Genomic DNA, 288,358 nt, shown 5'->3' with positions numbered 1-288,358 from the left:
GGCATCCATTCTCGGCAAGGAAGGGAAAAGGGGAAGCAGAAGTAATGTGAATCAGCACATGCTGTGTCCCAGGAACTATGTTTGGTGCTTTATACACATAATAGAATCTTCATCACAGCCCCCAAGGTAGACACAATGCTACCTCCATTGTACAGACACACAAAGGGAGGCTTAGAAAGTATAAATGCATTGTCCAAGGATGCTTTTCAGTAATTATCATAGAGTGGATTTATACCTATTTTGGTTTGGCTTTGAAATGACTAGTGTTCAGCCAACGTGTAGCTTTGTTATAGATTCTCTACAAGGACTTAATAATCCTCAGTACCTGTTACAGTACCTGTGCACGAGGGTTTGTCCCTAACCCCTATCCCAAGCCCCACCTCCTCTGTCATCCTCTCTGGGCTTACTACTTGGCCTTACCATGGATCTAACAGCAATGCCTACCCCGCCAAGTTTCTTTCTCCTATTTGTCCACTGGTATTGCCTCCTTGTCTGAATTCCTATGGTAAATGGAAGATGATGCAAGTTAATGATTTAGAGGCCTGCCTTGGAGTCGGTATGCAGTGAGATCAAGTATCAGCTCTGTTAATTGTTAACTCTGCTCTTTGGGAAATGCACTTAACCATTCTGTGCCTTTGTTTCTTCATCAGTAAATTGGGAATAATGATATTGAATTCCTTTATTGCTGACCCCTAGAACCCCCACCCTCTGCACATCTTCAGCTGGGTCAAGCATGAGCTCCTCCAGGGAGCTTTACATGGCCCATTACATTGAGTTACAGAATCCGGCTCTGTGGTCCAATAACACCCTGTATGCTGGCTCGGACCGTTACATGCACCATGCTGTTTTATACGTGCCTGTTGCACTTGATGAACGTCATTCATTGTGTCAAATAAGACCATCCGTTGTTCACTTTCAGATTCCCCAAGAATCCAGGATGGATCCTAGCATATGGTGAATCTTCAACCAAAGTTTGTTGATAAAATGAAGTAGTGAGTGAAGTGATCATAAAGTTGAACTTCGAGAGATGAGTGGGGGGGTGGTAAGCAGACAGGGAGGCCAGGGTAGATGGAAGGACAGTCTAACAGAAGGAGCCATGTGGGCCAAGGCTTGGAGGCAGGAAGCATTTGAGGATCTGCACGGGAGCTGAGAGTAACTGAGAACAACAGGGATACAGGCTACAAGTGAGGGTACAGAACGGTATGAAGTCCGGGGCCCTCCTGCTTCTGGGATCAACACTTCAGAAGCCTTAAATCTCAGGATCCATTGAGGCTTGAAGTGGGGGGGGGTGGGGTGGAATATTGGTTCAGCTTGAGGATGTTTTGTTGTTTTGGTTTGCTCCAGTTGAATCACCAGATAATGCATTGATTTGGTCACACTTTAATACCATCCAGGAGGCATATTTGTAGAAAAAACAAACCAAAAAAAAACAAAAAACAAAAAACAAAAAAAACCACAACTTTTGATTCAAGTCACAGTTCAAGAAAAAAGCAAAACAAAACAAAACATGTTTCTTTAATTAAAAGAAACACTTGAACCATTTGGTATTTCTGAAATTGTCATTCACCACTGAGGACAGGCTCCGACTGTCTTTTCCTGCCCACATTTCCGGGGCCCCCAGAATGTTCCGGAAGGTGATGAATTATGAAGTATCAGGAAGGGGATGCCGGCTTTTCCCCCCACCTTGCCTTACTGAATCCTTCATAAGGAAGGAAGAAGCATTTATTTGAATGATGGAGTAGGAGTTTCTCTTCCACTAGGTCAGAACTTTTCAAACTCCAGTTGTGGTTGATTAAAGGTTGAAATCAATAAAGGTTGAGATTTGCACCACATAAATATGGAGAATGTTGTAAATATAGTTACTGGAAGATTTAGTTCCGTTTGGGTGTGTGAGCACACATGTGACAGATCATGATATAAAACATATCTTTATGTATTTATTTATCAATTTATTGTATTATAATTCTAGTTAGTAACATACAGAGTAATATTAGTTTCAGGTGGACAATTTAGTGATTCAGTAATTCCACAGATCAGCCAGTGCTCATGATAACAAGTGACCTCCTTAATCCCTAGTACCGATTTCCCCATCTCCCCCACCCACCTCCCCTCTTATAACCATCAGTTTGTTCTCTATAGCGAAGAGTCTGTTTCTTTTAGCTCTCTCTCTTTTTTTTGCTTTTGTTTTTGTTTTCCTTTGCTCCTTTGTTTTGTTTCTAAAATTCCACATGAGTGAAATAATATGGTATTTGTTTTTCTCTGACTTATTCTGCTGAGCATTATACTTGGCTAGTTCTCTCCATGTTGTTGCAAATGACAAGATTTCATTCTTTTTTTTTAATGGCTGGGTAATATTCCATTTTATTTGTATACAGCTTCTTCTTTATCCATTCCTCTGTCAGTGAACACTTGGGCTGCTTCCATAATTTGTCTATTGTAGGTAGTGCTGCTATAAACTTAGGGGTGCATAAGATGTGAGGGTGATCAGGCAGTGACATTGGTCACTCCATTGATCACTAGTATCAATTTGACTGATCTGACTGACTAGGCTGGTGTCCCCTCTTCCTTCATCACTCCTTGTGCTTCCCTCTGGAAGCTACACACTTGCTCAGTCGAGGAAGATGACTTTCCCCATTAGAGGAGGATTGTTCTTCAGGCAAGGGTATAGGAGTAGCTGTGTTCTCCTGCTAGAACTTCCAGACAACTCTCAGGGTGCACTTGTAGGAGCACTTAGGTAGTCCAGCTTTCAAGACTCCACACATATGCAAATAAGGAGCTGCAGGTTGCAGTCTGCCTTTCTTTAAGGAGAGGGGGAGGTGTATATATCTCTTTCAATTAGTGTTTTTATATTCTTTGGTTAAAAAGCCAGTAGTAGAATTACTGCATCATATGGAAATTCTATTTTTAATTTTTTGAGGAACCTCCCTACTGTTCTCCACGGTGGTTGCACCAGTTTGCATTCCCACCAACTAAAACATAGCTCTTATTGTGAGTCTCAGTCAAAACTTTTTAAACTTCTGCATTAGTTGGTGTCCTTTGACCTTGATGGCCCATTACAGGGTCTGTGTGGTCTGTTTGTCTTCACCTTCTCAGGCCACTTGTCCTGCTTAAGAAGCACGATGTTTCCTTTGTTTGCTTCATCTCTAATGTAGTCCGGACACCTGGATCCAGGCCTTTTCTGGAGACAGGTTCAGAGGTCCAGGGTTTCCCTGGTGCTCTGTTAGGTTGGAGCCAGGCTGAGTTTCTCTGTTCTGCAGATTGAAGAGTGAGTGCTTAGTTGGCAGAACAGTTGCAAGGAATTGAGCAGTTAGTATACTCACAAAAGCACCTGGCCAGCCATGACGACCAGTGGGGGCTGAGATACAGCCCTCACTCTGTGTGCCAATTCATGTACCCAAGAAGCCGCTCTCACCAGAAGGGGTGCCTTTTTCTGTTACCGCTAAAGGTTCCCCTGCAGGCCTACTGCTTTGCAGACTCCCAAGATAGGGTGGTGGTCTAGACTTGGAAAATGTTCAATACCTTTTCTTGGCAGCAGATCCAAGTTGTAGTTCTCCAAACCAGTTTCATCCATGATGAAGTTGATGTTTTATTTCCTAAATGACACTGGTATCTATTGTCAATGGTCTCCAAACTCAGAAGATGAAGGCTTGTAATTTTTGCCTCTGAGAAACCACAACATTGATGTGCACAGCTAATGAAAGGTTGGTTCTCCAGTTCCTCGCCTCTTCTGGAAGTCTGTTATTAAATCAATGTGTGTCCGACAGCCCGAATTGTAATCCGTGGCATTGGGGTTTGGCTCAGTCCCACACATTGCTGAGGGGTTTTCCAGTTTGAACTGGCTTTTTCCAACTGTTGCCGGCTGATGCATTAACTCAGAGCTGGAACATCTGCGTTAGTGAGAGACTTTGTTCTATTTCTTTTCCCTTTTTTTCTTTAAAACTATTTCCTTTTTCCATTCCTTTCCTTCTTCCTCAGCTCTCTCAGATCTGTCCCTTTCTTGCGGTAGAGTATCAGCTTTGGTTAATTCCTGCCGTTGTTCCAGGGCTGGCTGGGTGGCTCAAGTGAAGCATCTGCCTTTGGCTCAGGTCATGATCTCAGGGTCCTGGGACTGAGCCAGGAGGGAATCTGCTTGACTCTCTTCCTTGGCCCCTCCCCCGGCTCATGCTTTCTCCCTCTCTCTCGAATAAATAAATAAAATCTTAAAAAAAAAAAAAATCCCTGCTATTGTTCCACACAGGTCACACCCTTCCTTGCAATACGCACATGGAAACAACAAAAATTGTGAAGAACGTTTAAGTGACCCTGGTCTTTTGATTCTAGGCCATACCTTTTTCTATTTGGCATATTTTTCTTAGGACATTTGTTATGATTACAGAAAGGGGACATGCTTACGGATGCATTCAATTTTATTTTCTACTATTACACATTGGTTTACCTTCCTGAGTCTCAGTTCTTTAATCCTTAAGTTGGGGAATAAATTGAAGAGACTCTCTGGAGATTGACTTATTTTTTTCTCTTCCAAATGAAGCAGCCCAAACCACTTAGCTTGTGCTTAGGCCAGGCAAGGTTGCAGTGTCACCTTCATACTGATCTTTAGAGCATGTTAGGCATTTAGGGGGGTGTCAGATGGCCCTACCCAGAGCTAGCGAATCCAAAATTGTATTTCTACTTAATTCTATTCCTTGTGGACTGCTTCCAGCTGATGCTTGTGGTATGCAGAACCCTGGAGAGTGGTGCATCACTTTGATATTCTGTAAGAAAGGACTGATGCCTCCCCCAGTATGTTCTCCAAAGACTCCAAATTAGAAAAAGCTACTCAGAGGGCAAAAGGGAACATGACCCACTCAAAAGTAGGCAAAGGCAGTGGGGCCACAAAGTTCATTTTCTTGTTATCTTTCTAGGGCTACTACTGCAACCAAATTCTATAAACTTGGTGGCTTAAGACAGCAAACATTTATTCTCTCATAGTTCTGGAGCTAGACATTGGAAATCAAGGTACCAGCAGGGCCATGCTTTCTCTCAGTGCTCTAGAGAAAAAATCCTCCCCTGCTTCTTTCTAGCTTCTGGTAGTTGCCGGCAATCCTTGGTGCTCCTTGGTTTGTCGAGACATCAACTCTAACCTCTGCCTCTGCCCGTCACATGACATTCCCTCCGTAACTGAACTTCAATTTCTCTTTTCTTGTAAGGATGCAGCCACTGGATTAGAGCCCACCTTAGTCCAGCATGGCTTCATTTTAACTTGATTACATCTGCAAAGACCCTATTTCTAAGAAAGGTTGCATTCACAGGCACAAGGGATGAGGACTCCAGCATATCTTTTTGGAGGACCCAATTCAACCCACATCAAGAGGGTGGTTGCACTGAGACTAGTGGGCTGGCCCTGACAACTGGGTCAGGAGATGAGAAGGTACCGAGTGTTTGCACATCTGTAGGGGCATGGATGCTGGAACCAGTTCTTCCTGAATCTGACTTACACTTGAGAACAGCTTTTTCTCTGGGACTGAGCTGAACAAACTGGTTAGTGAAGAAATTGGGCCTGAGGTTCAAGCCCACTGGGGTTTGGGGTCCTTGTCACAGAGTATAGTCCTGGGAAGTGGCCCAGCTCACCCTCAAAGAACCATTGTCCTTGGTGTTAAGCACTGTGTCTTCTCTGGGAGCCAGGGACTCTGACCCAGCAGCTCTGCATTTTGGACTTGACTTGGCCCCAAACCAACACTTTCCTCTCTTTCTGCTCTTTGCCATCCTAGATATCATGCTCAGATAGACACTGAATTGCTGACTCTGGGTTCTACTCCAACTTTGTCTGTTAGATACTATGAACACCTAAAATATTAACAGCTCACTTATTAAGAAAACTTACTACACACCAAGCATTGTTCAAAATGCTTTCTGTATATTAACTCACTTAATCCTCCTAAACCCTTCTGAGATTGGGGCTGGGGACATCTCCACCTTCCTTTTAGAGATGAAAGGATGTTGGCCCAGACTTCCACACACCCCTTCTGCTGTGCAGATAATAAAGGGAGGTACAGCCATCTGAGCCTGGGTTTCTACCATCCCTGCTCAGGGTTTGCAAAGTGCCTCCCACAGGCCAGGGGGCCTGAAGTGTGGCAGGAGAAGCACTGTGTTTCCACAAACATTTAGCTTATTATTTAAACTGACTATGCCCAATTAGCAGAGGGCACAGTGGTCTACAACACCCAAGATTTTTCCCTTAGCCAAACTGTGTCCAACTCAGTTCTTTCTGATGAAGTTCTAGAACCTAGGTGAGGTTTGGTGGGCTGAGGTCCGGAGCCGATGACCAAGAAAGAATTCTTGAGACATCTTTGGTGCAAAATGGTTCTTTCACTCCCAGACCTTCCTCCAGGAAGCTCTTGCTAGGTCACATGTACAACTTTAATTTTTTTTTTCTTCTTATAATATCATGATCCCCAAAGAGGAGTTACCAAGGTAACCAGGAAAGATGCATACACAGTCTTTATGAAGACTTCATCTCTCTTTAATCTGATTATGTGTTCTTGGCTTACTCCATTCTTGTGACAAGAACACACAATTTTCTTATGTAGTTTCCAGCTCCTTGTTCTGCATTTTGCTCACAATGACTTACTGACCTTCAAACTTCTTCCAGAAATTACTAACAACTCAAGAGTTTATGAGCCATGAAACTCCCTAATCTTCGGTGAAATAGATAACCCTTTTGAGCCAAACTTGCCCTCTATGTGAAGGCCCTGGGGAGTCCTTCAGAGGAGAGGATCCAGATATTTTGACTCCCTTCTGTGCCACCGTACACTCTGAGAAGTGACCTGAGGACATTCTCTACAACTCAAGTAGCAAAGAGGGACTCTGAGGTCAGAAACCAACAAAACAAAACAAAACAAAACAACAAACCCAAAGCATAATAATCACTTCCTATCTTCCTAATGATTATAAGAGACAATATTTGAGGGCGCCTGGTTGGCTCAGTGGGTTAAAGCCTCTGCCTTCAGTTCAGGTCATGATCCCAGGGTCCTGGGATCAAGCCCCACATCTGGCTCTCTGCTCAGCAGCGAACCTGCCTGCCTTTCTGCCTACTTGCGATCTCTGTCTGTCAAATAAATAAATAAAATCTTAAAAAAAAAAAAAAGAGAGAGACAATATTTTAATATCCCTGTGTTCCTCTGCCCTCTATCATGTCACCCTTTCCTTGATGACCTCAATAAACCAACTCAAGTCCCCATTCTACAGGACTGAGAGAAGTCCAACATGCTCCCAAGACATCTGAAGATTCTCACAGTCCTCCAAAGGACTTCCTAGTAAAGCCATTCTTGTCTTTAATGACTTGATTTTTAAAAACAATGTCAAGTGATTCCTGTAAAGAACAAAAGGCACCCCTTAGAGTGTGTATCTAACATCATTCTCCCTATACTTCCGGGGCCAGCTCCAGCCATGGGACATTTCCAGCCTCGTTCTCCTTAGGTCTCAGCCTAGCAACATCATGTGGGCATCGGTCCCTCCCTTCAGCCCTGTGCTCCTATCTCTTCCACCCTAAGGTCTCCTGGGGTGTGGGTTGGGGGATTGGGGTGGGTTGAAAACTCCCTTTATTTTCCAGGGAGTTTTATCTCTGCTTGGTGTCAACCTCCTCCTTGTAGATCACAGCTGAGTCTTATCTTTCCTAATCAAAAAGGGCATTTGAATGTTTTCCTAAGTTAGTGAGCTATTCATCCCATATCCTTACTTTTAGCAAAGCAGAAACTTTGAAAAAACTTAAAAAACAAAAAACAAAAAACAAAAAAAAACCCTCTCCCATCCCCTATAGAAGGAGAGAAAGGCCAGGAAAGAATTTGTTCTCTGCTGTTGCGAGCAACCCCCAGTGGCTGTGGGCTTTTAGCTTTTTTCTTTCTTGCTGTTTTAGGGGAAGCACACAGCAGATGAGTGCAGTGAATCAATAAATGTTGGTCCTCCCCAAATGCTGGTCCTCCTTTTGCTCTTTCCTCTCCCTGCAAACGAGGGGAAGGCAGAATCAGGTCCCCCGGTACTAAGGCTCTGTCCAGTCATGACATTTACTATACTTAGTGCACCTCTAAGTGTAAAGCCCAGTCCAGTTGTCCTGCCAGGAAATTTCAGGGGAAACTTGGACATTTTTTACAACTGTCTGTGGTATCTGGCATCATACAGACACTCACTGCAAAATTCTCTCCCACAACTTTTAGTGTCAGCATTTCTGTGGACTGATGGTGGGGAAATTTATGCTTCTTCCTGGCTACCCTGCCTTCTCAATCCCTAGCGTGTCTTCTCTCTGTTTTTTGAGACCATCCTTTCATTGCAAGGGCCTGGGTCATCTATCACCATCTTCCAGATTCAGCAGGTTTTCAGGAGACGGGGAGTCCAGTACACAACAGGGGAGAGAGAGGATGTGGAAATCCAACCCTAATTCACCTTAATATGTATGGCTGGTCACAGAGAGGGAAGGCTGGTTGGCTGTGCTCTTCCGAAGAATAAACCTCCAGGCTTTTTTGCTGCAGTAAAGCAACTGACTCTTGGCTGTGATTCACAGAGAAATCAATGTGGGGTTTAACAGCTTCTTAAACCTATTTAAAGAGAACCCTTTAGCTGTGCACCCTCAGTGTCCCTATATTCAGAGGTACACAGTTCCACCAGGTTCTGCTTCTCTGAGGACACAGGTGGCATAAACCAGCCATACAACCAGCTTTCCCACTGCAGGCTTCGGATCTGCCCTTTTTGTTCACTGTCATATCAATCCCCTGTGTGCATCATGACTTCTCAGATTTCGCGGCTATTATGTCCTGGTTTTGTTTTTGTTTTTTTGTCTTTGAGGGTGTGTCCTTAGAATTATCCCTTTACTCTCTTTGGACCGTGTTTGGGTCCAGAGGAAGAGATGAGTGAGTGCATGCCCCCGTCTTTAACTTGATTTTGTTTTTAAAGAAAAACAGTATATAATTGCTCTCCCCACCTAACTGCAGAAATTCCTTAGCACACATTAGAGAAGCAGCGTGGAATTGTAAAAGTAGCAAGGGTTGATCATGGGAGTAACACTTTCACCTGCTAAACACTATCTTTACCCATCTGAGCCACACTTAACAGACAAATGGGGCCCAGAGTACCTTCTTCAAAGTCCTATGAAATCAAGCATGTCCATTACCTGGCTGGCAGGGAGTATATACTGAGTTTAGTTCTTTGTTCCTGTTGAACCCACACATGGATGTGGCTTATAATTAAACATGGAGAAGTCGGATAAAACACTTGAAGGAAGGTGGTGGGCAGCACGCATTGCCTCTCCCTTTGTGGCTGCAGCCTCTTCTTTCTGTGGACATCAGCCAAGAGGAGATCAGTCTGCCAGAAAGATCCTGGAGCCTGCAGGTCCCCACCTTTGTTACCAGTGGAGCCCTGGTTTCTTGGCATTTCCTGTTTCCTTTTGTCTCACAGCTCATTTGTTTTCATTCCTGTTCTTGGCCCGGATTTCAGGCTAATAAGAGACATAGCGTATACATAAATCCACTGTTGTCATAAAGCCTTCTAGCTTTGCTTCTGTGATTTAACGGCGACTGTGGGGAGGGAAGAATAAATCACAGTTGGGTGGCTAAGTGGTATGCATTACTCGTTTATGACTTCACGTTTAAGTTTGAGAGTGTGACATTCCTTGCGCTCTGCTTAACGAACTTTCCTGGGAAGACTTGCATATTAGGCCTGGCTGACTTTCTTGTCTCATTTTCATGCTCTGTTGCTCTGCAACACTCCATTTCACCCCAGATTCCTCTGCATTAGAAATACACACACACACACACGTTCATGCACACTTACATGCACATATGCATACACATCCACCCACCCCTCCACCCTCCCAAACTTATACCAACACATGACACACACACATAGACACACATACTCACAAACATACAAACACACACTCACACACATACACACACATACGTACATACATACACACACTCACACGCATACACACATGTATAACCTCCACCAGCATCTCTCTAAGTTTGGTCCCTAGACGGCTAGCATCAGAAATACCAGGTTTGCATATTAAAAATGGAGACTTCTGGAACTTACTCTGTAAGAAGTAGTGGCACGTTTCATGCTACAGACCTCTTGGGCCTTGGATTCCCTTCTCACAGCAATGCAGGCAATTAAATACATAGAATCACAAGGGAAAATAATTATGTAGTTTAGTATCTCTAGAACTGTATATCAATTTTCTGATGTAGTAAGATACATTTATTTATTAACACATTCAATAAGATTTAGCATCCGGTTCAGTAACTTCCGTTGTTTCCGCATCAACATGATTTTGAGGTATCTACCGACTTTAAATAATTTGTGGTTTCTGTTGGTGGCATCACAGATACTCTACTTCCTTAGTTTGTTGCCGACTTTCAAAATGCTCAACTTCAATTAAAGGTTGGTGGAAATAAAGATGTAAAGTGTTTCCTGCCCAAGATCAGGGACTTCCTGTATTTGAATTATGTATACTAAGTTAAAAAAACAAACAACGCCCCCCCCAAAAACCCTCCTCTAAACCCATTAGAGTCTCAGAGAGAAGGTCTAGAAATCTGCATTTCCTCAAGTTTCCAGAACAGGAGACCCCAAGCATTGTGTTCTAAACGGCTCTTTCTGTTTGCAAGGCTCCCCCAGCATTGTCTTGGTTTTCCTGATCATTTTCTTTATCTTACCCCTAGCCTCAGGCTGATCTAGTTTCTCTTTTATGTGGGCTCCTTAGAACTTCTGGAATGCACTCTTTGTTCTGCTCCCAGCTCCACCCCATCATGGAAGAGCAGGGTGGAACATGTGTTACAAAATGTTAATTAATATGGGGGGGCATAAAGAGCACAGGAAGTCCTAGATAATATCTTTCACTTTCCTATTGACTGAGAATCTGTAAAATGAAGGGCATTTTGGAGTGGCTTTTGTAGATCGGTTTGCCTTGGCCCTGCGCTCTGTTTCGGGAGTTTGGGGTTTTTGTTCTAGGATTTCCAAGCCAGTTCAGGCCAGTTTCATCATCCGCAGAGTCTGATCCTTAGGGCCTTTCCTGCTTATCTTCTTTCCTCCTAAATCAACACCCTGAGCCCTTTAACCCTGTCACCCATCCAGTCCTATCTTCAAAGTCCACTCTTCAAGGTTGGTAACCTCCTGTGTTCATTTCTGCAGCTGTAAGAAGCTTAGCAGGAGTTTCAGTTTTGGGGATAGAAGCAGGGAAGAGAAGCACTGGGCTTCACAGTGCGCTGTCTGCCGGAGGATGATATTGAGAAAAAAAGCCACAAAGATCTAAGAAGAAGACTGGGTCCTGTAGACACATCTTCTGTACCTTATTATAGTCTATATCTTATTAGGCAAAGAGAGTCTATCTCCTCCTTAGTTTGTTACTTTATCCAAGTCAGTAGCTCTAAAAAAGATAGAGGCAAAACCCCCATTCTACCACGTAGCACTGGTTCTGCAGGTGCTTATCTGAGGTCTGTTGTTAAACTGAATTCTCCCACAGCAGGGCCCACTATATAAAAACTAGTGCTATTGAGCAAGGTAACCTGTTTAAGTCAAAATTCTCTAAATTATACTACTACTTACATTACAGGGTTGTGTTATATAATAAAGCATCTCAATCAGTAGTATCACATATATACTAAGCGTTTAATGAAGGAGCTTTATTACTATTTGTCTTTTATTTTCAATACCCAGCAGAGTGCTGGCATGTTAATAATAAGTGCTCAGTAAACCTGTAAGCTCTCAAAATGCAAGAAAGAGATTAAAGAGCTGAGAATCAGGAAACCTAGGTCCACATCCTACCTCCGCCACTAATTTGCTCTTGACCTTGGGCAAGTCTCTCCTTTCTGATCAATGACCTAATCCATCAACTGGAAGGATTGGATCTTCTAATTTCAAAAGTAGGGGTTCCAATTTTTCAGAATCAACTGGAGATCTTGCTGCTGCTGCTGCTACTACTACTACTACTACTGCTACTACTGCTACTACTACTACTACTACTACTATTACTACTACTACTACTATAAAGCAACAGTATTGTAGACCTCCATCTTGGAATTTCATTAGGAAATCGATATTTTAAGTTCTGAGTGTGATTTTGATCATTGATCAGGCTGAGAGCTACTAGCCATAAAAAAGACCCTTGGGCTACAAGGGTCTTTTTTATCTTGGTCTCTCAAAGGTTATATTTTAGGATGCTATAAGGAATTAAGCAAATAGCCTTAACAGGAAAATAGAACACGGAATCTTTCCAAAACAGATTTTTTTTTTTTTTTAAATTATGAGAACATTTTTATTCCTATGGGCCCTACCCTCTCATTTATTCAATACATAACTCAGCCATTATGAGCCAGGAGCTCTGGAAGGACTTGGAATCCCAGAGGGAATAGCGCACAGTCCTTTCTTTGGAGGAGCTCAGAAGCTAGGAGAGAAGGAGAGACCAGAACACCAGTGACATCAATACAACCATGTTCCTGTCAGGGTACTGAGGGAGATGAGATGCAGGAGCCCCAGGAGGAGCTCAGGACTCAGTCTGAGGTGTTTAGAGGTGACCTTCTGAAGGAAGTCCTAGTGAGCCAGCTTCTCTCTCCCTTTTCCAGACACAGAGGGAAGCCTTCCTGGATGCATCAAGGCTTCTTCACAGCAAACACACCAAGTTGAAGCACAACCTGCAGATTGCTGAAATATCCAAAACTTTGCTCCACAAAATGGCAAAACATAATTAAAACGTCCATGCTATTAAATTAGAGGGGAAGAAAGATGGTTGCTTTGTTCTTCTCCCTGCCCCCCCCCCTCCCTTCCTTCCCCTCTTTCCTTCTACCTTTTTTTTTTTTAATTTTCTAAATAGCAGCTGAATTGAATTCTTAAGCATCCAACAAGCGCTCGTTACATACTCAAGCCAAACTGCGTTTTGGCTTCCAGGGAAGAGGGAGTTTGCTCTGGGGTTGCTAGTTCTATAACTGGGCAGCTTGAGATGGAGTTGGGGGAGGGGGGTCTTTTTCCTAACTGCGTCATTAAAATTTCCCTAGCATGGACAGAAAAGTTATTAATTTGCCAATGAAAAATACATGAATGTCATTAAAAATTGTACACCCTCTCATAACTCTCCTTCATGGTGCCGCAATCAGCTCCAGACTCCAGTTCTGAGATGGCATTTTCAAAGAACCCCATGCTGAAGTCTCAAATTATCTAATTACCATGTTTATTGCCCGATTCTGTTTTCTAATCCCTGATGACTTTGTCAGATATATTTATGTGCCGATCCTTTCCTTCTTTGGCCATGGGTACAGAACTGGGCTTGCTGTAGCCTGAATGGGAAAGGCTTTTAGTTATGGACAATAGAGGAAAGCCTGGGCAGGAATGGCTCTTGAAAGGAACACCCCTCCAGAGCCAGACGGAGGGAAACCGTGGCTGGCTTCCAAGTGATCATTACCGGCATCAGACTCACCATATTGTAATTGTAATGGATATAAATTAAGCTACACAAATAATCTGGCTTCTCTCCCATTTAGAAGACCCAAGCCAGGAGGCCCCTTGCATTCTGCTTGGATCCAGAGAGGAGTGGTTTCTCTTAATTCTTCCCTAATTGGAACTTAGCCACAAAAAAGTTTGTCATCCCCAAGAAGGAGAAAACAAATTAAATGGTAATTATAGTTAGGTGTCCCATGGCTCTATCCAAGGAAGAGAATAGTTATGACTCTGTCGCTTGGTTTATGGATGCCAAACTTCTGTTTGATACAGCTCAATGGGCAGAGTGGTTTTGGTTTTAAGGAGGTTGGGCATGAGTAAGAAAAAAAAAATCCCATTTTAGTTTATTTTGAATGTTCACTAGGTCCCCCAATTCTTGGGGCAACAAATAAACAAACAAAGCTCTGATGGACTAAAATGAACATAACTTGACTTAACAATTCCTTAATCTATTCCCTTTTGCTTGTTCTCATTAAGTAAAGAAAAAAGGAACCACATACATACACACAGCTAAACAGAATAAAATAGAAAACCAGACCTTGAAAACGCTTTCTCTTTTAATGATCAAATATAATACCTGGAAAGGCTTTGTGTTTACACACTGGTTATGGCTGTATAGTTTTACTAGTATCTGCTTTTGAATTAAGATAGTCCTAGCAATTTTTTTTTTCTATAAACTGTTACAATATTTTCAGGTCTCCCCTCTTCCCTCTGTTAGGTTAAAACATTTTCTTCCTTTAATGGCTGTGTAGTTTTCATATATCATTTAAAATTAAGATGTTTTATACCACTTTCTCCCTAAATTCCTACAATATGTGGATATTTTCCCCCTCTAGGTTAAAGTGTATCTTTTCTATATATCCTGAATTTTTTCAAGGACCCCAGTTGTAAACCCAAATAGACGCTGTACTTAGCACTTAACCATCCTTGGCAAGGAGGCCTTTTGCTCATAACATGAGAATAGAGATTTGCTCCCAGGAATACACTGCAATACCATGATAAAATAACCATATAATAGCTAAAAGCACAGACAAAAACTGAGCTGAGGACTTCTTCAAGGTGTCTACTTACTACAGTAAGCCAATATATAAATAATGATGATATCATAAACCACAGAAGCAAAATTGAAGCTTTTGTATTTGGAAAACGACTAGAGGAAACAGCATTTCCTGAGCACGGACATAGACTAAGAACTGTGTTCCATGTTTCCTCTAGTTTCCTCTCTTGTTGGCAAGAATCCTGAAAGGTAGGATTAGCTATTTATTCATTTATTGGTTCATGCCTTATTTATACACACAGAAACACACAGAGTTACCCACTTGTTCACTGGCTGCCCGCTGTGGGCCAGACACTCTGTTAGCTTCTGCTGCACCAGCTGAGTCAACCCTGTCTTTGAGGTGCCTCTGGTTTAATAGGGTGGGCGGAGATGAGGGGGGCAGGTAGCAAGAAGGTAAATTCTGAAATGTTGGGTGCCATTACAGAGATATGAATAAAATGTTGGTGAAGCTAAGAGCAAAACCTAGAGTCACTGACAGATCAAGAGCTTTCTCTTGCCTTCTTTCCCTAGATAGAAACTACAGAGAACAAGGGCCTTTGGCTAAGAATTTAATTGAATCCTTGCTAGGGCAGCAATTGCAATGATTTTCTTCTAGTAATGAAGGAAGCAGCTCTTGCCATGGGGTCTGTTCTTTTTCCCTGCAAGCTCCAAGAGACCTGATTTGGAAAGGGGGGGGGTCATTAAATAAAAAGGACTAAACTCTACTCTGCAGGATAATGTGATTTACAGATGCTATGGGTAGAGATGAACTTTTCAAATTATGCAGCACTTCCAAATTAGTTTCTTTGTTCTTATGGTGTAGAGAGTCTTTCTCCAGACTTGTCCTGGGAGGCTATACCTTGGGAGTGTTTTGTCTAATGAGTGTGTCTCCAAACCCAGCAGTGGGAGGTTGGGAAGGAATGGGAACTGGAGAGCCTGAGAATTGTTGGACCATGATAGGGAAATCGCTTCCCCTGTTCTGTGAACTGTCACTGGCAGTCAATGACAGTGGTATCTTCGGACCCCACTTCTGACACCAAATGTGTGCCACTTTTCCATGCCAGTTCTCCTATTCTCCACACCAACAGGGGATCCGGCAAGTTGATGCAATTCTGATACCACCTACCCAGAGTTAGCACAGAGTCCACAGGCCTGCCCTACTTCAGAGGTCAGCCGTAGATGGAATGACCAGGCTACCCACACTCCTGGCCAGCTCTCTACAGATTTGGAGGTTCCCGTGACTCCCTTCCTCGGGTTCTATAATTTACTAATATATCTCACAGAAGTCCAAAAAACACCTGTTTACATTTACCAGTTTAATACAAAGGATAGAACTCAGAAACAAACAGATGGAAGAGACGTACAAGGTAAGGTATATGGGGGCTACCTTCTGAGCACATCAATGTGTTTCCCAACCCAGAAGCTCTCCGAATTTCATTATTCAAGAGTTTTTCATAACTCAATCTCTAGGCCCTTTCCCTCCCTCAACACTAGGGTGGGGTGGAGGGACAGAGGGGCTGAAAGTTCTTACCTACTGATCACAGGTTAGGTTTTCCCATCCTGAAGCTAGGACCCCTACCCTGTGACACCTCATTAGCATATACTCAAGTGTAGTCAAAAGGGGCTTGCTATGAATAATGAAAGCCACTCCCATCACTCAGGGAACCCGAAGGATTTTGGAAGCTCTGTGCCAGGAACTGGGGACAAAGACCAAATGAATGTCTTATTATATCTTTGTGGTACAACTGTTAGTAGGGCAGAGGGATTTTAACCTAGGTATCTAACTCCTGAGTCCTGCTTGTTGTTTTTATTTTATTGTTATTGTTTGTTATTTTATAATTATTTCCCCTACCTATCTTTGGCATTCCTACACCTATCATACTTTAAGAAGATTTGAAACTCAGATGGCAGTGTCAAAACATAGGTGAAATGACAGCTCCAAGGACCGGCCCACTACTGGCAGCTTGTGATTCACAGTCTAAGACTCCAGGCTAGGGATGTGAACAGGTAGACACTTGGCCATGGCTGCCATGCATAGTGTTTTGGATCATTCATTGTACATGGACATTCAACCAAGGGCAAGTGGAGACCAGTAAAGATTGAAATCTGCATTGCTTGTCCAACAGTGTACTTGATGTGGGTCTGCCTTGGCTTGGAGAAAAGATGGTCTTTCTCTAATTCCCTCAGAATTGCCATTTGGGTTAGTTGTTTCCTGCATACAAATAACCAGTGGTATGAAGACTGTATAATAACATACAAAAGTATTTTCACCAACTAGGTGAAAACTGCAGTCTGTGAATTCACTGAATGATGTGAATATAACTATCTAACGATTACAACTCTGAGCAGGCATATGTTCAGGAAAAGTGATATCTGAGGTGAGATACTGGCTTTTTTCTCTTTTATTTCCTTGTTTGTCAAATTTTTAATATTTTGTTTTGTTTGTTTGTTTTGTTTTTTAGAGAAATAGAGAGGGAGGCAAAGAGAATCGTAGGCAGGCTTCATGCCCAGCGCAGAGCCCAACGTAGGCCTAGATCTCACAACCTTGAGGTCATGACCTGAGTGGAAATCGAGAGTTGGATGCTTAACCCACTAAGCATCCAGCCCAGGTGCCCTTGGTAATATTACATTTATAATGAAAATGAATATTTAAAAATAAAATAATACAACAGTTTTTATATATCTGGCTTTCCTGAAGACAAGTTTAAGTGTGTGTGTAGGTACTATAGATCTATATTGGGCTGGAGGAAGCAGAGGCAGGATTATTGAACGATCCCAAATGGGGGTATCGAGAAGTATGCAAGCCGGCAATGACAGGGTCTAAGGGAAGACTCGTTCCTGTGCACAAAGGCTTGATAGATATCCTTTTTCTACCATCGCTGACCGATTTCCCTTCTCCATTGTCTACTTACTTCACCAACTAAAAATTTAGTTGGTGAAACAAGTAACTCTATTAATAAAAAGAAAAAAAAAGTCTCCTTTTGAAGGTTAAGCCTTGTACGTGCTCTAATGTGAATAAATCTAATTAGATCCACATCTCATGAGAGCCCAGTATATGGTGTTCTTGTTATCAGAACTTAGACAGAGGAGCCTGAAAGGGAGTTTTCCATGTTTTCCTGTTATCATCTTCTCCTGGTAATCAATGTTTTGGTAGAGGACCCACTTTAGAGAGATTTGGAGTTTCAAAACTGAGCTTCAGAAGAATAACTTTAATAATAAATGATAATAGGGATGATGCTGTGGACACCAATAATAATTAACACTTCCTGAGCAGGCACATGTGCCAGGCCCATGCTTAAGTGCCTTCTGGGTCTCTTCCCATTTAATCCTCATGATATTCCTGCAGACCAAGTGCCATTCCCCCCCCCCCCACATTTAATACCCTTGCAAGAGGTATGTAACTTGTGCAAAAGTCACCCAGCTTTGAAGCCCCGTGGTGGGTAATTCCATCCCAATCCACTTGATTCTAAGACCTGAGCCTTTAACCATGACATGGCAGTTTTTCTCTGGAACAGGAGGCAAGCTTTTTATGTAAAGAACTAGATAATAAATATTTTAGCTTTATGGCCAAGAGGCAACATGGAAGCTACTCCATAGGTACTCGGATGAAAAAAGAGAAAACACGTTTTTTACAAATTTTTAAATGGTGAAACTCAAAACTTGATGGATATTGAAATTTGAATTTCATGTGCTTTTCCTATGTCAAGAAATATTATTATTCTCTTGATTTATTTTCAAACCATTCAAGAATGCAGAAAGCATTCTTAGCTTGGAGGCCATACCAAAAAAAAAAAAAAAAAAAAAAAAGAAAGAAAAAGGAAAAAACAAAAAAACAAAAACCTGAGTAGGGGAGCACATTGGTTTGATGAATGCTGTTGTAGCTGGGATGTCCTTGGGTTGGCAGCTGTGCATGGCAGCGGATAGGATGTTTAACCAATGATTAAGGGGAATTGGTAATCTGAGACTTTGCATGAGAAAACAAAAATGGTGCAGAATGCCAAGAAGGAAAACTTGATCCAGGTTGCCAGTCAGCTGGAGTTTCTCTGGCACAGCCACAAAGAATGCCTACCTTTTCTGAGGGTGCTGAGGTTCCCAGTTTGAATTTAGCATTGTGAGAAATTCTTCAGGGAGAGTGAGCAGAATCGTTGAAATTGGATCTCGTCTAGAAAATCTAGCATATGTTTGTTTAGCTGTAGGTTAAGTTTAGATGTTATAATTGGTTTGGCATTCTGCCCACTTTCCCTCTCTCTTACTGTAACCCACTTGTCAAGCAGAGGGAGGGGAAGGGAAGGGGAAAGGGCAAAGGAGGACAAAGAAGAGTTGGAGAAATGCTGTACATATGGCCTGGGCATGGTTCATTCTGTATTCAGGAACTCCAAGATTTTACCATCTTCCTGAGAGAGTGTACGGACTATGTAGTATTCTGGAGGTCAGCCAGCTCTCGTACAGGCTGAGGGATGGACTGAAACGGCACTGAGAGAGGGTTCAGCACACCATCTCATCCCCATCTGGTCTAGCAGCCTTCAACAGGTAATTCACTATCTGGATCTCTGTGTCACCCTCTACAAAGCAAAGGATAAGTTCAGAATTTGGTGATCTTTATGAACTGGGGCCCTTGATTGTATCACAGTTAGGACTCTCAGCTGTTTACCTAGAAAAACCATGATGAACCGAGAGTGCAAATAATGTACATGGTCACATTTGGTCTGCCAACATCAGGCACACCCTTAAACTCACCTTCAAAGAAATGAGCCTTGAAGTCCCTTGAGCACCCTGCATCCAGTTTGAGGAGATAACAGAAGCTCACACAATGAAGATTCAATATCAAGTACATTAAATTAGAGCACTGTAGTCAAGACCCAAACGGTAACAGCTGAACTTAGAAGAAGAGGCAAGACAGCATAATAGCCTGAAGCCACTAAGGAATTTATGCACATGACCAATTAACTGATGGATTCTTAAGATCTTAGCACCAGTGTTGACATGAAGGACATAGTCCTTACTAGCTGTGTGAACTTCAAGAAGTTACCTAGTATCCCCAAGCCTTGGTTTCACCATTTTAAAAATGATGATTTCTGCTGGACAAGGTTGAAAGGCTCAGGTTGATTCATTCACTCATTTATTCAATGAGCATTTCTCAACTTCCTTTTATGATTATACCCGAAGGATGAGAATCGATAATACATGGTCATGTTCTTCCAGAAGCTCACAGAAGAAAAGGAGGTGGGAGAACAGTAAGCACATATAAAATCAGCATGCCAAGGGGTGAGAACTGGGCACTGCGGGAGCAAACAGTAGAAGTGTCCTGCCCAGATAGGCAATGAGGGTCCCAGAAGAAGTAACATAAGTCTAGGAAGAACTGAATATGGACGGATGAATAGGGATTAGCCAAGGTAGAAAGCCAGTGAGTTCTAGGCAGAGGAAGCAGCATGAACAAAGGGCTAGCAGGAAGAAGAATTGGGTATATTTTGCAAACCACGTGTCTTCTGTGCTCTTGGAAAGTGTAGTGAGAGGAGTATTGGCAACTTAAGTGATTTCTGATACATGGTTTAAAAGTTTTGCCATTTTTATTTAGTCGAGTCTTAGCCATGTGATCAAGGTTATCACTCGTGGTAAGACATGTTGATCGCATGTACCTTTGAAATGGTATGATGGGGGTGGCACCTGGATGGCTCAATCCACTGAGTGTCAGACTCTTGATTTCAGCTCAGGTCATGACCTCAGGGTCATAAGATCGAGCTCTATGTCAGCTCCGTTCTCAGTGCAGTCAGCTTGTCTCTCTCCCCCTCCCTGCTTATGCTCACTCTCCATCTCTCTCAAATTAATAAATAGTATTTTAAAAATGAAATGATGATGGGAACAGCATTTTAGCTCTGTAGTCTTCCCCTCTAAAACCCATGACCCTGATCTCACTGTGAAAAAGATCTAAGACAAGTGCAAAGTGAAGGAGTATGGAATCTCTGAGGGGGAGTCCCCACAACTCTCAAGATCTTCGGAAAGAAAGGAAGTCTGAAGGAATCATTACAGATCCAAGGAGTCTAAGGAGACCTGGCGACTAAATGTAATATGGTTTTCTGCATGGGCCTCTGGAACAGAAAAAAGACATTAGGGAAAAATCAGTGAAATCCAAATGAAGTATGGATTTCAGTTGATAATGATGACTAACCGTAGTTCTTTAGTTGTGACAAATGTCCCACAGTAATATAGGGTGTTATGATAGAGCAGACCGTGTGAGGGATTTATGGGAACTTTCCACACCATCTTTACAACAGATATTAAACCAAAAAAAAAAAAAAAAATCCTAAAATAAATACTTAAAAATACACAATATTCTTTTTCTTTGACTACTCGTTAAGAAATGTAAAAAGCAAAGAACTTTCCAAGTCATATGCTATCCCTGAGCAAACTTTACAACCTTGCCATTATCTGGCAGGAATCTCTAAATCGCCTCCCAATATAATCTGTGCTGAGCAAAAGTGGGTATTTCTGAGGTTAGCTCCCATTAAGCTTTATTTGAACCATGGGAATTCCCAGAGTAAGATAGGAAGGGGCCCTTGGATTTCAGATTCTCTGGAGCTCTTTTCATCCGACACTTAATTTGATGTGACAGTGCTGCAATCTTTCCTCTGATATCTTGAAATCTGGAAGAAGGCCAATAAAGATTTGTGCTTTTCAGTTATCTTTATATAATTGAAGGGAATGTTGTCTCACAAACTGAAGGAGAGAAATATCTTCAATGGGTAGAAGAATGCAATATGGTAGGAATCAAGGACCTTGACGCGAGAGGGAATAGGCCAGGTTCTGGGCAGAACCCACGCAAGCCAGAGCACTTGAGGACTTTGGGGGAAGATCATCTTTTCTTTCTAGCTCTGATATTTTAGGATTCACTTTCCAGACAGTTGAAAATATTTTTATGGGCATGGCATCTCTTTTCACAAGACTGAATATTACAAACCCAAGAGGAATTTCTAAACACTGATTCAACACAGCTTCTATCTTGAAAGGCAATTTACTTCCCAAACTAATGAGTTTGGATGGTTCAGCCTAATGGGGCACATTTTTCAAAGAATTAAGCAATCTACTCACCTCTTCTTTTGGTTTTGCTTATATCAGCTGGGTTAATTTTAGGAAAAGTTTATTTCTCTATTTCTCTCTCTCTCTCTCTCTCTCTCTTCCCCCCCCCTTTCCGGAGTTTCCCTTTCAAAGTGTATGTTTCTTGGAACCTCCCCGCTGCCTGGATGAAGACCAGAGATAACCCTGTCTCCTCTGCTAATCCCTTCCCTTCGGGATATAGCTACAGGGTTAGTGGAGAGATTAATCTCTAGACCCGGTTTGTTCAGGAAACCAGGAATTTGACCCTTACTCCCATGAATTTCCAGCAAGACCCTTGGAAGTAACTTTTCTTCTGTGGTATCAATTTCCTTATCTATGTTGTCAAGGAGGGACCATATCCTCCCCATCATGCCTCCTAGTTATAGAGGCCTGCTTCACTCTGGAGGATCCTAAGAGAGGACAAGCTTCATCTATTCATTCAACCTATCAATCATTTCCTTACTCGCTTGTTAATTTCTTTATTTACACACTCAAATATGTAGAGGGAACTAACCGGGTTAGTTCCCAGATGCCATCAAGAGCTTATTTATGTAGGAAAAAAAAAAAAAGAAAAAAACATCTTTTGGTGTAATAAGAGTATATATCAAGTGCTAAGGGGTTTAAAGTAGGAATAACTAACGTGGTCTGGTCAGCAGGGACCACTAAGCCTGGTCCCGCTGCAGAGACTTTGTATTTGCTCTTCCCTTGCCCTCAAACACTCTTCCACCAGACATACTTGTGGCCTGCTCCACAGCCTAACTCCATTTTCTGCTCACAATTATCCCTCACTGAAGGTTTCCTCTACTACTTCCTCTCTCCCTGCTGTGCTTCATTTGTCTTCGATCACATTATATTATATATATATAGTTTATCATCTGTGCATTCACTGGGTATAAACTCCAGGAGGGCAGGTGTTTCTGTCCTGTTGACCAAAGTCTCTATCTCCAGTGTCTAGGTCTGTGTTTTGTTAATATTTGTTTAAATACTAAATGAATTCATGAATGCTGAGTGAGGAGTCGGCGGCCACTCCATGAACAATTGAAAGCCCTGAGCAGGAGTCATCCAGGAAAAGGCACAGTGAGAACAGGAATGCTAGCTAGAACCGACACGTGAGCAGAAGCCTGAAGGGAGAGGGGAGCTTGGATTGTTCCCCAAACAGCAAATGCACTGGCGTCGCTGAAGCTGTTGGTGGGAGGGCGATGGGAGTTGTTAAAAGATAAACCGAAGCACATGGAAACTTAAAAGAGTCAGCTTGAGCATACCTTGATTTGAGTAGGGCAGTGCCCAACCCATGGCGGTTGGGACCCCCCCCACCAACAGGAGCTTGGGGTTAGGTTTTTATAGGGATATGGAAACAAAAGCAAGGAGATTATTTGATTGGCTGTAGCTGAAGCTGTTGACTTATTTGGGAAAGCCTGGTTGGTCATCTCTGAGGATTGTTTTCAAGTTTCATTTTCTGAGTTTGAATGCATTGAGCTTGGCTTAGGTTGTGGTTTGTTTATGGGCCTCTAAGGCATTAGAGCCACCCCAGCCTCACGGCCCTCTTGTTTCATTACTTAAGCAGAGGGTCAGGCATGAGGCGGGAGATGTCGCAGCCTGGATCACACGTGACTGTGCATACCCAGCAAGGAAGGGGGTTTCTGGGGAATGGGGATGAGGACCCTCTGAAAGAACCCAGTCAGGGGAAAAGTAAAACTTCCTCATCTTCGCAAACCTTTTTAAGGCTTTTTCTTCAAATCCCTAACCACGACAACTCCCTTCTGTTGGCATCATCTACACTATGGTCTTCCAAACATATTTGACTATGACTCGCAGTCAGAAGTAGATTAAACTTGAAGTCTCAGTTCATAGATAAAATGATACGGGATGATAGATAGACAGAGGACAGATACTTAGTCCTTACTACATGCAATACACTTTCTATTCTGTTATCATTATTCCATTCCACTTCATTCCCTTCTATTCTAATTCATTTTTAAAAGTGTTGGTTGTAGTCATGAAACTGATTCTATACCCACTGTTTTCAAACACACTTGTTGCTGGATCATGATGTAAATATATCTTTTACTGAAGATTGTGTTTTAAAAAGTCTGAGCTCTGCTGCTTTATAAGCCAAGGCCCAGGCCCAGACATTTCTGCATCAGAGAGCACACCCCAGGCAAATGGCCTTTGACTCTAAGATCACTCAGATCCCCCGCAGGGGGAATTCTGTGATGAAAAGCCAGGAGGCTAGCTAATGGCCTTTGCCTTCAGCAACTAGGGCTCCAGGAATGGGCTGCCTTCTGATAGTGTTGTTCTGAGCCAAAGGCAGGTGCTTTTCAAAGCACAGTTGTATTAAATGAATTCTTAAAATGACCTGATTCCAGGCAGGAAGCCCCAGGGGATGCGTGTGATTTTTTTTGGTTGAGTGTGAAGATCGTCATTGTTGATAACCGTTGTCTTAGCAGAAAGCATTTAGCAGACTTCCATTTGTCTGGCATCGTTGCAGTCTACCTGGTTTATGGGTTGTTGATTATAAATTGCAGGAGGGAAGACAGATTTTTAACATAAATCCTGTCCTAAAGCAACCTTCCAGGTCACCCTTAGTAGGGGTGAAGGCAGTGTATTGATGGGGAAGTGCATAGCATTGAAAGTTTGAGGACCTGGACATAAGTAGAAAACCGTCTCCTTATAGGTCCACAGGCAAGTCATCAAACCTCTTTAGACCCAATTTCCTTACAAATAAAACCGGTGTAACAATACTCTCCTTTGACTTCACAGTGGCATGTTAGGGTTAAAAACAAGAGTGTATTAGAAGTGCTTTACAATGTCTCAAACTCTTACCACAAGGATGACAGTATTGACTATAAATGGTGATAACTAATACACGCCTTCCAAGCAATAATAAAATTACCATCTTAGAAGAAAGGGAACAGAGGCCCCTAGACGAATGAAATAGAGCAATAAATGATGAAACCAGAGCTGCTACCCAAGTCATTCTGGTTTTCAAGTCCTTGCTGTGAATCATTATGCTGTAAAGTAGGCATTTCAGAGAACACAGGAGCTCCAAGGCTCTGTGCTCCTTGACCAAGAGGCTGGTGCAGAGAACATGCTTAGTCTCTTTCAGTTGAAAATAAATATCCTCTTTTGTCCTCCTCTCCCTGCCCTCCTTCCCAAAGAATTTTAGGATTGTCAAATTATTGTTGTGATTTTTTTTTTTTTTTTTGGTAGAAAATTACTCTGTCACCCCGCACAGCTCACTGTCGCATTTGGAGTAGTGAAAACACAAGCTGGGTTGGATTCAGGAATAAAATTTGTTCAGGTTGAAAAATATGTAATTAACCAAATGCCTGTTTTGTTCATTTTCAGATATGGGCACCAATGAGGCACAAATGCCATCAGGACATCCTACAGAAAAGGCTCATATTGTAATTGCTCCAGGGCTGCTAAAATGAACTTGAAGGCTGAGATCAGTGTCCAGCTTGGCTGAGTCACGTCTGACTCCATTTGGGACAAGCACATTTGGAGTTTCTTGCCTTTTCTGTGATATGGCCCAAGGTGTAACTTCTGAATGCAGAGTTGGACCTGTATTTATTATGCATGGCCTGGAAAGTCACCATTTGAGTTTTCCAGGGATGTCCATAAAGAAGTACCACAGACTGAAGGGCAGAAATTTTTTTTTTTCTCATGACTTTAGACCAAAGCCAAGGTGTCTGCTGGATTTTTTCTTTCTTTTCCTAATGCCTTTCTTGACTTGCAGGTGGCCATTTTCTCTCTGTGTCTTCATATAGTTTTACCTCTTTGTGTGTGTCTGTGTCCAAATTGCCTCTTCTTATGAGGACATGGGCCCACACCAGTGACCTCATTTAACCCTCATCATTTCTTCAAAGACCCTATCTCCAAAAACGGTCAGATTCTGAGGTATTAGGGGTTAGGACTCTGACATACGAATTTAGAGGGAACACAGTTCCACTCATGAAGTAGGGGGAAAAAAACAAAAATGATGACACTTGGGTCTGCACGTGACATTTGTGAACCGTAATAAAATCTTGAGTCCTAGAAGTGAAAGGGAAGCAAACAAAATTATTTAATTTTGTGTATTTTACTTTGAGTTAAGAAATTTATTTTAATTCCTTTTTCAGGCCTTTGTTGTTAAACTAAAACTGTCTCTTCCACATTTGAGAATAGCAGGTTATTTCCCAAGGAAAGTGGTCATAACCACTAAACAGACATAAACATGCACTTCCTCACAGGAGCCATGGAGACGGAAGAGAAATATTTCTCCAGCAGAAAGAAAACTACTATGCTGAGTGAAGTAAGTCAATCAGAGAAAGACAATTATCATATGGTTTTACTCATATGTAGAATATAAGAAATAGCGCAGAGGATCATAGGGGAAGGGAGGAAAACTGAAGGGGAAGAAGTCAGAGGGAGACCAATCATGAGAGAATCTTAACTCTGCGAAACAAACTGAGGGTTGCTGGAGGCGAGAGGGGAGGGGGAAGGGGTCACTGGGTGGTTGGCATGAAGGAGAGCACGGGATGTGATGAGCCCTGGGTGTGATATGCAACTGATGAATTATTGAACTCTACATCTGAAACTAATGATGTACTCTATGTTGGCTAATTGAATTTAAATTAAAAAAAAAAAAGGGAGAAAAACTATCAGACATTAGATTGATTCTGGGTTCTTCTAGAACTTTCCAGGTGGAAAGTTGAAGGTAGGACTTTGTGGTGGTTTTAGAGGGAACCTGTGCTTGTGGGTGGGGCTTCTACCGAAACTGGTGAGAAACCCACAACCCTTTAGTCCCTCTTGCTTGTGAACCTCTGTGGGCTTGTCATCTGAGCATTCTTATGCTGGTTTTTGCTGTCTCGGATGGCCTGGATACGTGGCCCCCAGATAGTTTCCACTTCTCTTTTTTCACCATCTTTCTTTATTCAGTTGTATTAAGATATTCACATATGGTAAAACGCAACCCTGATTTTAGGTGTATGGCTCAAAAAGTTTTGAATGATGTATATATTACAGAGCTTGGACCACAGTTGAGATACAAATTACTTCTGTTCCATCCCCCAAAGACCTCTCCTACTCCTTTGTCTTCGTTCTTAAATCCTTAATCTAGATTTCACAGATGAAATCATTAGGGTCCATTGGTAAGGGTGTAACTTGGAATTAAATTTTTTAATAGACATGAGCTTCTTGTTTAGTAAGCTTTGGTAGTTTGTGTCTTTCAAGGAATGTGTCCATTTATCATCAAATTTATTGGCATAGTTATTTAAGATACTCTTTCCTATCCTTTTCATGTTGATGGGTGCTGTGATGATATTCCCTCTCTCACTTCTGCTTTTGGTCATTTATGTCTTCTCTGTCCTTTACTTAATCCATCTGGCTAGTGGCTTATCAGCTTTTCTGATAAAGTCTGCATTGAGCAAATAAGAGGATACATGTGTGAGCAGATGTGACAGTTTTTAGCAGTTTGCCTTGTAATCCCAGGATGCTCTTCAAATAAACTGTTACTGAAGTGTGAAAGAACTAGTAAGAAATCTGATTTCAAAGATGAACCACCAGCCATGACAATGATAATGTTTATAAATATTATAAAAATAAATAAGACTTTGTGTTGTATAGATTCAGTCCTCATGGTTAGTGGCTCAACAGATTATATCATAACTACTTTAATTTGATGCTGTAAATATAAAAATGAGACAACAAGTGCCCCAAACTTAATATTAAGCACAAAAACTACCCAAATGCTATATAAGCCTTCACTCATGATTATCCTTTTGACAGGAGGCACACAGCAGCGACCATGTCTTGGGTGGGGTACAAAACAGTGGTATTGCTAACCCACCAGGCAACATCCTATTCAGGCATCATGGTAAAAAGTAGCAAGTGAGTTGAAAACCAGATGCTGGTCCTCAGTCTGTCTTGCAAACTTGTGCGGTCACATGTGTTTTGAAAATCAGAATTTTCATAAGGCGAGAATGAGTGTGAATTCTCCTTTGTAACACCTCCAGCAGGATCTGGGGCAGCATCTCGTAATCACACACTCTGGGAAACCAATGACCATAAATAACCTCAAGGAATTTGCTGCCAAATGGGTTCCTCCAAAATGCTATTTTTCAAAGACTTTTTGGATTTTGAGACTGTAGATAAAAAAGAACTATAACATCCATGGTCAAATTTGTCCATGAAAAATACCCCAAATCACCCATAAAATATGGTATATCGGTTTTGTGTAGAGTTTCCCTTTTTTTTTTTTTTTCATGCTAAGTTTAATACAGCCAATTGTCCCTCCAGGGTAGAACAGATTGCTGTTGCTTAGTTGAGCACCAGATGAAGTAATTGGCTTGCATTTAGGGGCCCACATTGAATGAAAATTATGCTTTCTCTCTTTATGTTTTTGGCCAAGCGTGCATAGTTGAATTTGGGCAGATTAAATCGATGTACGTTTGATACAACTCTACCATGGAATACTTGCTTGAACAGTTTTACATGAGCCGACAGGAATAGACAGGAATAAAAATAAACACCAGTGCCAAACTGTAGCCTTCCGAATCAGTGGCACATTTATAAGAAGTTAAAATATATGCACAGAGATGGCAGAAGATGATGTATTCTGAGGTCTGCACAGAACAATTTAATGTGGCAACACAAGTTAATGAATTGGTGGTAGCCAACGTGTTCACTCGTCTCGGTGCGAGGCTTTGTACTGCAGTTTTTAAAAGAAGAAATGAAGTCTGTATCAAGTCCTAGTGCTCCACATGATACAGTTTGGTTGTCTCCATAGTTTATTCTGGATGTAACAATAATGCAGCAATAATAGTAAAAATAACATTCATCATAATTAGTGTTTTCTGAGACCCTACTCTATATGTCCAACACTGTTCTGTGTACTTAAGATATTAACTCATTTCACTTCTTTCAGTAAGTACGTATTGAGCAATTGCTTTGTATTATGCATAGCTGTAGACCAGTGATACTGAACTGGGAGAGATTTGGCTTTCCAGGGGCAACATTTGGCAGTATTTGGAGACATTCTGCTTGCTGTACCTGGGGAAGGGCAGGTGCTGGGCCGAGACCAGGGATGTTGTCGAACACTCTGCTATACACAGGACAGCCCTCTGTGGTAAAGGATTATCCTGCCCAAAATGTCAGTAGTTCTGAGCAACTCTGTTCTGGGTGACAGAGATACAATTGTGGACAACATAGACAAAATCCCTGCCTTCGTGAAACTTATTTTAGTGAGAAGCAAAGCATTTAAAAAGTAAGTATTTGTCAATTATGTTAGAAGGCAACAAAGGTTGTATACTATGAAGGGGGGGGGGAAACTGGGGAAGAAGGAAAAGCAGGGCATGTGTGTGCTGCCTGGAGGGTTGGTGGTTGGAAATGTAAACAGAATGTTCAAGGAAGGCCTAGCTTAAGAGGGGACTTTGGACGAAGCCTTGAAGGGGTGGGAGGGCATGCATGTGGATGCCAAGAGGAAGAGTTGATTCCAGGCAGAGGGAGAAGCCACAGGAAAGGACCTAGCCAAGAGCATGAATGGCTTTTTCAAGGAATAGCAAGAAGACCTTTATGACCTCACAAGAGTGTGAGAGGGGACACCAAGTTAGAAAGAGATGGGGGAGGGACTGTGTGTAGGGTCTGTAGACCAGTGTAAAGGTTTGAGTTTATTCTGTGTGAGAGGGAAAGAGCCTCTGCAGGGTTTGGGGCTGAGGAGTATTATGGGCTGATTTATGTGTTTAAAGGATTCTGCTAGTCATTGTTTTGAGAATTGACAATTGAGGGCCAAGGCTGGAAACAAGGAGACCATTAAGTAGTCATGGCAATAATCCAGTGAAAAACTATAGTGACTTGAACAGGGTTCCAGCAGGTAAAGGTGAGAGCTTGTTGGATTCTGAGCAGGTTTCAAGACTGAAGTGACAGAATTTTGTTAGTGCATATGGGGTGGATGGGAAGATTCCAGAAAATTTATTTGTTGTTGTTGTTGTTGTTGTTGGCTTGTTTTTAGACTAAGCCCCCTGAAAAAATGGAATTACCATTTATAGAAATGGAGAAGGCTGGGATAGGAGTAGTTTGGAGGTGAAAATCAGAATCAGGTATGTTTGGATGTGTTTGATTTGAGGTATCCAATTCAAACATCCAAGTGGTGCTGTCTCAACACTTAAAACCACTCAGTCAATTATCATATGGTTTCACTTATTTGTGGAGCATAACAAATAGCATGGAGGACATGGGGAGATACAGAGGAGAAGGGAGTTGGGGGAAATTGGAAGGGGTGGTGAACCATGAGAGACTATGGACTCTGAAAAACAATCTGAGGGTTTTAAAGGGGCGGGGGGTGGGAGGTCAGGGTACCAGGTGGTGGGTATTAGAGAGGGCACGGATTGCATGGAGCACTGGGTGTGGTGCAAAAATAATGAATACTATTATGCTGAAAATAAAAAATAAATTAAAAAAAAAACACTCAGTAAAATGGGACTCCTATTAGCCCCATTTTGCAGGTGAGGAACCATGAAAAAAGAGGTGATTTATTACCCCGCTTAGTTTTGACAACAGAAAGTGACATCTTGCTAAAAGAACTCATCAGCTTCTTTCCTGGGGATGGCATCTCCTGATATGTTTCTATGGATGACCTTGACCAACCCCGGGAGAGAGACATTCTCTGCACAGAAGTGATGTGCACAGAAGAGATGGATCATCTCACATGGTTGGTACCTGAATATCAAGTTGCTATCTCTGCCAACTTTTTCTTTGATCATTGTGTTAAAGCCAGCCATAATGTAAAACCTAAAGAAAGGAAGAAGACTCTTCTCTTGCGGCCAGCTTAGGAAATGATGAGTTATTGAGCATCTCCATTAAGAAAGACCACTGACCCTGGGGATCCCACAAGCAGATGTGCAAAACACAGTCTCCGTCACTCACTAGACATCGTATCCTGGAACCAAAACTTAACTTTTCTAAGTGTGAGAGAAACGTGAGAGCATTATTTCTATATGTCCATGGGTCCCAGTGGCTTTTTCACCCCAAGGGTTGGGCTTGTACTCCATCAGCCCAGTGAAGAGGTCTACTCTCCACGGCTTTAGTGACTGTGAAGTCTGTACAGTTTTGTTACACTTTCATTTATTGTCTATTCTCCACTTAAGAAAGTAAGTTTCCTGAGGGCAAGGGTTTATCTGTTCTGTTTATTGTTAAGGACAGTGCCTGGCATAGAGCAGATGCTCACTGAATATCTTCTGAAAGAAAAAAATGAATAATCCTTACAATAATTATCCTCAGAAGGTTGGCTGTCTCTCTCTCTCTCTCTAATATATATTTGGTATACTAGCAGTAGTAGAGTTTAATAGTTAAATCTTCTTGAGTTCAATGCCAGGCTCTGCTGTTTGACCTCTCTCCATCAGAGGTCCATCTGTAAGCAGGAGATGATGATAATAATACACCTACATCATAGAGTTTCTGTGAGGATGAAATGAATTAATACAAATACAGTGTTTAAGATAGTGTAGCAAGTGCCATTATAAATATTAGATAATATTAATCTATTTTGTTCTTTAAGTTGTAACATGTATATACCTTACTTCCATCTTCCACCTCCCCCCCAGTCTCTTTGTATTTTCCAAGTGTATCCAAACTTCAGCAAGGTATTTGTTTACACATATATTTAGCTAATTTGTGTGTGTGTGTGTGTGTGTGTGTGTTTGAAATTACCCATTATGTAAATGGCTTTGGTTTAGTAAGCCGAATATGTTAGGATATGGTTAATGGAAAATTGTTTTGTGCAACTTGGAAAACAGAAGAATCATAAAAGAATCCTCCAGAGAGACGGTCTGATAAAGGTGTAGCCAATACATTTGCAAGTTTTTATTTTTAAGTAATAACCAGCCACTAATGCAGTGATGGCTCAGAGAAGAACATTGATTTATCTACTGCGAGGTGGGTTGTGTTTCCCTGCTACATTGCCAGCTGTCGTTTTTGATATTAAGCTGCGTTACTTCAATCCAATATCTGTCAATCCAGCTTTCAAAGAAGAAGCTTCGAACAGTGTGGAGGCTTTGTTATTTCAGTGGTTGGGTAATGGAAGTATTTTCATGCTTTGTCTGGTAGAAGCCATTTACTCTTTAGCTGAGCTGGAATCTAGCTTGTTATGATGCCCTGTGTAGTCAGATTCCTTAGCAAAATGGCAAGGCTCTTAAATTCTTTCTGAGAAAGCTCTTGGAGTGGCCATTTTTTCAGGTGCCCTCTGATACCTCAGATAGAGCTCTACTTTGACCTATGCAGATCTCCCCTCTTATCTGGAAGTCCTGTCCCCTGTGTTGAGGGGGAAGAGCATTATCCAGTGTAAATAGATTATCGTGGAACAAATCCCCAAAGAAACTTTTTAAAAAAGCATCTAAAAGGTAAAATGAAAAACAAAACCGTCCTATTTGCTCCCAACATCTTTTTTTCCCAAAAAACAAAAACAAAAACAAAAAGAACTTAACTGGATATATAGATACCAAAGGCAATGGTTAGTTAAGCCTCAGTGGAAAATTCTTCCACTCATTCATTCACTTATTCGTTTCATATTCATGATTTAAATCATATTCAAATCATATTCATGATATTATGGGCCTGCTATATGTTGAGTATTTTTGCTACATGGCAGAAGTGTGAGGTGAGTACAATTATTAGCTGGATGAAAAATACTTTGTCCTTATTTTCCTTATGAAAGCTGAAATTTCAAGGAAAATTTCCCTAAAGAGGTCCGATGTCTCTATTAAACAAACCTATATCAAACACTTGCTGTGTGTAAAGAATGGTGCTAGGCTCCAGAGTATATGAACGGGATCCTCCAATCTTAATGAGGAGACACATAATATACAGCTCCAAAGCTCTCCTCCAAGGGGTTCCTAATCTGGAATAGACAGAATTCTAAGATGCCCCTTTCCCCTGATGTCCAGTCCTAATCCCCAAAAATGTGAAAATGATGAGACATCACACTCATGATTATGTTACATTTCATGGCAAAAGGGATTTTTCAGGTGGAGTTAACCTTACTAATGAATTGACATTTTTTTTTTTTTTTTTTAAAACAACAATAATAGGAATCTTTAATATACTTGAAGATCAAGAAAGTACAAGATAAGAAGATGTGTAGATGGATTGAATAGTATAATAAAAAATGGCCCATAAGTTGTCTTTTTTCTTTTTTTGTCATCCACATAATAGTTAACCAAGATTGATAATTCATTAGGCCAACTACAAAGAAAATCTCATCTCCAGGTAGAAATATATGAACCCCATTCCTTGATTATAATTCAGTACAGCGAGAGATTTTCTTAAATGTATAATTTTGATTTTTTTTCCCTGTTTTTTTTTTTGATATATGTTTTTTTATTTTTTTTTTTTTTTTTTTTTTTTTTTTTTTTTTTTTTTTAATTTTTTATTTTTTATAAACATATATTTTTATATATATATATACATATATTTTTATCCCCAGGGGTACAGGTCTGTGAATCACCAGGTTTACACACTTCACAGCACTCACCAAATCACATACCCTCCCCAATGTCCATAATCCCACCCCCTTCTCCCAAACCCCCTCCCCCCGGCAACCCTCAGTTTGTTTTGTGAGATTAAGAGTCACTTATGGTTTGTCTCCCTCCCAATCCCATCTTGTTTCATTTATTCTTCTACCCACTTAAGCCTCCATGTTGCATCACCACTTCCTCATATCAGGGAGATCATATGATAGTTGTCTTTCTCTGCTTGACTTATTTCGCTAAGCATGATACGCTCTAGTTCCATCCATGTTGTTGCAAATGGCAAGATTTCATTTCTTTTGATGGCTGCATAGTATTCCATTGTGTAAATAGACTCAAAATGGATGAAGGACCTCAATGTACGAAAGGAATCCATCAAAATCCTTGAGGAGAACACGGGCAGCAACCTCTTCGACCTCTGCCGCAGCAACATCTTCCTAGGAACAACACCAAAGGCAAGGGAAGCAAGGGAAAAAATGAACTACTGGGATTTCATCAAGATCAAAAGCTTTTGCACAGCAAAGGAAACAGTTAACAAAATCAAAAGACAACTGACAGAATGGGAGAAGATATTTGCAAACGACATATCAGATAAAGGACTAGTGTCCAGAATCTATAAAGAACTTAGCAAACTCAACACCCAAAGAACAAATAATCCAATCAAGAAATGGGCAGAAGACATGAACAGACATTTCTGCAAAGAAGACATCCAGATGGCCAACAGACACATGAAAAAGTGCTCCATATCACTCGGCATCAGGGAAATACAAATCAAAACCACAATGAGATATCACCTCACACCAGTCAGAATGGCTAAAATCAACAAGTCAGGAAATGACAGATGCTGGCGAGGATGCGGAGAAAGGGGAACCCTCCTACACTGTTGGTGGGAATGCAAGCTGGTGCAGCCACTCTGGAAAACAGCATGGAGGTTCCTCAAAATGTTGAAAATAGAACTGCCCTATGACCCAGCAATTGCACTATTGGGTATTTACCCTAAAGATACAAATGTAGTGATCCAAAGGGACACATGCACCCGAATGTTTATAGCAGCAATGTCCACAATAGCCAAACTATGGAAAGAACCTAGATGTCCATCAACAGATGAATGGATCAAGAAGATGTGGTATATAATGAATTGACATTTAACTCAAAATAATTGTCCCGGTGGACCTAATCTAATCACTTTAAAAGCAGAGTTGTCTTTCACTGGAAGGAAGCAGAGAAAGGCAGAAGGAGAGAGTATAATATAAGGAAGGTTGTTGAGATGGAGAGGGACAGGGGGCTAGGTCCTAAGAGGAGCCTCAAGATGCTGAGAGTGGTACCTTACTGATAGTCAGCAAGAAAATGGGGACCTCTGTCCTACTACTTAAGGAACTGAATTAGGACAAAAGATAAATGAGCTCTGAACCCATTCTTCCCAAGAGCTACCACAGTAGTTGGAACCCAGTCTAGGTGATGGCTTTGACTTCAGCTTTGTGAGATCTGGCACAGAGAACCCAGGTGAATCTGTCTGGACTTTTGACCTTCAGTACTATAACATTATAAATGGGTGTTGTTTTAAGTAGCTAAGTTTGTAGTCTTTATTACACAGCAATAAAAAAAAGAATATGTCATTCTTGGTCATTTTGCATTTTTATAGCTAGTTTGTGGTTATGACGTGTGGTTAACGCTTGAGTGGGTGTTGAGTAACCTATGTAGTTCTTTATGATTGTTAATAAAATTGCCTCCTTATATTTGTACAAACCCTTTTACGAAGTGCTTCCACATATAGTTTTCTCATTTGATTTTCACAGTTTGTGAAGAATCATCATCTCTTGTGTTAAAGAGGAAGAAAGTGAGCATGGGGCATGCGACTTGCGGAATAACTATCCTAAGTAGGCTTTGAATCCAGGCTCTGGCACTCCCATTTTACTTACACTTACTCATCAGAAAACCCTAGGTCACCCCACATAGGTCATTTATCTATTTTGCTTTTCTCTTGTTTCAAGGTCACTGTCATTGCTGTCATCATTCTCTTCCTCCTGCTGCTGCTTATTTACTAAATGCTCATTAACTCAAGTAAAAAATTAAATCACGTTTTTAAAAGCCAGATCATTTATTGAGTATCTTTTATGTGCCATGGCACTTGCTGTCCAACAGAGCAAACAAAATGACAAGTGTCCTCTTGTTTACATACACAGTTATGGAGTCTGGGAAATAGAGCCACCAAGAGGACATGCTTCTAAAGCCTGTAAAATATATAAAAACTAGAAATAGTCTTCATTTTCTGGAGTTAACTCACAAGATAAGACAGCCCAGCAATCTTTTCTGTCCCTCTAAGTTTTTGTCTGGCTCTGTTGAACTATAATTGACATATGGAATTGTATTAGTTAGTTAAAGGTGTACAAAATAATGATTTGCTATATGTCTCTCTTGGGAAATGATTGGCACAATAAGTTTAGTTAACATTCATAACATCTACACAATGTAATAATTGCAACATAGTCCAAATTTTTCCTTGTGATGAGAAATTATAAGTTTTAATGATGAAAAATTGTAACATTTTTAAGGGGGTGAGGGGCACAGGGAGAAAGAGAGAGAAAGAGAGAATCTTAAGCAGGCTCCGTGCCCAGCATGGAGCCTGAGACCGGGCTCAAAATCACAACCCTGGGATCATGACCTGAGCTGAAATTAAGAGCTGGATACCTAACCAACTAAGCCACCCAGGTGCCCCCAAATTGTAACTTTCTTCATGATGAGAATTATAACATAGCTAATTTTTTTTCCTGTGATGAGAACTCTTAAGATCTACTCTCTTGGGGCGCCTGGGTGGCTCAGTGGGTTAAGCCTCTGCCTTCGGCTCAGGTCATGATCTCGGGGTCTTGAGATCGAGCCCCGCATTGGGCTCTCTGCTCAGCGGGGAGCCTGCTTCCCCCTCTCATTCTGCCTACCTCTCTGCCTACTTGTGATCTCTCTCTCTATCAAATAAATAAATAAATAAAATAAAATAAAATAAAATAAAATAAAAAGATCTACTCTCTTAAGAACTTTCAAATATTCAATGCAGTGCTGTCATCTGTAGTCACCATACTCTATAATGGACTCCCAAGCTTATTTATCTTATTACTGGAAGTTTGTACCTTTTCATCGCCTTTAGCCATTTTCCCCATCCCCATTCCATCCCCCACCTTACCTCTGGCAATCGCCAATCTGTTCTCTGTTTCTATGAGTTCCAGTTTGTTTGTTTTCCATTCTACAGATAAGCCATCCTACCATATTTGTCATGGTCTGTCAGATTTATTTCACGAAGCTTAATGCTCTGAAGGTCCACCTCTGTTGTTACGAATGGCAGGATTTCCTTTTCCGTGGCTAAATAATACACACCACAGTCGGTCTATCACCTTTTCTTCATCCTTTCACCCAGCAACGGTTACTTAGGTTGTTTCCATGTCTTGGCTATTGTGAATGATGCTGCGGTGAACATGGAGGGGAGATATCTCTTTAAGAGAGTGATTTCGGTTTGGATTTGGTTGGTTTTTTTTTTTTTTTTTTTTTTTTTGGTAAACAAAAAAATTCTGTATGATCTTGTCCTTTTCTTTGCAAGAATGGTTTTTGGAGATGTATTCCTATTTCCAGGTTTTTCTTTCAGAAAAATGGTTAAGGCAATTTAATTTGTGCAGGAGAGACTGGAACCTGGATGACCATGAGATGAGAGACCAAGACTAGAATCCTACCAGTTTCATAAACCAGTAGCCCTCCCCAGCCCTCTTGCCACCCTAGCAACTTCTTGAGGGTGGTGGGACAGTGAGCAGGACTTGGGAAGACCAGGGAAGCCTGCACTCTCACTCCCCATCACTATACTTTGTTTCTTTGAATCAATCCAATGACCTGGGCAGCCTGTCCAATTGAGACTAAAGGTCAGACCACTCTCAGCATAGGGCAGAACATCTACTACCCCAAGTGGTATAGTCCCTTGTTCTGTTCTTCCCTCTTTCTTTTAATTTCTTTTTCTTCTTGAAGGATGTTTTTTGGTGGGAGGAAATTAAAGTCCAAGAGTAAATTAAATTTGAAATGGGGCTTTAGCAGCTATCCAGTTGTACCTGTTATCATCTAATCAAACAATTTGGAGTTATATGGTAGGGTGTAACCCATCTCATGGCATCTGCTGTGTTCTGCCCTATAACAGCTGTTGCTATGGGAATGGAATCATGTGGGAGTAGATATCCCCCCACCAAAGAACATTCTGTGCCTAGCCCATGCTCAAAGGATCTCTGTTGGCAGTCCCAGGGAAGGCTAAAGAGGACATTTTGCAACCTGGGTCAGCTCCGAAAGACTTGGTTAGGAGGGGCTTGGGGGCTTCAATCTGTTGAGATTTGTCTTGAAGCCAGTTTTTCATGGCAATCCCCACTGTTTCACTTGGAGTATAGCAATATCTGGGGTAGGTGAGGCCAACTGCTCTGCATGACCCTCATTCAGCCATTGCTTTGTAGATCATTGATGACAAGCCAGGATCTCACTGTAAGTCGGAGGACCCTCTTGGTGTGCAGCTTCTACAACCACTCTGTTGAGCCAGATGGAAGAGACACAGGGGGCAGTAACCTTCATCCTTGCTGGTTGATGAGAAAAGCAAGGCACAGTCCACCAGAGACTCCCAGCTATAGAAGGGATCAACTACAAACAAGGAGAGAGAACCAAAGTACTCTCAGTGTTAGGTGTGCATGTGATAAAGAAAAAAAGAAGAAAAAAGAAAACAACTCCAAATCAAGAAAAAAAATCCATTGTGCCAATTTCTCTTCTATCAAGAACAGATTAAAAAAAAAATCAAAGTCCCATCTGTTCTGTGTCAACATTAGATATTGTACATTGTGTTTCATCAAAAGTAGGTTTGCCACGGTGGTGGGGGTTATATTTTTGGAACGTGCTTAGAAACCTGGAGTAACTAAACAGAACTTGGCCCTCCAGGCCCTCTCCTGCTGTCTGTGTTTGTGTTCTTCTAGCAGTTGATGTTTTTAATTGATTTATCTGACCAGGAGGACCCTGGAAAAAGACAAGCAGGTGAAGGCAGCTGCCTGGGCTTCTGGAACAAACACAGGTAAAGGCCCAGGGCTCTCAGCACCACGGGGAGGTTTGCCTATGCAAATGTGCACTCTGAATTCACAGCAGCAGCCTCACCAGCCCCACAGCCTTGAGGGTTCACGTTTGAGGACCACCAGCTTGATCTGGCCGTGAGTGATGCCGGCATAGACATTCTGTCCTGGAGCCTTTCTTCAGCTTCTCCTCCCTGAGGTCCCCTTCTGCAGGTCTGCTGATCAGCACAGGCAGGTTTGCCCCTCATTGCCTGGCTTCCAGGCCAGAGGAGAGAAAAATGCATGAGGTCATCTAGAATCACTCTGCTCTTGTGGCTTTCCCTCCGTGCCCCAACCAGTTTGCCCAATGTGGAGTCCATGCCGCTCGGGTGATGCTGAGGTTGACAAACCCACTGTGCTTTGATGGAAAGCAAACCGTCCCTCTCAAACTAGATGTTGTGACAAAGTCCTTCAGGAGACCTCTGTTCAAAGGAGAGGCTTTAATGACATCTTCAATTGCATTATTAAAGAATGACAGACATCCAAAAGAGGTAGTGGTGGTTGAGAGGGCACAGCCTGGGTGAAGGGCTGTCCATCACTGAGACCCTGGGTATACAACACTGGTCTCCGAGGAGGAAACAGGGGGCCAGTTTGCATCAGTAGCCCAAGGACAGAAAAAAGCCAGGAAAATAGGAAGCTTAGAAGATGTACCACGATGGACCAGGGTGGTTCATCTGAAGCCCAATGAAGGAGATCAAAAAGCTCTCCAAGAGAGGCAGCCTAGATAGCTGCCCCAGACTCATGCAAATACTCCAGGTGGAGAGGGATAAGGCACAGCTGGGTTCAGCAAAGTAGGTGGCTAAGCTGGACCCAGGCACCCTGGTTAAGCTATAGGGCCACATGGCCAAGCTTGTCTAACCTGAGGATTCTTTGTGTACTCTGGCCAATGACCTAGACTGACAAGGTCATCTTAGCAGCAGTGGACACGTCTCAAGTGTCCAATTATGCAGAACAAGTCTGATAGTACAGTGTGGCTGTGAGAAGAAATGATGGTTGACAGATGAGATATGCGTTCTCTCCCCTCTTGTTATTTAGAAACAGAATCAAAACCCTGCCCTTCCTCCCCCTTTAGATAGAATGAATATGATGATGGACTCCTACACCCATCAACTTTTGACCTTTCTGCTCATGGGCCAAGTGGGTATTCTGGTAATTACTTGGAAAAAGATGAAAGAACTGGAGCCATATTTGGAAGTCACGTTGTTGAAGCAGGCATATTTTATAGTTTTACCTCACACACTCTGAGCTTGGTAGTGAAATTTATAGCTGAATTTTAAGAACTATTTTGGGTATAAAACTCCATCTTTAGCATTTTTGAATTGTAATCTCATGTGTTCTATCTTCAAAACATCGGGGAAAGTGTTCTGAGATAATTTTGACCCCCTAGGGAGTAGGTGTGGAATGTCTGACTGCATCCTTCATAGACATCCTTGTGAGGATGACTCCAAAACTCTAGATGATACGGGTAGAACGTACTGACCAAAGGCTGCTGCAGACCCTCCCCAGAGAGCACAGTTCTCAGGGAAGAGCCAACACCCACTTACTGAGAAGAAATCTCTAAGGGGATTAAAGGGGCACCAATTAAGTTTACATTAGTGAAGGCAATTGAGCTTGAGGTTATATTAAATCAGGCCACCACTGCTAATGCGACTGGCATGGAATGGCCCTAGGTGCCTCATCATGGTTGGGGGGAGAGGGGACGGCACCAGGAGGAGAGGAGGGAGGAGATGGCACTGGAGAGCGAGAGAGTCCTCACATCAACTGGTGACCCCTGGACTCTGGGTGCATTCATGTTGGAACAAAGACTGCAGGCTCGAAGTGGTTAGGAAAGTGTTTTCTCTGGACTGTAACTGGTTCTTTAGGAAAAGAACAAAGTCTTTTTATTACCGTCATTATTATTTCCAATCTCTAACACTTAATATTAAGTGTTTATTGAATGAAAGAATGAATGGATATTGATTATGCAGTCAGGAAGTCTGGGTTTTAATCCAATCTCCACCACATTGATTTCTAGTCACCCTCTGTCATTGCCATGACAGTGAGTCTCATACTTTTTTATCTTCCTAAATTTTAATGATCTAATTTACATGTCAGTTTTCTCAAACCAAGGTGAGACCTCTTTAAGGAGAAGGGTGTATCTGTGCCTCACCAGCTCACTGTTTCACATGGGCTCTGGAGCCAGACTGCTTGGGTTCAGATCCTGACTCCTCCACTTACTACTGTGTGAGCTCAAGCAAATTGCTTAATGTCTCTGTGACTTGGAATAAAACTGGATAACAATATCAACAACCTCACAGAGTTATGTGAAAATTAAATGACAAATATTCTTAAAATGCTTGGGACAGCGGTGCCTGGGTGGCTCAGTAGTTAAGTGTCTGCCTTAGGCTCAGGTTATGATCCTGCAGTCTTGAGATTTAGCCTATTGTGGGGCTTCTCACTCAGCAGGGAGTCTGCTTTTCCCTCTGTCCCTCCCCCCACTCATGCACACACACACACTCTCTCTCTCTCTCTCTCTGTTGCTCTCAAATAAATAAAATCTTAAAAAATACTTGGGATAGTGATATATGCTCAGGAAATAGGAACAACTGCTATTTTCCTTATTTTCATTGTTGGTTTTATACACACACACACACACAACACCACTCCATCTCACTGAACCTGTCGTCTTCTCTGAAATATAGGAGCTGTAATATAATAATAACAATAATAATCTGAAGCTTCTCAAGAGGGACAGATGAGACCATGGCTAAGAGCCAAAACACCTTTTTGAAAACCATTAAGTATCTTGAAATTCTCTGACACCATCATTTCTATTATTAACTGTGATACAGCTAGAAGAAATGATTTGTTCACAATTCAGAGCTGGAACAATCGGGGTGCTTCCCTGAGTTGCCAAAATATTGCTTAGCTCTGATGTACGTTGCCGAAGCCTCTGGGATTACTGTGCCTTTTTCAGTATTTACGTTAAGATATAGCCACAGGTCTTTCAGCAAAGCACTATGTTTTAATCAAAGCTTCCCTGGTTTTACTGTCCTCATCCTCAGTGCCCTAGCTCAAAGGACTGGTAACTCTCAGAGCGGCGCTTGATTTCCAAGATGCTGCATATCAACAGTCAACCCTTTGAGTTGGATGCCCTCTGCATAGGTTTTGCCAGGTGCTGTGAGAAGCATCCAGAGACGGAGAGAAAAGCCTATACTAGGAGTTAGAACACATAAGCTGGAGGTATAGTATTTACCACTAATGAATTGTGCCCAGACAAGTTCCCTTGACTATTTGTGATTCTGTTTCCATATCTACAAAATAAAACACATCAGATTATTCCCCAGATCTTTACAGGGTCAATGCCCTTGGAGTCCTGTGCTCTACGGGTAATTCTGTCATTGTCTGTCACTATGACGCTGCTCAAGTTATCGTCTTTCTTCAATCCGCAACAGCTTCACTTATCTAGGCCTTTTTCTTGAAACATGCAATTTTTGTGCTTCTTATATGTCAGTCACTGTACCAGGCACTGAAAACTCACACACACACACACACACACACACACACACACACGGGTGTATACATGCACTAAGTTCCAATGCTTATTGTGTGCAAAGAACTATGGCTTAGCACTTTACTGTAGCCTTTAAAATAATTCTATGAGGAAGGTATTCTTGTCCTCATTCTGCAGACAGGTGCAGTGAATCTAAGAGTTACCAACTTACCCAATAGCACACTGCTAGTAAGTGGCACAAGCTAAGGTTTAAACCCCATGAATCTGACTCTACCTAGCCATGACATCACATGGTCCCCTATAAAAGATAGGAACACATCAGATCTACCCCAAACTAACCTCATTTATTTTTTGCTAAGGTTATGCAAATAGTGGACATGGGGGGGGGGATGTTAATTCATATGGTGACTAGGTTTCACCTGAGGTAGAATACATGAGTTGCCTGGATTTGAAGCAGGTTGAAGAGTGCCCCTGTTCAGTGGGAATACTGCCTCTCAATCCAACAGAAGCCTGAAAGGTTTTGTCCCTTTCTTCAACAAGGTTTTAAGTAATGGCATGGATGAGGGTATGAATGGGGCAAATTCATTCTGATGTGAATTTGGAAGGACTGTCAAATCAACCAAATGACAGAATCATAATGAAAAATGATGTGCCTGTTAAGTACTGATATACATTATCACATTTTTAAACACAGCTCTCAGTAGAGCTGCCCTTATCTCCATTTTATTAATGAGCAGACCTAAGTCTAGCGAAGTGACCATCCAAAGATGATACAGCCTGTAAGTGGATTTTTTTCCCCCAAACTAAATTTTCTCATTTGGAATAATTATGTATTTATGGAAAGTGTGCAAATAGAGCACCCAACATCCAGATATATACCTTATTGTCAATATATATTTTTTTAAGATTTTATTTATTTATTTGACAGAGAGAGAGAGGGAGAGAAATCACAAGTTGGCAGAGAGACAGGCAGAGAGAGAGAAGAGGAAGCAGGCTCCCTGCTGAGCAGAGAGCCTGATGTGGGGCTGGATCCTCCTGGGATCATGACCTGAGCTGAACGCAGAGGCTTTAACCTGCTGAGCCACCCAGGCGCCCCGTCAATATCTTATATTATGGTGGTACATTTATTGAATTAAGAATATCAGTTTATTATTATTAAATTAAAATCCAGCCTTTACTGTGATTTCACCATTTTTTTCTTCCATTAATGTTCTTACATTAGGTTCCCAGAGCTACCATTAAAATACTATGAACTAGGTGGTTTAAAGCAATAGGAATTTATTCTCTCACTATTCTGGAAGACCGAAGTCCAAAAGCAAAGGGTTCAGAGAGTGATGCTCTCTCTAAACACTCTAGAGAAGAAAGCTGCTTTGCCTCTTCTAGCATTTGGTGACTGTCGGCAATCTGCAGAGCTCCTTGGTGCTGTGGTCTGAATGTCTGTATCCCTTCTAAATTTGTGTGTTGAAATCCTAAAGCACAATGTGATGGTTTTAGGAGGTAGGGCCTTTGGAAATCAATGTCCTTATAGAAGATACCCACGAGAGCACTCTCATTCCTTCCATCATGTAAGACTTTGGCAAGCAGTCTGAGACCCAGAAGGGGGCCCTCACCTGCTCACCTGCCCTCACCAGGGGGCACCTGATCTTGGGCTTCCAGCCTCCAGCACTGTGAGAAATGAATTTCTGTTGCCTGTAAGCCACCCAGTCTGTGGTGTTTCATCAGAGCAACCCGAATGGACTCAAACACTTGGTCTGTAGACACATCACTTCAACCTCTGCCTCTGTTTTTATGTGACCCTCTCCCTTCTGGTCTGTGTCTCTGTGTATAGCCTCTCCCTCCTTTTATAAGAACACAAGTCATACTGGTTTTGTGGCCATTCTAATAAAATATGACTGCATCTTGGGGCTCCTGGGTGGTACAATTGGTTAAGCATCCAACTCTTGCTTTTGGCTCAAGTCATGATCTGTGTTGTGAGATCAAGCCCTGCATTGGGCTCTATGCTGGGCATGGAGTCTTCTTGAGATTCTTACTCTCCCTCTACCCCTGTGTGTCCCCCCCCCCCCCAGGCACTCCCCTGCTGGCTCTATCTCTCAAATAAAAAAACAATCTTTAAAAAATATGACTACATCATAACTTGATTACCTCTGCAAAGAACCTATCCCCAAATAAGGTCAAATTCTCAGGTACTGGGTAAACATAGATTCTGGAGGGCATGAATGTGCACTATTCAATCCAGTACTCTTCCCTTCCTGTTGAAGCATCTGTTGAGGGTACCACATTGCATTTAGCTATTCTGTCCCCTTATTATCCTCTGGTCTACTGCAGTTTCTTAGTTTTTCCTTGTTTTTCATGACCATGAAAATCTTCTTTAAAAGTACTGGCCAGGCTCTCCTGGAGAATGTCTGGGTTTGTCTGATGTTTTCCTCATAATTAGTATACTGGGTTTTGGAAAGAATACTGTGGAAGTGACATGCCCTTGTGAGATGGCCTTTAAACTCAGACTCCAGAGCTCAAGTTTTAGTTATAAAACCTGTAGCTATAAAGATAAAACATTCCCGAGACTCTGCTGTTGGCTTACTCATTTCCCTCTCTTTTGGGGGGCTTGCATAACACTGAACATGTAAGTGGGGAGCTCAGTAAGTTCCCAATAAATTGACTGATGCAGGATCTGCTGACCCCCCATCCCATCTCAATTAACTTTCTCCAAACATGGAACCTCAGCCTTCCCGCTCACATATACATGACAAACTTATCCACATTGCTAATGTTAATCTGTGTTTTTTGAGATCCACCAATATATCAAGTTCTGCTACAAACACAGAGTTGAACATGACCCCTGTCCGGTAGGCTTAATAATCCAAATGGCAGGAAAGCAGAGGTCACCTGCAGGAGTTGTGCTGTGTACAAAGATTCCTTAGCTTGTCATGGCCCAGACGAATTGATAGGAGGGAAAACAAGAACTTGTTCTTTTGCAAAAGGTAGATTATGTGGATTCAAATCCTCTCTTGAATATTAATGATAACCAAACAAAGAAAGCTCTCTTATTAAGCATACTTCAGTCTTCAGTTTAGAAGTGAAGGGAGAGTTTGTATTTATTAGTGGATTAAAATTCTGGAATTCTTGCCTTGTTATGTGCTTGTTTGCTTGCTTATTTATTTATATATTTTCTCATATATTTATTTACTCACCCTGGAATTGGGCAACTTCATGCACTATGCGGTAGCTAGAAAGAGCACATCATTTAGAATTAGCTGAACTTCTTATAAATCTCAGGTTTCTAAAATTACTAGTTATACTGAAAGCAGCTAAGACTCAGTTTCTCTAGCTATAATATTATAATGACATATTCCACTGTGGTGCTGTTTTTGCCTATTCAGCATTTGCTCACCCTCCCTGGTGATAGCCCCTCATCTGTCCCCAAGGCACTACTCATCCACCCTTACTGGATGCAGTCTTGCTCCAGGCATCCTGGATTCCTTAAGCCAAGGAGTGGACACATGCTTCAAGCCAGCTTCCTTGTACCCCATCTTGGGAATCTGAGTCTCAAAGGGAGTATTATAAGGGAAGGAGTAGAGTGAATTCATTTGGAAAGGGCATTTAGAGAAGGCTCTCCATGGCTTTCTGCTACCCAGATCCCTTAGGATGACTTCTTTATTTTATTTTATTTTTTTATTTTATGCTTTTCTCATGCCCATTTCTTCACTCTTTCTTGCATTCTGTGAATCATCTATCCACTTGTGGAAGCCAGAGCTGGTCTCTTTTGCCCACAGCCAAGAACTCTGATGGACATTCCTTTAGCTTCTTCACAGCCCTGCCTAATTCCAGGAGCTGGAGGTAATTCCTTCCTCCTTTCAACTCCCACATTAATTTGTTTATCCATTCCTGAGAGCTTACATAGCTTCTTTCCTTGAATTCCCATTATTTTTGTATCAATCTTGTCTAGCCATGAAAGAGTCTAGCTACTGGATATTTATGGGGTGAATTGTGTTCTCCCCAAATTCATACGTTGAAGTCCTAATTCCCAATACCTCAGAAAGTGTGGATATTTAGAGATGAGGTCTCTAAAGAGATGGTTAAGGTAAAATTAGGTCATTCAGATGGGCCTTAATCCAACATGACTGATGTCATTATAAGAAGAGAAGTTTATAAGACACACACACACAGAGGGAAGACTGTGAGGACACAGGGAGAAGATGGTCATCTACAAACAAAGGAGAGAGGACTTAGAAGAAACCAACCCTGCCAACACCTTGATCTCAGACTTATAGCGTCTAGAACTGTGAGGAAATATATATCTGTTCTTTTTTTTTTTTTTAAAGATTTCATTTATTTTTTTTGACAGACAAAGATTACAAGTAGGCAGAGAGGCAGGAAGAGAGAGGGGGGGAAGCAGGCTCCCAGCTGAGCAGAGAGTCCGATGTGGGGCTTGATTCCAGGACCCTGAGATCATGACCTGAGCCAAAGGCAGACGCTTTAACCCACTGAGCCACCCAGGCGCCCTTATACATATGTTCTTTAAGCCAACCAGTCTTTGGTGTTTTGTTATGGCAGCCCTAGGACACCAATGTAGCACTCAAGGATAGAGACCCTAGGATGACCCTATCTAGCTTCAAACTTTTAGGTAACCAGGAACAGGTTACTTAACTGTTCAGTGGCCATAGTTTTGCTGGTGATGTGGTGGGGGGCAAAGGAGACCATGGAGGAGGACAGCAGGGGTGCTTTGAGACTAGGTCAAATCTCAGGAAGAAAAGAAAGAAAAGGACTAGCTATGCAGCTTCAACTTCCTTCCAAATTTTTAGTCACCTCAAGTCATTCTTGTCTGTCTGGAAGTGGTAAAGGGGTTGGTCATGTTTAGCTAGTGGAGTTCCATCTGCAGAAAGGAGATATGAGCAATGGGAAAGGGGTTCCCTTCTTGGCCAAGTAATGATCAAGAATAAGAGAAAAGACTTTAAGAACAAAAGAGAAATTCTATTTGTGTGCTTGGACAAGTCACCTCAGCTCTCTAAACCTGTCTCCTAATCTCCAGAATAGGGATAATGATACCTGTGTCTTCTAGCATTGTTGGGAGCAGCACATGGGAGAAATGCATCCAGTCAGCAGAAACTTCTCTGTCAATCAAAATTCCTTGAACGTGGTCACTCTGGTTCTATTATCCACCCTGTTATTCCCACCTTAAACTTTGGGGTGGATATATGGTAGGCATTCTGCTTCTGCTTCTATTTTTGGATGACTAAGTGGCAGCTGTTATTAAGATGAAGAGGAGACAGATGGATTACTACTCTGAGCCCGGGTTGCTGTCTGTCGGTTTTATGTGCGAGCAGCATTCTAGTGCAGAGGATATCAGAGGATGATTTCAGGGTCAGGATTGAGCATACACCCAAAATAATGACAAAAAAAATAATCTACTTTTCAAAATCTGGGCTTCCTGCGTAGATGTTCAACTCTGGAGTGGGTGAGAATTTGTAAACTCATTACAACAAATTGGTTTGTGAACGGTGGAGTGTGTCTATGGGATTAGAGTTGGGGAGGCAGTAATGAAATCACCTCCCTACCTGGTCTCCCCCCAGACCCCCAGCACATGCACACATGGCAGCCCATCTGTCATATCACAATGAACATGAAGACAGAGCTTTATGTGTATAGCTCCTACTCATTGTCTCCCTGCTTCTTATGGGGCAAAAGTCAAATCCTTATGCCTACACATAAAACCTTTGTGTCAGGCTCCCTGTCCATTTGTTTAGCTCACCACCTCCCCATGCCTCCTGCCGCCAGAACTAGGGCACTATATGCTCAGCCTCCACCCCACTGGCATGGATCGTATTATTCCTAGATTTCTCTTTTCCTATGTTTCTGCCTGGCAGACGCTCGTTCAGCTCCAGGATTGCCTGCTTAGGTGCAGAGGGGCCATGACAGACCCCGTGAGCTCCCTCTGCCAAAGCCCCATTGCACCAGAGCACAATCTGTACCTTCTTTCCTGTCCTCCCACACTGAGCCTTGAGCTCCTCTGGAGCAGGCTCTGTGGTCTTCATCTTGATGTCCGAGAGTTTCAGCAAATCCGATGAAAGAGTGAATGACCATTTCTCAGCTTCCGTTAACTGAAGGCTTGCTGTGTACCAGGCACCCTGCTGACAATTTCCACCTCCTGATACGAGGAAAGGAGAAATGAGAGAGGCTAAGTAACTCTTCTAAAACCTTCCAGCAGCAGGACTCAGCCGCTGAGTTGGCCATATATCTACGGAGCATTCATCTAAGGAGTACCCACTGTTTAATAAACATCTACCATCGTTGGGATTAGTCACAGTAATGTTTGGTGGCTCTAGCACAAAATTTTTTCAAAAAGTCTTTTTGAATAGCAAGACCCGTGGAGAAGGGGTGATGTCTTTTATTCAGAAACGTCAGAAGCCCCAGTCAAAAGCAGCAAAGAGGGAAGGAGAGATAGACTCTCCAGATAGGCACTCCTGATAAGAAGGTTTCTCTGCATTCATTCCCGTAGATGGGAGAGGAGTAGGCCTGACATTCCCAGAAAGGCTCCGAGTCCTAAAAAAGGAAACACTTGGACTCCGGAAGTCTGAAATGTGTCCATGAGGTGAGCTTCTGGGTGTTTCTGATGTGAATTGCCCACTCGTCCATGTCACAGAACCCAAATTTTATAAGTCAGTGGGAAATTTTGCTTTAAACACCCTTCCCACCTATAAATACATTTTTGACCATAGCAACCAATGCATGCTGGCAGCATTACCCTGAATTCACTCCTACCCTACTCTTCACACAGAGCACAGCCCTTGTCTGCAGACCCTTCCCCAACCCCTAACTAACTGCTTCCATCTCCGAGGGGTGTCTGTTTACAACTGATGTGGTTTCACTGTTGATGAAGCATCTTTGGCCTGCATCTTTGCATCCTTGGCATTTAGGGCATTGTTTGGTAGCACCTTCTTTTTTTAGTGATAATAACTAACGATGTGTCTTACAGTCCAGGGAGTCTTAGATTTGCCAAGTTCCATGTGTGCTCAGCCCAGTGCATATCCAGGTCCCATAGGGGAAGTGAAGGAAGCATCTGGAATTTGCATATCTCTGGAAGTCAAATTCCTGCATTGAACATGGCTGTGGGGAGCTGATATAACAAGCTGGCAAGGAGCAAAGAGCTGTACCACCACCTGGTCATTTCACTGACAGATGAGATGTCCCTCTCAGACCCATCCATGGACGGTTCTGTGTAGAGTTAGGAATGGCTCTGAGGTGCCAGGAGAAAAGATCACCAACAGCAAAAGGCTGATCTTGAGGCACCAAGGAAAGGTTATGTTACATCTTGTATTCTCAGTTTAAAATCCAGAGGAAGGGTTTTTTGTTTTGTTTTGTTTTTTTGTTTTTTGTTTTTTGGGTTTTTTTTTTTGCTGTTTTTGAAAATATCCTTAAAATTAGCATTTGGCAAATTTTCATTAACTTATGGGGATTGCCCCATACTTCAGAAACTGCTGACCAGGAGTTGAATTGTGGTGGGTGCACTGGTTTCTTCTTTCAAGGAATTTGTCAAATCTTTTGGGGGAAAACACACAGGACAGTTCCCTACTCTCTGAAACTTCTCATTCCTAGTAGACCCTGAAGAACTGAGTATTTTTGCCTCTAAGAGCAGAGTAAGGTGTGTGCGTGCGTGCGTGCCTGCGTGTGTGTGTGTGTGTGTGTATGTGACTTAAATGGGACTATGTATCAATGTGTAAATGCTTACATTATATAAGTTCATTTCATCCTCAAAGGGCCTTAAGGGCCAGTTCCTTCAAGGATTTATCATTGGTGCCGAGCAGATTTACGGTTTATCCATCCAGTCCTTTAATATATAAACAAGTGAGCATGCTAGACGCGGAGTCTCCTTTTCACATCTGTGAAATCTGGAAGGTGCCACGTGCCCTTTGCGGGCTAAGGTTACTGCCAGGAGTAAATGTATAAATCCTTTGAAGAAGATTAAGAATGTCAGATGCAAGGTGTTTTAATAATTAACAAAGCTTTAAACACACATAAAAAGGCTACATGACAACAGCAAATACCAAACTACGCAGTACCACCAGTTAATAATGCTGGGCAAATTCCAACATGAGATACAATTATCTCCCCCTCTAATTTGTCCATTTTGCTGTCAGTAGAATAATCTCCCTTTTAAGGCAAAAGCCTGTAATGGACGCCACTTTGCCTGTTTGAGTCAGTTCTAACAATGACAAAAACCACACCCGGACTTTAAAGAGAATCTACTTTGTACCTGGCACTTTTGCCTTGGTGCAGAGCACAGTGACACCTCTTGGTCGAATGTCAACCAAGTTACTTAAACTCCACAAGTCTCCGTTTTCTCACCTCTTATTCTGCAGGCCTGCTGCACACTAGAGCCTGTGCGTGGAACCGGGCGGAGAAGACACCTGATCTGAGGAACACCATCTCATCAGCATGAGAGATCGGTATATTTATTCCCCAGGTTTCCCAGCAGATGCCAACAGAGTGTCTTCTTCTAACAGAATATTTTATTATGACAATTTTCCAACAGATGGGAGTAAAATAAAGGGAGGCTTTTACTGCTTTATGCACAAGCTCCAAAGAGACAAGGAGCAACCTCAACTACCTAACTCGAGGGTTGTTACGAGCTTTGAGTGCATAAATATATAAAAAGCACAGAGAACAGTGTGAGGAGAAAAACATAAGAAGAATCCATAAGTGGCACTAATTATAAATTATCTGCATCCTCTGGAGTAATCACCTTTATTCCTCATCACAACTGAAGAAGGAAATACTATTTCAAACACTGTTTTACAAATAAAATTAGCGAAGGGTAGAGAGATCAGACAATATCTTAAATTTCAACAAGGTAGCAAGGGGCTGACTTTGGCCACTAACTGCTGAATGGACTTATTCTGTGTGTGCCAAGGGGAATCCTGCCCCCGCCGTTGGCCTGAGCTGTGCCCCCTCCCCACCCATGGTTTCCTCATCTCTACACAGTGCATGGAAGAGAGTGTCACCAGGGTCATGGTGGTCATGCACGGCCCCCTGGAGCTTCCACTTAATTTGTCCTCCATCACAGTGACCTCATCGAAGTGTTAAGGCTTATTATTGAACTGCCTTATTAACCTGTATTAAGGTTACCACTCTGCTCAAAACCTTGCAATGGGCCCCCATTTCATAGAATTAAATTCCAGGTTTGATCATAGCTTTCAAGTCCTTACAGGGTCTTGTCAATGGAATCCTTCTCTGTTTTCCTTTCCTTACTGTTTTTGTCTTCTTAGTGTTAATTAGGCTACTTAATGTATTTGTTTGTCTCCTCCCCATGAGCATGTAAGCTCCTTGAGTCTGGAGACCTCATTTTTTTTACTACACTTGATCTTAGCCAAAAGGCCGAGAAGCAACAGAGACCTCATTTCTTTTTGCTTTCTGCCCTATTGCTCATGCTTGGAAAAGTATGCCTGCCTATAGTAGTCTGCTAGAATTCCATAACAAAATATCACAGACTGGGTGGTTTCAACAATAAACATGTATTTTATCATAGTTTCAGAGGCTAGAAATCCAAGATCAATGTGCTGTCAGGTTAGGGTTGATGTCTGGTAGAAACCCTCTTCCTGATTTGCAGACAGTCACTTTCTGGGTACGTCCTCACATGGCATTTCTTCGTGTGTACAGACAGGGGGAGAGATTGGGTGATGTCTGGCCTCTCCTTCTCTTCTTAGAAGGACACCAAACCCTTTGGATTAAGATCTGTACTTATGACCTTACTTAACCTTTATTATATCATCGTAGGCCCTATTTCCAAGTTCAGTGCCACTGAAGGTTAGCTTTGGTATCTGAATGGGGGAAAAACAATTCAGTCCATAACCCTGCCACATAGTGTGTTTTTAATATTTGAGGAGCTGGATTGCTTTCTTTATATCCTCTTCCATGTTATACCTTCTGCATTGTTTTTAAATGCTTTTCTATCATTCAGAAGTCTCTACAGATTGATACAAGGATTTTTCTACTCTATAATGTGATAGAATTATTGAAATACTCAGGGGACTTCATTCCAGGTGTCCTTGAATCAACCATCCTAGACTTCCGGGGCACTGGAAGAGCAAGATCATCTTTCTAAATTATATACTGAGGTATTAATGCCCAACTTACCACCAGAGATGTGTGGTGTCACCAGAAATGTTGAGCATGAGGGAGATGAGAAGACCACGCAATTTATCTACATCATACTTAGTAGAAGGGGCAATTAGGAGGTTTTATATTGAGCAAGAGAATGTGCATTTGGGAATAGGTGTGTATTTATGGATAAAAGTGGGAGAATACATAGGTTGAGAATATAAGGAAGCCAAAAATATCTAATATTAGACATTTCATGTGGTTTGATCTGATGTATATGGGTGGACATATGTGTCAGTGGCATAAGCATGGGTATATGGATTTCTGTGTAGATGAGTGTGTTATGTGTTGGGGAGTATGGGTTGTATGGATGGAATGTATACTTACATGTATGCAGGGAATAGGACACACATGTGGATGCAGGTTAGAGGTGTATGTGGTAGGGAAATCAAGGAAGGTTTCTTGGCAGAGTCGATGTTGGAAGTTTCAAGGGAAAGGACAATTAGAGTTAGGCAGGTGGACTGGCAAAAAGGGTGGAGAGAATGCTCCCACCAAGAGAACTAGGATTCCACCAGTGACGAGGGATAGATGTATACATTATCATTACTAGATTATAAGAAGATGGGGATATGGGACAGTCAGAGGAGTGGCCTCAGAAGAGAAATATAGCAGAGGATGGGGGGGGGAGGTTCCTGTGAGCCACAGCAAGGAACTTGGGCTTTGTCCACAATGTGAGAAGACCAGGGATCATTCACATATTTTGCATGGAATCTACTTAGCAGGTTGGGTTGTTGCAAATGGGAGCAGGAAGAGGTTGTGAAATTATATTAGGTTTCAAGAGAATGTTGGCCCTGGACTAAGAGTAGCCTTCCTCTTTCCTTGCTAGTGTTGATAGAGGCCTTGATCCAAAGCAGACAGGGGTCCAAGTGGAGAGAAACAGGAACCAGCAGACTTCTGTTGAATCTGAAGATCCGGGGGGGGGGTTCTTTTGAGCTGTGGAGGCACAGACTCCCCCATCTGAGCGATCTGCAGAATCTCCACAGTGAGGTCTGTGGGTTTTGCACTCATGGTTCCTCTTCCCCACCCATCTGCTGTGTGAAGTGCATGCTCCATCCTTACAGAGGGAGTGGAAGGAAAGCTTTCTGTCCAGTTTCTGATAATTGTCATTACTTTGTTTCCTTGTTCATAACAGAAAAATGAACTTGAACAGAGCCCTAGAAGCTGCACATCAAAGCGGCAGAATAAGATGGGAAAGGAGAAAGAAGTGGGTGGGTGCAGGAAGAGAAGGCTGGAAGGAAGAAGCCAGGAGGGTGAGGGAAATAAATCGAGGGTCAGAGATGGAGGGTGAGTGGAGGGAAAGAAGGGCTGCATGCCAGAAATTATGTGCATGTGTGCAGCCAGAGGACAGTGGACACCTGGGAGGAAGGCAAGAGGGAGGATCTACCCGAGGGGACTCATGTGGCTTGGGTTTTTTCCTTCCATTCTGTCCTGAGCTAGGGCCCTAGGGCACCACCTCTCCTCATACGAACGCAGGCTGATTTCACAGCCCCTGGGTCTGTAATGTGGTCGCTCTGGTGTTGTTTTCATGGGTTTTCCATCTGCTCCAACCATCACAAATCCGATTTCATATTCGGCATAAGTCAGTTTCAAGAAATATCTTGTCATCATCCAAATCAAAACGCCACATTCAAAATGCTCGATGCCAACTACAAATTGTCAGAAGGGGTTGAAGAAAGAGGAACAGAGTTTTGCTCTAGACAGGAGGGGTGAAAAGCACATATTCCAATGTGACATAGTGGCTCTGCAGTGTCTAAATCATTCACATGAAGCTGAAATTTTTTTTAAAAAGCTTGGCCAATCTGTTCTGCTACTAACAGTTTTCTCCCAGCACCCACCCGCCTCTCTTCTGGAAGCTTCTAACAGCAAGGGCCACTTCTGAGTACCAGAAAGTTCATTTATTTTGAGTATCTGAAAAAGTGAACGCCATTTGGCCACAATTACTTGGGCTGTTCCACAAGCTCTACTAGGGTCTAGGGAGAGAGGATGCTATCTCTACAACCTTGGACCTCTCAGTCATCAAGTCTTCATGAAGGAACCCCGCAGCTCTCTGCAGAGGCAGCCTTATCACTGATAAAAGAAGGCCTAGAAGTGGGGACTGGTGGTCAGCACACAGTCTCTTCACACACATCCATCTTCCCTCCTGAGCTACCTTAAATGCCCTTAGTTTCATTTATGGAATTATTTAAAACCTTAGAGACATGAGTGTCTCGATAGAAGTGTATATCAGCAAGTTACCAAATAGTTTGTCTTGTATCTTATGGTGCACCACAGGAATAGGAACTGGCAAATTTTGAAAAAAAAAAAAAAATTCAGAAGGTTTAAAAAGAAATACCTGAAAGTCCTGTGGGTGGTTGGCTCCATTCCTTTATGATAGCCACTCCCAATGTCTTTGATTTCCTTCATTCTCGAGCACTTAGTGAATTCATTCAAGCTCTCGAATGTTCAAAGGTGTATACCCAGAAAGTCCAGACTGTGGTTGGTGCTTGGTAGGCACTCCATAAATGTCTGTGGAAAGCAAAAATGTATGAAACAAATATTCTTTGTTTGTATTACCAACTCTCCACGTCATCCCCTAAGGTTAAGAATATCACTCTGCTTTGATTTACTATTATATATCTTAACCTTCCTTGTTCTGATAAAACAACCCTTTATTATGTGAGTTCCTTAAATGTAGCAATTCTGTCTTATTTATTTATTCATTATCTTTCTACCTATCTACCTGTTTATTTACTTATTTATTTTGGTCTGAGCACTTAACACAGTGTCAGCTTCTGGTAGATGTTTAATAGTGTTGGGTAAATTTTAAGTGAGTAAATCAATAATATTTGAGTAATTTGGTGGTAACAGGATGCTGGATCTGAGTGATAAGGGATTAAATCAGTCAAAGACACTGGAAGACCTCCAAAATTCATATTCATCCTAAGCATAACCAAAAAGCTGGGACTAGGGTGAAGCGTGACCCCCAAGCAAACCTTGGCAGGACCAGTGAGTGCTACTAGGGATCTCTTTACCTTACTGACCCCAGCTCTGAAGCTACCAGGCTCTAGGCATAGACAGTTGGAGGTTTCACACTGGGAATTAAGACAGATAGATTTCTTAGGTGATTTGACACTGAGGGGCACAAAATTTGTCTCCTGTCCAGAAATCCTTCCCCACCCAGCACGTACAGGAGGAAAAAGTCCACAGAGCCTCTCTCATGTGGGAGAAACAGACTCACATTTTGGTGCTTTTAGCGCTCCAATAATAACCATTGGCTATATTGATTAGGTTCTCAGCAGCCAGTAGGTGGACATTTTCAATGAAGGGAGGGACCAAATCTCTAGAACTCAGAGTTTTTTCCATTGACTCATTAATTAACCCATTCAAAAGCTCATTGCATGTCATCTGAGCCAGACACTGTACTAAGTGCTTGGAATACAGTTGTAAACAAAACAGATGTGCTCCCTGTTCTCTAGGATTAAAGGCAGGAAACTTAGAGTAGAAATTTGTAAATTCTCATAAGTATAAATCACTTGGAGAGCTTGTTAAAATAAAGATACCAAAGTCTCACGCCCTCCTCCCCCATTTTTTTTTTCCCTCATCACTTAAATCTGGGCATCTCCATTTCTTTCTTTCTTTTTTTTAATATGTACTTATTTATTTTGGAGAGAGAGAGAGTGGGCATGTGCACTCAAGGGGGAGGGGCAAAGGGAGAGAGAGAATCTCAAGCAGACTCTCTGCTGAGTGTCAGAGCCTGATGTAGAGCTCGATCTCACAACCCTGAGATCATGTCCTGAGCTGAAATCTAGAGTTGGAGGCTCAACCGACTGAGCTACTCAGGTGCCTCTGGGCATCTGAATTTCTAACAAGCATCCCAGCTGATTGTGATTGGGTGGCCCTGGATCACATCCTTAAAAACACTGACTCAGAAGGGAGGACTTATTGTGAAATGGAAGTGGGGGAAGGGAAAAATGAAGGAGGATGTAGCCCCAAGGTGGACCTAGAAATGAAATTTAGTCTGAGCATTTCTGCAGTGATGTATTCCAACCCCACCACTGTATAGATGTGAGGTCTTAAGATGGCATGTTATCTTCCCAAAGTCACAAAGATGCTGGAGTGAGGCGCACACCTCTGGCCTTCTGGCTCTTTCCATTATAATTATCTCCTCCTTTTCACTTATTTCTTAAGTTGTGTCCACAACAACCACTAAGGGAGGTGGTTGGAAGGAGTGGTGTGATGTGTGCATAGATCACACAAACTTCTATGGCACTTAAGAAGGACAGAAGACTGGACATAAGTGGTTTCACTTTTTTAAAAGCTGCTTTGGGAATAGTAATAAAACAGTGTTACGGTCTCAAAATTTCAGTCAACAAAGCTCACTATCTCACTTGATTCTTACAATCTCTACCTATGAAGTAGCACTTTATGATGAACAGCATGATTGCTGAAGGTCATATGGTGGGAAAGTCTTAGAGATGTGCCTCAAGACCTGGTCTTTTTGCTCCAAGCCAGTGCTTATCTCAGAAGTACAGAAGGCTTCAGGATCTTAAAGAAGAGAGGTCATTGCCAGTCCACTTCCAGGCATCAGCCTGCCAGGCTACTGGCAGGTCATCACAGGGTCAAGCTGGGGAAACAGGGTTAAAGGGGGTGTCCACTGCACATTAAGGGATACAGAGAGAAATGAAAACCCTTGTGAAGAATCCTTCTCAAGGTGTGGGATTTCATCTGGATCAAGCTTCCATTTGACTTTCCACTGAGCACTGAATAATGACATGTCAGGATTTGAAAAAGGCAGAGACTCTCCTCCCAACATGTGCTCTTGAGTGCCGAGTCTAGAGCGTGAGAACACAGCCACGCTTATTCATTCCAGAGTTGTCAATGTTGCCTTTCAAGCTATAACCGCCAAATGGAGTCAGTTCGACAGTACTGTTTGGCTCTTGAATTTTTAAGTATTTACTGTCAGGTCATTTACAGAAAAGTTTTCCCAACTCCTGAGCTAGAGAGTTCCAGGTGGCATATCAGTTTGTCATTTTATTCTTAGATAATTTTCACTCAATAAAAAGTGTTTAATACCATTATCTTTCAGTGCTGCTCAGTGATGATCATTCTCATCAAGAATGCAGTGAGAGGGAGGCATGAATTTATCTTTCCAGGTCACAATAAATTGGAATGTTGCGAGCATTTGGTCTAGGACTGTTTATCTCTGCAGGAAGGGCAGAAGGATGACAAGACCTTTCTGTAGGCAACCAGGTCCTCAGTGTCTTCCTTACCAGCTCTCACTCTCGGTTTCACTGTTGTACCTTAATTTAAACCCTTGTTCTCTCTCGCTTAGACCAAAGTAGCTTCCCAATTCCTTTTTCTCATCAGCTTTGCTCTCTACATTTCATTTCCATGCAGATGCCAGAATGGTCTACCTAAAACAAAAATTTGATTGTAGCAGTCTTTTTCTTGGACCCATTCAACAGCTGCTAATTGGCCTGAGAATCTGGGTACAGTGTTTTAGTGGGGCACACAGGCTTTCCACACTTTGCCCCTGTTTCCCTCTGCAACCTCATCTCCTCCTTCTGTAGACGTACCGTGCATGCTAACCAGTTGTGCCACTGGAACACCTTTGTCTCCTGCCTCTGTTTCTCTACCCACCCCCGCAACCTTTCCTTCCTCTTTATTTATGTAGCACTGGATTATTCTCAGCCCTAGTGTAGTTACTTCTGCTATAGAAATGGGAGAGAATTTTTTTTCCCCTGTCTTATCTGACATGGTAACTCTTAGAGTTAATTTTATGTTTCTATGTCAAATGAGCAATAATTATAGTAGTAAAAATAATAATGGCATTTATTGAATCTCTCTGATGTGACAATACACCTTGAAGAATACCTAGCAAATATAGGTTGTCAATGTCTCAAAATAAAATCATCTTGACAGATATTCTTCTCAGTCTATAAATGAGAAATGTGAGGTTCAGAGAAGTTGTATAATGTGCCCAAAGTCACAGAATTGGTAAATGACAGAAGCGGAAGTAGAACTTAAAAATTTATCTGACTTTGGAACTCAAATTTTTGCCACAAATCCTGAATCTGTCCACCAATGAATACCTTCTCCTTGCATCGATGGGCTGGTGAATTCAACAATGATTGTCGCCTTTGCAGAGTGGGCTGTGGTTGTGGAAAAGAGGGGCGAAAGCCCTGATTTGTGGTGTTTTCCAATTTCAGTGGAGTACGTACCGCCGTGGCAAATTTCAAGCTACAGATGTGACATCACAGAATGCAAAGCTGGGAAGAGATACGCACCATTGTATAGAGTCTCCATCACAGATGCAGTGGATGCAAATAAACTCAAGAACACAGATGGTAATAAAGTATAGCAAAATAATTAGAAAATGATGTTTTGAATATTTATTCAACTGTTGTTTTTTATTGTAATTTATTAGATTTTTAAGCTGATGTAATTTAAAAGAGCTGTATTTAACCATGGGCTCACGAAATTCCTAAAGATTTAACAATCAGCTTTCCTGATCTGGTATGAGCCATCTCTAGCTTCTATGGGAGGTAAAATTGCAGACATATAAAATGACTTCTGCTATTACAATTACAAAATGAAATGTGAACATCCTATGACAAGTCTGGAGATTAGGAACAAAGGAAGACTAAATTGCATTTTCAATCGTTTCTTCCCATATAAAATGAGTTTAGGGTCAGTTGAACAGTGAGATTCTCTGGCATTTTTAAGAGGATTTAAAAAAGTCTTTAAATCCTTTTCAAAATTTTTTTTTAAAATATAACTGACATACAGTACTGTTATAACTTTAAGGTGTACAGCATAATGATGTGGGTTACATATATTGCAAAATGATGACCATAGTGAGTTAATAGCCATCATCTCATATAGAAAGATAAAAGGAAAAAGAGGAAAAAATGCTTTTTTTCTCTGGGATGAGAACTCTTAGGAGCTGCTGTCTCAACAACTTTCAAATCTACCCTAGAGCAGTGTTAACCATAGCTATCATGTTGTACTTACATCCCTGGTACTTCTTTAACTTGTAATTGGAAGTTTGAACCTTTGGACCATTCGTCAAGTTCGCCCTCTCCCTCTAAATCTTAGCATAACTTAAACGAGTCACTAGACTTTCCCTTACCTCCATTCCTTTTCTTGGGAACTCAGGAATAGTGATTCTGACCTAGACCTGGGAGGAAAAGGAGTTATTAATATATATTAATATTACTCGGCCATAAAAATAAATATTAAGATCAGTTCAACAAGTCTCACCATTTACAACGACATGGATGGTGCTACAGAGCATTATGCTAAGTGAAATAAGTCAGAGAAACATAAATACTACATGATTTCACTCGTATGTGGAATTTAGGAAACAAAACAAATGAGCAAAGGGTAAAAAAAAAAGTGAGAGAGAGAGAGAAGAGAACCAAAAACCAGACCTTAACTCTAGAGAACAAACTGATGGCGACCAGAGGGGAGTTGGGTGTGGGGGGGGGGGGGGCAGATGACGGGGATTAACAAGGGCACTCGTTGGGATGAGCACTGGGTGTTGTATGGAAGTGTTGAGTCACTACATTGTGCACCTGAAACTAATGTTACACTGTATGTTAACTGGAATTTAAATAAAAACTTAAAAAATGCAAACAAATATGAGCTACCTTTTTTTTTTTTTTATTAAATCTGTAAACATTGAAACAATGACAGCAATGCTATGCAAGAAAGTTTTATATCAGAGGAGAAAGCAAATAGTGAAAACTTTTGTGAAACTGGTTTGTTCATTTGCATTAAGAATCTAAAACACAGGGATGCCTGGGTGGCTCAGTTGGTTGGACAACTGCCTTCGGCTCAGGTCATGATCCCGGAGTCCCAGGATCGAGTCCCACATCAGGCTCCCAGCTCCACGGGGAGTCTGCTTCTCTCTCTGACCTTCTCCTTGCTCATGCTCTCTCTCACTGCCTCTCTCTCAAATAAATAAATAAAATCTTAAAAAAAAAATAATAAAAAAAAAGAATCTAAAACACACACAGATATTGATCCCAGAGTTAATGTTAACAAGCAATGAAAATAACCAACATGTACAGTAATAGGGGTATAAATAGACTATTTCATATATTTATATGTTTTACATTTTTTTTTGTATCAAATTGAACATCATGCTGATTTTAGAATACTTTAACAGAACTTTAAAAATATAGGTGGGGCACCTGAGTGTCTTGGTCAGTTGAGGTTCTTGATTTTGGCTCAGGTCATGGTCTCAGGGTCATGAGATTTAGCCCCCCGTCAGACTCCGTGCTCAACACTGAGTCTGCTTGACATTCTTTTCTCTCACTCCCCCTCTGCTCCTCCATGCCTCTTCTTGTGCACTGTCGCTTTCTCTCTCTCAAATAAATACATAAATAAAATCTTAAAAAAATATGTATATACAGGCAAATGCTTTCCACGTAATGGAAATGAGGGTTCAAAATTGTATGTGCTATGTAATCTGAATTATACTGTTAAGTCTAAAAAGACTTGAAAGAAATAAACCCAAATATTAATAGGACTTATCTCTGGATGATAGAATTATAAATGATTTTTCTTTTTCTTCTTTCACCTTTTCTATTTCTCCCCAAGAATTCTATTATCAACATGTATTACTTTTATAATAAAAACATAAGTAGTGCAGCTCCTGTCCCTGGCCCTCTAGAATCCCTAAGGCAATGAGTATACTGGAAACAGAACAAATATCCCACCAATCCGTACATTAACGAAGGAAACAGTAAAATAAATCATGTCGCTCTTCAAGTGAGCCCAGGTGTAGGGCTGCCTCAGAGACAGGGATTGAACGAAGGGATGGGGAGAGTGGGTTGAATATTTTCGGGCTTGGGATGTTGCCTGCTAGAGGAATGAAACTTAGGTAATTATTAGTTCAGAGAAGGGAGGAAGAGAGGATTCCCAGGGGTAGGTGAGGAGGAAGTGAAGGCCAATGGGCGATGGAGGTAGGAGTTAAGAATCCTTTGTATGAAAAAAAAAAAAAAAAAAAAAAAAAAATCCTTCGGATGATGCAAAAGATATGTTGTTTCTGATTCTCTGGGGACTTAAGTCTCTCACCTGTATTTTTCCACACACCTTCTCCATTCTCCTCTCTGCCGATGAGTACCTCTCTCTGTGCGTTATGGTTTCTGTTTCCTTAGAGCTACAGCATACTCTTGGCCATAATTTGCTCTAGTCCTACATGGTTTATTTTTCAGCTCAGATTCTCCAGAACAGATTCATTTCTCTGTGTTTCAGATCCCTGGGAGAGAAATCTGACTGATCTAGCTCAGTTTAGGGGTCTAATCATACAGTCCCTGTGGCTATGGGTGAGCGTAAAGTGGGACAAATGTGACTGCCCAGGACAAACTCTTCAACAAAAAAAATGTGGGTTGGGGGTCATGAGGAACTTCCCCAAACATTTCTGGGTTGAGGCAAAAGATGCTTGGGGATATTGGTTCAAAATGAACGGTGTTGGGGGAATCCTGGGACTTAAGTGTCAACTACCCACCAAGGATAGCAGAGCAGGGCTAACAAACCCACCAAAGTCAGCAGAGATCTCTCTGTAGGTTGCAATTTTATACTTCCAAATACATACAGATGACATTCAACGGCAGGTGACCTACCTTTGTCTCACCGAAGTTGCTGGTAGTTTATGGTCTTCCAAGCATGACTCTCTCCCTAGCTCCTCATCCTTATACATCTCTTCCCCACCACACGCTATCCTTTTTCTTACTCCAGTGACATTATTTTACTGAAATAATACTGAATCATCCCAAATTCACTTTTTCCCAAATATTAAATTTGAAGTTTTAAACCTATAGAAAAGTCAAAAAATAGTACAACGAACACCCATATTTATTTCATCTGGAGTCACAAATTAACATATTGCCACATCTGATTTATCTTGCTCCTCTATTTTTGAACCATGTAAGAAGAAACATATGTAAATCATTCTCAAACCCCAAAGCCTTCAGCATTTACAGCCCAAGAACAAGGACTCATTCTGCACAATTAGAATACAATGGTCACACTCAGTTAATTCAACACCACTAAAATTCTATTACTTAAGATACAGACTGTTCCAAATCATATATCCTGAACTGTGTCCATAACCACTTATAGGTATCTCTGCCACCATCACCCCTTTCAGGATTCAGACAGGAGTTACCCAGAGCATTGGGTTGGCTTGTCTATTCAGTCTCCTGTAATCTATAACAGCGCTCTGGGTTTGTCACCCTTCTGATCTGATCCAGGTTAAACATCTTTTTTTTTTTTTTTAAATATTTTATTTATTTATTTGACAGAGAGAGATCACAAGTAAGCAGAGAGGCAGGCAGAGAGAGAGAGGAGGAAGCAGGCTCCTTGCCAAACAGAGAACCTGATGCAGGACTCGATCCCCGGACCCTGAGATCATGACCTGAACCGAGGCAGAGGCTTAACCCACTGAGCCACCCAGGTGCCCCCAGGTTAAACACCTTTTGGCGAGGTTGGGCTTATGTCAGTGTGTCATACCAAGAGGCAGATCATGTCCATTCTCACCATTATTATTGATACTGCTTCATCACTGTGCTTAATTTACTTTTTAATTAATCTCTATTTAATTAATTAGTAATAAATTTAATTTAATACATTTAATTGCTAATAAATTTCCTTCTGCAGAACTGGTAACTGATAGGGAGGTTGTACCCGGGTGTAGTGAAGCTCTTGTTGAAAACTGAAATGCTAGCTAACCTCCGTGAAGCACATTGCTCCTTCTGACTCCTGTGAATGTTCCCTCATTTGGTCTGAAGAGGCAGCATAGTACACTAATCAACTCAAAGTGGAAGCCCTAATATCATACTGTCTGGGTTCAAATCCCAGAACCACCTCTTACTAGCTCAGTGACTTTGAACATGTTCATCGATATCTATAAACTTCAGTGCCTACTCTACAAAATGAGGATAATGATTGGCCATCTTTAATTTTTGAGAGAGGGAGAGAGAGAATGAGAGCACAAGCAAGGAGAGGGAGAGGGACAAGCAGACTCTCCATTGAGTGCTCGGGGCTTGATCTCACAACCTTGAGATCGTGACCTATAGTGAAATCAAGAGTCAGATGATTAACCAACTGAGCTACCCAGGTGCCTCTGATTGGCCACTTTTTTGAGCTATTATAAGAATTAAATAAAACAATAAATACAAAGTGCTTAATACTGTGCCTGAGATAGAGTTAGTGTTCAATACATGTTGTCATTTTATCATATACTGTTCTTTTTTTAATTTATATAGTGTTCTCTTTATTTTCTTAAAGATTTTATTTATTTGTTTGTTTGTTTGTTTGTTTGAGAGAGATCACAAGTAGGCAGAGAGGCAGGCAGAGAGAGAGCAGGGAAACAGGCTCCCTGCTGAGCAGAGAGCCTGATGCGGGGACTCGATCCCAGGACCCTCAGATCATGACCTGAGCCAGAGGCAGAGGCTTAACCCACTGAGCCTCTCAGGCGCCCCTGTAAAAGATTTTAAAATCTTCATAATTCACACCCCTCCAGAAGCCTAGATCTGTGGGTATCCATGGTTTTATGAACAATCCATATTATTCTTTGTTGTCCTTAAATCAATACTTCCCAAACTTTTAATGCCAATAAGGATCACTCCTGGAGTTGAGAGGCAGATTCTGATCCAGTAGTCATAGAACTAAGCTTGAGATTCTTACAAGCTCTCAGGTGAATGCCAATACCGTTAGTCCATGGGCCATATTTTATGTAGCAAGACCCTAAATGACTCCTGGGAGGAAATGCCCTCCAAATGTGAAACCTCATACTTTAGGATATAGTCCTGTTCTATTATTTTGAATCATCACAGGAAACTGCCATCCGTTTTCTTTTCTTTGGGGGATATTTCTAGCTAATGTATATATTAGTTATGTATAGTTAAACCAAACTATACTGATTAAACCGCTATGACTAGGATTGTTTTTTACTTTATATTTCTGTAGATATGCTGTATCCAATACAAGGCTGTGAAGGATGAAATGGTAGAAGATACTTTAGAGTCTGACTTAGAGTCAGACTGATCAGAGATTAAGGGTGGACTCTTCCATCTTCTAGCTGGTTATTAATGTCAAGTTCTATAACTTCTTTGAACTTCAATCTCTTCATCTTAAAATGGCTATAGTAATGCTAATCCTAGGGTTCTTGGTGTGAAACTATATCTATATCTGTCTATGAAGGGAGAATATAGAAAGAAAGAGAGATCTGTTTAATATTTCTTGGCATATGGTAGGTGCTTGCTAAAAGTAGCTTGGATGACTTCCATTACTAGTGTTTGTGAACCTATTGAAGTGTATTTCTATGTTCATCAGGTAATTTTTAAGGATCAGAAAGTCAGACCCATGCAGTCAAACTGTTTTAAAGCTGGAAGCAAGCTCTCAGCATTTCTTGAAGACCTATCCTGCTTAGAAGATGAATGCATTATTCCTCTCCCTCTCTCTCTCTCGAGTATTTGGCAAAAGAAGGCCATGGGTCCCAGGAAGCTCACAGGCACTCATTTGCTTGCATGCACTCTTCAAATTAGATTAACCACCTTCATTCCTTGTGGTCAAGATTCCAATTTGCTTCAAGCTCAGTAAGCACAGATTTGTGCTTAAAATTCATTTCTGCACACACTCCAAATGAGGAAAAGTCTCTAAAGTCTCTGAAAAGCGAAGTTGTTTTTGCTTTTATTTCCCCATGGGCTACTGAGAGCCTTTGGTGAGCAATTCAGGTCTGGATAATAGGACAGGTGAGACATCTTGTTGTAGGGGGATGATGCCATTCTGAGGTGCACATGTCATATTTTGGTTAAAATGGGATTTCTCTCCAGGGTATTTTTTCTTTCCTTAGGGAAGACCTATGTTAGCCACGTTTTGCTGAGAGAACAGAGTTCTAAATTGTGTAACAGAATAAAATGGATTCTTTGAGTGTTTGGGGCTAATAGCAAGGTTTTGTGTAGAGAGATTATCCTCTGTTCTAGGAGGACTGAAGAATATGAAGCCTTTCATTGTGCACTGAAACACATCACGAGAACCTTGGACATAGGTTCCCAAAGGTTCAGATAGAACAACCACTGAATTACTACCAAATTCAACAGCTTGACCTTCCAGATGAGGATTCTCCAGCAAAGTCAACAATTGATTTTATAGATGACTGTCAAATCAGCAAAACCTAGTTTACGATCCACAGCAGCACAGGGAGGGCAGAGCTGAGTCTAGGAACTGGAATCCTAATTCCTAGTAAGGCACTTTGGGACAGAATTCTGCCTTTCCAAAAAAAAAAAAAAAAAAAAAAAAAAAAAAAAAAAAAAAAAAAAAACCCTAACATTGCATTTGTTGTTTGCTGCAAGGATGAGCAGTTTGTAAATCCGCATGTCACCATTGCTTCCGATGACACACCAGGATCACAATAAACAAGCAACAGTTTCCGACTTCGCCCTAAACAACACAATTTATGAGACTCGGCTCCTTCCTAATCTTCCCTTTCTGGCCCACAGATCTCTTGGATTGTCTTTTGTGAACCCACAGATGACTTTTGACTCTTCTCCTGAGGAAACATTTCCAATGCTCCTGATATTTTGCCTGTGGCTCTCTGACCCTTTGTGTCTGGGACCAGCTGCATTTTAGATCACAGATGTAAAAGAGCCTCCCCTCTACTCTCCCTCCAGCCTTACACAGCGTGGCCACTACCTTGGGTGGAGGAGAAGGAAATTCTCCTCTCTCATTGGTATTCAACTCTGACTTAGGGCAAAACAGTTGTCTTGGCCTCAGCCTCTTACAGCCCTTAGTTTTCAGAGCATTTTTGTTTGATGCGCTTCCTTCACTGAACACAATCCTCCCCTCTAGTTCATCTCACATCCTAGCAGAAACTGCACCAGAATAATCCTCTGTGAGGTAACAATTATTTTACTCATCTTTTCAGGATAAGACATTGAAGCCTAAAGAGAGTAAGGGTCCCACAACCATTACATGGAAGAATTGGTGTTTGATTCCATGTGCACTTGCCTTCTTTATCCATGGTCTCCCCGTTAATCCACACTGTTTCACTAACCGACCCGGGCATGCAAGTTGGAGTGGAGAGGATATTTGCTGACGAGCAGGTCTTCACTTTCTATGAAATCACAGCCCACACTCTTCAAGGGAAAGAAAGGCAGGAAATCATACATTCAATGTGCACAACCCCTTCTGTAGCCATCCGGAATTTTGAACTAAGTCTTTGTGAATATTTCTATTATCCACTTGGTTATGGAATGTCTACAATGACCAGACTTCTGGGGAATTTTCCACTTTTCTATAGAAATAAGAGACTGAGAAAGTTCTCTCCCACCTGCCCAGGGAAAGAATAACCTAGATTCTTCATGGACAAAAAGGAGACTATCACACATACCCACTGACCCATTCCCCTCTCTAAGAAGAAATGATGGGGTCAGTTATGATGGTGACAGTGGTGACAGTGATGACAGTGATGATGACAATGAAGAGGAAGAGAATGATGATGATGGCAATGATGATGGGGAGCACATCCCTTGGACCAAGCATTACACCAGGCACTTGCCGTAGTAGATTTCTAGAGCTTCTAATGGCCTTATGAAGAAAATAGAATTGCCCTTCTTTTAAATACAAGGGAACTGGAGTCTCAGAGGAATTCACATTACAAGACAAGTAGGAGGCAGGCCTGGGACTCTTACAGAGGAGGGGTCATTCTCTTTTTCCTTCCGCACTCCTCCCAGACCTATCTGGAACACTAATGCTCGATTACTCTGGACTCACGTCTGCCTTGTGACAATGGAAACTCATGTCATCTTTCACATGTGGATTCTGGCCACTGCAGAAATGCTGGCTGCTTTACAAACTTACTTATTAATGACTCAACCAGGCATAAGAATTCTGAATCATGCCCATCACCCCAGTCATCTCTTTTTTGCCCCTTCCTCCAGGGTACATAAGAATTGTGACTGCAGCAATTCTCCCATAATTACTCAATAACCTTAACATAAGAGGAAAATGTCAGTCAAACGTGTTCTCTTCGCATTACACGCCTGTCCGAGTTATCTCAACTTCGCCTATCCACCCTCCATTCTCCAGGGCATTGGGGGACAGTCCTCTAGGGGAGAGGGCTGCCCGGCTGATTGACATGGGGTTTGTGTGCAGAAAGCAACGGAGGCTTTTGAGTGGAATTATTGAAGTCGGCTTGCTTCGCTGATGAAGAATCTGAATGAAAATTGCCTTTAAAGGATTCTAAAAAGGAAGGGATAACAATAGATCAAAGCCAGCCCCCAAAAGAGAGAACACTTTATTTATAGCTTCCACATTAATTCAAAACAATCTGATGAGCAGAGATTTGCCCATGCACGCACTTTCCACAAAAACAAATGCCTCTCAGGTTGCTTTTATTCTAATATAATATCAGTGCCCAAGGCGAAAAACATTCTGTACTTCAGTCAGCAGAGCCTGTCCAAATTTACAATTAAATAGAACTGACACAGCTGATCATACTGAAGCTTGTTCCCTTTTCAGCTGGGGCCTTTCTTTTGGAAGCTTAGATATTATGTTGGCAATGTCCCAAACTGATGGAGCTTACTGTACCATTTTCCTCGCAGGCACCGGAACAGTGTGTGCACTTAGAGCAGTGGGTCTCCACTCCTCAGGGGACACTGGGAAATGTCTGGAGACATTTTTGATTGTCATTACTGTGGGAGGGGTTGCTGCTGGCATCTAATGGGTAGAAGTCAGAGATGCTGCTAACCACCCTACAAAGTATAGGTTCGCGCCCCACAAAGGAATTATCTGGCCCAAAATGTCAATAATATTGAGACCGAGAAATCCTGAGTGAGGAGATGGCTGGTTGGGAGGCCCTCCAGGGTTAGGGGGATTGGAGAGGCTCTCCTCCCTGAAGCTGTAGAGTATGCTTTCATGAGAGGAGCTTCTGCTCAGAATTATGTGGGAAGATGATACAGTAAGCCCAAGACGGAAATCAAAGTGGTGCACAGAACCCAAAGAACAGGAAGCAGATATCTGATTGAAGATTAAAGAACCAAATTTGTAGAACCATGGAGATGTGTGAAGAAAGGGAGGTTGGGTAAGTCTGAGCAACGTTTGGCAGTAGGTCCTCTTCTCTCTCTCTCAATGTCACTGTCTAGTGCAATGTGGAATGTAGGAGACGTATCTTTTGGGAGGCCTAGTAAGGAGGCAGTCGTTTTTACGATATTTTCATTATTTATTTTTCTAATGTATCCTAATGTTTTGAGTAGGGGTCTCAAACAGGCGACGCACAGGTGACGCAAGCACACAAGTTAATCGCGCATTCTGCCAAGACGGTATTTAAGAAACGAAGGAAGGGAGGAAAGTGGAAAAGAAGGGAAGAAGGGAAGGGAAAGGAGAGGAAGGGAGGGAGGAGTGTAGAAAGGAAGGAAGGAAGGAAGGAAGGAAGGGAGGGAGGAGGAGATTGTCTGAATGCCTGTAGGCAGGACACATGCATTTAGTTCCACAAACCCCACCCCTCCTTATTGTTATACCTGGCCTCAGTCACACATTTATTTATTTATTTAGATTTTATTTATTTATTTGACAGACAGAGATCCCAAGTAGACAGAGAGGCAGGCAGAGAGAGAGAGAGGAGGAGGCAGGCTCCCCACTGAGCAGAGAGCCTGATGCAGGGCTCAATCCCAGGACCTTGGGATCATGACCTGAGCCAAAGGCAGAGGCTTAACCCATTGAGCCACCCAGGCGCCAGTCACACATTTACATTCCTTGCCTGGCCGCATAAGAATTTGACTTCAACACGCCTTTGGTCTAAGATTTCATCATTATCTCCCAGATGTGTAGCACTGGAAGATTCTGAAACCATGCTACAAATTGGTCTGTCCACAGCTGCCCTGGATTCCATCAACTACACAAAGAGAAAGACTGGCATTCAGATGGCTTTTCATGAGAGTTTGGGAAGCCATCCCACTGCTTTATGGCCACACTTTATTTAATTAAGGGATCATCAAAGGAATATTAGAGGTGGGAATAACAAGCCTCGTGTAGCCCAGTAGGAGCTTCCGATCCTAATTACCTGGGGAGCATCTGGAGAACACCCATAACCCAGCCCACCTCCAGATATTCTGATTTAATTGGTGAGGAGACAGCCTCTGTATTTTTTAAAGATTTTTTAATTTATTTGACAGAGAGAGATCACATTAAGTAGGCAGAGAGACAGGCAGAGGGAGAGGGAGAAGCAGGCTCCCCGCTGAGCAGAGAGCCCTATGTGGGGCTCAATCCCAGGAACCTGAGATCATGACCTGAGCCAAAGGCAGAGGCTTAACCCCCTGAGCTACGCAGGTGCCCCCGGGCATCTGTATTTTTAAAAAAGTTCCCAGATGATCCCAGTTGCGGTGAGGTTGAGAAACATCCATCTTGTCTGTCTTCCTCATTCTCAGAAAAGGAAAATGAAAGTCAGAGAGGCATAAAGTTTGCTTTAAAACGTATTTGCAAAATATGCATGTTTCTACCCCTTTCACATTCTCTCTCCCATCAAGACTAACTATGCAGGGGAAAAGGTAAGCGGGAAACCCAAAAACTGCACTGGGAGGGTTTTAAGCCATCGTTGGCAGAAGGACCAGCTGGCAGTTTCTAGCGGAAGCAGGCTCTCTTGAGTTCACAGCTGAATAGATGGCCTGTGGGTCCTCCGGTTCCCAGAGACATCCTCCAGCTGTAGTGGCTGGTTGCAATGCTACCTTCACTTGAGGAAGAACTTCATCTACTTGTTTTATTTAACTCCAGTATTTTCCAGGCTTTGAACGTCAGACATATCTGCACTGTCCAGGGCACGGATCAGGACGCACTTTGGAAAGATGTGGAGATGTCTATTCTTATGGAGAAAATAAAACTCAATCCATCATCAGAGTGTTGTTAGTAGGGAAGGAAATACAGCCAAATCCCCTTTGAACAATGTGATGGCCCAGTGATATGTGATGGCAGAGACAGTGAGTGACGTTCATAGTGGGGGTGGAAACAGCAGCCCAGGGCGGTGCTGGGCCCACTTGTGAGAGGTAGTAGAGGAATCACGCCTTCTGGGTCCACATCCCACCTCCACCAACTACGCATGAGGCAGACTTGGGCAAATGCTCACTCCTGCAAATAAAGATCATAAAAACCCAACCCCACAAAGTCACTCTTCTTCTTCTTCTTCTTTTTTTTTTTTTAATTTTATTTATTTACTTGACAGAGACAGAAAGATCACAAGTAGTCAGAGAGGCAGGTAGAGAGAGAGGAAGAAGCAGGCTCCCCGCTGAGCAGAGAGCCCGATGCAGGGCTGGAACCCAGGACCCTGAGATCATGACCTGAGCCGAAGGCAGAGGCTCTAACCCACTGAGCCACCCAGGCACCCCACAAAGTCACTCTTCTTCCAAACATTTCACAATACTCCTAAGAAAGTGGAAGAGCGTGGCTGGCCCATAGGAGTAACGTCCTATTGTTGTGTGTCCCCAAACTACCAGGTGCTCGGTACGTCTTCTCTCATTTCTTTTCCTAGTGACCTACCTGTGAGGTTGACAAAAATCGAGAATCAGAGAGATTAAGGAACTTCCCCCAGAACCACATAAGTAGAAAGAGCAGGGCTTGGGGCACCTGGGTGGCTCAGTCAGTTAAGCGTCTGCCTTCAGCTTAGGTCATGATCTCAGGGTCCTGGGATCAAGCCCCACATCGGGCTCCTTGCTCAGAGGGAGCCTGCTTCTCCCTCTCCCATTGCCCTGCTTGTGTTTCCTCTCTTACTGTCTCTCTCTGTGTCAAATAAATAAATAAATAAAATATTTAAAAAAAGAGAGAGAGCAGAGCTAGAATTTAAAGCCAGTGTTCTTTTAACTGTAGATGAACACGCTTACCTGTATGCCTTGTATTGTTTAATGGTTTTGCTTGCATTTAGAAAGTGGGTTTCAGTATTATTGCGCGGTCTGGACTTGATAAAACCCAATCCAGAAATAGATTGATTCTGCTCCCACACTGTCCTCAGACACATCCTCTGGATCTTCATTTCCATCCTTGGCAACGTTTCAGGGAGATCACATGGCTTTTCTAACCTCTTCCTAGTTACTTGTAGTTATGCTTGATATTAAAAAAAAATCACAATTTAATCTAGCTCAGTTCAGTACTTTTTCCTACCCCATGGCTTCCCAGCCCCCGTCGTGCTGTCAGCGCTCCTCCCGACTCCCCTCAGGTCAGACTCCGCAAAGTGGGAGGGGGTGTGCTCTTTTCATCCTACCTGCTCATTTGCTTCTCTTTTTGTCATTTGCTCTTTCTCCCCTCCTCCCACACACCCCTCGCTGCTTCTGCTCTCCCCAGGATGTGCTCAAGGAGAAAAATGAGAAATTAAAATCTAAAAGTGGTTTCCATGATCCGTGTTATCCTATCTGACATCTGCGCCCTCTTGTCTGGCAGACGCCCAGATGCGGGCATCGCTTCTCTTGGGAGTGATGGTGGGTTCTTTGGCAGCACGGCTAGGTCGGAGGAATCACTAGGAAGACTCAACAGAGTCAGCATATAGTAGTACTCTTAGTGATGATTTATGATAGTGGAAGTATACAGAACAAGATCAGCAAAGGGAAAAGACACATGGAGCTAAGACAGGCAAACTGGGGGTGAGTTTCCAAAGGTCCTTGCCGGTGAGGTCACACAGGACATGCTTAATTCTCCAGCACGGAGTTGTGACAACGAGCTCACTGGACACCATGTGCCCAGAGTTTGTACTGGGGGCTGATCCGTAGGTCCCTCTCCCTGGTACCAAAGTTCCAGACTCCCAGAAGGAAAGCAGGTGTTTGGCATCAACTGTGCTGTTTACACAATCAGTGTAGGCCTGAGAGCCAGACTGTCATCCCTCCTGGGAATGGGGGGGATTCTCTATGTTCCCCGACACCAGCCAATGCCAGACAGGGCCAACTTGACAAGCCGCGCTTTCGTCAGAAGATGTTTGGGTCTGCCGTGCCCATTTCTCATCTCTTCCCAGGTGCTTTCACGCTGTGGCCCCTCGCTCACCACTTCTCAGGATATGCTACAGCTCTACCTCTCAAGCAGCTGCCAGCCGCAGGAGACCAGCCTCTTCCTGCTAGGAAGGAGCTGCCCAGGCAGCCTGTCTCTTACCCATGGACACACATGACACCTTTGCCTATGAACTCAGAAGTTCTAGGCCTTTCTTGCTGCAGCATCGAGCTCTGTGGGAGCTCCCACAACACCTCCCAATAAGGTGAGCCAGGCACCTTATTCTGTCCCGCCCAACTCTTGGGAGGAGTCCTCCCAAGAATTTCCCCATTACTCTGGTCCCTCGTTGATCTTGAGGACTACCAAGTTCCCTCTCTTGGCTTGAGAGGAGAGACCCCTCCTCCCCTACACTGGCAACAGTGTTCTGCACTGAAATCTCTTCTGGAGGAATCTTTAGACTGCTCTTATCCAGAGAGTAGAGCTGGGGAAAGTCTAAAAGGCTCAGGAAGGTATCTGGCCCCTTCTCAGCTTCTCTGTTGATGTGCCCAGCACCAATTTCTAGCATTTGTGGTCTTTGCTCTTATTGTTCCAGGCTTTGGGTTTCTGTCAACATTCTGAGAAATGGAAGTCCCAGTTATTATCATGTCCCTTGGCTCCTATTTCTGTATTCTCCATTCCATTCCCACTTGCACGGCTCTGGTTCAGGCTTGATCACCTCCCGGCTTACCTGGACACATCTAGACGTTCCATTTCTCCCACATACATTCAGTCTTCCATGCCGTTTCCAGAGTTATCTTTCTTTTCTTTTCTTTTTTTTTTTTTTTAATATTTTATTTATTTATTTGACAGAGATCACAAGTAGGCAGAGAGTCAGGCAGAGAGAGAGGAGAAAGCAGGCTCCCTGAGGAGCAGAGAGCCCAATGTGGGCCTTGATCCCAGGACCCTGGGATCATGACCTGAGCCGAAGGCAGAGGCTTTAACCCACTGAGCCACCCAGGTGCCCCCAGAGTGATCTTTCTCATATGATTTGATCTCATCCTTTGCCTGCGTATTCTTTGCTGGCTGTCCGGAGCCCACTGCCTGTCCACACCGCTCAGCATGGTACCCATAATCCCTCCTGTGCCATTCTAGGTCCTCACGTGCCATTCTAGGTCCACTTCCAGCCATTCCAAAACGCCTTGATTCCTGGGTGTGGAGCCCTCTGCACCTTTGCTCAAGCTCTGCCCTTCGCATGTCTGCATGGGGAGCTTCTGCTCACTCCTCAGTGGCCCCAGAGAGAATGCTGTGTCCCCTTCACTGTGCTTTCTGAGCAATTTGGTCTCCTCAGCTCCACCATTTACTAGCTGTTTGACCTCGGACAGAAATACTTAACCACTCTGTGCCTCAGCTTTCTCACTGGTACAATGAGAAAGATGATACCACCTACCTCGCTGGAGAGTTTGGAGGACTACATTTAAATAAATTAATACCATAAAGCATTGTGAACTATGCTGGCATTGGTCATACTCTACAACACTTGTCATACAAATAAATACCTCAACTTCGCATGTTTCCGAAGACCCGCATCCCCCTCTTCAAGCTTTGTGAGGGGAAGGAGTCTTCCTTGTCTGTTTTTGCCCGGCCAGGGTAAGCATACCTAGAAGGTGTTCATATTATGGTTGGGTTGGAACATTATGGATTTAAGGATATGATGTCTGAGATTTTCCTTAAAAATAATAGAGGAGACAGGGAAGTGAATGGAGGAAGAACTAGAATAAGATCGGATAATGGTTGAAAGTGGTTGATAAATTCATTGGGCTCTTTTATTTTTACACATGATAAAAATTTTCCATGTTACAAAGTTAATTAGCAAACAGGAGGACAACAGTCTGTCAAAGGAATCAGCGAATTAAAGATAATATTCTCCATTCCCTGAATTCCTCTATTTCTGTATTTCCTTTTTAAAACCTCGCGTCAAGCTCTGGTTTTGGAAGGAAGAAGGAAGGTGGGAGGACAGAGCAGTCAGGAATCTTTGGTTTCCTGTGTGAGGAATGCTCTTTTCCTCCTTCCTTCTTGGAACCAAAAATGGCACTGCCGCATATGTTTGGAAATTTTCTTTCTTTATGCAACAGGTTGCTGTCTTACTTGAAATGAGAGAGCTGTCATTCCTGAGTCACTTATGGAACTTGTGGTGGGAATTTGTGGGTTTTTCCTTTGTTCATATTTGCTCAGAGTTACCAGCTGTCTGGGAGACCCTAGTCTGACAACTGATAAAGTCATTTCAAAAGCCATCTATTTCCTGATATGCATTTTTTTCTTTTATTTTCCTTTTCTTGCTGTCTGCTGAAGATGTGTCCTCTGGAAGGGGCAGTTCGTTCAGGCTGCAATCTGTCCCCAGTGTTGGCAGTGGGCTGACAGGTCTGGCTGCAGGAGATCCTGGGGTACTTACTACCGTCCATCAAACACGGGAAAGGACCACTTCACATGTCCAAATGGGGCAGGATGTTGTCAAATTCCTCTGCGGCTGTGTAAGTAAGGGCTTTCTTTGCTCACTTGGAGGATAATTATGAACTACCGCACACCCATAGAGGGAGTGTTTAGCATGGAGAGAGGTGAATTCCTGCAGCCCTTACAAGTCCAGAACTGCTCTAAATGCTCCGCATTCTTTCTCTCATTTCTTCCTCACGGCTGTCAGGTAGGCAGAGCTCATCCCCAAACTGCAGCTGAGGACTGCAACCCAGAGAAACGCACTAACTTTCCTTTCTTCCAAATCAGGAATCTGGGCTTAGAACCCGGCCGGGTCTGATGTCTATGCTTGAGTCCTTTCTGTGGTGACACTCACTGCTTTCCACAGATCTCTAACAGCCAAGGGGAGCCCAAGGGCTCTCTCCAGCACCGCGCGACAAGGGAGGAAGGTAGAGCATATGGGGCTGTGTGTCTCCCAGCTTGATTCAACCACACCAGCTTTATTTTAATGACTTCTTTTTACATAGCAATAATTGCTAATATTTGGTGTGTAGCTGTAAGTGCCAGGCACTGCAATTAGCTGTTTATGTGCATAGTGTCATTTAGAGCTTGTGACAGCCCTAGCAAAGGGATCAATTACAGTCCCTTATTTATTCACAAGGAAACTGAGGCACACGGAAGACGAGAAACTTGCCAAAGGCCACACAGCTCGTCTGGCCAGGAATTACCACTGTGCAGTCTAAATTGAGAGCTCAGAGCACCTGATCCCTAATTTAATTTAGAGAAAGAGTCATTTCCAGTATCCCCGGCTGCCTGCCTCAGCAGACTTTCTCTTCTCTCACTCACCCATCCTTCCTCCCATTCCTTCTGTACCAAGCAGGCTCTGGGAGGAAGAAATTGAGCTGAATAAAACAAAGCTCTTACCTGAGGAGGATCTCAGGGTTTGGAAGAGAGAATCACAGATGGAAAGCAGAATGCAAAAGGAGGGCCAGACTACCCAGGCCCAGAAGAGAAAGAACACTTCACGTTCTGGCAGATAAGGTGTTAAAGACGTCCTGAGACCACCCCTGCGGGCAGGTCTGAGATCTGCCCACTGAGCTTCTAATTCTCATTTGATTAGCAGCTCCCTGAGTTCTCAGGAGGACTATGACAGAGGACACGGCAGGAGATGTGGACCACGCCTACTCACCCATTCCACTGCTCATTCCCTGTTTTGGATTTTCGCTGGGTTTGTGCAGAAGCGGCTGCATTTTCTCCCGATCTTTTTAATGACGTGGTCCTCAGAATGCTGGTGGGTACTTGTGTCTCCCATTCATCTGCATAAATGCCACTACCTGTCACCCCATGTTATTCAGTTTAGGGCAGTTGTGCGGCTAACGGAGGCTTGTGTCCTTGTGTAAATGACTTGTTTTGTTTTGTTTCAAATTAGAGCTTCCAGATATTTCTTCTCTCTGCTTCTCCCTCTCGCATCTTCTCTGTCTTCAATGCCCACGTATGCACCTAGATATCTTTCCCAACAAGAGAAAACTTCTTAGCAATAATGAAGGTAGCCAGGATCACTGAGCTCTCCCAATCCCAATCTGTAACTTGCTTAGGAAGCACTCCCCGCCTCTTGCACCGTGACCACATCAGCTGCTTACTTAAGCACCAGAGGGTAGCTGTCACCCCCCCCCCCACCAAACACACACCCCGCTCTCCAGGCAGATGGAGTCCTCCAGGAGGAGAAGCCCCCAGGGGATTCCCAAGCTCTGGGCAGGCTTCTGAGAGCAGCCCCTCTGCACCACAACCCAGGACTCTGTTTTGCAGCCTTGGATTTGCTTTGCCATATTAGCCACCTGCCCTCAGCACTATCCGTGCCTTCCGGTCTCGTCCTCTGCAAGTGTCACGACTTCTCACTTGGCACTGCAAGTAAGGGGGGTCTGGAGGACTTTTGCTGACCTGAGCTTGAGGTCACGGAGGAATTTGCTGATCCCGGAGCCACCGGCCTGGGGCTCTATATCCACCTCGCTGTCAGGACTGGCCTCGCTCCTATGTCTTTGCCCCCAGACCCAACCCCTGGCTCAGCTCTTGTCAACCCCTCCTCAGCCCTGTGGGTGTCCCTGGACACCTTGCACACCAGAAGGATAGCCACTCTGCTCTCCATGACACCTCCTTTCTTGGAGAAGAAACAAATTAGTTTTGTCTTCCCAAATCTAAGTCTTCCTGAGAGAGACATGGCAAAGTCAGAATGAACCCTCACTCTCTCTCCCTCTGTTAATAGAAGACCAGACCTATGGGAGAGCTGGGTTCTGTCTCAATCTTCCTTCACCCGGCTGCTGGCCCTGCTCCCAGTCACTAGGTGGGCCAATGCCTTCTCTGAAATGGGCAGTGCATCTAAGGAAGGTGGGGCAGGGCATCTTTTAGATGGTGTTAAACTTTTGTTGGTCCTGGAGGACTCCCATGGAAGCCTGTTGTACTGAAAATAGCTCTGGCTTGTTTACTTCCCAACAGTCTCCTCTTTTCAGCCAGACAGCAAGTATCTGGTTACCAAAGGCAGTCACTGGTGGCAGCCAGCTCGTCTTCCAGAGTAGAACAAGGGGAACAGAACTTATCTTGCAGCATCAAAGACTCAGGCTTTGTTTATTGAGATAATAAGCTGCTCTGGGCAGGGACTGAGTCATCTGTTTACCAGACTTTCTCCTCTGAATCCAGAATAGTGCCTGCGCTTAGGGTATGCCCAGGAAATGTCTTTTGAATGGGCTAATGTATAAACATCTGGTGCTTCCAGTGTTGTTAGTTTTAACAAACACTATCTAGTGGCATCCCGCGATGATGAGCTAAAAGAACCTGACAGTGTCCTTAGGTAGCTACCTTGCTCCCCATCATATTTATAAGGAGTCTGCAAAGAGGAAAGTAACTTGCTCAAGGGAACAAAGCTTGCAAATGGCAGAGGCAGGATCTGAACTCAGGTCTGTTCATTTCCACACCTGGGAGAATTTGGTGCATCACCGACGTCCTGCAAATAGCTGTGGAAGCACAGAAGTCACGCTTACTCTGCCTGGTAGACTGAGAACACGCTTCAAGGAGAATATACTATGTGGTCTGTGAGCTGAGTATTGAGATGGTTCTACCATGTGGGGAAGGACAGGGGAGCATTCAATTCAGTGCTGCCCTTGTGTGTGGTGGCTGTGTGCAAGGAACAGGTTCCAAGTCAGGCAGGTAAGAGGCTGGGGAGTGATGCACTCAGGGATGTTAGCTAAAGTCAGAGTATAGATGAGGCAGGATTCTGTCCAACTTGGACAGCTTCCAGAGAATTCCATAATAAGTTGGCTACATGACTATAACATGCATTTACCTTTGCAGAATTTGGCAGTGGAGAAAATCTTCTGGGGAACAGTTTCACCAGAAGGCAGAACTCTCTCCTTTGTCACTTGGCCAGCCGATGTGTGACCTCTAGCAGTGTACATTCCAGAAGATAGTATTAGTTAAATTCCCTTAAGAAATTTATTCAAGCAATCAGAGCCTTGAGGTCTTTAGTCTTCCTGCTTATAAAAGTTCTGTCTTTGAAGTCCTCATGGTTTCTGGCAGTTGAGTGGTCTGTGTAAGCTAATGTCCCTTTCCTCAACTCTGCAGTAGAGGACACCACAAAAGAACCCTTAGGGATGTGCGGTCACAAACTTGAGATGTCTAGCACCAGATTCGCATTTATGCATGCTGATCAATAGCGAGACAATGGCATGTTGCAGGGACTGTCCCCTGTGCCTACTGCCTTGTCATCCAAATAGATCTGTGTGGCTCTTTGGGATTCTCGGCCTCCGCTGCCCATCTTCAAACCAGCTGGCCAGAGTAGGAGGCGGATCTCTTGCTATGAAATAGAGCTTTACTTTGCCAGAACATGTATCCCTAATGTATTAAAGGTAGCTTAGAAATCCTCTAAGCCTGGGGGTGCGTGGGGGCACCTGAGGGGCTCAGTTAGTTAAGCATCCGACTCTTGATTTTGGCTCAGGTCATGAGCTCAGGGGCTTGAGATGGAGACCCACATCGGGCTCCACTTCAGTGAGGAGTCTGCTTGTCCTTCTCCCTCTGCTCTTCCTCCCCCGCACCGCCGCTTGTGTGCATGTGTTCTCTCTCTCTCTTAAATAGATAGATAGACAAAATCTTTTTAAGAATCCTCTAAGCCCAACTCCCACTTCACAGGAGAAGCTAACCGAGGCTCCAGAGGTAAAGTGACTTGCTCAGGGTCACACAGTAGCCCTGCCTTGTCTTATGCGGTCACCACTCACTTCACGCGCCCATGAAGCACTTGACCTGGGGCCCGTCTGCCGGCAGCGTGCTGCCGATGTAAATCCACAGACTCGGTATGAACTCGGTATGAACATAAATATCTCATTGATATCTTTTATATTGACTACATGTGGAAATGAAAATAATTTGGATACATTAGGTTAAAACCAATGTATCATCAAAACCAGTATCACCTGTTTCTGTTTTGCTATGTTTGTGTGGCTACTATAAAATACAAAATAACATATGTGGCTTGCATCGTGTTTCCACTGGACAGCTTTCCTCTAAAGCTTGGAGGGGAGCACAGGCCTCCTGACTTTGATTCTAACCCGCAGCAGGGCGGGGCTTACTGGCAGGATCAGGGAGAAGCCAGAGGCAAAGACACTGGTCAGAAGGAGGTGGCAGCTGGCTTGCCCCTGTAGGGGCTGGGGATGCTCACTGCTAGTCATGAGAACGAGCTATCACCATGCTGGCTGTCCCTCACATGCCTCCCTCCCCGCTCCCTTTCTAGTGTTCCCTGTCTGGAAGCCTGCTCTGTCTTTCTGTGCCACTCCAGGTGTCTGAGATATGAGGCAGCCCAGGCTCCTTCATTTATCTGTGTCTGCTGCTTTCCAACCTGGTTCGATCTGTGGCTTTTCCTTCATGCCCTCTCAGCAGCCCTGCAACTGCCTTAAACAACCATTCGCTCTTCTTCCCCACAGAGCTCTTAGGAATTACCTCAAAACAGGGCTGTACATGGAAAAAAAAAAAAAAAGAAAGAAAGAAAGAAAAGAAAAAAAAAGTAGCATGAGCACTTACTAAAGGAAAGAGAGCCTGCTTTTCACTCCCTTCCCTGCACTGTCTTAACCCTGGTTGGCCAAACCTGGGTTCTGCAAAAATGCAGAGGATCTTGTGGAATGAAAGTTCCGGCTGGTCACAGAAAACAGTTTTGAGTATTGGATGTTGCTTATTAAGCAGTCTGTCCCATTGTGGGCTCCAGGTCCTTTCTGTAGCTCTTCTAGGGTTAGCTTCTACAAATACTTCATTCATTCATTCTTTCGTTCATTCAGCAAGGGTTGAGCATCACAGTCTGTGCTGGGCTCTGGAGAGAACAGTGGAGATAACAGTGCTCACAGCAGACACAGTCTTAGAGCAAATAGAGGAAAACGATGAAAACTGATGGGAGTGGACTGGTGCCCATCCATCTGCACAGACACCGTGGCCTCAGCCGGTAGCTCACCACCTGAGCAGGATGGAGCTGCTGGTAGAAACGCAACCCCGCAGAACCTGAGTCCTGTGCCACTTTGGACACTGAATAACTATTTCTGAGTTCCATTCCCAATTTTGAGACGTGTTGCTTAGACGCAACTCCCTCTGTCCCTTCCTTTCTAATATCCCAGACAAAAACCCAGTCGGTCCTCCTGGACTAAGGTCACTTCCTCTGGATTCATCACTGTAAAGGCACATACTTCTCCACATTGCCATATTTCACAGAACGTTCCCACCCGCTCTTCTGTGGGATGCTGCTCACTCAGTCACTCTGTGACCCTCTGTAAGAGAGGCAGCCCCTCTCCTTCAGCTCTGCGCAGCATCTGAGGATTAGCTTGAATCTAACCCCATGGAAGGCTGAGTCTTCCTCCTTCCCAGATGCCGCTCACAGATCATTGTGCTTTTTTCCTTTAAACCTCTTTTTAAATTGCAAGGTGTGTTGTATAGTTTAAAAGATGCAGAAAATATATGTACAATTTAAATAATTACTATATAGTGAACACATAGGACATACCACACAGGCCAAGAATGACATGGTTCCCAGAACCCAAGAAGACCTCTGTCCCTCTGCTCGGTCATGGACCCCCATCTTCCTCTATGGACAGAGCCCAGTATTCTGACATTTGATGTGATCCTATCCCTTGCTTTTTTTTGTTGTTGTTGTTTTAAATCATTTTACTGCTTTAATATATATTCTAAAAGAATATAGATAAGAATAATTGGGTCTTTTTTGAGCTCTACCTAAGTGAAATCATATTGTATGTATCGTTTGTCGTCTGGCTCACTACCCTGTTTGTGAGGGTCATTCACGTTATTACCTGTTTCTGGAGTTTATTCATTGTATTTTACTTGATTTATTTACTTTTCTTTATTTCTTTATTTTTATTTTTCATTCATTGTTGCTCATTTTTATTACTATTTAGAATGACAATTACTTTTCTACGGTCTTGAAAATCCGCCCTCCCCCTTGGACCCCAGTGATCTTGGGTTGCTTGTCCCTTAGTCTTCAAACACACGGCAGGCACTATCCTCATCCTGAATGACTCTGCACACACTTTTATTTTATTTATTTATTTAAGATTTTTATTTATTCATTTGAGAGAGAGTGCACAGCAACTTGGGGGAAGGGAGGAGGGAGAGGGAGAAGCAGACACCCCACTGAACAGGAAGCCCGATCTGGGGCTGGATCCCAGGACCCTGAGATTGTGATCTGAGCCAAAGGCAAATGCTTAACCAACTGAGTCATCTGAGGGCCCCTACAAATTCTTTTGTTATGAAAATTTTCAAGCATATACAAATTCGGGAGACCAGTTTAATAAAATCCCTTACACCCAGTACCCAACTCTACCAGATATCCATTTACAACCAAACCTATGATACCTGTATCCTCATGCAGCCCTCTCCCCAATTATTTTCAGAAAAACCCCAATTATATTATTTTATTCATAATATTTTTCAATATTTTCCTTTAAGGTAAAAGATTCTTTTTAAAAATAAAATTCTGGGGTGCCTGGGTGGCTCAGTGGGTTAAGCCTCTGCCTTCAGCTTGGGTCATGATCTTGGGGTTCTGGGATCGAGCCCCACATTGGGCTCTCTGTGCAGCGGGGAGCCTGCTCCTCTCTTTCTCTCTGCCTGCCTCTCTGCCTCCTTGTGATCTCTCCTCTGTCAAATAGAAAAATAAAATCTTTTAAAAAAACAAATAAAAAATAAAATCCTGTATCGTTATTATATATAGACTAAAACCAAAGGAATTTTCTTTATGTTAAAAAAAACAATCTGATGTTCAATTTTTATTATCTTTTTTTAAAAAAATATTTTATCGATTTATTTAACAGAGAGAGACAGAGAGATCACAAGTAGGCAGAGAGGCAGGCAGAGGGGAGGGGGAAGCAGGCTCCCCGCTGAGCAGAGAGCCCAATGTGGGGCTCGATCCCCAGGACCCTGAGATCATGACCTGAGCTGAAGGCAGAGGCTTACCCATTGAGCCACCCAGGTGCCCCCAAAATTTTTATTATCTTTAAAAAGTTTTTAAGGGGCTCCTGGGTGGCTCAGTTTTTGCCTTACTTTTTCTTCTTTTTTAAATTTAAATTCAATTAATTAACATATAATGCATTATTAGTTTCAGAGGCAGAGTTCAGTGATTCATCAGTCTTAAATAACGCCCGGAGCTCATTACAGAAGTGCCTTCCTTGCTGCCCATCGCCCAAGTATCCCACTCCCCCACCCTCTCAGTTTGTTTCCTATGATTAAGGGTCTCCTAAGGTTTGTCTCCCTCTCTGATTTCGTCTTGTTTTAGTTTTCCCCTCTCTTCCCCTATGTCCTCTGATTTGCAAAATAACTCAAGCAGAGAAAGACAATTATCATATGATCTCACTCATATGTGGAATTTAAGAAACAATTTTTTTTTAAAAAAAAAAAAAAGTGAAAGAGCGGTGCCTGGGTGGCTCAGTCAGTTAAGCATCTGCCTTCAGCTCAGGTCATGATCCCAGGGTTGACATCAGGCTCCCTGCTCAGCCCAGAGCCTGCTTCTCCCTCTCCCTCTGCCTGCCACTCTCCCTGCTTGTTCTCTCTCTCTCTCTCTGTCAAATAAATAAATAAAATCTTAAAAAAAAAAACTATTATATGTGCATCCCCTCCTTTTTCCTAAGAGAAATGGTGATATGCCATACAGGCTTTTCTCCATTTGCTTTCTTTACTTCATAATATATCACTTCAATAATATACACATGGGATTACACAGCGTGCAACCTTATGGGATTGTTTTTTCTCACTTACACATGTCTCTGGAGATAGATCCAGATTCTTGTTTATATCAAGAGTGGGTTCGTTCTTATTGCAGAATAGGATTCCACAATATGGATGTACCACAGCTTATTCAGCCATTCAGCTGTTCATGGACATCTGGGTCATTTCTAGGTTTGGGCTATTACAAATAAAGCTGCTATATGTGTGTGTGCAGGTTTCTGCATGAACAGCAGTCATCATTCTCTGGGATAAATGCCCCAAAATGTAATTGTTGGATTGTATGGGAGTTGTGTGTTTGGTTTCTAAAGAAAGTTTCTGACTGTTTCCCAGAGGAATTGTACCATTTTACATTTTCACCAGGAGTATATTAATGATTCAGTTTGACTGCATCCTGCCCAGAAATTGGTGTGGTCACACATTTTATTTTAGACATTCTCATAGGTGTGTGGTAACCTTTCCTCATGGTTTTAATTTGCATTTCCTTGATGGCTGATGATGTTTGAATATCTTTTGCATGCTTTTTTTTTTTTTTTGTCAATTCTATGTATTTGGTGAACTATCTTTTTATGTCTTTTATTTTATTTATTTATATTTATTTTATTATTTTTTGACTACTGATTTGGGGAGCGCTGTATAGATTTGAGATACTACTCCTTTGTCAGATGTGTGGCTTGCAAAAAATTCTGCCACTGTGTAGCTTGTCTTTCTATCTTCTTGAAGGGTCCTTCACAGAGAAAAAAATTTCAAAGTTTGATCAAATTTTATTTACCAATTTTCTTTTTATTTACCAGTTTTCCTTTTTTAAAAAAAGATTTTATTTATTTATTTGACAGACAGAGATCACAAGTAGGCAGAGACGCAGGCAGAGAGAGGTGGAAGCAGGGTCCCCGCGGAGCAGAGAGCCTGATGTGGGGCTCGATCCCAGAACCCTGAGATCATGACCTGAGCCGAAGGCGGAGGCTTTAGCACACTGAGCCACCCAGGAACCCCATTCAATTTTCCTTTTCTTTATCTGGCTCTTGATCCTGAAGATTTCCTCTATTTCCTTTTCTGTCAGTTTTGTAGTTTCTAGCCAGCCTGCCTTCTTCCCTCCCACCTTTCAGAGCATTCACGTGTTTATTTTGCATCTACTGTAGGGGGCGCTCAATTGCGCACTTCCTTTGACCCGACAGTTCATGATGAGAATCCCGGCATCATTTGAACAGGTTCTTTGCCTAGAGATAAAATGCCATTTCGCTCTTTCTCTCTCATTGCTTTCAAGATCTTTTCTGTGTCTTTAGCTTTCGGCCTATATACTGTACTGTCTCTTGTGGATTTGGGATGGGCCAGGCTATTTAGGAAAGAGTTCGTTCAGCTCCTTAAATCTGTAGGCTTCTGTCTTTGGGGGAAGTTCGGGAAGTTTTTCAGACACACCTTTTCTGTGTGTGATGCTGATGACAGAAATGTGAGGTCTTTTATGATGGTCCCACAGGTCCCTGAGGTTCTGTTCCTTTTTTTGTTTTGTTTTCTCTCTGTTCAGATTCAGTGATTTCTATTTTTCTATCTTCAAATCCACTGGGTCTTTGCCTCCCTGCCCTGCACTTCCCTGTTGAACCCATCCAATGAGGTTTTTAAATTCTAGCTATTGTGTTTTTTCAGTTTTAAAATTCCCATTTGGTTCTTATTTCTAGCTTCTGCTTATTTGTGGAGACTTTCTGTTTTGTTGTTGAGACTCTGTTTCCCCATCTGTCTCAAGTTTGTGGTTCTCATTGCAGCCTCTCTATGAGGACTGTTTTAAAATCTTTTGTCAGGTTATTCCAGTATTTCTGTTATCTTGGTATTAGCATCTGTTAATCATCTTTTTTATTCCATTGGAGATTTTCCTAGTTCTTGGGATGATGTGGGATTTGCAATTGAAACCTGGACATTTTTTATATTATGCTGTGAGACTCTGGACCTTATTCCAACCATCTGGTTCATGTACTCCCTCGGATACCATTCTGGCAAAGGAAAGGCAGGGGTACTGTCCTGTGACTGCCACTGGGGGTAGAAGTCCAAATTCTGTACTTGGCCCAAGGCAGAATGCAATGCTTAATTTTATCTGTGGACAGGGATAGACTATTGGGTGTCCAGATTAAGCATTATTTCTGGGTGTGACTATGAGTGTGTTGCTGGATGATATTAGCCTTTGAATCAGTGGACTCAGTAAAGTAGATGACCCTCCCCAATGTGGGTGGTCATCAGGTCATTATTCAATCTGTTGAGGGCCTGAATAGCAACAGGCAGAGGCAGGAGGCATTGGTCTTTTTTCTGTGCCTCACTGTATGAGCTGGGGCACATCATCTCTTATCATTTTATTCTCTTGTGCCCTCAGATTGAGATTTGCAGCATTGGCTCTCCTGGTTCTTAGGCCTTCAGACTCAGACTGAATTACACTTCTGGCTTTCCTGGCTCTCCAGTCTACAGATGGTAGACTGCGGGACTTTTCATAATGGCATAGCCAGTTTCTCATAATAAATTGATATAGATAGAGAGATAAATAGATAGATAGATCGATAGATACAGATACAAATACAGATACAGATTTAGAAACACTAGTATCTCCCATCGGTTCTGTTTCTCTGGAGAACCCTGACTAACACATGGGCTTCTTGTGACTTTGGGTGGGTTGTAAGCTAGGTCTACCTTTTGGTTTTAGTCAGAAACAATATGTTATGGACACATATAATTAGACATTTTGATATCTAACGGTTTCCACTGGAAAAAAATAATTACTGGTGAGCCAAAGGTCTTGGTTCCTATCATATGTTGAGATTAGAAGGGACATCTGCAATTAGACATCTCACAGAACAACCACACATTCTTTCCAATTCTTCCCATTCTCCAAGAGAACTGTCCATCTTGGTTAAATTAGTGGATTTGGTCAACACTAAAGAAAAAAACTTTAGGGGGCGCCTGGGTGGCTCAGTGGGTTAAAGCCTCTGCCCTCGGCTCAGGTTATGATCCCGGGGTCCTGGGATCATGCCCTGTAATGGGCTCTCTGCTCGGCAGGGAGCCTGCTTCCTCCTCTCTCTGCCTGCTTCTCTGCCTACTTGTGATCTCCGTCTGTCAGATAAATAAATAAATAAAAGACCTTAGGCATGTGTTAATAGGTAAGGAATCACTGGCCATGCTGTCTGATTTTCATTTCCAAATACCCTTGCCCACTTGAAGGCAGAGACAAATTCTTCTGGCCCAAACTGGGCAGAGCCAAGTGAGCCCATGGGAATATTTACTTTGGCAACCTAGAGAGAATAGAGGTAAAGTAACTTTTCTAGGATTCAAGAAATGATGATTCCATCCATCATTCTTCTCTCACTTCTTTCCTTACTACTACATACACAATATATCGAAATTTGAGATTTTTTTTATAGAAATGGTAGTATCCTCTGGCTAGTCCACACATACCTGTGTTACTACATATAGCTTTTAATAGTACTGTTTACAAGGGTGCCTGGGTGGCTCAGTTGGTTAAGCATCCGCATTTGGTTCGGGTCATGATCCCAAAGTCTTGGGGTTGAGCCCTGCATCAGGCTCCTTGCTCAGGGGGGGTGTTTGTTTCTTCCTTTCCCTCCTTCCCTCCCCTCCCCTTGGGCTCTTTCTTTCTCTCTCTCTCCAATAAATAAAGAAAATCTTTTTAAAAAAGTAATACTCTTTAGGGGTGTAGTCAAAGTTATTCCTAATAACTACTGGTTTGTTGTTTCTTTAAAAATAAAATTGATTTAGAAAGAAACTAGACAAGTAAGCTCAGGGCTATGTTTCAAAGACTTAGGAAAAAAGCCAAAAAGGGTGTCAGCTGGCATCTTCTCCTCCACTTTCAGCACTAAACTCATCGCCTCACCTTTAAGGTTGAATAAAGCCTTCTTCTGCCTACTCAGGTGACAGCCAGGTGGGAATCAACCCTTCCTTCCTATGTGGGTCTTCCTGGGATAGGGGCTTATTTTAACAGTTAGGATACGGAGAAAATATTGTTGTTGTTCTCGTTGTCTCCCTTCTTGCTCTTGTTTTGTGACTTCTTTTATCAGAAATTTAGAGTAGAGAGAGAGAGAGCTTAAAAAACATGCTCACTCACAATAAGTTACTAAACCTCATCCTAAGGAGAATAGGTTTACTTAAACCCAGGAGATATGCTCAGAGCCACTGGGGTGCCTTGTTTGGGGGCAAGTCCATTTTAGCCCAGCTGCTTTCCTGCTGTAGCAGGATCTATGTCCTCTAGAGGTGGTGTCTTGTCTAATTTAGTTGTCTAATTTAGGTGCCTTGTCTAGTTCTAGAAGCTCAGAGCAAGGGCATGAGTGCTAAGAACAATGGTATCCTTCTTTCAATGAAGAAGGAAAAGGAAAGAAGAATGCTAAGACAGCTAGTCACCAGAGAGGGCCACTGTGGGGGGAGAACCAGATGTTCTTTTAATTAGTACTAATTTTTCAGATGGTATATGATGTAAATATCACCTATCAATAGTTCTCAAGTTGGGTGAAGGGGGGTGTGGTACACATATGCAATGAAGAAGTATTGAGTCGTAGTGAAAAGTGCACTTGAGCCAAGAAGAGGAGCTGCCCACGTGACTGAAGTGGGTGGCAACAACATCCAGAGACACCATGATCAGAACTGGATACTTTTCAGACCTGCTTCATTCAGCAAAATGAATGTTCATTCAAGAACACAACGATAGACAGCCCTTATGTTGATCTAACTTATAGTAACATTGTGAATCTTCTGACATAAGGGCTGTTGATTGTTAATGAAGGTTTATCAACCTCTTCATACACATGCAAAACACTTGTGCCAATACAAGTGAGTTAATTATACGCACTGACAAAGTAGGTCTTCTAGAGGCCACATTTTATATTAACATTGAATTTTAATAGTCACTGGAGTCTCTGGTTAAATTCCAGCTGTTCCTATTCCTTAAAGTTTCACATTAGCTGATGTTTGGCAAAATATAAAATTGCTATTGGAGTTGAAAGAAAAATTTGATTTTTTTTCTATTTGTTTCTGAAAGCATGTTAGACATGTTACCTGTATTACGCGAATTGGTGTCAGGCAAAAAGGTGGATTTAGAGATCATGAAAATCTCTTCACTTTAAATTCTGTTTTTGTTTCAAATAAGGCCAATGTTCTCTTCCAAATGGAGCTATCCCCCACAGACTTAACAGAACATGTCAGGAACAGTTCTCTCCACAAAAGCAACATCCTATCTTAATTCTCCTATTATGAAGAATAAAGGAGGGGGTCAAATCTTGAACAAACTTAATGTCCAGACTCTACGCAGACATGAATATTATTCTGGGTTTCATCATCTGTTTCTTCAAATCATGACACTGCCATAATCAATTCCAGAGTTGAAATAGAAGAACAAAATTCTACTCATAATTACACATGATCTTTTCTTCTAACTTTTTGTAAGAACTTGAAGAATTGGGATACTAAAAAATCTCTATTAATTTTAAGAATTACTCTTTATTTTTTTGAGAAAACATTCTGGAGCTGCTCTGTGGAAGAAATATTTCTATGCAGTCAGAAAGATACGGATTCAAATCTCAGCTCTGCTACTTCCTGGCCAATACAGGGGCTACACTTTAAAGTTTTTCTGGGCTTCAGTTTCTTCATAGTCTTTATTTGCAAACAAGGCTAAAAATCTTTTTTTTAGGAACCTATGCATCTACTTCATGCTGCCCCCATGTGTCTAAGAAAAGAGTGGTGTGCTCACATTAAAATAATCCAGAGAGGTGAAAAATTAGTAGGCTTTGTTAGTTTCCTTCTTGCTTGTTTTCCTGCAGGTGATTCTTATTATGCAACCAGGTTAGAGAAACACAGAAATGGATTATAAACTCTGTAAGGGCAGCAAAGGAGTTTTGCTTGTGCCATTTGTGATTGCATTGTTTGTGTTGAGAAGAGTATCCAGCTGATAGTAGTGCTCAAGTGATATTTTTTTGAGCAGATAAATTAATAAGTGAATGTATAATTGACTTTATTAAAGAAGCAATATAATCAACCCTCAAGTCAGATCCTGCTGTACTAATTATAGTTACCATCAAGTGAGTCTTAACAATATTCCTGGAGTGGATCTTAAGAACTCCTAATGGAATCCCATTGAGTTTAAAATAAAATCTGAGCATTTTTACCATAGCATCTAAGGTACTGGACAGTCTGGCCCCTTCCTACCTTTCCACCCTCATTTCCTGAACATCCTCCTTCTTTAGTCACATGGCTCTATTTACTCCTTGAACCCATCAAGCTAGTTCTCACCTCAGGACCTTTGCTCTTATTGTTCCTTGCATATGGGTTACTCTTTCCCAGACCTTCATGTGCCTGATGCTTTCTCCTTATGAGTATCATCCCACACACATATCACCTCCTCAGACTCAATTTCCATGGTTACCTTGTCTATTGTACCTCCACCCTGCTGTCACTCTCTGTCCTATTACCTTATTTTAGTGTCCTCAGAGTAGTTCTTACTATCAAGGACTTCCTTTTTATTTATATGTTAATACATGCTGATTTGATATTTTATGGTTCCTCAAACCCCACTAAAACTGAAGCACCATTAGGACAAAAATCTAATCCTTTAATTTTTATTTTTTCATGCAAAATGTTCAGCACCAGAATGATGGCCAACACCAACAAAAACTTACTCAATATTTGATGAATGCATAAAATAATTTGTAAAAGCTTAATCTGTTATTTGTTTACCTGTTTACCTCTGGAAAGCCATATATGTCCAGTAATAACATGTTGGTTAAGTGGCTGCCTTTGGCTCAGGTCATGATCCTGGAATCCCAAGATGGAGTCCCTCATCAGACTCTCTGCTCAGCAGGGAGTCTGCTTCTCCCTCTAAGCCTCCACCCTCTCATGCTCTATCTCCCACTTATTCTCTCTATCTCTCTCTCAAATAAATAAATAAAATCTTTAGGAAAAAAATGCATAACTTGCCTTGACATTGGCTGTCATATACCAAGTGTTCCAATAATGTTGGGTTCCCTTGACTCTGCTGTATGTCTTCCACCTTAAAGGGGAGCTCTTTGAATCACCCTGTATAAAGTCATCTAAAAAACAAGAGTAGCTTATGGGTTTTTCTTTTTCTTGTGTAAATACCTAGGGATGGAATTTCTCCAAGAAGTTTTTTGAAACGATGGTATCATTTCATGCCTCCATCCTCTCCACATTCTCACCAGCATTTAGTATTGCCAGTCTTTTTAATTTTAGCATTCACATCGTATAAAATGATACATCATTGATATTTGATTTGTCTTTCCCTTGCAACTAATGTATTTGTTGTATGTATGTAACTACTGTGTATTTGTTGACCATTCACATATCTTCTATTTTCAAGTTTTTTCTAATCTTCGGTCAACTTTTGACTAGTGTGTCTTCTTATTGTTGATATGCAGAACTCTTTATTTATTCAGGATACAATTCCTTTGACAAATGAATTGTCAGTGCATTTCAGTGCCTCTAACACATTGACAATAATTTCTCAATTTGTAAACTGTCTGTTTTGATGAGCTTTTATTTTCACAACAAATACCTTTCACAAGGTATAATTTATCAAGTTTTATTTGATGTTGAGTGCTTCTTAGGTTGTATCTAAGAAATCTTTGCCTGCTCCAAGGTCATGAAGATATTCTATATTTCTTTTTTCCCCTAGAAGCCTTATGGTTTTAACTGCTACATTTAATTTTATAATTGATACACTGATTTTTGCATGTGATTTAGGGCCCAAGTGTTTTTTCCATATGTGAATTCCAGATTTTTATAAAAACATCTAGTATAGCCTTATTCATAATAAGGAAAAAGGAAATAACCCAACTATCCATCAATAAGAGAAATGGAAGAACATATTGCAATTATTCTACCAATGGCATACTAATCAGCAATACAGAAAATAACCACAGATATATGCAACAGCATGGATGAATCTCAAAAATGTTACGTTGAGTGAAAGAAGCTAGACATAAAGTGCTACATACTGTTGATTCTATTTTTATGAAATTCAAGAATAGGCAAAGTTAATTTGTGGAATGAAAATCAGCACAGTGGTTGCCTACAGAGAGAGTGGGGCTTAACTGGGAGTGGACACGAGGGGACTCCGTACAGATAAAAATGTCCTATGTCTTGATTGGGCGCTAACACAGGTATAATACTTACCAGAACTTAATTAAACACTAAGGTCTGTGTATTTCACTGTGTGTAAATTTTATCTTTAAAACGTCAAATAGCTGACGGCAACAAAGAAATTATAAGCATGGACAGGCCATTACAAGAAAGGGCAATTATCTCTAAATACTTCAATAACCCAAGTTCATCCCAGAGCCATCTATGTTCATGATAAAATTAAGAAAAGGTTAATTTTTTCTTCAGAAGCTTCTTTTAATAATTCAAAGAATTCGCTTAGAAAGTTTTAAAATGTAAAACCTTTGATATTTAAGAACTTTTGATATTTAAAGAGAAACACTTTACATAGGACAATTTAGCAGCTGACATTGTGTGATACGCTTACATAAATATATAAATTCACAGAACAAATACATGTATGTATATGTATCCCCTTTAGAGTCCTAGAACAAAGCCACAGAAGAGTATGTAATTATACTATAAAGGATTGATGTGCTTCTTGGGTTTCATAGTCTTTTTTTCAAATTGAATTGAAATACTCAATTCTAAAACCGAGCTAGAATTGCGTATTAACAACAGAATACTTGCAACCATAAATTTATAACTACTTCGGGATTTTCCAGAACAATCCCTTTGAGCCTCTCAGACTCTGACAGAAAGAGTGTATGTACAATCCACCAGCACCATTTCTACCTCAGACCAGTCAGCAGAATCCTAAGCAGCTTTATTTCATGCTCCCTGTTTCTTTTTGTGCCTTGCTGTTGAGGCTCAGACCTACTTATGTATTTATTAACCATGGCTGTCTTTGCATTTCTATCAGCATTCACTGGGGCCACCAGGAGGAGGAACACTGCATAGGGGTTCAGAGCTTCCACAGAACCTGTCACACAGCCTTCTACTGGGTCATGAATAAGGTTCAGAGGGCTAGCACACTTCATATTGTTTTATGGGGAATGAGTTATCAGGCTACAAACAGAATTTGGGAATCCTGCTTGGTTGGTGGGGAATATTTAAGTACCACTTCCCCGTTTCTGTGTGAGAAGTTTCCATTGGTGGTAGCTCTCTTGAGCTTTCTCATCCCATCACTACTTCCTCAGGAAGAGTGTCTTTTCTGACTGGTGATAACGGAGAACAAATTGAACATGTTTCAGGTCCTTCTCATCATACCTTAGCCATGCCACAGGCACAATTGAGCTGGTATGGTCCTTGGGGTAGCCTGTAGTTTGGGGGGAAGATTTAACTCAGGAAAGTATTAGCAAATCAATTTTCCCAAACACTTAAGTCATCATTTTTATATGACTTTTGTGCTTATATTTCAATGGTATCTATACTCATGTGGGAAGGAGAAGGTAGATATTTTTGGAGCTGAGTACTCCTGCCTAGGAGTTGAGAACTACCACTTTCGATCTTAATCTCTCCTGTTTTGTAAAAATGTGCATCTTCATGAATTTCAGCACATGATTGTTCAATGTCTAGGAAAAGGGGGAAATTTCATATTACTGGTGACCCGAGCTTTTAGTATTGAAATTGTACCTATATTCTGAAAGACTTCCAATTTGCATGCAATTTAAGGGTTCTCTCAATTAGTTTCTTATTGAAACCCTGGGATCATAACCTGAGCCAAAGGCAGACGCTTAACAGACTGAGCCACCCAGGCACACAATATTTCATATTTCTTGCTATTATAAACAGTGCTTCTATGAACATTCTTATACCTATCTCTTTGTTTAAGTGTGTGTATATACACACACATATATACTATATATACACTATTATATACTATTCATGTATAACATATATATACTATATATATATACACTATATATAGCATATACACACATATATACACACATATAACACACACACACACCCTTATCTGTGAAGATAGATAGATGGATAGATATCCCTAAGATATTTATCAAATTAGTTTTTGCTGCATGAAATTACTTCAAAAGTTAGTGACAACACAACAACCATTTATTTAGCTCACAATTCTATGGGTTGGCACTTTAGTTTGAGCTCAGACCCTCTTGGTTTGAGCTGGGTCTTGCATGTTTTTATGATCACCTTGCAAGGTATTCTCAAGTAACCGAGCTGCTATACCTGGTCTTTCTCTCTCCTCCAGCAGTCTACTTCAGGCTTACACCTAAGATGTCAGGGTTCTAGGAGCAGCAAGAATAGAAACTGTGAGGTCTGTTGAGGCCCAGGCTCAGAACTGGCACAACTTCACTTACTTGCTTGGACAAAACAAATCACAAGACCATGCTAGAATCATAGAGTGGGAGAATAAACTCTATCTCTTGATGGGAGGATATGCAAAACATTGCACTGATTTTTGTAATCTGTCACACCTAAGAGTGATATTTCTGAGGGCGCCTGGCTGGCTCAGTTGGTAGAGCATGCAACTCTTGATCTTGAGGTTGTGACTTCAAGTCCCACATTGGGGATAGTTTACTTTAAAAAAGAGTGTAATTTCTGGGTTGTAGAATACACATATATGCAACCTTACTAGACCCTGCAGAAACTTTTTCTAAAAAAGTCTATATACTTTTAGGGGGGTGGGGGAAGCAGGCAACGTTGGGTATGATTGAGAGCTTGGACTCTGGAGCCCTATAGTCTTGCTTGAATCACAGCAGTGCTGCCTGCAACTGTGACTCTTGCCAGATTTTTTAAAAATCTCTCTTAGTGTTCTCATCTGTAAATGTTCTTGGTTGCAAGACTCCAGACAACTGAGGCATGCAAAGACTTTATTGGAAAGCAACTGCTTGGCTGTCATAATCAACTGGGGGTCTGCACAACCAGGCTTAGCATATGGGTGGGAACCAAGGCAAAAATTGGGGGAGATTGGCAATAAAGAACTCAGCCAGGCCAGTTTTCTTTAGAAAGAAGAGAAAAGTCCCAGGAACCAGTCAATACTATGGGGTTTCAGGGTGAACCATGAGTTTGGTGCACCCTTGTAGCCCCTTCAGAAACAATCTATAATGAGGTCACTTCCCCCACTTCTGCCTCACCCAACTTATAGCCATCCCACACCTGACACCAAATTCTCTGTTTTCTATGGAGACACACATAAATGCAAAGTTAGTTTAGCAGAGATCATGCCAGTCTGTCTCTCATGTTTTAATTGATATTTTACCCTCTTTCTCTACCTTTCCTCTGAAAACTTGGCTGTTCTGCTTCTCTCTCCATTAGGTAAAAAGTCAGAGCAGAAAAAAATCCCTAGAAACAAATATAAAGCACAAGCAAACTTATGGCAGAAAAGGAAAGCTATAAACCAGTAGACAGATAGCTTGCTAGTGGCAGAGTTAAAGTAGAAATAGAAAAAAAAAATAGGTAAAAAAAAGAGTGAAAAGACCAACTGACTAACTTTTTTTATTCACAGTTTAGGATTGGGCCATCCTGGAATTTTGTGTGTGTGTGTGTATACATATAACTATATATGTATATATGTATACACATTTTATGTATATGTATACTTTTACATATTATATCATATACACACATACACGTATGGATACGCACATACAGATTATATATATTACATATGTATAACACACACATATATGTAAAATGTTTATTGACTATGTTCCCTAGTTTCTGTAAGAGAAGATATTAAGAAATTGATAGAAATCATACATGAAGTTAGCTGGAGATCAGTTTGCAAAATCAATGCCTCCAACAATAAACAAGCATTTATTAAGGATCAGTTACATGCCAGGTGCTAGGGACCCAAAGAATCACAAAGGCTCACTGAGCTGAGTATGTGATGGAGTATTCAAGGGTTCATGGTCTGGGTGGACTTGATGGGGAAGAGTGAAACTAACAAATACAATATATTGGTCACGACAAATGGGCTAAAAGGAGTAATCAAAACTGACTATTGAGGTTTGGCAAGCTGTAAAAGTCAAATGATAATACCTAACAGATCACATCAATTTTAAAAGGCATTCAATATCAAAAGATATTCCATGTATTACATTACATATCAGGGACTCATTTTCATGTGAATATCCACACCACACAAGAAGTCTGGAATGAAGGAAATCTTCTATGTTTAAGCGTTAAGCAAAATTCACCCCAGAATGGTCCCCATTACTTTAGGTATCTAGTTTCACTCTGCCTATACCCATCTTGCTAAGACTAGGAAGGATCAACGTCTGCCCTGGACAGGAGCCAGTGTCATCCCTCTGTCCCTCTGAGGGAGCCAGCACCGGTACAGTCAGTAGCTGTAATTGTTTCCTACAATTCCCTGTTCCAAGAACTGCTCACTTTCTCCTCTGATGATTCTTCATCCACTGTTGGGCGTTTGAGAGGAACTAAATGACATTACTTGTGCTTCTCACAAACAGATGCCCTTTCAAAGGACCATAAAATAGCAGGTACAGCATCGTTGGAGCAATTCCTTCAGATAGCTGTTTGGAGTTTGGATTAGTTTTGAGTTTGGGTTAGTAATGCAACCGGCAACTCCACTTGTGAAGCTGCTTTCCATAAAGAGACAGTAACTGGGAAGATGTTCTCTCCTAGAGATAAATTCAGAGCTATCAGTAAGATATTTGTTACTGACACATTAGGTGTGGGGAGAGGGAGGAGAAAGCCTTGGTATGCCTCTAGGATCTTGCAGGGGCTGCTGTGGACACCCCAATGCTGAGACCTCTGTTACGAACATGGCCAAAGTCACAGCCGTGACACTTTGCTAGAAATGCAGGCATGAAATCAGAAGCCTAATTCTCCAAAAGGGTTCTATTGTTACTGAAGCAGACTATTAACACTATCTCCTTCAGTGGCCAAAGAGTTAAAACTTCTTCCCCTCACAACTTAGCTGATGACCAAGAACACTAGAACTTTAAGGGGTATAAAGGGCAAGCAGTCAATTAAAATCACATTGACTCTTTGCAGAATGATGAAAAGGAGCAAGCGGTGTTTAAAGTAAGAGAAACCTCATTTCCAATATAGATGAACCACACTTGAGTCCTGCGACCTTGAGAAACTGACCTGGGCTCAGTCTTTGTTCACTTATATATAAAATGAAGCTAACGACTTCTTCTTGCTTATTGTGAGCATTAAATAAGATGTCATTCACGGGTAAAGTGCCCCATATTTGGCAACTGCTCAAATTACATTTGTATACTTATTTATGTGTGAATATCTACATCAAAGATGGAGTCTGAAAATGACTCCCTTTCCACCCAATCGCTGACTTTTCTTCCTGTGTCTTATTATTCCTACACTATTCTCAGGGTTTGACTATTCCTTCTTTGCACCTGTCTTTTGCTCAATCATATGTACCGCATCATAAATGAAGGAGCATCAACTTTTCTCTCCCAAAGCTACACGATATGCACGTTGTCAAAGAATAAAACAAAATCAGAGGTTTTTGTTTGTTTTTAAGGAGCTCAATGAATATACTTGCCCGATATAGGTTGGTATCAATGAAGAAGCTCCCCAAACCATTGTATAAAGAGCAGAGGTGATACTGGCATTTGTGATGTGCTACAAAAGCCAGAATGGGTTTGAGGGAGGTTCATGGCACATATGCTAATTCAAACTAAAAACTTAAGCACAATATGGTTCATAAGTCTGTCCATGTTCCTTCGAATGTGTTCCCTAATTCATAGGTCAGGAAATGTCTTCATTTGGGTCCAGGAAGGATCTGGTTTCCTGGTCATAACTCAAAATTCAAAATTACTTAGCAGCATTAGGTAGTTAGAACCAGCCATGGTGAACACAGCATCTAGTTTCTATCTATTCTATACAAAGTCTGCTATACATGGAACATATTAAGACTGAGACTACAGTGATCATGGTTGGTACCCAGGAAGCAAAATTTAAGAAGGCACTTACTCTAAGAGTTGTGCTGTGTGGTTTGGCACCCAGGGGCAAGTGTCTCCTTGTGTACTCTGTCCTAGGCTTCCCCCTTGCCTCACCAGGTCTTGGCCCTGCTTTGAATCCAACTGCCAGGACTTTAGACTTTACCAAGTACAGAGAGGAGGCATTTCAGGAAATGAGATATAGAATATTTTTAAGCTGAAAGGAACCTCAGATACCCCCTCTATATTATTTTTCTCATTGGAAAAATACAACTGAGGCCCAACATAGACACATGAATTATTCAAGTCACAAAGATGGCGGAAGTTTCCTCAGGCCAGCTGGGAGCTCTTGCCCTCCTCCGCTTAGAGTCTTATCGTGGTCACGGGATACTTCAATGTCAGGGTTTTCATGGGTGCATTCCTTTTTTCTGATTTTATCAATTATGGGAATGAAGCCAATGTGCAGAACTTTACCCCTCCTGGGCTGGGACACACTTGGGGAAGGTTGGGGTATGCAGGGAAGCGAGTGGGAAAGAAAGAGAGAGTTAGGTTTTCATATATTCCTGCACTGGGGGGCAGACACCATGCAGAGGGGCTTGAGTACAGCTCATTTCATCTTCACAATATCTTTATCTGGGGGAAATTTGATCTCCATTGAAAGTTGAGGAAACTGAACTTCAAAAACAGAGCTAGCTGGGGCACCTGGGTTGCTCAGTTGGTTAAGTGGCTGCCTTCCCCTCAGGGTCCTGAGATTGAGCCCTGAACCTGGTTTCTGCTCAGCAAGGAGTCTGCTTCTCCTTGTGACTCTGCCTTCCCCTCTCCCCCACCACATGCGCTCTCTCTCGCTCTCTCTCTCTCAAATGAATAAATAAAAATAAAAACAGAGGTAATAAAAGGCAGAGCTGGGATTTCAAGCCAAGTTTCTCGGGTTCTGTATCAGTTAGAGATCTTTTGGGGGCAAGTGTCAGAAAAATCCAACCAAATGATCAAAAATGTTGTTTTCGCATATTCCCTTTAAGGCTGGAAGGACCCCTGGCTTGAGGCTCGGCTACATTGGTCATGCAGTCTCAGTTCCCCTCCATCTCTCGGTTCTACTATCCTTCCTGTTACCATTGTCGTCTGGCTCAGGTTGAACGATAAGATGGCCAGAGAGCATTTGCAGGCCACCATCCTCTCAGGTTCAAGTCCAGAAGAAGGAAGGAAAAATCTTCTTAATAGTCCCAGCAAACATCACATTTCATTCTGTTGGTTCTGAATGTGTCACATGCCCATGAGAGGCCACTTACAGTGATCAAGGAAATGAACGTTCTGATTGGTGGAGCCTGAGTCACATGGCTGCTGTGTGGGTGTGTTAGCCCATCCAAGGCTCCAAATGTGAAGACAGAGGGGTTAGTTCTCCTTTCTGTTAATACAAGATCAGCGAAGGACAGGGAGGCAAAACCTGCAGCTGGCACTGCAAGCTCCTGAACCTGATGCCATTAATAAGATCCAGAGAGAGCCCGTAAAAGCAGACCACCAGGGAAATATACTCAAGGCTTAGGAATTGTAGCAAAACCTCCCTAATATTGCAGGATTGTGCACAACTGGGGCAGAGAAGAGGCAATGTAATATAACCTCCTGAGTGTGGCACGGTGATGTCATTGAATCAGGCTTAGAGACAAAAATAAATTGCTTTCACGTTTCATCAGTCACCAGAGAGCCAGGATGTAATATAAATGTTGACCTATAGGTAAAACATGTACCTGATGTAAAGTCATCTTGGTTTCATTTCAGGATCATGTTAAAATAAATTCATGAGGAGGCCCATTGGATTTGAGTCATCAGGTAGAAATTCCACCAATGTTCAGTGAGGACTTTGGTGTGCACTGTACTCCCCTAGCAGGTGGGGAGGGAAGCTTTAACTGGACGAGAACCCAAAACATGGGACTGAATCTACAAAGTCAGACACTAGGAAGATTGGGCTGAGGGGTACTGGGAGTAGGCAAAGAGGAAGGAAATCTGGCCCTGGATCCTGTGAGGCATGTGGCAGACACCTGCAGCTCTATTGGCAGCACCCCTACTTCACCACCTCAGCATGCACCCACCAGAATTCCAACAGCCACCTCCTGCATTTCTTTGCCTGAGGGCTTTCTTTTGCTGTAGGAGACTCACTTGCCATGCATGGCTTACCAGAAGAGCCAGAGGCAGATACCTATGCCACCCCTAGCTCTCACCAGTGACTGAGGGAAATGGAGGTCTGAGCACCCCCCAGATCCCTAGTCCTACGAGTAGAAGTGCAGAGACGTCTAGTTCACACTGGCTTCCCAGTGAGATGAAGTTCCAGTCACCCACAGCAGTAACTGGCTTGCTGATGCACCCTGTATTGTTTGTCTCCCTTTTCCTTTCTCACTTCTCCACGTCTTGCTTATCGTCACAACCCAAAGAAACTACTTGTACTCAAGCCCTTGCTTCTGAATCTGCTCCTGGAGAAACACAAAGATTGGAGATGGAAATTACTGCTACCGAAGACATGAATGAGCATGCGAGTATAGGTTAAGCCGTGCTCAAGAACCAGGCAAGTAACCTCAGTGTTTCATCAGCTCAAGGCTTTTAGGTTTGTCTCAGGAAGCTAGAAGTGATTGCCCAGAATTCCAAAGGAGACTCTGTCAAGTAAAGGGATTGAAGGCGTGTGTCCTGGCTTGGAGCACTTGAGAAGATGTTCAAGAATCTCAATAGTGGAAGTCAAAGCGACTTTAGCTTCCACTCTGGCACTGCTCCCCTCGACCTACAGTGCCATTCCTTCCCTCCTTGCTGTCCTGGTGATTCTGCTTTCCCCTGTCTGAAGAATATTCATTCCGTTCTTAGCCATGTAAAATCCTATCCTCCTTTAAAACTCAGTTCTTCAGTCCTTCCAGAGCAGTGTGTGCTTTCTCAGCAAGAGCCCCTCCGTGTTGTACCGACTGACCTTGCTACACCTCTGCTCTCTCCAAATGCTCCCTCCTTCAGCCTGTGAAAGTCAGGAGGGCAGGAGCTGTGCTCATCCCAGAATTCTCACCCTCAGCACAGGCATTTAGATACCTCACTAAATATTCAAATGAAAGAAAAAGAGAAAAAGGAAAGTGGGCGGGGTAGAGGGGGAGGAGAAGGGGAAGATGGAGGAGGAGATGGAAGGGGACGAGGAGGAGGAGAGGAGGAGTTGAAACATCCAGCAGCCTGCAGAAGAGCCAGCAAGTCCCACTAGGGAAAGAAGAAATGTGCACAGTTACCCTTGAAATTTGTTTGGCAGCATGGCAGAAGAGAAAACATTTTTGCTCTTACTGCTGGAGGCATATGCATTGGGGGTCATGGGGAAATTTTAGGGGAGGGGTCAGAAAAAACAGAGCATAACATTTAAGAACGAGCAAGTGATTTAGCTTGGCTGGGGTGTGGGCGAAGTCCAGACCAGAAGGGAATGATCCTGGGTGTGTTGGGTCTTGAGGCATTGATCATGGGCTGGCAGTAGCCATCACCTAGGAGTTTGTAAGAAATGCAGAATTCAGACACACCAAAACAAAACCTTCATTTCAATAAGATGTCCGGGTGACTCCAATTCTTCAAACACATTAACTCCTGAGAAGGACTGCAGATTTTGGAAGCAGGATGAACTCAGACGAAGTAAACAAGGTCTTCTCCATCATCTGGGCAAATAGCACATTTGAAATGACTGACACCCCTAAGCTTCTGCTTTCCATTTCCTTTCCTAATAAAGCCAGAGATGAACTTCACTGAATACTGTTAACAATTTGCTTTGTCACCTCCTTCCTTTTACAGATGGCTTTTGTGTGGGAAGCTGTTTGACAGAGGGGAATGGAGTCACACAGCAAAGTGTCTTTTGAGTGTAAGGAGAGGTATGTCTATTCTCATTATGCCCTTCATCTTCCTCCCATAGCACCTCCCCAGTCTTCCTTCTTTCCTCATCAGCCTCATGAGGATGACTCCTTGAATTCTAGGGGTCTCGAGAGGCTAAGGCTCAGATGTAATTAATGAAAGAGTATTAAAAGAATTGATTGATTTATGATTTATGATTTTATACTTCAAATGTTTAAATTTATGATTGTATACTTCAAATGTTTAAATTTATGTTCTTGTTTCAGAGATTAGGCTAACACAATAAAAGTTCTAACATTAGATTTTTAGATAACAATGATCTCAAAACATTGTTTTAAAATTTCCTTCACTATTGTCCAAAATCTAAACCTCTTTTTGGCTTCCCCTGATGCCTGGAAAATTACTACCTTTCCTTAGCTGTCTCATGCATAGGCAAGGAAATGCCTCAGAAAATTTACCAGAGGCAAAATATCACACAATATTATGGTAATATCTTGACATATTTTTTACACAGTTCTATTAATCAGAGAGCTCATGTAGCATCTCAATGTGACCAAATAGCAATTATAATTTGGTTGTTTTGGTGGCTACCTGCATAATTTCAAGCATGTCTGCAAAAATCTTTTTCTTAGCAGAAATCCTTATTTATTTATTTATTTATTTTTAGCACATATCTTTAAAAAGAAAAACAATTACTTCATTCTGTCTTTGTCAAAATAGCTTTGGGCTATATCTGTAGGAAGCCAGCTATTAGTCAATTATCCAGCTACTAGGAAACAGATATACCCACTTGGATCTGAGTAATTGGATTCTTCAATTTGCTTCCAGATGTTTCTGTGTGGAAACTATCTATGACCAGGAAATATACACAATTTAGATTAGTAACTTGACAGAATAACAGTATTTCAAATGCATAGTTTCCTATGAACTGTACACATAGAAGTGAAATTCATTGTTTAATATCTTGCACATAGTAGGTGCTCAGTGGCATTTTTGAGATGTGGGCATAAATAGAGCAGGTTTGAAAATGGTACATCTATCAGATAGTCTTTATATCCATTCAGTGCTTTTCTTTGAATAGCCTGCATTGATTTGAGTTACATATAACAATTGTGTGACTTGATTTTAAGTGCCTTTAAACTTAAATAATGATGCTCTACGGGAATATGCAAATGAGATTCACTTGAAGAGCATGAATGCTGATAATAGAAAAATTAATTAAGTCATGGGAACTATCTTTGCCACTAATTCAATGTGATAGACTTGGGCTGATTACCCTATTTGAATATATTGCCGGAATTTCTCTTTTAATGCAGGGAGATTTCTCTATTCTGAAATAGAGCAACTCTTTCCAGTTCAAACTAGAGAAGGGTAGTTTGTGTTTGCAAAGGGGGTTGGATTCACAAAGGAGATGCTGAGTGAGTCAGGGAGCATTTCTGGGTGGAAATCTGGGCTGCTGAAGAGGTACCAATTTCTGGCCAAGCAAAGTAGGAAAGAGTGTTGAGTTCAGTAAAATGCGATGGAAGGAAATAAAATCATCAGATCCTTTCTCTGGTGGGTTGGAATTTGTTGACCCACAAATGAAGCTCTTTTTTCCTGGGTACATATACTATCAATTAAGCAAAACCTTTAATTAAGCTTTTATTCATATCTAGGAGGGAAAAAGAAGCATATGGGCTCTGAGTGAGACAGATCAGGGTTCTAACCACATCCTAGGCAACTAATGTGATTTCTCTGAGCCTCTGTTTGCTTGTTTGTAGAGTGGGGTTGTTGTAAGGATCCAATGAGTTAATGTACACAAACATCTGTCACAATAAATGCCTGGCACGTGGCAAGAGCAATGCAGATATTTGTTCCCAAAAAGAAACTTCTAGGATTTATGCAATATTGTAATTTATAAGAAATACATATTTGGTCAATCAGATGACCAAACATGTATTTCTTGTATCTTTGGTCTTCCTCCAGGGTTCCTGACTCCTAAAACCCTTAGAAGTTCTTGTATTAAATGCAATAAAGAGCGGCACCTGAGTGGCTCAGTGGATTAAAGCCTCTGCCTTTGACTCAGGTCATCATCTCAGGGTCCTGGGATCGAGCCCCACTTTGGGTTCTCTGCTGAGGAGGGAGCCTGCTTCCCCTTCTCTCTCTGCCTGGCTCTCCACCTACTTGAGATCTCTGGCTGTCAAATAAATAAATAAAATCTTAAAAAAACCAAAAAGCAATAAAGATGTGTTTTGTTATGTTAATGAAGGCAACTTTGGGGGCAACTTTTGGACCCTACCCAAGGATAGGGGCCAGTTGCCTGGAGAACCAACCAGTTTATTAGAGGGTTGGAACTTTCAGTCTCACCCACCACCCCATCCTCCTAGGAGAAGAAAGGGCTGGAGATTGAAACAGCCAATGGCCAATGACTTAGTCAATCATGACTATGCAATGAAGCCTCCATAAAATCCTGAAGGCTGGGTTCAGAGTGCTTGGGATGGTGAACAAGTAGACATATGGGGGAGAATGGCACGTCTGCTCCACACTCTTTCCCCACACTTTACCCCATGTATCTTTTCATCTGGCTGTTGATTTGTCTCCTTTATCATGTGTTTAATAAACTGGCCAATGTAAATAAGTGTTTGCTTGAGTTCTGTGAGTCACTCTAGCAAATTAATTCAATTTAAAGAGGTGGCTGTGGGAACATCCTATCTGTAGCCCGTCAGTCAGAAGTATAGTAACAGGGGACACCTGGATGGTTCATTCAGTTAAGCTGTTGCCTTCGGCTCAGGTCTTGATCCCAAGGTCCTGGGATTGAGTCCCGCATAGGGCTCCTTTTTAGCATGGAGCCTGCTTCTCTCTCTGCCTTTGCCTGCCTCTCTGCCTGCTTGTGCGCTCTCTCTCTGATAAAGAAATAAAATATTAAAATAAAAAAGTACAGTAACAACATGCTGGGGCTTGGGATTGGCATCTGAAGTTGTGGGTAGGAGACCGTCTTATAGGACTGAACCCTTAACTTGTAGAATCTCTGGCTTTCTTAAAGTAGTGTCAGAATTGAGTTGAATCCTCAGATAGCCTGCTGGTGTTTGAGAGAATTGTTTGGTGTAGTGTTTGGGGACCACCCCTCTATTGGAAATTGGGTCTGGAAACCCTAAAGGAATTTGCACAAAGACTACATAAATCTTTAATATTTTCACAGGAAAGCTATATGGTATATTTCTGTTTTTGTTTCCTTGTCTATAAAATGTGGAAAATGGTAGCACCTATTTTATAGAATTACTTTTAGAAATAGCTGAGAAGATGCATGTAAAGCAATGATAACAATCTCAGGAACATAGAAAGTGATTGATGATAGTGGGTGTTTTAATTACTTTTACATACTTTTGACAAAGTCAGCCATATGAAAATCGATACAAATACCCAGAAATTGTAATAACAATAGTTACCATTAATTTGGTGTTTGCCGTGTTTGAGACACCACGTTAAATGCTGTAAGTATATTTCAGTTTAATCTTCACTACCACACAATAAGAGAGGTGTTATTCCCACTTTACATGAGAGGAAACTGGGGCTCAGAGTGGTTATGTAATTCATCTGAAGCTACAGAACTGGTTAAGTTAAAGTGACAAAGTTGAGGTTTCTAATTCCAGAGCCAGTGTTCTTTCTGCAATTGCATGGCAGACAGTGCTATTTCAAGACGTAAGTGTGACTCTGGATAAGGAAGCACCATGACTTATGCATACTCTGCATTGTAAGTGAGGGTAACAGATAATTTCTGGAAGGAGTATTTTAAATAGGACAGAGAAGGAAATGTGTCAGGCCTGGGCATGTAGAAGGTGTGTGTGTGTGAGAGGCTTGGATTGGGGAGGCCAGGAACAGGGAAGACAAAGGAAGAGCTGAGAATTCTGAAAATGAACTTGGCTTGTACATAGTAATATTAGACTGAATATACCGTGGTGTTTCTGTGCCTTTTGAATGATAGCATTTCTTAGCGATTAAGAGGATGCTCTGGAATCCTGTGGGACCTCATCTGGGTTCAAATTCGAGCTCTTTCTCTCACCAGTGGTTTATCCTTAAACATGTTATTTAGCCTCAACTTTCTTTTCTGTAAAATGGGATTAGAACACTAAACATCATTAGTATTACCTTGGTAAATACCAACTACTTAGTGTCTAAGAAATTCTCATTTAACTGGTCTGGCATGTAACTCAGGCACTGACATTTTTAAAAACTTCCTGAAGTGATTCAAATACACAGTCAAGGTTGACATCATCAGCTGAGGATTAGAATGTAAGTTGTTTGCAGGTAAGACCATCTTTTTTTCCATTGTTATGGCCCCAGTGTAGTTCACTGCCCAGTACATGAGAAGTACTTAATAAAAGTCTGATAAATGATCAATAGCTGAATGCATGATTTGGCTTAGATCCAAATCTGAGGTTTGCTTCTATATGTCCAGTGCTCACTCTATACTCTATAATGCCACTTCTTGGATATTGTTAGATGACTGCTATTCTCCTTGAACAATATGGCTTACCCTCAGTTCTTCAGATAAACTAAGCCAAAAATATGAATTTGTTGTCTCACCAAATTGAGGAATCCAAGGATGGCCGAGCTTCAGGCATGGTAGGATTCCAGAGCACAGATAACCCCATCATGACTCTGTTTCTCTCCCTTTTTCTCTTTGTTTCTTTTTTCCATCTGACTTCTTCATCAGATGGGCTGTTCCTTCGAGTTTCTTGATAGCCTCCCCTGTGTCTGCTTATCTCAGGGCCCTGTGTCACTGTTCCATCTTTGGAGTCAGGGATAGGAGCTTAAAGTCCATGGGCTAATGCTTCAAAGAGAATCAGAGTTCTCTATCAAAGAAGAATTATGGCCTCTTGACTATCAAATCCAACAAAATAGATAGAAAAGTCTAGAACTCAGCTATCTTATGGTTTCTAAGAAAAATGTAATTGTAAGAGGAGTCTACCTATCTTCTTCTGAGGAGACCTACTTCCACTGAAAATGTACCAGTTGTGCTGAGCAATGACAAATGGTTGTTCCCTGTGGGAAATATCTTTCATTAGTGTCCTTGGTATCTAACCCATTCTTTCATTCTAAAAACCATCACCTTTGATTACACCATATTGCCAATCACCTGGAGCAGTCATTCTCAAAATAACCAGGGGCGATTTTGTCCCCCAGGAAATAATAGACAACATCTGGAGACATTTTTGGTTGCCACATCTTGGGGGATGGGTGCTACTGGCATCTAGTGGGTAGAGCCCAGGGATGCTGCTAAACTATCACACATTGCACTCAATAACCATCCACAGTAAAAATTTACCAGCCCAAGATGTTAATGATGCCAAGATTGAGAAATCATGAACTTGATAATTACAGTAGCTTCCTAAAAGTTCTCTGTATCTTTATTCTCTTTCTTTCTCTAGTCTTCCCACTTCTGGTCCTCTAAAGTGATTTTTGTATGTACGAATCTAATAGTATTGTCTTCCTGCAGAAGAACCATGTAGTTTCTCACGATGACAGAAACTACAAATTCTTCACTACGATTCAAGTCCTTCGAAAATCTGGTTCTATCTGACCTTTCACACCTTCCTCTTCCTATACCTCCCCCATCCAATATACACTTAACTGCCCCAGATGTTTTCTTTCTCTTACGGAGCAATGTATCCATGTACGCTGGACCACACCAGGCTTTTCTTTCATGGTGTTTCTCCATACGTGGATTGCTGTACCCACTTTTTTTCTGTCATTCATGCATTCATGCACTGGATATTATTGAATCGCTTCCTTTTGCCAGGTGCTGTACTAAACCATGCCTGTACAGTGGTGGATGAGTCACCATCAGTTCCTTTTCCTATGAGTTTAGAGTTTAGTAAGGCAGACAAATAAGTGATGTGATGTGAATGGGGAAAGGGCACTGGAGCATGTAACTTGGCTGGAGGTTGGGGTCAGAGAAAACTTCCGGGAGGAAGTGATTTTTAAGCCAAAGTGTAAAGGTAGTTAGAGTTAGTCGGGCCTTGGCCAGGTAAATAGGGTTGAAAGTGTTTTTCCCAGCCTACCCAAACTTCAAGGCCTCGTTCCTATATTCACTTTTATCTGGGACCTTCCTAGGTTTTTCCAGTGAAGATAAATCCCTTCTGTTTGGCTCTCATGACACCTTGGAAGTCTATTATAATATTTATTACCATCTACCTTGCATTATGTATTCCTGGTAAATACGATAAGTGAACTCATGGTAAATATTTAAATTGAAATTGTCAGACTTGGCAAAGGATTCACAAGCAATGTTCTCTTACTTCAGAAAGACAGTTTGAGTGCTGTGAAGTACATTTTTCTCCCTCACCAGCAAAACAGCTCCACCAAATATCATACATAGATTTTTAGGAGGAAGTTATCCTGATGTGTGGTGTTGGAACTGGACGCTGAGAGATACAGGAGGCAACATGCACACCAGAGTTCACCCTTTGCTATCATCAGGGTAAAGCCCCATCTAGACACCTCATTCATTCAGTGGGTATTGTTGGGCACCCTGCTGTGGACCAGTTGCCAGTATTTGGTATAGAAAATAGACTGCTAATATAGACTGAGGCATTCTTACACTGTGTCTAGTAGAAGATAGACATGAATAAAGAATCACATGAGTAGATGTGCACTTGCTAACTGTAATGGGTCCAATGAAGGACTCATCTACTTGTAAACTGTGATGGGTCCAATGAAGGGTCCTACCAGGGAATCTGAATAAGAGAGTGACTTGGTGCGTATGTGTGTGCGGGAGTGTAGAAGGGGGTGACATTGGAAATAAGGGTCTGATCATTAAAAAGTTGGGCAAGTAAGGGAATAGGAAAGAGAATATCTGAGAGAGGAAGTAACATGAGTTAAAGAAGGAATATTCAGGGGTGCCTGGGTGGCTCAGTCAGCCAGGTGTGTCCAACTCTTGATTTCAGCTCAGGTCATGATCACAGTCGAGTCCTGCATTGGGTTCTGCACTCAGTGGGGAGTCCGGTTGAGATTCTCTCTCTCTACCTCTACCTCTCCTTCCCCTGCCTGGAGTTGTTCTAAATAAATAAATAAAAATCTTTAAAAAAGAGAGAGACAGACAGAGAGAAAAGGAGCATTCACAGAAAGGAACACTATGAATTAGGGAGACTGAGAGAAGGCCAGTCTATTCTATGCAAGAAAGTTGGGGAGGAGTGACTCACGAGATGAGCCTGGGAAGACAGCATGCAGGGCCTTTTAAGCGATGGGAAAATTTGGGGGGTTTATTTTAGAAGCAATGGGAACGCATTGGATGATTGTAAATAATGTGACATGATCAGATTTGCATTTTTCAAAGACCACTCTGGCTACAGTGTGTAGAGAACCAGAAATTGTGCTTATAGCGAACCCTAAAAATTTGCTCTATTAATAACCCTCATAGGTGATAAACATCAGATCATGGCATGTTTGATAAATTAGCTGAGTCATTTAATTCTGTCATAGCAGTAGCAAGCCTTAACCCTTTCTGTTGAAGAAAAAAGGGCTCTAGAAGGAAGGTGGTATCATTTTTCAACACTCGGACTCACTTTTATCTAGTAGTAGCAGTAGTACTAGTATTAGAATAGTAGACTCAGTAAGAAAATCTAAACCTGTATCTTGCAAGCAAGAGACAAAAAGTTCTCAAATCTGAGACTGGTTTTACTGTATATTTACTACATCCTTAGAGGGTCCCAAATGGCTGTGTCCTTTAAGAGTCTTGTCAACACAGGTATTGATAATGGAGTTCAAGTTTCACACAGGTGTATCTTCACCTCAGGATGACACAGCCTCTGAGCTTGAAGGCTCCCCAAGAGCCTCAGACCACATTAACAAAGAATCCCTGACAACAGCTAGAAATTTGTCACTTAAAAGAGTCCATTAGAAGGAAATAAAGAAGACCTCTTAGGGAGAAGAGGGAGAGGAATGTGCTTCTCTGGACGTTGAGTATTATAGCAGGAGACCCAAAAACTGTACTTGCCAAATGTTTTTTTCTGAATTCTTTGTCGGGAAACAAGGCCGGGGCCCAGAAAACAGGCAGAGTCCTAGTAAAGGGTAATGGAAAGAGACCCCTACTCCTGGCCTGGGGAGCAGGAGCGATGAATTACCAGGCTCCATTTGTGACCCAGCTGGGAGTAGAGATGGGAATCGGCAGTCATCCTGCCCGGATCTCATGCTCCATTTCAGTTCATTTACATTAACATCAAACGGAGAACTGGGGGATGTCCAAGGGAAACGGAAGTTCCTTAAATATCGGTGGCTTTTTCTTGATACTTAGGTGAAAGTGAGCCCACATATAAGATATTAGTGGATAATGGGCTCCGTTTCACGGGCACACCACACCACACAGTTAAGTGTACAAGAGTTAGGCAATGATGAGCAGAATGTATGTATAAATATGTATTTGCCCATAAAAAAATAAACACTTTGCTGTATACTACGTCTACCCGCTATTTTTCATAGAGCACATGCCTGTGCACACTTGCACACATGTGAATATATCCACATGTATGTAACAGTAGATGTGTAGAAAAGGAAACATGTTGGAACATAGAAAAATTTTACATGTGCAGTTGGACCATCAACAACACAGGTTTGGACTGTGTGGGTCCAGTTACATGAGGGTTTTTTAATATAAATACACTGTAGTACTATAAATGTATTTTCTCTTAAAGATTTCCTTAAGAACATTTTCTTTTTGGGGTGCCTGGGTGGCTCAGTGCTTAAGCATCTGCCTTTGGCTCAGGTCATGATCCCAGGGTCCTGGGATGGAGCCCCGTATCAGGCTCGCTGCTCGGCAGGAGGCCTGCTTCTCCCCCTCTCACTGCCCCCCTTCTTGTGTTCCTTTCCACTGTGTGTGTCTCTTTCTCTCTCTCTGTCAAATAAATAAATAAATAAAATCTTTTTTAAAAAAAAGAACATTGGGCGCCTGGGTGGCTCAGTGGTTAAGCCTCTGCCTTCGGCTCAGGTCATGATCTCAGGGTCCTGGGATCGAGTCCCGCATCGGGCTCTCTGCTCAGCAGGGAGCCTGCTTCCTCCTCTCTCTCTCTCTGCCTGCCTCTCTGCCTACTTGTGATTTCTCTCTGTCAAATAAATAAATAAATAAATCTTTAAAAAAAAAAAAAATAAATAAAAAATAAAAAAAAGAACATTTTCTTTTCTCTAGCTTACTTTACTGTAAGAATACAGCATATAATATATATGTAACATACAAAATATGTGTTCATTGACAACACTGTCAGTAAGGCTTCTGGTCAACAGTGGGCTATTAGGAGCCTTTTGGGGAGTCAAAAGTTACACTGGATTTTTGACTGTGTAGGGGTTCACAGCCCCTAACCCCCCAATTGTTCAGGGGTCAACTGTATACATATATACATATACATAGATGTATAGATAGAGACACATGTTCACATATGACATGTCCTTATATTGAGGCAATAAAATTCATGGTAGTTTGCATTTTTAAGGATTTAAGAAGAATCTCTTACTTTTTCTACCACTTATCTCTAGACCGTCATTGAAAGGGCTTACATGATTAGTAAAGGCCCACTCCTGATAATCTCCCTTTAGATTAATTTAATTGATTAGGGACATTAATTACATCTGAAAAACCCCTTCTTCTTTGCCGTACAGCAAAGCACAGTCATTCTAGGGAAATCCCATCACCTTTGCCACAGCCTATTGGGTAGAAGTAAGTCACAGGTTTCACCCACACTCAAGGAAAGGAGATTACACAAAGGTGGGATCACTGGAGACTATCTTAGAATTCTGCCTACTATGCTGGAGGATGGACAGGTCTGACTTTATTACAGGGAAGTCTGAGCTGGTAGCAAATAAATGAGCTCACCACTGAAGATCAGCAGTTGCATACAGAGCATCCTCCTTGAGTTCTGAGCAAATTCTAACTACTTTATTTCAGTGAATATTGGTTATTCATGCTCACTACAATTTCCACAATATCTTCTGGTGGTTAAAATTATAATAATTAGCTTTATTTAATAATAGGGTAATTATTCCTTGAAAGAACAAATATCACTAAGATCTGTCTAGCCAAATTGCTTGGTGAAAGACCGTTCTACTTCGTGAGTTGGTTTCTGAAGATTTATTCCTATTGATGATCAGTGGTTTGTCAAATATCCAAAACATTAGAATTCATCCCATCCTGAGCTGCAAATTTCTCAGCTTTGCCTTGCAAGCTTTGGAGATCAATGTTGCCATACTTCAAATCTGGTATTGGTATTTGGAGGGGGAAAGGAGCCATGATGGGAGATGGTTGAAATAAGCAGGTTGTGGTGGACCTTCGGATGTGCCAGACAGAGTCCATCAGGATTGAAGGACTTGTTAATTCAGCTGTTGTGAGTGTTACTGGAAGATGACCCATATCTGTCAGCCCTCCTTGAGAATTGTCATGAGTTGAAAAAAATTGCCTTGTTCAATGCCACATCCTTTCCCAAGGATAACCCACATCCAGTGACTGTAAGAGAGAGGGGCATGAAAGTCTGAGGGGTCCTCTCAGCTCCAGAGCTAACTGTGGGGTGATCCCATCTAATCACTAGGATCAATGTAAATTCAACTTCTTTTCAATCTTGCTTCCTTTTCCTCTCTTCTTTTTTTTTAAATTTATTTTTTATTTTTAGCATAACAGTATTCATTATTTTTGCACCACACTCAGTGCTCCATGCAATCCATGCCCTCTATAATATCCACCACCTGGTACCCCGATCTCCCACCTCCCGCCCCTTCAAAACCCTCAGATTGTTTTTCAGAGTCCATAGTCTCTCATTATTCACCTCCCCTTCCAATTTCCCCCAACTCCCTTCTCCTCTCTAACTCCCCATGTCCTCCATGCTATTTGTTATGCTCCACAAATAAGTGAAACCATATGATAATTGACTCTCTCTGCTTGACTGATTTCACTCAGCATAATCTCTTCCAGGCTACAAAAGTTGGGTATTCGTCCTTTCTGATGGAGGCATAATACTCCATAGTGTATATGGACCACATCTTCCTTATCCATTCGTCCATTGAAGGGCATCTTGGTTCTTTCCACAGTTTGGCAACCGTGGCCATTGCTGCTATAAACATTGGGGTACAGATGGCCCTTCTTTTCACTACATCTGTATCTTTGGGGTAAATACCCAGTAGTTCAATGGCAGGATCATAGGGAAGTTCTACTTTTAATTTCTTGAGGAATCTCCACACTGTTCTCCAAAGAGGCTGCACCAACTTGCATTCCCACCAACAGTGTAAGAGGGCTCCCCTTTCTCCACATCCTCTCCAACACTTGTTGTTTCCTGTCTTGCTAATTTTGGCCATCCTAACTGGTGTAAGGTGATATCTCAATGTAGTTTTAATTTGAATCTCCCTGATGGCTAGTGATGATGAACAGACACTTCTCCAATAAAGACATACAAATAGCTTTTCCTCTCTTCTATAGCTATCAATCCCAAGAGCACTCTCTAATAAGTGACCTCAGACTGATGTCTTATTCAGTCTGCTTTCTAGAGAGCCTACCCTTCCATAGCCAACAGAGAGGATTAGGGAAGCATAAGGATTTGGGTCCTATCCTCTGGCCAGCCACCTCATACTACTCACTGTTCCCTCAGCATGTAGTTCTCCATTTCCTTGACTTTGCAAAGGCTACTTTCTCTGCCCTCACTTCTTCACTCTGTGATTGAACTTCCATTTATTCTTAGCAATTAGTATGAAATGTGAACTTTGTGTATCCTTCCCTTGTCTGCTGGGGAAAATTAATTCCCTCTCTCTGATTTCCTAGATTTTGCTACATGCCTATGCTATATGTACAGTACACATTGCATCTTATTCCACTTATTTGTTCATGTGTTTGATTGTATATTCCTTGGGGGTCTAGCTCATGGAAGGCAAGTTGGTTAAGAGGTATCACAAAGCTTTACAGAAAACATTGGCTTTCAAAAGGAACTTGCTGGGTTGGTAGACTTCAGAGAGGTGGAAGGATTCATTTCCACATTATAGGTAGGATATGTGCAAAGTCAGCAACAAGAATGAGCATACAGCAGGGGCAGTGAAGTGGTTAAGTTAGCTGTAACAGAGTTGGAAGTAATGGAAGATGAGGAAGGACCAAAAGGTCTGGATGAACTTGTGAAAATTTTTAAGGTTATGTTAAGGTGTGGGCCAACTCTGGCAAACTTCTATGGCCCAGGAGTCAAGTAAGTAATAGGAATAAATAAAGATGTTTTGGTATATAACAATTTTTGACACTGGAAATTAGGTTCAGGTATAATTTCACTTTTTCTTTGTCACTGGAAAAACAATAATGCAATTGTGATACTAAAGGACACCCATCATCCATTCTTAGTGTTGGGAAATACAATTGTTAAGATTTATTGCAATGATATTTTTATTCCCATTGTACACTTGAAGAAACTGAGGCTCAGAGAAGTTTTATTGGTTTTCTTTACTGTTTTCTGCTTTCTTTTGCTTTGACTACCCCTCTAATATTAATCATTTCCCTTCTACTGCTTACTTTGGATAGTTTCTCTCTTCTTTTTCTAGTTTATTAAAGGTGAAACTGACGTCTTTTGTCCTCTGCATGATTTATTTTCTTTCTTTTGTTTCAAGAAGTTTGATCATGATGTGCCTCAAAGTACTTTTCTTCATGTTTCTTTTGTTTGGGTTTTGCTTTGTTTTTGATACTTTTGGATCTGTGAATTTATTGGTTTCTTTTTTCCATATCTGGAAAATTTTTTAACCATTATCTTCAAATATTTCTATGTCTATTTTTTTGGGAGGCCGATTATACACATATTAGGCTCCTTGAATTTATGCCATAATCCACTGATGTTTCATTCTCTTCTTTTTTCAGTCTTTTCCTGTATTTTATTTTATAGTTTCTTTTTTTTTTTTTTCGAAGACATGGTAATATTTTATTGCTTAAGTTTTACATTTCTAAATTTAGAGAAAAAGCTCTCTAACCTATGACCCATGGTCAAAGTCTGAGGGACCGGGGCTTTGGTTGGTTTTCAGGACCACATCCCAGACCTCCAACTCATGCAGGGAGCATCTTCTTGTGAAGGGGATCCAAAAGGCAACTCTGGTTTTTTGCATTCTCATTTGTGGCTGCATCAACTTACGCAAGGGGGAGGGGAACCCGAGATCACAGGGCCTTGAGCTTATACAACGTATTTGAAGGTTTTTTTAACCGACATGGTTCTTAATCTTTACATCCCTCTGAGGTAGATCGGAGATCTGTAGTTTCTTCTTACCCCCATTCTATTAAAGCAGAATCCAAATGAAAACAGAATTACATCAAACACACACAAAGTCTAGAGTGGGACGATTTGCCTTGGCCATCCTGATTTAGTCCGGGGTAAGAGAACTCAGCCAATTCCTGATGTGGTAACCGATGAACGTGTTTCAAGTTGTCCCCACCACAAGCAGGTTCAACTTGGCCAAATGAAACCACGTTTCCAACTTCGTCCCCTGAGTGCATAGCTGAAGAGTGTGGTCTGGTTAGCCTTTTTGTTCTCTTTCTCTTTATGTGACCACCTCCCTTATAGTTTCTTTGCTGTGTCTTAAACTTTCCTAATCTTTTCATTCTCATTGACTAGTCTACTATCAATCCTATTTAGTATATCATTCATCTCAAACATTGTAATTTTTATTTCTTGAAGTTAAATGTCATTTTTATACCTTCCACTTATTTCCTTAACATACTTAATCTTCTACTTTCTTGTACATTTTCCGGGTATTATAGCTGTTTTAATATCTTTGTCTTTTAATCTTGTTATCTTTGTCCTTTTTAGGTGAGTTTTTCTTAACTGATTTTCTTCTTCATTATGTGTAGTATTTTGCTGCTCCTTTGTATGACTGGTAACTTTTTACTGAATGCCAGACAATTTAAATTTTACTTTGTTGTGTGCTGGATAGTTTCGTGTTTCTCTAAGTATTGTCTTGGCATATGATTAAGCTGCTTGAAAACAGTTTTTTGTGGGATCAGAAAAGTATTTAGTCTAGGGCTAATATTCCCTGCAGTTCTAAGACAAAACCTTTCTCTACCAATTCATTTACGGAATTATGTGGTTCTCTTCTTTATTGGTAAGTAGAGCCTGTGTGAGCTTTGCAAATGTTCCTTCTAATCTTTTCAGATGGCTCTTTCACTGGTCTTGGGAGCTTCCTCACTTGTATTAGCATTTAGCTGAATATTTGGGAGGGACTTTGTAGATCTCCAAAGTTCTCTGTCCAAACAGGTCTCTTATCTGCAACACTCTGCCAAGTTTTGGTTGCTTCCATCTCTCAGAACTCTCATCTCTGTCTTCTCAGCTCAAGAAATTCAGTGGGCTCTGCTTAGGCTCCCAGTCCACATGCTACAGCTTAGGGACCTTCTGTAAGTGGTAATAAGAGGCATTAGTAGAGATCAGCTACATTGTTTCCCGTCTCTCAGGAATCACTTCATCAGTTGAAGTCTAATAATTTGAGAATGATTGTTTCATATATTTTGTCTGGGTTTTTAGTAGCCCCTGTTACTCCATACTGGCAGGAAGTAGAATTTCTGCACCTGAGAAGTTCTCCATATACAAAAAATTAATTTTAAAAAAGCAGGAGGGCTAACTGGCTTGGTCCATTTCACAGATTTTAATTGCTTTATCTATTTTTTTTTATTACTTTATGTTGTTATGGCTCTTCTTCGCCAGTGCCCGCTGTTGTTCAACACCGGCAGGACAATGGGGTCTATAACACTGGAACATCACTTCCTTTTGCCTCCCTCACCCTGGGGCTGGTTGTGGTTTCCTCCTGCTGCTAATCTCTGGGTGTCCTCACTGTGGCCACTATGGAGGAGTGCTGTTTAGATATTCTCTTTCACTACAAGGGGGGCATAGTTGACTGAGAGGCCTAGGTTTCCCACCATTCAGTAGATCTATCTGCTGCTGTTAGGCAAGGTCATGTTTTCCCTAGGCTGCTCCCAGCCAATGACTGCACCACGACCAAGGAACTAGATCCAGTTGATCCTTTCATCCTTGCAATCCTCCTCTAATGATGACTTGTTGCTTACAGACCCCCATTCACCTTTCTGAGACTTTGTCAGAACCTTAGCTGCAGCCTGAGGCTCTTTGTACCCAGTTCTTCCTTTCCTTTGATAGATGGGTCTGACTCTGAAGGCTGTAACTGCCTGTCGGTGCTCTCTCCTGCTTTGTACTTCACAGAGCCTTTTCCGAACATATCCTTAGTATACCTAATCCCACCTTGGTGTCTGCTACATAGAAGACCTTCTCCTGTTTGGTTTTTTAGTTACCCCAGTACTGTCATAACTAAGTCCCCCATGTTCAATTCCTTTTGTTGAACCACCTGCCATGACATCTTTATTTACTGACAAGACCTTGATTCTATCTGTTCCTAGAAGACACTTTACAAATAATATGTGGGCATATTATCACGTAGGGCTTGTGCCCCTCACCTCTATTTCAGCCAGATGAGGTCCACATTTCAGTGTTGCTCCTGGGCTACAACAATCCAGTTTTGATTATAAGTGAACAGCTTTCTTTCTCACACATTCATTAGGCTCCCTGGCCACTCAAATCCCTCACTTGTAGCCAGGGTCTGCCATTTGTTCAGAATGCCCTAATGGAATCTTCATACCACCATTAGAAGGCTTGAGGCGAATCCTCGGTGAATTTCTGAAAACCCCAAGTACAGGCTGGCGTCTTGAAGCTTGTCTTGCTTTACTTCAAATGGTGTACAAATAGAAGAGGGCTTATTTGGCATCCTGGGGTTTAGAACTATTTATGAACAGCACATACTGAGTTTGAGTCATGAATAATGTGTCCCACTGGCTGGACAAGGGTAGGGGGTTGACTTGATTGTCTTTTTACTCCCCTTTCTCTCTGGAAATCCAATCGATTGGGACTAATTTGCAAGCTGCCTGTTTTAGACAGGTGCAGGCTCTCAGACACTGCTGCTAATGTAGTTCTTTATTCTACTCTGAACTCTTTCCTCCGTGGGAAATAAAAAGAGATTTACCAAGAAAAGCAGTTGTATCGATGGTAGTGAGCTTGTTTACACATATGACCACAATTCTGGGTACCATCACCCTTGAGCTTCAAGACAGCACCCTCCCCAAGACACCCACCTCCCAGTGTGTGAGGGGCTTGCACATTTCATCAAAGTTTGTGGAGTGAGAATTATAGTAAATCTTCTAGCCTTGCCCATACAGATACTTCATTTCACACAAAGATACCTTCTTCTTCCCAAGGCTTACCTCCTAAGCACAGTGTTTATAACTTCTTGTGCCACATATTTATTATCTGAGCCTCTATTTAAATGTTAAAATAAGAGTTATAATGGGATCTGTCCATCCTCATTTCACAAGATTCTTACAAGGGTCAGATTCAAAGCAAACTAGCACATGCCAATGCACTGTTAGTATTAAGTGCTGTCAAAGTTAACATAGCTATAACCCTCAAATGAAACAGTAGAAAAATAGATGAAGTGTGAGCTGTAGCAGAATCAGGCAGACCTGTATGCAAATTCCAGCTGCATTCACTTATCAGTATGTGGCTTTGGGAAAGATCCCTAACTGCCCAGAAGCTCAGTCCCCAACTGATTGTAAAGATAATTTAATTTGTTTTAAAGCCGACAATAGTCTCTCATTCTGCCTTCTTGTATGATCTTTGTTAACTTATACAAATTGCTTTCTTCATCTATGCAACAGAAATAATAATATCTAATCTGCCAACTAACTGGAATTGCTGTAAGATTAAATGAGAAAAAAAAACCTAAGTCTAAGATTTAAGCAAATTGTAACTATAAGGTATTATTATTATGTTATGAACAATAAATACTACCTTTATCAATTAAAAGCCAATGATAGAGGGACACCTGGGTGGCTCAGTTGGTTGAGCAGCCGCCTTCGGCTCAGGTCATGACCCCAGGGTCCTGGGTTCAAGTCCCATATCGGGCTTCTTGCTCGGCAGGGAGCCTGCTTCTCCCTCTGCCTCTGCCTGCCACTCTGCCTGCTTGTGCTCTCTCTCTCTCTCTGACAAATAAATAAATAAACCCTTTAAAAAAATAAATAAAAGCCAACAATAGCAACAAACAATGAATGAAGTCTACAATAAATGGTGAAGGAGCTCTACTGGGTTGGAACAAAAGGAACAATTATCTTGAGAAAAAGATTTTTAAAACAAAATTTTATCTAATTGCATAAATATTCAAACGAATCTATGTGTAAGGACTACACGTATGTCAACAATATATATAGAATTTAAGATCCGTGATTTAATTCTTCAGGAAGTTTTTACCATTCCTAAAAAACTTCAGTTAGGGGCTCCTGGGTGGCTCAGTGGGTTAAAGCCTCTGCCTTTGGCTCAGGTCATGATCCCAGAGTCATGGGATCGAGCCCCACATCGGGCTCTCTGCTCAGCAGGGAGCCTGCTTCCTCCTCTCTCTGCCTGCCTCTCTGCCTACTTATAATCTTTGTCTGTGAAATAAATAAATAAAATAAAATCTTAAAAAAATAAAACAAAACAAAACAAAAAAACAAAGATCTTCAGCTACTCATAAGACCTGAAATTTCTAACAGCTAAAATTCACTCTTTTTCAGGAAAGGAAGTGAGAAAACTAATATTAATGGAATGTCTCTTATGTGGTAGATACTTCTTAAGTGTTACGTAATTTAATCTGGAAAAGTGTTTTATGATACAGGTCTTATTATCACCAATTTAAAGATGAGGAAATGAAGACAGAGTGTGTGTTAAATCATTTGCCCAAGGACAGTCACAGCCTGTAAATGATGGATTCTTGTACTTAAAGCCAGATATATCTAACTTGAAAAGGGATGCTCTTTTTTTTTTTTTTTTTTTTTTAATTTTTACAGCCATCTACTTTGAGGTTAAGATTGCAATTCTAGGAGTCCTTCATTAGAATGGGAATACAAGCATTTGTTGACTTACTAACATTCACTTTAGAATCATGGCACATAGGAATTCCTGGAAGCCCACACATTTCTTAGTGTCCTGCAGTTATTTCTTCTAGTTTGTGGATGATTATGTTACCTTACTGGGCAAGGCAAGACTTGGGCAAAACCAATAGTTCTTTTCTACCTCATCTTTCCTCCTTCCCTCAGGGCATTTTTGCTCCCTTCTGGATTTATTTTTAAAATTTTTGTATAAACATATAATGTATTATTAGCCCCAGGGGTACAGGTCTGTGAATTGCCAGGTTTATACACCTCACAGCACTCACCATAGCACATACCCTCCCCAATATCCATAACCCCACCACCGTCTCCGGACTTCCCGACCCCTGGCAACCCTCAGTTTGTTTTGTGAGATTAAGAGTCTTTTATGGTTTGTCTCCCTCCCTTCCTACCCCCAAGCCCCCCCACGTTGCATCTCCACTTTCTCATATCAGGGAGATCATATGATAGTTGTCTTTCTCTGATTGACTTATTTCGCTAAGCATAATACCCTCTAGCTCCATCCACGTCATCACAAATGGCAAAATTTCATTTCTTTTGATGGCTGCATAGTATTCCATTGTGTGTGTGTGTGTATATATATATATATATATATATATATATAAAATCATATCTTCTTCATCCATTCATCCGTTGATGGACATCTAGGTTCTTTCCATAGTTTGGCTATTGTGGACATTGCTGCTATAAACATTTGGGTGCATGTGCCCCTTTGGACCACTACATTTGTATCTTTAGGGTAAATACCCAGTAGTGCAATGCTGGGTCATAAGGTAGTGCTATTTTCAACTTTTTGAGGAACCTCCATGCTGTTTTCCAAAGTGGTTGCACCAGCTTGCATTCCCACCAACAGTGTAGGAAGGTTCCCCTTTCTTCGCATCCCCACCAGCATCTGTCATTTCCTGACTTGTTAATTTTAGCCATTCTGACTGGTGTGAGGTGGTATCTCATTGTCGTTTTGATTTGTATTTCCCTGATCCTATCTTGATTTTAATGGATTATAGTGCTGTTTGCTTCCAATAAGCAATCTTTTGCACATTGAGAAATTTGAGACCATTGTAACTGGGGAAGGCATTTTTGAAATGGATTGACAACGACAAAGACAAGCTTGACCATTAGCTAAGGAAGCCCTTTGAGGACCGATGGCTTTTGCCTGGATTCCTGCGTCAACTTCCTAAAATCTAAAGGCAAGAATTTGGTGTTAAAACCATGGGTTATCCTTGCAGGAAAATGGTATAAGGAAGCATCTTAGTCCATATGAGCTTCTATAACAAAATACCACAGACTGGGTGGCTTATAAACAACAGAAATTTATTTCTCCAAGTTCTTGAGGCCGGAAATCTAAGATCAAGGTGCCAACATGGCTGAATTCTGGTGAAGCCCTTCCTTCCACTTCAGAGCTGGCACCTTCTCACTGTGTCCTCCCATGATGGAAAGATCTAGGGAGCTCTATGGGGTCTCTTTTATAATCTCATTCATGAGGTCTCCACCTTCATGAATCAAACATCTCCCAAAGGCAGCACGTCCTAATACCATCATCTTTGAGGGTTAATATTTTAATATAGGAATTTTGTGGAAGGAGACAAACATTGAGACTCTAGCAGAAGGGACTATAAACTGAAGTTGTCAGATAAATGGTTAAGCTGTCAGACGAGATAAAAGCAGAGAGGTTGTCTTTGCTGTAATGAACTATATTTATGATAATGTGTAAGCAAAAGAACATGTATTAGCTTCTGATGGGAAGTTAGCCAATGACACATAAATGGCACTTAGAAGATAGAAGTGAGCATGATTACTATTGTTATCATCTGTGTCTAATCACAATCTATGATGATTAGGTCATTACTCTTAGAGTACAAGAACAGGATGTGGTACTTCATGAAGATTGGGATTTTCTCATGAGACATAAGCAGATTTACATCTGGCACGTAAAGAAGCACTTGGACAAAAAGTCAGGCTAGAGCTTCAGAACTCAAATTGCAGTTTATGTACATGCAACATTGGTATCACTTGGGACCTTCGAAAATGCAGAATCTCTCCCTAGCCCAGATTTACTGAACCAGAATCTTCATTTTAACAAAATCTTTGGGTGGTTTTTGTGCTCATAAATGTGGAAATTGTTTTAGTGGAAGACATCTCTCTCTCTTTTTCTCTCTGTTTGTCTTTCTCTGGGCAGGACTTCTTGGGGGAATAGCTACCCTCAGGAGAATGACTACCTCCAGAATGACTTACCATGTATTTTATAGGAACTGTATGTCTAGTAGCAACTGAAGTCCCCTAGGAAAGCTCTTCCCTACCAGGTCACAGATTGGTATTATGCTAACTCTGGGTTCCAGGAGAGGGAACTTCTGACACCTGGATTATTCCTCTATTAGCCTGATTCTCACAAAACAACCATCATTTTAACACCAGCCTTTTGCAACTCATTCTTAAATTCCTCTCACACACTGTCCTTCCTCCTTTCTTTCCCTCTGTCCTCATTTGTTTCTCTACCTGTGTCCTGGAGTTGGCTTGTTAGGCTCCTATAGCATGCAAGAGACAAGTGGACCCTTTTCTACACAAGTCTACGTTCAGGATGTTGTGCTGGTAGCTTGAAATCAGCTACATCAAGAATATTTACTCTGCAGAAATTGCACTGCTGAATTCCGCCTACACTGCGGAAATGGCAAACCACATAAGTCATGCTTTTCCTCACCTCAGCCAGTCTGCCAGTATACTAGAACTGCTTCTTTCCTCTGCTCCCAACCTTTTCTTGTCTGCCTTCTTTCTGTATTATTAAACTCTCTCCTTCTTCTTTTGTCTCTTTCTCACTTTCTTTTTTTCCTCTTCACAGAAAATACCACCACCACCACCATGACAACAAAATAAAGAACAGCCTACATTCTCTTAGCCCAAATAGGATTTAAAGCCACAGAAAGCAACTGAAGAAGAAAGAGGAGAAGAAGAAGGAGGAGGAGGAGGAGAAGGAAGAGAAGGAGGAAGAAGAGAAAGAGGGGGAGGAGGAAGTTGTGCTAGGAATAATCCCTGGTTAAGAGAAAACAAAATAGTGATTTTTTTAAATGAGATAAATGTAGTCAAGTGTCAGCCTTTGCCAACAAAACCCTTGTCTAAGTGCTCAGAAATATTCCGTTATTCATCTAATTTATTGTTCTGTTCTATTGAAGCCTCCTTTCTCCTGAAATACCTATGCTGAAAATGATGAAAAAGTGATATTAGTCAGCTGAATTATATTCTTCAAATTCTAAGTATTAGAAAGGGTTTACTAGGTAGTCAGGACACTGTGCTAAGGGTCACTTAAATGTCTTATCCTCTAGGGGCACCTGGGTGGCTCAGTCCTTGGGTGTCTGCCTTCGGCTTGGGTCATGATCACAGGGCCCTGGGATCAAGCCTCACATTGGGCTCCCTGCTCAGCAGAAGACCTGCTTCTCCCTCTCCCACTCCCTCTGTTTCTGTTCCTCTCTCACTGTCTCTCTCTGTGTCAAATAAATAAATAAAAATTTTTTTAAAAATCTGTAATCCTCTATTACTTTACTACAAGTAAATATATTCTCAAATATGTCACAGGATAAAGAAGTTTGGGCAGATGGGACTTGGAGACTAAACCCTTTGCATCATATTGTTACTCTGGGAAACTATGCCTGAAGTTCTAATCAACCAGTTTGCAAATTAACTTTGAGACCAAAACATATTGATGAGTTTGGATATTGTGTTTATTCTTTTTCCCTTGGCCATAATTTTTTTTGACCTTGACTGCCAATTTTCATACTGACGTTCATAGATGCATGTTTTTGCATTTACTCATGTTTGGTTTCCCATATAGAGGCTCTATCGCAATGATGAAAATGTGTATATGGAGGATTCAGTATGTGATTATGATGATGAAATTGTAATTGTTCATTCATTCCATCATTCAGTGATCCGTTCACTCCATAAACATGGGATGAGGATTGACTATGCACCAGGTTCTCACCAAGTGATAAGATGCAAAATTGAGTAAGACATGCCCTCCAGGAACTTACTGTTTATGTTTGATGAAAGAGATGGACCCACATGCAGTAACAATAATGCCCTGTGATGAGTGCCATTCTAGTGGTTACTGACCAGGGGCTAACAGAGCACAGAGAAAGGAACAGATATTCACAGAAATAACTTTTTAAAGTGAATTTTAATAAAAGAGTAAAATATTAATGTATGAAGAAGTATAACACTTTCCATGATATAAAACACAAATTGTGACAAAAATGAGACAGAAAAGGGCAGGGTGTGCTCATGAATATATATCAAGTCAGAAGGATTGGAGGTATGAGCACCTGTGCAGTAGATGATGATGTTATGGTTTGAATGTCTGAGTTCTCCCCAGATTTATATGTTGAAAATCTAATGCCCAATGTAATGGTATTAGGAGGTGGGGCTTCTGGGAGGTAATTGGGTCGTGAGGGTGGAGCCCTCCTGAATGTGATTCATAAATCTCATAAAGGAGACCCCGCAGATCTGCCATGTAAGGAACACAGCAAGAAGGTACCAGCTGTGAACCAGAAAGCAAGCCTTCGTCAGAATTCAACAATACTGGCACATTGATCTTGGATGTCAGGGCTCCAGAACTGTGAGAAGTAAATCTCTGTTGTTTGTAAGCTACCCAGTCTGTGGTATTCTGTTAGAGCAGCCCAAATGTAGTAAGATAGAGGATTCTGGGGACTGAAAAGCTATTGATAGCTGTTGAGGCTGGTTGGAAAGTTTGTAGCCGGCTTTAAAGTGTCTTTCTTGAAAGTTGTTAAACAGCATCTTTTAAAAACAGGTATAACCATGACATTCATACCCATGAGCACATGTCAATGATTTTATTGAACTCATTAAGAGGACTAGAAAGATATTTATAGGTGGTTCAGAAGGAGAATTCAAAGAGCCACATCTATGAGCAGTACATGATGTCAAATGAATTTACAAATACACGTAAAGCTGGATGGTCAGGGGTGAGATTGTAGGAACAGAAGATGGCAGGGTGTGAGACTTGGTTGTATTCACGCTAGACAAAATTCATCTTCATGGCTGCACAAGAATCACTCATTCCCTTGCTCTCACTTACCTAAAAATCACATAGCTGCAAGATAGCTCAAAGACAAGAGAAACCTCAGGGACACCATAGAGTAAAATAACCCCAGGAATGCTTATGTTTAGACCATGCTTGCCTTTCCACCAAAGACCCACAAAATTGTTTCCTTTATTTCAAAGTGTTTCACAAAGGTTTTCCTACAACGTGGACCTACCTCTGAGTACTGTGTCTATATTAAAGAAGAGTAGCAATACAAATTGAAGAATATTTTGTGGAAATGTGTACTTCCCACTCATTTAAGCTCCTTAAGAGGGAATCGGTCTTGGATCCTCAGAGCCTGGCACGTAGTAAGGTCTCACTTAATGCTAAGTGAGTGGGAGCAGAGAAGGTTAATTTGGAGGTGGGAGGGGACCCACTTAGATGACAATGATACTAAAAGTGGCTGTTATGTTGATAATGTGATGCTGCAAGTGGAAAAATTTCAACATATCAAAATACATGCACTATTTAATAATATTAATTTCTATAAATACTATGTAAGAATAGTAATATAAAATAAACTTATAGTAACTAAAAATTTATTCCTTTTTTTAAAAAGATTTTATTTGTTTATTTATTTGTCAGAGAGAGAGCACACAAGCAGGCAGAGGTGGAGAGAGAAGCAGGCTCCCCGCCAAGCAAAGAGCCCGATGTGGAACTCGATCCCAGGACTCTGAGATCATGACCTGAGCCGAAGGCAGTGGTTTAAACAACGGATCTACCCAGGCATCCCCTGAAATTTTATTCTAACATGCAATAAAGCATGTAGAAATACGGTCCAATCTGACATATGCCCAGGAATGGCCAGAAAAAGTAGCAGCAACTTAGTTCGGGCTAATATAAAATTCTGATTCATGTACATCAAACTGTCAAACGTGTTTGACCTTTATTTTCCCTCTGGTGTTAGCTTTTGTTCTTACCCCTTGTTGGTCTCTCGAGTAGAACTGATTGGCAGGTGTGGCAAATCCCACTGTGGCAGCTTTTTTTAAGGGGGATTGATGACCGTCTAAGAACAGGCATTAACCTTAAACATGGTTTATTAACCTGGATGCCTGAGGCTATGTGCTGAGGTGCCAAAGTTTCCTTTGGGCTCAGTGAATTGGGTCCCTAGATATTAACATTTTCAGTAGAACGTTGGTTCTACTTAAGAAAAAGAAAAAAAGAAAGAAAAAAGAAAAGAGAAGAAAAAAGTTTCTTTTCCCTGAAACTGAAATTGTTGTTACTAAATTTGAAAAGAAAGGAGCAATTACAAACAATGCTCTTATCCAGACACAATGTTTGCAGCAAACATATTTGAGCAAGGGGCTAACATCTCTTCTTAAATAAAAGCTTTAAAAAATGTGTGTAGAAACAGTCAGATATTTTAACATGGTTTGGTATTGAGATTAAAGGGTTGGGATTTACAATCTAAGCACCCACCCCCCGCCGGCTTTTTTTTAAAAATACTTGAATTCAGTTTGTCTCTGCCAAGTGGTTTGATATCTTAATAGAAGTTATCTAGCCTTCTAGTATTTGGATAGGATTATCGAGTGTCCTATTTAGAAATCACAAGATGTCGGGTCCCTCGGTGGCTCAGTGGGTTAAGCCGCTGCTTTCAGCTCAGGTCATGATCTCGGGGTCCTGGGATCAAGTCCCACATCGGGCTCTCTGCTCAGCAGGGAGCCTGCTTCCTCCTCTCTCTCTCTGCCTGCCTCTGTGCCTACTTGTGATCTCTCTCTGTCAAATAAATAAATTTAAAAAAAAAAAAGTCAGATGCTTTAGAAATCACAAAATGTCTTCAAATGCCTCTTAAGAAATTTAGATGGCTCTGAAATATGATATTCATACAGCAGGATTCTTCTTCTTCTTTTTTTTTTTTTAAAGATTTTATTTATTTATTTGACAGACAGAAATCACAAGTAGGGAGAGAGGCAGGCAGAGAGAGGGGAGGAAGCAGGCACCCCGCTGAGCAGAGAGCCCAATGTGGGACTCGATCCCAGGACGCTGGGATCATGACCTGAGCCGAAGGCAGCGGCTTAACCCACTGAGCCACCCAGGCGCCCAGCAGGGATTCTTCTAATATGGAATATTTTATTTATTATAGTATGTAATATCAGTATTATAGATTATATATAATGATAATAAGTATATATTTATATATTATAATATATAATGTATGCTTATGTATAGTATAATATAAAAGTTCTATATTTTATTTAATTATAAATATTGAATATAACTGCAAAAATTGTATTTGATACCTAACATAAATATTGTATCATAAGAAAAACAGTAGTACAATATGAATAGGGACTCAGAAAAGCCAATGATTCTTCTAATTGACCCTGAGGAGAACAAAGAAAGTACCTGAATTCCCTGAGAGAAGGTGATAGGAATTCTGCATTTACATAAAGAAATGGCTCTCAAATAGCTTTAGGAGAGCCAGAGTAGGCACAGCAGAGGGTGCCAGATGTATAAGGCTGGCCCAGAGTGGACCCAGGGGTCAGTTTTCTGGTGAAATTGTGGGAATGTGCTTTTAAATTGGTCATACTATTTAACATGATGGACAGATGAAGTCAAGGCTGGGAGATTATTTAAATGGAGAACATAACACTGTGACCTCTGACAAATCCATAGTGCAAATTCCAAGGGGGAAAATAACAAAATGAAGCAAACCCAACTCCATACTTATCATTTAGAATACTCTTGGCGATGATGGCTCCAGGCCTGACACGACTAAGGAGGAGGGCCAGGATAATATTTTTTCTCCAAATAAATATTGGACAATTCCACATACCATTAAAGACTATTATTTCTCAGCTATTACAGACAATCCTATGCTCTAGGCATATAGTCAAAACCTAATTTTTAAAGTTTGAAATGATTCTATGACACACTTGACTTACAGAGGGTACTGCTCATAAAGATGGCAGTTTAAGTATTATTTGAACATGGTCAAGTGGTCAGTCAGCATGGCTTTCCTGTCTAAGTCTAGAAGAACTATAGAAGCAATAGAGAAGCATGGGCTAGAAGAAAGAAGAAGAAGAAGGAGGAGGAGGAGAGGAGGAGGAAGAGTTGCCAGATATAAATTGCTGAGAGACTGAAGGCTTTCTGAATGCCACAGCTGGGATGGTGGTGGCCTGATTAGAACAAGAAGTAGGGCTGGAAGAAAGCCTTGTTTCTGCCCCAAGTACCTCAGAGGCAATAGTTAACTTCTCTTTTCCAGATAATGTAGGGAACATTCCAGGCCATTGGAGTCACTGGAGATGATGTTAGGACCAAGCATAACCCTTAAGGGGATGAAAAATTGATGAGAATGATTGGAATTGACTAAATACCTTTGGGTTGTTTCCTGATCATCTCCTCTCTTTCCAAACTCTTAGGACCAGTGGATTGAAGGTCAAGATTGCCTCCCTCCATCAGTGCTTATTTCTAAGAATTTACATTTGCATCCAGAACAGATGAGTTATAGAATGGCCACAAATGGAAGGGGCCAACTCTGTAGGACCTGGAACTCACTTTGTCCCTCTTCCTACTTATTAAATTGGGGCGGGTGTAGACCAGGACCTACCTTTTGAGTCTGCCCCAATACAATTTCCAAGTTGGAGTAGCTAACTAATACTTCCTAGGCCAAAATGATCAGACTCTTGGTCAATCTAGCCACCACAGAACATACATACATACTGAAAAACTTATAAAACTGAAGAATTATAGGAACAGAAGGCTCAAGAATTTAAAAGAGGGAAAATAAATGTAAAGAGGTAAAGGATAATGTAAAGCCAAGCTAAAATTTACAAAAAAGAACTATGTGAAATATTAAGTATGAAAATTGTAAATTCGACATAGAAAACACAATACATAGAATAAAGAGCCAAAGAATGAAATAATGAGTTGGGACTCAGATTGAAAAAGTTCCTCAGAAGGCAGCAGAAAAGAGGGGCATTATACCCTGGTGAAAGGAACAGGAGAACAAGAAAGTACATGTTTATACCTTTATACCTGACAAATATATATTCAATAATATAAAAGACCACACTGATAGAACTGAAGGAGGGGAAAGAAGTCAATAACTACATGTGGACATATTAAAACACTCCTCTCAGGAACTGATAGATGAACAAAAACAGAAAGCAGGCAAAGAAACAAAACCAGAAAAACCATAGATCTAAATACACTTGAGTTTTATATATCTCTACATACAGATACATATTTATCACTATGTCAATATCTGTATCACCTATATTTATATTTATATCAACTCTTTACTCAGCAGGTGGAAAATATATTTTATTATTGAGCAAATATGGAATTTGTTTTCAAAATATAGATTATATGTTAGGTCAGAAAAGAAGTCTCACTTTTAAACACCAAAAGATCAATTTCATACAGATATTCTGTAAAGATAGTGCCATAAATTTAGGAATATACAGTAAAAATAGCTAAAATTAGCACAGGTTTGGAACTCATACAACAGGAAGTAATCTTTTTGCTTAAAGAGGAAATCGTGGTGGGGGCACCTGGGTAGCTCAGTCAGTTAAGCACCAGACTCTTGATTTTGGCTCAGGTGATGATCTCAGGGTCATGAGTTCGAGTTCTGCCTCAGGAAGGAAAGAAACAGAAGAAAGAGAGAAGGAAAGAGAAAGAAAGAAGGAAATCATTAAATACTTAAAATTGAGAGACAATGAAACATGGGACATTGGTATTTGTGGGATGCCGCTAAAGCAGCATGAGGGAAAAAAAAGTACTTCAAATGCATCTGTCAGGACACATACCAACTTTAAAACAAGCTGAACATTCAACTCAGGAAAACAGAAAAACAACAAACTCAAACTAGAAGGAAGGAAATATAAAGAAAGAAAAAAGAAAGAGTAAAGAAAGAAAGAAAAAAAAACAAGAAAAAATATCAAAGAAAAAACCAAGATTAAAAAAAAAAACAAAAAAAAAAAAAAGAAATAGGGTTTAATAAAACTAACAGCTGATTGTAAAGATTAATAAAATAGACTGGCCAAAACTGTCAAAGAAAAAAAAAAAGTGTGATGCCAATAAATACTGACTAGAAAGAGAATAATGCAGAAACAAAACAGATTTTTAAGTAATAGAAAATATTTTAAATAGATATATGCTTATAAATGAAAAGGATAAACTCCTAGGAATATATAAATGCTGAACTTGGTACAAGAAAGAAGAGAAAATGTGAATGTTAAAGTCAGTAGAAAATGATTCAAGGCAGTCATCAAAGACCTTTTCACCCAGAAAGTTCCAGTTCCAGATGGTTCTTCTAAACATTGGTACAGTTAATGCCTCTATTAGGCAAATCATTAAGAGATAGAAAAAGTGAAAACTGCCCAGCTAATCTTATGAATCTAGTGTCATGTGGTTTCCAAAGCAGAAAAAAAAAAAAAAAAGAGAAAGAGAGAGAGAGGAGAGAGGGAGAGAAGGAGAGAAAGAACATAGTGTCTATTTCATGCAAATATATGAAATAAAACTTTAGCTAATTGAAACCAAAATTGTATTTTCAAAAAATACTACATGATCAAGTAAGGCTTCAACATTAGAAACTTCTATCAATGTGAAATGTACTGGAAATATACTGGGGACGGGGCACATAGGGGTTCAGTAAGTTAAGTGCCCAACCCTTGATTTCAGCTCAAGTTATGACCTCAGGGTCATGGGATCAAGGCCCACCTCAGGCTCTGTGCTCCAGTATGCTTGTCCTCCTCTCTCTGTCCTTGCCCAGCTCATGTTCTTTCTCTGTCTCTCTAAAATAAGTATATAAAATCTTTTTTAAAAAATGACGAAAAAGAAAAATGGATGTTTTTTCATGAGATGCCAAACAATTTGGTAAAATCCAGTATTACTTGCTTTTTAAAATTTTTTTAAGTTGATAAATGCTACAAACAACAACAGAAACCTACAGCCAGCATTATATTTAACAGAGAAATTTTAGACGCTTTCCTTTAAGATCAATAGCAAAACAATTTGCCACCACTTCTACCGTTTAACAGAATTGGAGGCCTTGTACGAAGCTCCAATAAAACAAAAACAAATAGGGCTATAAAGAATGGGAAGGGAAGAAATAAAACCACCACTATCTTAAATGATTTGGTTACTTATAGAAAACATCAGCAACAGACAAACCTATTAAACTAAATAGAGAGCTTCACAAGCCTACTGGATAAAAGGTCAATATGCTTGGCTTCATGCTTTGCACCTGAGGCACATAAATGAATGAATGAATGCATGGATGAGCTAATGAATGCATGTGTATATATTCATGTATTTATTACATGTGCTATGTATTACATAAACCATACATATATAGTATAAAGTGTATGTAATATTTCTAATATAAAATATATACATGGCACTAGATAGAGTACCCTTGTTTCATCTCTTGCTGCTGCCTGAAAACACTCTATGATGTATCCTTTCTTTCATTAATCTTCCTTTGGTAAACTGTCAGATAGTTTAACTGTTCCATCAATGATAAAAGATCTTCTAGTCAGTAAGTTTAGTCTTGAGTTCTCTGAATTCTCAATTTCTGAATTACTTCATTTACTCATATATTTATTGAGTACTCATTATGTCCCTGGCACTGTTCTAGGCATGAAGGCTACCGTAGTAAATCCGACAGACACATCCAATGGTCTTGTGGACCTTACACTCTAAAACCGGGAGGCAGACAATAAATGACAACAATATGTAAGAAAGTGATAATGACCATGGAGAAAAACAAACAAGAATCAAAACAGAAGGGGATTAAGGCATGCCTGGATTGTCAAAGGACTGCGTGAACCATTAGGGAAGGCTTCTCTGAGAAAGTGGGCCAAAATCTAAATAAAGGGAAGGAAAAAATCATGCAGTTATCAGGGAAAGGAGCTTTCTAAGTAAAAGTTATAGCAAGTATGAAGGCTCTAAGACATGTCTACAGCTAGTGTACACCAGGAAAAACAAGGGGGCCAGTGCAGTTGGAATGGAGGGTTGAAGGGCAGAGTAGCACAGTAAAGTTGGGTAGAGAGTGGGGCAAGATTATATTCATACAGGCCAGTACAGGACTTGGGTTTTTACTCTGCATCAAACTATAGTAATTTGAGTGGGAAAAAAACAAAACAAAACAAAACATTGAGTATCTCTAATTGCTGGGTTGAGACTGTAGAAAAAAACAGACACAGTAAGACCTATTAAAAAGCTATTATAATGATTTGGGTAAAAGATGATGGTGGCTAAGGACACAGATTAACATGGAGGTGATGAAAAGTGGGTTGGGTTCAAAATACACATTGAAGGTCGAGCCAACAAGATTGGCTGGTAGATTGCAATGCACAGTGTGAGTGAAGTAGATATGTCAAGGTTGGCTGCCCAGTTTTTGGCCTGAGCAATTAAACAAAAGGCCCAAATGAGCAACACAGTCAATATGTCCAAAGCTTTGTTATCTCCTTCAAATCACTCCTTGGCTTTATTTTTACTTAACTGCCTCAGCATTTCCTATAGCACTGAAACTTCAGAGTCATCCTTAACTTTTTTGGTCCTGACTCGCCTCCCTTGGGGCTTATCTTCATGTTATCTCCACACTATGAAAGCCATTTTTTATGCCATCTTTTCAAATGGAAACCTATCCATTCTTCAGTTTCTCTGATGCTCCTGCCTTGATTTTGTCAACTGGATTTCACTTATCTTCCCTTTACTCATCATAGAATAAGAACAAAACTGTGTTTTGGACATTTATTTTCTGAAATGGGGCTTTGGTAATAGATAGCTGAATGGAGAATTTATCAATCTTTGCTATGTTCAAGAAATGCTCAGTCTTGGAGAAAAATAATTAATCAAGCCCAGATTTCCAGGCCAGTAGATTGTAGTCAGCACCTACATCCAGCTGGCAGGTGTGTTTGAGGATAGTAGCCAAGAGACAGTTGAGTTTAAGACTATAAAAAGAGGGAACTTGCTTTCTGGGCTCTCTCAGTGAAGCACTGGTAGCTGAGACATCATGGATGCTGGTAGCAGACAGATATATAATCAAATGTAACTGTTATCTGTGTTTATGACCTTGAGAGTATTATACTATCTTTCTATCCTCCATTTTCTTATCTTTAAGCTGGGTGCATTAATATCTATTTCTAGATTGTAGTAAAAATTAAATAAGACAATGCACATAAGGGTATATTTCACAGTGCTGGAACCATAGTAGGTGCTCAGTACATATAAATTCTACTCGCCTTTGGGGAGTCGTAGGTCAACTCCTCCCAGTAGTAAATTAAGCTCTCAGAAAGATGAATGAACTCATCCATACCTCTGTGGGGTACTTTAGTGCTTGGCAACAATAATACATTTTTCTGATGGCCTGAAAGTATTAGTTTTGCTTCCAGCAACACTACCCAGAAATGATTTGAACCCTGGAGAGAATCTGCCTCTTTGAGTTGCAATCTCCTTCTTGTTTCCTTCAATGAGATCATTGTAGCATGCTTTCTGATTGAAAGTAATCATCCTTGTGGAAATTGCATGGCTAAAGACTTTCTCCTTAAGAGAACTGAATTTCCATGCAGTTGGTATTACCTTTGCTGCTACAGAATTTAGCAAGAACAATTTCCAGTTCTTTTGACATTCTAGGGGTGCAAGATCAGCAGTTACTTTCTTTAATCAAATGCCTACACCTCATTGACCAGCTATAGGTCACCGAATTTTGAATGATGGAAGGAAATATACATGCATTATGATTGAGTCATGATGGATACTCTCTGGGAGATATTCATAAATTAAACCATCCTGACACACCAGGGAACCTATAATATTATACCTTCTCCCAGGGAGACAAGAGATTGAGAATGATTTTTTTTCTTTACTTCTCTTTACAAAATGTATTTTTCCGATAACAGAGGCTGACAGCACTTACTGATGGATAAGTTCTATTCATCATGCTTTTAATTTTCGAATAAGAGAACAAGTGTATTGAAAACCATAAAATGACCATAACATAATGATAGCTTTACGTGTTATGGTATATTTATCTATAGGAATTCAAAAGTTTTCATATAAATTCTCCCCTTTGTCACTTTTGTCGATTTTGAAGTCTTGTTGGTATAAAACACACACAGAAAAATGTAAAGCATTTTATGGGGATTCTATTGACATATTTATGACTTCCAAGCATGTAAAATTTATCTAAGTCAAAATAGTACAATTTTAGAGGTATATTTTAAAAGATTATTTGGTGAAATAAGTGACATAAGTTAGACAGAGAAAGACCAATACCATATGATTTCACTCATATATGGAATTTAAGAAGCAAAAAAAAAAAAAAGTAAAAAAGACACACACAGACAGACACACACACACACACACACACACACACATGATGATTCTTAAAAACAGAGAACAAATAGATGGTTGCCAAAAGGGAGAGTGGTGGGGAGATGGGTGAAATAGATAAAGGGAATTGAGAAGCACAAACTTCCAGTTACACCATAAATAAGTCACAGAGATGAAAGGTACAGCAGAGGGAACATAAGCAATAAGACTGTAAAAATAGAACACCTGGGTGGCTGAGTCATTAAGTGGCTGCCATTGGCTCAGGTCATGATCCCAGGGTCCTGGGATTTAGTGCCACACTGCGCTCCCTTATCAGCGCGGAGCCTACTTCTCCCTCTCTCCCCTGCTCATGCTCTCTCTCTCCCTATCTCTCTCTGTCTCTCAAATAAATAAAATCTTAAAAAAAAAATCATACTGTAAAAACATTGGTGGCAGAGGAGGACTATATTTATTGTGAATACTGAGTAGTGTAAAGAATTATTACCATTTTGTTGCACATCTGGAACATAACACTGTATGTTAATTACACTTCAATTTAAAAAAAAGGTTTACTTGGGCAAGCAATTTTATTCTGTCAATCTCCTTTTTTAGCTTTAATGACAGAATATTACTCACATATGAGGGTGCCTGGGTGGCTCAGTGTGTTGAAGCCCTTATCGGGGCTCTGTGTTGGGCGGGGAGCCTGTCTCCCTTCTTCTCTCTGCCTGCCTCTCTGCCTACTTGTGATTTCTGTCTGACACATAAATAAATAAATAAATAAATAAATAAATAAATAAATAAAAATATTAAAAAAAAGAATATTACTCATATATGTGTACACTTCAGTACTCACAAAGACTTTTACAACTATAGTATTTCAGGTGATCATTATAGTCAGGGCAGATATTTTTTCCGTTTGGTAGGTGACAACCTGTGGAATCATAAAATTCAAAATTCTGCTCAAGGTCATAGAAACAGGTCATCTCACCCCTAAATTCTACATTTTACAAATGGCATTACCAAGGTGCTGAAATAAAGTTAAAAGCTCAAGATCACAGAGTTATCAATCTGTAAGTTTAAAATAGAAAGAAGGAGGAAGCAGATATCAAAGTTGTTGTATTTCTAGTCTGTGTAAATACTTTCCAAGAATTACCCTTTCGCCCCACAATATCATTATGTGACTTCAAATCCTTTGGAAGGGTGATAATTTATCATAAATACAAGGACAAATTAAAAAGAATGAAGAAAAATACAATTACCCCCAGAAAGGTAGGTATTATTATCTTTTGGTTGTTATTTTTTCCTCACAAATGATGAAACCATGACTCAGGAAAGCCAAGCAAATTTTCCAGGGCTCAGCATCCAGAAAGGATTATCATTAAGTCAAAATTTATTCCATGTCAAACTTAGTCCAGAACCCTGGGTTCTACCCTTGGCAATTCCTACCTGTCTTAGGAACAAGCAAACCAAATTTAAATCTTGTTTAAGAGGATGTTTGGTGATAGAATAAAAATAAGCCCTTCTGTGTCACCATCTAAAGTCATTCCCATTTTGAGTTCATTTTTCCTGTGTCTGCAGAATAGTAAAAAACCAATGTAGAACTCATAGTGATTCCATAGTCTAAATAGTCTCTAAGCTGAACAAATACAATGCCTCATCCATATGGGAATTCCCAATTCATGCATTTATGTAAATAATCTTGTGCTTAATGATATAGAAATTAATTTCTAAATGTTTCTTGAATTCATGGATGAATGGTCATTATGTATTTTTTAATGAAGAGAGATTAGAAAGTGACAATCACAATATTGATAATTTTTTCATATGAAAAAGATACCTTTTACCTGAAAAGAGTGGAACTCCTTGATATTGGGCAAGTGTGGGATGGAGGCTGAATGGATGTTAGTCTTGGAAATTGACAAATACTTGATAAGTTGCAATTCCTGCATTAAGTCGGTCTATCTATCCATCTCTCTCTCTCTCTCTCATATCTGTCTCTCAATATATCCCTATCAATGATTCATATATTTTCAGAGCCACATATTTAATGTACATCATTTTCTTTAAACTCATTTTTATAAACATTACTTTGTTCTAAGAGCTTTTACCCTTTTCCTTAACTTTTTTGTACTAAAAATTGCAAATCTCTTTTAAAGGTTGATAGTTCAATGAACAAGAATCTATGAAAATACTTTTGTAAACATTTATGTATTTTTCACCTATATATGCATTATCTTTTTTTCAGAAACATTTGAAGTGTGCAGGACATGATAGCATGGCAACATTAAATACTTCAGTATGTACACATACGTAAGACTAAAGAATTTTACCTACATAACCCCAAAACCATTATAAACTAAGAAACTTAACACTGATTCAATAATATCAACTAATATGCAGTCCATATATTAATTTTCCTGAGTACCATCCCAAATCTAATCTGTATCTTTTGTAGAGCCCAGAATGCAGTCAAGATTTTCCCACCATATGTAATTATTAGGCTTCCTATTCTGTTACAATCAAGAACATTCTCCCCATCTTTTTTTATACTTTTTCATGACATCAACTGTTTTAAGAGGGTTCAGGCGAGGTATATAGGATGTGCTATACTCTAGTTTTGTCTGACTAAATTCAGGTTAAATGTTTTTGGCAAAAATATCCCATTATCAATATTGTGTGTTTCTTATTACAACATTGGACCTCAATGAAAAACCATGCAGTCTGGAGCAATTGCTCTGGGTTATCTGACTCTGATTCCACAGAAGCTATCTAAAAACTGTAAATTATAGATAACATAACAATGTCACCTAATTCTTGCCTATAGATATGCAAATTATGACCAGAGACAATAGAGTTTCAATTGCTGCCCTTTCCCCTCTCAATCTCCCAGCAGAAAAACCAGTATTGCCTCCATTTGCACATTAATTTCAATGATCCTCATCTATAAATGCATCTGTTCCCTGAATTCTCTTTTGAATCAACTGTAACATCTGCCTTTTTCTCTCACAGATTAGCAAGGAGCTAAATTCCTTTAACCAATTTATTTTAGATCTCCGTGAGCGTCATAACCTAATCATTTTTTAAAAAATTATCTTTTAACCATCACATCAAGAGGCACAGGATAGCACCTTGGTTCTGTGTTTGTTTTCAATATTGGTGGTGCTGTTGGATTGCTTGATTAAATTGTTCTTTCATTATAAAGAGGCATTTCCCCTTGTAATTAATAAGTAATCAGTAGCACTGATGAAGTCCCAGAACCTAAGTCAGGTTTGATGGGGTGAGGAGGTTCGGAGCCAACGACTAAAGAAAGAATTCTTAAGACGTCGTTGGTGCAAAAGGTGATTTATTAGAGCACGGGGACAGGGCCCGTGGGCAGGCGGAGATGCGGCTGCCCTGGGTTGTGAGGGTAGGCATGTTATATACCCTGCGGTTGGGGGAAGGTGAGGGGAAGGGAGGTGTCAGCGGAGTTTTCATATGCTAAAGAGGGCCTACTAGGTGCCAGGATGTTCCAGGCCTGCGGGAGGCCTTGCCTGGCTGGATCAATGTTGTCTTTAGACCAGCCATTAATATTAAGATAGTTGGGAGACTTTTTGGTGGGATGTCACAATCCTGCTATCAATCGTCTTTGTTAGTGAGATTTAGGACATTTGTAAGCCAAGGGAGACTCCTGTCTAGCAGGATTGTGAGCTCTGCAAGTTAACTATTTGCTTATTGTTCATGGCAGTCAGGGCTGCCTGAGGGATGCTACACTTATGGAGGGGAAAGGGTGAAGAGGGGGTGCAAGGCGCCAGCTTTTGCTTTGTCCTCAGGGAGCCTCCTGCTCCCTCATCAGCATGACACTTTGAGTATCCCATAAATATCCTGCTATTCAAAATTCTTTTACCCAAGGATCACCATTCTGATGGTTTCCCAAAACATTTGTTACATTGGGGGAAGGGGAAGAAGTTGCCTTTTTTTTTTTTTTTTTTTTTTTTTGTAGTATTACCAGTGTTTCTACCTTTACTTGACATTCTTCTTCAAAAATAACTTTCTTTTCTCCTTCCATCTCCTGTCTTCCCCCAGGATTAAGGGCTATCCCTAGGGTTAAATTAATGAAAAGGAGCCCAATTTTACTGAAGTGACTCAATGCCATGGTAGCCTACAGATGTAAAGGAAAATCTAAGCGTGACTCAGTTAGGAAATTGAAACCTAAGGACAACAAATCACGAAACAGCCAACTAGGCTACAAACAATAGATAGCCAATCAATAATCTCCTTACTTTGCTTCTACCTTTTCTCTATAAAAGTCTGTCCCCAAGGACCCATCAATGCAGCACTTCTAACCATTTCCAGTCTGATCCTGCCTGACTTGAAAGGGTTTTTACTCAAACTCTTAAAATTTTAACATGCTTCAGTTTATCTTTTAACACTATGGACTTTTAAAGAAAAATAGTCAATGTGTTACAAGCTTTTTTTTTTTTTTTTAAATACTCAAATTGTTAAAATATTTAGCCATTCAGTGTCCCTTGAAGCTGACTCCCTCTCTTAACATGTCACTGTTAGTCTTTGAGAATGTCTTTGCTTCTGGCACAAGTTGTTCTAGGCTCAAGCTGTATTTTCCCTCATTTACACTAGAAATAAATCATCTCTCTCAGAATCCATGATTCCTATTAGTGGGGGAGTGATAAAAATCAAGCATTTTTGTTGTGGAAAATTTGGTAGATTGTGGTAAGTATAAACTGCTGTTTGAAATAAAAATCTACTAAGAATGGGGCACCTGGGTGGCTCAGTGGGTTAAGCCTCTGCCTTTGGCTCAGGTCATGATCTCAGGGTCCTGGGATCGAGGTCTGCATCAGGCTCTCTGTTCAGAAGGGAGCCTGCTTCCCACTCTCTCTCTCTCTCTCTGCCTGCCTCTCTGCCTACTTATGATCTCTCTCTCTCTGTCAAATAAATAAAATAAAATCTTAAAAAAAATCTTACTAAGACTAATCAATGCTGGTTGTTTGGATGGAGCGTGGGTATATATAGTGGCTTCTGGTGGCAATTGGGAAAAAACCTGTACTCCTTACTGTGACCTGCCAGGCTCTCTGGCAGATCTGGCCTCTGCTTATTTGCCCTCTCGTGTGGCACTCTTTGCTCACGATGCTGTAGCCACATTGGCTTTATTTCTGATCTAGAACACTTCTAGCTCCTCCAGTATTACTCTGCTTGCCCTTGCTACTCCTCCACCTGGATGTCTTGTCCCTAGACTTTCTCACAGACGGCTCCTCCTCCCCATTCCTGGGTCAGCTCAAATGCAGCCTCCTCAGAAAAGTGTTCTAGAACAATGTTAGCAAAGCAGTTTCCCTTCTCCAATCTTGGTTCCTCTCCATCATACCACCTTGTTTCTCTTTCAGGTGACTCTTAGAAATTACTCATTTTTTGGTCTAATTTTGCCTTTCCCCCAGCCAAGGTATAAAACCCATGAGAGTGAGGGTTATAAATCTTATCCCTCCTACTTACCACTGGTTGGATGGATGTCTTCAGGCAAGACGGAAGCAGGGTTGGGAGGAGGAGGCAGAAACACAGAGCACTCTTGCTTTGACTTAAAGGTACTGAGTGAATAAAAGTTAGCTTTCAAGGGGTATAATGCAGGCAGCTCTCCTCAGTGAGGGAATTCAAAAGCAGTAAGCAACATACCTATTGACATCTTTGGGAGAGTAAAATATAGTAATCTTCACAAAGGGAATAAAGAGCCTATGTTTGGAGAACTTGACTCTGTTCATTCTTATTATGATTTATTTGCATCTTTTCATTATGCTGCCCCTACTGTTGGGTAGCATTATTTTAGTTACTCAGCACTGCTCATCATTGTTAAGGGGAATCAAAAGAAAGGTTCTCCTACACCACCCCCAAATTAAGCCAGAATATTGAAGGTAAGGAAACTGATTCTGAGACCAAGATGGTAGAAATGATTAGATCATAAGAAAAGCAAAGGAAATATGAAACTTGGGAGGAAAAACTGTTAGGCTGCTCCTTGAAAGAGTCTCCTTCTACTTCAAATAGTGGATGTTCTATTTTATTTATGGCAATAATGTCATAGCATTGAACAAATAGGAAAATTTTGAAGTATGCTTCTATTTTTTCTTTTGCTAAAACCAACTTGCTTAGATGACCAAATATTCTACACTAAGTAAGGTAATAGATACAATTAGTCTTTTATTTTTTTAATTATACTTGAAACTTAAAAGTTTTGACATATGGTAGATGCCCTAGGGGTTCAAGAGCAATAGGTAAGTTCTTACATAAATTTAAATAGAAAATTTTATTAAAACAATGCATGGATTGCCTTGAAAATGGAAATGTAAGTAGAAACACCTCTCATGGGCTCCACTTTCTCCCTTGCAATGAATATGCGACATCAGTTAATTTCATATAAACACATAAATGGTAAGTGTGCATGCCATCTAATAATGGTGAGTGGAACCTAGGAAATAGAAAAGAACGAAGAATTGTATGGTATATATTTTTGCAGAAAAGTTAGGTTAGTAGAACAAAATCTTTTTTCTTTTGAAACCAAATATAAAATGACAAGACATTCACAGGTTCTAACAAACAACACCCATCTCCTCAGTTCTAATAAATTTGTTTCAGTATGTCTGTATTTTTCCCCAAAGACAATTTTTCCAATTTTATCACAAGTATTATTCTAGTGTTTTAGCACATTAGAAAAATCCCCTGGTTTAAAAGGAAAATGACAAAAGACACAAAGCAATACTTCTTCCTCGGAGCTTTCTGAACAATGGAACAGACACTGTGGGGTTGGCCTCCCTCTCCTCACCCCCTACCCCTACACACAAACTTGCTTTATATGAAAAGAAACAAAAGGATATTATTCTCGTTTTGCATTTCTGGCCAATTTCTAACAAGTTGATACTTTGGTGTTTGATTCAGTCACTAAGGATTCTTTTCAGAAAGTACCCAATGGACAGATAAAAAGACAAAGAAACATCCCACTGAATGGCAGACCTTTTGATAATATTTGTTCAATAATGTTTTTAAAGTCAATGGAATCACTTTCAGAAACTCCCTATTCCCCATATTTCCAAAGGCCTAAGGCCCACAGCCTGGTAGCTCCCTTTGAATACTAAATAATGATTAGAACGTCTTCTCTAAAGTGATAATAAAACGTCCTAAAATGACTTCCCTAGAGAGAGTACTAGTAAAAGGGGGATATTTTATATTCTCGCAGACAGTGTACTCATTATTAGTAAGACAAAAGAAAGTTTGGGACAAGGGCTTGATTTTATCTTTTAATTGTAGGCGATGAGAGAATAAAGAAACTTTAAACATCTAATTCCATCCGTGTTTCATAATGTTGGTTTTAAAGTAAATATAGATTTTTGAGGGTGGGAAGGCAAATGAGACAGGAATAAGTATTCTCAGTGGACCCCAATCTTTCCATGTACGCATAGCAATTTCTAGCACTTGAAATCAGAAGGGCTGTGGATGGAGTTCCCCAGGACTGTGATTCAGTGTGTAGAGGCATTGAAGCTGTCCGTCCCAACAAGGTCATGGTTTCTAGTAGAAGTATAGGCCCTAGTTCCTTGATTTTACTGTAATTCCACAGGCATTTGAAAATATGAGACCTTAACTTATATTTCATTAACTAAAGAGAAGAAGCTATAAAATCAGTACAGGATCCCCTCAAATCCATTTAGGACAACGAAGTGTGACAGCTTTCCCAGTTGGGTTGACCAAATAATTCCTTCACCACCCCCTTTACAGCATTGTTTCATTTGTGTCTTAAGATCTGTAGGGTTATACACTTTATGAAGAATAAGAAGATATCTGAGCTTATAAGGAACATAAGCCGGGGACACCTCGGTGGCTCAGTGAGTTGAACATATGACTTGATTTCTGCTCTGGTCATGATCTCAGTGTCCTGAGATGAAGCCCCACGTTAGGCTCCATGCTCAGCAGGGAGTCTGTTTGAGATGATCTCTCCTCCTCTCCTTCAGCCTCTCCTCTACTCTCTCTCTCTCTTTCTCTTTCTCTCTAAAATAAATAAATACATCTTTTATAAAAAAAAATTTGTAAGCAAGGGAGGTGAAAGGATTTAGGACTTTGGTTTGGCCACCATGTAATCAACTAGTTTGTTGTAGTTGTTAGAAGGTATACCTCTAATTCCAGACTGGGTTTGTTGTTGTTGTCATTGTTGGTTTGTTTTTGTTTTTTGTTTTGTTTTGTTTTTAACAGATGCATGTAATAACTCACTTTTGAGAACAAGTCAGTATGTCTGCCTTAAACTCTTTTTCTTCACAGAATTCTGGGTCTCATTCTTCTGTGTTTCTTTTTCTGTCACCCAATTTCCAAGTTTCTTCTCTCAACTTTTTCTCCTGGACCTGCAAGAATCACTATCCCAATGTGAGTTAACAAATTCCCGCTTGATGTTCACTTTAATTCTTAAGCTTAACAGACACCTGGCTGATCTCTAAGAATGCTGCCTTCCCTATCCTCTTTTCAAAGAAAGCCTTCTCATCCCCTCACACCATGTGGCAGACAGCCCCTAATACAGTCCCTGATGACCCCCTGGAATGCACACCCTTGTGCAATTTCCCTCTTTGGGTGTAGGCTGGCCTCATGATTCTAATAGAATATGGCAAAGTGATGGGATGTGTTTTCATCATTAGGTTACAAGATTATGAGTTCCACTTTGCTAGCATATTCTCCTATTTTGGCTTTGATAAATCAAACTGCCATATAGGAGGGACCCACATAGAAGAAATTTGCAGTATCCTCCAGTTACAGCCGTCTAAGAGAACTGAGTCCCTCAATCCAATAGACATTGCAGAGCTAATATTCTATCAATAACCATATGGATTTGAAAGTGGAGCCTTCAGATGAGACCCCAGCTCAGGCTGACATTGTGATTGCAGCCTTGTGAGAGATCCTAAAGCTGAGAACCCAGCTAAACCATGCCCAGATTTGTGACCCTCCAAAACTGTGAAATAACAAACATGTGCTGAGTGCTATGTGTGAGGTAATTTGTGCTGCAGTCACACATTATACCTCACAAATCTCAGGGTCATAAGTCAGAACTGACATCTTTCTTGTCCAAAGATAAAGGTTCTTAGACTGTTACTCTTCCAGTCTAATGAGAAAATACTTAGTTCATTAACTTGTCTCATTCGGCGTCTATGCTCTATTCTCTCTCTTTACTCTTGTTGACCTCAACTTCTCTTTTAATAAAGACTTTGGAAACAGACTAACCATTTCCTCTACAACTCAATGGCAGTCATTATTCTGGCAACTTGAGCCTCAAAGTGGATGACATAGTTAACACCCTTACTTCCCACTTCTTTTTTCTCCTCTACAAAAAATTTCATTATTTAACCCACTTTTTCAAAATATATTTTATTTATTTATTTGAAAGAGAGAGATCACAGAGGGAGAGGAAGAGAGAGAAGAAAACTAACAACTGAGCAGAGAGCTTGATGTAGGGCTCCATCCCAGGACCCTGAGATCATGACCTGAGCAGAAGGCAGATGCTTAACAGACTGAGCCACCCAGGCACCCCAATTCAACCCACTTTAATCACAGAACTGGTTTCTCTTTTTTATTTAAAATGGGACCAACTTTGAAATCCTAAATTCAAGCCCCCAATTTCTATTCAGAGCGTCCTATTCCTGTGTGTGTGTGTGCGTGTGTGTGTAACTAATGTGCTCCTACTAATCCTTCTCATCCAACCACTCTGAGATCTCTTCTCCATAGCCTCCCTCACTTTATCCTGTCCACTCCCTCCTACATCTTTATAGTGAAACAGTCAATTCGTGAGGTGAATATTAAGACAGACTAGAGTTAGAATATCAGCCATTACTTGCTGCGGTGAGACTAAAAGCAGGTTATTTAACCTTGCTGAAACTCAACTTCCTTATCTGTAAAAGATAATAATAATTATTACATCCTAGAACAATTTTGAATATTAGAACATGACAGTGTACATAAAGCATTTAGCACAGTGCCTGACACATCATAGATATTTAGTAAATATCATCCATTAATATGTTCTTTTATAGAGATTAGATTTGATTAAATGGACAATTTTAAAAAATTAAAGCAGCCAAAATCTGAGAATCTCTTGACCTATTATATTACTGTCATTGTTGACTAGTGAAGCTTCAAACCTAAAGCAATTCAGCTTCCTAAATTTTCTGTGCATGCACTTGAGCTGCATGGAAGTACTGCATGACCCTGAAGGTTAGTGTCCTAGTAAATGTTTTGTCTCTAGGCTTCAGTGGAGCTATAAAGTATGCCTAAAGATACTTCTATCTTTCCCTGGTAAAATCTTGTTCTCATTTTCAGTAGTGGTGATTTCAAGTTGTAATGGCAACAAAAATCTTTTGAGAGACAGATTTTGGAGATTTTTTGTTTGCTTATTTTCATGTGTTTTATTTACATTTATATGAATATAATTGTGTTGTGTGATTTTTGATGGAAATCTCCTATTATTTTCTTAGTATTTTTGGGTGTGGTAATGGGAGTGGAAGCCCATGAGAAGTTAACATTGTAACCAAAAAGTTCTGAAGTTTTACATAGAATTTATGAATTATTTGTGTACAGCTAATTTATTATTTTCCATTTATTTTCTGCCTTTGAGTGTTCATAATATCAAGGAAGATAGTGGTGGAGACACAGATGAAAGCCCAGAGGTCATATGAACATAAACCCTGGCACTTCAATATTACAGAAATATAGCGCTGAAGTTTTAAACAATGCTGGCAGAATCTCAAACAAAATGAGATGAGTTGTTTTCCATTCAGTTGCCCAGACCAGTCTGGAAGAACCTGGCTCAGTTTTCACTTACTATTAACCAAACATGATATAAATGTGGGTAAGCATAATATAAACAAATGCAAATTATTTAGACCTCCTTAAAGATAATGCAATTTAAAAGAACTTTGAGGAATCTACAGACACATGTGATTTGGGTTCAGAGGAAAAGTTAAGAGGATATTATATCCATGAGGCTAGATTATGTAATCAAAAAATGTGGCCAGAATGAAGTGCAGGAGGATTCTAGTACAGGGGATGAAAATTCCATACCAAAAGGTAGACACAGTCTTCTCTGGACTCATTGTCACAGGAACTTGAGGACATCTCAGGGAGCAAGCTTTGCAATCTGGCTGACAGGGATATTAAAACACTGGACAGCAGCCAAGCCTACCTTACAATGCCAATTGATATTTCAGTGTTTCAGATAAGGCTATAAATTGCTATTGCCAGATGGAGCCTTCACTGGATCTTTCCATGCCTTGAGGACATGTCTAGAGGCCCTTAAGAAAGGCAGTTCAAGTTAGCCTTTTTGTGCCTCCACTACATTTGGGATGAAATAAAGATGTCCTCTTGTATAGACCAAGTAGGGCCTTGGGCCAATTTTTGGGCCAAGTAGGAATGCATGAAGGAAGTATCGTACTTGGAGGAAGAGAAAGCAGAAATGCAGAAGGAGAAACCAATAGAACACTCAGAGAAAACTGCCTACAGAGGCCCACTGCAAGGAAACAGAGATCAGAAAGTTTTGGTTTTCAGATCTTTGCGTTTGGAGAGGCTGGGATCTTATGTAAAAAGTCTTTGTGTAGGGTTCTGTAAGGCTCTTATTTTTTTCTGTGCTCTGTAATGTAATGTAAAATAATACATTTTGTTGAAGTGTCATCTTGGCTCTTTGGAGAATGTACTGAAAAAGATGGGAAGTTCATGTGAGTCCCAAATAAACCTGTTAGAAAATGTAGCTGCTACTTTTCAATTCTTTCTCCTCATAATTCTTCTGATTTTGTCAATTTCTTTGAAAGAGTGTGTCGGTCATTCTCACTATCCAAAAAACATCCTCTATAAATGATGGTTGTAAATGAGTAGGTTCACTAGGATTCATTGGGTCTCATGTAGTTCAGTTTATAGTCTGTGTGAATTGGATAGAACCAAAAAGATTTCTTTCCCAATACTCGCCGAAGGCCCTTCTTTGTAGAGAGGGGCAGAATTTAAAATACTTTCATTTTGAAAACTACAGTGAACTTGAACATATGAGTCAGTATGATATTGTTGGTTATATCCTTTATCCCTAATATGTTTTGGAAAATAAATGGTTTCCTATTTTATTTTCCATTTATGTATTGAGCTTTTTGCCTCCATTTGGAAGGGAGAAGGGCTGGGCTTCTGAAACATAAGCCCTTGTTTAGAGAAAAACACCCAGTAATCACTGTTCCTTGTCTTTCTAGAAACTTTTATTTGGAGTTCATTTTAATGACAATTTTGTCTCAATTAGTTCATTTTTTTAAAAAATCATTCTTTAAAGGTAGGGGCTGAGTTGTTACCCAGAGGAGACAGGAGAGGGGAAAAAAAGTCACCCTAAATGCACAGTCAAAAAAATTTAACATAAAAAGTTGAGTAGATATATGTTACATTATTCAGACGAAGAGATGTGTGTCAGGGACTACCACATAATCAATTTTAGTAATTATCCCATTTGCACTTAAAAATAATGTATATTCTGGGCGCCTGGGTGGCTCAGTGGGTTAAGCCGCTGCCTTCGGCTCAGGTCATGATCTCAGGGTCCTGGGATCGAGTCCCGCATCGGGCTCTCTGCTCGTCAGGGAGCCTGCTTCCCTCTCTCTCTCTCTCTGCCTGCCTCTCCATCTACTTGTGATTTCTCTCTGTCAAATAAATAAATAAAATCTTTAAAAAAAAAAAAAAAAAAATAATGTATATTCTGTCATGCCTAAAGTATCCTAGACACATCAATCTGATGTAATTTGTTAAACATGCTATTCAAATAACCAATGCTTTTATTGATTTTTTTTTTTTAACAACTCGGTGGTGGGTATCCAGGAAGGGACAGATTGCATAGGGCACTGGGTGTTATAGGCAAACAATAACAGAACACGACATCAAAACCTAATGATGTACTGTATGGTGACTAATGTAACGATAAAAAAATAAAACAATGTATACAATTCATGAGTTTGGACATATGCATACACCTGTGAAACCATCACCACAATCAGAGTCATAAACCTACTTTTCACTTGCACTTTACCACGTTGCTAGCAATGCAAGTTCACAGTAACACTTGGACTCTATGTCCCCCTCTGTCATGGGCTGAATACTTGTGTCCTCCAAAGCTCATATGTTGAAGTTTTAACCCACAATGTGATAACTTTCTGATGTCATCACATTAGGAGGTGGGGCCTTCTGGAGATAATTAAGTTTAGATGAGATCGTGAGGATAGATCTCCCATGCCTGGGGATAGAGCTCTTAGACAAGAGCCCAGAAAGCCTGTGTCTTCTCTCTTTCTCCATCTTTGCCACGTGAGGACGCATTAAGAAGGCAGCCTTCTGCGAGCTGGGAAGCCAATTCTCACCAAGAACACAATCTTGCTGATACCATGATCTTAGACTTTCAGCCTCTAGAACTGTGAGAAATAAATGTCTATTATTTATGCCACCCATCGAGGCTTATTTTGTGATAGCAGCCTGAGCTAAGACCAACACTTGTCGATCTTTTTTGTTCTTGTTTTTATGAAATGTAATTTTAAATATACACCTCCCAAGACACTGCTGTCTATTACAGAGTAAGTATTCTTCTAGATACATCCACATGTTTACTCTTTAAAGTGATCATATTTCTTCCTGAATTTCTGCTTCTTTCTGGAATCATTTTCCTTCTGCCTGAAGAAGACACTTTATGCTTCTTTTAACCCAGATTTGCTTTCTTATAGATTTTTAAAATCTGAAAACATTTTCATTTACCCTTTATTTTAATTTTTGCCCTTCATTTTTAAAGGGCATCTTCACTAGGTATAGGATGTTTGGTTTACAGTCCTTAAAAGACTCAAAGAATCTGATGTTAGACTGTTATCCCTTTGAAAGGATATCCTCTCTCTCTCTCTCTCTCTCTGAATGCATTAATGATGTTTTGTCTTTGATTTTTTGGAATTTTACTGTGAAGTGATCATACTTGAAGTTTCAAGACTCTATTGAGTCTGTGGTTTGAAGGAATTTGGAAGTTTTGGAATATTCTTGGTCTGTATCACCTTCAGTATTATTGTTTCCACCCATTCTCTATGTTATCTCTCAATGGACTCCAATTACCACATTTTAGATCTTGCAATTATGTCCTACATGTCCCTTTCTCTCTCTCTCTCTCTCTCTCTCTCTTTTTTTTTTTTTTTTTTTTTGTTATCCTTTTTAATTTCCGCCCTGCAATTCAGTCTAGGTCAGGTTTCTGTGTTGGCATTACAGAAATTTAGGACCAGACCACTTTTGTTCTGTGGGGAACTATCCTGTGTGTTGCAGAATGTGAATCAACACCTTTGGACTTTATCTAGATGGCAGTAGCATCCCCCTAGTCATGACAAAAATGTCCCCAGACATTTGCTTAGTATGTGGGGGGAAGAGGTCAATTCACTCCAGAGGACCAAGTGGTGAGAACCATTTAGCCTTTCACAGGCAAATTTTAGAGTTAACACTTCACTTATAATTCTGGGTTTAAACTGCCTTTTTTGGAGAGTCAGGATGTCGCAGAGGAGCTCCAGTCATCACCTTCTCTGGGATCTCTGTGGAGGGATTGCTGTTCTGGAGATATCAGACTTTCTCGAAGGAAGATGTTGTTAAGTGGGAGACATTGGAGGATGAGCACTGGATATCAGGTCATGGAACTCAACTCCTGGCTCTGCTCTGGCACCAGACAGTGATGAAAGTCTGATGCAATAATCGGCCTCTCTGGGCCCATGTCATCTGCTGGAGAACCAAGGTGCTGGTCTAAATATTTTGTACTAACCGACCTTGCCGTTCTGTAATTCTTCTTATGTGTTTGTTCTGCATCCTTATCTATTAAGTTCTGAATTTTCATTTTCTTCAGTGCTACAGTTTCTATTTGATTCATTTCTCAGGTGAGGGTACCTGCCTTGTATTCTATTTCTTGAACACATCTGTCACATGATTTTAATCTCCTTGTTTGATAACTTCAATATGTATAACACCTGAAGGTTTTCTGTCATTTATTTCTTCTTTCTGTCATGTCTAGTGATTCTCATTGTATTCTAGAGTTGTGTGTAAAAAATTGGAAAGATGTGAATGATCTTCTCTTTCTCCAGAGGATGTTCATGTTTTGCTCTGACAGTGAGAAAGAAGGGACAGATCATCTAGAAGTAAACATGTAGTAACATGATTTAAGGTGGAGTGTCAGCCTTTGTGATGGTTGGTCTATTTATGGATTTTTCATAGTCCTAGGACAGCACCCACAGTGTCTCAACTAGAAGTTGCATGAATTGATTGAAGTGTTTCTAAAACTCAGTAACATTTAGGTTCCAACACCTTTTCCTTCAGCATTGTCTATGCCTATGGTTTTCCATTCAGTATCATTCTTACTTCCAGTAAGAGCATAAATAACCAGTTTTTAAAAAGAATGCTCTACTATTATCTCAGATTTTCTTCCATGACACTGACAACCTTTGGTAACTTTCTATGTGCATGCAAAGGCAATGACTGTTAAATCATGACTACTGCTTGGTCAGCAATAATGAGAAAGATCCCAATTTAAACTATGTTAAAATGTGGAAAGAAAAAGAAATGCATCTTAAAAATGAAGGAATGTGGGGTACCAGGGTGGCTCAGTGGGTTAAGCCACTGCCTTCAGCTCAGGTCATGATCTCAGGGTCCTGGAATCGAGTCCCGCATCGGGCTTTTTGCTCAGCAGGGAGCCTGCTTCTCTCTTTCTCTCTCTGTCTACTTGTGCTCTCTCTCTGTCAAATAAATATATAAATAAATCTTTAAAAATAAATGAAGGAATGCTAAATGAAAAGCACTTATAACAATTCCTGGTGAAACATAAATACAAATTATTCTCGTTTTGAGAAGAGCATTAACATGATGTAACATACATTTTATTTATTTATTTTTTTAATCTAACATATATTTTAAAGGGCTCTAAAATTCACTGGTAAGAAAATGGACAATCTGATTAAAAAATGATCTTAACAGAGATCTCATTCAGGAAAATACACAGATGGCAAATAAGCCTATAAAAAAATGCTCAACATCGTATGTCACTAGGGAGTTGCAAACGAAAGTAATGAGACATCACCACACACCTATTAGAATGGCAAAAATCCAAAATACTAATAACATCAAATATCGAAGGTGTGGAGCAACAGGAATTTTCATTTAGTGCTGGTGGAAATGAAAAATGGTACAGCCACTTTAGAAGACAGTTTGTCACTTTTTTACAAAACAAAACATACTCTTGACAATATGATCAGCAATAACAATCCTTGGTATTTACCCACAAGAGTTGAAAAAAAAAAAAAAAACAACCAGACCCACATACAGATGTTTATAGGAGCTTTATTCACAGTTGCCAAAACTTGGAAGCAACCAAAATGCTCTTCAGTAGGATAAATAAACTGTGGTACAGCCAGACAGTGGATTATTACTTGGTGCTAAAAAGAAATGAGCTATCAACCCTTGAAAGACGTGCAGGAAACTTAAATGGATATTGCTAAGAAAAAAGCTAGTCTAAAATGGCTGCATACTGTGATTCCAACGCTGTAAGATTCTGGAAAAGGCAAAACTATGGGAAGAGTAAAAAGATAAGTGGTTGTCAGGAATTTGAGGGAGGCAGGGGTAAATTGGCAGTATGGAGAGGATTTTTAGGGCTGTGAAATTATTCTTTATGATGTTATAATTGTGGATACAAGTTGTTATACATTTGTGAAAACCCATGGAAAATACCACCCCACAACTATACAGCACCAAGAATGGAAAATACAGCACCAAGAATGATCCCCAGTGCAAACTAAGACTTGGGATGATTATATGTCAGTGTAGGTTCATCAGTGGTAGCAAATACACTTCTCTAGGGGGACACTGATAGTGGAAGAGACTATGCAAGTATGAGGTAGGATATGTATAGGATATATGGAACTTTCTATATTTCATGCTCCATTTTCCTCTGTACCTAAAAGTGCTCTACAAAAGAATCTATTAAAAGATATAAAACAAACAAAAAACGAAAACAACAACAATGAACAAACCTCTAGCTGAGATATAGAAAATAGGTTTAAAGGGTAAGTTTAAGGAGATTAAGGAGGAAGCTTTACAATAACCCATGTAAGAAATCAGTAAGTCCTGAACAACTGATAGTTGTGGGGTGGTACAAAGCTATACAACTCTTGATGTTTGAAGGCACGTTACACAGGATTTCTGATAGATTGGATATGAGTTATTAGAGAAAGTGAAATTGTGGGTGAATCCAGGGTTTTCTGAGCACGGAAGAATGGAACTGATACTTAATGAAATAAAAAAAGTAGAAGAGCTCTCTAGGGCATTGGGTAGTTAGAAGAAGGAAAATCAAGGTTTTCCCTTAGGATGTACTGTTTATTAAACATTTAAATGTAAACATGGAATAGACAATTGTATATGTGTATCTGGAGTTCAGGGGACAAGTCCAAGGTAGAGATATAAATTTGGTAAATCATCAGTGATTAGATGCTATTTCATGTTATGAGAACGGTTGAGGTTAGTTGGGCAGTAAGTTCAGTTAGAGGAGAGGTCTGGGGACATAGCCTTGGTGAATTTCAATGCTAAAGATTTGGAAAATGGGGAGAAAGCATAAAAGAAAACTAAGAAGGGATGACTGTTTAGCTAGGAGGAGAATTGAGAGAAAGTGTCCTTTAAGCCAAAGGAAGGAAGGAAGGAAGGAAGAAAGAATGGATGAGTGGTATTGTATGTTGCTGCTAAGTTGTATTATGAAACATAATCTTTTTAAATATTCTTTTTAAAATAATTATTGAATCTCATCACCTGGTGCATAAGATTTTCATGTTATGGTCATTCATAAGTGCAATGGAATCATTGACTCTTAGCTCAGTCATTGAAGATTGAGTTAAGAGAGGCTCCTGAGGTCAGCTGGGCAAATTTATCTAGGTGAGAAGGAGATGTAGAGGGTAAAGGTTAAAAAAGTTTTCCATGAGTTGGGAATTGGTAAAGCAGGGTAATGGATATAAGGGGATTTCACACACTATTCTTTATTTTTGTCCATGTTTACTCTCTAATGAAAAGCTTAAAATAATACAGCTCTGCCCCACTCTGTCCCCTGACGGTGGGACTGGCACTTGTCTACCCCATACTGCCAGTTTCCACCCACATTAAATCATGAATCCATTTTTTGTTCACCAATGTATTATTCTACACAATTTGTTTGTCTGTTTGATTTTAGTTGTAAGATCCTCAGATCCACACTTGCCTCTCATTTCATAGATCACCCAGGATGATGTCTGGAAGAAGGACTCAGTCGCCAGTGCTAGTGAAATTAAAAAAAAAAAAAAAAAATTTTTTTTTTGGAGATAGTTGAAATCCTTATGACGTTAAGGCAAGCCCTTCATAGATGTAATAATCTCTCCATTTTTTTTTCAGGTGTATTTTATGACTTTTAATGGGGTGTAAAATTTTCTCTTGTCAGAGGTTCAAAATAGCCAAATTTAGAATCAGTGAATCACTGAAGTAGTATTAATAAAAATTTATTGTGCACACACCAAAAAGACAGTTTACAAACCAGAGCACTCAAAGGGGAACGTGGAATGAAGCTCTAGGGTATATTGTTATAAAGCAGCTTACATAGTGAGAAAGCAATGACTGTTTATTCTTCCCAATGATTGGTTACACTGTTACAATTTTCAGTTGTTATCATATGTCAACCTTAGAAAACAGTTCAAGTTTTGCTTATCATTTCCAGACGCACAAGCTAGATATGGTCCAGGTCAAAATAAACTAACTGATGCTTTGCTTGTATGACTGAACTGCTTTTGTCTGCTCGGAGAAGTTTTCAGGTTGGTCTCCATTTGTTTTTGACTTTAACATTTCCTCCCTTTCGGTCATTCTCTCAGCAGACAGAGCATAAGCCAGCCATGATAGTGTTATTCTCTGTTACCTTCGATGATATAGTAGGCTCGAAAAATCACCCATTTGCTGTTTCTGTTAATTGAGTCTTTGACAGGCTCAGGGGTCACCCAGTCACCTACGTCATCATTCATATGGTTAGTGTTGATTTCATCCGGTTGTTGGATCCTGATAGATACCATGTGGCATGTGAGTAGCTACCAACAGGCATCTAAAACCTTCCAGGGTATAAAGACACCAGTGAGGTCAGTATGAGGACCACAAGAACAAAGACAAGGATTGAAAGCTTGCCCAGGACTCCTAGGAGCCAGCATTTAACCGATCAAATCAATCAGATGGGTTATATTCAGATTCAGGTTTTACATTTCTTAGTCAGTTGACGATTGTCAGTTACTGACACAGACACAACGTGATGTATTAGAAATGCATATCTTCCTGATCACGTCGGACTGGATGAATCTGAGGCTGTTGTATTTCTGGAGGCAGCCTCGCAGGGGGCTTTCAATTCCATTACGCCTCAAGGTGATGTGAGCAATCAGGTAATTTACTAGGAGGCATTTCTATGGAAACAAAAGAAAAGCAAAGATTAATAGTTTGAGCAAATGATAAATTACATTTTCTGAGTTTGGAGAGCAGCCAGGAGAGGAGATTTCTAGATGTCGGATTCTGAGCATCTCCAGGTGGAGGAGGGCACGGCAGAGGCAATCAGATGTTTTTCCTGTTTTGCAGCGTGGACGTCTCTGGTGATCTTTCTGAGTGGCCACATAGCAGCAGGCAGGAAGACTGTCCACACATGAGATGTCGTCGTGATTTCTCTGAGGTTTATATCAAACTGTCTAGCTTTAGGGGAGCCTGGGTGGCTCAGTCAGTTGAGCCTCTGACTCTTGATTTCTGCTCAGGTCAGGATCTCAGGGCTGTGAGTTCCAGCCTTGCGACATGCTCTGAGCCGAGTGCAGAGTCTGCTTAAGATTCTCTCCTTCTCCCTCTGCCCCTCCTTGCTACACACTTTCTCACTCCATCTCTTAAAAAAGAAAAAAAAAATTGTCTACCTTTAGCTAGCATGGCTTCAGGAAAAGGGCAGTTTTAGTTTTATAGTGATTTCAACTCAACAGAGTGGGAGAAAAATGGGAATATTAGTTTGGAGAGTTATAACCAAATATTGGAGGAAACTAGAAAAGTTTAGGACTCTGTTCAGTTTATGGGTAGAAAAGGAAACAAAACCTCAAAGACAATTAATAACACTAGAATTTGAGATCCACAAGTGCATTATCAAAACATAATTTTGCTCTCCACAATCATTTCTATTTCCATGAACCATACATAGCAAGGCCAATTTGTTTGCAAATTAAGCCTAGTTTAAATAAAATTGTCCTGATTATTTAAAGAAGCACAGTAAGAATAGTGACTGACCACATAGATTCTTTTGAATCTGCTTTGCTGGAACTTTTCATAAGGAAACTCAGACTAGACTTTGAAAGTCTCTTTAAAGGTTTGTCTAGCCCAATTAAGGACTTGTCTAATTGTGTCCTGTTATAAGTAGAACAGATTCTTAGTGAATTTATGTAAACGTATATATTGTTAACCTTTGTTGTAAAGACACACTTTCCTAATTCATTGTAAGTTATGGACAGCTTAAAAACAAAAAGAAGGGTCCTTTAAATCTAGCAAGCAAAATATTAAAGAACCAACAATGTTTTAAAAATGAAGTCATAACAATTATCAACTTTGTTAGTTCATTTAGCCTCCCACAATTAATTCTTGTTGATCTTGATCTTTTGTTACCAATTTTATAAATTTGCTAATTTTCCATTGAAGTTGTAGAAATTCTTACCCAGTTCCTTGTGATGATTTTAAAGTTATTAGAAGCTGAAGAACTTTTGCAAGAATATTTTTGCACAAACATTAGGGTAAAATAATAACTCTATAAATGACAAAAGACTTAAAAATTAACAGTGGTTAAATACTGGATGAGAGTTCATTATAATGTAGTGGACAAGGAAAATTGGTTATTTCTATTATACACAATATTCTAAGACAATTGCAGGAGTTATGACTGACATTGTATCCGGCACATCACATTCCGAGGAACTTCATATATCTCTGGAGCACTTATATTAATAACTTAAATATAAATATATCCCAAAGAAAGTTTAGCATCATTTCTTATTTGACAATGCTTCCCATGAAATTTAACAAACAGAGAATGCTACATAGTTGTACAAAAAAGACCCTTAGCCTTAGTAATAGAGAAGACTCAGTTTTCTTAAGTAAAGACCTGATAAAGACAAAACATAGAATCTTTGTTTTCTTGACAGATTACATTAAAGTTAAAGAAAATCCTTTCTATTCCTATTAAAAGCAGACCAACAGTCTAAGAAAACTTATCCTCTTAACAGAGAGAAAAATTCTTGTTTTGTACCAATGTACTTTTGATATTAAAATTCTTCCTTTTTTTATCTTTAACTTAAATAAATCTATTCTAATCTTAGCTTGATCACACATAAAATTCCTTCTCAAGATTTATTTTCCATAAACCTTCTATAACTTTCCATATTCATTTTGGTTTTGTACTATCTTTCCCCGTTCTTATTTAGGAAAAATCATTTTACTTTAGGACAAAATTACTTTCTTTTTTCTCCCTTACCAAAAATGCATCTTCATTTCTCATCCCTTCTTTTACCAAAAACATACATCCTACTTTTTATATATAGTAATTCCCTTTCATCTTTATCATTTCTCATAGTTTTGTTTTAAAAAAAAAAAAGCCCTCTTTTTTTGGTTAGTGACTTCAATTTTATTAGTTCAAATGCTATTTTCTTGATTTCAAAGCTTACAAAGCTTCTCTAGAATAGACAAGATGTAAGGCACTTGTTACAGAATAATTACAGTTTTACTCTGAGAGGATAGCATAATTGCCTATGCCCTGCATTAAATGAATATAAACTCCTTCTACATAACTTAGTTACTAAAAATAAACCCTGCACCTTTTGGAAATTACATTATGAGATTTGCTCTGCTAGACTGGGAATGACCCAAGAGTCAGGGGCCACAGGGTCCCACAGTACTGCTGATGTAGGTTGCTCTAAGTTGAGGAAAGAATAAAGATTTGAAAGATGGGACAGCTTCTAAATTGATGGTAAAGCTATAAATGTTCTGGAAGCCACCACCAGTCATTTCCAGCCTAGCAAGTAGAAAGAAATAAGAAATAAGGCAGGAAGAAATGGAAGGAGTTCTTTTAAACAAAGATTGCTGACTAGTTGCAAACGTGAAAAACCAAGGCAACAGGGTATGAGCGTATCAAACAGGGACCACAGCCTGGATTTGAGGAGTTGTCACTGTGCCTGAACAGGACAGCAAGGGGGCTTGTACTGAATTAGGCTTTTCAGGGGGGCCGCACAGATCCTCTTGTTGCCTAGTTAAGTGTGGTATAAGCACAGTGACTTTCAAATATGTTGGATCATTCTGCAGCAAGAAATACAGTGTATATCATGACCAGCGCATTCGTATGCACTATAAACAATATAAGTAACTGAAATCAAAGTTGAATGAGCTGACACGCATTTCCTATTTTCGATATATGCCGTGTCATACTCTATTTTGTACTTTAGGAAATGATTCTCTTTATTGATATATAGATAATAAATAAATCCACCTGTAAATTACAGATAAAACTGAAGATTTTTGTATTTATTGTCCATTTATCTTCATACACAGACATGCATAGTTATAGAAACTACGCACATTTTCTATTTAAATAAATGGTCATCATAACCTCCCAGTGGTGTGTGACCACAGTTTGAAAAACAAGAAATTACAGTAGATATTTCCAGAGGAGGAGAAAGCTCTCAAGGGAGTTCCTCTGCTTTTCACCTTTTGAAGGGACACTTGCTGCTTCAGTACCTGCATTATCTGCCCCGTTTTCTGGGTCCTGATGCACAGCTACCGTAATACTGTATTATTACTCCGAGGGTTCTGATATTTTCTCTTTGCTTCATTTTGCATTCTCAGCTCTTCTTTCCACTTTTTAACCTATTTGTAATCTATGTTTTCTGATGAACACTAGGAAACAGGCAATGGTGAGCTATCATATACCAGCACCTGAAGTAGACTAGCAAACTTACAAATAAATTTTAAAAGTTTCAGAAGTATATTCTTCCTCATTATAGTTTTGTTTCAGTTCATTAAGAGGCCCAGATATTTTATGTCTCTCTGTAAAAATTAAAAAGCCAAAAGTAGATAAATTTATGTTTAGCATTTAATGTTTATCTTATTTGGAAATGATTTAGATATTCAATAAATCTCCATTATTTAGTTTAGCTTAGTATACACTTGATCTTATTTATATTAAATTACTTGTTTTTAACAATTACGCTTGGGTTAGTAAGTTAATCATCATTTTGAGCTGCCTTACTTTTGTTGACGAGTTTTGAAGACAAGCATCCTTTCATTAAATTAATTAAATTTCATTAATTAGCTTCTATTTATCAGATTATTTCAGATCCTGAACTTGGAAAAACGTTTGGGTTAATTTCTGAGAATATACATGATTTATATAAATGCTTAATTATTAAGCCAATAAATAGAGCTTTTTACAAATTAATTGTGGCAATACCATCCAGAGCTAGAAAAATAGTCCATTTCTATAACATACATATATACACATACATAGCACATAGACAAATGCAAAGAGAGATCTTACAACTTTTGTTTTTAAAATGTGAGCCACATCTCTGGTACAAAATGCAAAAGAATAGTTAGGTCCAAATTGTATTGTTGGCACATGGACTAAGTTAATGTTACCCACTCAGAAGAACAAAGTTTTTACTGAAGACTTTATTTGCATGCTATAGAGATCCTGGTAGATCTGTTTTTGGAAGTCATTTTGCGTTTAAGAAGCTTCTGCACATCAATCAAAGAATGGACCCCATCCTCTCAGAGAATTAGGATCCTCTCTTTAAAGAGTGTCCCTTAAGGTGGGCTTAAGGGAAACAGCTTCTGGAAAATGAGACCTGGGTGCGGGATGGGGCATGGTGGGGTTTGGTCTAAGCAGGTTAGGTAGGTAGTGTCCATGCTGTGCTGGTACCTGCATGTGACCCCATGTTTATGCTGGGGGGAAGGAGATAGAAATGCTGCATGCCAAGTGTCTTTGTCTCTAGGGAGAGTTTCTACTGTTCCTTCTAGCAGATGCTGCTAGATTAACACATTAATCTTCTTTCATATATAGACTAGGTGCTTTTCATTGTTTTATTTTAAAGATTTTATTTATTTGACAGAGAGGGAGATCACAAGTAGGCAGAGAGGCAGGCAAAGAGAAGGGGAAGCAGGCTCCCTGCTGAGCAGAAAGCCCAATGTGGGGCTCGATCCCAGGACCCTGAGATCATAACCTGATCCAATGGCAGAGCTTTAACCCACTGAGCCACCCAGGCGCCCCCCACTAGATGCTTTTCAAACTGCTATTTTCTCACTGGGCCTCAGGGTGAGTAAGAACAGCCCTTTGGGTCCCTTGAATGTTGTTAGCCCTCTCGGTTTACTAAGTTAAACATTTTAGGGGCTTGTCTCTCTTCTGCAGATCCCAAGGGTTGGGGTGTCTGATATGGGCACCAACCCCTCACTTCTGCAAAAGAAGAGTGGATTGGTGAGATCCCTCTTTATCCTGTGTCACTCTGCCCCAGGGATGGGGTTTCTGGTGAGATCAATGGTCTCTGCCTCTCCTACCTGTCTGTGTGTGATCTTTTTATCCTTTGTGAGAACAGGTCATCTAGTTTTTAGAGTTTTTTCAAAGGGATATGACCCATATGATCCTTGAGCTCTAGATTTCGTGTGCCCTTAGTAGGAGGTGAATTCAGGATCTTCCTATTCCACCATCTAGTCTAAGTCCTCATCATATTATTTTTGGTGTAAACCTTACATCATCATTGTATAGTTATTTAAATAATACTTCATAATACTGGGTTTGTTCATCTAATATTTGTGTTAAGATTTGGGCAGTTATATTTATAAGTGAGATAGGTGTGGGGCTGTGTTGCTTTTCTTTTTTTAACAAACTTTTTTTTTGGAGATATCTTAAGTTTCAGAAAAAATTGAGCAGAAGATGCAGAATATGCCCCTCACCGCCTTATACCAACGTGCATTAGTATGTTACATTTATTTCAGTGGAAATATTCCTTTAAAAAAATAAGATATATATTTAAAGTGTGTTTGTAGTTTTTTTAATTTTTTTTTTTTTAAACATTACTGCATTTACTTTTTCTTTTTCCCGCCACCTTATTTCCTGGTCTTTGTATAGGCGGGGAGAGACTGAAGAAAGAGCTGACCTCTCCAGATTGTTAGGTGGCAGGTTTAATAAGCAAGAGAACCCACATACAAGGCTTGTCTTGGGCAACCACAAAACAGGTAGTCTCTATAGCAGCCTGCCAGAATTTAAGAGTTTAAGAATTTAGGTAGTAGCCTTGCTTGGGTTCAGTCATGTACACTGTCCATATGGTCTCAGCAACACCTTACTCTCTCAAGGCTACACCCTTGGGACAGCTCCTACTGTGGGAACGGTGGGCAGAACTTGCCTTCCAGGGACAAAGGGAAGGCATGGGGACCCCCTGATCACCTGGGTCCAGCTTGCTTGGATCAGCAGCAAGAACATCCTCTTGGTGACATCCTCTAACAATCGCAGAGGTTGCTAGTTATTACCAAAGCAATGCATGTGTTTTCCTACATTCCCAGCCTCATTATCATTTTGGGCGAGGACATGTGACTGTTGGTTGGCCCAAACCCAAGAAAGATAAGCAGAGTGTGACTTTCAAATCAAGGAAGCTAAGAGCCAGTGTTTCTCATCCTTCTTCTGCTGCTGCTACAGCTTCCATGGGCCCCTGATCACTGCTTGACGAGAGTTGTTGCCTTGTGGATGTCACTGACCAACAATTGTGATGGAAGCAAGAAATAAGCACTTATTATGTTATGCCACTGAGATTTAGGGTTTGTTTTGTCAGTGATCCCTAATTATCCTGGAAAAGCAATGCTTCTCTCTCTCTCCCTCCTTTTCTTTCTTTTACTCTCTCTCAATCTCTCTTTCTCTCCTTGATCAATCTTCCTGGAGGTTTATCTAAGTTTAAGAGTCTTCTCAAAAGAAAAACCAGCTTTTGGATTAGTATAGCACAGTTGATAAGAGCAGATTATAAATCAGTCTCTGTTCCCTATTAGCTTTGTGAGTTTGGGAAAGTTAGGTAATCTCTCTGTGCACTGCTTTACTTGTCAGTAGAATGAGAATGAATAATTTTACATGCTCTAAGTGTTGCTGTGAAGAGTGAGTGAGTCAATATATGTAAAGCACCTTGAATAGCACTTTATACACAATATGTGCTGTTATTGTTATCTGTAATTTCTTCTCTACTTTATTAATTTCTTTCCTTATGGTCATTATGTTTTCCTTCTTTGAATTTATTCCTTTTTTCTCCCTAGTGTTTTGGGAGAATATTTAACTCATTTATTTATAACCTTTATTGCCTTCTGATAATTATTTGTTAGTCCATATATGCCTCCTATAGTACTGCTTTTGTTTGTTCCTAGGAATTTTGACAGGGCATGTTTTTATGCTCACTTATCTGCAAATTTATTATTTTCACATATGACTTTCTCTTTAATTCGAGTGCTGTGTAATTCTATGGTGTCTTGGTTTACAGATATTTGGGGTTTTCATAAACTTTACATTTGGTTTTGATTTTTTATTTATTAAACAGTAGTTGGGAAACATTGTAAGATATTGCTTCTTTGCAATGTTTTGAAGCTTTTATGGGAACTCACTAGTTGATTGAATTGTATGAATGTTTTATGTGTGCTTGGAAAAGGAAAAGTGTGCTCACTGGGTTTAAAGCTGCTTGTGTATCTTCTGCTTCACAGTTATTAATTATCAAGTATATGAATTTTTAATTTGTTTCCTTAAGCTATCTGTTTCTGATATGCAGGGTTTACAATCTCTAACTACAACTACTGATTTGGCTTTTTCTCCTCATGATTTGCAGGTTGCAATTCACAGGGATTATGTATATATTTTTATGCTAATATCTTTATGATGATCATATCTTTTAGATCTTTTCTTCCTTTTATCAACACACATACAAGGTAAACTTTTTCTATAATCCTTTTTTTTTTTTTTTTTTAAATCCTATTTAGTTTGAAATTAATGTTGCTGCGCCATGTTTCTTTCTGCAACATGCGCCTGGTATGTTATTTTTCACTTTCTTCTTTTTCATTTTAAGTGTGTTCAGTGTGGCACACCAGCCTGTGAGTTGATGAGAAAAGAACACCATACTCACCTGCTACAAATGTGTAATTTATAAATTTATAAATCATTTATTTATTTAATAAGAGCATCAGAGCTTAATGGAATGAAGGTGATAAAGCAACCAAGGACAGAAACCTGTCTTCGCGTGACTGCTTCATTGCTTTGTTTCTACGTGGTTCCTGCTGCAAGGGACACTTTCCAGAAAGCCTGTGCCCTGCCAGGGTGAAGCAAAATACTAAATTTTTATCACACTTCTGTCTTTTTATTTCAGGCTCACTGTGCAATTCTTAAAGGGCTTAGACTGTTTTACACAAATCATTTTGCCTTAATGAAGAGGCATATAGATACAGTATTCTTGATTCTTGAGCTAAATTCAGTACCGGAGAGACCAGATCTTTACCAATGCAGGGCTGGGGATGGTGTCCTTGAATAATATCTTTACTTTAAAATTTCCAGGGTTTTGAAAGATCCTGCCTTATTCAGATTGTGTCTTAGAAATAATTATGGCTGGAGTTTTTCCTCAATATTAGTCAGGATGAAGCTATATTTGTATGTGGTTAGAAATCAAAACCCAAAAGAATACAACAGTCATTCACCATTTTCACTTACATATGGGAAACATGACTGCCCCCCATGGCTCTACTCCAAAAGCAATTCAGGGGTCCAGATGAAACGAGAACTGTAATGCATAGGCTCTTGGATTGATCACTGGGGAAAGGAGAATTAGGGCATCATATTTTTAAGGACCAAGCCTAAGAATGACTTACAGCACTTCTGGCCCATCAACAGTCCAGGACTCAGTCATTTGTCCCCAAATTAGCTGTTGGGCAGACTAGGATATTCCTTCTTTCTCTCTGCCCAAGAAGACAAAATGAGGGTGAACAGTTAGCATAGTCCCTGTCAAATTATCTGGCTGAAATCTCTGTCTTTTGATGGGTGTATTTAACTCAGTTAAATTTGTTATACATTTTAGTTATTTCTGAATCTCATTTCATGTTTTCTAATAATAACACGTTCTTACTGGTTTTGTTCCCCTTTTTTACTAACCGGCATAGATAAATTTTATTTGGTCGTCTGAAGGTCTTATGTTCCACTTGAATTTTGTCAGTTATCCTGAACTTATTGAGGCTTGTAGTTATAATTTTCCCCCAGCCAAATTCTTAACATTTGTCAACTTTGGTCTTCCTTTAAAGTAAAATTTCCTCATACAATCTCTGGTCTTTCTTCTGGGTCCTTCTACATCCTCACATATAGTTATCACTTAGAAATGCACTTGGGGCACCTGGATGGCTCAGTGGGTTAAGCCTCTGCCTTTGGCTCAGGTCACGATCTCAGGGTCCTGGGATGGAGACCCGCAGCGGGCTCTGTGCTCAGCAGGGAGCCTACTTCTCCCTCTCTCTCTGCCTGCCTCTCTGCCTACTTGTAATCTCTCTTTCTGTCAAATAAATAAATAAATAAATCTTAAAAAATTAAAGGAAAAAAAAAGAAATGTACTCTGGATACACTTTAATAATTTGGGGGGAGAGTGTATAATTGGTTATTATTTATTTATGCAGCAATATTTTTATTAGGTTGCTTCTTACATGTTACTGCTCTCATTGTCTTACTGCTGGAGTACTTTAAGAGTTCCTTCAGAGAGACTCTAGCTGTGGTAAAATTTCCGAGGCATTTATTTTTAAGAATATTTCTATTTCAGGGGCACCTGGGTGGCTTAGTCAGGTAAGCATCTGCCTTTGACTCAGCTTGTGATCTCAGAGTCCTGGGGTTGAACCCCACGTCAGACTCTATGCTCAGTGGGGAGTCTGCTTCTCCCTCTCCCTCTGCTGCTCCCCCTGCTTGTGCTCTCTCTCTCTCTCTCTCTCTCTGTCAAGTAAGTAAATGAAATCTTTAAAAAAAAAAAAGAATATTGCTATTTAGGTTTCCTATTTAAGTGATCATTTAGCTGGTTAAAGTATTCTATATTTGCAATTCTTTTCCTTCATCACTATGTTGTTTTGCATCATTTTTCATCTCAAGTATACACAATTCTTGTCATTTCCTTCCAGGTGATTTGCCTTTTTCATGGAGATTTTTCCTTTTCATTTGGACATGCTTTAATCTGGCAACTAGTTACAGCTTTTACTTTTCTCTCTATGAACCTATTTAATCTGATTCTTACGTATTTCTTTAATTTTGGGATATTCCAAATAATTTATTTATATATATCCTCTCCTTTAGTTATTTTTTTTTCTCTGATTTTATAATACTTGTTATGGTACTATCAATACATCTTCTCCTACCCTTGATCTTCCTTAACTTTTTAAAGTACTCTTTTTTACTTAAAGCTATCTTTCTGCCTTCTGTGAAAGTCTTAGGCATGATATTTCAGCTCAGTTTTTCACTTTTTAATGGGATCTCATCTATTATTTAGCTTATCTATTCAGCTTTTATTTCAACAATTCTATCTTTATACCACTTATTTCCAATTAATTCTTCTCTATAATTGCTTATTTCTCCTTGGCACTTCCAATACCCTAACTTCTCTCTTGGAACATTTAAGTGTGAATACATAAAACCCTTGTTTCTCTCATGTGCATTTATTCTACTTCAACTAGAAAAATTGCTCAATATGTGGCTTTCAGAGATTTTTTGGGTTTCTTTGTTTGGTTTTGTTGTTGTTGTTGTTTTAATGGTTGTGATTCACATTTCTGTTTCCCCCTGTTGTTTCATATTGCATGGGTAAGATCCATTATTAGGGTTGATGTGAACTCAGGGGATGTGGTTAAATCACAAGCCCTACTTCCAGGTGCACTGAGGAAGTGGGAATAGTGGGGAGAGTGTTTATGAGCAGAGAGACTTTGGAGTTAGTATCTTGGCTCAGTTAATCTCCATTTTGCCACATGAGTCCCAGCCCTTGCTCTGAGGAAAATTTTTTCTTTCTTTTTAATGCTGTTTTATCCACTCCAAGAGTTGACTCTCCAGGCTGTCAAAGCAGGGGATGTTTTGTAGTGATAAAGGACGGGGGGTGGGGGTGGGTGGGGGAGGAAATAAACAGATATTGAGTCAAATTCAAAACATATTAACTAAAAACAAGAGATTTTTGTCATTGTTATTGTTGTTTAGTTCATGCTGCAGGTCAGCAATCTAGTCTGGACAGCTCTTCTGGTCTAAACTGAAATTGCTTTTTTGTCTGGGTAGTCTGTCAGAAGATAGGTGTTGCAGCTGTGGGTTGCCTGGTGGGTTGCCTGGCAGCTAGTTGGAGAGACTTGATTTTGGTCCACATGACTCCTGTCCATCCAGCAGGCTAGCCTAGGCATGTTCTCATGGGAAAGGCAGAGGTGCAAGAGCTAAGGCCGTCTCTATATTCGAACCCTCTTGGAACCTCTCTGTGTGTCACATTTGTTGATATCCCTTTGCTGATGGTAAGTCATAGGACTCATGTACCAACGAAGTATGAGGGTGCTGCAGAGTTAAGTAGCAAAGGACATGGATATAGAGAAAGTTTAACGTATGGACTATGTTTGTTTGTAGTAAAATTATTATAAACTGAGGTAAAAGCCTTTGGTGGGAAAAGATCGATACTGATGGGCCTTGGGGTATATATGCTAGGCATTTTCCAGTATAAATGTGCTATTAGCCTTTGCCTTTACCATACTTCCCAAACATTCTTACCTCTAGGAACTCCTGTATTTGGAAACATTCAGGCATTATTCAACCTTACTTGAATCACAAACATTTTTATGCATTTTAGAATTCTCTAGTTCTGGATTGAGAGCACTCAGGATTTCTAAATTTTGTATACATATTTGGGAATTTAAAATCCTTAACTATATTTGAATTAAATTTTACTAACAAGTGCCACAATCTAATACTTGCTATGTTCCAAATTGAGAAATTTTCAATGTTGCAGTTTTTATGAAATTAATTAAACTTTTTTCCTATTGAATAGCCCAAACTAGAGTTTTGCATAGGAATTTTGCTTAGTTTGGATATTGCCTTTTATAGTAGATAAGCTGTGATGCTATGGTAGATCTGACTTGTGATCACACTCAAGATTGAGAAAAACAGATGATATTATAGAGGGATTCCTTTGTGTAGAGGAAAGAGGACTGTTACTAAGTTCTGAAAATTATTGTGTTCTTTTCATCTAATTAAATCACATTAATTCACTGTCAGGCTAGCACATCCCTGATAGGCAATAATATTGATATTAAAAATGTTAAAGGGGGGCACCTGGGTGGCTCAGTGGGTTAAGCTGCTGCCTTCAGCTCAGGTCATGGTCTCAGGGTCCTGGGATCAAGCCCACATCAGGCTCTTTGCTCAGCAGGGAGCTTGCTTCCCCCTCTCTCTCTGCCTGCTTCTCTGCCTACCTGTGATCTTTCTCTGTCAAATAAATAAATAAAATCTTTAAAAAAATGTTAAAGAGAGTGAGTCGTCCATCACTGAAGATATTCAAGCAAAACCTTTAATCCTTGCCTAGGTTCTTGGCGAAGAGACATAAGAATTAGGCTAGACCGGAAGATTTTAATTTTTTCCCCCAACTCGGAGTCTACAATTAATTAAAGTGAGATTCTTCTCTTTAGGTATGACATGATTATGTCCTATTAATGTCCCAGATGTCATACAATTAAGCTCTGTAGTGGCTCACCTGTGTTTTCATACAACACTGTAATCCTAGCAGAATTAAGCACATGTACTTGTTAGAAACCAAAAACCAAATTCAAAGATTATGTGTTCTCAGTTCAGTGACCTGCATATGACTTTGAAAAATAGGCACTTTTGTCTCAGTAAATAAAACTTCTCAATAGAGTAGAAAATTTGCCTTCCAGTCCGCTGAATTTAATGCGGCAGATTGGCACAATTTCTAGAGTGCAATGGGTATCATTTACATGGAAGAGGAGAATTGGGCAAACTTCTTAAAAAATTAGCCTCATTCAGTTGTTTAGTTCAATCATTATTTGCTGAGAGCCAATACGGCAGATATATTAGTGGGAACAAGAAAAACAAAGATAAATAGCATCTGCTCCTTGTCCTTGAGGATGTTAAAAAACTTACAGGACAGGTAAGTAAATGAACAGATTCTACAATATTGAACAAAACTGTGTTTCATTATACATGGAGTGCATGAGGGAACACAAGAGGACACTGAGCCCAGTGGTCAGGAAGGCTTCTTGGAGGAAATGAACATCCAAATTAACTGAGGCTCATAAGCAGGATTACAGGTTGTAAACTGTAGAGGAAACTGAACCCAATGATCAATCATGTGTTCTGTAAAAGTCTATTTGATGTTATGTAGAATTGGTCACATACTGGCCCATAGAGCAAGTCTCAACCAATTTTGAAGAACAAACATCCTATAGATCGCATAATGCAATCAGGTTAGGAGCAATACCAAAAGAGAACTAGAAAACTTTCACGTGTTTGGAAATGAAGAAACGCACTTCCAAATTGCTCATGGTTCAAAGGAGAAATCAAAAAAGGAATTTAAATTCATTAGAATTAGACAATAGTGAAAATTCTATGTATCAAATTTTGTGGATGCATCTAAAACAGTATTTTGAGGAAAACACTTAGCTTTCAATTCTAGTACTAGAAATGGGAAAATGCTGAATATAATGATTTAGTATCCTACTAAAGAAGTGAAAAAGTGAATAAGGAATCAATATCACATGAAAGGAGGCAATGGTAAAACTTAAAATAGAAAGTATCAAGAGACTTGAAAAGTACTTCTTTAATACAGTAAGCTGAATAATGCCTGTCCCCCATATATATTCTTATTGCTGGAATCTGTAACTATTATGTTAAGTGGGAAAACAACAACAAGAGCAGCAAAACCATAAAATATTTGCAGATGTGATTAAGAATCTTGAGACCTTAAGATCAAGAGATCATTCTCAATTACCCAGTCCTACCCTAAATGTAGTCACAGGGTCCTATAGGAAGATAAGAAAGTCAAAGGAAGAAGACAATGTTACAGCAACAGCAGACTGGTGTGATGTAACCACAAACCAAAACTGATGGTTAATTTTATATGTCAACTGGGCTTGGCCACAGAATGTGCAGACATTGAGCCAAACAATATTCTGAATGTGTCTCTGATGTTGTTTCTGGATGAAATTAATGTTTGACTCTGTAGACTATAAAGCCAAGCCCATTTCCCTCCCTAATATGGGTGGGCCTCATCAAATCGGTTGAAGACCTGGATAAAACAAAAAGGCTGAATAAGAGGGGATTTTTCTTGGCAACAACTTGAACTTAGGTATTGTCTTTTCTTGCCTTTGGACTTGAACTGAAACTGAAAGACTGCCAGGTTTCAGACAGAAACACTGATTCATAAAGAAATTAAATACTTAAATAATGATATAACCATTAAACTAATTGAACAAATAACTAAGATTTTCCAACAAAGATCTACTGGATGTTCAAGAAAAAAAAAATTAATCCTATACAAACTATTCCTGAGCATATAAAAGAAAAGTAAAAGAAAAGAAAAGAAAGGAGAAAAGAAAAGAAATAATACTCAATGCATTTACGGATATTAGCATAAGTTTGATACAATACCAAAACCTTACAAAGGCACTATGAAAAAAGAAGATTATAGGCCAGCTTAACTTGAACATAAGTGCAAACTATAAATAAAATATTAGTAACTAAATCTAAAAATCCAATAAAAAGAAAATACATCATGATCAAAATGGGTTGGTTCCAAGGAATAAAAGTTGGATTAACATTAGAAAATCAACATAAAGCTTATAAGAGAAAAATAATAAATCATAAAAGCAGTTCATTAGCTGTAGAAAAAGCATTAGATAGAATTCAATACTTATTCAGTAAAGGCCTTTCAAGAAACTGATATAGGGTATTCAAAAGAAACAAAGAAAATATCATATACAATGGTAAATAAAGAATTTCTTTTAAATTAGGAATAAGAAAAGTATAACTATAATCACTCCTTATAGTCAACATTTTCCTGGAAACCCTGACCAATGTAGAAAAACCAGAATAATTTATAATTTATGAAGATTAGAAATGAAGAAATGAACCTTTCATTATTCTCTGATAAGATTGATTCTATAGAAAATGCAAAAGAACATATAGACAAATAACTACAATTATAACAGAACTTAGCAAGCTTGCTAGACAGAAAATGTAAAATCAGTTACAATTCCATACAAAAGTACTAGCTAGAAAGCAAATTTAAAAAAAAAATAATGTTTACAATCTGAGGGGTTTAAAGGGGCAGGAGTGGGAGGTTGGGGAAACCAGGTGGTGGGTATTAGAGAGGGCACAGATTGCATGGAGCACTGGGTGTGGTGCAAAAACAATGAATACTGTTACGATGAAAATAAATTTAAAAAAGAAAAAAAGTAAAAAGAATAAAAGTAATGTTTACAATAGTGTCAAGAAAAACACAAATAGAAATAGATTTAACAAAAGATATAAAACACTTTAAGGAAAAAATTATGATACTTTGATAACAATATTAAAGAAAACTTGAATAAAGAAAGTAACATATTCTATCTATGGATTAGAATATTCAATGTCATAAAGCTGAGACTCTTTCCAAATCTTTCAGTCAGTTGAAAACAGTTTTTCCCCCTTCTTTTAATTTTTTAATTTCTATTTTTTAAAGATTTTATTTTTTCAGAGAGAGTGTGAGCTACTAAGAGAGAGAGTATGAGCAGGGGGAGGAGGAGAAGGAGAAGCAGACTCCCCACTAAGCAGGGACCCCAATGTGGGGCTTGATCCCAGAACACTGGGATCATGACCTAAGCTAAAGGCAGACACCTAACCCACTGACCCTCCCCCTTCTTTTTAAGTAGGCTCCAACAGAGGGACAGAGCCCAACATGGGACCTGAACTCACAACCCTGAGTTCAAGATCTGAGCTGAGACCAAGAATCTGTTGCTCAACTGACTGAACAACCAAGCTGCTCTAGGATCAATTCTAATCACTAATATGTGGGGTTTTTTTTTCAGTATTTGTAGGGACACCTGGCATATTATTTCTTAAATTTACAAATTGATTAAATAAATAAAATCTTTTAAAAATATAAATAAATAAAGAGGGAATGTCTGAAACCCTGCCCTTTCCCCAAGAGTCAACAGCCTGATTAGCATATCAAAGGGAACAAATGTAAGTTTTGCACCCTGTGAGAGTGTGTGTGTGTGCATGTGTGCATTTGTGTGTGTCTAGTCATTTCTCTTGGCATCACCTATCCTTTGACATTCTAAAACTTGAGTTAATATCAAAACAGAACACAATTAAAGTCCTAAATATAAATAGTTGATTTCGAAATTTGGGAAGCTCAAAGGGCAAAGAATAGCTAGGATACTTTTTTTTTTTAAAGAATAAGAATTTGCTTTATCAGACAAAAATAATTAATAAAAGTATAAAATTATAATAAATGATGAAGTTCAGTGATAGACAATTTGGCAAATGAAACAGAATCAAGAAACCAGAAAGGGAAACATGTTATTGTCAATCTTATTTATAAAACAACTGGCCTTGAGGATCCACATAGAAATGATGGACTATGTAATTAATAAATTTATAATGCTCTAATAACCAATTAACCATAGTGAAATGATGGAATTTTTAATTTTTACTTCACATGGAAATAAGATTATATCTTATAAGGTTAAAAATTTGAATTGGAACATCAAAATTTTATATCTTTTAGAAGACAATAGAAGAGGGGTGCCTGGGTGGCTCAGTTGGTTGAGCAACTGCCTTCAGCTCAGGTCATGATCCTGGAGTCCTGAGATCAAGTCCCACATCAGGCTCTCTGCTCAGCAGGAGTCTGCTTCTTCCCCTGACCCTCCCCCGCTCATGCTCTCTCTCTCTCTCATTCTCTCTCTCTTTCAAATGAATAAAAAATTTTAAAAAAGACAATAGAAGAGAATAGCTTTCTGACCTTACATAGGGAGGCATTTCTTAAAGAAGACATAAAAATCAGGTCATAACTTGAAAGACAAATCAAATGAATATTACTTAAAAAGAGCATCTGTTTATCAAAATGCACCATAAAAAGGGTGGAAGACAAACCACAGAACGTAATCATGAGGACTCAAAGTACATAAAGAACTCCTCCAACTTAAAAAGCTCACCTTAGGAAAACAGGCAAAAGACTTGTCTAGCACTTTCCGGAAGAAGCAACCTGAGTGGTGAACAAATGTAAAAAGGTGTTCCACTCGTCAGTGTTTACGTCACTACTCAGGTCCACTAGAGTGGCAAAAATTAAAGTCTGGTGATATTAAGTGATGAATAAGCATATAGAGCAGTAGGAACATTCATCCATTGCCAGGGGAAATGTATATTGGCATAAATATGTTGGAAAACCCTAATGGTATCTAATAAACCCAAACATCCCATATCAAGGGGGCCATCAAGTTTACTTTTTTTTTTTTTTTTTTTTTTTTTTTTTTTTTTTAGATATTCTTAGATATACCCCCCAGAGAAACATTTTCACATGGACACCATGGGACATAGACAGTAATTTGCAACAGGGGTGTCATCGATGGCAGAAATTCTGGAAGTATTCCAGCTCTATCAGTAATGGAGTAAATAAATAAACTGAGATGTATTTTTAAAAACTGGTTGCTGTACTGTGGTAGAAAGAGATGTGCTTTAGCTATCAGGAACAAAATGGGTGACACTCCGGAGAACACTAGGGCATGACTCCATGCAGTGTGCACAACTGAGTCACTTTGTTATTGGGGATTTACAACTTTGGATAAGAGCATGGGAATTATAAACACAGCATTGAGGGCTTTGATTCCTTTTGTGACGGGATGAAAGGAATGGGACACAGAATGAGCACAAGGAAACTTCAAAGTTCAAGGCACTATTCTCTGCCTAAGCTAATTGGTGGGTCATGGAATTTTAGTGTTGCTCTTCGGACAATAAGCTTCCTTATAAACATTGCATAAGCATTCCCTTGAACATGGCCAATAATTACTACATTTCTTAAAAATGTAGGTATGTCCTGGGAGTCACTTGGGCCTGTGGGCAGAGAGAATAGCGTCTGCCAAGGCACAGTGTTGGCAAACAGCCCTATGCTTGGGGAGGGACGTAAGCTGTGAGGCATTAAAGGAGCGTGTGAGTGAATGAGGTGGGATGGGTGCAGAGAAATTTGAGGAGGTGGATGTGAGTCAGAGAGGGACTTACAAACGAGTGTCGAGCTTCTACCCTCCGCTGCACATGATCAAAAATGTGCGACAGGATTTTTGATAGAGAATGACAGGCACAGTGCATTGTACATAAGTTACCATGGTAGTTGTGGGGTGCAGAGTTGTGGCTCTCCAGGCTGGTTGCATAGTAAAATCACAAAAGGAGGCCTTTTAAAGCACAGGGCCTGGGCGCCACCTCCAGATAGTCTGATATAATGAGTTGGAAATGAGTCTGGGCTCAAATATGACCAGGTGAAGCAGATGGATTTGGTGGAAACAATGATGGTGACTGTGTCAGGTGGGCTTCCAAAGTGACTTGCAATGATTTTGCCACCAGTATTCATGCTCATGTGAAAAACCCTCCCTTTGGATATGGACTGGACCTAGTCACTTTCTTCTAATGAATAAAATATAGCAAAGATGATGGAATGTCACCTCTGAGATTTTATTCCAAAAGACTGTGACTTCTGTTCTTTTAGCCAGCTTTCTTTTCTCTCTCCCATCTTGATTGCTAGCTCTGATGAAGCCAGCTGCTGTTGTGAACACTGTCCATGGAGAGGTCCATGTGGCTAGGTACTAAGGGAAGCTTGTGGCCAATGGCCCATGAGGAACTTATTCTGCCAACCACCAGGTGAGTGAGCTTGAATTCAACCCTCCCCCAGGCAAGTCCTGTAATGACTAAAGCCTCCGTGGACACCCTGGTTGCAACCTATCCTGAGTCGGAGGACCCACTTAAGCTATACCCAAATTCCTGACCCAGAGAGACTGTGAGGCAAATGCTGTTTCTTTGAGCCATTGCCTTTTGGGGTAATGTGTTATGTAGCCGTACATAATTGATAGAGTAAAGACGATTGTGGTAGACAGAATAATCGCCCCTATGGATGCCCAACTCTTCCTTTCTGGAACCTCTGAATATGCTATGTCACATGGCAAGGCGGCATCTAGTTTGCTAATGATTTGACTTTGGGATGGGGAGGGTATCCCACTGGGCTCACGGTAATCACAAGGGTCCTTAAGCGGAAAGAGGAAGGCAAGTGAGACAATGTCAGAGTGAGGCAGTGATGAATTGTTAGCTTTGAAGATGGAAGGGGTCCAGAAGCCACAGATTGTGGGTGGCTTCTAAAGCTGGAGAAGGCAAGGAAACATACTCTCCCTGAAGGCTTTCAGAAAAAAACAAAACAAACAACAAAACAACAACAAAAAACTACCAGTCCTGCTGACACCTTTATTTTAACCCAGTGAAATCCATTTGGTCTTCCAACTTCTAGAACTGTAAGATAGTACATTCGTGTTGTTTCAAGCCACCAAGGTGATGTTAACTTGTTACAATAAGAAATTAAAGTAGCAATGTTAATTTTAATGCTAATCATACGAATGGTAATATCAACATTTAGTCAATACTAGAGCTTTACACATGTTGGTATATGATGGAAGCTCAAATGACTCTATGAGGTCTGCACTTTTTCATCCGTATTTCAGAGATGAGATCAGTGTTCAGAAAGATCAATTAGCTTGCCCAACTTACATACTTAGTAAGTGAAATGTATGCATAAAAAAAAAGCCAACACTGTCAGAACCCCCCCCCCCGCCATTTTGCAATAGACTTTAGAATGGATTGGACTTGGAAGGGAGGAGGGATGGAATGCAGAAAACAGAAAACAAATTTCTATCCAGTTTTTACCCATGCAGAGGTATATGGTAGTAATTACACGAGACATGTTTTTTGAAAATGAGTCTAGCTGCTTTCATAATAGGTATGTGGGAGGTCATGCACTTATTTTGATAATGCTGCCATTGCCAAACGTACTTTTTAAAATGCTTCACTCAGTAATCATCATCAGCCCCTGCAACACATCGTTGGGAACCTCTTCACGTGAGAAATCATTCATCCTGTAAGAGTCATTTTAATTCTCAGAAATACCCGAGATTCTTTCAGAGCTAAATTGAGGAACGTGGTTATTTGTCATGAATGCCTGGAAAAGTAATAATAGCTAACAGTGTTGATTTGTTGATTGCTGATAGTTGTCAGAGCTTTACAATTTTTTTTTTTCTTTCTGAGAAAGAGCGAGAACACAAGGTCTGGGGGTGGGGCAGATGGAGAGGGTGAGAGGGAATTCCAAGCAGGATCTACACTCAACACAGAGCCTGATACAAGACTTGATCTCAGGACCCTGAGATGGTGACCAGAGCTGAAATCAAGAGTCGGAGACTCAATGGAATGAGCCACCCAGTTACCCCTGCAACTTTTAAATAATCTATGCCTCAGAATAGATCTACTTGGGAGGCATATTATTACTATTCCCACTGCAAAGATGAGGTGACTGACCCTGAGGGAGGGTAAGCAACGTTGCCTGGGATCTGAGATAAGAAATGGTCAAACGTGCATGTGACCCTGAGGGCAGCTGCTCCCGGTCCTGCACTCACAACTGTCCTGTGTACTGCCTTCCAGGACCTTCCTTCTGAGCTCCCTACATCCAATGCTGTTATGACATATGTAGAGTGGTTCTGTACGTATTTTACAGAAGATAGGCTATCATTAGCTTCAATCCAACCTTAATCAAACAGGCTAGATCAACTTTCTTAAAGGCTCCCCCAAAACCCTAGCTCTAGAGGATCCACAAACAGGGAGCCTTGTGGGAATGTGATGTTTTTTACTGATTCCATAACACTTTTTTTGCCTTTCAAATTTTAACATCTCCAAGATTAAAATGCACCTTATTATCACTGTTGTCTAGGTGGCAGTTTTGATGTGCTTGTTTTTCTTACACAAAAATATCAACACTTGCACAATAGGTGTCTGTGGCTTGGATAAAAATCATGGAGAAAAGAACGAAGCATGCTTAAAACAGCAGCATATTCTCAGAAGCACAGATGCTGATACAGTGTGGAAAACATGGGTATCAATTATTCTGCTATAAAAAGTGACTCAGCGGGTGCCTGGGTGGATCAGTGGGTTAAGCTTCTGCCTCGGGTCAGGTCATGATCTCAGGGTCTGGGATCGAGCCCCACATTGGGTCTCTCTGCTCAGTGGGGAGCCTGCTTCACCCCTCTCTCTGCCTGCCTATTTGAGATGTCTCTCTCTCTGTCAAGTAAATAAATACTCTTTAAAAAAATAATAATTTTTTTTAAAGTGACTGAGAAGAGTTGGGGTCTGCTTTAGAAGTTTTCAAAAAGTGACTCAGAAGAGTTCGGGTCTGTTTTAGAAGTTTTAGACATTTCTTGAATGACTTGTTTAACATATAGTTATATATTCAAAAATAATATATAATAATTGTCAAAATAATGCTAAAAGAATTATTTCAGTAAGCATAAAACAAAAATTCCTCCAAGTGTTAAGAAAGTATCCTGTCCCAGCTTAATTAGCAAATTGTTTTCTGTGTAACTTCTACATAAATTAATGGTACATCTTATAACAGGTGTCTTAGGTTTGATGAAATTAACTTGGAGAAGCACTGGTCTACAGAGTTAAATAAGTTTATTGAAGGGCTTTTCAGAGATTTGGATCTGCTAATGCTCATCAAATAAAAGGTGAATGTAGATAGATTTTCTTAAATCTCATTTAAGATTAAGATAAGATGTCTCATGGGGCATCTATACAGACAACTAAGCAAGAAAATACATTTTGGAAAGAAATGAGCTAGTTAGTATAATTTGATAAAAATGAGAGACAATCAAATTTTTGGTATAACATGCAAATCTTCTCTGAGGATAACTTCAAGAGGAATGTCTAAAATATCCTAAGTGACTAGAACATGACTGAGACATGTATTCATTTTTTCATAGTGATTGTTTGAGGAACAATATTCATTTGAATGGGTAAGTTCTATGATTCCAGTCCAAGTTAGTGACCCCCTACCTTTCCTTTTCTGTCCCCTCCCCCCACCCTGAGTTGAGCCCCCATCATTTTACAGGAGCAAATGTTTGGTGTGGGCATTTTCCCACGAGACGGCAATCCCTCTAAGAGGAGGAGTTCTCATCTTTCATTCAAAAACACCACGTGCATGATGAGACGCACCAAGCTGAGTGGGCATGAGTCTGTATCAAGGCTTGCTTGACGGAGGAAGGAAGAGGGAAATCTGTGACATCATGAAATAGACAATGTGCTTTCATTACCTTTCCTGCAACAATCACTATGACATTAACTTGTTTGTGATATAATGACCTCTTCCTGTTTCTAAAAGATGGATTTGGGAATCAGGCATTAAATATTTCTCATCATTCCTAACAGGTACTTAATGCCTTCACACTATGAATTTCTGTTAATTGTCCCCAAACCCGAGTTTTATGTGTCAGGTTTATTAAGTGGCCTCAGACAGATTGTAACAAATTGAATTTCATACTAATTGACCCATGCAGTTAGCACAGAGTATTTGAGAATCCAAGTGATTGTTGGGGGCAGGGGGAGGGATGAGAAAGTTCCCCAGGCATCTGAGCCAGGGGAGGGCTAGAGTAACTCAGTTCCTGTGTTCTGGGGCATTTCGAGTTACACATGTTATCCCCCCATGAATTCTTTTAAAGGTCATAAAACCTGTTGCCCTTGCTGGAGGTAAAAGGAACAAATAAGTCTTATTAAATAGATATAGTTCCCAATTAAGGCTCTGAAATATTGATTCAGCGACTCATCCATTCATTTACGGATCAATCATTTACTGATCGGCTGAGGTCCTCTGTGTGCCTGTTCACAGTCTTTGTGCAGAACAAACCACCTGTTTTCCAAGATCAACACTCACCGATAAACGCTCTCTGTACCTCCGTTTTGCTTACAACCTTAATATCATCTTGACTCCTTTATCATCATTCTCCTGGTTGCCTAGGTTAGAAACATAGGCACTTTTTTTTTTTTAAACCTCCCCTCTTTTTCACACCATAATCCAGCACATTAAATTGCATGAATATGGATCCATGCACCCACGTCCACAATCTGTCAGGAAATCCTGTTAAATCCTAAACTTCTCAAATACATCTTTATCTTTAGTCCCCATGCCATGCTGTGTTTGGGGTTTGCTCATCTTTTGCCCAGATTACTCCAACAACCTCCCAACTTGCCTTGGGACTCTCATTTTCTCCTACCCTCTGTATAGCACACAGCTGGAGTAAACCCTTCCCACCCCCTTGCAAAACGGATCTGAACTTTTCACTCCCAACTTAAAAATCTTCAATGGCTATTTTTTTTCTATTTTTCAAAATAAAATAGAAGATTTCCAGGTTGCATTTAGAATATGGAAAGTGAGAAAGAGCATAGATCTCACTGTTACAAAGAAAAAAAAATCTGAATAGTTTTGCAAATTCACAACTTTCTGCAATCTACCAAAAAGATGAGGTTTCAGGACAACCAACTAGTAATTTGAAATCTCAGGAAAGATACATCTCTCCAAGGAGGAATGTAATATAAGTACTCACCACAGATGCCATCTGCCATGCAAGCCAGAAATAATTCAGTTACAAATTTTGACAAATCACTGAAGGCTGAGTGTGGACCACCATAAAGTATAGTGGCCCCAGGAGCCACTGAAACAAAGAGAATCTGCATCCACTTGCGGCTCTTTTCCCCAGACCTCCGTCGGGTCCTCCCAAGGAAGTCTAAGGTCAGGATGAGAGCAGAGGTAAAGCAATCTTTGTGATACATTCTTGGAAGAGGGGAACAGCAGCTTTTGAGGGAAAGGCACAGAGCCCTGCCTGGATAATTCTCCTCTCTTTCCTCTGTGGAATGAAAACCTTTAAGCATTAAGGCAAGAGGATCAACGTCTGTTGCCCTGAGGACACAGGTCGAGACCCACGACAATTAAGGGATGGGAAGAGAAGAACACAAAACCAAACCAAAACAAAACAAAACTCTTATGGAAGAGGCAGGAGTCTATTCTGAGGCTAGATAATTAAAGACCCCCTTGGGGAGGGGTAGATTCGCTGCCTAAGCCTCCCCAAGTGATAAATAAGTATACAGAGAAGACCCCTGAGAGACCCAGGATCAGAGCAGCTGTCTAAGAATGAGGCTGAGCTACGAGAACCACACTTACAACCCATACTCTTCCCCCCTCAACCCATATACCACACACATACTGAGCTAGTATTAGAGAAGGTCAAGAGCCCCAGAAGATGTGTCCTGACGTGTAGGAGGAAAGGAAAGGCATAAAGTTAAAGGTGAAGCAATCACTAAGAAAAGTCCTCTGATAAACCAGGCCTCATTCTAAGTACAAAATATTACTAGAGGAATGTGAAGCTGATAGTGGATGTAATCAGAGCAAGACTAAAATCCAAATCCAGCTCACATTTTGGCTAGACTGACTCAGAATTCCTACACAAAAGCCACCAGGCAGTTTACCTATTTCCAGGCATAAAATTATTCGTCTCACTTACTTCTGTACTATAAAAATGTTCTGTTTCCAGCCACAAATTGCAATGCACAAAGAAACAAAAGAAGAAATAAACATTTTTCTAAAAAAACAAGTAAATCAACAGATTTATATAGAATTAGATACATACACAGATGTTGAATATGTTGGAGGAAAATCTGTAACCTTTGGTTTGTTAATGAGTTTTTAGATGAGATGTCAAATGTGTAAGTCATAAATAAAAAATGAAAAAGGATAAATTAGGCTGCAAAAATTTAAAACTTTTGCTCTTTGGAAGCTGCTGTTAAGAGAAATGAAAAGATAAATCACAGACTGGGAAAGAATATTTTCAAATCACATGGTTGATAAAGGACATGGATCTAGAATTAGAATATATAAAGAACTCCTAAAACTCAACAGCAGGAAGCCAGTCAACTCAGTTAAAAATTGGGTAAGGGTAAGCTTCTCCAAAGAAGATATTGGAGAGCAAAAAAGCAAAATGAGGAAACACTCAGTACTGTTAGTCATTAGAGAATGGAAATCAAAACCACAATGAGACACCGCTTCCAATACATACCTGCTAGAATGCTTGGGGGGAAAGCACTGACAATGCCAGATGTTGGTGAGAAGGAAGAGTAAAAGGAAAAATGGTACAGCAACTTGAGAAAGCAATTTGTTATTCATTTATCATGTACTTATCCTATGATCGAATAATCTCACTTTTAGGTATTTACCCAGGTGAACTGAAAACTTAATGTCCATGCAGTATTCTGTGAACAAATGTTCATAGCAGCTTTATTTATTATCAGCAGGAACTAGATATAACCAAAATGTTCTTCAGCAGGTGAATAGATATAATATGGGTAAAAGTTCTGATACCTCCATACAATGGAAGATATTTGGCAATAAAAAGAAAGAATTGTTGATTCACATGTATCTTGCCAGGGGCAGGATACATGTAACATGTAACATGTAACAACCATTCACACACTTCTATTTGTCTATTTTATTTTTATGTGTTAACTATACTAAATGTATTTTGAATATAAGCTTGAAAACTTCAATGTGACACATCTATAGATAGTGTTTAACTGTAATTCATATATATATATATATATATATTTTTTTTTTTCTTTTTCAAGCTGTCAGTGGTGTCCATACCTAGCCAGAATTACAGTGTCTAGGTCCTGCTTGGGTCTCAAGTCTGCCACAGCTATCAGATTACTGAGGCCATATATGCATAGGGGTAAGCCCAATTAACAATAACATAGTTATTAAAAGCACAGATTTTGAAGTCAGATAGCACCGGGGTGAAATTTGTGGCTTTGCCATTTAACTGGCTATGCACCTTTAGACAAATTATTTAATATTTTGTTGTCTCTGTATCTTTTTAACATGTCTGTCCCCAAATCAACCTCATAATAGTTGATTCTCAAACTGGCCCCATTAGGTGGGGGAGGTAGGGGCAGAGGGAGAGAGAAGAAAGAGGCAGCCACTCCAGACTGGTAGAAGTCAGGTTTAATAAGCGAGGAACATTTACATATAAGGCTGGTCTCGGGGGGCTTCGTAACCAGGAGAACTCTGCCTAGACAGAATCTGAGCAGTTACATAAGGGGTCTGGACTGGTTCAGCCATACATCCTGGCAGGATGGCCTCAACAACACATTGCTCTCTCAGGCTTGCATCCTTGAAAATGGTTCCCACTGTGGGAACAGTTGGCAGAAAATACATTCCAAGGACAAGGGAAGGGAGGTGAGGACTCTCCAGTTGCCCAGGTCCAGCTTGGGGGTCAACCAATGGTCACATCCTCTTGATGACTTCCTCCAACAATAATATATTATAAGTGTTAAATGAAATAACATATGAAAAGTGAGCAGCTCTGAGAACCATATGTGGTGAGTGCACAGTGAATGGAAGTTATTATAGCTACTCAGACTAGCAGGTGCTTGGGCTCCAGATCCCTAAGGGGACCCCCTCATTCTGTTGACTCTGGGAAGATCCCCCATGACTGCAATGATACACTTTGTCTAGATGAAAAACAAGATGAATTTGCTTCCGCTACACCTCATTCTCCCTGAGACACACCTTGACTATTATTTGCTTTTATAAAACGCTGGGTGGGGAGGTCTTGATTAGAGGGCACAGAACAGATCAAAACAAAAACAGGGTAAGCACCCGCTTCAAACCAAAGCAGACACAATATTCAAAATGAATAATCAAATCACAGGGTCAAATATTACCACTGCCACAACATATGGTAAAATAATAATTTCCTCATTCAATATAATTTTTAAGTAAAATATATGGTGTGCCAAAGCCCAGTAAATTACAATCTAGGGCCACATTAGAATTACTAGTCATAAACTATGGCAAAAAAATAGTGTTTTCTGAGGACTGTGGTAATGCAAGTGTCGACAAACGTTTCTGTGAAGGGCCAACAGCTTTGGTTTTACTCAACTCAGATTGTAACATGAAAATAGCCATAGATAATGTGTAAACAATTGAGTGTGCCTGAGTCCAATAAATCTTTATTTACAAAAACAGCTGGTGGGGTGGGATTTTGGCTCATGGGCTATAGTTTACTTTCCTGGTATAAAGATCAGGAAATGAAGAAAGTCCCCTTGGATTTCACTTCACTAAGGCAATCGTCCATCTTAGCCAACTGCTTAGCAAATTTAAAGCTCCATCAGGAGAATTTTCCCCTTGATACATTGATTATGACACCCTGCATTCCATAGGTTAGGTACATAGTACTCTCTCTCGGAAAGGGCCATCTGAAACACTAATTCACTATCTAAATTGGAAAAATTCATGGATTTGCAGAGTGACACATAAATTCTCTGGGTCTTTTCCGAAAATTCTTTTCTTCTTAGTAGTTTCCCTTCTAATTCAAAATGCAGTATGCTAATTTCTCTTTTCAGTTTCTTTTGACCTCTGTATTTCGGGCACCCCATTGCCAGATTGAGGACAGCTTGTGTTTTGGGACACAGCCTGCACTCTCCCTTGTTCTGTCCGTTAGATAGTCAACTGATCTTGATCATGGGATCCATGTCATGCTTTACGCAGTGGGGTGGTTGTGGTACTGGGCTGCTATCTACTTTGATATCAGCCAACTTAGTTCATATTATCAGCTCAATGGGTACAGCAAGAAAGACTTTGAAGCCCCCTGGAGAAGTCAGATCCTATCACTTAGGAACAGCATTCTTCTATTTGAATGTGTTATCCCCATGGAGTGATAAAGAGCTGGGTTGAAACGAAAGTACCTGGATTGCACAAGTCAAAGCAACACAGAGAAGAAGAAAAAGTGGTGAAGAGCAGGGTGGGAAATAGTCTCCGAAAATGACCCCAAGCAATTCCTCCTCTTCCCCATTCAAGTGTATCAAAAGGTGGAGTCTGACTCCCCTTCCGTTGAATCTTGATTGGTCTTCATGACCTGTTGCACAATAGAACTCGGCAGAAGTGATGTGTTCCTCCTTTTGAGACTAGGCTATAAGAACCTTTGCAGCTTTTGCCCAGATCTCTCAGAGCATTAGCTCTTGGGACACTCTCTCTTGGGTACCTGAAACCTTACATAGCTTGACCACTCATGGAAAACACAGAGGGACTGGACTTGTGAGTGAACCCTCTTACACATCCAGCCCATTTGAGTGTACAAAGGTAATGGAAGTGGCTGATAATTAGCTTTTTTTTTTTTTTTTAAATTATAATGTAAGCACCTGACATTAAGCCTTTGTTTGCTGAGGCATCCATTTCAAAGATGTGCTTCTCCAATAAGCACATTACCATACACAACTCAACAAAGAGACAGGCTGCCCCACCCATGAAGTTCCCTAGGTTAGAAAGTCCTGGATGACCTAGATAATTGACAGTTTGAGTGACCGTATTTCCCTCCCATGCTTCATGCTTGCTCTTCTGTTTTAAATTCACCAATAAAGAGTGAACCTGTAAACCCTTGTTGTCTCACCGGCAACCCCAATAAAAGTGGTATTCAGGTCTGTGCTCTCTCTGTCTCTACCTTTGACCTCACTCTGTGGCCTGGGCATGCTGTGTACCCTTCAGAACTTGTGAGTAATAAACTTTATTATTATTATTTTTTTCAAAATTCCTTGATGGTTGTGGCTGAGGTGTGTCCTGCAATCTTAGTAAGAACCACACGGGCTGGTCCAGCCACAATGTTGGCTCTGGTCAGGGAAATGTCTGTGAGGCTCACAAGTAGTAGGCCCCAAGTGAGTTCCCAGGTATTCCTAGCCAATAGTGTCACTGTCCATAGGCTCAGAGACACAAGCACATGGCTTCACTCTCAGCCATCGTCTGCTGCAGTGACACAAGACGTCCAAGTAGGAACCACCCAGCCGAGCCCTAGTCAACCCCCACAACCACGAAAGATAATAATAAATGTTGGAAGCCAGTAAATTTTGAGACAACTTATTCCGTAGCATGTGGCTTGTTATGATAACTGAGGTAGCCAGAAAAAGTAATTGAATCCCCCTTTCCAGGAAGCATAGGCAACTGATTGATATGTATGCTTCACATAGAGAGGAGGCTAGACTCCAAACTTACCAGGGGACTTGTGGCTTTTTAAAAGATGAACAGTGAATATTTGACATGACAAAGAACCAGAAATGTGAAACCAAGCTAGTCAAATACTGCCAGTGGGGAGCAGAGATGACAGTTTGGGATGAAAGTTTTAGCTGGCTTCTTTCTTGAATCAGGTCCTGCAGGGATGTGCTGGGAATCTGGGAGGTTATGGTTGGAAGCAAGTGTACGCCAAGGTCACCAGGTCTATGGAACTTCCCTTCTTTTAGGTGTGTCCTAAACTAAATGTCTCATGTTTAACAGTAGACTCTTAGGTAGAAGAGGAAGTTCTCTTAGAACAAAAACTACTATATAACAACAAATAATGATTTCTGTGGGTGCTGTAGCTCTAGGCTGCAGATCACATAGAACTATTACGCAGCAAGGATATGGCAAGTGGAAACAGACTATGAAAAGTCATTTAGTAGGATTCAGTGCTTGTGGAAAAAGTGAAGCCTCTAGGAAGTTGGATGTGGGAAGTCAAGTACCTTCTTTACTCATCCCCTTTCTACTTCCCATGCTCAGATTCTTGGTCCTTTTTCCTACCATTCTCTTAATGGATTTTGTTGCTGTTCATATGCTTTTTGAAGTTTGTGTAAGCTATTTATGTACTGAAGATAGGTATTCCTCACCGTCATATTTAACTAAAGATCCTATTTACTATTTCTTTAGTTGGCTTTATTTTAGGGGCATATTGAAGTATATCATTGAAAAAATTAATCTTTCTGTTCTTTTGCATTCTTCCTTTGCTTTTAAAATTTAAAGGTATCCCCCACATTCTATAGGTTAGACTAGCCATTGAAGTATTTTTTGATATTATAAAATTATTATATCTTTCATATTATAAAATATTTAATCAAGTGAAAATCATTTTATCATATTAATGTTGCTGTTTTTGGTAAAGCTACAGCAAATTTTTTCATTAATAAAGAAATGATCACTTGGGCATATCCAATTGTTTTAAGCCTGATTGAATACGTTACTTAAAACAACTAAAAGAATGCATTTTATGAGAGACGTGTTGATTTTATGACTGCATGTAAATCCATATAAAATGAGAAAATGTTCTAATGATTTATTTATTTCTCATTCTTACTGGTTTGGAAGTTCTTCCAAAGTTACTAAATGGTGCAGTATTGTCTTTTGCAAAGCTTGTAGCACCAGAATGCTAATTCTGCAAAATGTTAATTAATATTGCATGATAAAAGGGTTTTGTGGTAAAACACATTTGGGAAATACTGTTTTGAATAAAATTGGACTGGTTTTTTAATTCAAGGACTTCTCAGAGTATTTAATGTATATTGTGAGTTTCTAAGAGTGTGCTATAACATAGTGAGCAGCATTAACTAAGCTTACAAACCCTTGCTGCTCAGGCAAGGACTCCTGTGGACTGGAATATACTTTGGGTAATGTTGTTGTGTTGAAAAAACTCCTAAACTGAATGTTAGGAAATCCTGAACAAGGTTCTCAGCCAATGCAAAGCAGTTCCCTCATCTGTGTAATAAGCTCTGGACTCTCATGATAATTAGAAATCTGTAAAGTGCCTCCCGCAGTTCTGTCCAGCTGGGGGTTCTTTATGTCAGTGTTGCCCAAGGAAATCGCAGGCACTCTATCAGCACCTGCTTTCTGTGAGGTCCCCTCTACAACTGAAAATGCTGAAGAAATTTAGGTGACTTCCAGCTTCTTGTCTACCTTTGACATTCTTGCTTCAAAGCTCAACACTTGGGATTTTATTGCAGAAATGACTTATAATATCTGGCCTAGATAATGCTATTTGATTATGGAATTTTGTCTGTGACACATCTAGGAAGTTTAAATTGAACAAGGAAAACTTAGAGCAGGGTCTCTTGTATGTCAGGTCTCCATACCTTGTGGTTTGTCCCAAATATTTCTCCTTTATTATCAGTGCCCTGGCATAATCATTAATAGCACCCCCTTTCATTTCAAAGGCTAAATGATTTAAATGATAACTTATATGCTCACTATGTCTCTCATCCAAGTCCAACCACTCCCTGGTTCTTGCCAATTTTTTAAGAAGGTAACCGTTGTTGTTTTAATGTCAACTAAGTAGAGGTACTATTCTAATAAGAGGTATTATGTACTATCTTACGTAATTCTCACAAAACTCTATGAAGTTAGCACTAATCCTGGCTCCATTTACAGATAGAGAAACTGTCATATAACTCCTGTAGTCAGTGATGGAGATTTGAACTCCAAAAATCTGATTTCAGAGCTCCCTATCTTAAATATATACTACAGTATTCTTTCCAGCTTCTAATATCAATGATCATAGCTCTAAAACATATGGTCTACTGTTTTGCTCAAACTATTTCTTTGGTCAGACTATTTCTTCATTGAAATATCCCACCCCTTTCCTTTCCTCCTCTGTCTTTAGGTCCTATTCATCCTGGAAGTCTTTGCTTATAATGGTCTTTACCACATAATCTTCTGCTTCTACTATAACTCATAATGACACGTAATTAGGTAGAATTTCACTGGCAGTTAATGTCTCTTAACACATTTCAACACATATTCAGATGTTCCCTTTGAGGATTATAAATGATTCCACAATTGTACACCTATTCCCAACCCAGATGGAAGGTTTGCAGGGCTGGGATCTATACTTTCACAAGTATCTGCTAACGTGCAATGCTATCACAACCAAAACCATCTTAAGTCTCCTTCTCCACTGGGAAGAAAAATGCAAAAAAAATAATGAAAAAAATCCACATCTTCAAAATGTCTATGTAGTTTTGACTGCTGATTTAATATCAGTGGGTATTTAGGGGGTCAAAATTCTCTAGCTTTGACTTTGCTCTTTGGTGGCATTAGACAATCATTTTCTTCAAGCCCAGGTTTCCTCATTGTGGATGATTATCTGTGTGATACCATATGCCCCATCTGGTTTAAAGGATTTTATGCGGATCTAAAGCAATAGCTTGTGCAGAAGTGCTTTGTAAACTTTAATGTGTTAAACAAATACATGAAGTTGATTATTGACAATAATAAAGTATCTTGGATCTGTAGGCAATTCTTTCTGATTTGGGAGAAGAGAAACTTGTAAGCAACAATTTTTTGAAGTCTTCATTCAGTTTGAAATCTGCAATTGCCCAGTTTGTTCTAATGAATTTACTGGAAAGGCAGGATCTAGGGAAGCCATAATCCACAAGCAGCTTTCAGGACAGCCTCAAGGAGGCTGGAGGAGGTACTTGGTGCCAGGGGCAGATGCCCCGCTTCTCCCATTAAAATGCAAATAAGCTTTCCAGAGAAGCTGATTTGTTTGAGGCAGCTTGTCAGCGGGCAACAAAATTTTCTGCATTGTAGAAACAGGCAAGCAAGGCTTCCCAGGGTTACTAAGATGTTCAGACATCTTTCTATGATTCATCATTTGCTATTTCCAACCACTCGGCTCTCCTATTTCCCATGACGAGCTCCTAACCAGTCCCAGGCGGATTGCTAAACTACCATCCAATAACACTTGGAGCCAGGAAATTAATTTTCTGATGTTCCTACTTCAACCTTCTTTTATTGCACCTTAGGTTTGTCTGATATTTTTCCTCACCAACCCCAATTCCAAATATATATTACCTTCAATTGCTTCCCATCCTAGAGAAGGCTGTAGGGCAAAAGAGGTTGTCTATCACTGCTTGAAACATTCTGTCAGGGCCAGTTGGCAAAAGAAAGAACCTAGAAGAAATGGCTGTAAAGTGGATGGTCTTCCTTCACCCCCAGTACCTCCTTAGTGGCTTGTGATAAGAACAACAAATAAACTTGATGTGGTAAACACATAATAGGTCAAATTGGCCATTACCTTCTCAGGACACTACTGTTGTCTCTCTTTCATGTTCCCCTGGTTAGTGGAAGCTTTCCCCATAGAGACCATTTCTGAGTCTCTTTGAACTCTGTTGGGAAGAATATTTTTCATGCTGGTAACTCATCTTAATTTTTTTTTCCCTGCAAGGCAATTTGTACTGTAGACATGACCTGCCATGGCTCTCCTTCTTGTACCTGGTTTTACTTACAAAATAAAGTAAGAGTCCCCATTACTCAGAATGGGAAAGAGATGGGAACTCACATTTGTTGAACCCTCATAGTTTACTAGGCAATGTAATCTGTGCCTGCATTTTTTTTTTAAAGAAAGTCATTTATTCTGACAATCACTACTCCTGAAATATCCATTTCTATACCTATATGTCAGTGATATTATATTATTAATCTCACACAGAGACACAGATACACCGTTACATAAAAATGCACATAGCTTCATGAGCTACAGTAGGATTCTGTGTGTGTGTGTGTGTGTGTGTGTGTGTGTGTGTGTTTAAGCACTTTGGAATTAGCAAGTTTATTACAATAGCATACAGGTGTGTGCTTGTGTATTTCATCTCATGCAGTTCTTATAATAACTCAATGAAATAGATATTATTATCCCTACTTTAAGAATAAGATATACATTTCTCAGAGGGCTTGAACTTGGCATGCCTTGATACAAGTGCCCTTTTTTATGTCAGCTGAGAGTAAGAGAGGATTCTGGCTCCTTAAACTTTCTGATTTAAAGAACCAGAAAAGTATCTTGATTACAAACCATTCTGGTGCTTTGTTTTGTTTTGTTTTGTTTTAGAAAGAGAGAGAGAGCATGGTCATATAGAGGGGAGGGGCAGAGGGAGAGGGAGAGAGAGAATCTCAAGCAGGCTAATCCCTCTTCCCAGCATGGAGTCTGTCAAGGGCCTTGATCTCACAACCCTGAGATCATAACCTGAGCCAAAATCAAGAGCTGTACGCTGAACTGACTGAGCCACCCAGGTGCCCCTATTATAAGCCATTCTGATGATAGTATTTCTAAAAAGACACAGTTTTGGGTAGGTAATGAATGCTTTTTGATTTAAAAATAATTAAACTCTACTTTGAGATAATTACAGATTCATACCCAGTTTTAAGAAATAATACAGAAATACATTTTATGCTTTGCCCATTTTCCCTTAATGTTAACCACCTCCCAAACTACAGTTTACCCTTGAATAACACAGGGGTCGGGTTGCCTACGCCCAGCATGGTCAAAAATCCACCTTCAACTTTTGACTGCCCCAAAACTAAACTACTAATATCCTACCATTGACCAGAAGCCTAATGAGAATATAAACAGTGGATTAACACACATTTGCATGTTACATGTGTCATATGGTGTGTTCTTACAATTAAAAAAAAGCTAAAGAAAAGGAAGTGTGATTTAAAAAATTCATAAGAGAGAGAAAATATATTGACAGTACTGGATTTTATCAATCAAAAAAAAAATTCCATACAAGTGGACCTGAGCGGCTCAAACGCTTGTGTTGTTCAAGGAATCAACTGTATAATGAAATATCAAACCAGGATATTGACACTGATGCAGCCAAGATGCAGAATATTTTCAGCATCATAAACTTTCCCAATGTTTCCTTTTTACAGTCACATTCACTCCTCTCCAGCCACCACCTCGAGCTTAACAACTAGCAACCACTAATCTGTTCTCTATTTCTATAATTTTGTCATTTTGAGAGTGTTGTATAAATGGAATCACACGGTATGTAAACGTAGTGGATTGGCTTTTTTAAACTCAGCATAATTCTCTGGAGATTCACCCAGGTTTTTGCATATATCAATAGTTTGTATCTTTTTATTGCTGCATGGTATTCCATGGTATGGATATACTACAGATGGTCCAACCATTCATACATTGATGGACATCTGGGTTGTTTCTAGTTTTTGGCTGTTTTGATTAAAGCTACTGTGAACATATATATACAGGTCTTTGGGGGATTTTTTTTTTTTTTTTTTTTTTTTTTTTTTATGTGTGTGATTTTCTTTGGGATAAATGCAATTGCTGGATCACATGGTAGTTGTATATTTAGTTTTTAAAGAACTGGCAAACTGTTTTCCAGAATGTCTCTACCATTCTACATTTCCACTAGCAGTGTATGAGTGGCTTGGTTTTTCTGCATCCTCACCAACATTTAGGGCTGTCACTATTTTTTTTTTTTTAATTAGTCATTTTGGTAGATATGTAGTAATAGCTCATTGTGGCTTTGATTTGAATTTTCCTAATGACTAATGATATTGAACATGTTTGCATGTGCTTATTTTCCATCTGTACAGTATATCTTATTCATTAAAATATCTCTTGATGTCTTTTGCCCATATTTTAATTGGATGGTTGCTGTTTTCTGTTGAATTTTGATATGTTATTGATAGTAGTCCTTTGTCAGATATGTGGTTTGCAAATATTTTCTCCCACTCCAGAGCTTACCTTTTAATCCTCTTAACAATATCTTTTGCAGAGTGAAAGTTTTAATTTTCATGAAATCCAATTTATTAATTTTTTCATTTTAGGCATTATGTTTTTGTTGTTAAATCTAAGAACTCTTTGCCTAGCCTTACATTTCGCAGCTTTTCCCACATTGAATTTCTTTTGCACCTCTATCAAAAATCAGTTAAATTGCTTTTGGCTCAGGTCATGATCATGGAGTCCCAAGATCGAGTCCAGCATGGGATCCCTGCTCTGCAGGGAGCCTACTTCTCCCTCTGACCCTCCTCCCTCTCATGCTCTCTCTCTCTCAAATAAATAAATAAAACATTTCAAAAAAAAATCAGATTTGTTTGTGTGGGTCTATTTCCGGTTCTGTTTGGGTCTATTCTGTTCTGTTGATCTATATGTCTATCTCTCCATCAATACTACAGTCTTGATGGTAGACAAGTAGACAGACTACTCCCATTTTTTCCCAAAATTGTTTTAGCTATTCTAACTTCTTTGTCTTTTCAAATATATTTTCCCCCATGACATTTCTGTGATTATATTTTTCTGATTTTCTTCTTTTCTTTTCAGAAAATATTATTTTTTTTCTTTTCTAAGAGTATTACAAAAAACACCACATTCCCCTTACTTAGATTTCTCACTAACAACCTATTAACCAAGACATATTTGTTCCCAGCCTATTTTATTTTTTCAACTCTGTTTTATAGATGCTTCCATCAATCTTTATTTTTGGCAATAAAGTATCCTAAATGAACTCATTTGTTCTCCATTTAGGACATTATATATTCAGCATCTAGGAAGGATACTGTGTTTTACTAACTTGAACCATGTCAATAAATATAGAAGGAAGAGTTAAGATGGTGGAAAGGTAGGGGGACCCTGGGCTTTCCTCATCCCTCCACACAACTGCATTGAGATTAGATCACTTGGAACACCCAGGAAATTGATCCGTGAATTAGAAGGATTTCCACAGTTGGAGAGACAGAGTGGCAGGTGTGAGGTGCATGGAAGTGAGTTGGGGGAGAGAAAAGTTGCTCTGCTGTGGAGGGGAAGGAACTCTTCCCATGGGGAAAGAATAGGGATAGAGGGAGAGAGGAGTTGAGACAATCTCTTAGACCACAGACTGGAGAGCTAGGGGAACTGAGTGGTGTAGGCTTTTGGAAACAGTGAGTGGAGCTCAAGCACAGACATTTTGGAAGGGCTCAACTTCCATGTGAGAGAAATATATCATACACTCTTGGAGAGAAGGAGGCTATGGTGGTGGGGCACATGCACAAAGTGTACGTGTAGGGATCTTCAAGGTTGCACTGGGAGAGATCATTCCCCTTCCTGGAGTACATTTGGAAGAGGGTATATTGCCTCCCCAAGGACAAAAGACACTGCAGGCACCATAAAATAGCCTTTAGTTGGCAGCAAACAAAGGTGCATGAAGAGACTAGATCACCTGGTCACTGCTTTTCATGGTGCCACAGCATAGAATTCGCACCCTGTGCAAGCAGGGATCTGTTCTTCTGGGAGGGAAGGGCCCTTATCAGAGCACAGTGCCGGGAGCGGATCTAAATGTTGGCTCCTTTAAGTTTTGGAGTTTTGAATTCCAGCCCTTGGCCAAAGACAAAACATAGGAGACCTGGGCTCTGGGCTCGCTGATGGCCCTTGATTTTCTGTGAGGGCTTCTTGAAGAGCAGGTGGTGTGAGAGTCCCTTGTCCTGGGACAAAAGAGCCTTCTGTTACCATTTCATCCCTGCTACCAACCTAGTGGGACTTCAGAGAGTAACACAGCGGCCCCTTGTGGAAGTGGGAGCCCCTGACATCAAATCCCTCCCCCTGTGCTTGGCAAGTGCTTTTATTTATTTATTTATTTATTTATTTATTTATTTATTTACAGGAGCAAGAGTGACTCTGAGCCAGTGCGGAGGACCTCTCCCTGAGAAGAGCAACACAGACAGGTAGCCACATGCCTCAAGTCTACTGATAAAACAGTGCTTCACAGTATCCCCTTCAGTTCTGGTGGAAATAGGACCAAGCTGTATTTTTCTTTTAATTCTTCTTTTTTTAATTTCTTTTTTCTTTGCAATCAGGCTTACAGTTTGTGTGTGTGTGTGTGTGTGTGTGTGTGTGTGTGTCTTTAGTTTGCTTTTTCACTTCTTTTTCTCTTTTTTTTTCTTTTTTCTTTCTTTCTTTTTTTTTTGGTGATCAGTCTTCTCTTTTTCTTTTCCTTTTCTTGATTAGTTTTCCTTTCTTTTTCTTTGGAGTTAGGCTTATTATTTTTCCTTTTCTTTATTTTTTAAGGTTTATTTATTTACTTTTGAGAAAGAGAGAGCGAGCATGAGTGGGAGGGCCAAAGGAGGTGGGAGAGAGATTCTCAAGAAGACCTCACGCTGAATGTGGGTCTTGATCCTGAGATCACAACTTGAGCTGAAACCAAGAATCAGACACTTAACTGACTGCGTCATCCAGGCTCCCCCTACCCTTTTCTTAAAAAGATTATTTATTTATTTGAGACAAAGAGAGGAAGAGAGGGATTTTTGTTGTAGTTACCCATTTTTCTCCTTTTCTTTTTGGAACCGTTTTTCTTTCTTTCTTTCTTTCTTTCTTTCTTGTCTTCTTTCTTTCTTCCTATCCTTCTTTCTTCTTTTCTTTCTTTCTTTCCTTTTTCCCCAGGCTTTTTCAACAAATAAATCAAAACACACCTGGATAAATGTCCAAGTACTCCTCACTGCAAGCCAGGAGGAACTCTGCAGAGGACTGGCCAGTGAGAAAAATCAGCCAAAATGGAACAGCAGAGTGCACACAGCATACACCAGAAACATTTTCTGAAGTGCCAGGCACTGGACTGTGTATGACCTCTTTTTAATATAGCATTATTCTGAGTTACAGGAAACATAACCAGCTTTCATAACACACAAAAGGTAGAGACTTAACCAAAATGACAAGATTGAGAAATTCTTCCTCCAAAAAAGGTCAGGAAGGTATCACATCCAGGGATTTGCTAAAAATAGATATAAGCAATATATCTGAGCAAGAATTTAGATTAACAATCATAATACTACTAGCTCGATTTGAAAAAAATCATAGAAGACAGCAGAGAAACCCTTGCTATAGAGGTAAAAGACAAAAACTAGTCAAGCTGAAATAAAAATGCAATAACTGAGATGTAAAACAGACTGGATATAGTCACTGTGAGAACTGAAGAAGCAGAAGGGAGGATAGACAATATAGAAGATAAAATTATAGAAAATAATGAACATGAAAAGAAGAGGGAAAGAAAACTATTAGGTCATGAAGGTAGATTTGGGGAAATCAGTGATATATTGAAATAATATCCATATCATAGGAGTCTCAAAAGAAGAAGAGCAGGGAAGACGGGGGACTGAAGTTTTATTCAAACAAATTATAGCTGAGAACTTCCCTAATCTGGGCAAGGAAACAACCATTGGCTGGAAACAGAGAGATCTCTCCTCAAAACCAACACCACAATATATCATAGTGAAACTTGCAAAACACAAAGATAAAGAGAAAATTCTGAAAACAACTAAGGAAAGAAAGTCCTTAACCAACAAGCATAGACACATAAGGCTAACAGCAGACCTGTTTATAGAGATTTGGCAAGCCAGAAAGGAGTGGCATAATATGTTCATCTTATTAAATAAGAAAAATATGCAGCCAAGAACACTTTATCCAGCAAAGCTGTCAATCAGAATAAAAGAGATAGTTTACAAGACAAACAAAAACTAAAGGATTTCATGAACACTAAACTAACTTTGCAAGAAATACTAGAGGGGACACTTTGAGTGAGAAAGAGAGACCAAAAGTAACAAACACCAGAAAGGAACAGAAATAATCTTTAGGAATAGCAAGTTTATAGGTAATACAATGAAACTAAATTAATATCGCTCAATAAATACTCTGGATGTACAGGGACTAAATGTTCCAATCAAAAAACATAGTGGGGGCACCTGGGTGGCTAAGTGGGTTAAAGCCTCTGCCTTCAGCTCAGGTCATGATCCCAGAGTCCTGGGATTGAGCCTCACATGGGGCTTTCTGCTCAGCAGGGAGCCTGTTTCCCCCACCCTCTCTCTGCCTGCCTCTCTGCCTACTTGTGATCTCTATCAAATAAATAAAATAAAATCTTTTTAAAAAATAGAGTATTGGGATGGATAAAAACAAACAAACGAAAACAAGACTCATCAATATGCTGCTTACAAGAGACTCATTTTAGACCCAAAGACACCTCTAGATTGAGAGTGAGGGCATGGAGAACCATTTATCTAATGGACATCAAAAGAAAGCTAGAGTAGCCATGCTTATATGAGAAAAACTAGATTTTAAACCAAAGATTATAATTAGAAATAAAAAATGACACTATATCATAATAAAGGGGTCTATCCAACAAGAAGATCTAACAATTGTAAATATTTATGCCCCTAACTTGGGAGCAGTGAAATACATAAATCAATTAATAACAAACTTAAAGAAACTCATTTATAATATTGCAATAATAATACAATAATACTTTAATAGCATAATAACACCCTACTCACAGCAATGAACAGATCATCTAAGTAGAAGACCAACAAGGAAACAAGGGCTTTAAATGACTCACTGGACTGAATGGACTTAACAGATATATACAGAACATTTCCTCCTAAAGCAGCAGAATACACATTCTTCTCAAGTTCACATGGAACATTCTCCAGAATAAATCACATACTGGGTCACAAATTAGGCCTCAACTGGTACAAAAAGTTTGAGATCATACCACACATATTTTCAGACCACAATGCTATGAAACTTGAAGTTGACCACAAGAAAAAATTTAGGAAAACCACAAATACATGGAGATTAAAGAATCCTACTAAAAAATGAGTGGGTCAACCAAAAAAATCGAAGAATTAAAAAGGTACATGGAAGCAATTGAAAATGAAACCCAATAGTTCAAAACCTTTGGGACACAGCAAAGGCAGTCCTAAAAGGGAAGTATATAGCAGTACAGGCCTTCCTCAAGAAGCAAGAAAAGTTTCAAATATACCACCTTACTTTACACCTCTGGAAAAAGAACAAAAATAAAAACCTGAGTCTAGCAGAAGAAGGCAAGTAATAAAGATTAAAGCAGAAATAAATGATACAGAATTTTTTAAAAAAGTAGCACAGATCAGGGGTGCCTGGGTGGCTCAGTCAGTTAAGAGGCTCCCTTCAGCTCAGGTCATGATCCCAGGGTCGTGGGATTGAGCCCTGCATTGGGCTCCCTGCTCAGTGGAGAGTCTGCTCTCCCTCTCTCTCTGCCTGCCACTCTCCCTACTTGTGCTCGCTTGCTCTCTCTCTGTCAAATAAATAAATAAAATATTAAAAAAAATATATGTGTATATATATATGTATATATAATATGTATATATAATATATATAGAAGAACAGATCAACAAAACTAAGAGCTGGTTCTTTGAAAGAATTAGCAAGATTGATAAACCCCTAGCCAGACTTATAAGAAAGAAAAGAGAAAGGACCCTTGGGTAATGGAGTGGCACAGTCGGTTAAGTATCTGACTCTTGGTTTTGGCTCAGTTCCTGGAATTGAGCCCTGTGTCATGCTTCACACTCAAAATGGAGTCTGCTTGAGACTTTCTTTCTCCCTCTCCCTCTGCTTCTCTCAATCTCTCTCTGTCTCTCTAAAATAAGTAGGTAAGTAAGTAAATAAATAAACAATAAATCTTTTTAAAATTTAAAAAAATTAAAGAGAACAGACCCAAATAAATAAAATCATGAATGAAAGAGGAAAGATCACAACCAACACCACAGAAATACAAACAATTATAAGAGAATATTATGAGCAATTGCAAGCCAACAAATTAGGCAATCTGGAATAAATGGATAAATTCCTAGAAACATATAAACTACCAAAACTGAAGCAGGAAGAAATAGAAAATCTGAACAGACCTATAACCAGCAAGAAAATGATCAGTAATAAGGGATTTTCCAAATAGTAAGAGTCCAGGGCCAGATGGCTGCCCAGAGGAATTCTACCAAACATTTAAAGAAGAATTAATATTTTTTTTTCTTCTGAAACTGTTAAAAAATATAAATGAAAGGAAAACCTCCAAATTCATTCTGTGAGGCCAGCACTATTTTGATCTCTAAACCAGACAGATACCCCACTAAAAAAGAATTACAGACCAAAATCCTTGATGAACATGGATGCAAAAATTCTTACCAAGATACTAGCTAATAGGATCCAACAGTATATTAAAAGGATTATTCACCACAACTAAGTGGGATTTATTCCTGGGCTGCAGAGGTGGTTCAACATCCACAAGTCAATCAAGATGATACACCACATCCATAAAAGAAAGGATAAAAACCATATGGTCTTCCCAATAGATGCAGAAAAAGCATTTGACTACCATATCTCTTCTTGATAGAAGCCCGTAACAAAGTAAGGATAGAAGAAACATACCTCAACATCATAAAGACCATACACAAAAGATCCACAGTTAATAGTTGTCCTCAATGTGGAAAAATTGAGAGCTTCCCCCGCTAAGGTCAGGAACACAACAGGGATATCCACTCTCACCACTGTTGTTCAACATAGTACATAGTCTTAGTCTTAGCAATCAGACAACAAAAAGAAATAAAAGGCATCCAATTTAGCAAAGAAGTGAAACTTTCACTATTTGCAAACAAAATGATACTCTATGTAGAAAACCAGAAAGACTCTACAAAAAAATTGCTAGAACATATACAGGAATTCAGCAAAGTCACAGGATATAAAATCAATGCACAGAAGTCTGTTGCATTTCTCTACACCAAAAATGAAGCAACAGAAAGAGAAATCAAGGAATCAATACTGTTGGGGCGCCTGGGTGGCTCAGTGGGTTAAGCCGCTGCCTTCGGCTCAGGTCATGATCTCAGGGTCCTGGGATCGAGTCCCACATCTGGCTCTCTGCTCAGCAGGGGGCCTGCTTCCCTTCCTCTCTCTCTGTGATCTCTTCCCTTCCTCTCTCCTACTGTGATCTCTCTCTGTCAAATAAATAAATAAATAAATCTTTTTTAAAAAAAGGAATCAATACTGTTTACAACTGCACCAAAAATCATAAGATTCCCAGGAGTAACCCTAACCAAAGAGGTAAAAGATCTGTACTCTAAAAACTAGAAATTGAGGAAGACACAAAGAAATGAAAAATGTTCCATGCTCATGGATTGGAAGAATAAATATTATTAAAATGTCTTTACTACCCAAAGGAATCTACACATTCAAGGCTATCCCTACCAAAATAATGCCAGCATTTTTCACGGAGCTGAAACAAACAATTCTAAAATTTGTATGGAACCAGAAAAGACCACAAATAGCCAAAGGAAAGTTGAAAAAGAAAACCAAAGATGGAGGCATCACAATTCCGGACTTCAATCTGTATTGCAAAATTGTAGTCATCAAGATAGTATGGTACTGGCACAAAAACAGACACATAGATCAATGTAACAGAAGAGAGAACCCAGAAAGGGAATCTCAACAATATGGTCAACTGATCTTTGACAAAGCAGGAAAGAATATCCAATGGAAAAAAGACAGCCATATGCGGAAGAATAAAGCTGGACCACTCTCTAACACCATACACAAAAATAAATTCAAAATGAGTGAAAGACCTAAATATTAGACAGAAATCCATCAAAATCCCAGAAAATAACACAGGCAGCAATCTCTTTGACCTCAGCTGCAGCAACTTATTGCTAGACATATCCCCAGAGGCAAGAGAAACAAAAATAAAAATGAACTATTGGGACTTGATCAGGGTAAAAAGCTTTTGCACAGCAAAGGAAACAATCAGCAAAACTAAAAGGTCAGGGCGCCTGGGTGGCTCAGTGGGTTAAGCCGCTGCCTTCGGCTCAGGTCATGATCTCAGGGTCCTGGATCGAGTCCCACATTGGGCTCTCTGCTTAGCAGGGAGCCTGCTTCCCTCTCTCTCTCTCTGCCTGCCTCTCTGCCTGCGTCTCTGTCTACTGTGATCTCTCTCTGTCAAATAAATAAATAAAATCTTTTAAAAAAAAAACTAAAAGGTAAACTATAGAATGAGAAGATATTTGCAAATGCCATATCAGATAAAGGGCTGGTATCCAAGATTTATAAAAAACTTATCAAACTCAACACCCCAAAAAATAAATAATCCAGTCAAGAAATTGGCAGAAGACATGAACAGACATTTCTCCAAAGAAGATGTATAAATAGCTAACAGACCCATGGAAAAACTCTCAACATCACTTGGTATCAGGGAAATACAAATCAAAACCACAAAGAGATACCACCTCATGTTGGTCAGAATGGCTAAAATTAGGGATGCCTGGGTGGCTCAGTTGGTTAAGCAGCTGCCTTCGGCTCAGGTCATGATCCCAGCGTCCTGGGATCAAGTCCCATATCGGGCTCCTTGCTCACCAGGGAGCCTGCTTCTCCCTCTGCCTCTGCCTGCCATTCTGTCTGCCTGTGCTAGCTCTCTCCCCCCCCCTCTGATAAATAAATAAAATCTTTAAAAATAAAAATAAAATAAAATAAAAAAGAATGGCTAAAATTAAGAAGTCAGGAAACAACAGATATTGGTGAGGATGTAAAAAAAAGGGAACCATCTTATACTGTTGGTGGGAATCCAAGCTGGTACAGCCACCCTGGAAAACAGTTCTTCAAAAAAGTTAAAAATGGAACTACTCTATGACCCAGCAATTGCACTACTAGCTATTTATCCAAAGGATACAAAAATAGTGATCTGAAGGAGCATGTGCCCTGATGTGTATAGCCTCAATGCTCCTAATAGCCTAACTATGGAAAGAGCCCAAATGGTCATCCATGGATGAATGGATAAAGAAGAAGGAATGGAAAATTACTCACCCATCAAAAAGAGTGAAATCTTGCCATTTCCAATGATGTAGATGGAATTAAAGTGTATTATGCTAAGTGAAATAAGTCAGTCAGAGAAAGACAATTACCATATGATTTCACTAATATATGGAATTTAAGAAATAAAAAAAGATAAACATAGGGAAAGAGAAGGAAGAATCAAATAAGATAAAGACAGAGACGGAGACAAACATAAGAGACTCTTAACTATAGGGAAGAAATGGAGGGATGTTAGAGGGGAGGTGGGTGGGGAGAAGGGCTAATTGGATAATGGGCATTAAGAAGCATTGGGAGTTTATATGCAACTGATGAAACACTAAATTCTACCTGAAATTAATAATATAATATAAGTGAACTAAATTTGAATTTAAATTTTAAAAAAGGAAAAATAGATTTTAGACACCATGCTATGAACTGTGGGCTATAAAAGATGTGTATTATAGTATATAATATATATTATGTACAGTATACATAAGGTATTATTTTTAGTTCAAATGTGATCAGTACGATTTCAACTTGCTTTTGTCTTTGAATTAGTTGTGGAGTCATTTATTTTGACAGAGACTACACAGAAGAACTTAAGACATGAGGAAATGGATGGACATCAAAAAACTGTAAGATGAGCAAATTCAACTAAACATTATGAGAAGGTACTAAAAGGCACTCTGGGACCACAACTTATAGGCTTTATTAAGAAAATAATTTTCTTCAACTCTTGAAAATCTTCTATCTCTGGTAGTTCTAAGCGTATAAACTAGAACTAGTGCATAGGTATATATGGCCAAAACTATAGTGAAAAAAAGGTACACAGAATGTGATATTCTTCCCTACTTATTATTTATACCATCAATTTGTTCCAATGACCTTGACTTTAGCTGTTGGACTACCATGGACCAATTGTTTCTGGTGGTTATCCGGAGACACTTATTTTAAAGATTCTAATTGTCACAAATTCTGCAATTCTGAGAAGGTCCCGTCCATGTTTTCAGAGACTTGAGCTGATAATGACAGTACTATTTCAGAGTAAGGGGCAAAGCCATATGTAATTCACAAGTATCTGTCACTAAAGTGTTCTCTATTCCTGTCTATACAAGTTGTCATGCCACATGTAAGAATACAAAGTTTAAGTTTTTTCTTGTTGTTTGTATGTTTTCTTAGCCACAGTGAGTGACTTGACTTTTGACAATAGAGTGCTTTCTCCCATTCAGAAAATAAAACATTAGAATGAAACATATATCCATGATGGTATGAATATAACAGGAAGCAATCATATAAAATCTTTTAGGTCAGTTGCGTTCCACATCTAATCTTTATAGTTCTTATTTATAGGTATAGCATGGATCGGCCACATCTTCTAGAAAACTTTCCTCATCAGTGTTTTATAGTATGGACAATTTTCCTCTGTTGTGACATATCTCCTGGTAGATTTTGGCCAAGTGTCTGTTTGAGGTTTCATTTAGTGCTGGAAAGCAGCCATCTTGGCTTTGTTAGGCATAAATCTTATAAATCTTAAAACTGATTTGCTTCCAGTATTTCTTTTAGAATTTGGTTCAAAATTTTTGTCTCCAGGAGAATCCTTTAATTTTAACATTGAATTTTCTTTGTATTATAAGAGGTTCACATGTAAGGACTATGTTTAGGGAGGCATGCTAGCATGCTGGTATGCTCAAATATTTTATAGAACTTTAATGTTCTCTCTTTTACTATGAGCCTCCACCTTGAGAATAACAATTTTTGGGGGAGAAGGAAACTTCTTAGTTTGACATCATCCTATGCTAGTCAAATTATTTCAAAGTTATATCAAAGAATATATTTACCTTTTTACTTTTAACAATTTGATGAGTTCTGGACAGAACCATTGTTTAGTTATTTGAATCAATTTGGTTTCCAGCAAGGGGTTAGATTCTACAAGAGACTAGTTACTGCATATCTAACTTGCTATTATCCCTTTTTATTTTTAAGATAAGACCTAGTAACAAAACTGTAGTCAAGACTTAAGGGAGAGTCCAAATGGTACTTTTGGTCATAGGTACTTCTTGAACCATGGAAACACAATCAATACGTTTTCTTTCATTAGGTAAATGTAGGAGAGTTTTTAGATTGAGAGAAAGTAATAATATTTCATAATTAGGTAGTTGTCTAGCAAAAAAAAAATGTTGGTGATTATGAGTTAGGAATAGGGATTATGTTGCATGTGATATCAGCAGATTTAAAGGTGACACTGATGTGAAATCTAAAGATACTTCGAATATTTTAGCTGAGCCTATTATTGTTGAGTCAAAAAGGAGCCTTGGGTCCTGGATCAAGGCATAACAGTGGGTCTTTGAAGTGTAACATGTGATTGAGTTAATAGCTCTATGGCCTACCACATTAATAAATACAAAAAATAATTTTATGATAATCTGAGAAAAATTGATTGGGGTTCTTATGTGCTCTGTACTAATTATTCTATCTCAGTACATGAGGTTTTCCCCCATAAGAATTCTCGAATTAAAGCTAATTATTTAGTTCTTCAGTCTCAAGTAATATGGAAATATTAACCATATCCATATATTTTCCTAAGACTTCTAATGATAATTATTCTTTAATACATTTTATACAGAATTTCCATTTGTAAGGTAAATTATATCTATTAAACTGAAGTCTGTTTAGATTTCTAGCTTGTTTACTCTCTATGAATCTTTGGAAATATTCGGTTACATGTTGAAGATACTCTGAATTGAGAATTAAACATTTTATTTTATTTTATTTTTCTGATAAAGTCCCCTAATTCAGGTCTGAGCTTATTTATGAAAAAAGAAACCAAGCTTCTCTTTTCTGAAACTGTTGTGTCTACCCTCTCTGCCTCTGCAGAGAGGCAGGCAGAGAGAGGGGAAGGAAAGCAGGCTCCCCATTGAGCAGAGAGCCCTATGTGGGGCTCAATCTCAGGACCCTGAGATCATGACCTGAGCCAAAGGCAGAGGCTTTAACCCACACAGGCGCCCCTAGTTTTTATTATTTACGCAATCTAATTCTAAGAGAAAGCCTCTTAAAATCGCTTTTGGGTAGTTCTTCCTTTCTTTTTGTTTGTTTGCTCTTTCTTTCTTTCTTTCTTTCTTTCTTTCTTTCTCTCTTTCTTTTTTTCTTGTAAGGACCATTTTAAAAACAAGCATAACAGAGCTATTTAAATTCCCCACTGGCCTTTCCCTCCTTGGTATTTTAGAAGCCTTCCCTATCTCAAGAACTAACAATTTAGTGAAGAAACGAGGACAGCTATGACCATCCAGGACAATAACTACCTAGTAAAATCCTGAATTCTACTTCAAATTCTGCTTAAACCTCTAGGAGAAATTTTAATTGTGGCCCTTAACTTCTCTCTAGACCTGGGTTTAAGTGCAACTTTTATATGTTGCCTTCTCATGTAGGAATTAAAAGAGATGGTGTGCAGTGTGATTGTTCCTTTCCTGAGAACAACCCCCTCACCCCCTCAACAGGCAGCAGAGAGAGAAGGTCAGAAGAAGGAACAGAAGGCAGTAGAGGATGAGATACGATAGATAAGGAGAAGTATGGATTTCAAAAAGTTGAACAGGAGTGACAAGGGAGCCTTTTTAAGAGGTTTTTGTAAAGTCAGCATTTAGCTTATTTGAAGTCAACATACAAACTGAAAAAAGCTGACTATTGAATGATTGATTTTCTTGCTTCTTATTTTTTTCTGAAACACCTCTACATTTTGACATGTAAAAAGTTCTACATAATATCTATTGTTATTCATAGTAAAAATAATTTTTCCATTCACCAAGATAAGCCCAAAAATCAATGTTATGAGAATTTATAGGGAAGCAGCTGTTCTGCCCAGAGCAGGTCATGGCTTTGCTACAGATCAACTCATGACAGACAAGAAAAAGGCCATTGTGGTTGGTTAAGAATGTGTATTTATGAATAATTCTGGGTTCCCTAGACATGCTGAGGCTAGGAATGGACTGTGTGATCAAAACACAAGTGTGTACCTTAGAAAATGAAATAAACTAAAATTTTAAAAAGATCTATTTTTATGAGTTGGCAAGATGGATTGAAGACTGATCAAGCCTATGCCTTCATCTGTTATTTATGGAACATGTGCTTGTACATTCAACAGAAAGAAGACAATCCAGGACAAAAGAACCCCAGCCATATGTCCATATGTTCATAAAACACCTATATGCACACACACACACACACACACACACAAACACATTGCATCTGTGTATGTGTATGTGTGTATATCTATATATAGATAGATATATAGTATATACCTTGAAATAAAAAATTTGCATATATGTATACATATATATGTATACATATATATATTTATATATATATAAAAATTTGCATATATATACATATATATGTATATATATATATGGTGTACTTTGAAATCAAAAGGTCTCCAGATTAAACTCAAAATGTATTATATAAAACACTCCTTATTTGCTGCAAATCCTAGGATAACAAAATGAAGTCATTTGTGAAAACCCAATGTAACAACATACAGTTCAAAATACTGTTAAGGTGCTAATGGGATTTGCACAAGAAAACTGAAGGATATTCTTATTGATCCAGTGGTTCTGTGGAAAACTTACAGTAATCTTGATGGTACCTCCAGAATTGCCTAAAGATAATATCACTACTCAATATCTGAACCGAAAACACAAAGCTCAATTTATTGCTTATTTAAGTAAGGGAGAGCTATGCTCATCAAGTACAGTCTCTCCAAGCAAAACAGACTTCTGGCCTTAGCTGGTGTTTCGGAATGAATGCTATTCAGGCATTGCTGGACTTCTAGCAGGACTGAGCAGATTAAAATCAGTTCTAGAAGCATTATTACTTAGATGAGATTGCTGTTGAAAGATATACAAAGGAAGTTTATGTGCCCCCTTGATTGACTTTCAAAAGTAAAAAGCTATTCCTAACTAGTTGGTTTTAGGAAGTTGTTCACTGCAGTGAATCTTTCTTTGATTGATTAAATGAGCATAAAATCAATTGTAGTGATTTACTTTTACCATGGCTGTAGCACTTATTTGATTAATTAAGCAAGTATAAAATCTGTTTGATGACTCCTTTTTATCATAGCTGTCAAACATTCAAGCTTTTCCCAAAATAGTTCAATTTTTTGTTAATTTTTAAAATTTTCATAAGTTAATGTTAGTGAACAATAAGTTAAGCAACCTAGATGAAATGGATGCATTCCTAGAAAACTATAAACTCCCAAAATTGAACCAGGAAGGAATTGACAACCTGAATAGACTGATATCCAGTAACGAGATTGAAGCAGTGTTCAAAAACCTCCCAAAAAACAAGAGCCCAGGACCTGATGGATTCCCTGGGGAATTCTACCAAACTTTCAAAGAAGAAATAACACCTATTATTCTGAAGCTGTTTCAAAAAATTGAAGTGGAAGGAAAATTTCCAGACTCTTTTTTATGAAGCCAGCATTACCCTGATCCCAAACCAGGCAAAGACGCTACCAAAAAGGAGAATTTCAGACCAATATCACTGATGAATATGGATGCTAAGATTCTCAACAAGATCCTAGCAAACAGGATCCAACAGCACATTAAAAAGATTATTCACCATGATCAGGTGCAATTCATCCCTGTGTTACAAGGAGGGTTCAACATTCACAAAACAATCAATGTGATAGAATAAATCAATAAGAGAAGAGAGAAGAACCGCATGGTCCTCTCTATTGACGAAGAAAAAGCATTTGACAAAATCCAGCATCCATTCCTGATTAAAACGCTTCAAAGTATAGGGATAGAGGGAACATTCCTGAACTTCATAAAATCTATCTATGACCCACAGCAAATATCATCCTCAATGGGAAAAAGCTTGCAGCCTTCCCACTGAGCTCAGGAACATGACAAGGATGCCCACCCTCACCACTCTTATTCAACATAGTATTAGAAGTCCTAGCAACAGCAATCAGACAATAAAGAGAAATAAAGGTATCCAAATTGGCAATAAAGAAGTCAAACTCTTTCTCTTCGCAGATGACATGATTCTTTATATGGAAAACCCCAAAGACTCCACTCCCAAACTACTACAACTCATACAGCAGTTCAGTAAAGTCAATGTACAGAAATCAGTGGCTTTCTTATACACTAACAATGAAAACAGAGAAAGGGAAATCAAAGAATGAATTCCATTTACTATAGCATCAAGAACCATAAGATACCTGGGAATAAACCTAACCAAAGAGGTAAAGGATCTGTACCTGAGGAACTACAGAACACGCATGAAAGAAATTGAAGAAGACACAAAAAGATGGAAGACCATTCCATGCTCTCGGATCGGAAAAATAAACATTGTTAAAATGTCGATACTGCCTAGAGCAGTCTATACTTTTAATGCCATTCCGATCAAAATTCCACCAATATTTTTCAAAAAGCTGGAGCAAATAATCCAAAAATTTGTATGGAATCAGAAGAGACCCCAAATTGCTAAGAAAATGTTGAAAAACAACATGTTTTTCAACATCATCATGTTACCTGATTTCAAGCTTTACTACAAAGCTGTGATCACCAAGACAGCATGGTACTGGCATAAAAACAGACACATAGACCAGTGGAACAGAGTAGAGAGCCCAGATGTGGACCCTCAACTCTATGGTCAAATAATCTTCGACAAAGCAGGAAAAAATATACAGTGGAAAAGACAGTCTCTTCAATAAATGATGCTGGGAAAACTGGACAGCTATATGTAGAAGAATGAAACTCGACCATTCTCTTACACCATACACAAAGATAAACTCAAAATGGATAAAAGACCTCAATGTGAGACAGGAATGCATCAGAATCCTAGAGGAGAACATAGGCAGTAACCTCTTCGATATCAGCCACAGCAACTTCTTTCAAGATATGTCTCCAAAGGCAAACAAAACAAAAGCAAAAACGAACTTTTGGGACTTCATCAAGATCAAAAGTTTCTGCACAGCAAAGGAAACAGTCAAGAAAACAAAGAGGCAACCCACAGAATGGGAGAAGATATTTGCAAATGACAGTACAGACAAAAGGTTGATATAAAGAATTCCTCAAACTCAACACACACAAAACAGATAATCATATCAAAAAATGGGAAGAAGACATGAACAGACACTTCTCCAATGAAGACATACAAATAGCTATCAGACACATGAAAAAACATTTATAAATAACAGGCAGTTAGTATAAGAAGCAGTCAGTCAAGGGGCACTCATGATGATCAAAACCTGGTGTCAAAGACTCATCAGAAACCCTTCCCACTACCAAGGCCTCATCCATATGATTTATGATTTAATCAAACTAGTATAGAATCTGGCTATCTCTAATTATTTTAAGGTTTCCCATGTGATTCTGTTGGAAATCCTTTTTCTCTAGATTTATAAGAGATATGTTTAAGATGATTTTGTCCCAAACTGCTGCTTTATAGGTAAGATCAGTAGGATCAAGAAAATTGTCTAATCTAGCTATTATTGACTCAAATGAGAATAAAACTATAACTCCTTACTTCACATCTTGTGACCTTAATTTTGGTTTTTGAATGCAGGTGTGGATATTCAAACCTAAAATTTGGCCAGAATAGATCTAAGCCTTTCAGTGTTTTCTTCCTGATTATGCTTCTGGATTTTTGTTTAAGTGCTCATCAAAGATAAGATCTTTTGTTTATTTATTTTTTTATCACTCATTTATTTATACCTAGAATAGGGATTTTCACACAGTGAATATATATTCTGAATGATTAGAAGAATACACAAATTAATGAATGACTAGTCTTGTGATGTATGACCATGGCTTCTAGGCCCTGGCCTTCTCCTTTGGCCCATACTTTCCCTATCTATAAAATGAAGGTGTAATAATGATTGATCCTAAGGGTCTTTCCAAATATGGCATTCTAATGAAGATGGAACCTGTGAAGTTTTTAGTGTGGTGTGTCTGGAAACTTTAGTCAGAATGAGAATCTTCTGTATCAGAGGAAAGAATTGTATCAGATACAGGAAGTACTAATAAAATCCATTTAAATATATAAAGTTATAAAATTATAATCCACAGTTGGATAAGGTAGGAGATCTGAGGTATGATATGAGGGCTATAAAACTTTTAACTTTATATTGAGATACTGAAAATAAAAAGATGCTCTACTGGAACTTATGGTGAATTTGGTCTGATTGGTGATAGAACACATGTCCATGTGATAGAAAGGAAGGGCACTTCACTTTTGCCACGCCTTGTAGCCTAGGAATAGGGTGAATCAAGAGCACTTCAAGAGTCCCCTCCAGGCATACACAAGTCCCAACAAAGCTGAACCAGGACAGACATCATGCTGGTTGCCTAGATAACAGATTCCCTTGCTGTTATAACAAGAAAAGTCGTGGACAGATGAAGAAAACAATAATCAAAGGGACAAGAGATGTGGTTTGAATAAAATCCACCTGTGAGGAAGGTTCAAGGAGGTATTTGGGAGGGTTCAGAAGATGAGATGCAGAAGATGAGATCACAAATGGAGCAAAACTGAGTTTGGTTTACAGGATAACCATGCATCACATGTTCAAGAATATCTAATATGAGATATCCCAAGCTTTTTTCCTGCTGGAGTGGTCATTGACAGTGCCAATAGATTGAGTTCATTAACCAGGTTGTCCCACCTATTCTGTCTGCTAACAGAATTCTGTATAAGTCTCAGAATCATTCTCAATTCTGTTCTCAAAGTGACTGCAGTGAATATTTGGAATAAAATTGATTTGTCATTCTTGTTCTCCCTGCCCAATGGTTGGGGACTGCTTGTTATGGCTTCTTTCTTAATTTATAGGAGAATATATTGAAGGTAACATGGGGCAGCATCTCAGCCATTCTCAATTTGATAGCCTTGTGAACATTGGTTCAGACTCTAGAGAGAATCTACCTTTCAGCTTTGTGTTTTGGCCTTTCTTGGACCAGGAATGGCAGATGGTCAGCTTAAGAAAACAGGCTGGATACATGATCTCTGGAGAAATGAGAGTCAAAATAGATGTTGCCCAAATGGTGGTTATCTGGCTTGCCAAGAAACAAAACTGGTCTTTTAACACCAACATCCTGGATTTTTGATGGATTGGCTTTGAGCCTATAGTAAAGGCAGAGCTGGGTTCGAATTTTGTGTTTGCTGCTTGCTAATTAGTTTACACTAAGCAGGTTTCTTAAATATTTCAAACCGTAATTTCTTTATTGGTAAAGCAAGGGTACTAGTACCCACATTAAAGATTCTTACAATTACATTTGTTATAAACAAATAAGTGAATTAATAGTTGAAAAAAGGTTGGCACAGAATAGAACACATTTTAAGTAGTTATTAAATGGCAGTTGTCACTGATATTCTTGGTACATTTCCGTAATAACCTTGATTTAGGGAACAATTTTTCTTTTCTGTCATCTTGCATTACTTATTGAGATGAGCTGAATACCATACTGAAAAATTCCATTTACTAATTATTTTAATTGTTTTTATCCTCTGCTACTCCTGAATCTATGGTTATCCTCTAACACATTTGAGGTTTAAAAACTACCAAAAACACATTCCCACCACAGAGCCTGTGTCCCTGTGATTTCATTCCCTAATACATATTACTCTCCAGGCATTTGGGTGGCTGTGTTTTACTCAAGTGCTCCCTTTCCAAATTTAGCTAAATACCTGCTTAAATGTTGTCTTAACAAAGAAGACTGCCAGAGTGACCAATACATCTAAAATATGTTCCTCTTCAACCAAGGTGCCTTCTAAGTCCTGACTCTTTTTGATTTGCTTCATAGCAAACATTTCCCTTACCAAAATCATATATTTCTTTCTTAGCCTATTGCTTATTTCCACCAAAATATAAATGAAGACAAGGTAATTTTCTTAATCTTGTTCACTGTTGTGTATCCAAAACCTAGAATCTTATCTAGCACATTGTACACACACACACACACACACACACACACACACAAAATAGATGGATGAATGGACAGATGGATAAAAAAATAAGTGAATGTCCATAAGTTTGTTCCAACTTTAAAATCCAATTTCAACCACTATAAACAATGCTGTAATGAACAGTCCTGTAAATGCTGCTTTATGAACGCATGTAGACATTTTTCCAGAGAAAGCACTTAGGAATGAAATTATCAGGTCATGGGTTATGTACATCTTCAATTCTATTGGATATTGTCAAATTGTTCTTCAACATAGTTGTATGTAGTGTCTATTTATACCCCCACTTGTGTAACAGTTTCTATATATTCTTATTCTTGTCAGCATGTTGTATTATGGAATTTTTTAATTTGCCAATCTAATGGTATTTGTGTGTATGCAAATGAAATGTATATCACTATTATTTTAAATATGTGCTTCCATGATAACTACTGAAGCTAAGAAATCACCCTAAATTCTCCAGTACACTGTGCAATGATTTATAGCATTACCATAGTGGTATTTAAGGGACTGAATGTTTTTTTCCTTCTCTACCAAAACCAGAATTTTTAATGAAATGCTTACTCCTCACTTTCAGTTGAATTTTTATTTGCAGTCTCTGTCCTTTGCCTAAGTTTTTTTTTTTTAAGATTTTATTTATTTATTTGACAGACAGATCACAAGTAGGCAGAGAGGCAGGCAGAGAGAGAGAGGAGGAAGCAGGCTTCCTGCTGAGCAGAGAGCCCAATGTGGGGCTCGATCCCAGGACTCTGGGATCATGACCTGAACTGAAGGCAGGTGCTTTAACCCACTGAGCCACCCAGGTGCTCCCCTTTGCCTAAGTTTTAATGGAAAAATTGAACAAACACTAGATACTTGTAAATTCTCGGTCTAGCAGTTCTTGGCTTGGGCAAGGCACTTAACATCTCTGGAAGTGAGATTAACCAACATTTTGTCCTCCCTCCCTTCCAAGATTAGTATGAGACTCAACTGAGAATCAATTCAGATAATTGTTAAAAGGATCTTAGTCATTATTATATCTCTTCTGCTGACCATTGAACCTCCTCCAGGAAAACCTTCCTCCCTGCAGCTAAAAGTCCCCCAGAGAGAGAGAGCACATGCAACACTTTTTAAAAGTTCAGGGCAACCATTCTCTTACACCATACACAAAGATAACCTCAAAATGCCTCAATGTGAGGCAGGAATCTATCAAAATCCTAGAGAACATAGGTAATAACCTCTTCGAAGTTGGCCACAGCAACTTCTTTCAAGACATGTCTCCAAAGGCAAAGGAAACAAAAGCAAAAATGAACTTTTGGGACTTCATCAAGGTCAAAAGCTTCTGCACAGCAAAGGAAAAAGTCAACAAAAAAAGGGGGGCAGCCCACTGAATGGGAGAAGATATTTGCAAATGACTGTACAGACAAAGGGCTGATATCCAAGATTTATAAAGAACTCATTAAACTCAACACTCAAAAAATAGATAATCACATCAAAAAGTGGGCAGAAGACATGAACAGACACTTCTCCAAAAAAGGCATACAAATGGCTAACAGATACATGAAAAAATGTTCATCATCATTAGCCATCAGGGAAATTCCAATCAAAACCGCATTGAGATACCACCTTACACCAGTTGGAATGGCCAAAATTGACAAGATAAGAAGCAACAAGTGTTGGAGAGGATGTGGAGAATGGGGAATCCTCTTACATGGTTGGTGGGAATGCAAGTTGGTGCAGCCACTTTGGAAAACAGTGTGGGTATTCCTTAAGAAATTAAAAATAGAGCTATCCTAAGACCCTGCAATTGCAGTACAATTGGGGTATTTACCCCGAAGATACAGATACAGGGAAAAGAAGGGCCATCTGTACCCCAATGTTCAAAGCAGCATTGGCCACAATAGCCAAACTGTGGAAAGAGCCAAGATGCCTTTCAACAGACAAATGAATAAATAGGATATGGTTCATATACAATGGAATATTATACCTCTGTCAGAAAGGATGAATACCTAACTTTTGTATCAGCATGGATGGGACTGGAAGAGATTATGCTGAGTGAAATAAGTCAAGTAGAGAATGTCAATTATCATATGGTTTCACTTACTTGTAGAGCAAAGGAATAACATGGAGGACATTAGGAGAAGGAAAGGAAAAGTGAATTGGGGGAGATCAGAGGGGAAGGTGAACCATGAGAGACTGTGGACTCTGAGAAACAAACTGAGGGTTTGGGAAGGGTAGATGAGCCTAGTGGTGGGTGTTAAGGAGGGCACGTATTGCATGGAGCACTGGGTGTGGTGCATAAACAATGGATCTTGGAACACTGAAAAAAATAAAATTAAATTAAAACAAAGTTCAGGGTGGAATTCAAGCTAATCTTGCCAGATAACTCTTTTTTCTTAGCCAGTGAATGGCTCAACTACACATAGCTTATAAAGCCAGCAGGAGGCCCATTCAGTAAGGAATTTACTCCACCAAAAATGAACACTCCTCCAACACCTTTGCGTCTGCTTTTCCCATATTAAAAGAATGTGAACAATCTTTGGTTCCCATGTGACAGTGTTTGCCTCCAGGATTTCCCAAGGCACTGGAATAAAGAGCCCTCAGTTAGGTCTCCAGGCTCAGGGAAGGGCCAATTTTAAGTGAAATTTTCAAGTGATAAAAGTTTGTCTTAATGTTTTGCCTCCTCTTGTCCCTTTTTCATATGCAAGGGGACCATTTATTCCTACTGCAGTCACATACACATACACACATGCACACAAACACATGCATACCCCCAATAGTGTTAAATTAAAGTTCTCTGGGCTCCTTCATCCTGCCAGAGCTCCTGCAGATTTTCATTTTTGCAAGGATCAAAGCTTTAATCCCTATAGATTAAGTCCTAGGAATTCTTGAATCTCAGTTTGTAAATGGAGGACGGAAGTCACTGGGGCACAGGAGGGCCAAGACCAGCAAGGGACCTTGATCAGAGGAGACAGGTGAGGGTCTGAGTGAAAGGCAGAGTCCATGTACAGTCTCAGAAGAGAGGCAGTTAGAATGAAATGCTAATTTCATTAGCATGAAACAGGGTGTTTGGGGAGGTTGGAACCAGATTTTTAGTCACACACACTTTGAAGTGGAAAGCAATTTGAATGAATGAGGTGCTTTTTTCCCCTTCCTCTTCTTTGAAGAAAGATGTTTGAGGAGAAAGAAAGAAAAAAAAAAAAGGAAAAAAAAAGAAACTCTATTCTATTGAGCCCACTTTATGAAAAAGGGCTATCATGACACCGCATTGTCATGCAATCTGTGTGTTTAGGGGGATTTCCTGATGTGTTCACACTGCCTTTCTACAACAGGAGAGCCCTGAGAAACAAAGCAAAAGAATCCCTCACAGTGGTTATTTTCTTTCTAGAACAACGTCTTAAAAGCTTCACTCACAAGCCTGTGTTCACATGTCCCACAATATCCATCACCACATAAATTAGCCAGTGTGCCTCTGTGGGACTGAGACCTCATTTTGTCATCTGTATGACTTTGTGAAGAAAGTATGAAAATGCCTGGCATATTACAGAAGAACTGAGATTCAGAAAAATTAAGTGACTGGTGTCAGGCTTTACAGCTGGAGAATGACTAATGGGATAGTTAATTTTATGTGTCAACCTGGCTGGGCCATGGCACCTAAATATTTTGTCAAACATTACCCAGGCTGCTTTGGCGAGGGTGTTTTTGGGTGAGATTAACATTTTAATTGGCAGATTTTAAGTAAAGTAAATTAGCCTCTGTCCTCCAGGTGGGTCTCAATTAATCAATAGAAGATTTGACTGAAAAAAAGATGGGCATCTCCTGAGCAAGAGGGAATTCTGCCAGCAGAAGGCCTTTGGACTTGAACTTCAACATCAGCTCATCCTTGGGTCTTCAGCCTGAGGGTCCACTCTACACATTTTGGACTCACCGGGCTTCATAACTACATGAGCCAATTCCTTAAAATAAACTCCTCTCATATATATATTGTATTAGTTCTATTTCTCTGGAGAATCCTGACAAATGCAACTAGTCTAGAATTATAGTATAGCCCTCTCAGTGTCTGTCTCTTTCATGTATCCTCCTAAGTCTACAGTTACGCAGCAGCAGTGTGCAATCTTCAACTGGTCACAACTGGGAAAGATAACTGTGAAATGGAGTTCATTGTGCAATCCAGATTTTAGGTATTCTCTGAAATCTCCGAAATCTCACTAGTGAATAGAGTAATGCGGAGAGTACAGGGCTAGAGTATGGAAACTGGGATTTTAGCCTAAATCCAACACTCCCTTGCTCGGTGACCTTGAGCAAGGTACTTGCCATCTCTGGAGATGATGCTTCTAGTTTGAAGGTTGATGCGTGTTTTCATAATCTATACACTGAACAACACACCACTCCAAAACCTAGTGCCTTGAAATGACCAAAAAATTTTTTTGTTTGTTTGTTGGCAATTCTGCAATTTAGGGAGGGACTGGCGCAGATGGTTTTTTTCTGCTTCACATGGAACATCTTATGCTGAAGCCCCCAAGATGGCTTCTTCATTCCCATGCCTGCTGGCTGCTGGGATAGTTGGTGAAGCATCTCTGTTTTTCTTCACTTAGCCTTTCCACAGGGCTAGCTGAGTTCCCTTCACAGCATGGCAGTGTCTTATATTTTTGCCTGACTCAAAGTGAAAGAAGCTTCCAGGCCCTTACTACCTCCACAAAGACTTGGCATAGCATCTCTTCTGTCTCATTCTGTTGATCAAGGTCTGTCACACAGATTAGCATGGAACCAATGGCAGGGGATGACACATGGTCTTAAATAGCTTGAGACATTGGGAGCTGCCAAAGTAACAGTCTGTCACAATGAGAACTAAATAGAAGGATGGACTTTACAGGGTGAAGCGCAGGACTAGGTACAAAGAAGGCAGAATGGATTCAGATTATGGTAAGGCTTATTTTCATGGTTCTTTGCTCTCTACAAAGCATAAGCGCAGATATTTGCTGCAACCTCAGGTTGCCGCTGTGGACCAGGAAGAGAGGAGAAGGGATTATTCTTCTTCTATAAAAGTGAGGTTCAGAGAAAATAAGTAACTTACACAATGTCACACAGTTGTGGAATGCAGGTAGGTGGTCAATGTCAGACAATTAGGTGCTGGCAAACCAACTTACCAAAAAAAAAAAAAAAAAAAGAAAGAAAGAAAGAAAAGAAGAAGGAGGAGGAGGAGGAGGAGGGGCAGGGAAAGCGGAGGAAAAGGTGAAGAAGAAGAGGAGGAAGAGGGAGAGGAGAAAGAGGAAAAGGAAGGGGAGGAGGAAAAAGAAATCAATTTGTAGCATTTAATAATTTCTGTGATGTAAATATTTCCAACAAAGCTGACTCTAAGCCAAATTGGGAAGAGATGCACATAATCAGCTCTCTTGAGCCAGTAATTCCAGCACTAGCACACCACTAAGCTGGGGGGAGAAAGCAATGGTTGCTCAGAAAATCAAGGTTCTGAAGTCAAAACTTATAAGAAAAGACATACTTATGAAATTTCAATGACCCTAAGGCAACTAGCCCAGAGCCTCCAAACAGTAAACATTTTGCCTCCCCATGTAGCAGAAAATAAGAATCATCTCACATTCGATTTGAAGCAGGATCTTTCCTCGTATAAAATAAAATAAGAAACAAACAAATAGATAAAATGAAATACACTATTTGTCTTTGATTACCTCTCACCTTCTTTTGGAGTCTCCACCAAGAAGTATACTCCTGAAATGTCTTCTTCTCCAACTGCGACAACATGCCTGAACCTATATAGTTCAGGTCTTTCCCCTTCTCCCCCAAATGAAATACTTATAAAGGAATTTAATCATTGGTAATGGCTTAATCTATTAAGATTCCAGAGTATTAGGCAGACCCAAGTTTATTGATGACTCTCTCCAAAACGCATTTGTAAGTCATTTGTAAGTCAGTTGTTTGGAACGGAGTGCACATTATCCCATATAAATTACGATATAAACACAAAAGTCTATTTTACTAAGATCAATGAACCCTTACAGATTTCCACTAAAAGGCAGAAAATGATAACTATTGTAAAAATCAATACATTGAATAGACACCAAAATTGAATGAGATATTTTGAAATGATATCTTTTTTGTTGTTGTTTCTACAGGTAAGTTAGGTTTAATGAGAGGAGATTAGGAGTGTCACTGGATGTTTTGTGAAGATGAGAGAGTTCTTGACACCAATAGTTTTATGGGTGGATGGTCATAGTATTGCTTTTCACCATTTTCAATTAAGTGTATTTTTAATGCTATGCTTCATGCATCCTAATCACTACTAGTGTTGTGTTTGGCAAAATCACAAGTGAAACAGAATTTTGAGATAGGGAAATGGAAGGAGACTGAGAGGAGATATTATGTTTATAGACTAATACCTGAGTATGTTCTGTACATTGATAGTCCCACAGATTGCTCCATGATCAATGAAGTTTGGAAACTGAATACTAGGCCTTTACCCAGATAATCGCATTGCCTGTTAACATAGAAGCAATTTAAGAATAAAGGGGGATATCACAATAAACCAACGTGACCTATAATTTCTTAAACTTATTAGACAACAGATTATTTTGCTTAAATAGTATTTATTAACAGACAGCAAAACTAGTAAATTCTAGTGCAGTGTTTTTCCAACTGTGGGTCATGAGCCAATAGTGGTTCATGAAATCTATTTGAGTGGGCTGTGTAAGCATTAAAGAAGAGAATAGAATAAAAAATTTCAGAATGCATTGCCAAGGATGTATTGTTCCATACAAAAATGTGAGGTGTGCCTCGTTTTAGGAATGTGTGCCTATGTGTGTGTATTAGATAACAATGAAAAACATATTTCTTATTGTGAGTTGAAAACTCTTTTTAGCTCACTCTTAACAAAATTGAAAAATGGTAACAAAGGAGGTCAGTTTATTTATTGTTACCTTATTGGGATGTTTGATCAATAGAACAGAATATATTTAACATACACATATATTTAAAAAAATGAATGCCCATGATTCTAGTACACAACTGAGAACATTACTGATACCACTTTACTATCTAAGAGCACCTCTTACTCTTTTATTCCATTTTTGGCCTCCCTATAAAAGGTAACCACCACCCCGAAGTTTACATTGAATCCCTTTGTCTTTTTTCCCAATAATTTTTTTATCAAATATGGAAAATTCCTATTTAGTTTTGTTTATTTTGCACATTAAAAAAGTATCATACTAAATATAACCTTCTGAGATTGTTTGCTTTTTGTGGGGTTTTTGTTTTTGTTTGTTTCTTTCTTTACTTAATATGCTGTTTCTCAAATCCATTTATGTTGGTTCATGTAGCTGTGATGCATTTACCCACTATGGTATTTTCTTTATTGCCAATATTCCTGAAAATGTCTCCTAGTGAACATAGAAAAGTTTCTCTAAGCTATAAAGCAGGGATTTCTCTATGCTCTATCCCGAGAATTGGAATTTTTGGATCATAAAATATAATTTTCAACTTTACAATGTAATGTGACCTTATTTTTCTAAAAGATTTTTTTTTGTCAATATACACTCTCACTAACATCTCAATTGTTCCACATCATCAACATTTCATCTTGTCAGACTTGTTAATTTTTCCCAGTCTACTGGACATAAAATGATATTACTGTTAATTATTATCAACTATTATTGTGAATTTCCATTTCTATCATTACTATAAAATAATAGAATAAGTATATTTTCACATATTTATTTTCTGTCAACTTGTATTTTCTGAATTGCATCTCTATGCCTGTGTTTTTCTATTGGGTTGTTTTTTAGTCCTTTGAAATTTTTTTATACATAATGATTACTAATCATTTACTGAACATAGGAGATTTAATATTTTATCCTTGTTTTTTCAAATTCTTCATAGTGCCCTTTGTTGAACAGAAATTCTTAATTTTAATATAGTCACATTTATCAGTATTCTTTGGAACACCCCTTTCATGTCTTTTGTAAAGGAACTTAAACCTATCCTGAAGACTTAAGATATCCTTTTGTATTTTTTTCTAAAATTTAAAAGTTTTGTTTCCAAATGTAATCAACCTGGGGTTACATTTTGTTTATAATGTGAGGTAGTGCTCCAATTTTATTTTATTTGCCTAAGAAAAATCTTCTTCCTTGACACAATAATTAAATTGTCTCTCTTGTGTCCACGGATTTACACTTATATGTGTATCATATGTAAATGTTCATATATGTATGGGCTTATGTGTCAGTCAAGATTAGGGTTACTGTACAAGTCATACTATTTTTTGGACACATTTATACTAAGAAATAATTATTGTTTACTTTAAAATTCAACTGGGTGTTCTGTATTTTTATTTAATATGCCATTTTTGTGAAATATGGCAATCCTAGTCAGAATTCACTCTGGCAACTGAAACCATATCAGTGTTTCCCAACAGCTTTAAAGTGGTAGCTTTTATCTAGGGGTGTACACATTTATTGTGTGAGGAGAATTTTTTGAGATACAGACTCCAAAGGAGCTCTACCTCAGATCTATTGAAATAAAATCTCTGAAGAGAGGCCTTAGGCAGCTTGGGTCTTTTAAGGCAGTTATTTAAGCAGAACCTCTTATGTCCTTCTTGTTAAGAATCACCATCTCAGGGGCATTTCAAGAAATCTTTCAAAACTAGTTCTACTTTAGTTAACTTAAACTAACAGGTTTTGTGTACAAAATAAATTAATCTCTGGGTCAAATGTTTGAGGTAGGATTTAAGTTCATGAAACAATCAGGGAAGAAGGATAACTTTATACACATTTTAGAGTTAGATTCTATAGAACCAGCTCTAAAAAGAAAAGGCCATATATGCTTAAATTAATCAGGAAAGGCTTTCTGGAAAATATATGGTTTGAGTTGACCCTTGAGGAACATAGAAGATTAAAGCTTTCATTTTCTAATTAAATGAGACAGGAAAAGGGTAAGATTTAGGCCAAAGAGGGCCCCAGTCACAGTAATGTCCAACTTTTAGCCTAATAAAGGGTCACAGAAGTACAGAGAAATCTAGAAAGTTTAAGATTGGCTTCCTAATCCTAGAGTTTTCAGAAATTAGAACTAGAAATTCAAAATTTAGGAATATGGATGGGAACAAAGCCAAGCATAGAAGGTGGGGATTGGGAGTTAGGGAGTCAAGATGGCGGAGAAGTAGCAAGCTGAGACTGCATCAGCTAGCCAGAGATCAGCTAGATAGCTTATCTAAAGATTGCAAACACCTGAAAATCCATCGGCAGATCGAAGAGAAGAAGAACAGCAATTCTGGAAACAGAAAATCAACCACTTTCTGAAAGGTAGGACCGGCGGAGAAGTGAATCCAAAGCGACGGGAAGAGAGACCCGGAGGGAGGGGCCAGCTCCCGGCAAGCGGCGGAGCAACCGCGCACAAAATCAGGACTTTTAAAAGTCTGTTCCGCTGAGGGACATCGCTCCAGAGGCTAAACCGGGGCGAAGCCCACGCGGGGTCAGCGTGGCCTCAGGTCCCGCAGGGTCACAGAAGGATCGGGGGTGTCTGAGTGTCGCAGAGCTTGCGGGTATTGGAACGGGAAAGCCGGCTGCAGAGACAGAGCCGACAGTAAGCTCGCCGCTCGGGGTGACCTTGAACTGGTCGCAGGCTCGGTGAGCTCGGAGCGCGGCCAGAGGTCAGGCAGACGGGAGTAACTGGGCGCTGTTCTCTGAGGGCGCACTGAGGAGTGGGGCCCTGGGCTCTCGGCTCCTCCGGCCCGAGACCAGGAGGCCACCATTTGTATTCCCGTCCTCCGGAACTCTACGGAAAGCGCTCAGGGAACAAAAGCTCCTGAAAGCAAACCCGAGTGGATTACTCACCCCGGCCCCGGGTAAGGGCGGTGTAATTCCGCCTGGGGCAAAGACACTTGAAAATCACTACAACAGGCCCCTCCCCCAGAAGAACAACAAGAAATCCAGCCGAGACCAAGTTCACCTACCAAGGAGTGCGGTTTCAATACCAAGGAGAGCAGCAGAATTCCAGAGGAGGAGAAAGCCAAGCACGGAACTCATGGCTTTTTTCCTGTGATTTTTTTTAGTCCTGCAGTTAATTTAATTTTTTCTTTTTCATTTTTTTTTTCTTCTCGCCTTTGGGTAAAATTTTTTTTTTAAATGTTACCTTTTTCTTTTTTAACGATTTTTTACTAGTTTATCTAATATAGATATTTTTTCTTTTTTACATTTTTCTTAGGTGTTTTCTTTTTTAAAAAATTCTTTTCTTTTCTTTTCTTTTTTTTTCTTTTTTCTTTCTTCCTTTTTGAACCTCTTTTTATCCCCTTTCTCCCCACTCACGATTTTGGATCTCTTCTAATTTGGTTAAAGCATATTTTCCTGGGGTTGTTGCCACCCTTTTAGTATTTTACTTGCCCCTTCACTTACTCTTATCTGGACAAAATGACAAGACATAAAAATTCAACACACAAAAAAGAACAAGAGGCAGTACCGAAGGCTAGGGACCTAATCAATACAGACATTGGTAATATGTCAGATCTAGAGTTCAGAATGACAATTCTCAAGGTTCTAGCCGGGCTCGAAAAAGGCATGGAAGATATTAGAGAAACCCTCTCGAGAGATATAAAAGCCCTTTCTGGAGAAATAAAAGAACTGAAATCTAACCAAGTTGAAATCAAAAAAAGCTGTTAATGAGGTGCAATCAAAATTGGAGGCTCTTACTGCTAGGTTAAATGAGGCAGAAGAAAGAAATAGTGATATAGAAGACCAAATGACAGAGAATAAAGAAGCTGAGCAAAAGAGAGACAAACAGCTACTGGACCACGAGGGAAGAATTCGAGAGATAAGTGACACCATAAGACGAAACAACATTAGAATAATTGGGATTCCAGAAGAAGAAGAAAGAGAGAGGGGAGCAGAAGGTATACTGGAGAGAATTATTGGGGAGAATTTCCCCAATATGGCAAAGGGAATGAGCATCAAAATTCAGGAGGTTCAGAGAACGCCCCTCAAAATCAATAAGAATAGGCCCACACCCCGTCACCTAATAGTAAAATTTACAAGTCTCAGTGACAAAGAGAAAATCCTGAAAGCAGCCCAGGAAAAGAAGTCTGTAACATACAATGGTAAAAATATTAGATTGGCAGCTGACTTATCTACAGAGACCTGGCAGGCCAGAAAGAGCTGGCATGATATTTTCAGAGCACTAAACGAGAAAAACATGCAGCCAAGAATACTATATCCAGCTAGGCTATCATTGAAAATAGAAGGAGAGATTAAAAGCTTCCAGGACAAACAACAACTGAAAGAATTTGCAAATACCAAACCAGCTCTACAGAAAATCTTGAAAGGGGTCCTCTAAGCAAAGAGAGAGCCTACAAGTGGTAGATCAGAAAGGAACAGAGACCATATACAGTAACAGTCACCTTACAGGCAATACAATGGCACTAAATTCATATCTCTCAATAGTTACCCTGAATGTGAATGGGCTAAATGCCCCTGTCAAAAGACACAGGGTATCAGAATGGATAAAAAAACAAAACCCATCTATATGTTGCCTCCAAGAAACTCATTTTAAGCCCGAAGACACCTCCAGATTTAAAGTGAGGGGGTGGAAAAGAATTTACCATGCTAATGGACATCAGAAGAAAGCAGGAGTGGCAATCCTTATATCAGATCAATTAGATTTTAAGCCAAAGACTATAATAAGTGATGAGGAAGGACACTATATCATACTCAAAGGGTCTGTTCAACAAGAAGATTTAACAATTTTAAATATCTATGCCCCCAACGTGGGAGCAGCCAACTATATAAACCAATTAATAACAAAATCAAAGAAACACTTCAACAATAATACAATAATAGTAGGGGACTTTAACACTCCCCTCACTGAAATGGACAGGTCATCCAAGCAAAAGATCAGCAAGGAAATAAAGGCCTTAAACGACACACTGGACCAGATGGACATCACGGATATATTCAGAATATTTCATCCCAAAGCAACAGAATACACATTCTTCTCTAGTGCACATGGAACATTCTCCAGAATAGATCACATCCTCGGTCCTAAATCAGGACTCAACCGGTATCAAAAGATTGGGATCATTCCCTGCATATTTTCAGACCACAATGCTCTAAAGCTAGAACTCAACCGCAAAAGGAAGTTTGGAAAGAACCCAAATACATGGAGACTAAATAGTATCCTTCTAAAGAATGAATGGGTCAACCGGGAAATTAAAGAAGAATTGAAAAAAATCATGGAAACAAATGATAATGAAAATACAATGGTTCAAAATCTGTGGGACACAACAAAGGCAGTCCTGAGAGGAAAATATATAGCGGTACAAGCCTTTCTCAAGAAACAAGAAAGGTCTCAGGTACACAACCTAACCCTACACCTAAAGGAGCTGGAGAAAGAACAAGAAAGAAACCCTAAGCCCAGCAGGAGAAGAGAAATCATAAAGATCAGAGCAGAAATCAATGAAATAGAAACCAAAAAACCAATAGAACAAATCAACAAAACTAGGAGCTGGTTCTTTGAAAGAATTAATAAAATTGATAAACCCCTGGCCCGACTTATCAAAAAGAAAAGAGAAAGGACCCAAATAAATAAAATCATGAATGAAAGAGGAGAGATCACAACTAACACCAAAGAAATACAAACTATTATAAGAACATACTATGAGCAACTCTACGCCAATAAATTTGACAATCTGGAAGAAATGGATGCATTCCTAGAAACATATAAACTACCACAACTGAACCAGGAAGAAATAGAAAGCCTGAACAGACCCATAACCAGTAAGGAGATTGAAACAGTCATTAAAAATCTCCAAACAAACAAAAGCCCAGGGCCAGACGGCTTCCCGGGGGAATTCTACCAAACATTTAAAGAAGAACTAATTCCTATTCTCCTGAAACTGTTCCAAAAAATAGAAATGGAAGGAAAACTTCCAAACTCATTTTATGAGGCCAGCATCACCTTGATCCCAAAACCAGACAAGGATCCCACCAAAAAAGAGAGCTATAGACCAATATCCTTGATGAACACAGATGCGAAAATACTCAACAAAATACTAGCCAATAGGATTCAACAGTACATTAAAAAGATTATTCACCACGACCAAGTGGGATTTATTCCAGGGCTGCAAGGTTGGTTCAACATCCGCAAATCAGTCAATGTGATACAACACATCAATAAAAGAAAGAACAAGAACCATATGATACTCTCAATAGATGCTGAAAAAGCATTTGACAAAGTACAGCATCCCTTCCTGATCAAAACTCTTCAAAGTGTAGGGATAGAGGGCACATACCTCAATATCATCAAAGCCATCTATGAAAAACCCACCGCAAATATCATTCTCAATGGAGAAAAAACTGAAAGCTTTTCCGCTAAGGTCAGGAACACGGCAGGGATGTCCATTATCACCACTGCTATTCAACATTGTACTAGAGGTCCTAGCCTCAGCAATCAGACAACAAAAGGAAATTAAAGGCATCCAAATCGGCAAAGAAGAAGTCAAATTATCACTCTTCGCAGATGATATGATACTATATGTGGAAAACCCAAAAGACTCCACTCCAAAACTGCTAGAACTTATACAGGAATTCAGTAAAGTGTCAGGATATAAAATCAATGCACAGAAATCAGTTGCATTTCTCTACACCAACAGCAAGACAGAAGAAAGAGATATTAAGGAGTCAATCCCATTTACAATTGCATCCAAAACCATAAGATACCTAGGAATAAACCTAACCAAAGAGACACAGAATCTATACTCAGAAAACTATAAAGTATTCATGAAAGAAATTGAGGAAGACACAAAGAAATGGAAAAAATGTTCCATGCTCCTGGATTGGAAGAATAAATATTGTGAAAATGTCTATGCTACCTAAAGCAATCTACACATTTAATGCAATTCCTATCAAAGTACCATCCATCTTTTTCAAAGAAATGGAACAAATAATGCTAAAATTTATATGGAACCAGAAAAGACCTCGAATAGCCAAAGGGATATTGAAAAAGAAAGCCAATGTTGGTGGCATCACAATTCCGGACTTCAAGCTCTATTACAAAGCTGTCATCATCAAGACAGCATGGTACTGGCACAAAAACAGACACATAGATCAATGGAACAGAATAGAGAGCCCAGAAATAGACCCTCAAATCTATGGTCAACTAATCTTCGACAAAGCAGGAAAGAATGTCCAATGGAAAAAAGACAGCCTCTTCAATAAATGGTGCTGGGAAAATTGGACAGCCACATGCAGAAAAATGAAATTGGACCATTTCCTTACACCACACACAAAAATAGACTCCAAATGGATGAAGGACCTCAATGTGCAAAAGGAATCCATCAAAATCCTTGAGGAGAACACAGGCAGCAACCTCTTTGACCTCAGCCGCAGCAACATCTTCCTAGGAACAACGCCAAAGGCAAGGGAAGCAAGGGCAAAAATGAACTATTGGGATTTCATCAAGATCAAAAGCTTTTGCACAGCAAAGGAAACAGTTCACAAAATCAAAAGACAACTGACAGAATGGGAGAAGATTTTTGCAAACGACATATCAGATAAAGGACTAGTGTCCAGAATCTATAAAGAACTTAGCAAACTCCACACCCAAAGAACAAATAATCCAATCAAGAAATGGGCAGAGGACATGAACAGACATTTCTGCAAAGAAGACATCCAGATGGCCAACAGACACATGAAAAAGTGCTCCATATCACTCGGCATCAGGGAAATACAAATCAAAACCCCAATGAGATATCACCTCACACCAGTCAGAATGGCTAAAATCAACAAGTCAGGAAATGACAGATGCTGGCGAGGATGCGGAGAAAGGGGAACCCTCCTACACTATTGGTGGGAATGCAAGCTGGTGCAGCCACTCTGGAAAACAGCATGGAGGTTCCTCAAAATGTTGAAAATAGAACTGCCCTATGACCCAGCAATTGCACTATTGGGTATTTACCCTAAAGATACAAATGTAGTGATCCAAAGGGGCACATGCACCCGAATGTTTATAGCAGCAATGTCTACAATAGCCAAACTATGGAAAGAACCTAGATGTCCATCAACAGATGAATGGATCAAGAAGATGTGGTATATATACACAATGGAATACTATGCAGCCATCAAAAGAAATGAAATCTTGCCATTTGCGACAACATGGATGGAACTAGAGCGTATCATGCTTAGCGAAATAAGTCAAGCAGAGAAAGACAACTATCATATGATCTCCCTGATATGAAGAAGTGGTGATGCAACATGTGGGCTTAAGTGGGTAGGAGAAGAATCAATGAAACAAGATGGGATTGGGAGGGAGACAAACCATAAGTGACTCTTAATCTCACAAAACAAACTGAGGGTTGCTGGGGGGAGGGGGTTTGGGAGAAGGGGGTGGGATTATGGACATTGGGGAGGGTATGTGCTTTGGTGAGTGCTGTGAAGTGTGTAAACCTGGTGATTCACAGACCTGTACCCCTGGGGATAAAAATATATGTTTATAAAAAATAAAAATAAAAAATAAAAAAAAAAGAAGGTGGGGATTAAATAGTTCGAAGAATAAATAGATTAATAAAATCAGTAATTTCTGTGATCATCATTTTATCATCTACCAATAACAAATGCACAATTCTTCCCATTCTATTAGTAGAAATCAAGCAGCATCCAAGGCAGATATCACATTTCCAAAGTACAATGAGAAAAGAGATCCTTAGTCTTGGGCGCATGTGACTTCTCCTATTTTATAGTTCCAGTCTGAATGTGGACAGAACAAATATTCTGTTCAGAAGGATCCTTCCCTCCTGAAACCATGGGCTTGGGCTTCATCTTTGTTCTACCCATTTTGACCACTCTGTTTCCAATGCTATCCTTAAAAAAATCAGATGGACCTAATTGAGCAAATATTCCTAAAGCTCTCAAGCATAGTTACATGATGTCATAAGCAGAGTCCCTTATGCTAAATCAACAAAAGTGCAGACTGTCTTTGTCTTCCCTAGACTTTAACCATTGTTATTTCTACCCACCTTTTCTCTAGCTCATGTGTAATATTTGGTTTTAATGGTAAAAGAAAGTTTTAGGTAATGACTGGTGTGTTCTGGTCCATTTGTATTTTTTGAAAAAAGAAAATGTAGTTATATTTAAAAGGCCACAAATGGAATTTTTGAAAGAAGGACTTGATGAGGGCAGAAGAGAAGAGGGAGCTTAAAAACGAAGGTCCATCTGATTCCATCTTCGCTGTAATCCAACTAATAAAAAGCTTCATGAATGGAAACTACGAGAGAAAAATAATGCATAGATGTTTTAAGTTTATTATCCTTATATCCTTAAAAAAGAATTAAACTGCAGAGCAGTTAGCAAAAAGACTAGAGCCTATCTTTGGATATGGGGCATGAAACTCAAAACAAAAATAAATTTCATGAAAAATACCTATTTGCACATAAAATTGAAATGAATATTCCTCAGGGTTTGTTCCAAATTGCACTCATTTAAACTGTAATTAGAGAGAAGACTAGCCAATGTGTGGATAATACTAACGATACTGGTGAGATGATTAGCCATTGGGATACCCAGCCAAAGATTGCTCTTCTGATAATTAGCTTCAGGATAGAAAGTCTAATATTTGCCAAGACAAATATATGTTGACAAAGATCCCCATATGGGCCTGGCAGATATGTGCTTGGGATATAAAAGAAATTAGGAACTAAAGAACTAGGCTGTGAATTGGGAGATCTGGATGACATTTTCAAGCATATTATTCATTCTGATGGGCAGTTCTTGACACTTGCAACATACCCAGGGCAGCCACAAAGGTGCATGCTTGGATGTTCATCCAAGAAGACCTTGCCATTTCATTACAGGAAGAACAGTTATTTGATAGCCTCTAGCTGTTTAGTGCCTTTAACATCTGCCTAAGCTTTCAAGTCAAGAACTGGGTTTTCTTGGGCAGTTGCCAGCCAAAGAATGAGTATGACAGGAACATTTGGTCCGGGCCATTTCTACCCAACATAGGGTGCCTCTAATAGGCAGATTCTGCTCCAAAGCTCCCCAGTGAGGTGGGAAAGTGTACTTCAGGCTGAAGTTCTCACTTACTAGTTATGGACTTTAATGTATTAAAAACTCATCATTAAACAAAAGGCAGTCCAGATTTTTCCCTATGTTCTATCTTGTAGAAGTTTTATATATTTTTTGAAGTTTTGTATTTTTAATTTTACATGTAGGCCCATGATTCATTTTGAGTTAATTTTAGTGAAAAATATAAGATCAGAGTCTAGATTCTTTCTTTTTAAAATATGATTTATAATTATTCCAACACTATTTGATGAAAGGACTATTGTTTCTCCTTTGAAATGCCTTTGCTCCTTTGTCAAAGATCAGTTGACTATATTTGTGTGGTCATATTTCTGGGTTCTTTATTCTCTTCCATTCATCTATTTGTCTGTTTTATCAATATCACACTGTTCTGATTCTTGTAGCTTTACAGTAGGAATTTAATTGGGTAGTGTCAGTCCTCCAACATTATTCTTCTTCAATATTGTGTTGGTTTTCGAGGTGTTTACTTTCCATTTAAACATTAGAATGGGAGCGCCTGGGTGGCTCAGTGGGTTAAGCCACTGCCTTCAGCTCAGGTCATGATCTCAGGGTCCTGGGATCGAGTCCCGTATCGGGCTCTCTGCTCAGCGGGGAGTCTGTTTCTCTCTCTCTCTTTCTCTCTGTCTCTCACTCTCTGCCTGCCTCTCCATCTGCTTGTGATATCTCTCTGTCAAATAAATAAATAAAATCTTTAAAAACAAAACAAAACAAAACATTAGAATGATTTTGTCAATACCTAGAAGAGAAGGTGATACAATTTTGATTGAGATTTCATTGACTCAAGCTGTGAAGAATTACATCTTCATGATAATGATTATTCCTATCCACAAACATGGAATATTTCTCTATTTATTTAGACATTTTTGATATCTTTCACTAGAATTTTATAGAGTTCTTTATATAAATCGTGTACATATTTTGTCAGTTTTATACCAAAACATTTCATTTTGGAGGGTGCTCATGTAAATGATATTATGATTTTAATTCCAAATTCCAATTGTTCATTGTTAGTATGTAGAAAAGAAATTGACTTTTGTGAATTAATCTTGTATCCTGCAACCTTGCTATCACCATCATTTAGTTCCTTTAGATTTTTTGGTCAATTATTTCAAATTTTCTCTATATAGATTATAGCAAGTGTTATATACAAACAAAGACAGTTTTATTTCTTCCTTTCCAGGAAGAAAATAAATCTTCCTTTCTTTCCCTACCTTTTATTTCCTTTTTTTGCCTAATTATATCAGTAGGACTTTGAATCAATGTTGAATACAAGTGGTAAGAGGAGACATTCTTGCTTTGTTCCTTATTCAATGGTGAAGTATGATGTTAGATATAGGCTTTTTGTAAATATACTTTATCAAGTTGAAGAAATTCCCCTCTACTCCTAGTTTGGTGAAACTTTTTCTTTTTTTTAACCATTACAGATTTGGTCAAAAGCTTTTTTTCCATCTGTTCATATGATCATATGCTCTTTCTTCTATAGCCCATTGATGTGACAGATTACAGTAATTGATTTTCAAATACTGAACAACCTTGCCTACCTGGAACAAATACCATTCGATCAGAATGTATGATATTTTTTTACACACTGTTGCAGTTGACTTGATAATGTTTCGTTGGGGATTTTTGCACCTATATTCATGAAATATATTATCTGTAGGGTTTTTTGCTTTTGATATCTTTATCTGAGTTTGGTATGAGTTTGCTGGCATCATAGATGAGTTAGGAAATGTTCCCTTTGATTCTATTATCTGGAAAAGATCATAGTGAATTGGTTTAATTTTTACCTAAAATATTTGGTAGGATTCACCAGTGAAACTGTGAGCATGATTCTTTTTGTTTGAGAAAGTTATTAATTATTGATTCAATTTTTTTTAAATTGTAAAGATATGTTTTGTAGTCCTAAATGTGGTCTGCCTTGATGAATGTTACATTTGAGCATGAGGAGAATGTATTCTCTGCTGCTGAACTACCCCGAAAGTAAAAACCAGTTTAGATCCACCCTAGCAAAAAAGATCTCAAGGGAATCAAATTTATCTCTAAGTTACTTAATAACCAACCAGAAGAATACCCAACAATCTTTAGAGCAAGACAACAGAATCAAAACTTCAGCAATGTAAATTCACTTCTTTATAGTGCTCCTTATTATGGATTTTAATAATTTATTGTTTGAACTATTTTTATGGATTGTTTTTGGATTTCGTTTTTTTTGTTTGTTTGTTTTTGTTTTTTTAAATGAATATGGCTACTATGAACACCCTTGTTCTGTCCCAGGTATACATATATAAAAGGATCTCTAGAACGTATGTCTAGAAATAAAATTACTGATCTAGAGGTCTGTATATTTTTTATACATTTTGAGTTAAGGTCAAATTATTACCCAAACTGGTTTTACAAAGTTCCACTTCCACCAACAGTGTATATAATTATTTGGTTGTTCCCTGTCTTTATCAACATTTGTTAGAATAAGACATTTTTATTTTCTAATTAGTGGGTCTCTCTTTTTTTGAAATTTCACTAACTTCTTCTGCCTCCTATTGTTACTATCTTATTTTGCAGTAATTTATCTTTCTATTTCCTCTAAACTATTACATTTAAAGAACAGGTCCCAGGTTAATCCTAAAAAAAAATTGGTTATATTTTTTCTCCCTTTTATTGAAATTTTGTGCTGTACTAAACATTGTTCTAAGCATCATGGATGCATTTGTTATTTTATTTAATTATAAATACAACACAGCCTTTCAAAAGAAATATTATATTTACTATTATGATTCTTACTTCATAGATTCAAAAAACAGTAACTTAAAGATATAAAATACTTTCCTAAGGCCACACAAGATCATTGGCACATAGCATATAGTTTGTAATTATAATGCCAGTGGCAAAACTGGATTAGAAGCCAGTTTTGATTCATTTCAAAACCTTAGCACTTTATACTAGGCTTCACTCCTTGTAGAAAAATGCTTACCAAAAAAAAAAAAAAAAATAGAACCTAGATGCCATTTATTAAATATTTTACTAACACAATTCTTCTAGCATATGGGTTTCACAGTTCTGATAGTTGGTTTTATTAAGAATTCTAACAACTGCACACCCCCCATTCACTGAGATCCAAATGCTAACATAATTTTTTAAATGATTTATATAACTTTTTTAATAATTAATTGTTTTCTAGATTTGGACAAAACTATTTGGCCATTTACAAAAGAGCCATACTCCACTTGTGGTCCTATAACTATAGATGCATATATTTTTATTGTCCTGATTTTAAATTCAAACTTCTTTATATCCTTCTAAGCTCTAGTAAAAGTTGCTGTGAGGTTATACATCTATGTATAAGTTCCTAAAAATGAGGCATTAGAACATAAGTTAATTAAAATTCTGGGTCCAAGTAACCTATCACACAAAATCAGTGCGGAATGAGACACATTCTTCATCTTTTATTTATAAAAGGTACACACTTCCCCAATATGTTTTTGTGAATTGTGCTAGTTAGTCACCCAATTGGTGAAGTATTCTGTCTAAATGAAAGCCATTACTAGAATACTCTTTGTTGTTTTGGAAAAGCTTATTTATGTGCCAAAATTCAACATTCTATCTTCCCTTATCAGCTGTTGCCATGAGATTTTACATGTAAATTACCTTGTAATATAAATGTTTATATTCGTCAAGCTGAGAAGAATAAGTTGTTAAAACAGTATGCTAAGATGTTTGTTCATAAATGACATCAGCTTTGTATTCACAAGCAGCTATCAGCTTGGATTAATGTAGTTACATTTAGGCTCAGTGAAAGCAGATGGATTTTGCAACACACTTATGGTTTTGATGGAGAACAAAATAATCTTAACAAAAAGGCTAGAATAAAAGTTCAGAATTTCATCTGGGGTTTTTAATGGGCATAGTAAACAACACAATGTTGAAACACAACTGTATTCTCTTTCAATTTGTTTTAAAACTAGAGCAGCAAGTGTTTGCTGTAATGATCTTTTTCTCTGGTATACAAGTGAGTAAAAGATGCTACATTTTGTTTTTAAGCATGAAAATTTTCCCTGGTGATGACAATCTGCTCTCTTGGATGTCTTCATAAGGTCAGTACATAGTAGAATAACAGATTCATTTGCAAAAACTGTGGGAATAGAATGTCACTTCCAACTTTCATCATTGCAATAATTTGACAAGTTTAACTCTACAGAGATTATCTCTCTATGTCTTCTAACAATTCTCCAGAGATTGGATTTGAGATTACCAACAGGGTAAAATATTGTTTTAGATCGCAGTTCCTGCATTGGTTGTATTATTCCCAAGTTTATACATAGAAATGGAAAGAAAGGCTGATTTTTTTTTTATTCAATGATTGTCAGTTTACGTAGAAATAAATTATTAGGAGGCCATTGCTAGACACCACATACTAAAATATATCATTGCTCATGAACCTCCTTCAATGACTTTTGCATTCTGGGGAAAATAATGCTACAATGCCTTCTACATTATGTGTGGCAGTGATTTTCAGATATTATTATACATTCTAATCATTCAAGGAACTTGAATCACAGCCTATTTCCCATCCTGACTTCAGAAATTCTGATTCGCACCTCTGAGACAGAGTCCAGGTACCTGCATTTTAAAGAACACGTCACTTTTTGGACCCCACTGTGAGACCAAGTCTGTGATCTTTGTTGACGAGGCAATGACAGGCTCTTCCCAGTCTTTATAAAAGCCCTTTCTCCAGCTGGAGAAAATGATTGTCACTCCTTCTCTTACAATCAAACAGTATTTCTCAAAAGGTAATGAAGGGACTACCTACATTGGTCCCTTCTGTATAGAAGGTCTCTAATACATAATGTCCATACTAAAGTTGTATATTCTGGAGCCCCACTACAGACCTACTAAATCAGATACATTTGGATGTTGAGCCTTAAATCTTCAATGGAACCCAGCTGATTTTTTTTCTCACTCAGCTTTATTTATAGGAATTTTTTTTTAAATATATGAATTTTAAAAGAAGCATCTTGAGGTTAGTTCTGTTTTGATTTTTTTGTGTCAGACATCATTGCCACAGACCACATTGATCCATTTCATACTTCAAGGCAGTTTAAGGCAGCCATCCCAGTAAAATTAATCTTGAGAACTTAGATAAGTTTGCTGAAATAATACTAAATTCTCAGTTTTCTTTTTCCTCTTCTTTTTTTGTTTTTTGACCTTTGCTCTTCATTGTTTGATTCTCTTCACAATGTGTCTATTTGATTTTTAACCTCCTTTCTCTTTCTTCTTGGACCTTGTGAACAATTCTTCATCTTGAGACTTTGGAGTAGATAAGAATTTCCAAGAAAAAAGGCAAACAAACATGGAGAAAAAAATATTGTTTTAGACATGTTGACTAGAGTATTCCTATTGTATTGGGATTATGCTGGCTGTAGAGACTTAACAAGAAAGCAAAAAGCATTAGCCCAAAATCAAAGTCATGTGGTATGGTGACCATACAGGAAACATTAAAAGAAATATCAGTGCGGAAAATGTTTTTAAACCAATACATCAAAAGTTTAATAACTGAAGAGATCTCCAAGGCATGATAAGCTGCTTTGGGAAATAAAGTCTTTCCCCCTTTGCCTCACTACCTGTTGTCTCTTTGGCCCTGAGTCTGTCTGTCTTTATTTATTTATTTGACAGGGAGAGAGATCACAAGTAGGCAGAGAGGCAGGCAGAGAGAGAGAGGGGAAAGCAGGCTCCCCGCTGAGCAGAAAACCTGATGCAGGGCTCCATCCCAGGACCCCGGGATCATGACCTAAACCAAAGACAGAGGCTTTAACCCACTGAGCCACCCAGGCGCCTCCCTGACTCTTAAGAAAAGTCCTTATGGTGGACAGGGTAATGTGGTGCTCGCCACTCATTCCTGTCTTTCTGGTGTGCCCAGAGAAGGATACTGAAAAAAACAAAACCTTATTTTCTACCTTCTTTAGTAGCAAGGGTTTGGATGTGATCTAGGTTTAGCCAATCTGATGGGTTTGTGAAAGATTAAGAAAGCACAAGTGAGGTGGGAATAGTATGGCTCCTTCTGAAGTGTCTACCAGCATTATGAACTTGGAGAATTTGGGCTCATGTGTAGACAATAAGTGAATGTCCCAGGTCCAGACACTAGCTCTGTGAGGGTGTCCACAAAGTTCAGATCCTTTGGACAAGGTGGGGCTTTGGAGGTACCAGTCCTAGTCGCATTGGTAACTCCTGGAAGAGTGAGGTGTGAGTTCTGGAGCAGATGCTGGAGTGGTTGCTTCTCAATGGTAGACCATGGAAAAACTAGTGATTAACAAAGACATTCCTGGAATTCCTGTTGGTCTCCTTACCAGGTCTAATCTCTGGTATTTTTCTGGAAGTCATCACAGTTCTACCCTAGAACTTGCTCCTCCAGTCTTTCCAGTGATTCTGTAAATAACTTGCCCCTGTTTAAGTGTTTAAGATAACTGAATTCTGGTTGTTACTAGCCTCCAGTTAATGATTGTGGACTTTTTCTTGTAGATATTGAGGGCCAAGTAAAGATATAACAGGAGTGTATGTGTATGTTACAAATACCCATGAAATAATCTCCTAAACCAGGGAGCTCTGACTGAGCACTCAACTTCACTGTGGTCAACCGTGAGATCTGTTGAGGAGCTAAAAAAAATAATCTGATTACTCAAAGGCTTAATACAATTCTAAGATTATATTTAGGCTGTAAAATTTTCCAGATGAGAAGTCATAAATTTGATTACATTTTGTCCAAAACGTGTGCCACAGGTTGTTAGTGTTGCTCTTAATACATAACACGAACATGTAATTTTAAAAAGTTGAACTTACATTGCAGAATTCCTTACACCCTTTAATAACTACTATGTCTGTGGCTCTCCAAGAAGGAAATTTAATATACAGCTTTTCCAAAGGAATCTTGTTTTTGTTTTTCCTCCTCCCCACCTTTTGGTATATAGAGACATTAGGGAGACAAGGTCTAGTGATTGGGACATTTCATCTCTTAACGTTAGATGTTTTGGGGGCACTTGGGTGGCTCAGTCATTAAGTGTTTGCCTTTGTCTCAGGTCATGATCCCAGGGTCCTGGCATTGAGCCCCACATCAGGCTCCCTGATTGGTGGGAAGCCTGCTTCTCCCTCTCTCACTCCTTCTGCTTGTGTTCCCTCTCTCACTGTGTCTCTCTCTGTCAAATAAAATCAATCTAAAACATCAAATTAGATTTTTTAGATTCATTGCTATTCCTGTATATACCTATAGTTCCTTCATTTTCACTCTAATCTAATAATCTATTTTATGAATATCTATAGTTTATTCATGTATTTTCCTAGAGATGGACATTTAGATTAACTTTTCTTTTTCCCTGAAAAGAATGTTTGCAGACATGTCTTATGGTGTCATGGGCACACTCCCTAGGTTATACACTTGTAAATGGAGTCGCTGGGTTATGGAGAGAGAACATCATGGTCAGCTCTACAAGGGAATATGCAGTTATTTTCCAAGTAGTTTTACCAAATTATATTCTCAACAGCAGTGGATGAGAGTGTCCATATCTCCATATTCTCATCAATACTTGCTATTAGTAGATATTTTTAGGTGTCCTTTTAGGTAGGAGTAGTTTTAACATTTAATGTAGCCTTAATGTTCATTTCCCAATTGTGAATGCTACAGTGAGAAAAGTAGCACATTCTTTCATATACTTAATAAACATTTACTGAGCTGGAAACTGGGAGGGCAGCACTGAACAAGAAACCAAAGACCCCTGATCTGATGGAGCTGACATTTTAAGCAGGTCTGTAGACAATAAGCAAACAAGCAAACAGAGAAGTAGTGTTATGGGCTGTGTTGTCTGAAGGGAGGGTGATGGGCTAGAGAGAGGAGGGGAGTCTACTTTTGGGTAAGTGGAGAGGGAGGCCTCTCTCACAAAATGACCTCTAATAAAATAGGTAGAAAGATGAGGTTGACATTACTCAGGGAAACTCTAGATTATTATGCAAACCAGGGCACTTCTAAGAGGACTAAATGCCAGGAGAGTGAGTATAGACTGGAACTTCCCAGAGTGAACATTCTGTAGGGTTATCTAAAAATTCTAATTTTATTTGTAGCCACTTTTCCTCTCCTTAAGGAACCCCATGAAAACTGACCCTCAGATTTTTCACAATTCCCCACTGCAGCCGTCAAAGTGGCAACACATTCTGGATGGAGTCGTCACAAGCTACAAGGTGCTGGAGTCCTCATCATTTTTGGACCTAGAGTAGATGAGCAGAGCCCCCATAAACCCCTGCTGGAAATGTAAAATAGATGAGAAATAAACATTTTGTCTTTGTGTGTTAAAACATTAATAATTGGGATTTGTTTGGGCCACTAGCCTATCTTATCCTGACTGTTACAAGAACATTCCGAGAGTACAGAAACAGAGCTATGAGTTCCTGTGGAAATTGTCCTTAGCTACAAATCTCTGATTTCCTTAAGACTATCTCATTTTTAAATCACTTATCAGTGACTATTAAGTATCATGTGGCACAATAATGCAAATAATAATAAAAGTTTGCATTTTTAGGGGTGCCTGGATGGCTCAGTCAATTGAGCATCTGACTTTTGGTTTCAGCCCAGGTCATGATCTCAGGGTCGTGAGATTGAGCCCAGTGCCAGGCTCCATGCTGAGCATAGGGCCTGTTTGGGATTCTCTCTCTCTCCTTCTGCCCTTCCCCCTGCTTGCTCTCTCTCTCTCTCTCAAAAAAAAAAAAAAAAAAAAAAGTTTCACATTTTAAATTCATGCTAGTCATATTGTGTTTAATATTCTTCATTTTATCCTTATGACAACTCTATGAGGCAGCTATTATCATTACTCTAAGATTATAGATTAAGACTTCTCATAAAATACAAGTTGAAATTACAGAGGCACAAAGAGGTAAAGAAATGTTGCTTTCCCTGTTTTATCTGCAGGGAGGAAAGAGAACAAAAAGTGCTTATGAACATGGGTTTTGAACATACACATAGATGGGGACAAGCATTGGCCTCTGCCACTTACCAGCCATCTGCTACCAATGAGGTCATGTCACTTTCCATGTCAAGAAAAGTGGAGATGGTAAGCATATGCAGCCTATAAAATCATTGTGAGTATCAATGAGATAATTAAGTTCTTTCCATGTCTGGCACATAGGAAGCCAATAATATGTAGTCGTATTTACAGTTTTTGTCATCACTGACATTGTAATCACAAGGATATCACATCTGGAGCTTTGTGTTCAGTTCTTGATACCACATTTGAATTTGGACTTTTGAGACTAGAGTGCCATGAGGATTTGGCCAGTGCAAAATGAGGAATAGGTGAAAGAAATGAGAAAAGTTGGTATGTACAATATAAGTTTCAGATAATTATCTTCTAGTATTTGAGAAGCAAATGAGAAATATTGGGTGTGTTATATGAATCCAGAACAATAGGAGTGGAGAGGAATTTCAGGGAAAACTTTCTAACAGGGAAAGTTATTAAATATTCAGTGAGCTGCCTTGTGAAGGTGGGAGTTTGCCCAGTGCTTGATGGCTCAAAAGCAGGTTGTGCCATTGTAAAAGTGAACCTTGTGTGAAGTTAGAGGTTGGACTAAATGAACTGTATAAGTAATGTAAGTCTTCAAGGAAGAGACTCTTCAGTGCACAAATGATGCAGACTCCAAGCAATTTGCATAGATAAACAGTCATCTGTTTGGAAGGAATTCCAGAGTATTGGTGTCTATATTCTTTTTATGTGTGAATACAAATTCAGGATCATTCTTTGGAATTTTTCAGAGAACAAGGATGCATGAGAGGCTGGGTCAGTTCTAGCCCACGCACAACATGGTGTGGATTGCAAATTACTTCTGTTTATGTGGGGGTTTGTTTCATTTTAGTTGTATCTCTCAGTAATGTATTCTCTGCTTCATTTGGGCACTGACTGTGTCTGTCTTATTTACTTCTCCACTCACAGCACCCAGCAAGATATATGGCCCAGAGCATGCCCGTAATAAATATTTGCTGAATGAATACATGAATCAATGGCAGTAGAATGGACAGGATTTGGTGATCTTTTAGGTGGAAGAGCGATCCAAAGGAGGAAATTCAAAGATGATTCCCAGATTCTTAACTTAGGTAACTGTTCATGGGATAGTACCACCTAAATTGGAAATGGAGGGGCAATAGATACTTTGGGTGGTTTGAGGATGACACTGAGTTTAGCTGTTGATACATTGTATGTGAAGTGCTTGTTGGACAGTCAGGTGGGGACCTCTAAGTAGGCTATTTAGTGTTTGCATGAGGAACTTTGCTTAAGAACATATCTAGCTGTCACCAGTGCCTGTAGGGCAGGGGGAACCATGGTGATAGATGCCATCTCACAAAGAGCATACAGGGACAGATATGCGGAGAAGGCTGAGGAGAAGATTTGGGGGAACCAACCATTCAAGAGATTAGTGGAGGAAGACCTCTTGAAAGAAATCCAGGAAAAAATGCAGCAGAGAGGTAAACAAACAGAAAACCCAGAAGTGAAATTAGAAACACCACAATGTGAGAGATTGTTATATCTGGACAAAGTTTAAGAAATGGAGGCAAGGCTCCAGATATGCTGTCATGACCATGTCAAACCCATTTAAGGGCTAAGACCTTAGAGTCAAGACGCTTATCTTTAGAATACCTGAAACTTGACCTCACACCTTTGCTTTGATAATTCCAGTGATAAGGAACTCACTACCTTAGAAGGCAAATCATGTGGGGCCCTTATAAAATGTGTATAGAGAAAATTTAATAAAAGTTGAGTTATTTCATTCCAGTTTTTATTTAGACTTCTATATATAAAATCTCAACAGTAATTTATTAAATGATGCCCCATCCAAGCGAAGAAATATGAGAAATGCATCCCTTATTCAAAGCAAATGTTCCACCAGGGAAAACTTCCAAACTGCAGGATTCTGACTTAATAAAGGGCTGAGATCAGACCATCAATAGCAAGTTAAACCTACCCCAAGAGAGTTAAAGGAATGAAACTGCATTTATAAGAAAAACAAAGCAGCAGCAGTAGGGGCTGAGGAGACATTCTACTAAATGAAATTAATGATGACTCTAAACTGGCCTCTCTCCTGAATTTACTTTAGCATCTGTCTTGAATAAAGGAAAATAAAAGAGCAATCTGGATAATTGGAAAATAATAAAGGCATAATTTTAAAAATTTTAAAATTTTAAAAAATAATAACCTTATGTATACTTAAACATACACAACTTTGGAGTTTTATAGTCACATAGTATGAATAAACTGAAAAATAGACAGAGTAGGTACAACTTCTAATAGTTGAGTGGTGCTGGAAAGTTCTGCATTCACATAAATATTTATCCTATAACCCTCTTACTGTCATTTAATTTGTCATCTAATCATCTTAATGTCATCTAATGTCATCAATTTTATCATCTAAGACTGTGGTATTCTGTACTATATAACCCAATTCATTTGTGGCTATATAGATTTAAATTTAAAATGATTAACATTAACATAAATGTAAAGATTCAGTTTCTCACTTGTGCCAGCCACATGTCAAATGCTCAGTAGTGATATGTGGCCAGTGGCTAAGTACCGGACATGCAGACAGAGGGCATCTCTGTCATCTTAGAAAAGTCTGTTGGATAACTCTGACTAAAGCAGAGTCCTTTGTGTTGGAGCTTTCTAGAGTCTTTCAAAGGTAAACTGTATTAAGTCATGGAAATAAATTAACACCTGGTGGAGACCAGCATGTGAAATTGCTGTGAAATCACAGGGATGAAGTGGTAGTGAACAGACATCTATTACCTGATGGGCATGAACATCAAGTTAGGCTTATTCCTCAAATGCCAGCACATGGTGGAGCAGGAAATCAAACTGTAGACTACCTAACTTCAAAATCCACACTCCGTGCTGCCTTCCCACACCTGTGTGAGAAGAACGTAGAAGAACTTTAAGTGGAAGAATTGAGTCTCACAGCAGGTGACATAATTTGGGACAGAGTAAGAGAGGCTATGCTGTACAAAAGACTGGAAGTATTAAGTTTAATGTCGAGAGAAAATAAAAAGGTCCACAAGTATATGATGAAAGGGAAAGAAAAAAAGATCAAATTGACTCACCCACAATTTTGTTTTTTCTGAAAGCTCATGAAATAGCCTTCCAGGCTGTTGTGACAAGTGCTTAGGACCAAGTTCAAGCTCCAGTTTTGCATTCTCTAAGCTTTGAATCTTGGATGTAGAGTGCTGACCCTTCTTTCTCATGGAGCTGGAGCACCCACAGATGAGCTGACATTACTGATCCAGTAGCAGCAAAGATGAAAACCAGTTAGGACTTGGGTCCATTAAAAGAGAGCACTTGTAAAAAAAAAAAAAAAAAAAAGAGAGAGAGAGAGAGCACTTGTGCGCAAAACGGGGGACAACATATAGAAGCAGTGCTTGCATCTCGAGCAAGTTCAAGATCAAAAGCAAGTAGGAGCAAAAGACAAGTTAGTTGAGATAATTCTCTTTCTACCATGCTATGAAAAGGTAAAAAAAAAAAAAATTGTCATTGACTTTATATGAAAACAGTGTCAACTTTACACACCTTTTCTGAGCATCAGTTTCTTCCTCTCTGCATGGGGACTACTCCTTGTAAACACTTAGCATTCACAAATAAAGTACTTACTTTTCTAGAGCTCAGAATTCATCAGTAATGAACAGAATTTTTGTGAAAATGTCCCAGCTTACTCCTCTCTCTGTCCATTAAGGGAGAATTCTGGATGAGCTCATAAAATATTGACCCCCCTCCTGCTTTCCAAGTTGACAACTTCACAGTCTCATACTCTGGACACTGAATGCAAAACCCAGACAAAATGAGAAGAGAAAAGGACAATGGCAAAGGCACCTGGCTGAGCAGATGTCCAATTAGAGGTGGCCAAGGAACGAGGTGTGACAGTGGCTGGAGCATGGGATAGAACCGAATGGAAGAAAAAGAGAAACTAGCAGTTTATATCCTGTTCATAAAATTTAGAGAAAATATTGACTTACTTAATTTGTTGTTGAATATGTTCTTATGACCCTGGCACTTTTCTGGGTTGATGAAGAGGCAGGTAAAGCAGCTTTTTTTTTTTAAAGATTTTTTAATTTATTTGACAGACAGAGAGCACCAGTAGGCAGAGAGTCAGGCAGAGAGAGAGGGGGGGAAGCAGGCTCCCAGCCGAAGCAGAGAGCCCGATGCAGGACTTGATCCCAGGACTCCGGGATCACGACCTGAGCCGAAGGCAGCGGCTTAACCCAATGAGCCATCCAGGTGCCCCAGTAAAGCAGCTTTTTAAATGAGCTTTTTCAGCATTACTTTTGGCAATGTCGCTACAGCCAATCATTTGCACCCAGCCAAGAACCACTGTCTCAGAAACACTGAAATAATAAAATAAAATTAAAAAAGAAAAAAGAAGAACCACTTTCTTCAATAGTTCTACTTTCTCTTCAGCATTTTGCTTAAATTTCCTTTTTTAAAAGGAAAACAAAGCCACGATATCATGAGTCAGTTAAATGGCTAATCAGGCTTACTAACTAGTTAAACAACTGAAAGACAAGTTTCAAGATCTTGTCTCAGCAAAATTATGAATAACTTCAAGTTTCTTGTTGTCTGAGTCACTGGTGACTTTATAAAACACGTAGTTAAACCAATGACAGGGCTGTGTTATATTGACAATGACATCATAGGGCCTTTACAAGGGTTTAACGAGCCACAGTCAGTAAAAGTACAATACTAGTTGTAAATTGCCTATATAAGTGTAGGTTTTATGGTTAAATAGGGCATAATTTCAACTTTAACTTAATGAACAAATCAGCAAATGTGTGTTGAGTACCTGAATTAACATATTTGTCATAAAAGTAAATGGTGTATTAACTAACGGTGCATAGCTCTATTCTTGCTGTTTAGCAAAAGTTCCTTCTGGTTTACCTTTCCTTATGAATCCTAGGGTTGTATAAAATACTTGCTTGTGAGAAGAGTGGCTTTTATGTCCAGACTTTTACTCATTTGTATATCCATTTATCTAACAAATAGTTACTGAGACTCCAGCGTCTCTTTCAGTGAACAAAAATTTTTGAATTCCCAGGAAAATAAGAAGAGGTAATATAAAGAAATGATTGAGTGAGATATGAAAAGTAGAATAATTAGGGACAGAAAAGGGATTTTTTCCCCCCTGCAGAGAGAATGTGCATTGGACCTGCAGCAGAACCAAAAGATAAAGTGCTATCGCCCAGAAAGGAGAGATGGAGTGTGCCAAGGTAGAGAGAGACACACACACAACTCATCCACTCAGTGTCCTGCAGACTACACCGATAGTTGGGAACCCATTGAAATAAGGATGCTACCTAGTCAGAGAGGCTACTGCTGCAGTAAGGCAAGAGTGGATGAAAGTCCTTCAGTTCAATGGCAGATGAGGTAGTCCCAGGAAGACAAGAGTGTAGGAAGCTAATGGTGGAGGTAGTAGACATTGTTCCAATAAGATATTCCTGAATATGAATTACATCTGGATCTTCCATACCTTAGCAGAGATACCAAGATAGTTATTTCTCTAAAGCTTAGTTTCTTCATTTTTAAAACTCGAATAATATTGGAACATCTGGGTGTCTCAGTCAGCGAAGCATCTGACTCTTGATTTTGGTTTGGGCCATGATCTCAGGGTTTCAGCGTGGAGCCCGCTTGGGATTCTCTCTCTCCCTCCCTTTGGCCCTCCTCCCTCACTTATGTTCATGCATTCTCTCTCTCAAAAGAAAAAAAAGAAGAAGAAGAAGAAGAAGAAGAAGAAGAAGAAGAAGAAGAGAAGAGGAAGAGGAAGAGGAAGAGGAAGAGGAAGAGGAAGAAGAAGAAGGAGAAGAGGAAGAAGAAGAAAGGAAGAACATAATACTGTTTGAAAGTTTCCTAAATACCAACTGTTTAAAAAAACAAACAAACAACTCTTTCTTTTAATTTTTATAAAGACCCTTAATGAAGGCATTATTATTTCCATCTTATAGGTATGGAAATTGGAACAATGAAATTAAGAAAATTGCCCAATATCCCACAGCTCTAAAGTGAGAGAAATGGGGTTCTAGTCCATACTGAGATGACTCTAAAGACTATTTATTTCCATTATGCCATTTCTTTTAAATAAGCCTGGGTGGCTCAGTGGGTTAAGCCTCTGCCTTGGGCTCAGGTCATGATCTCAAGGTCCTGGAATGGAGCCCCGCATTGGGCTCTCTGCTCAGCGGGGAAGCCTGCTTCCCCCTCTCTCTCTGCCTGCCTCTCTGCCTACCTGTGAACCTGTGCTCTCTCTCTCTCTGTGTCAAATAAATAAATAAAATCTTAAAAAAAAATACAAATATGAATTGAAGAACTACTATATATCCTTAATCGGTACTAGAACTTTACCACAAGTGAGCTGGCTATTCTTAATTTTCAATAATCCCACCCTCAAAAATATATTCGCCACAGAGCGCCTTGGAAAGCTGACTTTCTGGCTGCAGATTTTGTTGCTATTTGGTTACTAAGGGTCCACAGGTAGGAGTTTGGAGAGAGCAGGAAAATCTATTTCCCACAGCTCCTCCCTCTCTGCCTGGCTGAGGTTCTTTGCTCTGGCTATGCACCTCTGCAGCCAGGGGTCCTGCTAGGTGGCGCCCTTCTGAGGTTTCATTTCCTTGCCAGGCTCTGATCACACTGTTCCTTTCTATTGCCTCTTCGGTCGTAGCTCCCCACTACTGTAAGTCTTAAGGTGCTTCCCTGTTCCATCCTGTTCCTTTAACTTTGCTCAGAATTCAGTAGACCATCCATTAAACCCTTTCCAGTAAACCCTTTGACAGTGTTGTTGCTTTCATCCTGAGGCCCTAATGGATTTAATAAATAACCTCCCACTAGACTATGAGCTGCATGAGAGCAGGGACCATGGCTGCCTTGTTTATTGATTCATTCTCAGGGGTAACTAGTTCTTGAAAGAACTGCAGGTGTACTGAGCCCAACAAGCTGAAAAAAATGTGTCCTTTTGTTCATGTTCGGGTATAAACCATTTGCCTACTTTGCACCTATCTCCAGGATTTTCCAACATATTTTGTCCAGGTGTACTTATGCCCGATTTGTTCTTGCCACATCGATTCCCAAGCCATTTAATATTCCAATGTATAGTAAAATTCTACTTATTTGGTGTGGTTGAAAAAAGGGCTACTCTGATTAAGTAAATGTAAAGAACCCTGTAGAGAATACTAGCAAACTAGTTCAGTGTTTGTCACTTTATCCCACTTTCAACTGGGGTATGTCCTTCAAACTTTCTGAGACTAACTTTGTATATCTCTACAGATGGAATAATATAATACTAATATAAAATCATTTCTAGTTATTCCTCTGGAAATGGAAAGGTTCTTCTTCCCCTGTAAAGACTTCAGGTAATTTCCTCAGGAGCTTCAGGCTTACAAATAGACTAGGTTTCTTTGAGCCAACATACCTCCCACACCAACTGTATGTTCTCAAGTGTTTGTCAGCTTCAATCTCCAAGATGAGAAGTCGCAGCCATATGTTCTGAGCTGTTAGGCCTTGACTGAGCAGTGCAAACAGATGGGCCCACTGGAAAGATGCCGAGACACTGGCAGAACCAGCTCCTGGAACTTGGGTGCTCTCCTTGAGAAATGAGAACTTTCTGCATGATAGTAACAGTGATGTCAGAAAGGATGGTGCTGAGGAGGACCAGTCTTGTTAAAAATTGGCTCTTACCCATGGACAAAGCTGTGCAAAAGCCTGCATCCTAAAAGAAGTCTTGAAATTTAAATCTTCATGGAGAGAAGTTGTGAGCATTTGGGATTATAACCATTTGTGGCATTTGAAGGAAGCTTGGTCAAATCTAGCCTATTAGTTTTAACACACATCTGTCTTTTAAAGCAAGACTTGTTTATAAAAATATATTTCATAGCGAAGTCCAACATAAAATAATCTCTTTATTATGTCCTTGACTTTAGAAAATTGTTATAGAACATTACTGTAAAAGTTTTTACTATAGGCTAATTGTCAAACAGAAAGAATCTGGAAAGACATGGTGATCAATTAATAATGACAATAATAGTTAATATTTATTAATCATTTACAGTATGTCCATGAATTTTCTGAGCTATGGGCCCATAAACTACAGCTGCAGGCCAAATCTGGCCCACCATCCGTTTTTGTAAATAAAGTTTTATTGGAACACAACTACACACATTTGTTTACATGTATCTATAGCTGCCTCCCTCACTGTATGAACAAGGCTGAGTAGCTGTGACAGAGAGAATATTGTCTGCATAGCTGGGAATATTTACTATCTGGCCCTTTACAGAGAGTCTGCTAACCCCAAAGCACCCATCTAAGCTCCTAACATATTTTATCTTCTTTTTTTTCTTTTATTAAGGTAATAACTATGTAGTATTTTTATCTTCACCTCCTAGATGAGAAAACTGAGAAACAGAAGAGGTCATTAATCTTTGTGAGTCTGCAGCCAGGACTCATGTAGCCCTTCCTGTTTTTCAGGCTTATTTTCCCTATTATAATAATCCACACTGACTCAAGGAATTCGTGGAAAATAGGAAATGGTTCTCTATTCTATTCTAAACAGACTGCCAGCTCCTAGGAGAGCATGGAGAGCCTTTAGCTTTAATTGACATGCTAAAGCCTTTAGCTTTTAACTCACTGCTCCCCTCTCTGAGTTCCCTTTCCTTTCAACTCCTCCCTTACCATGCCTCTGACTCCTAAAACTCTCTTCTGTCCTTACCTTCTCCCAGATGCTCTGCCATACTACTTGTCCTCTTAGACTCAGGAATCTTTCCCTGAGAAGGCTTGTGTTGTATACAGGTGGAAAAGAAAGGTGAAGAGAATATTTCTTTGCAAACCAAACCATCCATAAGCCAGTTTGGACTCTTAATCAATTCCAACACTCCCCGCCCCACCACCCAATGCTCTTTGGGATTATTAAACTAAAACAGTTTCTATTTCTTTGCTATTCTTTGAATTATAGTATAAAAGGTTTCCTTCTTTTTTCCCAATTTACTATACTCCTGTCCAACAAAGAAAATGGGACGATTTTAGAATCCAGGTAGGAGGTGGAGGTAGAGAAGCTCCTTATCCGGTGATGATGTAAAATAAGTGAATGTACAACTGTTCTTTTAAAGTTATAGATGGGGGCGGAGCAGGAACTGAGCCTGACATGCTCAGCCCTCATGTCATGACTGAAGCAATTATCCAGAGCGCTGGCATCCGAGAATATAGTTTTAAAGGCAGCTGCTCAGAATTCTTACGATATATCATACATAAAGCTCCTAGTTCTGGTGACAGGAACAAGGAAGTTGTTTGAAATATTACAGTAACTGATAGGAGGAGGAGGAGGATGTTGATGGTGATTATCCTTTAGACTCTCAGGTCATGGAAATTTCCCTTAGAACATACCAGAAGTTCCTCAGGGCTGTGTTCTCAGAAAGAGAGGTTTCTGGAGGAGGTAGAACCCATTGTGGCAATGGACTCAACTGATTGCCTACTTTTGTGTATCTAGAGGGGACATCCCTGATAGGGTGATCTTTCTAACAGGGAATGTAATCAAGATGCCTCCTTGTTTCAGCCCCCACCCCAGGATCCTCTATTAACATCTGGGCAGAACAAAGTGGCCCTTTTGTTGCATGAACTGCTCAACTTTTTAGAGTCTTATTTATCTTTCCAGAATTATCTACTTCTATTATATAGACATCTTTCAAACTTTATAATATGTCAAGCCCTCATTTATATGTAATTTCAAATATGCACTCTTTTTTTTTACTCCTCGATGCTTTCTGAATGCTGTTTTCTGAATCTTGAATACTCATTTCTATCACCGCAACCTGCCACTGTCCCCATGGAAAATTCAAATTAAACTTTAGAATTTATTCTGGAATTATCTTTTCTGAGCAACTTTTCTTTTTTTAAAGATTTTTATTTTATTTATTTGACAGACAGAGATCACAAGTAGGCAGAGAGGCAGGCAGAGAGAAAGAGAGGGAGAAGCAGACTCTCCGCTGAGCAGAGAGTCCGACGTGGGGCTCGATCCCAGGACCCTGGGATCATGACCTGAGCCAAAGGCAGAGGCTTTAACCCACTGAGCCACCCAGGCGCCCCCTGAGCTGCTTTTCTTGAACCATCCCCTGCCCTGTAGAAGTACTACTTCTGCTCCGTACTATTTTAATACTTTGGTTTGACTGTATTGTTAAATATAGTGTAATGTATATCTATTTGTTTTAGTGCTTGTCTTCCATGAAAGTCAATTAACTAGTTGGGGTAAATATAGTTTTGTCAAGTACAAAAGTAGAAACTGTTGCTTGAACTGAAGTTGAGAGCTATTCATCTGGATTCTTAGGACTAGTAATCATGTCTATTATAGTAACGTTTAATTTCTGCTTTTACATAGAATTGTCTGAGCTAGTATAGGATAAAGACTAGATGTGTAGTCTAGTTCTTGGCTGGTTGTGTCTGCTTGGTGAGGGTATAAAATATCTTATATTCTTTTTTAAGATTTTCTTAGTTTTTTTTCCTAGTTTTCTGCAATTAACATATATTTCTTTTATATCAGAGAAAAAAATGAAATTCTAAGGTATCTCCTCTAGGGGCTTTTCCTACAGGGAGAAATTACTCATTTTATATAATAGATTATGGCAGACATTGTTGGTTGATGAACTTAACACCTACCACCAACTCCTTTCTCTCTTGACCTCATTTTATCTGGGTTAGGTTAGAAGAACTAAATACTCATTTTCCCAGAGTTCTTTTCATCTAGAGTAGATACATGGATATCATACAGTTGGAGTATGGCCAACATCATTTCCTCCATTACCTCCTTGAGTACAGTTGCCTGGAGTTATGGTAGACATATTGCAACAATGAGCTCTAAAACCATAGAAATAAAAAGGAAATACTCTGACCAGGGGCAGAAAAAGATGGAAAGAGCTTGGGTCATTTGGCCAGGGCTCCAGCCATGGTTTTCTACCTCCAGATGTCTTGTTTTGTTGGGAAAATGTCTATATCATTTAAGAAACTAGTAGTTAGATTTTCTGAATTTTCAGCCAAACATATGCCTCACAGAAACAGCTGTGTAAAAAATTTGTGTACAATTATATGTTAAGAGTATTATTATAAAAGTTAGGAAGTGAGGGAAAAAACTAATGTCCCAAAAGAAAAAATTTGTTCTTAGAATTATGAATCCAAATAATCCGCTTTAAAAAAAAGTCTTAGGAGACACTAATGAGTTAAATAAGTATTTATAACATATTTAGTTTTAAAAAGCAGGTATAAGCTTATATAAAATTTGTTTAAAAATGTGTCATATGCATAGTAAAAAAAATCACAATCATACACTGTAAATTGTCTTTGTTTTTGGGTAGTTGGACCACAGCAATCTTTATTCTATTAATTTATAAATTACCATATTTTCCAAATGCACTTCAGTGTACACATATTATTTTTCAATTAAGTAAATTATATTAAATTTTATTGCTAAAATGTAAAAAAAATGCCAGAGAACTGATGTCTGGAATGTGGACAAGTTTGCCATGTGGCCAGTATCAGGTGAATTAAATGATAATTGGGGAAAAAAATGTAAATTGTATTAAAATATTCTGTACTTTACTAGACTTGTATCCATGCCACCATTGATAAAAACAGTTTGCCAATGATACTTCAGAGGAATAATGGGATGTTAGATTGGGAAAAACAATAGATGGTTCCATTTGCTGTTGAATTAAAAAAGAGTTAAAATCCATTAACAGTGAAATGTGCTTTTATTCTTCCTCATGATCCCCTCTGAATGATTTGGAGAATGGGCAAGAAGCCCAGATAAATGTGTTATTTTTTTTTTTGTTTTCTCTTTGAGCCTTGTTGACCTTACCTGTTTGGTTTCCTAAAAAGCCATCTCAATGGCTGCCTATTTCAAGTAAGGGTCATTGGGATCGACAACCTGAAAACCCAATTTCAGGACCCAAAGCATACGTTAGAAAGAAGCAAATGGCAACCTCAGTCTCAAAACAATGAAAGAAGAACTGTAAGGAGTAAGGAAAAGATTTTAATGTCAAAATGTATGATTTTGTTCTACTGTGCCATTTAGAGGTTATGTGAAAGGGGGCAAGTTTTGTCATCTCTCTAGTCTCCAGTTTCTTTATCTGTGAAATGCGTTTGCTACTTCCTTCCCCAGTGTTTCTGAGAGTACTGAATAGAGAATGGCCACATGTAATGCACATCGTTATGTCAGTAGCATTGGAACTGAAAATTCTAATAACTGCAACTGAAACACTTTGAGATATTATTAAAGCCCTAATTAGATATAGGTCACTGAAGGAAGGATGTAAAACTGATACCCCTATAGCACAGCATTCTGTGAATCAAGTCTGTGGAAATGCCTTGGGTTTTATAGAGTGAAGGGTTGGTGTGGCTCACTTCAACCATCATGGTCCTGAGAGATTGCATTCCCTCTAAATTACTTTGTAGACTGAAAAGGGTTCTATGTCCTAAGTGGTTTTCTACTTAATAGAATATCCAGAGCTAGCTCACTCCAAATTTTTTCCTTGTACCCCCTTCATTTCCAAAAGCATTTCAGTTACATTCCATTCAAATCTGTTTCTATACAGATTTATGTACATAGAAAGGGCTACTGGAAATGCCAACAGCAATTGGCTAATGTAGTGGTTAGCTAGAAAAATCCAGTAATGTTTTCTCTGTTTCAGTAGATTATGGATAGCATTTTTATAATAATATGGAAAAAAGTCTTTTTTAATAAATTAAAAGACTTTTTTTTGTAGTTTCAGAGGTAGAGTTTAGCGATTTATCAGTTTCATATCACCCCTCGTGCTCATTACACCTCATGCCGTCCTTAATGTCCATCATCCAGTTACCCTATCCCTCCACCAACCTCCCCTCCAGCACCTACAGTCTGTTTCCTATAGCTAAGAGTCTCTTATGGCTCATCTCCCCTCTGATTTCATTTTATTTTATCAGGGGGGAAAAAAAAGTCTTTTAAAAAGCTACATCCTGGATAGAAAGAGAAAATAAGTATTTTGCTTTTATTATTTCTTTTTCATTTGTTCTGTTTTGCTTTAAGCATGATTATTCTTGAAAGTCTAAGAGTTTCTGTTTTGCACAGGGCAGTAGAGCCATTTCCAAGGTGTTCTGAGCATAAAGAATGGCAGGCTTTGAGCTCTCTCCCACCTCTTCTCTTACAATGTTTTGCTTACACCTTGGGTAGTTATCCTCTCTTCCTGAAGAAAGATGTCTGGTAGAACAGGTAGCCATCTTTGCAAATGTGCCTTGGACTAGCTGTGGGTGTCTGAAATGGATCTTACTCAGTAAGGTAACAGTGGTGACATTATTGGTAGCTGTAATATTAATAATAATTAAAATGTCATCTACAATCCTCTACTGTGATACCTGAATAGGTGCCTGTCTGATTACACATGTTATCTAATTTAATGAATACATATTATAAAATTATGAGATAGGACAGTGAAATAAACTAAGACATGTATATAGGTTCAGTAATTTGCATAAAGTGACAATATGTGTGTGGCTGACACAGGATTCTGTCAAGATGCCTGGCCACAGAGCCCTGTTGCAGGGTTGCAGGGTTCTTGTCTCATGGAGTTAAAGAATGAATCTCGGACCAAAAGGGTGAAGTGAAGTGAAAGTTTATTAAGCAAAAGTGAGAACAGAAAGGAAAGAAAATGAGCTCTCTAGAGTGAGAGGGGTCCCTAATGGGTTGCCTTAGAGGGCTATTATGGCTGGTTTTTTATAGGACCTGACCAGGGAACTTGGTAAATTTCTTGTCAATATCAGGATGGGTTTCTGAATATCATGTCTCTATTTAGAACAAACATGGTGGACTTATAACTATCATGAGCACAAACAAGGTGTTCTTGTAAATATCATGTCTCTTTCTCCACTTCTGCAATTTCTGTGAGCCTGGTTATACATTTACCTGATTGACTCTAGTCATATCACCTCATATCACCTACCGGTCTCCCCTACTTAGGCTTGCCTGTCCCTTACTCAGTGCTCCCCAAGCCCATGACTTTGTTCTATCCAGACTGACTACATGTACTTTGGGAAGAGAAGGTGCACATATCCAATTGTGCATTCAGTCTTCTTTGTCATCATTAGAAAGGATTATTAAGCAATGGACAAAATGCTTGTGGAGTGTGTCAAGGGGTCATGAACCCATCCAATGAGTGTTCATGATGTTATATTATCAGAGCTTCAAAGAATCATAGAGCTGCAAGAGGCTTAAAGGAAACAGAGGGCCTTTCATGGTTTTTTGCTTACCCAGTATTAATTACACTTCCTTTTGGAAGTTATACCTGTATTTCCACTTGAGGAATTAACTCTTGCATAGTCATAGTCTGGTATTCCAAATAATCAAGTAATCTAGTCAAAAGGTTGAGTACACAAGAGATGAGGTTCATCATATGCTCCCTTTCTGGAATTTGAATATGAGTTAGCTTGGTGAAAAGACTGACAATAGCTAGAGCTCTCATTCATTACAGAGATGGTAACTGGAGCTTCTGGATCTTCCTGAGTCCCATTCCAAACCAACTTTTTGGCCTCTCTTCACTTCTATACATCCACTTTCCTGAATTAGCCTTTCAGTAAAATTTTCTCCTGGGTCCCAAATCCTAGAGCCCATTTGTGACTTTCATCCAAAATAGCCCAATCATCATATAAGCTTTAAGTCAAAACTTTTAGGAAACACAGGACTCATCAACTCAGTATTTCAGGTATTCCAGCTTTTTGTTTTATTGAAGAAATGCTTATGTAATATTCTTATATGCCAAAGCTCTACTCTAGGTACTTTATACATATAAATGTGCTGAATATCCCCAGTATTAGAGGAAATAACTATTTTGTAAAGCTGCTCTTTCATTCCTAGGCGGAAGCTCATGTTACAGGACAAGTGTTTCTTATATTTGACTAAAATTTGCTACCTCATTATTGTATCCTCTTGACCTTTGTCTTGCAGTCCTCCCCACAAAACAATGCTGGATATGATCTCCTTTTGACTCCTATTTTTATGTAACCAGTTGTAAATTTAGACATATGGATGATCTACTCACAGACTCTAGTGTAAATCCTGCAACTCTAACTTGAGTGTCATCTGAGCTAAAGGACTCTCCCTCATCTGCTACCTTTGTCTAGGATGCAACGATCAAGAATATTGCATTAGGGAATTCATAAAATCCTAATTTAAAAAAAAACAGGGAAGTTTCATTTTTTAAAAATTCTATCACTGTCAATGAAAAAGAGAGTCTCAAGGCTTTATATCTTCAAGTCCTTTCCATATAATGTCATCATTTACCCACATCCATGCATTATCTTCATTCATGCATTTATTCATTCAATAAATATTTATTGGGTATCTGTCAGGTACAAGACAGAGTGCTAGGTGGTTTGGGGTGTAAAACAATACATCAGATGTGGACATCTAACATCCAGATTAAAAAATTTAAAAATCAAACTCATTTACTTAGTGTACATGGAACCAGTACCCAAACGATTGATTTCTTTTTTATTTTTTTTAACTTGTTGTTTGTTGTTTTTCTTTTCCTCCATCTAACTCCTTTATGCTATGTAGACACAGCTAGTAAAGGTGAAATTCTTGGAAACTTCTTTTCTAGGACAATGCCCAAGGAGAATGGATGATATACTAGCTATTTAAAAACACAAGAAGAAGCTCCTTCTTAACTCCTGAAGGATCTTTTATGATTGTTCAATAAGAATTAATGATTGTTCTCCAGAAATTGTTCTAATCTGTATCTGTCCCTGTTCTAAAATGAGCTTTGAGAATATAGGTGAAGCACTTTTACAGCAACCTCCAAGCACAGCAAGAATGATTGAAGCACAACAAGATGAGGAGGAGAGGAAAGAAGAAGGTGCAGGGAATAGGAGGAGGGATTTTAATTATTTGTATTAATACTGCCAGAGATACCCCATGGTCTAGACCTATTTACTGCTCACATACCACCAAGAGATGATGACAGGAGATTCTTTAAAACCCACTTGTGGTAAGGTTGATACAGGAATACTGATCATAAAAGATGCTCATGGAAGTATCTCATTTCTCTTTAGATTTTAGAAGACAGCCTATATAATATTTGGTGGCAGACAACTTGGCAGGTCAATGTACATGAGAGATGCCCCACTTTCCTACCTTCCAGTCTATTCTAAAGAGAGATGGTAGATTAGCTCCAGTCCAGATTTGATGTTTTGAGTGAAGACAACTGATCATTGCATTCTAAGCAACATTTACTTTCCTTTCCTCTGTGGTTGTAAGTCAGTTACATTTGTTGTTTTCATAAAGAAGGATTATATCCCCAGACCTTTCTATATCTACCCTTTCTCCATGCCCATGTGTCAGTTAAATAATACTGATCCCCAAAGACTAGAAGTGTGGTGGAATGGAAGAGGCAGTGCAGAAAACATTGTATCGACTGCAAGAAAATCCAAAATATTCATGAAATTTAGGTGAATTTGTTTTCATGTATGATTAACAGTCTTTCTTTTCAAATATTTGATGACATTAGCCCATGCTTGCTCCAAAGATCAGGACTGGACAATAGAGGAGACAAGAAGGGTCAAGTGCAGTGGAGGGTTTTCCTTGTTTAGCCTCCAACCTCTCTCTCCCTTTTGGGCTTAGAGCAAGCCAGGGAATAAGAGACTGTAACAAGCAAAAATAAATGTCTCCATTAGACATTAAGGACCCAAAGATGGGACTTCATTGTGCCATATGCATGTGGTCACCAGAAATACATTTGAGAGAAACCCTTCCAGTAGGTGTTGAGCTTATGGGTAGGTGATAAACATAAGAGTAGAAAATTGACCTCTGAACTCAGCCAACCAGGTCTGATTCTGAATTAAAGATCTTGGTTCTCACTTTGTGGCTATGTCACCCCAGACATGTTTTTTTTTCCCTCATCTAAGAAGTGGGGTCATAATCACAAGTCATAGGTGATTGTGAGGATTATATATGTAAAATAAAGTGTTTTTTCCCTTCTTTTTCCATTTCTTATCTTTAAATCTGTGATGACAGTAATTATTTCACTTCATCTTATCTTTTTAAAAAAAAAAAAAAAACAATTAGTTATTCTGCAGCCTTTGACTTAGAACCAAAATGCGGACTGGTATGAGGGAAATTAGGTGATTTATAGTACACTTGGTACCCACATTATGAATGGGTAATATCCCAAAGGTTCATTTGTATGTAAGTCATTTACCATGTTCCAAGCACTGAGCAGATGCTAATTGTTGGGTGCCTTCCAGCTTAAAATGGCATCTGGCATTTGAGCAGTTCCTAATTCAGCTTTGTCCATTCTCCTGCTTCCCATGACAACAGTGACCAAGGCAAAAATGCATCCTTCCTGAAATTAAGACTTAAATTTTGAAATGATTCATAATATTTTTAAATTCAATGGACTATATTGCAATAAACAATCAAAATAACATCTACCCAGTCTTCAGCAAATAGTTTTATTCATGTTTAAAGTGTGCTTCAAAGACGATTAGAAGAAAATTCTCCCATCTTGGATTATTCTTCTGATGAATACATTCAGGTTTCCATAAAATTAAAACAAGAGAAGTATTTTTCTAATGCATGAGTACTGATTCCATACATATACACACACACACACACACACCCCTGCCCCCACCAGGTAATCAGTTATCTTTATCTCCTCATCCATAGATGTCTTCCATCCCCAAGGAACCCAGCAAAGCAGAAAGTGTCAAGACTTTTGAAGGAAGATTTGGGAAGTATGATTGTCAACAGTAAACAGTGAAAGCAAGTGCAAAAAATATGTAAAAGCAGTGCATTTTGGAGTTTAGACAGAACATGTTATGAATGTAGTGAAGATGGGGAGATTTCCAGCTTGATAAAATAGAGGCATGTTACCCAGATATCTTACAGAAACCAGAAAATGGTTGGAGATCTTGCCCATCGCTCCAGTTGCAGAATGGCAATGGAAATCCAGCTTTAGACAAACAGGTAGCAGAGCTCAGGAAATCCACACACTTTTGGCAAACACCTGGTCTGTAGATACCTTACTTTATTCAAGACTGGGTAAGGAGTATTAATAAAATATTGAGCATATAAAATTATAAAAAGCAAAGGAAAATATAAGAACATGCTTCTGAAAATGAAATCTCACAAGCCAAAGGAAAATTTTTAAATTGAATATTCAATCAAATAAACCAAGAAAAAGAAAATGCTTTATTAAAATAGGAGAAAAAATTCCCAGAGGAAAGTCGTCTAAAATAAAAGAAGAACAGAATAGGATGAAAACAAAATTGGGTGAGCTACAGGAATATGTATGCATTTTTCATGTCTATATACAAATTATGGAAAGATATAAATACTAAAAGTTGTTTATCTCTTGGCATTGAGATCCTAAGTGGTTTTAATTAATATTTTTCCTTTTTTGCCTATGTGTTTTTAATTCTTTTACATAGTGAAGTTATATATTTTTAAAATAATTTTTTTTAAATTTGGGTGAGTTAAAAAAAAAAACAAACCAAAAAGAAAAAATACCAAAACTCTGGTAGCAGAATATCAAACCGTAATGAAGGCAGATGGAAGCAGCAAAGATAAGAATGTGGAGGATCAAATCATAACAGTAGAGAAGAACTTGAGAAAACAAAGACGAGAAAATAGAGAGGACAAGAGAAAAGGTGATTACATATGACTAGGAGAGAGAATGATCTGCCCATACTTGCAGAATAATACTGTGTCTGCAAAGGAAATCGATAAATACAACAAAAGTATTTAGGAAATTTCTGAGTATTTAGGAGATCTCTGAACTGACAATGAAGGATGCCAGTGGAAACAGGTAATGTATGTTCTACAGAATCAGAGTCGTTTATGTAGACATATCCTGGCAGACCCATGAATTTCAAGTTTGAAGAAAAACACCCTACAAACATCTAGAAAGAATGCAAGCTTCTCTTACACAGGAACAAAAATGTAGACTAGATCTTTCTGTAATAAAAGATTTCTCTTACAAAAGGACACTCATCTATAAAATAGAGGCCAAATGCTGCTAAGGAAACTCAATCATGATTAAAAGCTCAGGTTCCAAGGACTTAGTGAAATTAAATACCATGCAAAATGGAGCTCATGAGTCAAATGCTTATCTCACCCTAAAGGAAAAAATATTTGTTTTCTCCCATTTCAAGTTATGACACATGCAAATATTTTAAAACAGCCCCTATGGTCTCTCGTGCTTCTAAGCTGTACCATATGTGACTTTAATTAAAATTTCCTTTTTCTTCCTCCTTTATCTGTATTTCAAAGATGTCTTAGTTATGGAGCCCTATAATCTTGACCATCTCCATGCACAAACAGAAAGCAAATGTTTTCCTTAAGAGTTCCCTAGTGACTCTTTCACCAAAGGGTTTCAATAAATTCAGGGACCATGAATGTCTCCAAAAAGTTTATTAATTCTTCCCTTATGTTCATGGTCTTTATGGCAAACATTGAATCCTGTCTACTCCTTGTTCTCCACGACTCCCAATCTTCCCCAGATTGGATGAATGTACACTATGCCATCTCAATTTATTCCTTGTTTTCTCCATCTTATATAGTTTATCAATAGGCAACCTTAACTCCATCAAGTACATAATTGCTCAAAGAATAGATTGCATTATACCGGGACTAATGAGAGTCCTAATAGAGAGTCCTGGCTTGCAGCATTTTTTCATTCAACTACAGAGACTCTGTTTTATTTGGGAGAGAATGTAGTGTGTGGATTAGTTCCCCTGCACTAAATCCTGAGCTGAAGATGGCCTTCCCTTAAATAAAGGCAGTGCAGTAGAAGGAAAAAAAATAATAATTAGTTGCACAGCATATGTCCTTAATAGTTTGATAAAGGACCACAAGGGGCATGGTGAAGGAGATGAGTACGGAAAGGATTCCTTTTTATTAAGCTTAGCAGGGGAGGATACTTAGCAGGGGAGGATATTCATTTCCATAGATAAACAAACAAGCCAAAGGAAAGGAACATCTGCTGGGAAGGGTTCCTCCAACATGTAGCAGATGTGTTTCAACAACAAAGCATATCCAAGAAGCATTTTAGCATTTAATTATTTAGCTATTTCACTGAGCTGAGGAGCAAGGAGATGGGGTGAACTGAGGAAGCATATTGTAAATTTACGAGCCTGGAAATTCAATTCTGAATGCAGTTTAAGTCTCCACATGCTGAGGTTTCTCTCAGAACATATGCTAACTGCTTTTTGATACACAGACCCCAAATGCATCCTTCCCATCCCACATGTGTGGCGGCTATCACTGTGAAGCAGCCTCCCCTCTCCATCCTCCCCACGACTCCCTCTTCTCTCCCTGTAACAACTTTCCACCTCTCATTGCTTCCGGTTTTCCTTTGCTCAAAACTCTTGCCCAGATAACAGTCTTTCTAAAATGCAAATCTGATCACTGGATGTGCAAAAGAGAAAGAGAGGGACCTGCATGAGAGCTTAAGGAAGGATTAGTCTGAAGCAAAAGAAAATTGATTAGGGACAGGAGGAAGGAGTAAAATAAAGCAGAAGCTATCAATTAACCAAAGGGTTCAGAGAGGAGAGAAGAGTTCGGAATCATGCGCAATCTGCCTTCTCCTAGGAGGGGTGCCGGTGCCACAGGGGAGTACCAGTAAAGAAGGCTATACAAGTCTATGTGCAGGTTCTTGAAAGTTAGTCAAGGGGAGAGCAAAGCAGTCTTGTTAGGGTAGCCCAAGAGAAGCCAGGCAACCTGATCAGGGATTCTCTGTCATGCTCCTCCATTGCTGAGTGTAGAAATCCAGGAATGTTAGTGTGGTGTGCTGGAACTCCTACGTCTCTCTTACACCATTGATGAATGAACGGCATAGTCAGGATTGCAAAGTCCAGGGTAACCGAGTTATACAGCATGAAGTTAGGATGGGGAGGTTAGGATACACAGGGACATACCTCCCCTGCTAACTTAACAGAGGAGCAACTCTGGCTCAGAAATAATTTTGGTGGAGGACTAGGATCATGGTACAAGTGTCCCGTCCCTTTTATTACACTTATGGTTTTTTCAGTCATCACTTTAGTTAGGATATTTTTAATTGCACGTTCCAGAAAACTCACCTCATCTAATTTTAACAAAAACATCCAGCATTTGTGTAGCTTCAGGGAGGGCTTGATCCAGCACTCATGATACCAGTGATTAGGTTTCAGTTTCTCCCATCTCCTGGTTGCTTTTTGTTTCACACTGGCTTCATGCTCAGGCCCACTGGTGAAGCATGGGGCAGCTTCTGATGCCCAGCACCTTCTCTCCCATCCCAGAGAAGAGAGACCCTGCTTCTCCCTTGGCAGTTCTAGCCTACAGTTTACTGCTCTGATCACACCATGAACCCATCCCCAAAGTGTTCACTGCTGCCAAGCAAATGAGATGTCCTGGTTAGCAATGTCCAACCCACACATGTCCATCTTTGTGGACTACTTAATTCTAAATGTGTACACAGAAAGTGGAGAACAAATGTCTCCCTTATAGGTAGGGGAACTATATAATTTATATAGTTTACTGGAAAACCAAGGCACTTTTTAGAATGAAGGGGTACTGTTAGTAATTAAACCACTGGATAAACAAAAACTGTACTGTTCCAGGCAACTCGGATGTACCATCACCCTAGCTGTAGGAAAAGCAAGACTCTGTGTATAAAATGTATGCATATAAAATGTACATACCCATATATATTAGTGTGTGTATATATGCATACATCTCTATATACATATACATACATGTACATATATATATGCATCATTATAAAGTGTTCTAAAATTCTTATTTTTCATAAGGTCACAGAAAGTACTCTGGACAGCTTCAATGAAACATGTTCTTAGTTTTACATCTTTTTGGAACCAGTAGATTACTTCAAGCAAATCTCTTAACTTCTCAGTTCTCTGTTTCTTCATCTTTCGAGCACGGGTATTGTACTGGGAAACTTCAGCTTCCTCTTCGGCTTTATAGTTCTCTGAGATGACATTATGATTCAAAGGTGGGACTAAACCCAGGCAGGTTGGGAGACCACTGACTTGACACAGATTTTATCGCACGTGTACGTATAATGTTGTTAGCTTGCTGTGGTGGATTTGATATTTTCAAAGCCGTAACAACAGAATGAGTAACAGCAACAGCCATGTATTGGTGCGTATTATCTGCTAGGAATAGTACTGAGCTCGTTATATGTGATTTCGCTTGTCCTCACACAACTCAATGAAGGAAGCATCATAACCCCCACTGAAGGATGAAACCATCACTCTCATCAGCCACTCAGCTAATACTGAAAGTTTACCGAGGGCCTGACCATGTTCTAGGTACTGAGGAAATCATAATGGGCAAATTTAGTCGAGGTCTCAGATGTCACAGAATTTATATTCTTTGGAAGTAGAGCCATGAGGAGTTTGCCGAACTCTGATTCATTCCCTGCTGAAGGCGAGACCAGCTCCCAGAGCGATGCAGCAATCCATGGAAGGCCATTGTCCACGAAATGGCTCCATCTCTGTGAGGTCTCAGAGCAGGGGCTGGCTCTGGGCCTGTGGTCATGGTTGGTGAGCAGGGCTGGAAGTCAGCAAGGGGATTTGGATGTGGAGTGAGGAAAAGTGAGCACAAATTGGACCCCACTGCCCTCTGCTTCTATCCCTTACCACCTTTAACCAATGATGACCTTCAAAGAATGGTGATGACTCACTCCCACCTCATAGATCTATATCTGGTTCTTTTTATTTTTTTTAAGATTTTATTTATTTATCTATTTAAATGAGATAGAGAGTGCGTGATCAGGAGTGGGGGAAGTACAGAGGCAGAGGGACAAGGAGACGCCACACTGAGCACAGAGCCCAACATGGGGCTCGATTCCAGAACACTGAGATTGTGACCTGAGTCCCAAATAAAGAGTTGGACGCTCAACTGACTGAGCCACCCAGGTGTTTCCCTAACCTGGGACTTCATTTTTTTTAATACATTTTTTTAAAGATTTTTTTTTTAATATTTATTAATTTGGCAGACAGAGATCACAAGTAGGCAGAGGGGGAAGAGGGCACGGTGTGGGGGGAGGAAGCAGGCTTCCGGCTGAGCAGAGAGCCCGATGCAGGGCTCAATCCCAGGACTCTGAGATCATGACCTGAGCTGGAGGCAGAGGCTTTAACCCATTGAGCCACCCAGGCTTTAACCCATTGAGCCACCCAGGCCCCTAATCTGGGACTTTAAAGGAAGGGAATTCCAAGAAATCCAACTCCAGTTTTGCTAAATTGACGTGACACAGCACCCCATCAAAGGCAACGGGGACCTGTGGGTGGTAATGAATTAGAAAAGACAATAAAAAATAATTAAAAAACAATTAAAAAATAAAACTACCAGATACCAGCACGTAGACAATCACAGTAGGATGCTGGGCTCAAGCCACCGGTGGCCACTTTAGAGGGACATTGCAAAACCTTTCAGTAGATACACGGAGAAGCAGAGCTGGATGCAGGCCATGTGGTTTTGGGGCCAATTATTTTATCTTCTACACAAATTCTCTGCAAACTTGAATGATAATAATGATTTCCTGGAGGCAGAGGATATGTCTTTAAAAAAAAAACAAATTCTTGGGCACCTCACGAGAACAACAGGATCAGAATCTCAAGGTTCTGGAACTTGTGGTTTTAATAAGCACCTGGAGTGGGATTTGGCAGGCCAATTTGGGGAACACTGAACCAGGGCTTCACAAAAGAGTAATAAGTTCCTGAAATGGACTGCTCACGTATTTCTGAAAAGAAGACCAAATTATCCCTGGGTGAGTTTGAACCACCAACCTTTCAGCTAGCAACCGGATGTGCTAACCAGGTGCACCACAGAGACAACTGTGCATCTTAGCTATGGCTTTCGCTCCAACAGAGAAGTCACCTCTATGTGCCATTTTGTCTGGAATAAAACACAAGCACCCAGCGTTATGAGCACACACACACACACACCACTGACTTTTCTGATTTATCATAAAAACTGTGTGTGTGTGTGTGTGTGTGTGTGTTCAGGAAGCAGAACCAGCAAAGCTTTTTAACTCCTCAAAGGTACTTAAAAAGCCCTGTGTTTAGACATCTCAGCAACTCCCTCATCCACCTGGGAGAGACATGTGAATGAAAATGTGTTTCATTTATATGGAAAGGCTTTCAGGCTTTAGAAGCACAAGCTGAAAGGCAAAACTTCACCAATCGCAGTAGACATTCGTCAACATTAATGGAAACGTTCGCTTCCCCCAGTGCTGAGGGCTTCCAGGGGGATTAATTGTTTAATATTCACAAAGGACTTTGAAGATGAAAAGACCCACATAAAGGCTGAAAATGAACACTCACTTTGTTTGCTTTTCTTATCCTGGAGTTGAATCTGCAGAGCCACCAGGTCTTTGAAGCAGCTCCAAGATTATAATAATGATGACCACCCTTGGATTGGGGAGAACAGAGAGAGCAGAGAGGAATAATTTACCCTTAGCTATAATTTTAGTGAGTGCAAAAGCAAAGATTTTGGTATCACACAGAGTCCTGACTCTCCCACTTGCTAGCTGTGTGACCTTGGGCAAGTTACTTAGCTTCTCTGAGATTTTATCTTCTTAGCTGGAAAAATGGTATACTTCTGTCTACCTGGTTATTATCCAATTTAGCGGTGTTTGAGAACTTAGGTAGTGCCTGGCATATTTTTAGTACCCATGCAATTAAAATTATTGCTGCTATTGCCAATGTTTGTGGGATATTAATAAATAAGTTTTCCAAGACTTCATGCTGCAAAAGCCAACACTAATCCAAATTAAATTAAAAAAGGCAAAATAGGAAGAGGAGCCAGGCTGACCAGCTACAAATCTTTTGAATCATTTGTGAGTAATTGTGTGTATCTAAGAGAAGACTGAGCTGTTACTTACTCAAGATTTAAATAATTCTTTATTTCATAGTTGCTTTTTTTTTCTTCTCATATCCCAACTAATCCCTAACATAGCTCTTCTATCGACTCCCACTTATGTCCTCACTGTAATCTTTAATGTTATTGCAGTAGTTGGCAAGAGTTGAGAACTTAAGGAGTTTTCTCTGTGGATTGTTGGAGCAGCTCTTCATGGAATGGAACAGAGTAACCCCCTAAACTGTAAGATACTGGGGGAGGAGGCACTTGTGTTTAGGCCCAAACCTGTCTCCATCTCATTAAGACATTGTAGATTATCTTTCCACTTTTGCCACATAAAGAGCCCTCCAGGGAATGACGTGGGAGTTGGCAAGAAGGGGTAGGAGAACTATAATATTTACTCTGCTTTGAATTCTGCTCAGATTTCATCCAGCTGGGGATCCACTGAACTCCACTGCCCAACTTCTGTTGACTCTCCCCTTGGATGGGAGGCTGCTTTTTCAATCATCTCAAGGAAATAATGACATAGGGATTGTTTTCCATGTGCCGATCACATCCACTCTCTGAACACAGTAGTTATGTGTCCATGAATTAGACCACAGTGCCATGGGGAGAGAAAGAGAAAATCAAGGACCCCCACAAGGCCCATATTCTCTGATTTGGAAAACTTTTCTTTTTATAGTGCACTGATTTTCAGTGCAAGCTGCACTGCTTCTCTGATACGTACAAATTAGGTAACTTGGGAACTTAAAAACTGCAGTGCCAGAACACGATACCTGAAAGTTTGTGGTAGGGTTACAGCTCTTCAGAAATCAAGAAGGAGTTAAGAAAACAGAAGCCAAGAGTTTCTCTCTGGTCTCCCTTGTAGATTACCATGTTATAGGAAGGAAGGGAATTAGAGGGAGGCTTGGAAAGGTAGCTTATAAAATCTTTAAGAAAACATTCTCCCTTTGAGTCAGGTCTAGAAAATATTAGAGGGCCACAATAATTGGGTTGTTGTGTGTGTGTGTTTTTTCTCCCTTGTTCAGGAACAATATTAATAATGAATAGCTCAGCAAAAGAACTATCTAAGTGTTTGAGATCCAGGAGAAAAGAAATTTTAATTAGGATGCAGAAGACCTGAGTTTGAGTACTACCATTAACAATAATTAGCTCTGTGATGTTGGGAAACTCAATTAAACTCTGCTGGCCTTTTTTTTTTTTTTACTTATAAAATGAGACAGCAAAAGAAGTTTTAACTAGACAACTCACAAAGCTTTCATAGGAATTTCTCTGCATGTGCATATTTTTTTTTCCAAGGACAAAACACATAGTTGTCACTATTTAGCTTCTCAGTGTCCTTCGTTGGGAGTTTGGAGTATGCTAGATCCTCGTGATCACATGTTGGTAGGGAATGGATTCCAGGCAGAGCATGGGGGTAGAGATTGGGTTCAAGGTCCAGGGCCTTATAATACATGTCTTGTTTTGTTAAGGATTGATACCCATGGATATCCAAATGAAGAGTGCTAAGTATTGTTCAGGAATACTTAATCCAGAAATAATTAACATGTTCTATAGGGAGTGCCAAGAGCAGCAGCACAGCAACAACTGAGCATCCAGTAACAGCTCGAGATAAATACTGAGCACAGGCTATGTGCAAGTTGTGGGGTCCTGCTAGGAAGAGTAGGAACCAGTCTCCATGGCTTCAGAAAAGGCTTTTACTAGGAATGTAGAGCTGAAGAGGAGGAAACTAAGGCAGAAGTCCATCAGAGAGTGCAAAACAATAAAGAAAGGTGCCATCTGATGGAAATTTAGGCTCACCTGTATTTGGTGAACCAATGAATAGGTCTCGAACCTTCTGTCTGGTGAACCAAAGTTGCAAATGTCTAACCTGAGAGCACCATGAGAAGTGAGCTGCTAGAGATCTCCCTTTAGCTGGAGTAACTTTAGCTGGAGTAACAGGTCCTAACACAAATGCAAAATTGGTCTAAATAGATGAAACAATGATTTTGAGATAGTGGAGATGAATAATGAAGGGCAGTGATTTCTAGGATGTAGGAGACAATTTGGTGAACCCTACAGTTGCCCCGGTAAGAATATTTTCAGGCTGCATTATAGACAAGGAGGGGAAACAAAGGCAAAACCTGGCAGAATCCTTGAGTTGAAGAAACAGAGTCTGTGAAGACACAGGTGACTTTATTTTCAAGTGCTGGAGAGGAGAAAGCTGTACAGATAGGACTTTGCACACAAACAGAGCATCTCCATTGAATACCCACCAGAATACTGAATCCTGGTGAGGCCAAATACTTGAGGCCAGGAAGAGATCCATCCAAAAGAATTGGGGGCAACAGTACTTAGTACTCACATGGAACCATTAATACTGCCTGCTGTTCTGATTATACCAAGTGTAAAGGAGAACCAGTAAGGAACCTGAAGAAGGGCAGTGATGTGGTCAGATTGAATACAGCATAGTGGACTAATAAAAGGTAGGAAACCCAAATATAAGTAAGTGTACAGGGGAAACTTTGTGGCACAGTCAGTTGGGCATTGGACTCTTGGTTTTGCTTGGGTTGTGATTTTAGGGTCACGAGAGCAAGAGCCATGTGGATTCTAAATTCAGCATGGACTCGGTTTGGGCTCTCTCTCCCTCTGTCCCTCCCCCTACCCTCACTCCCTTTTTCTCTCTCTAAAATAAATAAATAAAATCTTGAAAAAATAAAAATAAATATACAAAATAAAAAGAGATTATTAACTTTTAATATTTATCTTATTTTTATTTTGTATTTTCATTTTACTATCACATGCTAGGTTAATTACATGCACGAGTTTACTTAATCCAATCACGAACTGAGGTCGGAGAAAAAAAATAAGTTCCTCGAGTTCACATAGTTAATAAGTAGATAAACCTGGATTCGAATGTAAATATGTGGTTCCAAAATCTGTACCTGGTCCCTAAATCTTACTGCTTTCTCTCCTGGCATTGACTAATCCAGTCCTGAAACTACAATCCAAAGTCTGATATTTGTCCTACAAGTCTAACTTGGAGAGCAAAGCTCTTGACTTGACACGTGACAACACATAAATATAATATTGATGAAAATAATAATAAATAGCATTTGTTTAATATTTAGTATGTATCCAGTCTATGTACTGTACCTGCACTCATGTATTTAATACTCCCATCAAGCAAAGAAGGAGTCTATTTATTTGTGCTTCCAGAGAGTCTAGCTGCCAGAACCCATATATTACCCACACAGGCATTTCACGGTTCACTGCCCTCATATCAACTGGCCTCCTGACTTCAATGCAGAAAAGACATTAGCAGCACACCCAAGATTAATGTGGTAAAAAAAAGGCAGCCCTGAAAGGAGAATAACATCACAGCTAATAAACAAGCTTCTCTTTAACTACTTCAAGATCTTTATTTAATGTACAAAATTCAGGGGCGCCTGGGTGGCTCAGTTGGTTAAGTGTCTGCCTTTGCCTCAAGTCATGATCTCAGGGTCCTGGGATCCAGTCCTGCTCAGTGGAGAGCCTGCTTCTCCCTCTCCCTGTCACTCCACCCTCCACCTGTGTTTTGTCTCTCACCTTCTCCCTCTCTCAAATAAATAAATAAATCTTTAAAAAATTAATGTGTAAAGGGGGGAGACCCAGAGTTGTTCCTCAATACTAGGGACAGCTAGAGCCTTAACCAGAATAATGTGAACTTTGATACTCTCCTGAGAACTGCATGATTTAAATATCATGTGCTGAGACCTATTTTACTGTTTTGTGATCAAGTCCAGGGCTTAGCACAATCTACTGCTCTTGTGGGGCACTGCCCCTCAGGTATGAGCCATTGGGTATTCTTTGAGTCTGTGACTCCCTAGCATCTTTTCTGCCCACAGCTATCTACCCACTTTTTAAAAATTTTTTTTTATTTGTTTATTTGACAGACAGAGATTACAAGTAGACAGAGAGGCAGGCAGAGAGAGAGAGGGAAGCAGGCTCCCCGCTGAGCAGAGAGCCCGATGCGGGACTCGATCCCAGGACTCTGGGATCATGACCTGAGCCGAAGGCAGCGGCTTAACCCACTGAGCCACCCAGGCGCCCCATACCCACTTCTCCTTTTTGCTGTTTCAAGACAAAAACGGGAATGAATTACGATGTGCTAACCAGTATGAAGTTCCTCACTTTCCAGTTATGAGAAGGGGCAGTGGACATTCAAGTTTCCCATTGACTCAAAAAAGGAACAAGGAAATAAGAGTTTCCAGGCAGTGTAGCCACTGAGGGTGGTGAATTTTGGTGGACAAAGTTATAGTCTCTCTATTATACTTGCATTTCATAATCGTATATTTCTCCATATGTTGGGGGTGGGGAGAACAGAAACAGGGATGGAGAAGGGCGGATATGGAGTATTAACTGTGTGTTTTTTCAATTCTAAGAAAGCTCTTAACAGACACTAATACCTGAGTATATAATTATGTAATTTTTTTCCTCCCTGTCCCTCAGACTGTCTCTCAACACAGTTCAACCCTAGAAAACTACCAATTTATTGAACTGACATTTACAATATATCCTATTAGCCTTCTATGAACAGCCTCTCAACGTGAACATTTCAATGGGAGGGGATCCTTATGTGTAACACCAGCATGCCATGTTTCAGATCATTCTAATTTTCTTGTATTAAACACATTAAATCTACTTTCAGTTCACATCTACCCACTGGTCCTAATTCTGCTTTCTGGTCCAAATGGAAAAATCAGCATAGATTGCTTTATATCCAGAAGATGGCTTTCACACTCCTCTCTACAGATAGCCTTATTCCATTCAAATCCCTTCCTCTTCTATTTAAGAATGAAGTCTTTCAAGACACAATTATTCATTGAGTACTGTGTTTGGTGGGGGGGGGGGTGAATAGTGAGAAAGCAAATCTTGTTCTTACATAACTTTCTATCCGGTAGAGGAGATAAGAAAGTGGCAATTAGGGGTGCCTGGGTGGCTCAGTGCGTTAAGGCTCTGCCTTCAACTCAGGTCATGATCCCAGGGTCCTGGGATGGAGCCCCACGTCTGCATCTGGCTCTCTGCTCAGTAGGGAGCCTGCTCCCCTACTTCCACCCCTCTGCCTGCCTCTCTGCCTACTTGTGCTCTCTCTCTGTCAAGTAAATAAATAAAATCTTAAAAAAAAAAAAGTGGCAATTACAGCAAAGTGTGATAATGTGTTAAGACTGGGGAAGCTCAGGGGTGTATGGAGGTATAAAGGAGGGGCCAAGAAACCCTGAAATCTGGAGGAGGGCTGTCCTGTCCAGAGCTTTCAAGATAAATGAAGGCTGAGCTGACCCCTAGAATAGAGAGCAGGAATAGCAGGGAAGGGGTGGGTAGAAGGCAAGTGTGTAAGTGGAAATCAGGGGTAGGAATGTGATGCGGTAAAAAGACTTGAATGCCCAAAGGATAAGAAATACTAATCAACAAGATCCAGCTATGGTGTGTGTGTGTGTGTGTGCGTGTGTGTGTGTGTGCACTCACACATGTATCTGGAGAAGCAAACATATAATTTTAAAAATTTTAAAATTTTAAAGGACTTTTAAAAATTTTTCAGGTGATGTGGACATCCTTCCCAAGGGTTTGGGGTGAACTGTAGCAGTACAACCTGAGCACACTTGTATTTAGACAGACCACCTTCCTGCATAATGGATTGTGCATGACAGGTCAGGACCCCAGTCAGGAGCCCATTACTGTATGAAGCAAAAGGAGGTGAGTAGAAGCCAGGATGGTGGCATCATCTTGTCATCATCATGGTCACTCTCATCTAATTAAGCTCAGTTTTTCGAAGTTCTTCTGATGACCTAATACTTCAGATTGAACAAAAGATTCCAGTTGAGACCTGGCCATTGCTAAATAAAGATGGGTTATCCCTTTGCTTGTTTTGGATACTGCAGAAAATAGTCACATTTTTTTTAATAGGGGGACCACTTTGTTTACTAATAATAACGCTGCAATAGGCTAGAACACATTATTCCTTTGAGGGGCTGTATAGATGCATATATTCTTTCCCTGACAATTGTGATATTATAATTTTTTTTTAGTTCGGGTGTGGAATGTTACGTTTATGTTTGGTATAGGAAATGGTTTTTAAGTTTTTACCAGTATTCCAGATTGCTGAGAACCTTTTAGATTTTAGTTCTGATATCTAGATGATAATTCAGATTTAAAAGACTATGGTCTTTAAAGTCAGACAGACCTTGGATAATATACTGGCTTGGTCACGTATTAGAATTAGATGCTGAAGGACTTGACTTTCCTAACTGCAGTTTCATTTTGTTTTGATTCTTTGATTGATTATATTATTACATGATATATGATTCTCTCTCTATATACACACACACACACACATATATATACAGTAGTGTCTTGTCTCCTTGTCCAGGGGATATGTTCCAAGACCCCCAGTGGATTCCTGAAATCACAGAGAGTACCAAATCCTAAATATACTACTTTTTTCCTATATATACATATATATCTATCACAAAAATTAATTTATAAATTATGCATACTAAGAGATTAATAATAATAACTAATAATAAAATAGAACAATGAAAACAATATACTGGCATAAAAGTTATATGAATGTCTCTAACTCAAAAAAACCTATTGAACTGTATTGACCCTTCTTGTGACCATGTGAGATCATAAGATGCCTGCGTGATAAGATGAAGTGAAGAGAATGATCCCTCTGTTCCTTCACTTGGGAGAGGTAGTTGTCTCCTGTGATTACCGTCTCTGTGTAACCTTTGTGCTTTCTTTCTCACTTTTCAAAAAAAACATGACTAACTCCCTGATTAATCAGTTCTGTATATTGAATTCCCTATGTTAAAACCTGGTGTGGATCTGATTTCCTTACTAGATACCCCTTTCATCCCAATGTCCTATCACTGGAAATTTTTTTTTTTTTTTTTTTTTTTTAGTTTTTTTATTTTTATAAACATATATTTTTATCCCCAGGGGTACAGGTCTGTGAATCACCAGGTTTACACACTTCACAGCACTCACCAAATCACATACCCTCCCCAATGTCCATAATCCCACCCCCTTCTCCCAAACCCCCTCCCCCCGGCAACCCTCAGTTTGTTTTGTGAGATTAAGAGTCACTTATGGTTTGTCTCCCTCCCAATCCCATCTTGTTTCATTTATTCTTCTACCCACTTAAGCCTCCATGTTGCATCACCACTTCCTCATATCAGGGAGATCATATGATAGTTGTCTTTCTCTGCTTGACTTATTTCGCTAAGCATGATACGCTCTAGTTCCATCCATGTTGTTGCAAATGGCAAGATTTCATTTCTTTTGATGGCTGCATAGTATTCCATTGTGTATATATACCACATCTTCTTGATCCATTCATCTGTTGATGGACATCTAGGTTCTTTCCATAGTTTGGCTATTGTGGACATTGCTGCTATAAACATTCGGGTGCATGTGTCCCTTTGGATCACTACATTTGTATCTTTAGGGTAAATACCCAATAGTGCAATTGCTGGGTCATAGGGCAGTTCTATTTTCAACATTTTGAGGAACCTCCATGCTGTTTTCCAGAGTGGCTGCACCAGCTTGCATTCCCACCAACAGTGTAGGAGGGTTCCCCTTTCTCCGCATCCTCGCCAGCATCTGTCATTTCCTGACTTGTTGATTTTAGCCATTCTGACTGGTGTGAGGTGATATCTCATTGTGGTTTTGATTTGTATTTCCCTGATGCCGAGTGATATGGAGCACTTTTTCATGTGTCTGTTGGCCATCTGGATGTCTTCTTTGCAGAAATGTCTGTTCATGTCTTCTGCCCATTTCTTGATTGGATTATTTGTTCTTTGGGTGTTGAGTTTGCTAAGTTCTTTATAGATTCTGGACACTAGTCCTTTATCTGATATGTCGTTTGCAAATATCTTCTCCCATTCTGTCAGTTGTCTTTTGATTTTGTTAACTGTTTCCTTTGCTGTGCAAAAGCTTTTGATCTTGATGAAATCCCAGTAGTTCATTTTTTCCCTTGCTTCCCTTGCCTTTTGCGTTGTTCCTAGGAGGATGTTGCTGCGGCAGAGGTCGAAGAGGTTGCTGCCCGTGTTCTCAAGGATTTTGATGGATTCCTTTCGTACATTGAGGTCCTTCATCCATTTTGAGTCTATTTTTGTGTGTGGTGTAAGGAAATGGTCCAATTTCATTTTTCTGCATGTGGCGGTCCAATTTTCCCAGCACCATTTATTGAAAAGGCTGTCTTTTTTCCATTGGACATTCTTTCCTGCTTTGTCGAAGATTAGTTGACCATAGATTTGAGGGTCTATTTCTGGGCTCTCTATTCTGTTCCATTGATCTATGTGTCTGTTTTTGTGCCAGTACCATGCTGTCTTGATGATGACAGCTTTGTAATAGAGCTTGAAGTCCGGAATTGTGATGCCACCAACGTTGGCTTTCTTTTTCAATATCCCTTTGGCTATTCGAGGTCTTTTCTGGTTCCATATAAATTTTAGAATTATTTGTTCCATTTCTTTGAAAAAGATGGATGGTACTTTGATAGGAATTGCATTAAATGTGTAGATTGCTTTAGGTAGCATAGACATTTTCACAATATTTATTCTTCCAATCCAGGAGCATGGAACATTTTTCCATTTCTTTGTGTCTTCCTCAATTTCTTTCATGAGTACTTTATAGTTTTCTGAGTATAGATTCTGTGTCTCTTTGGTTAGGTTTATTCCTAGGTATCTTATGGTTTTGGATGCAATTGTAAATGGGATTGACTCCTTAATATCTCTTTCTTCTGTCTTGCTGTTGGTGTAGAGAAATGCAACTGATTTCTGTGCATTGATTTTATATCCTGACACTTTACTGAATTCCTGTATAAGTTCTAGCAGTTTTGGAGTGCATTCTTTTGGGTTTTCCACATATAGTATCATATCATCTGCGAAGAGTGATAATTTGACTTCTTCTTTGCCGATTTGGATGCCTTTAATTTCCTTTTGTTGTCTGATTGCTGAGGCTAGGACCTCTAGTACAATGTTGAATAGCAGTGGTGATAATGGACATCCCTGCCGTGTTCCTGACCTTAGCGGAAAAGCTTTCAGTTTTTTCTCCATTGAGAATGATATTTGCGGTGGGTTTTTCATAGATGGCTTTGATGATATTGAGGTATGTGCCCTCTATCCCTACACTTTGAAGAGTTTTGATCAGGAAGGGATGTTGTACTTTGTCAAATGCTTTTTCAGCATCTATTGAGAGTATCATATGGTTCTTGTTCTTTCTTTTATTGATGTGTTGTATCACATTGACTGATTTGCGGATGTTGAACCAACCTTGCAGCCCTGGAATAAATCCCACTTGGTCGTGGTGAATAATCTTTTTAATGTACTGTTGAATCCTATTGGCTAGTATTTTGTTGAGTATTTTCGCATCTGTGTTCATCAAGGATATCGGTCTATAGCTCTCTTTTTTGGTGGGATCCTTGTCTGGTTTTGGGATCAAGGTGATGCTGGCCTCATAAAATGAGTTTGGAAGTTTTCCTTCCATTTCTATTTTTTGGAACAGTTTCAGGAGAATAGGAATTAGTTCTTCTTTAAATGTTTGGTAGAATTCCCCCGGAAAGCCGTCTGGCCCTGGGCTTTTGTTTGTTTGGAGATTTTTAATGACTGTTTCAATCTCCTTACTGGTTATGGGTCTGTTCAGGCTTTCTATTTCTTCCTGGTTCAGTTGTGGTAGTTTATATGTTTCTAGGAATGCATCCATTTCTTCCAGATTGTCAAATTTATTGCCGTAGAGTTGCTCATAGTATGTTCTTATAATAGTTTGTATTTCTTTGGTGTTAGTTGTGATCTCTCCTCTTTCATTCATGATTTTATTTATTTGGGTCCTTTCTCTTTTCTTTTTGATAAGTCGGGCCAGGGGTTTATCAATTTTATTAATTCTTTCAAAGAACCAGCTCCTAGTTTCGTTGATTTGTTCTATTGTTTTTTTTGGTTTCTATTTCATTGATTTCTGCTCTGATCTTTATGATTTCTCTTCTCCTGCTGGGCTTAGGGTTTCTTTCTTGTTCTTTCTCCAGCTCCTTTAGGTGTAGGGTTAGGTTGTGTACCTGAGACCTTTCTTGTTTCTTGAGAAAGGCTTGTACCGCTATATATTTTCCTCTCAGGACTGCCTTTGTTGTGTCCCACAGATTTTGAACCGTTGTGTTTTCATTATCATTTGTTTCCATGATTTTTTTCAATTCTTCTTTAATTTCCCGGTTGACCCATTCATTCTTTAGAAGGATACTGTTTAGTCTCCATGTATTTGGGTTCTTTCCAAACTTCCTTTTGTGGTTGAGTTCTAGCTTTAGAGCATTGTGGTCTGACAATATGCAGGGAATGATCCCAATCTTTTGATACCGGTTGAGTCCTGATTTAGGACCGAGGATGTGATCTATTCTGGAGAATGTTCCATGTGCACTAGAGAAGAATGTGTATTCTGTTGCTTTGGGATGAAATATTCTGAATATATCTGTGATGTCCATCTGGTCCAGTGTGTCATTTAAGGCCTTTATATCCTTGCTGATCTTTTGCTTGGATGACCTGTCCATTTCAGTGAGGGGAGTGTTAAAGTCCCCTACTATCATTGTATTATTGTTGATGTGTTTCTTTGATTTTGTTATTAATTGGTTTATATAGTTGGCTGCTCCCACATTGGGGGCATAGATATTTAAAATTGTTAAATCTTCTTGTTGGACAGACCCTTTGAGTATGATATAGTGTCCTTCCTCATCTCTTATTATAGTCTTTGGCTTAAAATCTAATTGATCTGATATAAGGATTGCCACTCCTGCTTTCTTCTGATGTCCATTAGCATGGTAAATTCTTTTCCACCCCCTCACTTTAAATCTGGAGGTGTCTTCGGGCTTAAAATGTGTTTTCTTGGAGGCAACATATAGATGGGTTTTGTTTTTTTTTATCCATTCTGATACCCTGTGTCTTTTGACAGGGGCATTTAGCCCATTCACATTCAGGGTAACTATTGAGAGATATGAATTTAGTGCCATTGTATTGCCTGTAAGGTGACTGTTACTGTATATGGTCTCTGTTCCTTTCTGATCTACCACTTGTAGGCTCTCTCTTTGCTTAGAGGACCCCTTTCAAGATTTCCTGTAGAGCTGGTTTGGTATTTGCAAATTCTTTCAGTTGTTGTTTGTCCTGGAAGCTTTTAATCTCTCCTTCTATTTTCAATGATAGCCTAGCTGGATATAGTATTCTTGGCTGCATGTTTTTCTCGTTTAGTGCTCTGAAAATATCATGCCAGCTCTTTCTGGCCTGCCAGGTCTCTGTGGATAAGTCAGCTGCCAATCTAATATTTTTACCATTGTATGTTACAGACTTCTTTTCCCGGGCTGCTTTCAGGATTTTCTCTTTGTCATTGAGACTTGTAAATTTTACTATTAGGTGACGAGGTGTGGGCCTATTCTTATTGATTTTGAGGGGCATTCTCTGAACCTCCTGAATTTTGATGCTCGTTCCCTTTGCCATATTGGGGAAATTCTCCCCAATAATTCTCTCCAGTATACCTTCTGCTCCCCTCTCACTTTCTTCTTCTTCTGGAATCCCAATTATTCTAATGTTGTTTCGTCTTATGGTGTCACTTATCTCTCGAATTCTCCCCTCGTGGTCCAGTAGCTGTTTGTCCCTCTTTTGATCAGCTTCTTTATTCTCTGTCATTTGGTCTTCTATATCACTAATTCTGTCTTCTGCCTCATTTATCCTAGCAGTGAGAGCCTCCATTTTTGATTGCACCTCATTAATAGCTTTTTTGATTTCAACTTGGTTAGATTTTAGTTCTTTTATTTCTCCAGAAAGGGCTTTTATATCTCTCGAGAGGGTTTCTCTAATATCTTCCATGCCTTTTTCGAGCCCGGCTAGAACCTTGAGAATTGTCATTCTGAACTCTAGATCTGACATATTACCGATGTCTGTATTGATTAGGTCCCTAGCCTTCGGTACTGCCTCTTGTTCTTTTTTTTGTGTTGAATTTTTCCGTCTTGTCATTTTGTCCAGATAAGAGTAAATGAAGGGGCAAGTAAAATACTAAAAGGGTGGCAACAACCCCAGGAAAATATGCTTTAACCAAATTAGAAGAGATCCAAAATCGTGAGTGGGGAGAAAGGGGATAAAAAGAGGTTCAAAAAGGAAGAGAGAAAAAAGAAAAGAAAAAAAAAAAAAAAAAAAAAAAAGAAAAGAAAAGAATTTTAAAAAAAGAAAACACCTAAGAAAAATGTAAAAATATATATATATATATATTAGATAAACTAGTAAAAAATCGTTAAAAAAGAAAAAGGTAACAGTTAAAAAAAAAAAATTTTACCCGAAGGCGAGAAAAAAAAAAAAAAATGAAAAAGAAAAAATTAAATTAACTGCAAGACTAAAAAAAAATCACAGGAAAAAAGCCATGAGTTCCGTGCTTGGCTTTCTCCTCCTCTGGAATTCTGCTGCTCTCCTTGGTATTGAAACCGCACTCCTTGGTAGGTGAACTTGGTCTCGGCTGGGATTTCTTGTTGTTCTTCTGGGGGAGGGGCCTGTTGTAGTGATTCTCAAGTGTCTTTGCCCCAGGCGGAATTACACCGCCCTTACCCGGGGCCGGGGTGAGTAATCCGCTCGGGTTTGCTTTCAGGAGCTTTTGTTCCCTGAGCGCTTTCCGTAGAGTTCCAGAGGACGGGAATACAAATGGCGGCCTCCTGGTCTCCGGCCCGGAGGAGCCGAGAGCCCAGGGCCCCACTCCTCAGTGCGCCCTCAGAGAACAGCGCCCAGTTACTCCCCGTCTGCCTGACCTCCGGCCGCGCGCTCCGAGCTCACCGAGCCTGCGACCGGTTCAAGGTAACACGGAGCTGCGAGCTTACTGTCGGCTCTGTCTCTGTAGCCGGCTTTCCCGTTCCAATACCCGCAAGCTCTTCGACACTCAGACACCCCCGATCCTTCTGTGACCCTGCGGGACCTGAGGCCACGCTGACCCCGCGTGGGCTTCGCCCCGGTTTAGCCTCTGGAGCGATGTCCCTCAGCGGAACAGACTTTTAAAAGTCCTGATTTTGTGCGCGGTTGCTCCGCCGCTTGCCGGGAGCCGGCCCCTCCCCCCGGGGTCTATCTTCCCGTCGCTTTGGATTCACTTCTCCGCTGGTCCTACCTTTCAGAAAGTGGCTGATTTTCTGTTTCCAGAATTGCTGTTCTTCTTCTCTTCGATCTGCCGATGGATTTTCAGGTGTTTGCAATCTTTAGATAAGCTATCTAGCTGATCTCCGGCTAGCTGAAGCAGTCTCAGCTTGCTACTTCTCCGCCATCTTGACTCCTCCCCTCACTGGAAATTTTTATATTCTTTGTGCTAAATACAAGGCAACCACGCAAGGTCGTTGACATTTCCACCATGAAAACTCTCTCTTAGTACTAAGGCAAAATAGCTACAGAAATGTGGCAGAGTACTTGCCAATGTGTACATCCAACCCCCGACTTCATAAACAGAAGTTTATTAGCCTCTGTGGTTTCCTGTCTTGGGTTTTGTTAATGGGACTTTGAATTGACCCAAGAGCAGAAGTTAATAGCTATTCAGAAGTTAACTCCCCATTATAGTACATATTATTTAACAAAGAATATTTGCTATTTACCAGGCAGTCTTTAAGTGCTTTAAATGGATAAACTCATTTATCCCCCAATAAACATATGGGAGAGTTTACTCTTGTCATCATCATCCCTTATTATAGAATAGGTCACAATAGACATCATAGAGTTAAAAAATTGCTTTTAGTTTATTATAGTGACTTGAAAAGATATGTCCACCCAGAACCTGTGAATCTCATCTATTTTGGAAGAATGTTTTCTGTAGATGTAATTAAGTCAAAAAAATCTTGAGGTGACATCATCATGCATTAAATTGAATGACAAAATTGAATAAGTGTCCTTTTAAATGAAGAAAAGTGACATGAAGACAGAGGAAGAGATTGGAGTGATACATCAACAAGCCAAGGAAAGCTGAGGATTGCTGGCTACCACCGGAACCTTGGAGAAAGGTATGGACCAGATTTCCTCTCAGTGGGAAGAAACCCACTCTGATGACACTTTGATTTTGGACTTCTGGCCTCCAGACCATGAGTTAACAAATTTGTGTTGTTTAAAGTCACCGTGTTTACGGTAATTTGTTACGGCAGAATGAAACCAAAGCATTCATAGAGTTAGTAAGCATCAAAGCGGGGGCTTGAGCCCAGCTAATCTGCTCCAGAGCACAGGTGCTCAACAAGAAAGGCAAGCTATCTTTTATCCTGCAAAAAGCAGTTGACGTAATTTATGCTGAGTTCTCTCAGTAGGAGGAGCAGAGAAGGTAAAAGCTATAAGATTTGAGAAAAATTTTATAGTTTCTCCCTTAGAAGTGGGAATGGAATTGGAGTGTGGGGACCTCAAGGGTTAAACAACAGCACAGCCCCATCCCCCTGTATAGTGACTATCCTCCCTTTCCCTTAGAGATGAAATACCTCTCATGGGGTAGCTTGGTGATGCTGATGTGACAGAATATGAGGAGGGCTTCTAGAGCTACCAGGAAAGTCTGCTTATCCAAGTTTGGTAATAGCAGCTTGTGATCCTGAACACATCAGCCATAACTAGCAAAACCTCCTTGGGTGGTCTGCGCTATGAAAGACCCAGGACAAAATCCCAGGGGAATGGATGTGGTAGTCTTCTTAGTGAAGACTGATATGGAATTTTCTATTAGCCTAGTGAGTAAGAACTTAAAGTAGATGCAATTTAATTTGGAGAAATTAATAAACTTATGAAAGTGACATTGATTTCACTTTATTGTTATAGGGAGTAAAGTTCAAACCTGATATCCAGACATCTTTGTTAGTGCATACAAGATTTCACCAGTGGGCTCCCTTGGATGGATGAGAGATCAAGGATGTCCCCCAGTGAATACTTAAGAGATTGAAATTATATATAAAGAGTGTGTGTGTGTGTGTGTGTGTGTGGGTGGGTGGGTGTGGGTGTGTGTACCCACAACTTTGAAAATGTGCTTTAAAAGGTTCACGTCCTTCAGCAAGACAGGGACCACTAGCCTACATGAATTGAAAGGCACCTTCCAGTCCTGACATTTTTTGATTCAGTTATTCTGCAAGGGAATAGACTAGGAATCTGTACAATTCTTATTATCAAAGTACTAGTGAGGTAAATAGATGTTAAAAATTCACCTTCTACTCTCACTCTAGTTGAAGAATATAAAGACATATTCTGCTATTCTACTGTCCCTGTTCTTCTACAGCTAAAAATATCCAACCCCCTGCTGTATTTCATTGAATTGATCTTTGTTCTGAGCACAGGACTCACGAGTTTTCAATGTTGTTAATTTGTTTAATCCTGGATTATAACTAACAATGGTTAAATTTAGAAACCAGAGATTTTCAGGTTAGTAATATCATTCTTTCAGTTAAGTAAACAACACAGCTCAGAGTATGAATTCAGGGAGAACTTATCATGTGCTCATAAAAACTTCATACTTATTTTTTATCCCCCAGGATATTGTAAGCAATACTTACATGAGACTGAATTCTGTGGGCCATGATGAAGATAGATAGGGCTCAGAGTTGTGACAGTTTTGTAGGAAAGTGGGGAGAAGAAGAATGGTTGACATTTAGAAATCTCCAGTTAAAACTTCAAGTTGATGGGTAGGTCGATGGAATGATATGTTTGGCAGAAAATAGTGAACATTGGTTTAAAAAGGTCAGGGTTCAGGGACAAGATTTTCATCCTAGGAGGAATGAGAGAAGCAAAGACAGATTAGGTTAAGACTCCCAATTCCAGTCCATTTAACTCAACATACAATTCTCAAGACTTTGTATCTTCCATACCTAATGCTTGGCCCTGGTGATACAAAGGTAAATGAGATTCCTTTTCCTGCCCTTGTAAAGCTCATGTTCTGGAGAGAAAGAAAGAAAGAGAGAGAACATTATGAACAATTAATTCGAATCCAATTTGAAAAGGGCTGTCAGAGAGGTATAAACAAGGCACCAAAGATAGGAAACCAGTAAGAAAAGACTTTTAAAGGGAGTGTATTAATTAGGGACATTATAGGTGATATAATTAATAGGCCTCAGCTATACAATAGCTCAAAATAAGTTTATGTTGGCTCATGTAACAGTATCAGTGAGTGAATGGGTCAGTTGATTGATTTTCCAACTCCTCATCAGCAGCCAGAAAGGGGAAAAACACACAAATAAGCTAACTCAAAAGATTCTTATGAACCATACCCAGAGATGTTAGTGTCACCTAGGAAGTGATATTACATTCCATGCCCGAACTGAGACACATAATGAAGCCTACCAACCCAGGAGGCTGAGAAATGTAAGGGAGTTCTGTGGCCATGAAGAAGAGGAGAGCATGGATTTTTGCAAACAGCTAGCAATACCTAAGCAGAATTTTGTAGGACAAGAAAGAGTTCACTAGTTAGAAAGACTGAAGTTACACTCTGATTATATATAGAAATTTTCCAAACTCCACAGCAAAAGTGAACATTCTGTGCATTCCCAACTACCTACTGTTGGGTCCCCAATGTTGGTTCCCCCAATAATGTGTCCATGGTCAAAGGAGCGAGACTGCTACAAGGCTAAGGTCAAGCAAAGCTTTTTATTTCACGCCAAGCATCAAGAATCAAACTGACCGTCAAACAGACCAGTTGGGGCTGCCCCTTGCAGAGACAGTGACCCCTCTCTGTTTCACAGACTAGCTTTTATAGAGCAAAGTCCATGTGGTTGGGCCTGGCCACACACAGGTGACCAATGAAATTGTAACACACAGAGAAAGCTGCACAGTCATGCTAGGTGACCAACTGAATTACAATTTACCCTAGTAGACATTTGAACCAGCCTATCACCTTGGTCAGAATTGGCACCCAAAAGGTGCCCAAAGGGCAGGGCCCATACTCCTTGGTAACTAGGGAGACAGTATGCACCCCTACTGATTGGATACCTCCACCTGACCTGAGCCACCCTTGTATTTGGGCTTTGTTACCTGGGACGGGTTTCCAGGACTTGTTTTTAAGTAAGTTCCCCTGGGGGGGGGGGGGCGCAGAGTCAATTTAAGTTTTACAACAAAATGACCGTTCAGCCGGGGTGGGGCCGCTCTAGCTGAATAGGCCCTTACACTACCACTCACACCTTGCCACCCCTGAAAAATTTATTTTCTTAATTGTTTTCAAACACACTCTAGAGAAAGGAAAAAAGTAAAAACTTATTTATGTGCCTCTAGTGTTACATACATTTATATCATGATAAATAATTGCATGGCTCTAGTTTTCCCATGCTATAGTGTAATTTAAAGACAATCAATCTTTTATAAGGCTAGAGAATCAGAAAAATCTGAAAACATGTATGTCTTTTTCCATGTAGAGACAAACTAATTTAACTTACTGATTCAACAAGAGTCCATCCAGGAGAACAAAAAGCATGCCAAGTAAATTAAATAGAGGACATTAGTACAGGGAATTAGTTACAAGGATGCTGGAAGAGATGAAAGAATAAAAGGGAAGGTGAAAAATAAAATTAGAAACTATAGGAGGCCACTTCCATTCTGAGAGCTGGAGGAAAAATGGCAGGGATGTATGGGTGGGAGATACTAGAACTGGAGCCAAGACAGAACACTAGAAGCTTGAATCAGGAGCTAAGCCCAAGGAGGGAGATCTTGGATAGTGGGAGGGAAGGTACTAGAGCCACTGAGAGACATTAACCATGGAAGAGAGAGGGAGAGATACACCAGCCCCCATCTCTGCCCTTTATTTAGTCAGCCCCTAGGGATTCCCACAGGCTCTTCTAACATCTCTGTTTTTAGGGATCTGCTTCCCCATAATAAGGATGGAGGAAAGAGCAGGAAATGGATCTGAAAACAAACAAGCAAGTGACTGGCCATTTACCTTAATTGTATTCAAGACAGCTAATCTTCCATTTAAGTCAATGATGAAGAGTAATTTTTATTCAATGCTTTGAGGGTTATAATGACACTGTTTTGTTGTACTGTTTCGTTGTTGTTCTTGTTACTTGTTGAAGTGATGGAAGCTTTAGCAAGCTAGGTTAATAGAAAAACAGAACATGATATTTTTTTCTTTATAAGCTCTGCAATTAGGTCAGGAAAAGCGTAGAACATTAAGCTTTGGAAACAAAATAACCGTTTGATTTCTTCGCTCCACATCTGAAGATTCTAGCTGATGTAACTGAGAATAAAAATAATTAGATTGGTTTATATTTTTGTAGTCCTTTATGATAATGGAGTGAACAGTTCTGGATGTCTCAAAACATTTTTACAATCATCTTATTGTCAGATACTTACTAGAAAATCAGTAGATCCAAAAAGATTCCCTTTTTATAGGAGATGGAAAAAGCCTGGGGAGAGTAAGTACCTTGCACAAGGTCTCAGTTTTGGTTGCTGACATATCAAGAATGAGATCTGTTAACCTTAAAAAATAAAGTTCTCAGTAGTTTTACAGCAAAAGTGGGTTTGTTTGAGAATAGCAGAGAATTGTAATTTGACAAAGCAAGCTCTAGCTAGTCAGGTAAACAAAGGGGAAGGAAGGGGGAGGCCAGAGGGGCTGTTGCAAAGAAAAAGCCCATTGGAATCAAGTGGGATTCCAAAGTACGGTAGCTTTCCATTGGTTGAGTTATGACGGTCTCTCATTGGCTGGGCTGTTGCTGGGGGAGAAGGAAAACCTTTGGTTTTCCTGCTGGGATAGTCAAGTAGTGGTTAAAGAAGTACTTGCTTGCAAGGTGAGTCTTTCTGTTAAGGCTCAATTTGACAAGGAGTGGTAGGGTGTGAGAGCTCCCCCTGCTGGCTTCTCTCTCTACTTTAGTGAGGTTTCCCTAGATGAATGGTCACAGATCCTAGCTCTCTAATTTTGAATACTTGCACTCTTTGCACTAAACTGGTGGCTGGGACCCTAAGGAGAACTTCCCTATTTTTCTCAGGTCATTCTTATCCACATTAAGTAGGCACTTTTTTCCACTGACACGCTGGGGAAACCTTACTAATGGCTCTCAGATTCTTAAGCCCTTCTACAATTGAATTGAATTGATTCAATTGTATTGAATTGATAATGGGCAATTGAATTGATAATGGAACTAGATACTCTCCCAAACAGACTCTGTATTAATTTCCTAATTACAGCTGCTGTGCAACCAGGTGACTGAAAATAACAGAAATTTATTGTCTCAGGGGTTTAGAGGATAGAAGGCAGAAATCAAGATGTTGGCAGGACCATGCCATTTCCCACACTGTGAAGCTTGTAGGTGAGAATACTTCCTTGCTTCTTCTAGCTTCTTGTGGTTGCAGGAAAACCTCAGAATTCCTGGGTTTATAGATGCGACATCCAGTCTCTGCTTCCATCTTATCTTGTCCTCCTCCCCTGCACATCTGTGTCTGTATGTCCAAATTTCTCTCTTCTTAAAGGACACTACCTTTATTGAATTTACAACCTAACCTAATTCGATATAACTTTATTTTGACTGTATCTACAAAACCTTTCTTTTTAAGTTAGGTTCCAGTCACAAGTTCTGAGCAGACATAAATTTTGGAAAGGCACTATTTAATTCAGTGCAAAGGCTAAGCAGCGGCAAACTATGTTCCAAAAATCCATGAGGACAAAGTGGGCTTTAGCTAGTTTTAAATATTAGTGCTCTATTCTCAAGGTCCTATTCCTAACCCTCAGAAGATTTCATTTTAAGTATTTTAAAATATACTAAACTCTAGAGATATAGCTCCAGATACCAAGAGCACTTGAAATTTGAAGTTAGATAAACCTGAATTTGATTTTTAGCTTGGCTACCACCTGGTTCTCTATCTCAGTTTCTTTTTTGGAATCTTATTAATTGCACTGTCAATATTACATGTATATTTACATCATAGAAAGAGTTATATAAGATATGGAAGCAACCCAAATGTCCATCAACTGATGGATGGATGGATAAAGAAGATGTGGGATATATATGTTGTATACACTGTGTGTGTGTGTGTGTGTATTTTTGGTGTGTGTGTGGACATTACACCACACACAGAAACAGTTAAGTATACTGCAAATTCTCTATGCTACAGAATTATAGGCCTTACAGGCATTATGGAAAACAGCCATTATTCATTACTTTCAAAGGTAATATAATTGAGATTAAAAGCAAATAAGACAGAGGCATCTGTTTGGGCCCATTCAAATTCCAAGAAATCTTGAAATAATAAAAAAAATTGTGTAAATTTTGACATGCCTACAAAAGCTTGTGGGGAGACACAGTAAACAAAATAGATGAAAATGGAGCTGGGCACCTGGGGGCTCAGTTGGTTAAGTGACTGTCTTCAGCTCAGGTCATGATCAGAGTCCTGGGATCACATCCCACATTGGGCTCCCAGCTCTGTGGGGAATCTGCTTCTCCCTCTGACTTTCTCCCTTCTCATGCTCTCTCTCACTCTCTTACTCTCTCAAATAAATAAATAAAATCTTTAAAAAAAAAAAAAAAAGAAATTGGAGCTATTCTGGGTGAAGCAGTTGTGGTGAGACAAAGATACTGTGACTTATCTCCACCTCTTCCCTCATCCCTGTAGAAAGCTTCCAAGCAACTCTTCACAAGCACCAGGCCTCAACGTAGCACATCTCAAATATCACTGGATTTTTTTAAAAAAAAAAGCATTATAGAAATTATAGTTTTATCCATTACTAAAATTTTGATTGAAGATTTTGATATTGCAGTCCTGGGAATGCAGAAATTCTCAGGTTCAGATATATGCTCAGCTGGCTTTGGCTCCTAGTAATAAAGACGCTATTTCTGGACTCTAGTCTGTTCTATACATGACTGTGCCTACCTTGATGACAATATCACACATTGTGATGTAATTACACATAGAAATGTTTACTTAATTTCATTTTGGATTGTTTATTATAAGAGTATAGAAATGAAACATTTTCGTCAATGGTCTATCCTGTAACTTTGCTGAAATAGTTTATTAGCTCTAATGTGTTTTTTTATGGGTTCTTTGGAATTTTCTATATATAAGATCACATCAAATGGGAAAATATAATTTTACTGCTTTATTTCCATTTTGGTTTTTGCTTCTTTTTCTTTCTTTCTTTCTTTCTTTTTTTCTTTTTTTTTTTTTTTTTTTTTTTTGGTCTTACCTAATTTCTCTGGCTAGAACCTCCATACAGTGTTGAATAGATGTCATGAAAGCAGTCACCTTTGTCTTGTTCCTGATCTTAGGGGAAGAAAAATGTCCATTATTTTAGCACTGAATATGGTGTTACTTATGAATTTTCAATCAATACCCTTTATCATGTGGAATAAGTTGTATTCTATTTCTAGCTTATTCAGGGTTTTTAATCAAAAAAGGGTGTTATATTTGGTCACATGCTTTTTCTTCATGCATTGAGATGAGTGTGTATGTGTTTCCTCATTCTGTTAATGTGGTATACAACATTAAATGATTTCTTATTACAACTCTTACATTCCTGGAATAAATCCCACTTAGTCATGATGTATAATCCTCTTAATCTGCTGCTGGGTTTGGTTTAACAGTATTTTGTTAGGGATTTTAAAATCTTTTTCTTTTTAAGTGTAATGAAGTTATAATTGTGATGCAACTAATATTTCTTCAATGACATTATGTCATCCAGCGAATCCTAATCACAGCTCATTTATAGAAAAATTGCAGTGTCTTTCTGAACTTCAGAGTTACACCTCTTTATATTGCTTTGAAAGGCACTATAATTTAGGTTTTTATTCATCTACACTGCAATTTCTCCAAAATTAGCCTGAGATCAATAGCCTACTTTGTCCAAATGCAGGTGATTTCATAGAAAATGTATTATTTCCCTTTGATATTAAAATTCCAGCTTTGCCCATTGTAAAATCTTAAGGATTATCAATTAAGAACCCTGTGATAGCTTGAAGGTCATCCTCCTGAATTACAGTCTTGTAGACTTAGGTTCTGGAGTCAGACAGGCCTGGATTTGAATCAAGATTCAAATACAGTACTTGGGAGGTTTTAGACAAGTTATTAACATCTCTGTGCACCTTCCCTCATTGTTATTCCTATTATAACAATGTTATCTACTTAACAGCATTCTGGAAGCCTTAAATGAGAAAATGTGGATAAGCCATTTCAAATCATGACTGGCACACACTGAACGCTCAATTAATGATGGCTTTTATGATAATTATCCTACTGGATTCCAGACAAACCACTTCTCCATTCCCACTTAGCTTGAAGGGAGAATTGGTTACTCACCAAGTAATAGATGTTTGTAAACTTCCTGGAGGTATCTCTGAGAAAATACTAAATAGTACAAAGAAAGGCATAAAGAGGTGGGCAAAACAATTACATAGGAAATAATACTGCCACTTTCCCCAGAAATATGTGATGTGACACTGGGCTATGAAGTCAAAGTATCCAGCCCCAAATCTTCTTAACTGGAATTAAGAGGAGTGAAGTTGGGGAGAAACAGAGTCATAGTCATGCAAGGCAAAATATGTGGGCTACTTAATATTTCCCATTAAATCAATCCTGTTCATTGACAAATTGGCACACAATTCTGAAAGTGGCCACTTAAAGAGCTATTTTGTGTCTGTGATAGATTTTATTCTGTTAAAAACAATTATATCCTTTTACCTATGGTGTCCTCTTTCTGGGAGAATTTTTCTTTTCATTCCACCGACATCAGGTTTGCCCATGTCTCTGGTTCTATCCGATGAAATGTGAATGGATGGGACATGTGACTTCTCAGCAAACATTTAAGAACCATTGAGTGGTTGTACCATCTCTCTAACTTTCTCAGTTACAAGATTTGTCTAGATAAAAGCTGTGCCCTCACCCAGGTCTGAGATGAAAACAATATGGAGCAGAGCTTGTCTATCAACTTGGGATAGACAAAGAAGCCTAGAAAGAAATGACATGTTGTTATTGTAAGCCATGTGGATATTGAAATAAATTATTGATGCAAAATACCACTTTGCCTAAGGAAAAAAATGTCCTTCCGAAACAACTAAAAAGTCATCTACCACAAAAGGGTAATTTTAGTCATGCAATTACATGATTTACATGATTAGAACAAACCAGTATATTTATCTTTAAGTGTGCTATAAGACATCCTCTTATTTTTTTTTAATTGCAGAAATCTGATTCTACAATTCATATGGAAATGCAATGGACAGAGAATACACAAAATAACTTCGATAAAGATCAAGATCTGAGCCTAAGGCAAATGCTTAACCAACTTAGGTACCCCAAGATTTATTTTAGCACAAGCAGGAAGGGTTAAAGAAGAGGGAGAGAGTGAATCTCAAGCAGACTCTGGGCTGAGTGAGGAAACAGTGTGGGGCTCAATCTCATGACCTTGACATCTCAACCCTGAGATCACAACCTGAGCCAAAACGAAGAGGCGATTGCATAACCAACTATGCCACCCAGGTGCCCCATGAGGAACTTTTTGGGAGAATTGGATATGTTCATTATCTTCACTGTGGTGATGGTTTCACAGGTGTATATATAGTCCACAATGTATCAAATCGTACACTTTCAACAGCACAGCTTATTATATGTCACGTACACCTCAGTGAAATCAATTGCTGCTTAATTTCTAACCAATAATATTTAAAATCCTCACCCGGGATGCCTGGGTGGCTCAGATGGTGAAGTGTTTGCCTTTGGCTCAGGTCATGATCTCAGGGTCCTGGGATCAAGTCCCTCGTCAGGCTCCTTGCTCAGCGAGGAAGCCTGCTTCTCCCTCTGCCTGCTGCTCTCCCTGCTTCTGCCCTCTCTCTTAGACGAATAAATAAAATTTTTAAAACAGAAAAGAAGAAAAATTTGAAGAAAAAGAGAAAAATAAAATAAAATTCCTCATCTGAAACCTTCCCAGTTTAATTCTACTACATGATCAATATTTAACAACTTCCAGAGTTTCTTATTATATCCTACATCATTTTAAGCATGTTTTTCTTCAGAAATAGGTGGTCTATTCATAACAGACTCTTTGAAGAAAACGATCTCCCTGCACCTCTCTCAGCTCACCCACACATTCTTCCATACTCCCCTCCTTCCTTTGGTCCCACTTTCACCTACAGACACCGAAAATGTACCAACCATAAACTATTTATTCTGCTAATTCCTTTAGCTGTGGACTTGGAAACAAAGCAAAACGAGACAAACAAACAAAGTCTTTGCTCTCTCTCTAGGTCACAAACCCTATTTCTCTCTTAGCATTGCAGGAAAAAGGAGCTTGCAATATAGTAGGACAAGGAAAAATTATACTGTCATTTTAAGGATTTTCACCCTAAAGTTCAGTCTTAAGGAGGGTTTTCCGAAGGAGATAATGTTTAAGTTCTCTCTAGAGAATCATTTTTTTCTATGTCCTTGAAAATGACCCTCTTGAGCTTGACCAATAACTAACATATAAAAACAAATAAGTAGATAAATAAAGTCAAAATATCCATTATTCCAAAGTCTATTAAAATTTAACCTCCTTTCGGGAGAAGTATCTTTATACCCTAAAAAGTACAACAGCAGAAAAAGAAGATCCTCTGATTGCTCGGTTCAGATCACTGTCCCCTGCCTTTATTAACTCCGGTGTTGCCAAACAGTTGCCTCCTACCTCCTACCTCCTACATGGTTTCTACCACCTGACAGTTTAGAAAGCAGAAGAAAGAAGAAAGTCCACTCAGAGGAACTATCCTTTCATTGGAAGGAAGAATCCCAGGACAGGCTGCCACCTGGTCACACCCCCTGGTGCGTCGGAGGGGGCATTGGTAAGATGGCTGTCTCAAGTGACCAAGACCCCCATCATGGTTTCAGATAGCCCCAGCACATCAGAGGGAAGCACTAACTGCAGGGGTATGTGGTGGCATCCTGCTGGGTGCCAGGCCCCGAGCAGGGTTTTCAAGATGAAGAGCGCTGAGAGAGGGCGATTGGAGACAAGGGTGGGATTTATGCATCTTTTAGAAAAAGGAGAAAATGAAAAAATTTCCTCAGGAGTCAGTCATTCTGCCCGTCTGAGAGTAAAAGGAATGTCATTCTTCTGTGGATATAAAGGCCAAAAGAATGCAGGCCACGTGCACCAGTCAAGCAGCTGGAGAGAAATGGGGTTCTAATGCTCACGTGTGGTCTAGCTGGGGGAGTGGTTTTCTCTTCTGAAACTGCTTCAACTCCCTCCTTGTTGAAAGCACGCCAGCCTCTGTCTCTCTCGGAGTTCTGGAGAGCCCATTCCCCTCTGCATTTATTTACTCTCTCCTCCTCTACCGCCTACGTATTTTCCTTTACTTACAGGAGTCCTAAAGACCCGAAACAGCAGCAAGCTGATTAAAAATTAATAAGAGCCTCAGAGGGAAAGTACCAAGAGCCGGTTGGCTCTGTGATCGGCCATTTTTTGAGATTCTTTAAATACCCAATTATTTTCAGGACACCTACGGAACAGAAACCACAGGACATGTGAAATAGCTTTTCGGGCCAAAGGGGATATACTTTTCAACAATTTTTTTTTTAACTTGGGGAAGAGAAGAATTATGTTTACTGTACCCCTTTCATTAGCACACCCTTGCCCCCCTCAAATCTCTGAGTATTTTTTTTTTCCTCTTAATAGTTTCAGGTGACTGGCTCTGCAGCAGTGAGATGAATTTATTTTCAGTATAAACCTCATTATTCTACAGTGGCTCTTAATTTGCCCAGGAGGTAACAATGGTATGTAGAAGAAAAATAAAAAAATAACAACAAAGACAAATGGCCGTGAATGAATTAAAATCAGGTCTGGGAGTATTTGATGACATATATTACATCCAACTCTGCCAGGAGGAAAATATAAACCTGGTATGTCAAGGAATTGAGAAGCACAGTTTTCTTCAGATGAGAAACCAGTTTCCTAAAGAGCCTAAGGAACGCACCAAACCATATCATGGCCTCTAAATCCTGTGAAAATGAATCTGTAGGAAATCTTTTCTCTACCACTTTCATTCCGCCATGTCTTTCAACCTATATCGTGGTTAGTAAAATATTTATGCGTTGCACTTCCAAAACCTATTATTTACGGTGCTCAGACAGGAAAGATTCCATCTGATGACCACATTTTCATTGAGCCATGGGAAGGAACAAATTGCAGTTGAATTACAAACACAGAAACAAATAGGCAGGGCGCAAATGATTTGTTTAGCCAGAGACAAGGTTGTCAGGAAGCTGTGCCGTAATATGGCTCAGAGGCAAATCTGTGTTATCATTACCTTCCAACAGGTTGTCAAAAATCAGCAGGCAAAGAGGGACTTTACCACAAAGACAGTTAAGATAAAACAAAGAATTTTTTTTAATGTAGTATTGATGGAATGCTGAATTATTAGCATTGCAGGAAAAAAAATGTAAATTGTGGTACTTAGCAGAGTCAGTTGGACTGTGAGTTTCTTATCCCATGTGTTACTTTTCAGTCAAATTAAATGTTCCCTTCCACCACAGTTAACTTTAAAAAGGTAAAAAGCTCAGAAGATCTAAATTGTATTTTCAGAATTGTCTTGTAGGTCTCCCAGTAAATCACCTAGGTATCTGAAACGAGATCTTTCCACTCTTCTCCTGCTGTGGGGGGACAAAACAATTATGGATATGTTCCTACATGCCACTATTACAAAGTGATTGGTGAAATTACTTATAAGAGCGAAATTTGAGAATAAGAGAAATTAACTACGAAATAATACTCCACTTAACATGTATTGACCATTTATCGAGAGCTTCTGTAAGGAAAAATAACTTGGTACTCTGACTGGCTATGATTTATATAACTCAGTCTTCTTGTTTCTCTGGTTATTTTTATTTATTTACTTATTTTTTACCAAAAACACACTCTGTTTTTATTTGTTTATTTGCTTTTATTTATTTTTATGTGCATTTATTTTCTCCCTCTTTAGAAAAAAAAAGGCTTTAAAAAGATTAGCCACAGTATACTTCTTCTGAGACAAAAACCAACGAAATTTATTAGTGAGAAGTCATTACCAACAGGTGGTAATATATCAGTCTCAAAAATCGTCACTGGCTCCCTGTTGCCTACTGAATAAAGTTGAAGTGCTCTTAGCATAAGGTTCAAGGAACTTCATAGTCTCTCTTCAACCAGCATGAGAGAAAACACAGGAAGTCTTAGAAGTCAGAGTTGGATCATTGGTCATTTGGATCAGGTTTAGCAATATATTTAGTCTTTCTGTATCCAGGAAATAGAGCACAAAGTTTTGGCGATTTGTATTTCTGATTATGACATCAACTCCAAAGTAATAACCTGATCTTCTAGGTTTTGTTGCTCTTATGATTGATCCTTGTTTTAGTTGTGTCTTTCCAGGTTATCAGAAAGGCTTTGCATTTCTAGGGAGTTCTAAACTCCTAGCGTGCTTCCTAGTATGGAATCAAAATTTGTGGAGTCTACTGCTAGATCCCACCTCATTTTTGGGTTCTCCCACTCTTCTCTCTGGGGTCACAAACCCTATTTCCCCTTTTTTCAGCATCTGTCTTCTCCAGTATGCTAAAGTGAGACTAGAAATTTAAATCAAGAAAAAAATGCAACAAGCACAGGGTGCAGACCCAACCCCAGCACAGTGCTAAAATCTCCAGTTGAGATTTAGCTTCCACATTCAGGACTCTGGTGATGGCATTTTGAAGTCAGTAGGTGTCTAAGGGATGTTATTGGCTGGCTAGAGGTTTGAGTGTCTGTATTATTCTATTTCGGGGTGGGGAGGGGGAATGTATGCTACAACAAACTTGATGGAATAAAAGTGACCTGATGTAAGTTGGCACTTAACAGCATGATGTGTGAATCTTTCCAAACCCGGACTGGAATAGAAGAAATAAACAAATGTGTGTGTGTGTGTGTGTGTGTGCACGCACGTGCACGCACGCGCATGCAAAGTCCATGTGTGCATGTATGTGGGTATCCCAGGAAACTTGTAGGCAATGGGAAGTTTTCTTAGTAGTCTTCTGAGTTTGGAACTCAGTGTGTGTGTGTGTGTCTGTGTGTGTGTGTGTGTGTTCTGTGACTTTAGAGTTTGGTTATTACTAATTCCTAACATCAGACCTTCTCATTTTCAAACTTAAGTGTGATAACACATTAGAGACAAATGAAAATGCTTGGAGCGTTATCTGTTATTTCTATTTATTGCACACCTGTCACCACCCACTTGTGTGGCATAAGTTCTGCCACAGTAGTTTTAAACAAGAACAGCCTAGGAATGGAATGAAATAAAAGTTGGCTCATCATTTTCAAGAAAAACTTATAATTATAATCTGAACTAGCTCAGATAGCACCAATTAAGTTATTTACAGGAAGAGTGAATATTTTTGGATCTGAGCTGAGATCTTGATTGTTATGTGACTCTGGCCCACCTAGGATCTAAGATATTTGGTTTTAAGGAGAACTCTGAATTTAAGTGGCTCAGAATTGCTTTAGACACTGATTTTATGTGTGAAGTTTTCACTAATCTCAGATGGAAGAAATACAGAAAAGCATCATTTCTGAAAATGGATGGGTGTAACTTTGGCAGTCTTAGATGGACCGGAGTAAAACTAGAGTCTAAGAAAGGATTCTTGGGCCCAAAACAAGAAAAGACAGAAAACCCAAGTTGAGGCAAGTGATCAATGACAATATTGCAGGGCTCCTCAAACGAACTGGAGGAGATGATCTGGAAACCAGGAATGACCACAAGGGAGACACCTGTAGACATCCAGGAAGTCAAGAGGAGTGATGAATCAACTTTGAACTCTTATCTTTGACACCCATCAATTGGCATGTGGTGTGGGAAGACCATAATAAAAGATTCAGCAGTTTACCTATGAAATCCCATTGTCTTTCATCCCATTAGGGAGATTACACTCTAGAGAGTACCCAGAGGGGCATTTTCTTGCTAGTAAACCCACCAACAAAGTATCACGAGTACTAGAGGCAAGGATATGGTCTTTTATCCTGAATGTGAAAAAATAATTGGAGACGGAGCATTAGAAGTGGAGAGAATCTCCAATAAGGTATGTGAGACCTAAAAAAGGGAAAATGATTTGCCCAAGGTCGAATAGCTAGTTAATTGCAAGACTACTTATTTACTGGCTCCAACTTCCTTGTTCTTGCCAGGATTATAGCATGACTGCTTTTATTTCCTTGTATTTATTTCCTCAGGAGGACAGTATAAGACATGAAGATGGCACATTTCTGACCAGAGACGGAGATTTCTAAAAAATAGACAAGTTTCTTTCTTTTCTTTTGTTTGTTTGTTCACTTTGGTTTGATTTGGTTTCTTAGTCTGTCCTTTAATTTGGTAGTAGTGGCTTTAGTGATTTCTTCAATGCTTCTTTTTTAAATCCTTGGCTTTTGTATGTGTGTGTGTGTGTCTATGCGTATGCATGTATCGTGTATCATTAACGATATGATACCAAAAGCACATGCAACAAAAGTAAAACAGAGAAGCTGGACTACATAAAAATTAAATTGTCTTTGCATCAAAGAACACAATCAACAGAGTGAAAATGCAATGTATGGAACGGAAGAAAATATTTTCAAGCCATACATGTGATAAGGGGTTAATATCCAGAATATATAAAGAATACCTACAAGTCAACAAAAAGAAAACAAAGAATCTAATTTTTCAAAATGGGCAAAGGACTTTAAGAAATATTTCTCCAAAGATGATATACAAATGGCCAACAAGCATATAAAAAGATGCTCAACCACTAATCACTAGGAAAATACAAATCGAAACCACAGTGAGATATTATACACCCATCAGGATGGCTACTATCAAAACAAACACAGAAACTAACAGTATGTAGAAAAAAAATAAAACCACTGTGCACTGTTGGTGGAAATGTAAAATAATATAACCACTATAAAAAACAGTATTAAAATTCCTCAAATAATTAAAAATAGAATTAGCATATGATCTAGCTATTTCACTTCTGGTTATATAGCTGGAAGAATTGAAAGCAGAATCTTAAAGAGATATTTATACAACCATTTTTATAGCAACACTTCACAATAACCTAAAGTTGGAAGCAACCCAATGTCCACAGATGAATGAATGGATAAACAATTTGTAGTATATACATACTGCAATGGAATGTAGTATATACATACAAATGGAATATTATTCAACTATAAAAATGCTGGGTGCTGTGTCAGAGGAAATTCTGATATATCCTCAACATGGATGAAACTTAACGACATGAGGCTCAGTGAAATGTGTCAGCAGATAAAAACTGTGTGAATCCACTTATAGGAGGCATCTGGAGTAGTCAAACTCCAGGAAACAGAAAGAAGAAGGGTGGCTGCCACGTGCTGGGAGGAGAGGGAAATAGGGAATTACTCAAAGAGTTTTGGTGTTGCAACAGGAAAAAGTTCTGGAGATCTGTTGCACAACAACGTGAACGTACTAAACACTACTGAACTCTATACTTGATAATGGTTAAGACAGTAAATTTTATAACTATCTGACCACAATTAAAAAACAAAGGACTTCATTGGAATTGGAAGGGGAAAGAAGAAAGTTAGGAAGGAAATATTGAGCACTTGCCATGTATGTTTCTATGCCAGAAACATCAAAACACTATCCTCTGATATTCACAAAAATCTTGTGCAATTGATACATTATCACCACTTCCCAAATAAGGAAACTGAGACTTAAATGCTAAGACTTTTCAAAGACTATCAAGTTAAAAATGGTAAGACTAGGATTCAAATCCAGGTCAACTTGATTCCTTTATCCATGTATCACAGTGAAATCTGTGTCCCTGAGTTGCCTGGGTGGCTCAGTTGATTAAGCATCTGCTTTCAGCTGAGGTCATGATCCTAGGATCCTGAGATCAAGCCCCACATCAGACACCCTGCTCAGCAGGGAGCCTGCTTCTCCCTCTCCCTCTGCCTACCATTCCCCTTACTTGTGTGCCCTGCCTCTCTCTGTCTGTCAAATAAATAAATAAAATCTTAAAAAAAAAAAAAAAAGAAAGAAAAAAGAAATCTATGTCTCTGGCACCTCACACTTTTATTACAGTAATTATGTCTTAAAGTCTTAAGGAAGATCAGGAGGGTACAGGTGGATTGGATTTTAAATAGCATGGTCATGACCAATCTAATTTAGAAGGTAACTGTGTTAGATATAAAAATGGCCCTCCAAGGATATCCACATCCTAATCCCCCGGACCTGTGAATATGTTACATTACATAACAAAGAGGAATTAAGAATGCTAATCAACTGACCTTAAAATAAGAAGTTCCTGAATTTTCCAGGTGAGTGCAAGGGTCCTGAAGTAGAATTGAAGTGAGAGGCAGAAAAAAAGTCCATGTCAAAATGAGAAAGACCACACTGGCCATTGTTGGCTTTGAATATGGCAGAGATTATGAGCTAAGGAATGTAGACAAGTGTTTAAAAACTGAGAGATACAATGGATTAAATTCTCCCTTAGAGCCTCCAGAAAAGAATGCTGCCATGGTGACACTTTGATTTTATCTCATTGAGACCCACATCAAAGTTCTGTCTTGCAGAAATATAGGT

The sequence above is a fragment of the Mustela putorius genome, unplaced genomic scaffold (genome assembly GCF_011764305.1).
Source record: "Mustela putorius furo isolate JIRA1106 unplaced genomic scaffold, ASM1176430v1.1 tig00000228_pilon_pilon_pilon, whole genome shotgun sequence".
In the NCBI taxonomy this organism is placed as follows: Eukaryota; Metazoa; Chordata; class Mammalia; order Carnivora; family Mustelidae; genus Mustela; species Mustela putorius.
Note: the sequence above shows the minus strand (reverse complement) of the source record.